General features: G+C 47.7%; 2 protein-coding genes across 2 annotated transcripts; one reads left to right on the plus strand and one right to left on the minus strand.

Annotated features, from left to right (window-relative positions):
* Positions 1–60,916: 60,916 nt before the first annotated feature.
* PTH1R (parathyroid hormone 1 receptor) lies at positions 60,917–196,990 on the plus strand. The gene is made up of 13 exons (XM_083406555.1): positions 60,917–62,667; positions 139,524–139,629; positions 157,643–157,753; positions 160,234–160,352; positions 168,350–168,444; positions 170,050–170,236; positions 175,906–176,059; positions 181,209–181,269; positions 181,900–181,966; positions 187,761–187,855; positions 191,026–191,167; positions 191,284–191,325; positions 193,998–196,990. Exons 1-13 carry the CDS (start codon positions 62,593–62,595, stop codon positions 194,358–194,360), a joined length of 1,617 nt encoding a protein of 538 aa, XP_083262681.1. The 5' UTR covers positions 60,917–62,592; the 3' UTR covers positions 194,361–196,990.
* Positions 196,991–286,194: 89,204 nt separating this feature from the next.
* LOC310660704 (protein S100-A10-like) lies at positions 286,195–287,033 on the minus strand. Its single transcript, XM_083405652.1, has one exon. The coding sequence runs from the start codon at positions 286,945–286,947 to the stop codon at positions 286,648–286,650; it is 300 nt and encodes a 99-aa protein (XP_083261778.1). The 5' UTR covers positions 286,948–287,033; the 3' UTR covers positions 286,195–286,647.
* Between the last annotated feature and the right edge of the window lie 1,325 nt (positions 287,034–288,358).

Below are 288,358 nucleotides of genomic sequence, written 5' to 3' on the forward strand. Positions count from 1 at the left end.
ATCTATAACTCCCGGCAGCACCAGCCAGCATGCTCAGTGGTTGGGGATGGTGGGCGATGCAGCCCAGCAATAGCTAAGGAGCCACAGATTCCCCAAACCCTAAAAGATTGCTCTCTGTAATGTAGGGTGCTAAAGGTAAAAGGACCCCTGACCGTTAGGTCCAGTCATGACCGACTCTGAGGTTGCGCGCTCATCTCACTCTATAGGCTGAGGAAGCCAGCATTTGTCCGCAGACAGCTTCCAGGTCATGTGGCCAGCAGGACTAAGCCGCTTCTGGCGAAACCAGAGCAGCACACGGAAACGCCGTTTACCTTCCCGCTGGAGCGGTACCTATTTATCTATTTGCACTTTGACGTGCTTTTGAACTGCTAGGTTGGCAGGAGCAGGGACCGAGCAACGGGAGCTTTCCCCATCGCGGGGATTCGAACCACCGACCTTCTGATCAGCAAGTCCTAGGCTCTGTGGTTTAACCCACAGCGCCACCCGCGTCCCTAAAAAGTAGGGTGCTAGCAGCTGGCAAACCCCTACTGACATCAGTCAAAATGAATGGAAATAGGATCTTACTATCATATGTGGTGGACTTGAATGGTTATAAGCTTTGTAATAAAATATATATTGGAGTTTTGGAATAAAATATATGATGAATTTAAGAAATTATTTAAACTTACTTTTTAAAAAAGGCCGGAGATTTTCCTTCTAGGAATACTGCCAATAGAAATAAAGCAAAATACAAGACCACTGCTTATGTATTCAATTACGGCTGCAAGAATACTGATAGCCAGAAGTTGGAAATATGAAACAACAACTACAATAATAGATTGGCAATCACTCATGCTAGAGTACTTTCAATTAGCAAAGCTGACCGGAAAAGTCAGAGGAGCCCCAAATCAAAAAATATCCAGAGAATGGAGACTATTCAAAGAATATATAAGATTATATTGTAATAATGATGTTATCCTAGCAGAACTGAATGATACTTGTATATAATAAACAAATGGAATAAATATACCAGATGAATATACAGGAAATGTTATAAAACAGACTGTGCGATAAAATTAAGGCAATAGAAAAAGTACAATGTGAACGATTGGAAGTTTCTTTCAGAAGACTTTATTAGAAAAGACAGGATGTTGTAATGAATATTCATTTCTTATTAACTCTTTTTTGCTTTTTATTTTTATTTTCTTTATCTTTTTTCTATTATATTTTTGTGTTTAATTTTGATGTAACTATCTGTAATATATACTGTATTTTTCGCTCTATAAGACGCACCAGACCATAAGATGCACCTAGTTTTGGGAGGAGGAAAACAAGAAAAAAAATAGCAGCGATCCCTCTTGCTGTTCTGGCTTCTGGGATAGCTGCGCAGCCTGCATTCACTCCATAAGACGCACATACATTTCCCCTTACTTTTTAGGAGGGAAAAAGTGAGTTTTATAGAGCAAAAAACACCGTATGTAAGATGATATTTTAAATCAATAAAGATGCATTAAAAACAAACCAGTCAAAATGAATGGCGTTTGTAATGGTTGTAGGGGTTGCTCGTGCGTAAATCGGCGCCACACCTGGGTGGGTTGCCTGAGTGAACCCTATCTGTCCGGACAGCCACTCACCCGTGGCTGTCTCAATCGCTGGCAGAATCCGTCAGTGGGCGTTTCTTAAACTTCTCCCAGCAAAGAAGTTCTTTGACGCCTAGTCTCCGCCTACTCTCCCTGCGCGGAAGCCTTCTGCGCAGGGAGGGTGTGGGCATCGGAGGACCCGTGCTCTCCCCGCTGGTCCCCAGCGAGGAGTCTTGGAGCCACCTCGCCGATTCCCCCTTCTGCCCCCCTCCTCCACTGGTGCTACGCTGATTTCCTTCCCCAGAAGATGTGCTGCTTCTCTCCCTCCCGGGACGCTCTCCGGAATCCCTCTGGAGCCCTCCCTCTCCTTCTGGCTCCGATGGCAGTTCCCTGACAGCGTTGGATGGCCATCTGTCATGGATGCTTGAGTTGAGATTCCTGCATTGCAGAGGGTTGGTCTGGATGACCTTTGAGGTCCCTTCCAACTCTGCAATTCTATGACTCTAGGACCTTGAAATCCACTCTGCAGCAGGCTTCTCCCTATTCTCCAGAATGGAATGTTCCACTGGGAATTTCCTTTCTGCTGGTTTTATCCCTAAGAACATGACTTTCTTACTTCTTTTTTTCAGTCTCCTCGCTTCAATTTCGGAGTTTCTCGCTCAGGGCCCTAAGTCCCACCCCCGCAGTTCGTTAAACAATTTTGGCAAATTTTCTAGCCTCCAAGAAGCAAGAAGTGAGTTTGGTGCAAACTCTGTGCCCTTCAAAACCGCCCTTCCCCAAATTCCACCCCTAGTCTATAATCGCTGGGACGTTTGAGGATAACTGAGAATATTTGTGTACTTTGAAAATATCCCTGAATCTTCCAGCGCTTTTCAGCGTAATTATAGAGTGGGAGCAGGCAGAACATCGTGTGGCCACAGTTTGTGCTTCTGACTGCATTTTTTTATATCTCCTTTCACCCCCCTTAATTGTAATTTTGTTTTCTGGGTTACGTTCTATTTTGGAAACTTTCCCTCGCGAGTAACTTTAGCCTTGTGGTTTGAGTCCATCGGGGACTCGGTTTCAGGCTTGCAAAGCACAGCTGTGTCCCACAAATATCCAAAGAGCTGGCAAAATCTGAGTCTGATGGAGACTGGTCCATCAGACTCGGGCATGTGGGGCACGGCCCCACCAACCTCAGCCAGGCCCATGGCAGTCTTTCTTACTTACAACTGGTCCAGGAGGGCAGCCCTGGCTGTTAGCTTAGTGTTATGTACTGAGTTGAATAGGATCCAAAATGCAGCAGTATGATTGGTCCTAAAAAAATAGGATTCAGAATGCAGCAGACTGATTGGTCCACAGGAGCCACCCAATCCAGCTCCACGTGGAAGTGAATCCACATCCTGATTGGCCTACAGGAGTGTTGTGACGTGGGGTTTGTGATTTCAGCTCTCTTGACATAATCTGCTGGAGACAGTTCTCTAGTAACACTTCTTTATTACAGCAAACAAGACTGAAGACTGAGGAGGGGAAAGCTACATTTATAGGGACAGGGGACTAGCTAGAAAGGATACATTTTGGAGGGAACAATATCAGGCAATCACAGTCCTGCCTTTTGGAGGAAACCAATAAGACAGAGGATCCAAATACAGCAGTTTAAATGAACCAATAGTAGCTGTACCCCCTGAAACCAAAAGGCAGTTACTTTACCCTAATGCAAATATAGACAATAATAATACAGATATAAAATCCTTTGACTCAATACACAACACCCCTCCCCCCCTAGTGAGCACAGCAGACGTAATCTCTCAGGTACTGTGGGGTCCTACAACTTCTACTTGATCTCCTGACAACAGGCGTTGCCGGTTCTGGATTGGGTGTTACCTGTGGTAGAGGGGCTGCTATAGGGGTTTCCTCAGGAACAGATGGAGTCCCAGACATCTCAGGGTTCCCTACCTGTACCTCGTCATCATGAGGACTAGCAGACCCTGGTTCATTTGCTGAAGCCCCTGGTGACTGCACCTCTGGGCCATTTTCACTCTGGTCTTGCAGCTCTGCGTCGTTAGCCAGGGATGAATTATCTGACTCCTCCCTGCTGAGCGCCCGGCGCCTCAGCTGATCTATATGTCTCTTCCAAACTTGCCCATTTTCCAAGGTTACATAATAGGACACAGGTCCACTAGCCCGGGTGACCACACCAGCCACCCACCGCGAACCTCGTGAATAGTTCCTCACCCAGACCAGATCTTCAGGGGCGAGATACCTTGTTGTGTCAGTCTCAGCCTGGGGGGTTGCTCTTGAATTATGGTTTGGCATTTTATCCGGGTGGACATAATCCAGCACCGTTACCAGTCTTCTACCCAAGAGCAGCTCAGCTGGCGACTTGCCCGTCGCAGTACACGGCGTCGCATGCTGCAAAAATAACATTCGCGCGATGCGAGCTGACCAGTTACCCTCCATTAAGCGCGCAATGGATTCTTTGGCTGTTCTTACCATGCGCTCAGCCTGCCCATTGGAGGATGGGTGAAAGGGCGCGGATGTGACCCCTCTTATGAAGTTATCAGCCAAGAATGCCCTGAATTCTTGGGATACAAAAGCTGCCCCATTATCTGATACAATGGTCTCAGGTAACCCGTGGGTTGCAAACAGCTGCCTCAACACCTTGATTACGGCAGCTGATGCCATGCTAGGGACCATCGCCACTTCTAACCATTTGGAATATGCATCGACGACAACCAAAAAGACCTTCCCCTGGAATGGCCCAGCAAAATCTAAGTGCAGCCGGCTCCAGGGAGATCTGGACTGCTCCCACCAGTGAACTGGTGCTCTGGCCACTTCTGGCCGCACCTCTTGGCATGCCTTACATGTTCGTACCCATTGTTCTATGTTCTGGTCCATTCCAGGCCACCACACATAACATCGGGCTAGCGACTTCATCCTGACCATTCCCGGGTGTCCCATGTGAAGCGTCTCAAGCACCCTGTTTCTCAGTGGTGCTGGGATGATCACCCTATCTCCCCACAGGAGACAACCCTTATGCATGGACAACTCGTGCTGCCTTGTCGCATAAGGCCTGAATTTGTCTTCATGCGGACCACCTGGCCACCCCCTCCCCACCCAAGTGAGCACACGGGAGAGAACAGCATCTTTCCTCGTTTTCTCAGCTATATCAGTAGCCGTTACAGGAGCCCCCGGAAGTGTTTCCAGCATCATTATGTGCTCCGCTGGAGCGGGATCCTCATTGCTCCCGCCAGGAAGGGGCAATCGACTCAGCGCATCAGCGTGGCACAACCGTTTCCCCGGCACATGGGTCAAGGTGTACTGGAACCCGTTCAGGAATATAGACCAACGCAACATTCTGGGGGAGAGAATTTGTGGCGTTTGTTTGTTCGGGTTGAACAACCCTAACAGTGGTTTGTGGTCCGTTTCAATGGAGAAATGGCGACCGTACACATAATCATGGAACTTTTTGATTCCTGCCACAATTGCAAGCGCCTCTTTGTCAATTTGAGCATAGTTGCGCTCCGTGGGCGACAACGTACGGGAATAGAAAGAGATGGGCTTTTCCGACCCATCCAGTTCCCTATGACTCAGCACCGCCCCCAGGCCGTATTGAGAGGCATCACATGCCAGGACCAGCGGCTTTGACTCATCATAATGAGCAAGGACGCTCCCGCTACTCAGCATTCTTCGCAAGGAGTCAAAAGCCTTCTGCTGCCCCTGCCCCCATCGCCACACATTCTTTTTCTGCAACAGTCTATGTAATGGTTCAGCTACCGAAGCTTTATGGGGTAAGAACGAATGATAAAAGTTAATAAGTCCCAGGAATGACTGCAACTCCGTCTTGTTCTGTGGTCGTGGTGCCTCGATGATGGCCTTAATCTTAGCATCTGTGGGGTGGATGCCTGATGCATCAATTTTAAACCCCAAGAAATCCACAGCTGGCACCCCAAAACTGCATTTTTCCTTTTTCAGTTGCAACCCCACCTCCTTGAACTTGAGCAACACTGCACGGACACGCGCAACCAGTTCCTGTGGGTCTTTTCCAGCAATCAAAACGTCATCAAAAAATGGCAAGACCCCCGGCAGACCTCTTAACAGGCGTTCCATGAGCCCTTGAAAAATCCCTGGGGCCACACAAACTCCAAATTGTAATCTGTTAACTCTGAACGCCCCTTTATGTGTGACAATAGTCTGTGCTTCCGCTGATTGTGGGGTTACTGGCAGCTGTTGGTAGGCTTGTGCCAGGTCAATTTTGGCAAACACCTTGCCCCCAGCCAGTTTAGCCAACAGATGTGATACGACTGGAATGGGGTATGAGTTTCCCCTGAGTGCCTTATTGATAGTACATTTGTAATCTGCACAGATCCTGACTTCCCCATTTGCTTTAAGGGGCGTGACGATTGGAGTCTCCCACTTAGCAGAGTCCACGGGTGAGAGAACTCCCTGCTTGACCAATTTATCCAGCTCTGCTTCGATCTTGGGTTGCAGTGCAAATGGCACTCGCCTTGGTTTGAGTCGGATTGGGGCCACCCCAGGGTCCAACTCGAAGTCAACTGGGGGCCCTTTATAACAGCCCAGTTTTCCATTAAAGAGACCAGCAAACTCTTTGCATAATGCCTCGCTCATCTCAGGGCAGGTTTGGATTGAATTAAGCCCTGATATACTCAGTCCCAGGGCGGGGAACCAGTCAGTGCCCAGGAGACTGGGGCGACTGCCCTTCGCAATCACCAGTTTGAGTACAGCCTGTTTGTCCCGGAACTGAACTCTCACGGCACACATTCCCATAACATGGATGCGGCCCGCTGAGTATGACTGCAAGGTTGCCGGGAAGGGCTCCAGAGGGGGCAACTTACCCCTGGGGAAGAATGTCCTCGCGGTCTGGTCCGACACGATAGTGAATCCAGATCCGGAGTCCACCTCCATGTCGCACTGCTGACCCTCAATCTTCACCTTGACGTGTGCCTTGCCTTGCGCTGGGAACTGCACGACCCTCCCGTTGATCTCCGTTACATAGTGGCAGTCCTTTAGAAAATGGGTTGCTGTGGGCGGTCTGCGATGCTCCAGTCTAGGTGTTCCTGTCGCTCCCAACGCCGCCGATCTACAGACCCTGGCGATGTGACCTGTCTTCCCGCACGTCCGGCACATAGCATCCCGGAAACGACAACTCTTCCGCTCATGGTTTCCGCCACAACCTGGACACCTGCCTCGGTGATCTTTGTGCACTGTGCAGGCCTGACGCACTGACTCGACCCCACGGACTGGGCTCTGGCTCGGAGTAGCCTCTAGCTCGTCCATGGCATGCGCAACTTCTATCTGTGGCTTAGGGGCCTTGCGACTGGCATCAAGCTCCTCTCTTTCATAATTCTCCGTGGCGGTGGCCTCCTTCAAGGCTGAAGCAAGGGTAACCTCTTCTTTAGCCACGATGCGTCTTCTGGCTTTCTTGCTGCTCAGACCACCAATAAACCGATCCAGGAGAGTCTCTTCCAGATTTTGGAAGTCGCAGTGCTGAGCGAGCTTCCGCAGTTCAGCTAGAAATGCAGATACAGACTCCCCAGCACGCTGCTGCCTCTCATGAAACTCCATCCGCCGGGCCATCTTGGTCTCAGTAGGCGCCAAATGGCTTGTTAGGCAGGCAAGAATATCTTTGAGAGATGTCTCACTTAGCTTCGCTGGAGCAAGCAATGCCTTGGCCAGCTTGAAGGTCTCAGGCCCACAGTAGCTCAGGAATGTGGCCCTTCTTTTGCTGGCATCGGTGATCCCTTGAGCCACTGCGAAGAACTCGAAGCGTTCGACGTAGTCTTCCCACGTGTGGGGCTCTGATGGCTGGAAGGGCTCCAATACCCTTGGACTCTCCATTGTCCTGTGGCAGGGTCGTCTTCTCAGCTGGCCAGTGAGTCTTGTTCTTAGCTGCAATCCGGACTCTGAGGCAGGGCTGCGTTTAACCGCTCCTCAGCATTCCGGATCCCACCTTCGTCGCCAGTTGTTGTGACGTGGGGTTTGTGATTTCAGCTCTCTTGACATAATCTGCTGGAGACAGTTCTCTAGTAACACTTCTTTATTACAGCAAACAAGACTGAAGACTGAGGAGGGGAAAGCTACATTTATAGGGACAGGGGACTAGCTAGAAAGGATACATTTTGGAGGGAACAATATCAGGCAATCACAGTCCTGCCTTTTGGAGGAAACCAATAAGACAGAGGATCCAAATACAGCAGTTTAAATGAACCAATAGTAGCTGTACCCCCTGAAACCAAAAGGCAGTTACTTTACCCTAATGCAAATATAGACAATAATAATACAGATATAAAATCCTTTGACTCAATACACAACAAGGAGAATCCCGGAATTAGCCAATCATGTGGGGCCCATTGTGTAAATAATGTATATAAAGCAGACATTCTGGGGGAACTTTCATTCCTCCTCACCACTATGAGCTGAATAAAGAGCATGAAATCCACTCTCGACTCCGAGTATATTTCACTTAGTCTCAGGGTTGCCCTTTGCAGAACTCGGAAATGAATGAATGAATGAATCTTTATTTGCGTCAGCCATCGGCCATAGCGATAAAACAATAATACGATATACAGTGGACACTCGGGTTGTGAACGTGCTCCGTGCGGGAAGCACATTCGCAACCCACAGAGCCCGCAACCTGCAGCGCCGTGTCTGCACATGCGAGGGTCACGATTCAGTGCTTCTGCACATGTGCAAGCGCCAAAACCCAGAAGTAACCCTTTCCGGTACTTCCGGGTTCGGCACGGAGCACAGCCTGGAATCGCACAACCCGAAGCGTCTGTAACTCGAGGTATGACTGTACAAAGAATAGAAATAAAAAGTCAATTCTATAAAATACATTTCAGGGTTTTGAATCAATAGTCAAATACGCCACGGTAGCGGCAAGAGTATTAATAGCCATGAATTGGAAAGGAGAGAAAATACTGACAAAGCTGGAATGGCGGGGGGAAATGTTGGAACACACAGAATTGGCTAAATTAACAGAAAAATTGAGGGGTCACAGCGATCAAACCTTTATTAGGAAATGGGATATGTAACCTGCTTAATTCGTTCCGGAGGTCCGTTCTTAACCTGAAACTGTTCTTAACCTGAAGCACCACTTTAGCTAATGGGGCCTCCTGCTGCTGCCGCGCTGCCGGAGCACTATTTCTGTTCTCATCCTGAAGCAAAGTTCTTAACCTGTGGTACTATTTCTGGGTTAGCGGAGTCCGTAACCTGAAGTGTCTGTAACCTGAAGCGTATGTAACCTGAGGTATCACTGTAGTAGATCTTATTCTGATTGCCCCAGCTAAAAACTTTGCAGCCTTTGCTGTCACCTGCTCATCTTGATCGGCCAAGAGAAGGGACACTGTGACGGCGGTTGGGTGACCCGGAATGCAGATAATAAAATGGAATAATAGAATTGCAGAGTTGGAAATGACCATGAGAATCATCTAGTCCAGTGCTTTTCAACCAGGCTGCCGTGACACCCTGGGGTGCCTTGAATGGTGGTCAGGGGTGCCGCAGGCAACACTGGCCTTTGTCCCTCTTTCCTTCCCCCCCTCCCTCTGATGCCCTCTCGCACCTCTGCCACCCAAAGGCTTGCACAGCTGTTTGTTGCAGCAGCCCTGGCTACAAGCTCCCCAGGTGAATGGTGCCTCTGGGGTTGGTCAGGGGGTGCTGGTTGCCAGTGTGGGATGTAAACACAGGAGCAGTCAATGACAACATTCCTAGAGTGTACATGTTAGAACATGGGGAGGGATGTCTGTCCAGCAAGCAGGTAAACTTCCTGGGGACGGACTTCCTCCGCATGTGACCAGAGGTGGGTGTGGCCTCACCTGTGCAGGTAAATGATAAAAGCACAGGGCAGCCAGCCATATCTCTCTCTCTGCCATCTTCCTTCGATGAGGAAACATCTAAGCATGCCCTCTTGGCTCTCAGCCAAGAAAGGAGATAAGGACTATCTTGCTACAAGATAGATTCTGAGTGTATTTTACCTTTTTTAAGCTGTCTGCCTTCTGGGATCATACTGTGAACAGAACGCGAGTAAACTCTTTTATACTTTTATAAAGACTGTGTCGTGTCTTGTATTTTAAGAGGGAACAAAGGGGAAATTACCAGAGTAATTATTATATAGGTTCTAGCGAACCTGTGCAAGCGTTACCATTGCGAACTTAAAGGGGAATGTCTATAAACTCTGCTGATATTTTGGGAACTTGTTAGCACAAGTTAGATAAGGATATAATTAGTCAATATATCCTCTCCTGCACCCCAGAACATTCCCACAGCCAGGAGCTGAGGTGGCCTCAGAGTAAGCAAGCAGGCATTCGAGGGAGCCCAACCATTATGGTCACAATGTTAAGTAAATAAACCAGAAAATAACACTTTCAACTGCAAGTATCTTATTTTTCCTTCTTTTAATAACTTCACTGGGGGGGGGGGGACAAGAAATTTTCTGCACCGGGTACCACCTCACCTTGCTACGCCACTGAGTAGGGGTCCTGTCCCAACACAAACATACAGAAAACTAGCAGGTTGATGAGGTCAAGGTAGGCATGGAAGAGGATTTCTATTCGCGCTGCAATTTGATGTGATGTCCATTTTTTCCCTTCTGTTGAACCAGCTCTTAGAAAGGACGGTAGATCCATCTCTTGGGCTGCAGAAACGGCATGCATTTAAAGCCCTCTCGCCTCCTGTGGTTTCCGACAACTGGTCTTCAGAACCATCACTAACCTCCCGCTGTCATGGGTAGCTGTCTCCTCCTGCATATATTTGTCCAATCCTCCTTTAAAACCATCTAATTCAGTGGCCATGCCATCATTTATTAAATTTCTATACCACCCTATATACGTAGGTCAAGGCGGTCCACGGGAGAAGATCACAATATTAAAACATACATATGGCAGTGCTTACGCGAGAGTAACATTCCAGTAAACGCCAAATGTGACAATTTAATGCCAAATGTGCCAGACACCTGATTCAGCCTAGGAAAATTTGGGTCAAAGAGAAGGAATAGACGGAACAATTCTGTTATGTACTGAGTTGAATAGGATCCAAAATGCAGCAGTCTGATTGGTCCTAGAACAATAGGATCCAGAATGCAGCAGTCTGATTGGTCCAGAGGAGACACTCAATCCAGCTCCAGGTGGAAGTGATTCCGCAACCTGATTGGCCTATAGGAGAATCCCAGAATTAGCCAATCACGTGGGGCCCATTGTGTAAATAATGTATATAAAGCAGACATTTCGAGGGAACTTCCATTCCTCCTCACCACTATAAGCTGAATAAAGAGCATGAAATCCACTCTCGACTCCGGGTATATTTCAAATTCCTTAAGGAGTAAGGGGTGTGTGTGAGAGAGGGACTGTTTTCATGGAATGAAGCTTCTGAATGTAGACATTACTTGCAAGTCTGAAGTATAAAATCCTACGCCTGATTCCCAAACCACATTACCCTCCCCGCCTGTCAGATACCTAACTGTGTGAAGATGCGTGAAACTGACGGGGACATTTTCTCCCAATAAAAAGGGAAAACGAGTCAACCCTCAGGCCTGTCTCTCTCGTTCATCCTTCCATTCCCATCAAAAGATCAATCTTGCCTGCTTTGTCCCAACAGAACTCCCATTCTGAAGGGAACCGTTTCTGAAATGTGGAGCATTTCACGAATTTGAACAATGAAACGATAGACGGGTGAGGAGATTGCACAACGCAAGGAGCTGCGATCACAAGAGCTGATGTTTTTCATGTTCCATCTCCCCTTCGTACCCCCTGCAACCGTTCCATTTCGTCTTCTGCTAATTCATCAGTCTTTTCCCTCGAGTCTGGGTTCCTTTCATGGGTCGTAATGAGCCGTCTCTGTGTGGAATCCTTGGGGTCTTAAAAGCAGCTGCCTGGCTTTAGTGGAAATGTAAATAATAAGGGCCTTTTTAGCGGAGAAGAAAATGGTTCGTGGCATTCTGTGTAACCAGCTAATCCCACATCGCTGGCCCAGGATCCTCGCAAGCTCCTTTGATCGCTCCAGCCAGACCGCAACGTTCTCGGCCTGCCACAAAACCCCATTCCATCACGACGTATTATTTTACAGTAAACTCTGCAGCCGTGATCCAAGACGATGTTTTACTCCATCTGCCCATGAGGTCCTCTATAAACAACCTTCTGGACAAACTAGCAGCGAGCGCTAAACTCACTTGTCGCACATTGTCCAGGGCTGCCTTCAGATGTCTTCTAAAAGTCAGATAGTTGTTTAGTTCCTTGACATCTGATGGGAGGGTGTTCCACAGGGCGGGCGCCACCACCGAGAAGGCCCTTTGCCTGGTTCCCTGTAACCTCACTTCTCGCAGAGACCCTCGGAGCTGGACCTCAGTGTCCAGGCTGAACGATGGGCGTAGAGATACTCCTTCAGGTATACTGGGCCAGTGGCGTAGCGTGGGGGGTGCAGGGGGGGCCGGCCGCACCGGGCGCAACATCGGGGGGGGGGGGGCGCTTGCACTCGCAGCTCTCTGCCCCTACCTGGCTCACTCACTCTCTCTCACTGCAGTGCTGGCTGTGCGAATCCTATCCGAGCCGCCGGGTCGCCGCCCACTGTGGAGGGGAGGGTGCCAGGCGTGCGGTGTGGAGAGAGAGCGAGGGACTATCTGGGGGAGGGACAGTGCAGCGGGGGAGGGGCGCAAATTACTTGCCTTGCCCCGGGTTATGGGGTGCAAATTATTTGCCTTGCCCCGGGTGCTGACAACCCACGCTACGCCACTGTACTGGGCTGAGGCTGTTTAGAGCTTTAAAGGTCAGCACCAACACTTTGAATTGTGCTCAGAAACGTACTGGGAACCAATGTAGGTCTTTCAGGACTGGTGTTATAGGGTCTCGGCGGCCGCCCCCAGTCACCAGTCTGGCTGCCACATTCTGGATTAGTTGCAGTTTCCGGGTCACCTTCAAAGGTAGCCCCACGTATAACGCATTGCAGTAGTCCAAGCGGGAGATAACCAGAGCATGCACCACTCTGGAGAGACAGTCAGCGGGCAGGTAGGGTCTCAGCCTGTGCACCAGATGGATGTGCAGAAATGTATGAAGGTCTTTCAGGACCAGTGTTATGAACCAAGCAGGATTATTTGCAAGCCAATCCATTATTTAGCTGCATTATACATTGGACTCTGGAGGAGGGTATTGACTAGGCCCAGGATGCCCAGAAAACATTGTGGCAAAGCAGGGATTTAAACTCCCTTTTTGCAGACTGCAGCCCAGCGCTCCAACCACTGGGCTGCATTACACACTGGCTTGCAAAATGAAGTTGACATCCTCCAGCATAATTTGTGTGGCTGTAGCATCACCAGACAGATCGTGAAGCTGAGGCTCCAAGACTTTGGCCACCTCATGAGAAGTGAAGACTCCCTGGGAAAGACCCTGATGTTGGGAGAGTGGAGGGCGCAAGGAGAAGGAGACAATGGTGGGACAGTGTTCTCGAAGCTACCAGCATGAGTTTGATCAAACTGCGGGAGGCAGTGGAAGACAGAAGTGTCTGGCGTGCTCTGGTCCATGGGGTCACAAAGAGTCGGACACGACTAAACGACTAAGCAACAGCAAAGCATCACCAGTTGCACTCTCCATTCAGAATCACAGGCTTCGAAACTGTGGAAAATGTGCATAGCCCTACTATTTGGCCACACAGTTTGGCAGGACACACGAGTGGTTGAGAGAGTGAGAGAGAGATTGGCTGGGAGTGGAGGGTGGAACCAGGAAGAGAGGTCTCAGATGTCAATGGCTGCAGTCTAAAAGCTGGTCTGATGGGGCATTTTCCATTTTCTGGCTTACTCCACTGTCAATCTTTAAGAACCTGCCCGGGTGCTAAGATCCTTGGGTGAGCACCTCCTCTGTGTCCCGTCACCATCAGAGGCACAGCTGGTGGTTACGTGAGATAGACGTCTGAAATATACTCAGAGTCGAGAGTGGATTTCATGCTCTTTATTCAGCTCTTAGTAGTGAGAAATGGAAGTTCCCCCAGAATGTCTGCTTTATATACATTATTTACACAATGGGCCCCATGTGATTGGCTAATTCCAGGATTCTCCTGTAGCCAATCAGGTTGTGGATTCACTTCCATCTGGAGCTGGATTGGGTGGCTCCTCTGGACCAATCAGACTGCTGCATTCTGGATCCTATTGTTCTAGGACCAATCAGACTGCTGCATTCTGAATCCGATTGTTCTAGGACCAATCAGACTGCTGCATTTTGGATCCTATTCAACTCAGTACATAACAACATCCTTTCTCGTGGCTGTACCCAGATTTTGGAATTCCGTTCCCAAGAAAAGCTAGTCTGACTCCTTCCATGTTCTCTTTCCGCTAGCAAGGTAAGACATTTCTGTTCAGGCAAGACTTTGAAAGCAAGGGTACAGACGACGTGGATCACAGGGCAAACTCTATTTCAATTGCTGGCTCTGAATGGGCTTAGCTACAGAGGTACCTTGGTTCTCAAACGTAATCCATTCCGGAAGTCCGTTCCAAAACCAAAGCGTTCCAAAACCAAGGCACGCTATCCCATAGGAAGTAATGCAAAATGGATTAATCCATTCCAGACTTTTAAAAACAACCCCTAAAACAGAAATTTAAAATGCATTTTACTACCTAACGAGACCATTGATCCATAAAATGAAAGCAATAAACAATGTACTGCAGTCACACAATCAATTGATCAGGAGCTGAACTGGGTTCCAAACAGTCGCAGAAACAAACAAAAAAGCCGCAAAAACGAAAACACAAAATAAACAGCAGAAACAGACAGACCTCAGCGTCACACTCAAAACGGAAGCGTGGCACTCAAATCAGAAGCATAACACTCAAATTGTCTGCGTAACACTCAAAACAGAGCATGTCCAGGCTTCTGAAAAAAAGTTCACAAACTGGAACACTTACTTCCAGGTTTGCAGTGTCTGGATTCCAAGTTGTTTGCGTACCAATGCGTTTGAGAACCAAGGTACCTCTGCATTGTGTTTGTACTTTGCATTGCACAATTGATGCCTTAAAATGTTGGAAGCCATCTCGAATATCAGCTTGGGAGAAAGGTGAGATACAAATACATTAAGAAGAAGAAGAAGACTTTGGATTTGATATCCCGCTTTATCACTACCCGAAGGAGTCTCAAAGCGGCTAACATTCTCCTTTCCCTTCCTCCCCCACAACAAACACTCTGTGAGGTGAGTGGGGCTGAGAGACTTCAGAGAAGCGTGACTAGCCCAAGGTCACCCAGCAGCTGCATGTGGAGGAGCGGGGAAGCGAACCCGGTTCACCAGATCACGAGACTACCGCTCTTTAAAAAAAAATAATAATAATTTTTATTAACAGGCCAATCACATCACATTATTCAAATCACATTAGTTCCAAATTATACAGCCAAATTTTAAATTTTTTGAGGGTACCCATACATCAAGCTCCGCACGAGTCCAAAATTCCGGATAACTCCAGACATCACTTATTTTGCTGCTTTAATTAGACAGTTCCATCCAGTTCGATTCGGATAGTCCTTTATTACTTTCTTTCTCTTCTTGTTGTTATCATATATTCCTTTCTTTGCGATCTCTGATGATTTTCACAAACAGGTTGAAAATTTGGCATCTCTGTGTGGGTTTTGTGCTCTTCCAAGCCCATATTATTCAAGAACAGCCTCTGTTCAATGCTTCCATAAACAAAGTTAATCTACCGCTCTTAAGCACTACACCACACCGGCAAAAGCAACAGGTCTCCATCCAATGGGCCCTATTTTCCTGCATCAAAAATCACAAGCTGGTTTCTTGGACTGCCGAGGTAGACTGGTTGGATACAGAGGAATGGAGAAAGGACTACTAGCATTGATGGCCAAGTTTGGCTTCCAAGGTCACAGGCAGCAGTGCTTCTGAATCTCAGTTGCAGGAAGCCGCACAAGAGGGCAGAGAGCTCTTGTGCTCCAATCCTGTTTCATAGAATCACGGAGTTGGAAGGAACCCAAGCATCATCTAGTCCAACCCTCTGCAATGCAGGAATCTCAGCTAAAGCGTCCATGACAGATGACCATTCACCCTCTGCTTAAAAACCCCCAAGTAATAATAATAATAACTTATTATTTGTACCCTGCCCATCTGGCTGGGTCACCCCAGCCACTCTGGGTGGCTTCCAACAAAGGCATTAAAAATTCCCTGAACAGGACTGCCTTCAGATGTCTTCTAAAAGTCTGGTAGTTGTTCTTGAGAGCCAGTGTGGTGCAGTGGATAAGAGCGGTAGTCTCGTTATCTGGGGAACCGGGTTCGCGTCTCCGCTCCTCCACATGCAGCTGCTGGGTGACCTTGGGCCAGTCACACTTCTTTGAAGTATCTCAGCCCCACTCACCTCACAGAGTGTTTGTTGTGGGGGAGGAAGGGAAAGGAGATTGTGAGCCGCTTTGAGACTCCTTCGGGTAGTGATAAAGCGGGATATCACATCCAAATTCTTCTTCTTCTTCTTCTCTTTGACATCTGGTGGGAGGGCATTCCACAGGACGGGCGCCACCACCGAGAAGGCCCTCTGCCTGGTTCCCTGTAACTTGGCTTCTCGCAGGGAGGGAACTGCCAGAAGGCCCTCGGCACACCTCAGTGTGCGGGCAGAACAATGGGGGTGGAGATGCTCCTTCACGTATACTAGGTCGAGGCCGTTTAGGGCTTTAAAGAGGGGTCCACAACCTCCTGAGGGAGATCGTTCCACTGCTGAACAGCTCTTACTGTTCAACTTTTTTCCGTATGTTTAGTCAAAATCTCCTTTCTTGCTACTTGGAGCAAGACATACTCAGGTGCTTCAACTGTTCCTCATAAGGCTTGGTTTCCAAACCCTTGATCGTCTTGGTCGCCCTCCTCTGCACCCGTTCCAAATGGTCAACATCCTTCTTAAGTTGTGGTGCCCACAACTGGACACAACTTGTGGATCTTCTGGTGTCATGGGCTGGCTGGACACAGAGGAATGGTGGGAGGAGCCAGTCTCCCCTCTGCATTGAGGAGGAGTTTCCATAACTGCTTATCTATTGAACTTAACAATTAAACCCCTGTGTTGCAAACAATTATCAGTGATATCCAAGGCAACATGGTGACCAAGTACAACGATGCAATATCAATATAAACTCTTTATATAGTCTATATGGAACATAGAACAATATGAGAAACCAAATAAACAGAAATCTTACAAATCTCTGAAAGTCACTAAGTGTGCACTCTTGATGGATTCTCTTGAAAACATAATAAACATAAGTTTTATAAGTCTCTGAAAGTCTTTGTAGACTATGCAAGTCTCTGAAGGAAGCAATGGGTCAGATTCTTATCTGATGAAAACAAGCCGTAAAGCTTTGTTTTATGACATCCAACACTGCCAAAGTGGTCCGCAAACAGACGTAGTGAACAGTGATTCCGGATATACCCACTGTGAGGTAGAATTCTTCTTCAGCACAGCAGAAGGATACAGAAATGCTTCATAAACCCATCTATATGGTGAATGGAATTGTAGGCCAACAATATCTATGGAGCAGTGGTCCTTCCAACTATCTATTAAACTTAGGCAGGCAAGAAAGATGTCCTAGACTGAGTCAGTTCATTGGTCTATACTGATGGACAGCAGTTCTCCAGGGAAGGGGCTCGACTCCGTTTTCCTCAGAGTAGACCCACTGAAATAAATAAAATCGGTGAAGTTTGCTAATTTCAAAAAGGTCTACTTTAAAGCTTAAGTGAAAACCAACCCCCAAGATTTCAAGATCCCTCTGAGTGTCAGAATTTCTTGGGCTTCATGATCACTGCAGATGGTGACAGCAGCCACGAAATTAAAAGACGCCTGCTTCTTGGGAGAAAAGCAATGACAAACCTAGACAGCATCTTAAAAATCAGAGACATAACCTTGCCAACAATGGTCCATATAGTAAAAACTATGGTTTTCCCAGTAGTGATGTATGGAAGTGAGAGCCGGACCATAAAGAAGGCTGATCGCAGAAGAATGGATGCTTTTGAATTATGGTGCTGGAGGAGACTCTTGAGAGTCCCACGGACTGGAAGAAGATCAAACCTCTCCATTCTGAAGGAAATCAGCCCTGAGTGCTCAGTGGAAGGACAGATCCTGAAGCTGAGGCTCCAAGACTTTGGCCACCTCATGAGAAGAGAAGACTCACTGGAAAAGACGCTGATGTTGGGGAAGATGGAGGGCACAAGGAGAAGGGGACGACAGAGGGCGAGATGGTGGGACAGTGTTCTCGAAGCTACCAGCATGAGTTTGACCAAACTGCGGGAGGCAGTGGAAGACAGAAGTGCCTGGCGTGCTCTGGCCCATGGGGTCACGAAGAGTCGGACACGACTAAATGACTACACAACAACAACAACTGAGTGTCAGCCACTGGGAAATCAGAAATGGGTTTCAAAAACAATTCTTGTCCCACACGTGAAGGACTTGCTTGCATGTGCATAAATTTGGGGAGTGTGTTTTACAAGTACCAATTGAAGATGTAGCAGGCACACTAAACTAATCTGACCCTCCACTCTGAGTCTCTGCACACTGCCCATCTTTGCTGAGGACAATGCTTTTCTTAAGTGTAAACCTCTTATAATTCATTTGCTTGCTGCTGCTCACCTAACCATTGCCCAGGGATTCAGTTGAGTTCTAGGACTGCTCTGTTGTGCTTCTGTGGAATCATGATCTTATTATTCTTACCATTGTTGACATCTCTCTGCAATCACCAATCCCCAACTCTGCACCATTTTCTTTCTTAAGTGGCGGACCACACAATGTCAAACGGGCAAACCCTTGTTTGCTTCTCTATCTTTCAAACATTTGTATGGTTATATGTAACCCCAAAATATGATGATTTTTAATTTTTAAAAAACCAGTGAGTTTGAAGGCTTACTCGCAGGGAAAACCTCCTCTTTACAGACCCGCCAAGTGTCCCTATTTTCCAGGGCCAGTCCCGGATTTACGGAAGCCATCCCAGTTTCTGATTTGAATGTCCCACTTTTCCTGAGGACGTCCCTATTTCCACTGGAGAAAAGTTGGAGGGTATGGAGTTATGCAACCCTCGAGCCAAGGAGATAAGTAACTAGACAACCTTTAGAATACAGCTGAAGGCAGCCCTGTACAGTGGTACCTCGAGTTAAGTACTTAATTCGTTCTGGAGGTCTGTTCTTAACCTGAAACTGTTCTTAACCTGAAGCACCACTTTAGCTAATGGGGCTTCCTGCTGCCGCTGCGCTACCGGAGCACGATTTCTGTTCTCACCCTGAAGCAAAGTTCTTAACCCGAGATACTATTTCTGGGTTAGCGGAGTCTGTAACCTGAAGCATATGTAACCTGAAGCGTATGTAACTAACCCGAGGTACCACTGTATAGGGAAGGTTTTTTTAATGTTAATTTTATGTGTTTATATATGTTGGAAGCCGCCCTGAGTGGCTAGGGAAACCCAGTCAGATATGCAAGAAACAAATAATAAAATTGTTGTTGTTGTTATGGAATAAAAAGATAAAGGGACCCCTGACAATTAAGTCCACTCGCAAACAACTCTGGGGTTGTAGCGCTCATCTCGCTCTACTGGCCAAGAAAGTTGACGTTTGTCCGCAGACAGTTTTTCTGGGTCATGTGGCCAGCATGACTAAGCCGTTTACCTTCCTGCCAGAGTGGTACCTATTTATCTACTTGCACTGGCGTGCTTTCGAACTTCTAGGTTGGCAGGAGCAGGGACTGAGCAACGGGAGCTCACCCCGTCATGGGGATTTGAACCGCGACCTTCCGATCGGCAAGCCCAACAGGCTCAGTGGTTTAGACCACAGCGCCACCCGCGTCCCTTGTTATGGAATAGGACATTCCTATTTTCATCGGAGAAATGTTGGAGGGTATGTCTTTCACGCTACATTGGAGGAAATGTCAATCTGGAGAAAACCTGATTGATGTTTGCTTTGATTCAGTGGTGAAAATTGGGTGGGAGAAGTCACAGGACAAGCCTAGATGAGCCCAGAGAGAAGAAGATGAATCCCTTTTCTTTTAACTGGATGAAATACTCCTTTGGTGCAGTGGAACTGAAAAGCCCAGCCTGGAACACACAGAGGCCCGGGATATAAGAGAAGCCTGCTTCCTCCTCATTTATCATTAAGGGAAAGAAAGCAGCTGTTTTGACCAGCGCTGGCAGGCTGACCACTCAGCGCCTTGACGGTTGCTACTCCATAACCGCCGGTCGGTGACTCACATCACAATGTACGGGCAGCCTCTTCCCCCCCCCCCTTTTTCACAGAGCTTTGCATAATTTACAGCAGCCTCCTTGATGTGGTCCAAGCGGAATATTATTCCAAGGCATATTACAAATCTCAGCTAGCTTTAAGGAAAGGAAACGTTTGCCTTGGCCAAACCTCTGGAATAATAAATCAGAAACTCAACAATCTGTTTAAAACAATATCGATGGGAACCTGAAGGAGGGCTGGCCGGGGGGTGGGTTTGGGGGGGTAATTCCACGGCGATTGGCTCTTACTTATGGAGCGAGGAAATCTGCCTCGAGAGGAGGACAAGGAAGAAAGCTCAGGAACCTAATTACGTTACTTGTTTTTGAGGATGGCTTGCGAAGGAGGGCGGAAAGGAAAGACTGGGGGTTGCCAAACCTACTGTGCAGCTGGAGAGATGGAGAGAGGCTGAGCCAAAAGGGATTTATGTACTCAAGGCATGTATGATTTCTGCAGGTCTCGCCCATCAGGGGCAGAGCCTGCCTTACCAGCTGCCTCCTCTAGGGGGCTGTGGAGAAGATGATTTACACCAGTGATGGCCCAACCTGGCCCTCCAGCTGTTTTGGGACTACAACTCCCATCATCCCTAGCTAACACGTCTACACATCCTTCCACAATGAGTCTGTAAGTGACTGTGGAGGCCAATTCTGGATCCACACGTCCTTCCACAGTGCAGATATTGGTTTCCGGGCGGGAGTTGATCACGGTGTGGATTTGCCAAGCGTGACTTCCTCTTAGCACGTTTCTCCCTTGCGTCCTGAGTTCGAGTGTCATCAAAGCCCATGACACCTTTGGTCAAGGCTGTTCTCCAACTGGAGTGCTCGCAGGCCAGTGTTTCCCAGTTGTTGGTCTTTATACTACATTTTTAAAGATTTGCCTTGAGACAGTCTTTAAACCTCTTTTGTTGACTATCAGCATTACGCTTTCCATTTTTAAGTTCAGAAAAGAGCAGTTGCTTTGGAATACGATCATAGGGCATCTGTACAACATGACCAGTCCAACGAAGTTGATGTTGAGGAACCATTGCTTCCATACTGGTGATCATTGCTTCTTCCAGTACACTGATATTAGTTCACCTGTCTTCCCAAGTGATGTGTAAAATTTTCCAGAGACACCGTTGATGGAATCTTTCGAAGATTCGACTCCCGGAACGAATTAAATTCAAGAACTACGGTGAAATATACTTGGAGTCGAGAGTGGATTTCATGCTCTTTATTCAGCTCATAGTGGTGAGGAAGAATGGAGGTTCCCCCAGAATGTCTGCTTTATATACATTATTTGCACAAGGGGCCCACGTGATTGGCTAATTCCAGGATTCTCCTGTAGGCCAATCAGGTTGCTGATTCACTTCCACCTGGAGCTGGATTGGGTGGCTCCTGTGGACCAATCAGACTGCTGCATTCTGAATCCTATTGTTCTAGGACCAATCAGACTGCTGCATTCTGAATCCTATTGTTCTAGGACCAATCAGACTGCTGCATTCTGAATCCTATTGTTCTAGGACCAATCAGACTGCTGCATTCTGAATCCTATCCTATTCAACTCAGTACATAACATAAGGTATGACTATATAGGGAAATTAAAATGTTTAATGTTTTGTTGTGCTTTTATATGTGTTGGAAGCTGCCCAGAGTGGCTGGGGCAACCTAGTAAGATATGTGGGGTATAAATAGTAAAATTATCATTACGGAATGGGACGTCCCTATTTTCATCAGAGAACAGGATGCTGGACTCAATGGGCCTCTGACCTGATCAAGCGAGGCTCTTCAAATGTTCTGATCATCTCCTGCAGTTTCTGGCCTTAAAAGCACTGTATTAACATAAGTGATTCATTTTAGCCCAAATGCAATAAAATACTTCATTATGTTATCTTTTGCTCCCAATGAAACCCTTCGCTCTTAATTGAAGCATCGCGCAAAGGGGAAGCCATTAAAAAAGTCGTTGGATATATAGAAGTTGCTGAACAGAAGGGGAAAGATTAATGTTGCCAAAGACTAATTTGTGGAAGTGTTCATGGGAGAAGGTCAGTCGAAGGCAAAATTAATGATGTCGCGTTGATTTCATCTCCTGCTTTATTTTATTTATCATAACTCTACTTTCTCCACTCCAACAAGAGAAAGGAGGATCTGTCCATTTTCGTTTTCTTCCATGTTGCCCATCTTAAAATTCAGTTCTCCCCGTTTCTGCAGCCATTTGCATTGACGAAAAAGCTTTCTGAAAATTCACCAGAATTTTAGTGTGATTCTTTTTTAAAAAAATAATAATAATAATGTTTATTAGAGGTTTAAAAGTTACACAAAAAGCAAAGAGAAAATAAAAAAATAAAAAATTACATAGGAAAAAAGAAAAAAAAATACATCAAAACACACAAAAAGAAAACAATACATAAAAAAAGAAAAACACAATATATCAAAATCCTTGTCTTTCATTAACTTATTTCCTCGACCTCCTCACACCTCCCATTTTTGTATTCCAGTTATTAATTATATCAGCAAATCCTTTCCATCTTTCACTGCTTTCTATCCTTTAATTATCTTAATTTATTTTTACCTTATCTTATCATCAAAACCTTAAAGTTTATTTATACTTAACTTCTTATAATATTTCTGAATTTTAGTGTGATTCTTTCCTAATACAGCGGTACCTTGGTTCTCAAACGCCTTGGTACTCAAACAACTTGGAACCCAAACACTGCAAACCCGGAAATAAGTGTTCCGGTTTGTGAACTTTTTTCGGAAGCCGAACGTGCTCCATTTTGAGCGCTACGCTTCCGATTTGAGTGCCACACTTCTGTTATATAAATTGTGGTATATAAATTTATATTAAGTGGTATATAAATTCAATGAATGAATGAATGAATGAATGAATGAATGAAAAGTTTCTGACAGTACAACAAGGTTGCAGGACTTGATAGCCCATTGACCTGAACTAGCCGGTTCTTCTTAGGTTCTTAGGTTGGTTGTTTGAAGAATTGCATTGCAAACAGTGCTGGAATTAGGTTTGATGAGGCTCTCAGCTACTGAAGGTAATGGGGCCCATTATATGTCCAGCTGTCCTTTGTCAACAACAAATTGCCGCTGCTTTTTGTGTTGAATATATGCTATATGGAAATTTATGGACCTAACAGGTATTTTAATCCATTTGCACATGTTGCTATGCAACCAGTCCATGCAGAATGTAGGCACCCTATACAGTGGTACTTCAGGTTACAGACGCTTCAGGTTACAGACTCCGCTAACCCAGAAATAGTACCTCAGGTTAAGAACTTTACTTCAGGATGAGAACAGAAATCACGCTGCAGCGGCAGTGGGAAACCCCATTAGCTAAAGTGGTACCTCAGGTTAAGAACAGTTTCAGGTTAAGAACGGACCTCCAGAACGAATTAAGTTCTTAACCCGAGGTACCACTGTATATAGAAATGAGCAAACCAGTGATATATTAGGGAGCAGGCTAGCAGGCGGGGCCCATGACTTACATCCTAGGAGCTTACACAACACTGTTGCTGTATGTAGGTTTTATTTTATTTGTTTTTTATCTTATATTTTGGAAATGTACATGCAGGTTTTTTTCTTTAATTTTTTTGGGGGCCCCCAAGAGAGTGGGGCCCTAAGCAATAGCTTCTTTCGCTTATACGTAAATCCGGCACTGATTGCAAACTGTGGAGAACTGAGAATTTCGAAAGATGGCTGCGTTTTGCTTCTTTTGGAAATTGCAAACGCGAACTGAGTCCAGTTTCCCCTCCGCTCCCTAGCTGACATCCGAAATATCGGAAGGCGACAAGGTTGATGAAGGCTGTCTTCCGGCCGCAACAGCCACCCCAGGGTGGAAGTGGCCAAATGATGACAAACGAACAGGCAAACATTTGCTGCAGATCTGTTTGAGTCAATGAAGTGGGTGATGAATGAAAAGGCCAATCAATTCTCCAAGAATGTGCTGGGGATAAATGTCTCTTGCGCGGCCAAAAGACACCAGCTATCCAAATGTGGCTTCCCTCCGAAGTCCAGCTTCTTTCTCATAAACTTTGCCTTAGATGTGTTTACGGCTCAAGCACTATAGAGCCTGACCTGAAACTGACATTGCACAAAGCCTCCCAGCTCTGTAAAAACATAGATTTTGCTCGGAAAGCCCAAAGAGCAAGATAAAGCCTGCAACCAGTTGATTCAAGTGCCATCTGTGCACTCTGCAAACAGAAAATGGGTTGTTTTTGAGTTGCAGCCAAGTGTTTTCTAACAAGAAAGGCAATTTGTAGCAAAATATCAGCTATTCGGTTGGGGACATATTATATTGTATTGTTACATGCCATCCCAATCTCTGAGTGGTGAGATATTCTGGGGGTTCCAGCATTTGCCCAGAGTTTGGTCTGTGGAGCCTGTGGGGAACCTTTAGGATATGTGGTTTTATATACAAATACAGTGGTACCTCTAGTTACAGATTTGGTCTCTTCCAGGGTGCCGCTAACACCCCAAACTAGAGCGCTGCTTCTGCGCACGCAGGCAGCACGACAGAGCGTTTCTGCATACGTGTGAGGTGCGCAGAGCGCTTCTGCGCATGCGCACACAGCAAAACCCGGAAGTATGCACTGGAAAAACACAACTAGAGACTGACGTAACAAGAAGTACGACTGTATATAAGAACATAGGACGTGGGTGGCGCTGTGGTCTAAACAACTGAACCTCTTGGGCTTGCCAATCAGAAGGTCGGCAGTTCAAATCCCCATGACGGGGTGAGCTCCCGTTGCTCTGTCTCAGTTCCTGCCAACCTAGCAAGTCAAAAGCACACCAGTGCAAGTAGATAAATAGGTACCAATGTGCCGGGAAGGTAAACGGCGTTTCCATGCACTCTGGCTTCCATCACAGTGTTCTGTTGCACCAGAAACGGTTTAGTCCTGCTGGCCACATGACCCAGAAAGCTGTCTGTGGACCAACGCCGGCTCCCTCGGCCTGAAAGTGAGATGAGCGCCACAACCACATAGTCGCCTTTGACTGGACTTAACCATCCAGGGGTCCTTTATCGTTTATCTTTTTTATATATAAGAATAGCCAGCTGGATCAGCCAGGTGGGAAAAGGCCTGCAGTGCGAGGGAAAAGATCTTCCAGGCCTCAGAAGATGGAGATGTTTGAAGTATATTTCCTATCAGTTTTCAGGCTCTTAGTGAACACTTCCTGGCAACTCACCCAAAGTCTTGACCAAGCAAGTTCCCTTGGATTTGCCAATAATTCTGTCCCGGGTCAACAAGACTTTATATCCATGCCCTGTTAACTTTGAGGCTGGATTACTACAATGCCCTTTTTGTGGGGCTGCCTTTGAAGACAGTTCGGAAACTGCAACTTGTCCAGAACATTGCCGTTGTGTTGCCAACAGGGATTGGACAAAGAGATCATAGCTTGGACCGAAATCTTCTTTCTTCTTCTTCTTTGGCAATCACTCGTAGTCAAGTAAGATTGTCTTCCATAAACACGGTGTTAACAATGAGTCTGTAAGTGTCTGTGGATTGGTCCACGTTTCACAAGCGTGCAGTAAGGTTGGTAGTACAATAGCTTTGTAAACAAGCCTTTTGGTTTCCCTGCGAATGTCTTGGTCCTCAAACACTCTGCACTTCGATCGGGAGAAAGCCGCACTCTCAGAGCTCAGGAAACATCCCCCCGCCTTTAAAAATGAAAGCACAGGTTCTCAGGCGGGGGGTTTCTACTCAAGCAGATGCTCGATCTGGAAGAAAATGTCCAGACTTGGTGGATGGTGTTTGTAAAAGCAGCCATATCCTCCTTGGACATAAGTGGATGGCCTCTTTGACACCGTCTGCCTTCTTGTCTGAGTCCAAGGCAGATAATCAATTGTTCCATAGCATACATTTCTCAGATAAGGATATTTTTATAGCCCCGGTAGCATCTCAGCCTGACCTTCTGGAATCATATAATGCTACTGTAGCATATATAGATATATCAGAAACTGGCTCCTACCAGTTGACAAGCAGGATTTATTTTCTGCAGGAGGTGAAGGCATTCCTTGCACTTTTTGCCCTATACATCTCCGAGCTGTGTTATGCAGATCTCAAACTTCACAACGGGAGCTCACCCAGTCGCGGGGATTCGAACCGCCGACCTTCTGATCGGCAAGCCCTAGGCTCTGTGGTTTAACCCACAGCGCCACCCGCGTCCCTCAATGGAGCTTACTCCCAGGTAAATGGGTCAAGATGGGGCCCGAAGCATTTTTACTCAGAACTAAGTTCTACTGAGTTCAATAGGATTTACTTGCCGATCAGAAGGTCGGCGGTTCGAATCCCCGCGACGGGGTGAGCTCCCGTTGCTCGGTCCCTGCTCCTGCCAACCTAGCAGTTCGAAAGCACGCCAAAGCGCAAGTAGATAAATAGGTACCGCTCCAGCGGGAAGGTAAACGGCGTTTCCGTGCGCTGCTCTGGTTCGCCAGAAGCGGCTTAGTCATGCTGGCCACATGACCTGGAAGCTGTACGCCGGCTCCTTCGGCCAATAAAGCGAGATGAGCACTGCAACCCCAGAGTCGGCCACGACTGGACCTAATGGTCAGGGGTCCCTTTACCTTTACAGGCTTACAATATGAAAAGACACGACACAAAAGGAAAAAGGGATTGGAACGGAAGAGGGGAAAAACAAACTCAGGCCCTATTTCTTAAGCTACAGATTTCTTGTGCTCTCCCACTCGGTGGTGCAAATAGCCGAAGCAGGAGTCTGTCTGTCAGCAGAATGGGGCAGGGAGGTCAAAGCAATAATAGTTTCAGACCTCGAGAAGCAATCTCCATTTCACACAAGACTTTGGAATCTGCCTTTGATGTGCAAGTGCAAAGCAATAAAACGGTCAGGGTGAGATTGAAGGGAAGCAGTGTCATGCCCCCCCACCAGTTCTGCCCGATTAATTATTGCTTAAAAATAGGGGAGGGCATTGTCCTCTGGGCATAAGTCACTTCTGTAACTAATGATCAGATTTGCTCAACTGTAACACCTTGCCGGTTGCAGGAAAACAGCTAGACCTTGTTCGGTGAGAAAGAGACCATGTTTTGCAAGCAAAGGGTCTCAGCTTCAGCCTTGGCGTCTTCAGGTCAGGCTGGAAAGAGGTTTGAAACCCCGGAGAGCTACGGCCAATCAGTGTGGACGATACTGAACTAGCTGGACACTGTGTGAAGACAGCTTCTTGTGTGATAGTAATAAGGCAGAATACATAAGGGACCTCCGAAATGAGCATAGAATTATTGGGTTGGAAGAAGCTACCAGTCAACCATGCATTTCAACCTTCTATCCCATGATCCTTCTGGTCAAGAGCCAGCAGGAGATCTTCCAAGAATTGCTATATTGATAATTATTATTGTTATAATTTATACCCCGTCCATTTGGCTGGTTTCCCCCAGCCGCTCTGGGTGGCTTACAACAAAAGATTAAAAATACATTAAAACATCAGTTATTAAAAACTTCCCTAAACGGGGTGAGCTCCGGTTGCTCGGTCCCTGCTCCTGCCAACCTAGCAGTTTGAAAGCACGTCAAAGTGCAAGTAGATAAATAGGTACCACTCCAGCGGGAAGGTAAACGGCGTTTCCGTGTGCTGCTCTGGTTTGCCAGAAGCGGCTTAGTCATGCTGGCCACATGACCTGGAAGCTGTACGCTGGCTCCCTCAGCCAATAAAGTGAGATGAGCGCCGCAACCCCAGAGTCGGCCACGACTGGACCTAATGGTCAGGGGTCCCGTTACCTTTAAAAAGGGCTGCATCCAGATGTCTTCTAAATATCAGATTGTTGTTAATTTCCTTGACATCTGATGTCAATTTCCTTGACATCTAATGGGAGGGCGTTCCACAGGGCGGGCACCACCACCGAGAAGGCCCTCTGCCTGGTTCCCTGTAACCTCACTTCTCACAGGGAGGGAACTGCCAGAAGGCCCTCGGCACTGGACCTCAGTGTCCAGGCAGAACGATGGGGGTGGAGACACTCCTTCAGGTATACTGGACCGAGTCCGTTTAGGGCTTTCAAGGTCAGTACCAAGAGTAGCAACGGGCAGAGACAAGGTAGGCTTTCACTTCTATTCTCGTTCCCACCCTCTGGTGTGAGCCAATTGACTCATGCCACAGCGCGGAATGAAAATTGTCCATCTTTTGATCCCACATTCTGGTGTGTCCAGAGTGTGGGAGCCAAATTGGGACATCTGGGATTGGGATCAGAAGTCGGGGTAGCTTCTTTCAATCCAGGGTGTTCTGCTTGAAAAGGGACAGCTGTGCCTTATTTTTGTAACTGTGAGTTGTTTAAAATAGTTTTTCTATTGCGTTTTAATGCTGTAACCTGCCCCGCTGGGACCTTAGGGTGAAGGACAGCTGATGGCTAGATAAGTTTGTCCCGGTCTACCATTCTAACAGTGCTTGCAGGAAGTTTGCAAGCAGAACATGAAGGCAACAGCTGTATCTTATTTTATCCAGACCTCCAGGTATTAGGGAGTTGTAACCAGTTACCTACCGCGGCTTAAGCTCTCCAGCTTGACATCACCCCACTAGCACATATACAACCGGCACAAATTAAAAACCTCTTCTTAGCGCAGCCACTGTTTGCCCTCACCCGCATGCGCCCAAATTAGAAGCGGCCGAATATATATCCCCTCTTTTGCGCAATTAGGGCTCTGTTTATCCCGACTCCTGCTGTTCTGAAAGGCAGATTGTGTTCCTCGGATCTCATGCACGGCTTAAATAAAATAAAAGTTTGTTTTCCCAGGACAGAAAAGCTATAATCATGGTGTGACAGGGTTCACAAACACAAAGGTCCTCTTTCGGACCAGAGTATAAAAAGGAAAAAAAGGAAAGGGGGAAAAAAGCAGGGAAGGGTAGGGTAAAATTAGAACATCTGCTTTGAACAGTCAAATTCCTCTGCCATGTCTTTCTTTGCCCCAAGTTTTTCTACATAAGAACATTAGGAGAGTTTGCAGGATCAGGCCAGTGGCCGTTCAGACCAGCATTCTGATCTCACGGGGGCCTGTGGGAATTCTGCAAGTACAGGATCCAAACCCTCTCCCCTCCTGTGCTTTATAGAAACTAGCATTCAGAAACTTCTTCTTCTTCTTCTTTGGCGATCCCTCGTAGCCAAGTAAGATTGTCTTCCACGAACACGGTTTTAACAGTGAGTCCGTAAGTGACTGCGGAGGCCAATTCTGGATCCACACGTCCTTCCACAGTGGGGACATTGGTTCCAGGCAGGAGTTGATCACAGTATGGATTTGCCAAGAGTGCCTTCCTCTTAGCATGTATCTCCCTCGGATTTGCCAATAACTCTGTCCCGGGTCTACAAGACTTTATATCCATGCCCTGTTAACTTTGAGGCTGGATTACAACAATGTCCTTTTTGTGGGGCTGCCTTTGAAGACAGTTCGGAAACTGCAACTTGTCCAGAACATTGCCGTTGTGTTGCCAACAGGGATTGGACAAAGAGATCATAGCTTGGACCGAAATCTTTCTTCTTCTTCTTTGGCAATCACTCGTAGTCAAGTAAGATTGTCTTCCATAAACACGGTTTTAACAATGAGTCCGTAAGTGGCTGTGGAGGCCAATTCTGGATCGCTACCCCTTGAGGGAAGTGAATCCAATAGTTTAACTCAGATAAGAGGAGCAAGCTGGCTAGATCAGGCCAAAGGCCATCTGACCTAGAATCCTGATCTCACAGCGACCCTACCCAATTCCCCAATGGGAATTCCCCTTGGGGACCCAAGTCAATGTTTGACCTCTCCGCAATATGGAGCCAATCTTGTTTCTAACATTTTTAGAGGGGAAGGTTCTTGCTGTTTTCTAAAGCACGAACTGCCTTCCTCTCCCTCACCCCTGTTACAGGGTCATTCGCCTTGGTCCGTTAATCCTCAAGACTTACTTTGAACCCAAGAGCAAGTTTCTCCACGCAGTCATAAATCGCAGCCTGCCATCTTGCTCAAAAACACAGGCCAAAGGTCTCCCCGCTATCATCTTCCTGGGGCTCATTTATTACACTGGACTTCAGACATCTAGTCAATGTGCAGAGTCTTTATCTTTCCTCTCTCCCAGATGGCCAGGTGAGAACCTTCCCATTAATTGATCCCATTCCTGGGGATCAATTGTGTGGCTGAAAGTTTCCCCATGTTAAAGAGAGATAGGACCAAAAATAAGCAGAGACCCAGGTTGAAATATACTCAGAGTCGAGAGTGGATTTCATGCTCTTTATTCAGCTTATAGTGGTGAGGAGGAATGGAAGTTCCCCCAGAATGTCTGCTTTATATACATTATTTACACAATGGGCCCCATGTGACTGGCTAATTCTGGGATTCACCTGTAGGCCAATCAGGTTGTGGATTCACTTCCATCTGGAGCTGGATTGGGTGGCTCCTGTGGACCAATCAGACTGCTGCATTCTGGACCCTGTTGTTCTAGGACCAATCAGACTGCTGCATTCTGAATCCTATTGTTCTAGAACCAATCAGACTGCTGCCTTTTGGATCCTATTCAACTCAGTACATAACACAGGTCAAGGGAAATAATACAAAGTGACTGTTGAAAATGTACAAAGTGCTCTTGGAATAGCATACAAAAGATGAACAAGTTAAATCTGTAATGATACACTGGGTAAGAGATTTGGGGCATAATATTCAACGCAGGTGGCACTGTGGGGACGCGGGTGGCGCTGTGGTGACGCGGGTGGCTCTGTGGGTTAAACAACTGAGCCTAAGGCTTGCTGATCGAAAGGTCATGGTTCAAATCCTCCTGCCAACCTAGCAGTTCGAAAGCACGCCAGTGCAAGTAGATAAATAGGTACTGCTCTGGCAGGAAGGTAAACGGCATTTCCGTGCGCTGCCCCAATTTTTGGGTTTGCTTGCTGAAGATCCAGGACAAAGCGCCACCTTTCGGAAATTCCCCCAGGATAATATTAGGCAGCCCTAATATTATTGTGAGTCACAATGATATCAAAGAATCCTCACTTGTTCTCAAAACACATACTATAATGATAAAAATAAATCCTTCTTGTGGCACCTTAGAGACCAACTAAGTTTGTTCTTGGTATGAGCTTTCATGTGTATGCACACTTCTTCAGATACCTTCTTCATGTGCATGCACACGAAAGCTCATACCAAGAACAAACTTAGTTGGTCTCTGAGGTGCTACAGTAAAAGCTATAGCAAAAGCCATGGTTTTCCCAGTAGTGATGTATGGAAGTGAGAGCTGGACCATAAAGAAGGCTAATCGCCGAAGAATGGATGCTTTTGAATTCTGGTGTTGGAGGAAACTCTTGAGAGTCCCATGGACTGCAAGAAGATCAGACCTATCCATTCTCGAGGAAATCAGCCCTGAGTGCTCACTGGAAGGACAGTGAGCTGAGGCTCCAAGACTTTGGCCACCTCATGAGAAGAGAAGACTCCCTGGAAAAGACCCTGATGTTGGGAAGGATGGAGGGCACAAGGAGAAGGGGACGACAGAGGACAAGATGGTTGGACAGTGTTCTCGAAGCTACCAGCATGAGTTTGACCAAAGTGCGGGAGGCAGTGGAAGACAGGAGTGCCTGGCGTGCTCTGGTCCAGGGGGTCATGAAGAGGCGGACACGACTAAACGACTAAACAACAACAAGGTGCTGCTGGAAGGATTTTTTTTATTCTGTTTCGACTATGGCAGAGCAACGCGACTACCTACCTGTAACTGTAATGACAGACAGATATCTGAATACTAAACAGCAAGTACGCACTTCTACAACTGTTATATAGCCATAGACTCATGCACCGTGTATTTTATGTTACTAAGCAACACGACCCAGCTAGTGAAATATGCCTCTCTCTTTTTGGGAAGAGTCTGAGACCCCCCCTTAGTTTAAGAGGTTGCAGCCTACTCATCCTATATGCAAATCTGCCACTGCTGCTAGGGGAATTGCTGCATTAACGAGCAATTACTTGCTGAGTTAATGAGCTCTGATGGCAGAGTTCAGCATAGTCACTTCCGAACTAGAGAGGAGGTGGGGTTGCAGACTTCACACCCACCCCACGTGCGCGGGGGCTGGTTTGCAGCCTCCGCGCGACTGAGGGAACTCCCGGACACATCATCGCCCGGCCAGCCAATCGGCTGGGTGGGTGGGTGTGGCTAGCGCTATTTAGCGCTGGCGCGGCCGGGGATATCCCTCTTTTGCCGCTTCCTGCTGCTCCGGTTTCTCATCCTCCCGCCCTATAAGGTTGTCGTTCCTTGACCTTGCTATGGACCCTGGTTGGTCGCCATTGAGGAGCCTGGTAGGAATTTTTCCACTTGGCAAATTGGCACCAGCCACTTGGTTTTTACCTACCTCGTAGCAAATCATCACAACTTTCTTGGTATTGGTGGTTAGGCATTGGTATTGTTCTGTAGATGGAAGAGGGGAGGAAGCGCCATCACCTGCCCCACATATTGAAGGGTAGTCCGATAAAGGATTCTGGGGGGCGTGGCCCTGTCCAAAGCCTATGAAGGTGAGGGCCTAAGGCATGCCCCCTATCGGTGACCCCGTGGGAGCTCCTAGTTGATGTGCATCAGCAGGACTCCCCCTACTGGTGGTTAACCCTTCCCGGACTGCAAGTGGACGGGCTGAAGACGGTTAGGACCAATGCCTAAGCCAATACCGCTCATTACCTGTAACCAATAAAGTTGTGGCCATTTTTAGCCCATTAACCTTAATAATGGTGTCATGTGTCTTTATTTCCACTGGGGGAGGCGGGAACTCAATTAATATTAAGAGCGGCAACGTATCTTGGAAAGGACACCAAGAGTCATCTAGTCCAACCCCCTGAAATGCAGGAATCACCGCCGAAGAATCCCTAATATGCAGTCGTCCAACCTCCCCAGAAGGAGATTCCATAACCTCCTGAGGGAGAACTTTCCATCGTCGAACAGTTCTTATTGTCAGAAAGTTCTTTCTGATGTTGAGCTGGGATCTCCTTTCTTATAATTTGAAGCCATTGGTGGAAGGGATGCTTTTAGAAGACCTCTGAAGGCAGTCCTGTTTAGGGAAGTTTTTAATGTTTAATACTGTATCATGTTTTCAATATTGGGTGGGCAGCCGCCCAAAGTGGCTGGGGAAACCCAGCTAGATGGGCAGGGTATAAATTAAAAAATATTATTATTATTATTATTATTATTATTATTATTATTATTATTATTAAAGTGGACGCTCAGGTTGTGAACCTGATCCGTGTGGGAAACACGTTCACAACCCGCCATGCCGCATCTGCGCACACACGGGTTGTGATTCGGCACTTCTGCGCATGCGCAAAGTGCGATTTAGCGCTTCTGCGCATGCGCCACCACCAGAAGTAACCAGTTCCGGTACTTCAGGGTTTCGGCACATCTGTAACCCAAAAAAACACAACCTGAAGTATCTGTAACCCGAGGTATGACTGTATTATTATGCCTAATAATACAATTCATTACTGTTCCCCAGCAGTGAAGCAGTACAATGGCCAGAACCAGCAAACAGGAAGCTTTTAACAAACATTGCAAAGGAGACAGGCAGTGCAATTCTGTACATGTTAACTCAAAAATAAGCCCCTCTCGGTCGATGGGACTTGCTTCCAGCCTAGGCACACCCCACACCTTTAAGCAAATCCTCATCAGCACCAAGAATCCTATATTTGTTTAAAAGGCTGGAAATTGTAACAACAATAATACAGTGGTACCTCAGGTTACATACGCTTCAGGTTACAGACTCCGCTAACCCAGAAATAGTGCTTCAGGTTAAGAACTTTGCTTCAGGATGAGAACAGAAATCGTGCTGCGGTGGCACGGCAGCAGCAGGAGGCCCCATTAGCTAAAGTGGTGCTTCAGGTTAAGAATACTTTCAGGTTAAGAATGGACCTCTGGAACGAATTAAGTACTTAACCCGAGGTACCACTGTAATTTATTATTTATACCCTTCCCCTCCCATCTGGCTGGGTTTCCCCAGCCACTCTGTAGCTCTGTGGAGGGTAAACTACAGATCCCATTATCTTTTGGGGGGGGGTGAGTGCACTTTAAAAGTCAAGTGTGTACTCAGCCCCAGGTGTGTCGAGGATTGCAACCTTCCTTGTGTAGCTAGATTTTGTGCAATAGGCACAAGTCAAAGAAAGCCCAGGTCACTATTGAATAGCTCTTACTGTCAGAAAGTTCGTTAAGCTGTTGCTTTTCTGTGGTGCTGCCTTTCAAAGTGCTTTCAGGTAGACCTCTTAACTACCATATTTTTTGCTCTATAAGACTCACTTTTTCCCTCCTAAAAAGTAAGGGGAAATGTGTTTGCGTCTTATGGAGCGAATGCAGGCTGCGCAGCTATCCCAGAAGCCAGAACAGCAAGAGGGATCGCTGCTTTCGCCGCGCAGCAATCCCTCTTGCTGTTCTGGCTTCTGGGATTCAGAATATTTTTTTTTCTTGTTTTCCTTCTCCAAAAACTAGGTGTGTCTGGTGCGTCTTATAGAGCGAAAAATACGGCATTTCCCTTCCCAAAGGCTAGGACACATGCTTTTCTTTGCATTTGGCTATCTCCTCTTCCAGATTTCTAACCGCTTTTGCTGCTGCACACTGAGCATCCCTGAGACCGTCCATGTCGTTCTTCAAATCACCAAATCCCAAATGCAAACTTGTTCACTCAGCTGTCGCCTAACCAGTGCTGAGGACAGCAAGATTTTAATTTCCTGTGTGTTACAAGTTGGGCCTTTGGTTAACTGCAGGGGTCAGCAAACCTTTTCAGCAGGGGGCTGGTCCACTGTCCCTCAGACCTTGTGGTGGGAGGGACTGTATTTTGGAAAAAAATAATGAACGAATTCCTATGTCCCACAAATAACCCAGAGATGCATTTTAAATAAAAGCACACATTCTACTCATGTAAAAACACCAGGCAGGCCCCACAAATAACCCAGAGATGCATTTTACATAAAAGGACACATTCTACTCATGTCAAAACACGCTGGTTCCTGGACCGTCTGTGGGCCGGATTTAGAAGGCAGTTGGGCCGGATCCAGCCCCCGGGCCTGAGTTTGCCTAAAGGTAAAGGTAAAGGGACCCCTGACCATTAGGTCCAGTCATGGCCGACTCTGGGGTTGCAGCGCTCATCTCGCTTTGTTGGCCGAGGGAGCCAGCGTACAGCTTCTGGGTCACGTGGCCAGCATGACTAAGCCGCTTCTGGCGAACCAGAGCAGCGCACGGAAATGCCGTTTACCTTCCCGCCAGAGCGGTACCTATTTATCTACTTGCACTTTGACGTGCTTTCGAACTGCTAGGTGGGCAGGAGCAGGGACCGAGCAACGGGAGCTCACCCCGCTGCGGGGATTCGAACCGCCGACCTTCTGATCAGCAAGTCCTAGGTTCTGTGGTTTAACCCACAGCGCCACCCGCGTCCCTGTTTGCCTACCCATGTTTGCCTACCCATGGGTTAACGCAACCGAATATCATAATCTATTGTTCTTCTTCCCTCTTTAAAGGAGATGGGTATCTTTCTCCCCCTTTCATTACACATTCCTTCAGAGATAATAACAATAACATGATCACTGCCAGAGGAAGGTTTTGCATTCTGCTGGTGTCCATGCAACGGAGGCTCGCGAAGACAGAATAGCAGCCACTTGAGACTCGCAGAATGTCGGGTTTATGAGCACGGACGTTCCATTTTAATCTTCTATTTTGGAGTGATGTAAACGATGAATAATCATCACACTCCTACAACAGCAGCGAGAAACATCAGAAGTTGTAGTTTTCCTTGCACGCTGCCGCAGCAACTTGTGTTGAATTTCTAGCGTTGGTTCCTGCCTCATATCCTCCGACATTTCACAGGTGAAAACAGGAACTTCCCAGTGTGCTCAGCCAGTGTGGTGTAGTGGTTAAGAGCGGTAGTCTCTTAATCTGGGGAACCGGGTTCGCGTCTCCGCTCCTCCACCTGCAGCTGCTGGGTGACCTTGGGCCAGTCACACTTCTCTGAAGTCTATCAGCCCCACTCATCTCACAGAGTGTTTGTTGTGGGGGTGGAAGGGAAAGGAGAATGTTAGCCGCTTTGAGACTCCTTAAAGGGAGTGAAAGGCGGGATATCAAATCCAAACTCCTCTTCTTCTTCTTCTTGGCCTCTCCCTCTACAACGAGGACATGAAGGCAGTAGCCTATCCCGGTTACGCTGGACAAAGTACTCAGATGTCATTGGATCTCAGATTTCACGGACATCCAACGGAGCTGAAGTTTGGAAGGTAAAGGTAAAGGGACCCCTGACCATTAGGTCCAGTCGTGGCTGACTCTGGGGTTGTGGTGCTCATCTCGCTTTATTGGCCGAGGGAGCCGGCGAACAGCTTCCGGGTCGTGTGGCCAGCATGACTAAGCCGCTTCTGGTGAACCAGAGCAGTTCACGGAAGCGGCGTTTACCTTCCCGCCGGAGTGGTACCTATTTATCTACTTGCACATGACATGCTTCCGAACTGCTAGGTGGGCAGGAGCTGGGACCGAGCAACGGGAGCTCACACCATCGCGGGGATTCGAACCGCCGACCTTCTGATTGGCAAGTCCTAGGCTCTGTGGTTTAACCCACAGTGCCACCCGCGTCCTGAACTTTGAAAGATTTGGGACAAATATAAGAAAATGCTTCTTCATGTAGTGTATAGTTAAACTACAGAACGCCCTCCCACAAGAGGCAGCGAAGGCCACAAGCTAAATGGCTTAAAAAGTGCAGAAGCCAGGCCTTAGGAGGAACAGTTGAAGGAGCTGGGTATGTTGAACCTGAAAAAGAGGAGATTGAACTGAGATATAATAGCCATCTTCAAATATCTCAAGGGCTGTGCCATGGAAGATGGAGCAAGCTTGTTTTCTCCTGCTCTGGAGGGTAGGACTTGAACCCATGGCTTCTGGTTACAAGATTCTGCCTAAGCATTAGGAAGAACTTTCTGACGGGGTTGTTTAACAGGGGAGACTGTACACCATGCATAGGCAAACTCCGGCCCTCCCGATGTTTGGGACTACAATTCCCATCATCCCTAGCTAGCAGGACCTGTGGTCAGGGGTGATGGGAACTGTAGTCCCAAACATCTGGGGGCCCGGAGTTTTCCTATGCCTGTTGTCGACTCTTCTTCTCTGGAGGATTTTAACCAGAGGTTGGATGGCCATCTGTCATGGATGCTTTAGCTGAGATTTCTGCCTTGTGGGGAGTTGGACTAGATAGGGTCCCTTCCAACTGCTTGAAATCTGGAGAGCAGCTTCCCATCAGTGTGGAGCTATATGAAGCAACTGTCTGATTTGCTATAAGGCATTGTGCTATATTTCTGTATGCTTACTAGTCCGCCCTAGGCAGGGTTTTTTCTTCCTCTTCTGCACTTAGTTAGCTCCTCTGGTCCAGATCTCACCCTTCTCCCTACTTCAAAAACAAACCTGTATCCATCTACTCTGGATAGCCTTTCCCTATCTCCTTCCATCTAGAGATATCACTTTCTGATCGGCTGCCCAAATCTTTGTTCGTGATAACTTTTCACCCACTAACTTGCCTTGGTGTTCCAGCCCAATCAACAGATCTGATCACCACGTCCTGACCCTAGATTCCTCATTTAGACATTTGGCACACTGTCCTTCTCCAAAACCCTCGTAGTTCTATTTAAAACTCTTGCCCAACTTGTGCCTTCCTTTACTTCTGCTTCTCTTTTAAGTTCCTATCTGCACTGAGCTACGCTAGGCAGTTAAGTCTCATGATTCCATAGCCACATAATGAGAAAAAGATATCTTCCTATATACAGAAAAACGGAAGGCTGTTGTCACGCAGCTTCTGGGGGACTATTTGTAATGCTGTAAATCACCATCCTGAAGGATCTGTGAGGATACCGGGGGCTGTGTAAGGCATAAAGGTAGGAGCTAGTGGGATGAGTGAGTGACACAAGAAGAAGAAGAAGAAGAAGAAGAAGAAGAATTTATTATTTTTACCCTGCCCATCTGGCTGGGTTTCCCCAGCCACCCTGGGTGGCTTCCAACAAGACACTAAAATAAAATAACCTATTAAACATTAAAAGCTTTCCTGAACAGGGCTGCCTTCAGATGTCTTCTAAAAGTCAGGTAGTTGTTTATCTTTTTGACATCTGATGGGAGGGTGTTTCACAGGGCGGGTGCCACCACCGAGAAGGCCCTCTGCCTGGTTCCCTGTAACTTGGCTTCTCGCAGGGAGGGAACCGCCAGAAGGCCCTCGGAGCTAGACCTCAGTGTCTGGGCTGAACGATGGGGGTGGAGACGCTCCTTTAAAGGTCAACACACGATAAAACCAGCTCTTGGCATATTGTGTGACTCGCCTGGCAGTGTGATTAGGCTCCTGTCCAATGCAGCCACTAAAACAGGGCTGGATAATCCTTCGCTGCAGCTTCCTTTCCAGCCAAGCGTGACTTGAGATGCGCTTTCGAAAGGTCTTATTGCAACTGAACTGTGAACCCCCTTCCCCGCTGCCTGGAATCTTATTCGTGGCCAACTGATAACACCTGAAGCCGGCATAGTTGTGCCCACCTCTCTTGGCCTCTGCCAACCCAATGGAAAGAAGGCAGAGGAGACAGAGATAAGGCTTTGCGAAGCTGGCTGGCGACGATACCTGCACCTGCAATCGAAAGGTATAATGATTTCGCTTGCCGTGTTGCTTCAGACGCAGCAGGAGGCTTTCCTGCAGAGGGAGATAAGACAAAATGACACACACACACCCCACCCAATTCTTAAGAAAAGAAAAGCACTGTTGGAGAAGTGGAAATTGGCTCAGCGGAGGCAATCGAGTCTGTTAGTTCCAACTCAGGTAGCATGAAAGCCCATCCATGATACTGTACCCTGGAAACTGACTAAGTGCTTCTTTGAAGTGAGCAACGCACAATTAATATTTACCCCTGCCAACGGCCGCTGGTGCTCTAATCATTGATTTCTTTTACTTTACAAGGGGTTGCAATGTATAGGAGGCGTACGGTTCGGAGAAGCTGAAATGATGGAAGGGTTGTAGAACTCAGAGCTCTTTGGCCTAGAAAGGAAGGTGCTGAAATAAAAAATGATAGATGATAGATGATAGATGATAGATAGATAGATAGATAGATAGATAGATAGATGATAGATAGATAGATAGATAGATAGATAGATAGATAGATTAGATAGATAGATAGATAGATAGATAGATAGATAGATGATAGATAGATAGATGATAGATAGATAGATAGATGATAGATAGATAGATAGATGATAGATAGATAGATGATAGATAGATAGATAGATAGAGAGATAGAGAGATAGATAGATGATAGATAGATGATAGATGATAGATGATAGATAGATAGATAGATAGATAGATAGATAGATAGATAGATGATAGATGTTGTTGTTTAGTCGTTTAGTCGTGTCCAACTCTTCATGACCCCCTGGACCAGAGCACGCCAGGCACTCCTGTCTTCCACTGCCTCCCGCAGTTTGGTCAAACTCATGCTGGTAGCTTCGAGAACACTGTCCCACCATCTTGTCCTCTGTCATCCCCTTCTCCTTGTGCCTTCCATCTTTCCCAACATCAGGGACTTTTCCAAGGAGTCTTCTCTTCTCATGAGGTTTCCAAAGTATTGGAGCCTCAGCTTCAGGATCCGTCCTTCCAGTGAGCACTCAGGGCTGATTTCCTTCAGAATGGAGAGGTTTGATCTTCTTGCAGTCCATGGGACTCTCAAGAGTCTCCTCCAGCACCAGAATTCAAAAGCATCCATTCTTTGGCGATCGGCCTTCTTGATGGTCCAGCTCTCACTTCCATACATCACTACTGGGAAAACCATAGCTTTAACTATACGGACCTTTGTTGGGAAGGTGATGTCTCTGCTTTTTAAGATGCTGCCTAGGTTTGTCATTGCTTTTCTCCCAAGATAGATAGATAATTTTTTACGGTCGGAGACCAGCTTATAAAACACACTTGGGGGTACGATCCCAGAAAGAAAACAAACAGTTAAAACAATGTACAACAATAAATTTAAAATTTATAAATGTGATAAGCATATAGACACTTAAAACTTTAAGATAAGCTACCACATAGATATGACCCGGAGACACCCATGAAACCAAGTTTGGGGATTTTCTTCATGAACTAGTTTGAGTTGGGGGGTGGTTTTTGCCTACCGATCTGTACACAGAATCTGGCGACCATCCGGGTCATCTTATGAACTTTGCCACACAGGAAAAGGTTGAATTTTTGCTTTTCCGGGAGGTCTGCAAGCCTCACCAGCAAGGGATCAATGGTCTCACTACGTGCCTCTTCATAAAAGGGACATCTAAAGAACAAGTGCTCTGGGCTTCCTATCTCCCCCAATGAACAGGAGCAAAGTCTCTGAGCATATGGGCCTTTTTTAAAGGCTCCTTCCAGGGCCGACAAGGGCAGAGCTGAGCTTCTGGCAAGTGTAAAGTCCCTTCTAGCATTTTTGGATACGAGAAAGAAGAGATATGCTGCCAGTGCGGCTATGTATCTCTCGATTTCTCCAATGTTATAGTCGGGGCACCTTGAGCAGTCCTGTTGTCTCTCGGTGGCTATGATTCTTTGCCTGACCGTAGCTTTTGCTTGGCCCAACCCCAGACTTAGAAGGGCTTGAGGGGCAAAACCCAGTTTCTGAAGGGTGTTCAGGACTGCTGCCAGCCAGAGTCTTATATATAGCTATAATATAGGTTCATAAATGTACAACCAAGCATGTACATAGCTATGTGAACCACATGTCTGGAGCAGCACAGGAAGACCGCCCTGAAACCATTTTGACTCCCCAACTGACCAAATGTTTTCTCTGCAAGGAGGGAGGGCAGGAATTGGGAAATCACCATCTCAAAGGAATGGGCAGACTACCAGGAAAGGCAATCAGGTAAGGCATTATCAGATAACCTGGCAGACAGGAAAAACAACAACATTCAAATTTCTGTTGTAGACCGCCTTTTCTGTGATGTAGGTATGATGTTTGTGGGGGGTGGTCTTGGGTTACACCCCTTCTGTGATGTATGTATGATATATGGAGGGGTGGTCTGGAGCTCCAGGGCAGGGAATTTAAAATGTCTCTATAAGGGCAGGCACACCTTTGTTCGGGGTCCTCCTCCTTTCCTGCGTATGAGGGGAACACCCTGTTGCAACAAATCAATAAAGATCAGGCTTACGAGCTGCTTTGCTTCTCAATACAGTCATACCTCATGTTACAATGGCTTCAGGTTGAGCGTTTTCAGGTTGTGTCCCGCGGCGACCTGGAAGTACCGGAAAAGGTTACTTCCAGGTTTCTCAGCTCGCACATGCGCAGACACACAAAATGATGTTGCGCGCATGCACAGAAGCAGCAAATCGCAACCCGCGCACACGCAGACACAGGTTGCATTCTGCTCATGTTGCGAACAGGGCTCCAGAACGGATCCCGTTTGCAACCAGAGGTACCACTGTATTCTCTGGTTGGCCTCTGTTATTTTTGCCAACCGACTGAGAACCTACAAAGGACTCTATAAGGGCTCTTGTGTCCCCCATAAGGGAAGAAGGGCAGATTTTGCTTATTACAGTGCGCTGACATTATATACCTGGCATTTTGCAGAGTGGCCCATGGGAAAAGAGGGTCCCTGCCCGCAAAGGCCATACATTCACATTCTAATTCCGTGATGCTGTGGGGGTTCTCAAGTGTACGTGAGATAGGTCCCTAAATGTCATGTCTCAGCCAGTGGAGTCGAAGAACTGTAGAACTGAGAGCTGGAGGGCACCCCAGGGGCCATCTAGTCTGACCCCCCCCTGCAATGCCAGAAGCAGAGCTAAAGAATCCCTAACAGATGGCCAACCAGCCTCTGCTTAAAAACCTCCACTGAAGGAGAGTCCGCCGCCTTTTGAGCTAGTTTGTTCCACATCTGAACAGCTCTTATCACCAGAAAGTTCTTCTAAATGTTTAGTTGGAATCTCATTTCTTGTCACTTGAAGCCATGGGTTCGAGTCCTACCCTCCAGAGCAGCAGAAAACAAGCTTGCTCCATCTTACGAGGGAGAGCCCTTCAGATATGTGAAGATGGCTAAACATAACCAACTCCCTCCTAAGGCTTCGTTTCCAAGCCCTTTGTCATCTTTTTCACCCTCCTCTGCACATTTTCACTAGCCTCCCTGGGGAGAGCATTCCACAGATGGGGAGCCACTGCAGAGAAGCCCCTGCTCTTGTGTTGCCATCCTCCGGACCTCTGGTGGAGGGCCTCAGGTCTGGGTTGGTGCATACATGGAGAGGCAATCCTTGAGGTATTGTGGTCCTGAGCTGTTTAAGGCTTTATAGGTCAAAACCAGCACTTTGAATCGGGCCCAGAATTAGCTGCCAGCGCAGTCAGGCCAGGATCGGCGTAATATGTTCAAACTATCTTGCCCTGATGAGCAATCTGGTTGCCAAATTCTGCACCAGCTGAAGTTTCTGAATTGTCTGCAGAGGCAGCCCCATGTTTAACACCTTACAAAACAGCCCCATGGCAAAGGGGGCAGCTTAAACGCCAGATGAAAACCTGATCCATCTTGAAAAGTCCTTGATCCATCTTGAGAAGTCCCTGCCTACAGGTGAGGATTCCTCTGGAGTAAATGAGGCTGAGGGTATGTTTTATATGTATCACAGTATTTTAATATTCTTTTGGAAGCCGCCCAGAGTGGCTGGGGAAACCCAGCCAGATGGGCGGGGTATAAATAATAAATTATTATTATTATTATTATGTGGTGGACTTGTAAAAGGGTAAAAGAGTACAGTGGTACCTCGGGTTACATACGCTTCAGGTTACAGACTCCGCTAACCCAGAAATAGTTGCTTCAGGTTAAGAACTTTGCTTCACTTTGCACACTTCTTCAGATAACTTTAAAGAAAAAATCTTTAAAAGTAGGAAAACAGGAAATGTTGTTTCCAGTAGCACCTTAGAGACCAACTAAGTTTGTTCTTGGAATGAGCTTTCGTGTGCATGCACACTTCTTCAGATAACTTCAGGTATCTGAAGAAGTGTGTATGCACAGGAAAGCTCATTCCAAGAACAAACCTAGTTGGTCTCTAAGGTGCTACTGGAAGGGGGGGGGAATTGTTTTGTTTCGACTACGGCAGACCAACACGGCTTTTGTTGTCATTTAGTCATGTCCGACTCTTTGTGACCCCCTGGACCAGAGCACGCCAGGCACTCCTGTCTTCCACTGCCTCCCGCAGTTTGGTCAAACTCATGCTGGTAGCTTCGAGAACACTGTCCAGCCATCTCGTCCTCTGTCGTCCCCTTCTCCTTGTGCCCTCCATCTTTCCCAACATCAGGGTCTTTTCCAGGGAGTCTTCTCTTCTCATGAGGTGGCCAAAGTCTTGGAGCCTCAGCTTCAGGATCTGTCCTTCCAGTGAGCACTCAGGGCTGGTTTCCTTCAGAATGGAGAGGTTTGATCTTCTTGCAGTCCATGGGACTCTCAAGAGTCTCCTCCAGCACCATAATCCAAAAGTATCAATTCTTCTACCTACCTGTAACTAGGAAATGTTGTGTTTGACCGCTTCAGTGATGATACACCCCACAGGGGGAACCTTCTAGGAGGCTGAGACAGGCAATGGCCAACAGCCCAGCTCTCTAGTAGGCCAGGTGGGGCTCACTAGCTCTGGGAGAGGACATGTGAGGGTCCTAGGCCCCATCCAGCCCAGGTGCTGCAAGCATCATGCAAAGCACAAAAGGGAAACAGAGTTGAGGTGCTGTGTCTGCTCAACTGCCCATGTTGAGGGACCTTGGCTGAGATGCTTCTAGATCTCTACAGGGCTGTGCTTTGGGGCGGACTCTGGACTGTATCCTGACTGCTGGACTTCGGATATGGCTACTTGGCTTGAGCCTGGCCTGTGTCTCCTGAACTTTGGCCCTCGGACTTTGGATTTTGGACTGGGCATACCAACTTGCTGCCAGGTAGACCAGATGTTCGGGACATTGGCTCAACTCCATGCTCTTCCTGCTGTTGGGGTGCCTGCCTTTTTCAAGCCTGGCCATGGACTTGTCTGGATCTTGCCTCTCGCCTGACCCTTTGCCGTAGACTCCCTTTGCTTGGACTCGGACCTCAGATCAGCCCAGGATCTTCCTTTGGTTGCTGGCCTGTTGATGATGCTGATGTGGCCAAGTCCTCCATTTACTCATGAGTCCAGTGAGGACACTGGCCTGGAAATGGCATCCGTCCAAGGGGAGAGATTCATCCTCATTTGGGATGAGCAGCCTGATATTTCTGCTGTACTTTAGACTTCCCTCGGTGTCGGCTCTGTATCTCTTAGGCAGAGAAGCATGGCAAGAGGTGAGTAATTTGGCTCAACACAGGTTGGTTGGTTAGGAACATAGGAAACTGCCTTACACTAGGACTGCCATACGCCCTGTCATGGTCTGGTTTACGGGCGGTCGAAGTCCCGGCTGAGGACGTCGGGACCAGGGGCAGAACGGCGAGGTGGGAGCAGGAACGGGAATCCGGAAGCCAGGAGCCAGGATGCCAAGGGTCCAAGGATCAGGAAGCAAGGAGTCAAGAAGCCAAGGGTCAGAGGGTCAGGAAGAAGGAGTCAAGAAGTCAAGGGTCCAAGGGTCAGGAAGCAAGGAGTCAAGGGTCCGAGAGTCAGGAAGTAAGGAGTCAAGAAGTCAAGGGTCCGAGGATTAGGAAGAAGGAGTCAAGAAGTCAAGGGTCCGAGAGTCAGGAAGCAAGGAGTCAAGAAGCCAAGGGTCTGAGGGTCAGGAAGAAGGAGTCAAGAAGTCAAGGGTCTGAGAGTCAGGAAGCAAGGAGTCAAGAAGTTAAGGGTCCGAGGGTCAGGAAGAAGGAGTCAAGAAGTCAAGGGGGTGAGGGTCAGGAAGCAAGGAGTCAAGAAGCCAAGGGTCAGAGGGTCAGGAAGAAGGAGTCAAGAAGTCAAGGGTCCGAGGGTCAGGAAGAAGGAGTCAAGGGTCTGAGGGTCAGGAAGCAAGGAGTCAAGAAGTCAAGGGTCCAAGGGTCAGGAAGAAGGAGTCAAGAAGTCAAGGGGCTGAGGGTCAGGAAGCAAGGAGTCAAGAAGTTAAGGGTCCAAGGGTCAGGAAGAAGGAGTCAAGAAGTCAAGGGTCCAAGGGTCAGGAAGAAGGAGTCAAGAAGTCAAGGGGCTGAGGGTCAGGAAGAAGGAGTCAAGAAGTCAAGGGTCCAAGGGTCAGGAAGAAGGAGTCAAGAAGTCAAGGGTCCGAGGGTCAGGAAGAAGGAGTCAAGAAGTCAAGGGTCCGAGGGTCAGGAAGAAGGAGTCAAGAAGTCAAGGGGCCGAGGGTCAGGAAGCAAGGAGTCAAGAAGCCAAGGGTCTGAGGGTCAGGAAGCAAGGAGTCAAGAAGTCAAGGGTCCGAGGGTCAGGAAGAAGGAGTCAAGAAGTCAAGGGTCTGAGGGTCAGGAAGCAAGGAGTCACGAATTCAAGGGTCCGAGGGTCAGGAAGAAGGAGTCAAGAAGTCAAGGGTCTGAGGGTCAGGAAGCAAGGAGTCCAGAAGTCAAGGGTCCGAGGGTCAGGAAGAAGGAGTCAAGAAGTCAAGGGTCTGAGGGTCAGGAAGCAAGGAGTCACGAATTCAAGGGTCCAAGGGTCAGGAAGAAGGAGTCAAGAAGTCAAGGGTCCGAGGGTCAGGAAGCAAGGAGTCAAGAAGTCAAGGGTCCGAGGGTCAGGAAGAAGGAGTCAAGAAGTCAAGGGTCTGAGGGTCAGGAAGCAAGGAGTCACGAATTCAAGGGTCCGAGGGTCAGGAAGAAGGAGTCAAGAAGTCAAGGGGCTGAGGGTCAGGAAGAAGGAGTCAAGAAGTCAAGGGGCTGAGGGTCAGGAAGCAAGGAGTCAAGAAGTTAAGGGTCCAAGGGTCAGGAAGAAGGAGTCAAGAAGTCAAGGGTCCAAGGGTCAGGAAGAAGGAGTCAAGAAGTCAAGGGGCTGAGGGTCAGGAAGAAGGAGTCAAGAAGTCAAGGGTCCAAGGGTCAGGAAGAAGGAGTCAAGAAGTCAAGGGTCTGAGGGTCAGGAAGCAAGGAGTCCAGAAGTCAAGGGTCCAAGGATCAGGAAGCAAGGAGTCAAGAAGCCAAGGGTCAGAGGGTCAGGAAGAAGGAGTCAAGAAGTCAAGGGTCCAAGGGTCAGGAAGCAAGGAGTCAAGGGTCCGAGAGTCAGGAAGTAAGGAGTCAAGAAGTCAAGGGTCCGAGGATTAGGAAGAAGGAGTCAAGAAGTCAAGGGTCCGAGAGTCAGGAAGCAAGGAGTCAAGAAGCCAAGGGTCTGAGGGTCAGGAAGAAGGAGTCAAGAAGTCAAGGGTCCAAGGGTCAGGAAGCAAGGAGTCAAGGGTCCGAGAGTCAGGAAGCAAGGAGTCAAGAAGTCTAGGGTCTGAGGGTCAGGAAGAAGGAGTCAAGAAGTCAAGGGTCTGAGAGTCAGGAAGCAAGGAGTCAAGAAGTTAAGGGTCCAAGAAGTCAAGGGTCCAAGTGTCAGGAAGAAGGAGTCAAGAAGTCAAGGGGCTGAGGGTCAGGAAGAAGGAGTCAAGAAGTCAAGGGTCCGAGGGTCAGGAAGAAGGAGTCAAGAAGTCAAGGGGCTGAGGGTCAGGAAGCAAGGAGTCAAGAAGCCAAGGGTCAGAGGGTCAGGAAGAAGGAGTCAAGAAGTCAAGGGTCCGAGGGTCAGGAAGAAGGAGTCAAGGGTCTGAGGGTCAGGAAGCAAGGAGTCAAGAAGTCAAGGGTCCAAGGGTCAGGAAGAAGGAGTCAAGAAGTCAAGGGGCTGAGGGTCAGGAAGCAAGGAGTCAAGAAGTTAAGGGTCCAAGGGTCAGGAAGAAGGAGTCAAGAAGTCAAGGGTCCAAGGGTCAGGAAGAAGGAGTCAAGAAGTCAAGGGGCTGAGGGTCAGGAAGAAGGAGTCAAGAAGTCAAGGGTCCAAGGGTCAGGAAGAAGGAGTCAAGAAGTCAAGGGTCCGAGGGTCAGGAAGAAGGAGTCAAGAAGTCAAGGGTCCGAGGGTCAGGAAGAAGGAGTCAAGAAGTCAAGGGGCCGAGGGTCAGGAAGCAAGGAGTCAAGAAGCCAAGGGTCTGAGGGTCAGGAAGCAAGGAGTCAAGAAGTCAAGGGTCCGAGGGTCAGGAAGCAAGGAGTCACGAATTCAAGGGTCCAAGGGTCAGGAAGAAGGAGTCAAGAAGTCAAGGGTCCGAGGGTCAGGAAGAAGGAGTCAAGAAGTCAAGGGTCTGAGGGTCAGGAAGCAAGGAGTCCAGAAGTCAAGGGTCCGAGGGTCAGGAAGAAGGAGTCAAGAAGTCAAGGGTCTGAGGGTCAGGAAGCAAGGAGTCACGAATTCAAGGGTCCAAGGGTCAGGAAGAAGGAGTCAAGAAGTCAAGGGTCCGAGGGTCAGGAAGCAAGGAGTCAAGAAGTCAAGGGTCCAAGGGTCAGGAAGAAGGAGTCAAGAAGTCAAGGGTCTGAGGGTCAGGAAGCAAGGAGTCACGAATTCAAGGGTCCGAGGGTCAGGAAGAAGGAGTCAAGAAGTCAAGGGGCTGAGGGTCAGGAAGAAGGAGTCAAGAAGTCAAGGGTCCAAGGGTCAGGAAGAAGGAGTCAAGAAGTCAAGGGTCCGAGGGTCAGGAAGAAGGAGTCAAGAAGTCAAGGGGCCGAGGGTCAGGAAGCAAGGAGTCAAGAAGCCAAGGGTCTGAGGGTCAGGAAGAAGGAGTCAAGAAGTCAAGGGTCCGAGGGTCAGGAAGAAGGAGTCAAGAAGTCAAGGGTCTGAGGATGAGAAAGAAGGAGTCAAGAAGCCAAGGGTCCGAGGGTCAGGAAGAAGGAGTCAAGAAGTCAAGGGTCTGAGGGTCAGGAAGAAGGAGTCAAGAAGTCAAGGGTCCGAGGGTCAGGAAGAAGGAGTCAAGAAGTCAAGGGTCCGAGGGTCAGGAAGAAGGAGTCAAGAAGTCAAGGGTCCGAGGGTCAGGAAGAAGGAGTCAAGAAGTCAAGGGTCTGAGGGTCCGGAAGAAGGAGTCAAGAAGCCAAGGGTCCGAGGATGAGAAAGAAGGAGTCAAGAAGCCAAGGGTCCGAGGGTCAGGAAGAAGGAGTCAAGAAGTCAAGGGTCTGAGGATGAGAAAGAAGGAGTCAAGAAGCCAAGGGTCCGAGGGTCAGGAAGAAGGAGTCAAGAAGCCAAGGGTCCGAGGGTCAGGAAGAAGGAGTCAAGAAGCCAAGGGTCCGAGGGTCAGGAAGAAGGAGTCAAGAAGTCAAGGGTCCGAGAGTCAGGAAGAAGGAGTCAAGAAGTCAAGGGTCCGAGAGTCAGGAAGAAGGAGTCAAGAGGTCTGAGGATCAGGAAGCAAGGAGTCAAGAAGTCAAGGGTCTGAGGATCAGGAAGAAGGAGTCAAGAGGTCTGAGGATCAGGAAGAAGGAGTCAAGAAGTCAAGGGTCCGAGAGTCAGGAAGAAGGAGTCAAGAAGTCAAGGGTCCGAGGGTCAGGAAGAAGGAGTCAAGAAGTCAAGGGTCTGAGGATCAGGAAGAAGGAGTCAAGAAGTCAAGGGTCCGAGGGTCAGGAAGCAAGGAGTCAAGAAGCCAGGGGTCTGAGGATCAGGAAGAAGGAGTCAGGAAGTCAAGGGTCCGAGGGTCAGGAAGTAAGGAGTCAAGAAGCCAAGGGTCTGAGGGTCCGGAAGAAGGAGTGAAGAAGTCAAGGGTCTGAGCGTCAGGAAGAAGGAGTCAAGAAGTCAAGGGTCCGAGGGTCAGGAAGAAGGAGTCAAGAAGTCAAGGGTCCGAGGGTCAGGAAGAAGGAGTCAAGAAGCCAAGGGTCTGAGGGTCAGGAAGAAGGAGTCAAGAAGCCAAGGGTCCGAGGGTCAGGAAGAAGGAGTCAAGAAGCCAAGGGTCCGAGGGTCAGGAAGAAGGAGTCAAGAAGTCAAGGGTCCAAGGGTCAGGAAGAAGGAGTCAAGAAGTCAAGGGTCCAAGGGTCAGGAAGGAGGAGTCAAGAAGTCAAGGGTCTGAGGGTCAGGAAGAAGGAGTCAAGAAGTCAAGGGTCCGAGGGTCAGGAAGCAAGGAGTCAAGGGTCTGAGGGTCAGGAAGCAAGGAGTCAAGAAGTCAAGGGTCCGAGGGTCAGGAAGCAAGGAGTCAAGGGTCTGAGGGTCAGGAAGCAAGGAGTCAAGAAGTCAAGGGTCCGAGGGTCAGGAAGAAGGAGTCAAGAAGTCAAGGGTCTGAGGGTCAGGAAGCAAGGAGTCACGAATTCAAGGGTCCGAGGGTCAGGAAGAAGGAGTCAAGAAGTCAAGGGTCTGAGGGTCAGGAAGCAAGGAGTCCAGAAGTCAAGGGTCCGAGGGTCAGGAAGAAGGAGTCAAGAAGTCAAGGGTCTGAGGGTCAGGAAGCAAGGAGTCACGAATTCAAGGGTCCAAGGGTCAGGAAGAAGGAGTCAAGAAGTCAAGGGTCCGAGGGTCAGGAAGCAAGGAGTCAAGAAGTCAAGGGTCCAAGGGTCAGGAAGAAGGAGTCAAGAAGTCAAGGGTCCAAGGGTCAGGAAGCAAGGAGTCATGAATTCAAGGGTCCGAGGGTCAGGAAGAAGGAGTCAAGAAGTCAAGGGGCTGAGGGTCAGGAAGAAGGAGTCAAGAAGTCAAGGGTCCAAGGGTCAGGAAGAAGGAGTCAAGAAGTCAAGGGTCCGAGGGTCAGGAAGAAGGAGTCAAGAAGTCAAGGGGCCGAGGGTCAGGAAGCAAGGAGTCAAGAAGTCAAGGGTCCAAGGGTCAGGAAGAAGGAGTCAAGAAGTCAAGGGTCTGAGGGTCAGGAAGCAAGGAGTCATGAATTCAAGGGTCCGAGGGTCAGGAAGAAGGAGTCAAGAAGTCAAGGGTCTGAGGGTCAGGAAGAAGGAGTCAAGAAGTCAAGGGTCCGAGGGTCAGGAAGAAGGAGTCAAGAAGTCAAGGGTCTGAGGATGAGAAAGAAGGAGTCAAGAAGCCAAGGGTCCGAGGGTCAGGAAGAAGGAGTCAAGAAGTCAAGGGTCTGAGGGTCAGGAAGAAGGAGTCAAGAAGTCAAGGGTCTGAGGGTCAGGAAGAAGGAGTCAAGAAGTCAAGGGGCCGAGGGTCAGGAAGAAGGAGTCAAGAAGTCAAGGGTCCGAGGGTCAGGAAGAAGGAGTCAAGAAGTCAAGGGTCTGAGGGTCCGGAAGAAGGAGTCAAGAAGCCAAGGGTCCGAGGGTCAGGAAGAAGGAGTCAAGAAGTCAAGGGTCTGAGGATGAGAAAGAAGGAGTCAAGAAGCCAAGGGTCCGAGGGTCAGGAAGAAGGAGTCAAGAAGCCAAGGGTCCGAGGGTCAGGAAGAAGGAGTCAAGAAGCCAAGGGTCCGAGGGTCAGGAAGAAGGAGTCAAGAAGTCAAGGGTCCGAGAGTCAGGAAGGAGGAGTCAAGAAGTCAAGGGTCCGAGAGTCAGGAAGAAGGAGTCAAGAGGTCTGAGGATCAGGAAGCAAGGAGTCAAGAAGTCAAGGGTCTGAGGATCAGGAAGAAGGAGTCAAGAGGTCTGAGGATCAGGAAGAAGGAGTCAAGAAGTCAAGGGTCCGAGAGTCAGGAAGAAGGAGTCAAGAAGTCAAGGGTCTGAGGATCAGGAAGAAGGAGTCAAGAAGTCAAGGGTCCGAGGGTCAGGAAGCAAGGAGTCAAGAAGCCAGGGGTCTGAGGATCAGGAAGAAGGAGTCAAGAAGTCAAGGGTCCGAGGGTCAGGAAGTAAGGAGTCAAGAAGCCAAGGGTCTGAGGGTCCGGAAGAAGGAGTGAAGAAGTCAAGGGTCTGAGGGTCCGGAAGAAGGAGTGAAGAAGTCAAGGGTCTGAGCGTCAGGAAGAAGGAGTCAAGAAGCCAAGGGTCCGAGGGTCAGGAAGAAGGAGTGAAGAAGCCAAGGGTCCGAGGGTCAGGAAGAAGGAGTCAAGAAGCCAAGGGTCTGAGGGTCAGGAAGAAGGAGTCAAGAAGCCAAGGGTCCGAGGGTCAGGAAGAAGGAGTCAAGAAGCCAAGGGTCCGAGGGTCAGGAAGAAGGAGTCAAGAAGTCAAGGGTCCAAGGGTCAGGAAGAAGGAGTCAAGAAGTCAAGGGTCCAAGGGTCAGGAAGGAGGAGTCAAGAAGTCAAGGGTCTGAGGGTCAGGAAGAAGGAGTCAAGAAGTCAAGGGTCCGAGGGTCAGGAAGCAAGGAGTCAAGGGTCTGAGGGTCAGGAAGCAAGGAGTCAAGAAGTCAAGGGTCCGAGGGTCAGGAAGCAAGGAGTCAAGGGTCTGAGGGTCAGGAAGCAAGGAGTCAAGAAGTCAAGGGTCCGAGGGTCAGGAAGTAAGGAGTCAAGAAGTCAAGGGTCCGAGGGTCAGGAAGCAAGGAGTCAAGAAGTCAAGGGTCCGAGGGTCAGGAAGAAGGAGTCAAGAAGTCAAGGGTCTGAGGGTCAGGAAGCAAGGAGTCAAGAAGTCAAGGGTCCGAGGGTCAGGAAGAAGGAGTCAAGAAGTCAAGGGTCTGAGGGTCAGGAATAAGGAGTCAAGAAGTCAAGGGTCCGAGGGTCAGGAAGAAGGAGTCAAGAAGTCAGGGGTCTGAGGGTCAGGAAGAAGGAGTCAAGAAGTCAAGGGTCCGAGGGTCAGGAAGAAGGAGTCAAGAAGTCAAGGGTCCGAGGGTCAGGAAGAAGGAGTCAAGAAGCCAAGAGTCTGAGGATCAGGAAGAAGGAGTCAAGAAGTCAAGGGTCCGAGGGTCAGGAAGAAGGAGTCAAGAACTCAAGGCTCCGAGGGTCAGGAAGAAGGAGTCAAGAAGTCAAGGGTCCGAGGGTCAGGAAGAAGAAGTCAAGAAGCCAAGGGTCCGAGGGTCAGGAAGCAAGGAGTCAAGAAGCCAAACGCAGCAAGGCAGGGAGCGTGTTGCTGTGGCAAAGAGCCGAAGGGAAATGCTGACCTTATATCCCTTCCCGGCTCTTGCCACGAGGTGCTGTGAGTTACCAATTGGCCTCACCTGTGCGGCCGCGCCTTGCCTCTCCAGAACAAACTTAGGAAGGCCCCAGTCCTGCGAAGCCCTACTGGTCACAGGGCCTGGCTCCTGCATGCACTCCTGACATGCCCAGATTGTCCCAGACTTTACCAGGATCTCAAAGGCAGAATTGACATCCCGGGAGGAATTTCCGAAATGTTGTGCTTTGTTGAAAAATACATTTTTTGCCTCTGTTAATCTCACCACTTCAATATACTCTTAACAGTTTGTCTTGCCATTCCTTTTTTGTTGGCACAGTTTCTTTTTTTCCAGTTTTTAGCAATTAGGATCCTTGCCGCTACGTCTAATATTTGTCGGTGGGGTGTGTCACCAGCTGTTCCTCCTTTCAAGGAGCAGTGCCTTGTTTCCGAAGCTGATTTATTTGTGACAAGTGTCATCAACTGCACAGGGCAACTTAAATTTACTCATTTACACAGATGGGGTCTTCTAACAAAGAAGGGTTAGGATTCTGACAGCCGCAAGACAATTTCTTGACAATATGTTCCTTTATTTGCTGCTTGTTTGGAGACAGCCCAGTTATGAACCCCACCTGCCTTCCATCTAAGGGCCCCCCCCCAAAAAAAAAATTAAAAATACAGCATTAATCAGGTATTTTTGCATGTCTACAGGCATGTTCTTAAGTGCAAATAATCAGGAGTGCTAAATTTTGGATGGCAGGAGGCTGCAAATGGGATCTGGAAGGCCACAGTGTCAGAGAAAGAGCTGGCCAGGAAATAACACAGTTGAAAGTCGGAGTTAGCTTTTATTTTTTTATTTTTTTAATTCTTTTTATTGAGTTTCTCTTAAAAAAGAAAAAAAAGATCAAAAAGAAAAAGAAAAAACAAAACAAATCAACAGATTAATAAGCAATATCCGTACATAACACAGGAATGACATTCATTACCGTTTTTGTCCTTTTCCTTAAAACATTATATTTTTAAATATTTAAACCTTTTCCCTACACCTCCCTTGACCTCCTACCCTCCCGTTTTTGGGTTTCTTAATAAGAAGTTCTTTCTTTTTTCTGCAGCTATTAATTGTTACTGGTTTGCGCGTCGTAAGACTTATATCAGACCTGCTATAGTTTTTAAGTCTCTGTAGTTACCTTCAATGTATACCATAAATTTGTTCCAATCATTAACAAACTTTGTATTTTTTTGGTTTCTAATTTTTTGTGTCATTTTTGCTGACTCAACATACTCATATAATTTTGCTTGCCAATCTCTGATCATTGGGAGTTAGCTTTTAATTAGCAAAAACGCAATCTCCACAGACTTGGCTGCGTGTCAGGCCTAACGAGCAGAGCAATTCCTTCCTGGTGGGTCTTCCTCGTGAAATCAGTTGCTGAGACTGAATGTCCTCACCTCCCCACAACCGCCAAAGTCCCCTCTTCTCTAGGGTTTTGTTCCAAGCAATCGGAGACTGTGCCTGTGTGCAACCAATCTCTTCCCTGCCCTTTTCACGCCTCTCTTGGTTCTTGGAGACTGGGGGGGAGGGAAACTTGTTGCTGCAGGAGGAGGAGACACCCGTGATGCTTTACCAGCCTGACTCATCTCTGCCTCCCTCTTCTCCTTCTTCTGCTTCTGGACTTGTCTCAGCCACCAACTCTCTCAGCTCACTAAGCCCAGAAATGCTGTTTACTTTCCCACCGCAGTGGTACCTAATTATCTACTTGCACTGGCGTGCTTTTGAACTGCTAGGTTGGCAGCAACTGGGACAGAGCAATGGGAGCTCACCCTGTCGAGGGGCTTTGAACCGCCGGCCTTCTGATCAGCAAGCCCAAGAGGCTCAGTGGTTTACACCACAGCGCCACCCGTGCCTCTTCATAGTATAAACACCGGCAATTGGGAAACACTAGCTGGAAAGCGCTCCAGTTGGAGAACAGCTTTTACCAAAGGTGTCATGGGCTTTGAAGACACTCGAACTCAGGACACAAGGGATAAATGTTCTAAGAGGAAGGCACGCTTGGCAAATCCACACCGTGATCAGCTCCCACCCGGAATCCTTTGTCCTCACTGTGGAAGGATGCATGAATCCAGAACTGGCCTCTACAGTCACCACTTAACACACTGTTAAGGCCACATTCATAGAAGGTAATCTTACTCGGCTATGGTAAAGGTAAACGGACCCCTGACTATTAGGTCCAGTCGTGGCCGACTCTGGGGTTGCGGCGCTCATCTCGCTTTACTGGCTGAGGGAGCCGGTGTACAGCTTCCTGGTCATGTGGCCAGCATGACTAAGCCGCTTCTGGCGAACCAGAGCAGCGCACGGAAATGCCGTTTACCTTCCCGCCGGAGTGGTACCTATTTATCTACTTGTACTTTGAGGTGCTTTTGAACTGCTGGGTTGGCAGGAGCAGGGACCGAGCAACGGGAGCTCACCCCGTCGCAGGGATTTGAACCGCCAACCTTCTGATCAGCAAGTCCTAGGCCCTGTGGTTTAGACCACAGCGCCACCCACGTCCCTATGTCTGAAATTAGGTTAAGGTAAAGGGACCCCGGACCATTAGGTGCAGTCGTGACCGACTCTGGGGTTGCGGCGCTCATCTCGCTTCATTGGCTGAGGGAGCCGGCATACAGCTTCCGGGTCATGTGGCCAGCATGACTAAGCCACTTCTGGCGAAACAGAGCAGCGCACGGAAACACCGTTTACCTTCCCGCCAGAGCGGTACCTATTTATCTACTTTGATGTGCTTTCGAACTGTTAGTTGGGCAGGAGCAGGGACTGAGCAACGGGAGCTCACCCCGTCATGGGGATTCGAACCACCGACCTTCTGATCAGCAAGTCCTAGGCTCTGTGGTTTAACCCACAGCGCCACCCACGTTCCCGGACTCGGCTACGCGTGATCGCCAAAGAAGAAGAAGTCTCCCAAAATCTCTAACATACATCAGCAGCCTCTGCTCCAGGGCTTCATCAGCTGACTGATTTGGGGAGATGCAAAAGGGCACATTGATCTCTAACAGGTTGCAGCAATCCCTGTTGCCAAAGTCCGAAGACCCAGACAACGCCCGAAACATGTCATCAAAATCAAATCTGCCAGCCACCTCGGGAAGCTTTCCTCCCCATGGTTTGCATTTCAGAGCCTTTTCCTCCAACTTGGAAGTGGAAGATGGAGGCAGAAGCTCAACATATGTGAGGCCCCATCATCCTGGAGGTCTCTTGTCTCCAAGAAGCGAGACAGTGCAGCAGAAAACTATTCCCAGAGCCACAGGTCCACCGCAGAGCATCTCTGCCTGCTTCCCGCCCTTCCCTCGGCCTCCACCCGACGCCTCCCTCCTTGGGGCCTTCTGCCGCTTCAGGTTCCTTGCCATTAACTGTCTAAAAATATACGAGTAAACACGTCCCAGATGCAGCGAAGGCCCCAGTGAGAGTGCGCGGCTCGTTTGCTACTGGAAAAAGAAAAATTTTCAAAACGCTATTTACCATAAAGGACTGATTGCTTTCAGCAGGATACGGGGATACAGTTCTGGTTTTTTTTTTACTTCTTTCCCCTTTTAAAATAGCTCTCTCGTGCCTGCTGTGCCCCCAAGCCTGCAAGGTGTATAGTTGGAGGGTCTAGAAATCAATGTGTATATATGGGGCTATTGGGCTTTGGCGCCGAGATGAACGAAGCGGGGGTTGACCTCTTTGACTTTGCTTCAGTTTGGAGGCCGTTTGTGATTTATATGCCCAAATTATCTCATGGTTGGCCCATTCCCACTAAATGTGAGTTTATTTGGCAACATTCACAAATATTTATTCTTATTTGATTTGATTTACCGTATTTTTTGCTCTATAAGAATCACTTTTTCCCTCCTAAAAAGTAAGGGGGAATGTGTGTGCGTCTTATGGAGCGAATGCAGGCTGCGCAGCTATCCCAGAAGCCAGAACAGCAAGAGGGATTGCTGCTTTCGCTGTGCAGAGATCCCTCTTGTTGTTCTAGCTTCTGAGATTCAGAATATTTTTTTTCTTGTTTTCCTCCTCCAAAAACTAGGTGCGTCTTGTGGTCTGGTGAGTCTTATAGAACGAAAAATACGGTATATACCACCCTTTATCCAAGGATCCCAGGGCGGTGTACAACATGAAGAACGTAATTTACGCAACATAGTAACACACAACATAATAATAAAATAATAATAAATAACAAGTCCCTCCCCCCCACTTATGACAGGCCATAGATTGTTTAATGGCTGGGTAAAGAAGGATTTTGCCTAGTGCCTAAAGACGTGTAATGATGGGACCAGGCGAGTCTCTCTGCAGAGAGCATTGCACAAATGAGGAGCCACCACAGAAAAGGCCCTCACCCCTAAAAGGACCTGGGGGGCCCCATTCTGAACCATTTAACCATCCGGTTGGCGTCTGTGGGAAACAGGACACAGGATTCTTCAGCCTGATCCTGCAACGCTCTTCTTGATGTTCATATGTCCATGATGCTGTCCGGGCTGTTGTTGTGCACCACACCTTGTCCGTCACACACACACACAAACACACACACTGATAGCAAAACCTAATCTGCTGTCCCACTTGGTGGAGGACGGCTAGTTCTGCGCCTGAAGCCTTGGCATCAATGGGCCTACTCGAGAGCAAGTGGTTTGGAAGGCTGGGACACAGATCTATATCCCAGGTCTCTTATCTGAAGGAGCATTGGGTTCTTAAGTACATATTTATTTAGGTTGACCCATCCTGAAATAGACATGTTTGTGGTCGTTCGGGCCAAGCCAACACCCCCTCTGTCCGATGAATTCAGGACTCTGCAAAAAAATATGTTGGTTTATAAATACCCTGCTATCGATTTCAAAGCAAGCTAGCTTTAAAGGAAAAAGAGGAGGAAAATTCCCACACATATAGATATAGATCCCACTTTCCTTTGCATTCTGGTTGAGAGTTTTTATGCCATGAATGAATGAATCGATTTATTTTGGTCACTGACCAGAGTGCCTTTTATGCCTCAAATATACATATATCCCCATTCTCATCCAAAGTGCGATGTCTTCCAGAATTCATCAAATGTTCCAAAGGATGGCGAGGCTAGAGGGACCAGTTTTTTTGGCGGTTTCCATCCAGGCCCAAAAATTTCCCACCCTGTTGCAAAACACAAACAAATCTCATGTTGTTTTATATTTATTAATTTTATACCCTGCCTTTCTTCCCACAAGGCAGCTGGAACAAATTAAAACAAGAAGTCTGAGCTCACCAGCCGCTACGGACTCAATGACCTTGCACACCCACCCCGCTGTTTGTTAAATGTAGAGTTCTGTGTGTCTATAATTCATGTACACAGTGGGTGAAGCTTCCGGCCATCGCAAAGCTGAAAAACAATAACCGAATCATAGAGTCATAGAATTTGGACAAGGGTCATCTAGTCCAACCCGCTGAGATTAGGAGTCTCATTCTAATTCATTTTTATTGTGTTCTGGAGCAAAGTTCCATGAGATTAGGAATAATTATTGGCTTCTACCATATGTGGTGGGCGGGGGTGGCGCTGTGAGTTAAACAACAGAGCCTAGGATTTGCCGATCAGAAGGTCGGCGGTTCGAATCTCCGTGACGGGGTGAGCTCCTGTTGTTCGGTCCCTGCTCCTGCCAACCTAGCAGTTCAAAATCACGTGAAAGTGCAAGTAGATAAATAGGTACCGCTCCAGCAGGAAGGTAAACGGCATTTCCGTGCGCTGCTCTGGTTCACCAGAAGCGGCTTAGTCATGCTAGCCACATGACCTGGAAGCTGTACGCCGGCTCCCTCGGCCAATAAAGCGAGATGAGCGCCGCAACCCCAGAGTCGTTCGTAACTGGACCTAATGGTCAGGGGTCCCTTTACCTTTAACATATGTGTCGGACGTGCAAGATAACTAAAGCAATGATATACAATGAGTTGGGGAAAAAATATTTAAAATAACATTTGTGAAAAAACCAGAGGCATTTTGGTTACAGAGATTCCAAGGGAGCAGAAACGACTTTTCATGCAGGTGACGACAGCAGCGAGGACACTACTGGCCCAGAAATGGAAATAAGACAAAATTTCAGCCAGAGAGGAATGACTGATGAAGATGATGGATTATGCCGAAAGGGTGAAACTGACTGGGGAAACCAGAAACCAGGAACAGAAGGATTTTAAGAAGGAATGAGCAAACTTCATAATGTATTTAAGAGAACACTGTAAACAACTAAAAACTTTGGCAGGATTTGAGTACCGTATTTTTCGCTCTATAGGACGCACTTTTTCCCCTTCAAAAATGAAGGGGAAATGTGTGTGCGTCTTATGGAGCGAAGAAGCCATAGCCCCGCGACCCTCTCCCAGCTGGAGAGGTGACGCGCGACTATGGCAGGAGCCTCTCCGCTGCGCGCCTTTCCCTGCTCCCCGACCTGCTCTTTGGGGCTGGTGGTGGGCTTCCCCCCGCCAGCCCCAAAGAGCAGGTCGAAAGGAACCTGAAGCCTGGAGAGCGAGAGGGGTCGGTGCGCACCGACCCCTCTTGCTCTCCAGGCTTCCAAGGTAGCTGCCTGAAGGCGAATGAACGCACCTTAAACGGCACCTTGTTTTAGAGGGGGAAAACAAGAGGGGGAAAATTCTCCCCCTCTCTGCCCAGCGCCTCCTGCCACTTCGCTGAAGGGGTGCTGGGCAGAGAGGGGGAGAATTATTTTTTCTTGTTCTCCCCCCTCTAAAACAAGGTGCGTCCTATTGTCCGGTGCGTCCTATAGAGCGAAAAATACGGTAATGCTTGTACAAAAAACTATGGACAAATGGATTACTATTTTTTACAAATTAGAGAATATAAGCAGATGAAAAGAACGATTGATAAGGGTAACCATGGAAGGGCAGGGGGAAAGTCAAGGGATTCAGAGAATCCTAAATGAGGAGGTGAGTGATATGTTTGAATTTAAACTTGTTTTGTAAAACTTAATAAAAAGTTAATAAATAAATACATTTTTTATAATAAAAATACATTTTTTAAAAAGGAATAATTATTGGCAGTACTTTATGACTTTATGGCATCGCATCACTTGTTTTGATGAATTTGTTGCTGCTCTTTGCTTTATCTGCTATCGTGCTTCATATTATAGCATTGCAATATTTGCTGCTGCTTCTTTTTAATGCCACGGCGATGACCGAAAGCTGCTTCGAGCTCCCCATTTGTTGTTGGAAAAAGCAGGAGGCGATACAAATATTACACCGACTCAACTCACGAGTTCGAAAAGCTGAAAGCATAGAAGAGGTCAAGTAACACCAGACAGCAATTAAACTTCAATAGAAATGAAACAATTGTGGAATTGCATCGTTGGGGAGGTTCGATGAGGCCCTAAGCTACTGAAGGTAGTAGGGCCCTTTCTATGTCCAGCTGTCCTTTGTCAACAACAAATTGTCACTGTTTTTTGTGTTGAATATATGCTCAATGGAAATTTATGAACCTAACGGGTATCTAAAGCCATTTGCACATAACAAAATACAGTCATACCTCGGGTTGAATGCGCTTTGGGTTGAGCGCGTTCGAGTTGCGCTTCGCGGCAACCCGGAAGTAACGGAGCATGTTACTTCCAGGTTTCACTGCTTGCACATGCGCAGACGGTCAAAATGATGTCACACGTATGCGCGGAACCGGCGAAACGCAACGCGTGAGTGCGCAGACGTGCTGTCACTAGTTACGTTTGCTTCTAGATACGAACGGGGCTCCGGAACGGATCCCGTTCGTATCCCGAGGTACCACTGTATGTAGGTTTTATTTTTTTATTTCATATTTTGGAAATGTACAGCCAGGTTGTTGTTTTCCTTTAATTTTTTTGGGGGGGGCCCAACAGAGTGGGGTCCTAAGCTATACAGTGGTACTTAATTCATTCCGGAGGTCCGTTCTTAACCTGAAACTGTTCTTAACCTGAAGCACCACTTTAGCTAATGGGGCCTCCTGCTGCCGCTGCGCCGCCGGAGCACGATTTCTGTTCTCATCCTGAAGCAAAGTTCTTAACCCGAGGTAATATTTCTGGGTTAGCGGAGTCTGTAACCTGAAGAGTCTGTAACCCGAGGTACCACTGTACCTTGTTTAGCTTATACGTAAATCCGGCCCTGGTCCAGTCCAACCGCCTGCAATGCAGGAATTTAATATATTTATCCCCACGCCAATCCAAGGATTTCAGTTTGCTGAGATTATGGAGCGACGGGCAAAAAAGCTGCAACTTCCAGCAGCAGCGACCGCTTCCCCTCCCACCTAGAGAAGGAGGAGGAGGAGGAGGGGAGGGGGTGGGTGAGGGGTGTGGCCATTCCAGCCTTGCGGTTGCCTGCCTGCGGGTCACGTGGTGGGCGCAGGCCGCCAATGGGGGCCATCTCCACCGGCTGGGGGCTTTTATAGCTGGCTCCTGGTTTACGCACACACATCTCTTCATTGGGAGCCTCAGAGGTTGTGTTAGCAGCCGTCCTCTCTCCCTCTTTTACAGGAAGTCTTCCCTCTGAGAGCCCGCGATGGAGAGAGACCCTTTTCATAAAGTCTGCTGAAGGCGCCCCATTCAAGCCGATCTGGAGCTATTTAAACTCTCAATAATAATTTTGCTTTTTCTAGATGGACTTAGGGTGGCGTCCAACTCTGCTTAAAAAAAAAAAAAAAACTTAAGAGTAGACCCATTGAAAATGAAGGGGCCTATTCAGTGAGCCGCGGCCGCTGATGTCAATGGGTCTACTCTGAGGAAGATACCAGCCTTGGAGATTCCTGCAGAGCGCATGTGGTGCTCAATCCTGTCTCGCCCATTCTCAAAAATGCTAAGTCCCCCCCCCAAAAAAAAAGATAACGGAGAGTTTTCAAAGCATCATTGCCAAAGTCCCATGCATTCACTTTCTGGGAGTAAGTCCCGCTGCAAACGCCGGGGCTTCCTTCCGAGTAAACGCGCTTAAAGTTGCCAGCTCGTATGCACTGCAGTTAAGCTGGAAACCAGCCCCTGCTGAACTTAGTGGCGCTTACGTCTGCGTAAACGCACTATGAGACCCGGGCTATAACGCTCCGGTTCCATTGATGCAATTACTTGCGAGGAAGCCCCCCCCTCCCCATGCAGTCCCGAGTAAGCATGCATAGGTAGGAATACAGATGTCCAACTGCACACACCCTGTGCACGCTTACCTCGTAGTAAACCCCGTCGGATCCGGCGAGACTTACTCCCGAGTGAAAGCGCACAGCCTCGGGCCGTTTTAAGCGCACTGCGTCCCGCAAAAAGTCCATCCACCGTGCGCGGCGGAGAATAACTTCCCTCGGGTTCAGTTTCTGAAGCCGCACAAGCAATTTTTCTTGTAATGTTGGGCTGCCGGAAAAAGACTGTAACGCACTCCTTGGCACGACTCTGCAAACCCTAAGTACACTTACATGAGCGCGGGGCTTACTCCCGCGTAAACCTGCACGGGATCGGGACCGTCCCCTCCCCTGCCGTCCCTTCCCCACCCCAACACCGGGGCGCCCCTCGGCCTGCGTTGGAGAAATCGATTTGGGTCTGGCGGATTTTACGCATCCCGCTGGATAGAATTTGACAAGCGCTGTTGCTCGAGGGAGCGGACGAAGCTGGTCAGCTCCAACAGAGGGGAGCAGAAGGGGCGTGGAGAGAGAGAGAGAGAAGGAGAGACTTGAATTGAATGCCTGGGATCTTTCTCCGCAGGAAAAAAGGAGCGCACGGCGGCCTCTGAAGAGTTTCTCGCGACCTCCGGAGCTTTTCCTTGGGCAAAGATGCGCCCTGGCTGGCGCGGACGCCGTGCGCTTTTGCTCGCCGCCGCCTAATGGAAACGGACTCTCTTCTTTCCGCAAAAAAAGGAGAAATGCACACCTCCCCTTCTCTGTGGATGTGGAAGTAAACAGACTGTCAGCGTGTTCATTTCGAAAAAGAAGGCTGCAAGTCGAGCCAGCAGCCAACAGCAGCAGCAGCGGCGGCAGGCGAGGCGAGGAGCGAGCAGGAACGCGAGAGCCACCACTTTTTCTATCTCTCTCTCCACGTTAACAGCCTCTTTCCGCCTCTTCCCGTGTCGCCGATTGCGCTGCTGAGCGACGCCGGAGGAACCGGTTCGGAGTTCTTGCAGGTTTGTGGATCGCGGGGCAGAGAGAAGGTCTGGAGGGATTTCTGCCCCCCTTCTTTTCTACTGCCCACCCCCCGCCAGAAAAAGGAAAGGGGGGAAAAAGCTGCAAGACCGCCAGGCGCCTTTTAAAAGGCAAGCCTTCAGCCTGCTCCACGTTTCCACGCTTCATTCAATCGGCAGCGGGGGTTCCCCCCCCCCCTTTTAATTTTGGAAGCTCTGCAAAGTAAAGAGAGGAGATGGAGAAGGAGAAGGCACGAAGGTATTTATGATTAAGAGACTCGGGAGCCAGGCGAGGCGCATCGGAGCTGTTCCTCCACAAAGCGACCCGGGCTTGTTTGCTTTTGGAAACAGCACGTAATTCTGAACTGGGAGCGGGAAACGCAAAAGATTTCAGGCTCCCTTACGGAAACCGAGCTTACTTTCTGCAAAAACTCCAGAAGAGACCCCCCCCCTCTATTTAACAGACTTTAGAGACCTGCTCGACAAAATCACTGCTGCTAAAAATAAACCTAGTGGTTTCAAGCTCTTTCCCTCCTCCTTCCCCCCCACCCCACTTTACAACACCCCCAACCCCTCCCCTCCACCCCCTTCCCCCCGCCCCTTCTGAGAGAGTGTGTTTGTGTTTGACAAAGAAATGGTTTGAACTTCCCACTGCCTCTTGAGAGAGAAAAAAAGGGAAACGGAATAGCAGTTTTGACATATGGATGTGATTTGTCAGCCAGGGGACAGATGTGTTCAGGCAGAAGGCCCTGCCACCAGGGACTGAGGCTGTGTCTTCTTGGGGCGCTCAGCACCCCCATTCCATGCACGGCTCCTCGCTTTGCCTCTTCCGACCCCTTTGAAACTCTTCAGTCATGAGAAAGCGAGGCAAAGAGCTGTTCTTCCTCGCCTCCTGCCTTTGGGGCTAACTCTGCCACCTCGCCCCACCTTTCCCCCCCCCCTGAACCCCGAAACCCCCCATCAACAAACTGGGGTCTGCCAGTAACTCAAGGAACACGGCGACAGGATTACAGGACAGTCCAGCCTGCCTGAGACTTCTTGGATGTTGCAAAGAGTCTCCGTTTGGCTATGGGATCCTATCTGATGTACCACAGCTTGGGTCTGGTCATATGCTGCACGGTGCTTAGTTCTGTCTTCGGGCTGGTAAGTCACACAGGTTTAATGTTTCTTTCTATGCTTTCTTCCTCTTTTGGCAGGCTCCTTTTTTGAGCAATTGTTTCCAACGACAGGAGCAATTTCCTTTCTGACTAACGACGTGAGCTGTGTAAAAAAACAACAACTTTGCGCTGCCTTTAAACAACGAGGGAAAAAACCCCAAACTCTGCTAAATGCATATTTTTGTTGGTTGCTATTTACAAGCGTGTCTGAATTGCTTGGCGTCGGTGGTTTCCACTGTGAAATAACAGAACCGTTCTTTCCTCCCAAACAGCTTCCATATACAGATGCTCAGCACCATCCCTTTTAAAGTAATAATAATAAAACAACCTTTGTGAGTAAGCTGCTATCAGACAGAACACCTTTGGCTCCCTATACCTGCATTTTTGCAACTCTTTCCTTCTGTCCGGTGTCACTTGAAAGTCTGTGCATAGCTGAAGCTGTTCCGACAGGAGACACCAGCTGTAAATGTTTCGTGTTTCCTTGCCTAGAAGCAATTGACAGCAGCAACTTTCATAGAGACGGAAAAGGAGGCTTATTTCGCTTTTCAGTTTTAAAAGTTGCAATGGTAGCGGCAGCTGAATCTGGGGGTAGAAACTTGACTTTCAGGGCTCCATCCTTGCCTTCTGCTGAGAACCACCAGCTGCCCCTTTAAAGTTCACTAAACTTTGGGAAAGATGGAGAAATGCTTGCGGGATTTGATTCATGGTACATTTCGAAAGACTTTAAGGGTCTGTTTGCTGCCCAGAACAAAAGTCCATTGTGAATATGTGTTAAATGTGTATTTTGCTGTTCCCGTGTCTGACAGCCGAAGGGTTTTGATCTTCTCAATAATTTTAGGTTTTTTAAAAAGCACATTAAGGCCGGTCTTCACAACCACCCTGCAAGGCTGGTTCGTTTTGCAGATGGGAGAGACCTGGTACTCAGCCTGCAGCCTGAAAGGCATTTCCTGGAGAGTAAATCTCCCTGAACACCATGGGACTTAGTCCCGAGTAACCCCATATCGGGTAGGAATTGTACAGAAAAATAAGGCCCGCTGGATCCAACAGAGCATGCTAAATAGGATCAGGTTGCACGAGCAAATCAGCCATGAAGGGTTGCAGACAGGCCGTAGTTCAGCGGTAGAGAACACACTGCAAACGGGTTTTATCCATAGTATCTCTTGATCAAAAAAGACCTCAGGCAGTGGATATGTTGCTCATCTGCCTTCCCAGGTTGGTGGGATTTCTGCCACGCATCTGCACCGGATCTGAAAGCTGGAGAAGGAAGCAGGAGGGTTGTAAGAATTCTGCTACAGCTGAAAAATTCACCAAGTGCTTAACAGCACACGATAGGAATCTAGCCCGTATCGCAAAGCCACCAGTAGGTTATCCCCTGGTATCAACCTGCTAAGCAGTGAGAATGTCATTACCGCTCATCAAGTATAGATACTTTCTGCAATGTACCCCTGTAGCACTATACTGTTAAAGGTGGAAGTGGGGGAAAACACACCTGCGTACTGTTTTGCAAAGAAGCATCTTCTCCCTGGTGTTAAACTCAAGCTCTGCTCCAGAATCCTTCTGACCCGTACGGTCGCAGGGATAGAAATCACTGCTTCTGGGTTTGCTTCATTCGATCTCGTCTCCCTAAGCAGGACATCCTAGACCTGTGTCTGAAAAGAGGCAATGGGACTTTTCATATATATATAAAAGGCATATTTGAAGATCGTATGGGAGAAGAATTGTTGCCCATAGTTTTATCATGCTCATCCTGATGTTACCACTGACAGACAGTTATTGTAGGGGGCTGTATTTTAAATACCAGTTTGCTGCAGAATTTACAGGCAAATTAAATGTGTTTATATTTTCGGGCAGCAGGAGCTCTGTATGTTTGGGGCAATGAGGTCTCTGCATATATTCCGGGGCAGTAATGCTTGCTTCCACCCCTACATTTAGAACTTCCTTGCCCAGCAAAAGTTAATACATTTGGGCACCTCCGGAAGGTTAGCCCCAAACAATCCATTTTGAAGAAGGCTTTTGTTTTGAGAAAACCTTTATACCGCTAGGAAAATGCTCTGCAAATTGCTGGTTTTAATGATGGCTTATTTTATATCGCAGGAGATGTTTTGCAAGCACCTTTGGGTGAATGGTCAGGAAGCAAACTAGAAATACAATGAATATTATTATTATTATTATTTTAAAAAGACAATCACTTTTGGCTCTCTGAAAAAAAATGATGGCCTTACCTCTCACCTGAAACTTTCCTGAGAGAAAGCTGTGCCCACCTGCCCTCCTTCTTTGCAAAGAATAGGAAATGCATTTTTCGTAGGGACTGACAATCTTTGTCAGCATTCACTAAATCTCAGACTTTGACTAGCATGTGTGTCTTAATAGATACATGCACAAAGGCAGCTAGAACATATTATTGCCTGTTGCCCCAATTTCTGAGCGGTTCGGGATGTCAGGAGTTCCAGGTCAGGACCCGTGTTTCCTTTTGGAAATGTAGCACAGCGGAGTTTGTGGTGCCTTTTTGATATGTGGTTTATTTATACACATGTGCGCCTTGAGCCTACGGTGGAAGACTGCACAGCAGAGTCTTGGTTCTCCCGTAGACACAGCCCTGGATTCAGACAGGCACCAGCCCTTGTGCTTTCTTTTTCGGCAGCTTGCTACTTTACCTCTGTGTAAATAAAGGTAAAGGGACTCCTAACCATTAGGTCCAGTCGTGGCCGACTCTGGAGTTGCGGTTCTCATCTTGCTTTATTGGCCAAGGGAGCCAGCGTACAGCTTCTGGGTCATATGGCCAGCATAACTAAGCCGCTTCTGGCAAACCAGAGCAGCGCACGGAAACACTGTTTACCTTCCCACCGGAGCGGTACCTATTTATCTACCTGCACTTTGACGTGCTTTCGAACTGCTAGGTTGGCAGGATCAGGGACCGAGCAACGGGAGCTCACCCCGTTGCGGGGATTCGAACCACCAGCAAGTCCTAGGCTCTGTGGTTTAACCCACAGCACCACCCGCATCCCTCTACCTCTGTGTTACATCGCTCCTAAACTCCCTAAGCTTCTAGCTGACATTGCTTCTCATGCTCTCTACTGTAAGCTGTTGGCCCCGCACATTTGCCATAATTCCTTTGATCCTCTGTTGTGCTAATGGCACATTACCGCAGGCTATCACCTTACACTGGCTTAATTAGCTATAAACACAAGCCGATTCCAGAGGATTTAGAAGTGTCCAGTACACAGCTTATTACAGTTTTAACACCCAAAGCCTTAATAAAATTCTAACACCTTCTAGACCCAGGAATTTAGGGTGCCCAGCACCCACCAACTCATCACGCTATTGATGGTGCGGACCTTTAATCTCCAGCCTCTTTCATCGGAAACCTGTCTAGGTCCTATGTACATTTAACACGGGACTAGGTCTCATTGTGCACAACAGGGTTTATTTTTAAGCAGGCACATACAGGACGGCATTGTTAACTTAGCAAAATTCTTCCTGGCGTGTGACTTATAAATTAGTGCAGAAGGTGTAAAAAAGCGTGTGATGTTTTGAATGATAAAAAAATTGCACCAAGTGCCATCAAAATTTATCCAGCCGTCATCAGAAAGGAGATCTGGATTAACTACCCATAAATATATATATTTAATTGTGGAAATGTGGGGGGGAAACCTGCTGCATACTTCACTGTTTGAAGGGAAATCTTATTTAATCCTCCCACTCACCCCCTACAAAAAAACCTGCAGGACTCTCCATATCTTGAGGCTAGGAATGCAAGACATATACGGTATCCCTGAGAGCATGTGGGATTCATATTAGAATCCTTTTTAAAACTTCCTTTCAATTCAGGCCGGCGTCCTTTCGCCAGAATAGGACCTTGCGATACTTACTGTTTGGAGAGGTGCGCAGATGTGCGAGAGATTTGGCTAATCTTGTGGAACAGTGGGAACTAAGCTTGAGAAATGGTAGCAGTTTGTGGAGAGAAAGGGGAGACCGATTTGGGATCAGCGCTGTGAGCCACAGAGGAAGGAGCGCAGGGCTGGGAGCGAAGAAAACGCAGGAAACAGAGAGAGCAAGGAAACTACAAGTTGCACACAAAATCGTTTCGCCCTCGTAGACCTGGGAAAGGTGCAGAAAAAGGAGAAGCATCTTCTCCCTCCGAGCAACGGCTGAAACACTTGAGGCTTTTGCAGTGAAGAAAAGAGGGGGTTGCGATAGAAGTGTATGCAACTGTTCGTACCCAATTTTGCCCGATGCAGAGAAAAGTGGAGTTTTTCTCCAACTCTCAGGGAAGGAAGGCAGTCAGGGAAGCTGTGATGGTTCTGAGATTCTGGACAGACAAAAGGAAGCAGTTTCCCACCACATTGCAGAGTAGAATTATGACATTCGTCCACAGCATGATGTAGTTATGGAAACCAAGTGAGCAGTGGCGTAGCGTGGGGGGTGCAGGGGGGGCCGGCCGCACCGGGCGCAACATCGGGGGGGCGCGCTCGCACTCGCAGCTCTCTGCCCCTACCTGGCTCACTCACTCTCTCTCACTGTAGTGCTGGCTGTGCGAATCCGATCCGAGCCGCCGGGTCGCCGCCCACTGTGGAGGGGAGGGTGCCAAGCGTGCGGTGCGGTGCGGAGAGAGAGCAATGGACTATCTGGGGGAGGGACAGTGCAGCGGGGGGCGCAAATTACTTGCCTTGCCCCGGGTGCTGACAACCCACGCTACGCCACTGCAAGTGAGATGGCTTTAGGAAGGACGTCACAGTGCCTATGTTCTGACCCCACTGCAGACATCAGTTTCTGGGGCTTGCAAGTGGGGAGAGTTGCAGTCCTGCTAAGGTTCTGTGTGTGGGCTTTTCCTAGACATCTATCTGACCACTGGGGACAAAAAGTTGGGTTGGAGGCTGTAGGACAGGACGATGTATCCGTATGTTGTCCAAAACCGGTTTGAAGTCCATATCGTGATACCCGTTCCATCATTTTTGACCCGGCAATATATATTAGAAAATGGTGCATGTGTGTGTTGTGCAAAAATCAGTGTGGGGAGAACGGTGAGGCCAGCCAGTGCCTCTGCATAGCCCCATCCTTATTTCAGACATCATGATTTATCGGTATATTGTGATGTTTAGCTGGTGATACAGTGGTACCTCGGGTTAAGCACTTAATTTGTTCCAGAGGTCCCTTCTTAACCTGAAACTGTTCTTAACCTGAAGCACCACTTTAGCTAATGGGGCCTCCTGCTGCTGCCGCACCGCCGGAGCACGATTTCTGTTCTCATCCTGAAGCAAAGTTCTTAACCTGAAGCACTATTTCCGGGTTAGCGGAGTCTGTAACCTGAAGCGTCTGTAACCCGAGGTACCACTGTATATCACAATGTTGAAAACCAAATAACGCCCAGTCCTAATAGGTCATTCACTTGATATAGCAGCCAGGCTCATGATTATTATTATTTTCCTTTTTTTAAAATAGAAATTTATTAGATATTTTATACTTATAAAAGAAAAACAGTAAAGGCAAAACAATACACACATTCAACAAACAATACATCTACAACAAAAAAAGTAAAAAAAGAATAAATGCAACAATACAACATAAGAAAAAAACAACAACACTAAAACACAAATCCAAATTTTTGTATCCAGATCTTTCATTAGCTTATTTCCTTGACTTCCTCACACCTCCTTTTTTTGTATTCTGGTTCAAATTATCTGATTCAACAAATCCTTCCCCTCTTCTTCAATTTAGTCTGTAGTTTATCATAACATAATTTAACTTTCAATTTCTCAATTTAACACATTAGCACTTAATGTTCATATAATTCTTAATAACACTTCTGCTAAAACCTTATAATTTCCTTCCAATAATGATTATTATTATTTTCCAGGCAGTTGTGCTATGTAGTCCAGAAGGGTTCCTTCACAATTGATTAGAGAGACACGGATACAATCCTTGTATTCCTAAAACTTTCTGGAGCCTCAAGGAACAGAAACTGGTTACGAAAGCAAGAGCAGGGTGATGATCTACTAACTATTGTAGTGGTGAAGAGACATTGCGCTGCCCCATTGAATTTATGTGCATTGCTTCCATTCTCCCACACTTACAATCACACATAATTTTTGATGTTCTGCAACTGCATGTTTGGCGCACTTCAATTATGGTTTACTGCTGTTCCTTTGTTGTGGAAAGCGGCGGTCATTACAAGGGGGGTTATTTTCCTCCCAAATACCCTAGAAATTGGTCTTCTTTAATTTTTCAAGGACCTGCTGAAAGATTCCAGTCAAGCCGGGCCAGGGGCAGAGTATTGGAGGGGTTTATAACACTTGTCGGTGTTTATAAACACCAGCAACTGGGAAACACTGGCCTGCGAGCGCTCCAGTTGGAGAACAGCCTTTTTCAAAGGTGTCGTGGGCTTTGAAGACACTCGAACTCAGGACGCAAGGGAGAAACGTGCTAAGAGGAAGGCACGCTTGGCAAATCCACACCGTGATCAACTCCCGCACGGAAACCAATGTCCCCACTGTGGAAGGACGTGTGGATCCAGAATTGGCCTCCACAGTCACTTCCGGACTCACTGTTAAAACTGTGTTTATGGAAGGCAATCTCACACAGCTATGAGGGATTGCCAAAGAAGAAGAAGAAGATTGGGGGGGGGGCATAGCCCAGGATGCACAATTTGGGGGGGGCTGAACACAAGGTCTGAGTAAATATATACAGTGGTACCTCGGGTTACAGACGCTTCAGGTTTCAGACGCTTCAGGTTACAGACTCCGCTAACCCAGAAATAGTACCTCGGGTTAAGAACTTTGCTTCAGGATGAGAACAGAAATTGTGCAGCGGCAGCACGAGGCCCCATTAGCTAAAGTGGTACCTCAGGTTAAGAACAGTTTCAGGTTAAGAACGGACCTCCAGAACGAATTAAGGTATTAACCCGAGGTACCACTGTATAGGGACGTGGGTGGCGCTGTGGGTTAAACCACAGAGCCTAGGACTTGCCGATCAGAAGGTCGGCGGTTTGAATCCCCGCGACGGGGTGAGCGCCTGTTGCTCAGTCCCTGCTCCTGCCAACCTAGCAGTTCGAAAGCACGTCAAAGTGCAAGTAGATAAATAGGTACCGCTCCGGCGGGAAGGTAAACGGCGTTTCCGTGCGCTGCTCTGGTTCTCCAAAAGCGGCTTAGTCATGCTGGCCACATGACCCGGAAGCTGTACGCTGGCTCCCTTGGCCAGTAAAGCGAGATGAGCGCCGCAACCCCAGAGTTGGCCACCACTGGACTCAATGGTCAGGGGTCCCTTTACCTTTACCTTTAGCACTGTATAGGATCAAGCTGGTCAGCTGTGATCTCCCAGGAAGAAGTCATAGGAATTTGCCCTGTTAGTCTCTCAACTCAATAGTGTCTCCACTGACTGGCAGCGGCTCGCCAGGTTTTCAGGGTAAGAGGTTTTCCCAGCCCTACCTGGAGATGCTAGGAATTCAACCTGGTATCTTCTGCATGCAGCACTTAAACAGCAACAACCTCTGCCTGCAGACAGAGCCGATGCTAGCATCTCACACTTCATGGTTCTAATACCGGAGGCTGTAGTTTGTCTGCGGCATTCTGCCAGCCAGGCTTTCTGCTCTGGCTGTGATATTTTACGAGCATTGTCTCTGGAAACTCTCCACCTGTTTTCCTCAATGTCAGGGAGGGGAAACTTCCAGAGCGGTTTATAACACAGAACTCGGAGGTGGCGCTGCCAGCGGGTGCGTAGATGGGAAGCTTTCGATGCAATCCTAAGCCAGTCCACTCAGAAGGGGATCCCAATGAGATGAATGGGGCTGCATTTCTAGCAAGCAGGCTCTGAGAATTTTTTCAGACTTTGTAGCTAAGAGGATGGCCAGTAGGCAGTAGCATCTGATTAAATTTTGAGGGGTGTTGCCCCCAGCTAAGAATATGTAGCAAGAGGGGGGGCATGGTTACAGCACGGGGAGGTGCAAAAATATCGATTTCAGTTTTTCTGATTATCATTTTTCCATTCTTGAGTTCAGCACTCCATATTAGTTTGTGATTATGGTGATGATTACTATGCAACCCATTTGACTGGGTTGCCCCATCCACTCTGGGTGGCTCCCGACAAAATATTAAAAAGACAAAAAATAAAGGCCTCGCGAAAATTCACCTGCGTTTTAGCGCGTGTTTGTGTTAAAGGTAAAGGGACCCCTGACCGTTAGGTCCAGTCGTGGCCGATTCTGGGGTTGCGGCGCTCATCTCGCTTTACAGGCTTTCCGGGTCATGTGGCCAGCATGACTAAGCTGCTTGTGGCGAACCAGAGCAGCGCACAGAAACACCGTTTACCTTCTCGCCAGGGTGGTACCTATTTATCTACTTGCACTTTGACATGGTTTCGAACTGCTAGGTTGGCAGGAGCAGGGACCAAGCAACAGGAGCTCACCCCGTCGCGGGGATTTGAACCGCCGACCTTTTCATCGGCAAGTCCTAGCCTCTGTGGTTTAACCCACTGCGCCACCCGTGTCCCCTATGTTTATGTTAGGGTTGCCATATTTCAAAAAGTGAAAATCCACAGTAGTTTTGCCCAAAGTTGTTGAGCTACACTTCCGGCGTCAGATTCCAGATTTTCCCAGACTCTGCTTCTGACTGCAGTATTCCAGCTATGTCCGGGAAATTCCCGGTGTATGGCTGCCCTACATTATGGTGGTGATGTTGTTGTTAATATTAATATTATTTAAATATGCACAAATTCGTATGCAATTTGGCCTACTATATACATTGTTGCATAGCAATTTCCCCCTAATTTTCATTCATTCATTCGGCCTTTGTTGGCATACAGTGGTACCTTGGTTCTCAAACATAATCCATTCTGGAAGTCCGTTCCAAAACCAAGGCGCGCTTTCCCATAGAAAGTGATGCAAAATGGATTAATCCGTTACAGACTTTTAAAAACAAAAACCATAAAACAGCAATTTCCCATGTGTTTTACTCTCTAACGAGACCGTGGATCCATAAAATGAAAGCAATAAACAATGTACTGCAGTCACACAAAATCAGAAGTGTAACACTCAAAACGGAGCACGTTCGGCTTCCGAAAGAAGTTCGCAAACTGGAACACTTCCAAGTTTGCAGCGTTTGGGTTCCAAGTTGTTTGAGTACCAAGGCGTTTGAGAACCAAGGTACCGCTGTAGTCCCTAATACACTGCACATGATTTTTTTGCCAACAATACACCTTTTAATGCATGCTTTACTCTAGTCTTTACATTTCTGTACATGTTAATTGGCTGGAAAACTGCATTGCAAAATTTGGGGAGGTGAGACATTGGAAGGTTAAGGTGGCGTTTCGAAAGTGCAGATTATGGAGGTTCACCTTGAAAATGAAAACTGTATTGAATTTATTCCTCCACCCCTAGTTGCAGCCTTCATTTTCCATCCAGAATCCCTGCGTGTTCACTATGGACAACCCAGCCTTGCAAACCATGCAGATCTCCTGGTCCTCTTGGGCTGCTGGTGACTGTTGTGTCTTGTGCACATCAGATGCATTGAAACTGGCATCTCAGCTCGATTCTCCTCAAAGAGATGCAGCCCACAAGCCAGGTATCTCTTGCAGATCTATTTAAACTGCCCCCGCTTTAAATAATATAAACTGAAAGCAGAACACCAAGCCCAGACTGTCATTATTTTGCAAGCAGCCTGCGAGCAAGTGCCATAAATTTGTTGTTGTTGTTTAGTTGTTTAGTCGTGTCCGCCTCTTCGTGACCCCCTGGACCAGAGCAGCCAGGCACTCCTGTCTTCCACTGCCTCCCGCAGTTTGGTCAAACTCATGCTGGTAGCTTTGAGAACACTGTCCCACCATCTCGTCCTCTGTCGTCCCCTTCTCCTTGTGCCCTTCATCTTTCCCAGCATCAGGGTCTTTTCCAGGGAGTCTTCTCTTCTCCTGAGGTGGCCAAAGTCTTGGAGCCTCAGCTTCAGGATCTGTCCTTCCAGTGAGCACTCAGGGCTGATTTCCTTCAGAATGGAGAGGTTGGATCTTCTTGCAGTCCGTGGGACTCTCAAGAGTCTCCTCTAGCACCAGAATTCAAAAGCATCTATTCTTCGGCGATCAGCCTTCTTTATGGTCCAGCTCTCACTTTCATACATCACTACTGGGAAACCATAGCTTTTACTATACGGATCTTTGTTGGCAAGGTGATGTCTCTGCTTTTTAAGATGCTGTAAGGTTGCACAATTAAAGTGCTCTGTTCCGCTAGTGCAACAAATCAGCTTTAAAAGAGGGGGAATATTTGCAGTTTAGAAAGCGATGGGAAAAATGTTTTTTCTTTTTTTAAAGGAAAATATATCGAAAAGTCTGAGGTGAACAAATGATGGCCAGAAAGATGAATGACCCCAGTGCAAGGAAAACCAGGGTGAAGGCCTCTTGTTTAATCTTCCTGCAAACAAATCAGAACGAATGTTCAATGAAGAAAGGAAATAATCTAACCTCTGCATAAGCCTTGTGCAAGTAAATCAGGAAGAACGTTCAATAAACAAGTCATCTGGAGGAGCATTTAGTTTGTTTAGAAATCAAGTCATATTTTCCACTTCTTTTTGCCTAATATAAATAGTTTATTGGCGGGCAGGTGTGGGGAAGAGACCTAAAAGGAAATGAAGTTTTCCCTGACACCATCCTGAATTTCATATACAGCGGCTGCTGGGGTTTTTGCTAGTGTTGCCGCGATCAGCTTTTTAGCGCTAATGTCTGCCCCAAACGCGAGATAGCAAATAACATTTTCCATATATATATATTTTTAAAAACTTACAAAGGATGCCCTGGTTTCATTCTGCCTGTCTTTCAGCTGAAGATGCTCTAATAATAGCAATAATAATAATAATAATAATAATAATAATAATAATAATAATAATAGGCAAATGAATGGGGATCAACTCAGAGGGAAAGGTTCAAGAATTCAGCAGTTCAGCCAATGGAACCTCTGTCTTCTGTGACATCAGGGTAGCTCAGCCAATCACAGCCAGAGGCTTTGCCGGCACCACCATCGTACTGTCTCATAGTGCATGGACTGGGAAACAGAGCATCTTCAGTGGTTTTTGGACTCCATCTGCAATCAGCCCCAGTCAGCATGGCCAATGGCCAGGAATGATGGGAACTATAGTCTTAGTCTAGCACAGGGTTACCAGATGTCCCCGTTTCCTGGGGACAGTCCCCGGATTTGCGAATAAGTCCCCGGACAAATTCCATCCCCGGAATGTCCCCGGATTTCATCTAATGTCCCCGGGAAACACAGTGGCAGCAGTCTCAGCAGCCCAGAGCGGTTGGCTCTGGCTGGCTTCAGGAGCTGCTCAGAAGTCCCCATATGATGGTGGTGCAGGGGCTCTAAGATGCAGGAATGGGATTGGGGCCGCTTCACCACCACCACCACCACCAAAGAACCAACAGCTCAGGGGCTGCCCAGGCTCATGGAGAAAGGAGATAGACGTCTCAGAGGAAGGGGAAACGTGGCGGTTGAGGTCAAGGCGGCGGCCACCCCTATGCCACTGCCATCGCTGCAGCATCAATGTCCCGAACGTGTAGTATTTATTTCTTTAGTGTCCCCAGATTCATTGAAAAAAAATCTGGTAACCTTAGCCTATACCCCGGTACCAATTTCCTTGAAAGCAAGCCCTCTTCAACTCACTGGGATGTAAATCTGAGTAGTAGTAGTAGTAGTAGTAATAATAATAAAAATAAAAATAATTTATTATTTATCCCCGCCCATCTGGCTGGGCTTCCCCCACCACTCTGGGCGGCTTCCAACAAAATATTAAAATACCGTAATGCATCATACATTAAAAGCTTCCCTAAAGAGGGCTGCCTTCAGATGTCTTCTAAAAGGCTGGTAGCTGTTGTTCTCTTTGACATCTGGTGGGAGGGCGTTCCACAGGGAAGGCGCCACTACCAAGAAGGCCCTCTGCCTGGTTCCCTGTAGACACATATTCATAGAATTGCAGCGCTGGAAGGGATGTCAGGGGTCATCTAGTCCAACCACCTGCCGTGCGGGAAATCACAGTTAAAGAATCTGTGACAGATGGCTATCCAAACTCTGTTCTTGGAACCTCTATGGAAGGAGAGTCCACCACGTCCCGAGCAAGAACGTTCCGCTGTTGAACAGCTCTTAGTGTCAGAAAGTTCTAATGTCCTTGTAGTTTGAATTCAGTTGCACCTCATTCTCCCCTTCCTACAAAAAAATTATACAGTGGTACCTCAGGTTACAGACGCTTCAGGTTACAGACTCCGCTAACCCAGAAATACTACCTCGGGTTAAGCACTTTGCTTCAGGATGAGAACAGAAATCGTGCTCCGGCGGTGCAGCGGCAGCAGGAGGCCCCATTAGCTAAAGTGGTGCTTCGGGTTAAGAACAGTTTCAGGTTAAGAACGGACCTCCGGAACGAATTAAGTACTCAACCCAAGGTACCACTGTAATGCTGATTTTGCTAATTAGTCTGAATGCCAAATGAACACTCAAGTTGCGCTGCTTTCAAGCAAGAAAACTTGACGTTTTCTCCAGTTTCCCCCACCTTGCAGGAAGGTTTGCAGTGCCAAAAACGTGTGCCTGTGTGTGTTTCTTTAAGGCAGCTTGCACATCGCTTTCTTTTCCTGGAATTAATTCCACTGAATTCTCTCTCTCTCTCGTGGAAACTGGTTGGCATCCCCTTTTAATCTACATGCTGATGCAATTATTCTTCGTTGCTGCTGCTCTTACTCCCATCCCGCTTTCTAATTATAGCAGAAGTTATTATGGGTTTAACTGCGCCTGAATAAGACCGTCGTGAAACTTGAGTTTGCCTCGAGCTTAAATTAAACATCTCCCCTTGGTGTGGGGACCCACACATTCAATCATCCATTGAGAGTCCAGGCATAGGCAAACTCCAGCCCTCCAGATGTTTGGGACTACAGTTCCCATCATCCCTAGCTAACAGGACCAGTGGTCAGGGAAGATGGGAATTGTATTCCCAAACATCTGGAGGGCTGGAGTTTGCCTATGCCTGGTTGAGACCATTTCCGTGAGCTAGGAAGAAGGGAAGGTGATTTAATTCGCATCTCCCTTGACCAACACCTGCCAATACGGGACAGGACTTCTTTTCTGGTTCCTCCTCTCTTTAGGGGTAATAATAATAATAATAATAATAATAATAATAATAATAATAATTATTTATACCCTGCCCATCTGGCTGAGTTTCCCCAGCCACTCTGGGCGGCTTCCAATCAAGTGTTAAAAACAATACAGCATTAAATATTAAAAACTTCTCTAACAGGGCTGCCTTCAGATGTCATTTAAAAAGAAGATAGCTGCTTATTTCCTTCACATCTGAAGGGAGGGCGTTCCACAGGGCGGGTGTCACTACCGAGAAGGCCCTCTGTCTGGTTACCTGTAACCTCACTTCTCGCAATGAGGGAACCGCCAGAAGGCCCTCGGAGCTGGACCTCAGTGTCCGGGCAGAACGATGGGGGTGGAGACGCTCCTTCAGGTATACAGGACCGAGGCCGTTTAGGGCTTTAAAGGTCAACACCAACACTTTGAATTGTGCTTGGAAACATACTGGGAGCCAATGCAGATCTCTCAGGACTGGTGTTATGTGGTACCGGCAGCCGCTCCCAGTCACCAGTCTAGCTGCCGCATTCTGGATTAATTGCAGTTTCCGGGTCACCTTCAAAGGTAGCCCCACGTAGAGCGCATTGCAGTAGTCCAAGTGGGAGATAACTAGAGCATGCACCACTCTGGGAAGACAGTCCGCAGGCAGGTGGGGTCTCCACACTTCCATTTCCCTCCCTGACCTCCCCCTGGGGAAACCCAGGCTTTAGCACTGAACAGTGTTATAAATTCGCCAGGCGTGTTTTGCGACCGACGTGGTTCCCGTTGCAACCACATGCCTAGTCCACAATCGGAACAAAACAACAGCAACAAACCTATGGTTATATGAAACATACTCAATAAACACACAAGACGTAACCGGCTGTACTTTTGAATAAATAAGGTATACTATTCCTTGTATCAAATCATAGATTTCAACGGATGTCTCATAAAGTTCAACGAAAAAAGCAGAAGACCCAGTTCATTCTCTGATCAGTTCGTGCATAAGGTCCATACATGTTTAAGTGTCTATTCCACCTGTCTGTTCATAGAGTCCAATAATCCACATGAAGGGTTCTTGCAGTTCCACAGAATCCTTTCGCAGAGCCTAAGACAAGGATTTCCGGAATATTAGCCTTGTTTCGCCATCCTAGGCTTCATCCATGGTTCGACAGTGTTCTCGAAGCTACAAACATGAGTCTGACCAAACTGCGGGAGGCAGTGGAAAACAGGAGTGCCTGGCGTGCTCTGGTCCAGGGGGTCACAAAGAGTCGGACACGACTGAACGACTAAACAACAACAACAACAGGCTTCATCCAGTGGCATAGCGTGGGTTGTCAGCACCCGGGGCAAGGCAAGTAATTTGCGCCCCCCCCCCCGCTGCACTGTCCCTCCCCCAGATAGTCCCTTGCTCTCTCTCCGCACCGCACCGCACGCCTGGCACCCTCCCCTCCACAGTGGGCGGCGACCCGGCGGCTCAGATCGGATTTGCACAGCCAGCACTGCAGTGAGAGAGAGTGAGTGAGCCAGGTAGGGGCAGAGAGCTGCGAGTGCGAGCACGCCCCCCCCCCAGATGTTGCGCCCGGCCCCCCCCCCCTGCACCCCCCACGCTACACCACTGGCTTCATCAGTAGAACAGGCTCAGGTAATGCAAATAAATACAATATCGTAATCTCACACATTTTTACAGCAAAAGTAATATAAAAAACCACCTAGGATGGCGAAACACGGCTAATATTCCGGAAATCAGCAAAGAATGGGTAGAGTAGTGTTTTTAAGGACTGTTGTTAGATGAGGTATGGTGAGGTGCTGGAGTTGCAGAAGGTGGTTGGCCTGTGAATAAACAGCTAAGATGACATATATTTCTTATACAGTGGCACCTCGGGTTAAGAACTTAATTCGTTCTGGAGGGCCGTTCTTAACCTGAAACGGTTCTTAACCTGAGGTACCACTTTAGCTAATGGGGCCTCCTGCTGCTGCCGCCATGCGATTTCTGTTCTCATCCTGAAGCAAATTCTTAACCTGAGGTACTATTTCTGAGTTAGCGGAGTCTGTAACCTGAAGCGTCTGTAACCTGACACGTCTGTAACCCGAGGTACCACTGTATAAGGGGTGCGCTAATGGAAATATTCCTACAGACTGTTTTGCATCTGTGCTGTTACGCATCACTGAATAAAGTCTGACTAATTCGGATCTCCACGTGGTCGCAATTGGATCCACGTCAGTCGCAAAACAAAAACCCTAAAACAGCAATTTAACGTGAATCTTACTGTCTAACGAGACCATGGATCCATAAAATGAAAGCAATAAACAATGTACTGCAGGCACACAATCAATTAATCCATCAGTAGCTGAACTGGGTTCCACGCAGTCACAAAAACAAAACAAAACAAGCCGCAAAAACAAAAAGGCAAAAGAGCTCAGCGTAACAGTCAAACGGAAGTGTGGCACTCAAAACGCAGCACGTTCAGCTTCTGAAAACAGTTCCCAAACCAGAACACTTACTTCCGGCTTTGCAGTGTTTGGGTTCCAAGTTGTTTGAGCACCAAGGCATTTGAGAACCAAGGTACCACTGTATCTAGAATATTGCCTGGTGCTGGAGAGAAGGAGTGAAACGGCTCACAGCTTCACGCCCAGCTCATTTCGCTTCCAGAAAGATCTGGCTGACTTCTGCTGAGAGCCGAATGAGCTGATCGAGCGAGACGTTTCCTACTGTCTTATGATATGTTTTTGATACGCATGCCTGACAGATGAATGTCCGACTTTGTTTGCAGCAGATTCGGCAGGAGGGAGGTGTGAATCTCCCCTCTTTCCATGGGGATTCCTTGCACATTTAGAACGCTCGTAGGCTACAGAGGTGAACGGTTTTCACGGGTATTTTAGCAGTGCAGTCGTACCTTGGTTTTCAAACAGCTTAGTTCTCGGACGTTTTGGCTCCCATACGCCACAAACCTAGAAAGGACTGTTCCGGTTTGCGAACTCTTTTTGGAAGCCAAATGGAAGCTCCTGCAGCCAATCAGAAGCTGAGCTATGGTTTCTGAACGTTTTGGAATCCAAATGGACTTCCGTTTGACTTCCAAGGTACGACTGCACTCAAAAACACTGCTGGATAGTGTCACTTCATTGTTTTGTGGAACTGCAATACAGTACGTTTCCGAGCACAATTCAAAGTGTTGGTGCTGACCTTGAAAGCCCTAAACGGCCTTGGCCCAGTATACCTGAAGGAGCATCTCCACCCCCATCGTTCAGCCCGGACACTGAGATCCAGCGCCGAGGGCCTTCTGGTGGTTCCTTCATTGCGAGAAGTGAGGTTACAGGGAACCAGACAGAGGGCCTTCTCGGTAGTGGCGCCCACCCTGTGGAACACCCTCCCTTCAGATGTGAAGGAAATAAGCAGCTACCCTATCTTTAAAAGACATCTGAAGGCAGCCCTGTTCAGGGAAGTTTTTAATATTTAACGCTGTACTGTTTTTAACACTTGATTGGGAGCTGCCCACAGTGGCTGGGGAAACTCAGCCAGATGGGCAGGGTATAAAAAATAAATTATCATTATTATTGTTTGAAAGCCTGTTGGATCCTTCAGAGCACTTACACCTACAGCTGTGTGATTTCTGCCCACCCCCTACTCTCAAATACAGAAAATGCATTGCAGGGTTGGTCTAGATGAGCCTTGGGTTCCCTTCCAATACAAAATCCATGAAGAGCTTGCAGCTTGCAATTGGTTTGATTGTTTGTTGCCTTTGCAGATGCTGTAGCAAACTTTCCCTAATGTTTATTTGGAATGTATCTCCCTTTAGGGTTTTCTGTTCGTTTGTTAAACCCCCAGTTCTTGAAGGGGGTGGTGGCTTCTGGTGGGCTATTGTTGCTTAAAGCTGACAAAAAGGAGATTTACTAAAATAAATAAAAACATGTAGAGCTGGCTGGCAGAAAGCAATAAATGCGTGGAGGAATCAGTACCTGCCTGAAGTCCAAACGATTACCGGTGCGCTGTTAGTAATTGAATTAGAGTCAGGCATTGTCAGTCCTGCTGTAAGAAAAATTGAATCTGAAATCCTGGGAGAATATTAAACATGGGCGGGGGCAGGGAGAGAAAGAGGAGATCATCTCAGAAAATAGCAATTGTCTCTCTCTCACACACTCTGCGTAGGCCGCGTTTTCGAAATCCGCTTTGAATATTTAACCAGAGGTGTGAATAATTCAGGTCACCAGTGCTGGTTGCAGGTAGCGTACACAATAGAGGAAATAAATCCATCCCCTTCTGTTAGTGTATTGTATCTGTGCCATGTATAGGTGTCTGTGTAATGTATAATTAGGCGTAATGTAGAGACAGTGTTCTTGAAGCTACCAGCATGAGTTTGACCAAACTGCGGGAGGCAGTGGAAGACAGGAGTGCCTGGCGTGCTCTGGTCCAGGGGGTCACGAAGAGGCGGACACAACTAAACGACTAAACAACAAAAATAATGTATGGGGTATTAGGGGAGGGGTAATACCTCTGGTGGCACGCGGGTGGCGCTGTGGTTTAAACCACAGAGCCTAGGACTTGCCGATCAGAAGGTCGGCGGTTTGAATCCCTGCAACGGGGTGAACTCCCGTTGCTCGGTCCCTGCTCCTGCCAACCTAGCAGTTCGAAAGCCCATCAAAGTGCAAGTAGATAAATAGGTACCGCTCCGGCGGGAAGGTAAACGGCGTTTCCGTGCACTGCTCTGGTTCACCAGAAGCGGCTTAGTCATGCTGGCCACATGACCTGGAGGCTGTACACCGGCTCCCTCGGCCAATAAAGCAAGATGAGTGCCGCAACTCCAGAGTCGGCCACGACCGGACCTAATGGTCAGGGGTCCCTTTACCTTTACTAGTACCTCTTGTTCCAGAATATTAGCTAGTACCTCTAGTTCCGGAATATTAGCCTTGTTTTGCCGTCTTGAGTTTCATCAGTAGTACAAACTCATATATGATATCTGCAGCTACTACTATGTTATAAGATCCACTGTCCTGTGATATCATATATGAGTTTGTACTACTGATGAAGCCAAGACGGCAAAACAAGGCTAATATTCCGGATATCCTTGTCTTAGACTCTGAAAAGATTCTGTGGAACTGCAACAACTTTTCGTGTGGATTGTTGGACTCTATGAACAGACAGGTGGAATAGACGCTTTCCCATATATGGACCTTATGCATAAACTGATTAGAGAATGAACTGATCCACTGGGTCTTTACTTTTTTCGTTGAACTTTATGAACTACTTTTGTTGCAATCTGCAATTCAATACAATGAATGGTATATTTTACTTTTTCAAACGTACAGCTGGTTACATCTTTTGTCTTTATTGAATATGTTTCACATAACTAGAGGTGTGTTGTTGTTTTGCACAATCCTGGGAGCTGCTTTGACTGGCTGGCTTAACCAAAAGAGGGCAGCCGATGGGTCTCAAACGCTGGGTGAGTGAGGGGCTTCCCATGCGTGCAAAGACAGGATCGGGCAGACTGAGCAGACAAAACCAACAGTGGGTCCAACAGCCAACAAGGTGGTCTCTGCATATGCCATAGAGGGAAGTGAGAGGCAAATGGGGCCCCTCCACCTGGGAAGGGAGCCCATCGAGGGGAAGGAAAACTCTGATCCTAAACCTCCCCTGCCCTGAGGGATATCTTTGGGAAAAGGAAAAGCTCAGGAGTAAACAGGACTTCGCTTAGGCTGCTCAGCCTCCCTGCCTAACAGCTGATGTCTGGGGTAGCGCAGCAGCAACCACCTCTTTTCCACGCATCCTCCTCCTCCTCCTTCTTTGGCGATCACACATAGCCAAGTAAGATTGTCTTCCATAAACACGGTTTTAACAGTGAGTCCATAAGTGATTGTAGAGGCCAATTCTGGATCCACACGTCCTTCCGCAGTGGGGACATAGGTTTCCAGGCAGGAGTTGATCATGGAGAGGGGTTTGCCAAACGTGCCTTCCTCCTAGCACGTTTCTCCCTTGCGCCCTGAGTTTGAGCGTCTTCAAAGCCCATGAAACCTTTGGTAAAGTCTGTTCTCCAATTGGAGTGCTCGCAGGCCAGTGTTTCCCAGTTATCACACCCTCCTGCCAGCCCCCAAGCTTCGAATCTAGCTGTGGATATTTTTGAATGCATTATTTTTGTTATGGATCGGGGAGACAGCAGCAGAGACGGTGTTTAATGGGTGCTCCCTGCTTCCAAATAAGTGGGGAGACACCTGTAATAGTCCCTAGGGCATTTTGCTATCATTATGTCTATGCCTTGATGTTGTGGCTGGCCTGCTGTGCCCTGGCCTGGGGCAAGTCCTGTTTGTGTGTCCGGGTCTGACTCTGAACTGGCGAGAGTCAGGGGAAGAGACTGTGGGTTTTTACACAGCTAGCAATGGAGATAGTAGATTTTTCTGTACCTATGTATCTTTACTGCAGAGACTTGAAGTCGATAGTAGATAGCAGCATTTAGCTTTGTCTTGTGTCTGGAAACAATAAACACTTTGTTACTTTGAAATGTGCAGGAGAGGATTTTTTATAAAGATTCGAGGAGCGAGGCTGTTACCCCTCTATTATTGCCCATGACTGGTCACTCAACCACTGCCTACAATGTCCTGGATTTCAACAGATCAAGATTATCAGGTGACAGCAAAAACTGCAAGGTTTTTAGCGGGGGCAATTAGAATAAGATCTATTATTTGATGTAAACCCCCAAAATGTATTTTCTATACTTCTATTTTTACCTCTATCTTCAGTACCTTTTTAATTTATTTTATTGCTATGGCTAGTGGCTGATTTTGCTTCCTTCGCAGTCTCTCAATATTCTATGCTGCATATTATGGGGTTCCTCCTCCTTCGCCTATGAGGCCGAAAGGTCTGCCACTATTCCCTCCTGGGTTTTGTGAGCCATACATAGTGATACCTTGGTACTCAAACACCTTGGTTCCCAAACACCAAAAACCCAGAAGTAAGTGTTCCGGTTTTCAAGCGTTTTCCGGAAGCCGAACGTCTGATGCGGCTGTCGGCTATTGTTTCCGGGGCGCCTGCACCAATCAGAAGCCGTGCCTTGGTTTTCGAACATTTCAGAAGTCAAACGGAACGGATTAAGTTCGAGAACCAAGGTACCAGGGTATTTGGTGCTTTTGGTTTTGCTATTTATTTTTTTGCGTTTTTGAGGCTTTTTCTGTTAATTTGTTTTTGTGACTGTGTGGAACCCAGTTCAGCTACTGATTGATGGATTGTGTGACTGCAGCACATTGTTTATTGCTTTCATTTTATGGAGCAATGGCTCGTTAGAGAGTAAAATCCGTGCTAAATTGCTGTTTTAGGGGTTGTTTTTAAAAGCCTGGAACAGATTAATCCATTTTGCATTACTTTCTATGGGAAAGCGTGCCTTGGTTTTGGAAAGCGTTGGTTTTGGAACGTGTTATGTACAGAAGTTCTCACCCTGGGCCAGCAGGGGGATATTGTAGATGGTTTTCACTCAGGTCCACATATGCAAATAAGGGATTGAAAGTGATGTTCAGTGACTGGATAGTTACAGAAAGTTGTTACAGTTGCGTTGTAGTGGAGCTCTATTTAAGCAGGCTGGCTGAACCCTTCAGTTCAGTTCTGTTCTGGCCTGTGAATAAACAAGAGCTATTTGAAGAATTGCTGTGTCGTCCGATATGTTCGCCCACAACTTAACAGAACGGGCTTCCGGAAGAGAATAAGTTTGAGAACCAAGGTACCACTGTACTGGGATACCCTGCAAATACATCACAGACAACCTCCATAGACTCCAACTCCCATCATTCCCAGGGAGCGTGGCCGATTGCCACGTGAGTCGTCACCTGCAACCTCTCGAACGCCCCATGTTGACTATTCCAGGATGCAAGCGCAAAGTTAGATCTGATCTGCTGCAGGCCTTAAGAGCTTCGTTCAGGAGCAGAGGGAGAAATGTCAGAACTGCCCTTGCAAAAGCATCTCACACCATTGCTTCGTACAACCCCGCCTGCCGCTGTTGCGTGTCACACGACACAGCGCATGAATAAGCCTTAATTATCCCATCATATGACTCTTCGGTTCGCTCTCTGCCTCATTTCCAGTCATCGCTCCTTGCCTCTCGCTCTCCACGGCCTTCCGCCGCTCGCCGCAATTAACTCTGTTTGCGTCTCTTCTGTCTTTCCATTCCTCAGATCGCTTTCTGCTCTGGGGCTCTTGACTTTCGCCTCCCTGCAAAAACCGCAGGATGAGACAGGAGGGTGGCGAAAGCCGAGACGTTTCCCCGTAGATCCATCGGCTGAGTCAGACCAGAGTTCGAGAACGCATGTCAGCCCAGCGACAGGGAGAGAGAGAGGGCACAGCTGAGCTGGGAGGGCATTGTGGTCCGCAGAGGGTCCGAGGGGCCAGATCAAAAGCCTGAGAGGGCTACATATGGCAGCTAGGCCGGGGGTCCTTGACCCCGGTTCTAAGAGCTAAGCAGATTTTTGTGTTCGTTTATTCTGGAAAATATATAATAATTTATTATTTATACCCCAGCCACTCTGGACGGCTTCCAACAAAATATTAAAATATAATAATGCATCAAACATTAAAAGCTTCCCTAAACAGGGCTGCCTTCAGATGTCTTCTAAAAGTCTGGTAGTAGTTGTTCTCTTTGACATCTGGTGGGAGGGTGTTCCACAGGGCGGGTGCCACCGCCGAGAAGACCTCTGCCTGGTTCCCTGTAACTTGGCTTCTCGCAGTGAGGGAACTGCCAGAAGGCCCTGGCGCTGGACCTCAGTGTCTGGGTTGAACGATGGGGGTGGAAACGCTCCTACAGATATACTGGACTGAGGCCGTTTAGGGCTTTGAAGTTTAGCACCAACACTTTGAATTGTGCTCGGAAACGTATTCTTATTTTATTAATACAGTGGTACCTCTACTTACGGATGCGATCCGTTCCGGGGTGGCGTTTGCACCCTGAAAAGTCCGTAAGTAGAGCGCCGCTTCTGCACGTGCATGTGCCGCGATAGAGCACTCCTGTGCATGCGTGAAGTGCGCAGATCATTCCTGTGCATGCTCAAAGTGGCGAACCTGGAAGTCAACACTTCCGGGTTTGCCACGTTTGTAACCTGAAAAAACGCAACGTGAAGCAAACGCAACTCAAGGTATGGTTGTATACCACTCGACTGTAGGAAGAAACCTCAAAGCAGCTTGCAGAAACGATCAAACAAGGAAGCTGTCGCTAAAAAGTTTGCAGCCATAAGTTAAAACATGCGGGAGGTTGGAGCCGCAACAGAATAGACTAAAGCAAAACAAAAACTCCCTATAAACGTCCAAATAGGCTTGTTGAAAGAAGATCACCTCCAGCAGGCTCCAAAAAGAATACAGTGGAGACGCCTTCCTGGCATGAAGTGTCAGGGAGTTCCATAGTTCCACTGCTGCCAGGTTTGGGGTTTCATTGAACTACAGTTCCCATCATGCCCTGCCAGCATGGCCAATGATGTGGGATGATGGGAGACCGCTATTTGGAGACTGTTATGTACTGAGTTGAATAGGATCCAGAATGCAGCAGTCTGATTGGTCCTAGAAGAATAGGATTCAGAATGCAGCAGTCTGATTGGTCCTAGAAGAATAGGATTCAGAATGCAGGAGTCTGATTGGTCCTAGATCAATAGGATCCAGAATGCAGCAGTCTGATTGGTCCTAGAACAATAGGATCCAAAATGCAGCAGTCTGATTGGTCCTAGAACAATAGGATCCAGAATGCAGCAGTCTCATTGGTCCTAGAACATCAGGATTCAGAATGCAGCAGTCTGATTGGTCCTAGAACAAAAGGATTCAGAATGCAGGAGTCTGATTGGTCCTAGAACAATAGGCTCCAGAATGCAGCAGTCTGATTGGTCATAGAACAATAGGATCCAGAATGCAGCAGTCTGATTGGTCCTAGAACAATAGGGTCCAGAATGCAGCAGTCTGATTGGTCCTAGAACAATAGGGTCCAGAATGCAGCAGTCTGATTGGTCCACAGGAGCCACCCAACCCAGCTCCAGGTGGAAGTAAATCCGCAACCTGATTGGCCTACAGGAGAATCCCGGAATTAGCCAGTCACGTGGGTCCCATTGTGTAAATAATGTATATAAAGCAGACATTCTGGGGGAACTTCCATTCCTCCTCACCACTATGAGCTGAATAAAGAGCATGAAATCCACGCTCGACTCTGAGTATATTTCAGAGACGCGCCTGGTAGTCTCCCCCCTGGTAAAAGTCTTTGCCAGACTCCTCTGCTCAAGGAAGAGTTTGCCCTGGGACTTTCCTGCCTCTCCAACTCTTGTAGGGCGCTGAGTTTCTCCTATCGATTGGGAACCAAGCCGCCAGAACTTTGACTGCTGGCCTCCGGGTCTGCTGATGTCTTATCTTTGCACGGAACCGAGACGGAGGTTCAAGGAGGGCGAGGGGGTCAGCGAGGGCACATAGACCTTATCCACCTGTGGGCTGAGTCAGCGCCTTGCAAAGGCCTGCAAGATAAAAGATGTTGAGGAGGCCCGACTCAGCACAAGCCGTGCCAAACAGCCTGCCTCTCTCTGGCAGCTGGCCAAGCCTGGGTCAATTCAATGCAGGCTCTTCGGCGAAGGAGATGGAAGGTGGTGGTCATTTGTGTTTGTGTGTGTTGAGGTGGCATCCCCTCCGAGCGTCCTGGAGGGTATATAGGTAAAGTATAGGTAAAGGGACCCCTGACCATTAGGTCCAGTCGTGGCCGACTCTGGGGTTGCGGCGCTCATCTCGCTTTAGTGGCCGAGGGAGCCGGAGTACAGCTTCCGGGTCATGTGGCCAGCATGACTAAGCCGCTTCTGGCGAACCAGAGCAGCGCACGGAAACGCCGTTTACCTTCCCGCCAGAGTGGTACCTATTTATCTACTTGCACTGGTGTGCTTTCAAACGGCTAGGTTGGCAGGAGCAGGGACCGAGCAACGGGAGCTCACCCCGTAGCGGGGATTCGAACCGCCGACCTTCTGATCGGCAAGCCCTAGGCTCTGTGGTTTAACCCACAGCGCCACCCGCGTCCCTGTTTGCCTACCCATGGGTTAACGCAACCGAATATTTACATCATAGGAGCCTACACAACACCAAGCACTGTTGCTGTATGTAGGTTTTATTTTATTTGTTCTCTTATATTTTGGAAATATACACCCAGGTTTTTTCCCCCTTTACAGTGGTACCTCGAGTTACTAACACCTCAGGTTACAAACGCTTCAGGTTACAAACTCCGCTAACCTGGAAGAGTTACCTCGAGTTGAGAAATTTGCCCCAGGATGAGAACGGAAATCGTGAGCCTGTGGCGCAGCGGCAGCAAGAGGCCCCATTAGCTAAAGTGGTACCTCAGCTTAAGAATAGTTTCAGGTTAAGAACGGACCTCTGGAATGAATTAAGTTTGTAACTAGAGGTACCACTGTATTTGGGGGGGGGGCAAGAGAGTAGAGCCCGTAAGCTATAGCTTGTTTAGCTTATACGTAAATCCGGCACTGGTTCAGAAGCATTTATTTAGGGGGCCAGCTCTCCTGGTCTGCCCGGCAGAGGACCTTAAGGTCCATGAATAACCATAGTTTAGAGGTCCCGGGCCCTAAGGAAGTCAGATTATCCTCCACCAGGGCCAGGGCCTTCTCAGTGATGGCTCCGACCTGGTGGAATTCTCTGTCCCATGAGACTACGGCCCTTCAGGATTTAACCACCTTCCGCCGGGCCTGTAAGACAGAGCTATTCCGCCTGGCCTTTAATTTGAATTCAGCCTGATCTTTTATTTCCCTTCCTTCCTTCCCTCCCCTCTCCCCTTTTTATGCAGATTACCCACTCTGGTATCCCACAGCTAATTCTCCCCTCGCTGACCCAAATAGGACTAATTTTGTCAGCTAGCCCTGGTGACCATCTAATGTTTATTGGATGGATTTCCCCCCTAAATTGATTTTTGAATTCTGAACTTATTGTTATTCACGTTTAATACTGTATTTTATGCTGCTTTTTGTTGCATCAATTAAGTGTTTTAAATTTGTTGTTAGCTGCCCTGAGCCCGGTTTTCTGAACCGGGAAGGGCGGGGTATAAATAAAAATTTATTATTAATTTTTTTATTATTGCTGCCTCCATGGATGGGCAAAGCTTCTACCTGGGGCAGCTGTTGAAAAGCCTGCCCTCTGGTGACTGATAAGCGAACAGCAATGGTGAGGAGGGTAGTAGAACGGAGCCACAATATTGAATGCTCTGCTGATAGGGATGCCCTCCCTATCTCAAATTCTCCAGCTGGCCCCGTGCAATATGTGCGGTGATATTCCACGCATTCCTAGCAAGATCAGCCTGTGAGGTCGCAGCTTTTAAATCTTTCACCAGCACTGACATCACTTTCGTGGCGCCAGGCCAGGACCTTGGACCAAGTGTGTTTCCCTGCCAGCCAGCGAACGAGGAACGTCCGCGGAGAATCTAGTTTCTGACTCTATGGGTATCTTGGTTGCAGGGCCTGGGCAGTAGTCATGCAGGGTTGAACCAGCAGGGGGAGCTCTTCAGAAGTGTGCAGCCATGGAATCATAGAGTTGGGTGGGTCAACAAAGGTCATCCAGTCCAACCCCCTGCAATGCAGGAATGTTGGGTTGTCACCTTGCCTGGTTAGGAACATATGAAGGCTCCAGCAGGATCAGGCCAGAGGCCCATCTAGTCATCAATCCTCATCTCTCTGCCAATCCCTCATAGCCAAAAAAGATTGTCTTCCATAAACACGGTTTTAACAATGAGTCCGTAAGTGACGGTGGAGGCCAATTCTGGATCCACACGTCCTTCCACAGTGGAGACATTGGTTTCCGGGCGGGAGTTGATCATGGTGTGGATTTGCCAAGCTTGCCTTCCTCTTAGCACATTTCTCCCTTGCGTCCTGAGTTCGAGTATCTTCAAAGCCCATGACACCTTTGGTAAAGGCTGTTCTCCAACTGGAGCGCTCGCAGGCCAGTGTTTCCCAGTTGTTGGTGTTTATACTACATTTTTTTAAAGATTTGTTTTGAGACAGTCTTTGAACCTCTTTTGTTGACCACCAGCATTACGCTTTCCATTTTTAAGTTCGGAATAGAGTCGTTGCTTTGGAAGACGATAGCCGGCATCCGCACAACATGACCAGTCCAACGAAGTTGATGTTGAAGAATCATTGCTTCAACACTGGTGATCTTTGCTTCTTCCAGTACACTGGTATTAGTTCGCCTCTCTTCCCAAGTGATGTGTAAGATCACGACATTTTTTAAAAGATTTGTTTTGAGACAGTCTTTAAACCTCTTTTGTTGACCATCAGCATTACGCTTACCATTTTTAAGTTCAGAATACAGTGGTACCTTAGGTTACAGACGCTTCAGGTTACAGATTCTGCTAACCCAGAAATAGTACCTCTGGTTTGCTTCAGGATGAGAACAGAAATCGCACTGCGGCACGGTGGCAGCAGGAGGCCCCATTAGCTAAAGTGGTACCTCAGGTTAAGAACAGTTTCAGGTTAAGAACGGACCTCCAGAACGAATCAAGTTCTTAACCTGAGGTACCACTGTAGAGTAGTTGCTTTGGAAGACGATAATCAGGCATCCGCACAACATGACCAGTCCAACAAAGTCAATGTTGAAGAATCATTGCTTCAACACTGGTGACTTTTGCTTCTTCCAGTACACTGGCATTAGAATCATAGAATCATAGAGTTGGAAGAGACCACAAGGGCCATCGAGTCCAATCCCCTGCCAAGCAGGAAACACCATCAGAGCACTCCTGACATATGGTTGTCAAGCCTCTGCTTAAAGACCTGCAAAGAAGGAGACTCCACCACACTCCTTGGCAGCAAATTCCACTGTCGAACAGCTCTTACTGTCAGGAAGTTCTTCCTAATGTTTAGGTGGAATCTTCTTTCTTGTAGTTTGGATCCATTGCTCCGTGTCCGCTTCTCTGGAGCAGTTTGTTTAGTTCGCTTGCCTTCCCAAGTGATCTGTAAAAAATTTTGGAGACACTGTTGAGAGAATCTTTTGAGGAATTGGGGAATAGGGGCCTCCTGACAACTCTCAGCATCGTTAACAACAGCTCCCAGAATCCTTTGGGGAAAACCATGACCGTTTGAAGTGGTGTCATTGGGTTCAAATGTATGGCATGCTTGTGGCCTTCTTACCCCCATGGGAGAAAGAGGAGAACTGGTCGCGAGGAATGTTGGTTTGAGTCCAGCCCACCCAAGGAGGACACCGATGTCCATGATATGGTGACTCATTTCCCAGAGCTTTGCATGTCAGTGACCAAGAGTTCCCAGGAGCTTTGACCAACCCAGGAGTTGTGCCAACATCGGAGTCTCTTTGTGGTGGGTTCCTGGAATAACCAACAATCCTATTTCATCTCCCATCGGCTCAAGCAATCTTACCCAACAAAGTTGAAAGCCGGAAGGCTCAGGACAGATTCCACCAGGGCTGTCTTAAGCATATGCGGCACCGGGATGCAAAGATCCACCCGCCCCCCCAGCTGCCCAGTCCCAGGCATGCAGGAGGGCGGAGCCGGGCAGCCGCCTCAGCACCTCGCTGGCTCGGTCACCCCGAACTCGCAGCACAGTGCCCCCGCCGCAGAAGAGCCCATCGTAGCGCTCCGACCAATGGGCAGGCTCTTCCCCGAACTCAACTCTCGGGCCCCAGACTTTTGGCCTAGCATCCCTGAGAGCCTGGTGCCCGGGTGCCCAGCACCCCTGGCGCCTATGGGTAAGATGATACCATCTTTTTTCTGTGCACAGAGGACGCTCAGGTCGCGAACGTGATCCGAGCGGGATGCACGTTCGCAAGCCACAGCGTTCACAACCCGTGTCTGCGCACGCATGGGTTGTGATTTGGTGCATCTGCGCATGCGCAAAGCATGATTTAGCGCTTCTGCGCATGCGCGACTGGCAAAACCCAGAAGTAACCCGTTCTGGTACCTCCGGGTTTCGGCAGTACGCAACCCAAACAAACGCAACCTGGTGGTGGACGCAACATGAGGTATGACTGTATAAGACTAGGTATTTTCCCGAAAAAATAATGTCCAAAATTTGGGGGTGTCTTATACACAGCGCCAAGGGTAGACTGGCGATTGGTTGTTCCCGCGAGCAGGAGATTGTCATCGGTGATAGGGATTTTGATTGGTGCATGCAGCAAGGACTGCTGTTGATAGGGTGGTGTTCTGGCGAATGGGCAGTCAAACACCTGGCTTGATGGGTGACACCTGGCTTGAGAGCAGTACATGTGAAAAGGATCTAGGAGTCTTGGATGACCACAAACTTGACATGAGCCAACAGTGTGACGCGGCAGCTAAAAAATCCAATGCAATTCTGGGCTGCATCAATAGGAGTATAGCATCTAGATCAAGGGAAGTTATAGTGCCACTGTATTCTGCTCTGGTCAGACCTCACCTGGAGTACTGTGTCCAGTTCTGGGCACCACAGTTCAAGAAGGACACTGACAAACTGGAACGTGTCCAGAGGAGGGCAGCCAAAATGGTCAAAGGCCTGGAAACGATGCCTTATGAGGAACGGCTAAGGGAGCTGGGCATGTTTAGCCTGGAGAAGAGGAGGTTAAGGGGGGATATTATAGCCATGTTCAAATATATAAAAGGATGTCACATAGAGGAGGGAGAAAGGTTGTTTTCTGCTGCTCCAGAGAAGCGGACATGGAGCAATGGATCTAAACTACAAGAAAGAAGATTCCACCTAAACATTAGGAAGAACTTCCTGACAGTAAGAGCTGTTTGACAGTGGAATTTGCTGCCAAGGTGTGTGGTGGAGTCGCCTACTTTGGAGGTCTTTAAGCAGAGGCTTGACAACCATATGTCAGGAGTGCTCTGATGGTGTTTCCTGCTTGGCAGGGGGTTGGACTCGATGGCCCTTGTGGTCTCTTCCAACTCTATGATTCTATGATTCTATGATTCTATTCTAAACAGCATTTGCTGCCAGCGATTGGTCAGGCACCCCCACCCCCCAAAAAAGCTCAACAAGTCTGGGACATGTCCCCCCCATTTTATTAAAATGGAGCCCCCCAAAATAGGGGGTGTCTTATACACGAGGGTGTATTATTGGACAGCGAAATATGGTAAGTCCTCCTTCATGCACACAGAGGTAAACTATGGAACTCACTGCCACAGGAGGGGAAGAAGAAGAAGAGGAGTTTGGATTTGATATCCCGCTTTGTCACTACCTGAAGGAGTCTCAAAGCAGCTAACATTCTCCTTTCCCTTCCTCCCCCACAACAAACACTCTGTGAGGTGAGAGGGGCTGAGAGACTTCAAAGAAGTGTGACTGGCCCAAGGTCACCCAGCAGCTGCATGTGGAGGAGCGGAGACGCGAACCCGGTTCCCCAGATTACGAGACTACCGCTCTTAACCACTACACCACACTGGCTCTCTCATGCTTGCTGGTTTCCCACAGGCATCGGGTCAGCCACTGTGAGGACAGGATACTGGACTGGGTGGACCCATTGGTTTGATCCTGGTCTATACATCCCGTCCCACCCTATACATAGAAATGAGCAAACCAGCGATATTTTAGGGAGTGTACTGGGCCCAGGGGTTAACCTGAGCAATGCAGTCCAGGTCCGGTCCCGAATCCAGGGATTCCACGAGGCATCTGTCCGACAAGCCCAAGGCAAGAAGCCAGGCAAGGTCAGGCACAGGGTCTCAGGCAGGATCCAGCATACAGCAATGTTGCTCCCGCAACCTGGGGCAGGGGCCGACAGCCTTTTATCTTTGTCGGGGTAACAGATGGACCTGATCCCCTGGCGACTCACCTCCCTGTCTCGCCCGAAGGCAAGCACTCCTCCTGCGAGTACTCAGGTCTCTCCTTCTCTCAGACCTCAGTCACTGCAGCTTGGGAGACGTCGGTGGGTTACTAGACCCAGAGGCCGCCTCAGCCCCCCCTGACCCAACCAGTAGTGGAGCAGCTGTAAGCGATGGCCCAGCTGAAGGCAACGAGGTCATCCCCACATCTGGAGCCAGGGCAGGCTCAGGCCCCTGACTCAGCCCAGCTGGTGTTTGCTGCAGGGGAACCTGTGCAGACTGGGGCTCTTCAGGATCAGGCCCCAGACTTGGTTCAGGTGATGCCTGAGGCAAAGGATCCGGTGCAGACTGAGTCTCCTCTGGTTCCGAGTCTGAGACCCAGTCTCAAGCCATCACAGGGAGCAGGCTAGCAGGCGGGGCCCATGACTTACATCATAGGAGCATACGCAACACAAAACACTGTTGCTGTGTGTAGGTTTTATTTTATTTGTTTTTTATCTTATATTTTGAAAATGTACATCCAGTTGTTTTTTCCCTTTAAATTTTTTGGGGGGCCTCCAAGAGAGTGGCGCTCTAAGCTATAGCTTATTTAGGTAAAGGTAAAGGTACCCCGGCCCGTACGGGCCAGTCTTCCCAGACTCAAGGGTTGTGCGCTCATCTCACTCTATAGGCCGGGAGCCAGCGCTGTCCACAGACACTTCCAGGTCATGTGGCCAGCGTGACATCGCTGCTCTGGCGAGCCAGAGCCGCACACGGAAATGCCGTTTACCTTCCCGCTGGTAAGCGGTCCCTATTTATCTACTTGCACCCGGGGGTGCTTTCGAACTGTTAGGTTGGCAGGCGCTGGGACCGAACGACGGGAGCGCACCCCGCCGCGGGGATTCGAACCGCCGACCATGCGATCGGCAAGTCCTAGGCACTGAGGTTTTACCCACAGCGCCACCCGCATCCCACTATTAGCTCATAAGTAAATCCAGCACTGAGCTTATCAATGGCTTCTAGCACTGCCTCTTGCGCTTGGATCCTGTTTGCAGGTTTCTTACAGGCCATGTGAGAAGACGGTACCGGATCCGATGGGCCACTGGTCCGATCCGGCAGGCTCTTCCTATGCTCTTAATGGGCATGTCTATGCTCTCACTGCTTCCTGCTCTTAAGGCGCATCGGCAACGTGGCTGACGAGCTGTGAGTGGAGACGTCATCACGAGCCTCTGAATTACACTGCGGGTTTCATGCGCCCTTTGCACACAGGCTCCCTTGTTGTCCCCAGTTTGGAGCTTTCCCCCTCCCCAGAGTAGACCGCACCACCTTCTTCCTTCTCCCCCTCTGCCATTACAACCTCCAGCCCCCACCTTTCTCCTTGACGCAGCTTCGGAGGGCAGAAGGGGGGTGGGCGGTGACTGTGTTAAAAACGGAGGACCTCTGGCAGGGCAGAGAACGTGGAGAAAGTCGGGGGAACACGGGGAATTTGCCACATCAGATGCTTGCGCCCGAAGGCCTCTGGCTGCGACGTGCATGTTTACAGAACGCACGGCCCGTGAATGAAGACATTAATCAAAGTTATGGGCCTCGAGACTGGGGTCAGATACCTGTGGTTTCGGGGCATGCCAACAGAGTAAAATATCACGCGGGTCATAAAAAGCCAGCGCTGCTGATTCAAGTTCCGTTTGGCGCCGTTTCCAGGGGGCCGGGGTAAGGGGTTACGCATCGGCTCCAGAGGACAGAGGAGAGATGGGTCCTTTTTGGTGGCAGCTGCTGGGCTAGTGGGAGAAGATGGAGGTGGGCTGAGAATGATAAGGTCTAAGATATAAAATGAACATAAATGTACAGTGGTACCTCGGGTTACATACGCTTCAGGTTACAGACTCCGCTAACCCAGAAATAGTGCTTCAGGATAAGAACAGAAATCGTGCTCCAGCGGTGCGGCAGCAGCAGGAGGCCCCATTAGCTAAAGTGGTGCTTCAGGTTAAGAACAGCTTCAGGTTAAGAACGGACCTCCGGAACAAATTAAGTACTTAACCAGAGGTACCACTGTACCAGGCAATCACATGCACAAATATATAAACCACATGTCTGAAACAGTACAGTGGTAAAAGGTAAAGGGACCTCTGACCACATTAGGTCCATTCGTGGCCGACTCTGGGGTTGCGGCGCTCATCTCGCTTTATTGGCCGAGGGAGCTGGCGTACAGCTTCTGGGTCATACGGCCAGCATGACTAAGCTGCTTCTGGAGAACCAGAGCAGCGCACGGAAACACCGTTTACCTTCCTGCTGGAGCGGTACCTATTTATCTACTTGCACTTTGACGTGCTTTTGAACTGCTAGGTTGGCAGGAGCTGGGACCGAGCAACAGGAGCTCACCCCGTAGCAGGGATTCGAACCACCAACCTTCTGATCGGCAAGTCCTAGGCTCTGTGGTTTAACACACAGTGCTACCTGTGTCTCTAGTATGGTGGTACCTCAGGTTATAAACACTTCAGGTTACAAACTCCGCTAACCAGGAAGTAGTACTTTGGGTCAAGAACTTTGCTTCAGGATGAGAATAGAAATCGTGCTCCGGCGGCGCGGCATCAGCGGGAGGCCCCATTAGCTAAAGTGGTACCTCAGGTTAAGAACAGCCTCAGGTTAAGGACGGACCTCCAGAACAAATTAAGTTCATAACCTGAGGTATCACAGTACAGGAAAACAGTCCTAAAGCTATTTTGACTCTTTCAGTGACCTCAAATATTCCTCTGCAGTTTGGACGGAAATGGGAAAAGCCTCTCCATTGTCTCTGTGCTCACAAATCCTGCCTTAAGGGCACATTTGGGTATGAACAGGGTGAGTTTGTGACCTGGACTCAGGAATTAGGTACGCAATGCAGGAATGTTGGGTTGTCACCTTGCCTGGTTAGGAACATATGAAGGCTCCAGCAGGATCAGGCCGGAGGCCCATCTAGTCCTCTATCCTCATCTCTCTGGTAATCCCTCGTAGCCGAGTAAGATTATCTTCCAAAAACACGGTCTTAACAGTGAGTCCGTAAGTGACTATGGAGGCCAATTCTGGATCCACACGTCCTTCCACAGTGGGGACATTGGTTTCCGGGCAGGAGTTGATCACGATGTGGATTTGCCAAGCGTGACTTCCTCTTAGCACGTTTCTCCCTTGCGTCCTGAGTTCGAGTGTCTTCAAAGCCCATGACACCTTTGGTAAAGGCTGTTCTCCAACTGGAGTGCTTGCAGGCCAGTGTTTCCCAGTTGTTGGTGTTTATACTACATTTTTTAAAAGATTTGTTTTGAGGCAGTCTTAGAACCTCTTTTGTTGACCACCAGCATTACGCTTTCCATTTTTAAGTTCGGAATAGAGTCGTTGCTTTGGAAGACGATAACCGGGCATCCGCACAACATGACCAGTCCAACGAAGTTGATGTTGAAGAATCATTGCTTCAACATTGGTGATCTTTGCTTCTTCCAGTGCACTGGTATTAGTTCGCCTGTCCTCCCAAGTGATGTGTAAGATTTTTCGGAGGCACCGTTGATGCAATATTTCGAGGAGCTGGAGATGGCGTTTATAAGTGGTCCACGTTTCACAAGCACACAGTAAGGTTGGTATTGTATAATAATAATAATAATAATAATAATAATAATAATAATAATAATATCTTTATTGTCATTACCCCCTTCGGGGACAACGAAATTACTTGACTGCTCCATAAAAACACTAATTAAACAATACAGTATAATACAGTAAGGGAGATTAGATGACTTTCAAAGTCCGGGCTTCGCATTCAGGGCCGAGATCGCTCTGGAGAAGAAGCTGTTCTTAAGACGGCTCGTTCTTGTCTTCATCGCCCTGTATCTCCGTCCCGACGGCAAGAGCTCGAAGAGACAGTGACCAGGATGCGATGGATATTTTACTATGTCCAGTGCCTTCCTATGGCACCTTGTGGCATAAATCTGCTCTAAGGTGGAGAGTGGGCAGCCAACCATGCTCTCTGCTGCCTTAACAACCCTGCACAACCCCATCCTGTCCTGGGTAGTACAGCTTCCGTACCACACACATAAGCCATAAGTGAGCACGCTCTCAATGGCACAGTGATAGAAGGCAAGCAGCAGTTTCTGCGGAAGATGGTTTTTCCTTAGTATTCTCAAAAAATACAGTCTCTGCTGTGCCTTCTTCACAAGCCCCCTTACAATAGCTTTGTAAACATGCATTTTGGTTTCCCTGCGTATGTCCCGGTCCTCAAACACTCTGCGCTTCAATCGGGAGAAAGCCGCACTCGCAGAGCTCACACACAAACCCCCTGCTTTCCGTCGGAAGAGTGCGCAAGAGCTTTTTGCTCTTTTGTCCTCATTTCTCCTTCCATTCAAAAACTGGAAAGAGCAGAGGCGGCGGGGAGCCAGGACATCCCCCAGCCACATACCTCTGAAACCTGACCCTGTATAGAAAGTTCGAGCCTTGATGGGCTTCACAACCTGGGCTGTCCCCATGCCAGAACAAACAGCCTCCCCTGTCACCATTTTTGGAGCCGTTTGCGCCAGCCGCAAAGAGAGGGGAATGCTCTCCGTCTGGGAACTGGAGGACAGCAAATGCAGAGGCCTTGCACGTCTGATACATTAATAGGATAACCTGGGAGCATCAGAGACCACTTCCTGGTTAGGGTAGCGGTGGCGGCCAATGAGGGTTGCTTAGCAACCAGGAATAGCCTGCTACAATCTCCCCTTGTTGTGGGAGAGTGATGGGAAAGGGCATTGAAAACAGCAACAGAAGCCCCCTGTCCAGCAGGGTGGATTTGATTTAAATCAAATCGCGATTTAAATCCCTAGTCCGTAAGACTTGATTTAATTCACTAGTCAGTCAGACTTGGTTTAAATCATTTTTTCTTACTGAAAGACTCATTCTTGCTGGTATCATCTTAATATTGACAACCAGATGAAGGTTTCATTTTTGGAATTTTCAGAGTAGTTTTACAGGTATTTCAAAAATTACGGATTTGGTTGTACTATTAGAAATTCGTTGACAGATAATTGTGAAATTAAGGTGAGGTTTTTGCAAAATAAAAAAAATTGATTTAAATAAAAAAACCTAATTTTTAAATTTTATTTTTTTTTAAAAAAAATCATTGATTTTTATCCACCCTGCACCCTAGTAATTGAATCCTGCTACCTGCCAATGCGGGATGCGGGTGGCGCTGTGGGTTAAACCACAGAGCCTAGGCCTTGCCGATGAGAAGGTTAGCGGTTCGAATCCCCGTGACGGGGTGAGCTCCCGTTGCTCGGTCCCTGCTCCTGCCAACCTAGCAGTTTGAAAGCACATCAAAGTGCAAGTAGATAAATAGGTACCATTCCAGCGGGAAGGTAAACGGCATTTCCGTGCGCTGCTCTGGTTCACCAGAAGCAGCTTAGTCATGCTGGCCACATGACCCGGAAGCTATACGCCGGCTCCCTCAGCCTGTAAAGCAAGATGAGCACCGCAACCCCAGAGTCAGTCATAACTGGACCTAATGGTCAGGGGTCCCTTTACCTTTACCTTTACCTTTAGGGCTTTCCCACACTTTGTGATCATTACAGGCGACTCCCCGTTGCAAGCAGGACTTGAACCCAAGAGAAACTCTCCCCGTCTGCCATTTCGAGTAACCAGTATTAGAAGCGTTGCTGCCTTCAGGTACAGAGGCAGCGCTAGAAGACACCGATAAGCTCTCTGCTCTGTGAATTCGTCCAATCTTCTTTTCAAGCCATCAAGGCTGGTGGCAAGGAGTTCCGCAGTTTAACGGCGCGCTTTGAGAAAGAACAGCATACCATGAAGGCATCTGGAGTTACATGACTGTTACACATCCATTGGGTACCTATGGCCAGAGCAGTGCACGGAAACACCGTTTACCTTCCTGCCGGAGTGGTACCTATTTATCTACTTGCACTTTTGACGTGCTTTTGAACTGCTAGGTGGGCAGGAGCAGGGACGGAGCAACAGGAGCTCACCCCATCACGGGGATTCGAACCGCCGACCTTCTGATTGGCAAGTCCTAGGCTCTGTGGTTTAACCCACAGCGCCACCCGCTTCCCGTGGGAAAGCCCTGGTTTTCGGCTGTTCCGCCATCCGGTTCAGCTCCGGTTGCAGAGGCTGGGTTTCAGGCAAGAAGTCTCTCCCAGCCAGATCAGCAGGCTGAAAACCCCCAAACCAGCTTTTACTCCTAAGAAATGCCTGCTGAATCAGGCCGGTGGGTTGTTATTGACAGGTCGGGATCCGAGAGGCGTTTTGGCATCCCCTTTTGCAACGTTTCCAAAGAACGTCGGCTCAGGATCAGGCCAATGGCCCTTCCGGTTTAGCATCCTGTTTTCACACTGATGCCCATTATGGGAAAAGCAGGATTCGAACACAATAGCCCTCTCTCCTCCTGCGGTTCCTGCTTCCAGCTGTGGAGTCAGAGCAGAGCCATCAATCGCCCTCTCCTCCCTGAAGTTTGTCTTTTGTCAATAGCCCTCTGTCCCTGAAATTTGTCCTTTTAAAATTCATCCAAGTTGGTGGCCGTCACTGCCTCCGGTGGCCATGAGTTCCACAGGTTAACAGTGTGCTTAGTAAACAAGGAATTCTGTTTATGTGTGTGCTGAAGCTCCCAACATCCGGCTTTCATTTTTGAGCCCCTCCAAATTGGGAAAAGATCCAGGAAATGTAATTCACGCAACGTCTTTTTTTTTTACTCTTTCCGTGAGTAAGACGCAGGACTTTGGCGGCGCGGTCAGGGAACCAGCGCGGATCATGCTAATCCTGCCTTGGATCCTTGGCTTGGTCGTTGTTTTCTTGCACAACCGGGATGAAGTCACTTTGCGTCTTGTGTTTATCAGTGCGCCCGTGTTTCCACCAGGAATACGGCACAACTCCCATCGTCGGACACATGAAAAGCATTAGCTTTTGCGCTCGACGATCTGGTGGCTCATCTGGGAAGAATGAGGGGATTTGAGAATTGGGCTCAGACCCGGCATGTGTGAGTCTGTGTGTGCTTGGCAAAAGGCCACGTCCCGGAGGGATTCCGAAACGTTAGCGTCAAAGTATGTGCTCTCCGCTGCAGCGCCGAGGGCTCAGCATTGTTTGTTTTTATTTTTATCTCCTCTGCACCACAAAACATCTGCGCGTGACATCACCCGGCACCGGAGTCCCAAAATACTTTAGAAAATGTTGCAATTTGGTATGCCGTGGCGACGTCGTGAAGACCTGCTTCCAAAATAAAAGCGAGTTGCGGCCGGCGGCCAGCTGGCTAGCGAAACTGGCATGTGGAGGTCATCCAGAAGCTCAGCAGTGCTTCCAGAGAGGATGGAGAACTCCAGATTTGGGTTTGGGAGCCCATCAGGTGTAGAATCCTAGAATTGTAGGCTGGGAAGGGACCCAAGGGTCATCTAGTCCAACCCGCTGCAGTGAAGGGATCTCAGCTCAAGCATCCATGACAGATGGCTAGCCAACTTCTGTTTAAAAAGGTAAAGGACAGTTAAGTCCAGTCGCAGACGACTCTGGGGTTGCGACGCTCATCTCGCTTTACTGGCCGAGGGAGCCGGCGTTTGTCCGCAGACAGTTTTTCCGGGTCATGTGGCCAGCATGACTAAGCCGCTTCTGGCGCAACCAGAGCAGCGCACGGAAACACCGTTTACCTTACCACCGGAGCGGTATCTATTTGCGTTACAAGTTCCCTCCTCCCCCCAGTGGAAATAAAGACACATGGCACAATTATTTAAGGTTAATGGGCTAAATAATGGGATGCGGGTGGCGCTGTGGGTTAAACTACAGAGCCTAGGGCTTGCCGATCAGAAGGTCGGCGGTTCGAATCACCGCGACGGGGTGAGCTCCCGTTGTTCGGTCCCTGCTCCTGCCAACCTAGCAGTTCGAAAGCATGTCAAAGTGCAAGTAGATCAATAGGTATCGCTCCGGCGGGAAGGTAAACGGCATTTCCGTGGGCTGCTCTGGTTCGCCAGAAGCTGCTTAGTCCTGCTGGCCACATGACCCGGAAGCTGTACGCCGGCTCCCTCAGCCAGTAAAGCGAGATGAGCACCGCAACCCCAGAGCCATCCGCGACTGGACCTAATGGTCAGGGGTCCCTTTACCTTTACCATAGCTGAGTAAGATTACCTTCTATGAATGTGGCCTTAACAGTGTGTTAAGTGGTGAGATATTTGAAGATGGCTCTTGTATCTCCTCTCAGCCTCCTCTTTTCCAGGCTAAACTTCCCATGCTCCTTCAACCATTCCTCATCAGGCTTGGTTTCCAGAGCCTCTATCTTCTTGGTTGCCCTCCTCTGCACACCTTCCAGCTTCTCAACATCCTTCTTGGATTGTGGTGCCCAGAACTGGACACAGTATCTTTCCTGATGTTCTTTCCATCTCTTTTGACCATTGAACTCAAATGGCATAAGGTGCCAGGTTCAATCCCTGGGTTGGGGTGGGAACTCCCCTAGTCTGAAAGCCTGCTGCTGCCAGCCCGTGCAAGCAATACTGTCCCAGCTGGACCGATTCTCTGATGTAGTGATGTGCCGTTTAGAGGAAGGGTGGCAAAGTAGTTGCTGTGCTTGCAGAAGGCCAGATGTTTAATTCCTGAAGAAGGTCCCAGCTAGGGCTGAAACCACGGAGGGATGCTGCCAGCCTGTGCAAGTAATACTGGCCCAGGTGGACCGATTCTCCGATGTAGTGATGTGCCGTTTAGAGGAAGGGTGGCAAAGTAATTGCTGTGCTTGCAGAAGGTCAGATGTTTAATTCCTGAAGAAGGTCCCAGCTAGGGCTGAAACCGTGGAGGGATGCTGCCAGCCTGTGCTAGTAGTACTGGCCCAGATGGACCGATAACTCAGTATAAGGCAGCTTTGCGTCTTCCTAGCATGCCAGCTGACGAACCGTTCGTCTCTGGCCTCCGCCCAGGCAGCTGAGCTGTGCCCAGTGGCTGCCGAGACTCAAGCACTGATCTCCTAGCAATTAATTTTCATTAAGGGGAACAGCTTTAGTTAGGCGCTGGTGATGCACTGAAGAGGGAGAGGGGAAAAGTCATTGTCTCATTTTGCAGGGATCACTACCATTTAAACGGGCCTGCAGGGCAAGCGGAACTTCTTTTTTGCTCCCCCCGCAACAATGAAAGGCAGCTCATTACAACAACGCAACTCCAACTGGCTTATCTGATTTGTCAGCTTGCTTAGTTCATGTTATGTTTAAGGAGCTGGGGCATCCTGCAGGCATCAGCCAATCTGGGTTTTTTGCCTGTCGTGAATTGCAAAAGAAATACAGTGGTACCTCAGTTTACAGACACTTCAGGTTACTGACTCTGCTAACCCAGAAATAGTGCTTCAGGTTAAGAACTTTGCTTCAGGATGAGAACAGAAATCGTGCTCCGGCAGCAGCAGGAGGCCCCATTAGCTAAAGTGGTGCTTCAGGTTAAGAACAGTTTCAGGTTAAGAATGGACCTCCGGAATGAATCAAGTTCTTAACCCGAGGTACCACTGTATAACGGTACCTTAGTTCTTAAACTTAATCCGCTCCGGAAGCCTGTTCCAAAACCAAAGCGTTCCAAAACCAAGGTGCGCTTTCCCATAGAATGTAATGCAAAATGGATTAATCCGTTCCAGACTTTAAAAAAACCACCCCTAAAACAGCAATTAAACATGGATTTTACTATCTAATGAGACCATTGATCCATAAAATGAAAGCAATAATCAATGTACTGTCGTGTAAAACAAATAATATAGTATTGTAGATGATGAAAATTAAATTATTATATTTTTCTTACCTGCCCTGATGATAGTCATTGTTTGGATGGGGGGCTTTTATCCATTTCCGCAGTCACACAATCAGTCAATCAGTAGCTGAACTGGGTTCCACACAGTCACAAAAACAAATTAACTGAAAAGGCCTCAAAAACACAAAGGCAAAATAAATAGCAAAAACAAAAGCAGCAAACTTAATCTGTTCCAGAAGTCCGTTTGACTTCCGAAATGTTCAAAAACCAAGGCACAGCTTCTGATTGGTGCAGGTACCCCGGAAACAATAGCCCACAGCCGCACCAGACGTTCGGCTTCTGATAAATGTTCAAAAACCGGAACACTTACTTCCGGGTTTTCAGCGTTTGAGAACCAAGGTGTTTGAGAAGCAAGGTAAGGTAAAGGGACCCCTGACCATTAGGTCCCACTCTCACCGGTGCTGCGCGGCTGCCCACTTCCGGGTCGGAGGAGCACCGGAAATAGCTTGTGCGCAAGCGTCATTTCCGGTGCACATCCGGGTCGGAGGAGGCCCCTGCACATGCGCACAAGCTATTTCCGCTGCTCCTCCGACCCTGAAGTGCGTCAGAAATAGCGTGCGCGCATGCGCATGAGCATGAGCATGCGCAACCCTGCACTCTGGCCCGCCATGCGGCCGGTGCTGGAGACACTGGCCCGAGGTGCGGTAAGTTTGCTGATCCCTGTTCTAGAACATAGGTAGGCAAACTAAGGCCCGGGATCCGGATCCGGCCCAATCGCCTTCTAAATCCAACCCACGGACGGTCCGGGAATCAGCCTGTTTTTACACGAGTAGAATGTGTCCTTTTGTTTAAAACGCATCTCTGGGTTATTTGTGGGTCCTGCCTGGTGTTTTCACATGAGTAGAATGTGCGCTTTTATTTAAAATGCATCTCTGGGTTATTTGTGGGGCATAGGAATTTGTTCATTCCCCCCCCCAAAAAAAAATTTAATAATTTCATTTCCCCCCCCCCAAAAAAAAATATAGTCCGGCCCCCCATAAGGTCTGAGGGACAGTGGACCGGCCCCCTGCTGAAAAAGTTTGCTGACCCCTGTTGTAGACTCTCCTTCCTTGGAGGTTTATAAGTAGAGTTTGGATGCGCATGTCTCTTAGAATCATAGAGTTGGAAGAGACCACAAGGGCCATCGAGTCCAACCCCCTGCCAAGCAGGAAACACCATCAGAGCACTCCTGACATATGGTTGTCAAGCCTCTGCTTAAAGACCTCCAAAGAAGGAGACTCCACCACACTCCTTGGCAGCAAATTCCACTGTCGAACAGCTCTTACTGTCAGGAAGTTCTTCCTAATGTTTAGGTGGAATCTTCTTTCTTGTAGTTTGGATCCATTGCTCCGTGTCCGCTTCTCTGGAGCAGCAGAAAACAACCTTTCTCCCTCCTCTAGGTGACATCCTTTTATATATTTGAACATGGCTATCATATCACCCCTTAACCTCCTCTTCTCCAGGCTAAACATGCCCAGCTCCCTTAGCCGTTCCTCATAAGGCATCGTTTCCAGGCCTTTGACCATTTTTGTTGCCCTCCTCTGGACACGTTCCAGTTTGTCAGTGTCCTTCTTGAACTGTGGTGCCCAGAACTGGACACAGTACTCCAGGTGAGGTCTGACCAGAGCAGAATACAGTGGCACTATTACTTCCCTTGATCTAGATGCTATACTCCTATTGATGCAGCCCAGCATTGCATTGACTTTTTTAGCTGCCACGTCACACTGTTGGCTCATGTCAAGTTTGTGGTCAACCAAGACTCCTAGATCCTTTTCACATGTACTGCTCTCAAGCCAGGTGTCACCCATCTTGTATTTGTGCCTCTCATTTTTTTTGCCCAAGTGCAATACTTTACATTTCTCCCTGTTAAAATTCATCTTGTTTGTTTTGGCCCAGTTCTCTAATCTGTCAAGGTTGTTTTGAAGTGTGATCCTGTCCTCTGGGGTGTTAGCCACCCCTCCCAGTTTGGTGTCATCTGCAAATTTGATCAGGATGCCCTTGATCAAATGCTTGGATGCTGTGGCTGAGATTTCTGCCTTGCAGGGGGTTGGACGAGATTACTAAGGGTTGAGTTTTGGAGAGTAGTGTAAAAACCACCAGGACTCACCCCTGTGACATCACCAGGGCCCATCCCATGACCTCTCCACGGGCCACTCCTAGATCTTGAATTTGAGTCCCAAAATCTGAGGATTCCTCCTGACCTGGTAATCCTCATCCTCGTTCATTCTGTTCTCGTTCTCTCTCTGTCTCTCAACATTGATCTCTAGGTTTTCTGTTTCCCCGGCTCATCTCTCTGCTTGACCCAGACCTCTAATTATCCTTCCGTCGAAATCGTGACCCGAGACGGGCGAGGTTGCTTGCGGAGGGTGGGCGGTCAGGAGCGAAATGGGATCCTTCTCTGCAGTTACCCGTTTTTTAAAATTCTTCTTCTTCTCCTTCCCTCCGCTGCTTCTCCTTCATCGCAGCGCGAAGAATGTTTGCGGCTCTGTATCTGCGGCTCCCTCTATAATTAGGCCGAGAGAGCAGGGGCAGGGAGACGAGGAGGCCGCGTGGCTAATTGCAAGACGCTGTAAAACCAGGACAAGCGGAAAGGCAGGGAGGAAGCCATGTGCTTCCAATTTGGAAAAAGCGCAGGGCGAAAGCTGTGCCGCAGACTCCGCTCCACCTGCCCCCCATCCCCACCAGTGGCGTAGCGTGGGGGGTGCAGGGGGTGCCGGCCGCACCGGGCGCAACATCTGGGAGGTGGGCTCGCACTCGCAGCTCTCTGCCCCTACCTGGCTCACTCACTCTCTCTCACTGCAGTGCTGGCTGTGCGAATCCGATCCGAGCTGCCGGGTCGCCGCCCACTGTGGAGGGGGGGTGCCAGGCGTGCGGGTTAGGGGGCACAAATTACTTGCCTTGCCCCGGGTGCTGACAACCCACGCTACGCCACTGATCCCCACCGCCGTCATCTTGACCCCACGTTGCCCTCATTGATCGTTCTCTCCTTTCATTCCTGAACGTTTTACCTGTCAAAGAAAGAAACCCAAATGTTCTGGAATTTAAACCAAATGGAAAGCTGTTTCACCCATAAACCATTGGTCCTCCGAGCTCCCCAGGGTTTCAGGCAAGGGATGTTTGCTGGAGGTGCGAGATTTGAACTCAGGACCTTTTGCAGGCAAGGTGCATCTTTCTGCCACTGAAGCACAGGCCCTTCCCATTAATGGCATTGTCTGGTCTAGGGAGGCAGTGCAGGGCAGTGGTTAGAGCACTGGACTTAGAACTGAGAGAGACTGGCGTTCAAATCCCCACTCGGGCACGAAACATGTTTGGTGAGACCTCTGGGGCCAGTGACTCGCACTAAGCCTAGCCCTACCTCACAGGGTTGTTGTGGGGGTCGAATGAGGAGCGGGGAGAGCCATTTATTCTGCCTCAAGCTTCTTGGATAGAAAGTGTTTGCAAGTAGAGATGAAAAGCTCTAAGTGATGTTTGCTCCAGGGTAGACAGAGGGATCTTTGCAGATCTGCTCTGGTGGTTGCAATGCACCCCAAATTATTATTGCCACGTAATTCTAAAATAATTGCATAATCTCAGAAGGGTGTGTGGCTGAGACCAGAGCAAACAGACAAGTGTTACGCTTCCAATTTGAGTGTTACGCTGAGGTCTGTCTGTTTTTGCTATTTATTTTGCCTTTTTGCGGCCCTTTTTGTGTTTTTGTTTTTGTGACTGTGTGGAACCCAGTTCAGCTACTGATTGATTGATTGAGTGACTGCAGTACAGTGGTACCTCTGGTTGTGAATGGGATCCGTTCTGGAGCCCCGTTCACAACATGAAATGAACGCAACCTGCATCGGCATGTGCGCGGGTTTCGATTCGCCTCTTCTGCGCATGATATCATTTTGCACGTCTGTGCATGCGTGAGCTGCGAAACCCGGAAGTAACCCTTTCCGGTACTTCCTGGTCATTGCGGGATGCAACCTGAAAACGCTCAACCTGAAGCAAACGTAACAAGAGGTATGACTATACATTGTTTATTGCTTTCATTTTATGGATCAGTGGTCTTGTTAGGTAGTAAAATTCATGTCAAATTGCTCTTTTAAGGGTTGTTTTTAAAAGTCTGGAATGGATTAATCCATATTGCATTGCTTTCCATGGGAAAGCACGCCTTGGTTTTGGAATGCTTTGGTTTTGGAACAGACTGGTTTTGGTACAGGGTTATAAAGGCCAGGACTAGCCACCTGAGAAACAATTTCTAGGCAAATGCAATTCTGGTTCTAAACGCAGCATAAGGGGTCTCTATAGTATAGTGTATTTTTAAATGGGGTTTCAGAGTTTTTAGGGGTTTTTGAATGTTTTATGTAGTTTTTATGTAGTTTTTCAATTTCATTGTTCTGCATGGGACAATGACAATAAAGATATTGTATATCGTATATGTTGAAGGTTCGATCGGCACTGATGTCTGCGTGCGGCCCGCATTCTTCCTGACATGCCTCATGCCGCTGAGATGTGCCGCGGGCTTAATCCAGCACAACTGCTTTTGCAGAGAGAGACAAATCCCACGATTTGCAAACGCAGAGCTCCATGCCAAAACATTTGGTCCAGGAAGGCTGCAATGCCCTGGGAGCCGTGCCCAAGCTGAGCAAAGCCAGATGTGGCTGCGTTATCAGTTTGCTTCCTTAATTCTTCCTGGACCGGGGACAGCGCTTTCCCTGGCAGTCCGAGGGAAGCAGAACATGACAACCGCGAGATCCATTTTGGCTCCGTTGCGGAACGCCGTGGGGTTTAGAGCCGAATCTCAGTTGCTTCCAGAAAAGTTCCGCTCTGTTATCTGTCCTTGTCAAATATTCACTAATTGACTTAATATTTCATGTCTTCATCCGGCATGCAATTACAGTTGATTAACTGGAGCACGGTGACTGTTGACAGCGTTTGATTGCTTGGCTCGCGAAAGTGCTTGCAGTCATGAGCTTTATTGAATTGTTGGACTGGCTGACTTTGGACATTGAGCAATTGCTGTCATAAAGTATTTGATAGCTGACATGCAATGGTGTTTAGCATCTGAAAAGGTTTGAAAGATGACTTCTTATCACTTTGGGGGGGGCACCATTCCTGGAGACCCTAGAAGAGCTTCTGCCAGTCAGAGAGGGCAATGCAGAGCTAAGGAGGACAGGTTTTGTGAACTGGAACAAAACAGCTTGCTAGGCTTTCCTCTGTGTTTTGCAATCTGTTTTCTGCAGATTGACATTTTCTGCAGATTGACATTTCTTCAGACTCGGCTTTAAAGAGCCGGTTTTCACAGGGAAAGCTCGGGAGCAACAACAAAATAATCTGCTCAGACATGGAGCTTTAAATCATGGTCCGTGTCTGGAAAGAATGGAGAATCATAGAATTGGAAGGGACCACAGGGGTCATCTATCCAACCCCCTCTTTTTGCCAGAGGGGGGGTTCAAACCTGCGACCCCGAAATTAAGAGTCTTGGAGGGAAGGGAAGTGTAAATAAGCACTTGTTGTCAACATCCAAAGCAGATGTTCTTTTTTAATGTAGAGAGAGCTGAAGTCTGAAAAGAACAAGTCTCCTGTCTAATAATAATAATAATAATGTGCTACATGCCCAACAAGGGATGCGGGTGGCGCTGTGGGTTAAACCACAGAGCCTAGGGCTTGCCGATCAGAAGGTCGGCAGTTCGAATCCCCGCAAGGGGTGAGCTCCCGTTGCTCGGTCCCTGCTCCTGCCAACCGAGCAGTTCAAAAGCACGTCAAAGTGCAAGTAGCTAAATAGGTACCGCTCCGGCAGGAAGGTAAACAGCGTTTCCGTGCGCTGCTCTGGTTCGCCAGAAGCGGCTTAGTCATGCTGGTCACATGACCCGGAAACTGTACGCCAGCTCCCTCGGCCAGTAAAGTAAGATGAGCGCCACAACCCCAGAGTCGGCCACGACTGGACCTAATGGTCAGGGGTCCCTTTATTTTACCTTTACCTTTACAAGCCCACCAGTGCAGAAATCATCTTAGATGTTTAGATCAGTGGTTCTTAACTTTTTGGGTAATGGGCCGCTTTGAGGATCTCATGAAAGCTGTGTCCCCCCTCCCCATAGTCAGATCTTGGATCCTTTTGGGGCTCACCGCCCCCACGCTTCCATAAACTCATCTCCCGTGCCCCCTTAGCCTACTCTACAAAAAGCATTATTCAGAATAAAGGTAAAAGGTATAAAGGTAAAGGACCCCTGGACAGTTAAGTCCAGTCAAAGGCGACTATGGAGTTGTGGCGCTCATCTCGCTTTTCAGGCCGAGGGAGCCGGCGTTTGTTCGCAGACAGCTTTCCAGGTCATGTGGCCAGCAGGACTGAACCGCTTCTGGCGCAACAGGACACCGTGACGGAAACCAGAGCGCATGGAAACGCCATTTACCTTCCCGCCGGAGTGGTACCTATTTATCTACTTGCACTTTGACGTGCTTTCAAACTGCTAGGTTGGCAGGAGCTGGGACTGAGCAATGGGAGCTCACTCCGTCGCGGGGATTCGAACCGCCGACCTTCTGATCAGCAAGTCCTAGGCTCTGTGGTTTAACCCACAGCGCCACCCGCATCCCAATATTCAGAACAGCGGTTTGCACATTGCATGAGGAAGATTAATTGCTACAAAACAGTAGCGGTTAATGGCGCATTTGTTCAAAATCCAGTGAAAACCATTCAGCTTAATTAGTTCAACAAAACTGATGGACTTCATTCTGGGATTCCAGCGTCCCAAAGCCAGATAGACCTGGATACCTTCAATGCCGCTGCTGCCTCCTGGCATACCACATTGGGAAGCACTGATCTAGTTCAATATTGTCTACACTGACTGGCAGAAGCTCTCCAGGGTTTCAGGGAAGCGTGTTCTCCATAACAGAGAGCACGTGTTGCGGTGGGGGCCTAAAGGCCACCCCACTGTTGTTGGGCAGATTGGCCACATGCTGTGATCGGGCAAGGAGTGTTGCTGGGGAGAATGTTATGTTGCTAAAGTGTGGGAGGGGTCAGAGGTCTTAAATACAGGGCTCGCAGCCTGGGGACTTCTCTTGGGCTGCGTGCACCGGATCACCCGCCCACCCCCCCTGAAAAGGGGGGGGGGTTTGTTGTCCTCTTATCTTGCTGTGCCTATCATGGGGTCGTCTGCCTTGGGGCAGGGGCCTGGTAGGAATTTTGTCCATTTGGCTGATTGGCTGTTGCCATTTGGTTTTTGCCTACTGCATAGCAAATCGTCACAGCTTGTAAGGTTGGCGGTTAGGCATTGGTTAAAATTGGTTGGTGGAGGGGTAAGAGGCTACCCCTCCAATGGTGGTGCTGAAAGGGAATTCCGTTAAAGGAATCCAGGGGCTTGCCATCCCTTTCGTCCTAGTCCCTGGCATCGGACTTGGGCCGTGCAAGCCCCAGGGGGCATGAGGGTGAGAGATGAGGGACTGATGCCTAGCTTCATTTCTCCCCAATATGGTTCTCCCTGACTGGCTTCCGCTGGAATCCGGAAGTCAGTTCTGTCCCTGGGGGAAGGACAGATAGTCTTAACCAATGCCTAAGCAACCACTCACGTGTGTGTATTTAAATAAAGTTGTGGCCAAATTTATGCCAAATACCTTAAACAAAAATTGATGTGTGAAGTGTGAGTTATTGGGGTGGCCTGGGGGACCTCAACACGCAAGAGAACATTGCTGGTCCTACATGGAGATGCAAAAGGTTGAGAGCCAGTGTGGTGTAGTGGTTAAGAGCGGTAGTCTCGTAATCTGGGGAACCGGGTTCGAGTCTCCGCTCCTCCACATGCAACTGCTGGGTGACCTTGGGCCAGTCACACTTCTCTGAAGTCTCTCAGCCCCACTCACCTCACAGAGTGTTTGTTGTGGGGGAGGAAGGGAAAGGAGAATGTTAGCTGCTTTGAGACTCCTTAAAAATGAAGTGAAAGGCAGGATATCAAATCCAAACTCTTCTTCTTCTATCTTTTATTTCCCTGCCTCTGGAATCCTCTTCCTCCCTGGTACCTGGCGACTACGTTGGCTAAATTTCACAGGCGTTCCTAGACTGAAGGCTGTGTCAAAGCAAATGAATGGTGGTATTTATTCATGGATGAGAGAAAATCCATTAGGATTGTTGGTGACAGCTGGCATTTCTTATGCCTCCATTAATAACTGCCTCGAGAGTTCCCAGTGGCGATTTTTTGCAAGGGAAAATAAAAATCCTGCAAAAAACTGCAAGCGAGAAGTCTCGGAGAGCAAAGCTGCAGGATTTACGGGAAGATCGAGATATAAATTTCACGGACTTTTTCATAGCCGATCTTCTCTTCTCTCCTGTCCCAAGAATACCCCCGACCCATTTTTTATGGGCAGGGCATTAAGTCAATAAATAAACCCAGCCCAAAAATGCAACGAGAACCTATCTGGATCAAACCAGGGGTCCATTTAAGCTTGTCTCTTCTTTCTGAGAGCCAGATACATTTGGGAAAGGCGGGAAGCCACCTGGCTTGAGAGCAGTACATGTGAAAAGGCCCCGCTCCAGACACCGGGGAAGCTTTTCTCTCGCACTGCCAGCCATGGCCCCAGGGAATCCGCCCGCCACGGATGGGTGGGCATTTCACAGGGCAGGTGCCACCACCGAGAAGAGCCTCTGCCATTTGAAACTCCTTGCCTACCTGAGAAAAAAACTGAGAAATTGAGAAAAGGCTATATGGACGCCTTCCTCTTATCGCTATTTGAGCCGGCTCAGTTGCCTATCTTGATCTGAATGAATGAGAAATACGGGTTGGCTGTTGCTCTGAGCAGCCCAGGCAGGTTTTCAAAGCAATCTGCTTCCTTCCTTCCTTCCTTCCTTCCTTCCTTCCTTCCTTCCTTCTTTCCTTCCTCCCCCCAGGCCAGACTAGTGACTCTTAGGCTAACATCCACCTGAATTGAGGAGGTCAGAAGGTGCAACAGTTGTGATTTTGGTGTCTTCTCAGGGAGATGTTTGTTTGGGGAGCAAATTCCTAAAGGCCCTTTTGTTTCTCACAGGGTGGATTTGATTTAAATCACTAGTCTGTAAGACTTGATTGAAGTCTTTGTTGTTGTTTTTTACAGAAAGGCTCATTCCTGCTGGTATAATTTTAATATTTACAACGAGATGAAGGTTTCATTTTTGGAATGATAAAGTTTCAGAGTAGTTTTTACAGTTACATCAAAAATTACTGATTTGGTTATACTATTAGAAATACATAGACAGATAATTATGAAATTATGGTGAGGTTTAATATGTTAACTCTTCATATTTGGACAACTTTTCTGCTGTACTTTGGAAGGAGAAAAATAACCATTTCCTTAATAACAATGTAAACCATTTATTTAACTAAAACAACAACATTGTAGCGTATGTATCCATGTTTGCTAACTGATGTGGTTAAACATTTTTGGGGGAAGAAAAAAACTTAGACTGAGTTTCAGCACATGAAAAACTTAAAACAAATCCCTATTTCCTGGTGGGCTTTGGACTATAATGTAACTTAAATAGAAAACTATCTTTAAAAAGATTTTTTTTCCCCCTAAAAGCATTTTATTTTCAAAATCCGATTTAAATTTTTAAAAATCTGATTTAAATAAATCCGATTTAAATTTTAAAAATCCACTTTAAATAAAAAAATCCGACTTGAATCAAAAAATCCAATTTAAATTTTAAAAATCTGCTTTAAATAAAAAAATCCAATTTAAATAAAAATAAAATCCATTTTTTTATTTTTTAAAAATATCATTGATTTTTAGCCACCCTGGTTTCTCAGTTCTGCCGACCGCAGTTCCCTGACCCTGTTGCTATAATAGGCAGGTGACCCCCGTCTCACATGCCAGAAAGGAAATACCGGCTGGCCGCAGACGATTTACCGGGGGGGGGGGTAGTATATGTGCACGGCTGTTTATCGGCTGCAGGGTGGAAAGGAGATTAGCACAGACGGGGGCCAGACAGGAGCACTTGGGGAATGTTCACCTCTAGGTCTCTGGTTCGCTTCCAGCTTTGGGCGATGACCGAAAGCCATTGTTATCTAGCAGCTGCTCAGGCCGAGTTCAGGGCTCCATTTCTGGCTCCCGATGGGCCCGAGCCCTAAAATGGAACGGGCCTGACACCTTGCAAGGATGCCAGAGGGTCAGCGGGCAAGCTTTGTGCTTGTAACTCTTCAAGGCTATCTTCTTCTTCTTCTTTGGCGTTCCCTCGTAGCCGAGTAAGATTGTCTTCCATAAACACAGTTTTAACAATGAGTCCGTAAGTGACTGTGGAGGCCAATTCTGGACCCACACATCCTTCCACAGTGGGGACATTGGTTTTCAGGCAGGAGTTGATCACGTGGATTTGCCAAGTGTGCCTTCCTCTTAGCACGTTGCTTTACATTTCCAGCAAGTATTTGTGCTTGTTTCATACATCTTTGCTAACTTAAAAGGTAAAGGGACCCCTGACCATTAGGTCCAGTCGTGGCCAACTCTGGGGTAGCGGCGCTCATCTCACTTTACTGGCCGAGGGAGCTGTTATTTGCCCACTTCCGCAGACAGTTTTTCCGGGTCATGTGGCCAGCATGACTAAACCACTTCTGGCGAGCCAGAGCAGCGCACGGAAATGCCGTTTACCTTCCCGCCGGAGTGGTACCTATTTATCTACTTGCACTTCGACTTGCTTTCAAACTGCTAGGTGGGCAGGAGCTGGGACCGAGCAACAGGAGCTCACCCCGTCGCAGGGATTCAAACTGCCGACCTTCTGATCGGCAAGTCCTAGGCTCTGTGGTTTAGACCACAGCGCCACCCACATCCCTCCAAAATGAGAGTACCCCTAAACATTTTTTAAGGGGGGGGAAGCACTGAGTTACACCATGAAATGATATATCAACGGTAAGATAATTTAATGAAGAAAGGAATGCAGTAACTTTTATGAAGGATTATCTATTACAACAGCAGTCATAAAGAAGAAAGCTGAAACACAAAAAGAGATATACAAGTTAAATTGCCATGTTGGCACTTTGCGATCGATAAATGGATTTTGGGTTGCATTTTGGGCACTCGGTCTCTCAAAGGTTCGCCATCAGTGCTGTATGCGAATCTGTCACAAACTTTACAGCCTCGCTATTACCTCATTCATAGAATCATAGAATCATAGAGTTGGAAGAGACCACAAGGGCCCTCGAGTCCAACCCCCTGCCAAGCAGGAAACACCATCAGAGCACTCCTGACATATGGTTGTCAAGCCTCTGCTTAAAGACCTCCAAAGAAGGAGACTCCACCACACTCCTGGGCAGCAAATTCCACTGTCGAACAGCTCTTACTGTCAGGAAGTTCTTCCTAATGTTTAGGTGGAATCTTCTTTCTTGTAGTTTGGATCCATTGCTCCGTGTCCGCTTCTCTGGAGCAGCAGAAAACAACCTTTCTCCCTCCTCTATGAGACATCCTTTTATATATTTGAACATGGCTATCGTATCACCCCTTCACCTCCTCTTCTCCAGGAGAAACATGCCCAGCTCCCTTAGCCGTTCCTCATAAGGCATCGTTTCCAGGCCTTTGACCATTTTGGTTGCCCTCCTCTGGACACGTTCCAGTTTGTCAGTGTCCTTCTTGAACTGTGGTGCCCAGAACTGGACACAGTACTCCAGGTGAGGTCTGACCAGAGCAGAATACAGTGGCACTATTACTTCCCTTGATCTAGATGCTATACTCCTATTGATGCAGCCCAGAATTGCATTGGCTTTTTTAGCTGTCGCGTCACACTGTTGGCTCATGTCAAGTTTGTGGTCAACCAAGACTCTTAGATCCTTTTCACATGTACTGCTCTCAAGCCAGGTGTCACCCATCTTGTGTTCGTGCCTCTCATTTTTTTTGCCCAAGTGCAATACTTTACATTTCTCCCTGTTAAAGTTCATCTTGTTTGTTTTGGCCCAGTTCTCTAATTCGCTTACAAGGACGGCCCATTAGTTACCCTCAGTAACAAAATGGATTTCAGAGACATTGGAGGGATCTGGCAGGCTTCCCTGTTGTCAACTAACGCTTCCTAGACTTGTCTTTTCAACCCCAATGCATTGCATCCTTCAACTCCGTTTTCGCTCCCTACGGAACATTCAGGAGCAATATTCGCCCTTCCAGCGATCAAATGACTTGCCTCATCCTCACTCTTTTCCACGATCTTCCGATCGGGTTCTCGGAATGCGCCGGGGGAGATTTCTGGGGAAGAAGGAGGACAGGGGACTTCGAAAACAGGGTTTGTTTTCTCCCGAACGGCGCTGGTGTTTACATCCCCTTGCCAACAGCAAGACAATAATCTGCCTTCGAGAAGAGCATCTCCAGATGTTTGGATGCGAAGGTGGAGTTATAGAGCAGAGAAGAGGTTCTTCAAATTCTCCCTGGAGGAAACTTGGTCCATAAAGACCAGCGATCCTAGTCGAAGACAGACGAGGAGACGTCTCATTTTCGGAGAGGTTCACCGGGTGAAATTCAATCGCACCTGGGTCGTTTAAAGCCGACGAGGTCCAGATGTTCGCATTATTTGCATAAGTGGATGGGAGCCCTCCTTAAAACATTCCCACGGTTTGCTTTTTTTTCTGGGTTTCCTTCATCCAGGCCTGGTTTAACGACAGTGATACCTCAGGTTAAGAACTTAATTCGTTCTAGAGGTTAACCTGAAACTGTTCTTAACCTGAAGCACCACTTTAGCTAATGGGGCCTCCTGCTGCTGCCCGCTGCCACTGAGCAATTTCTGTTCTCATCCTGAAGCAAAGTTCTTTACCCGAGGTACTATTTCTGGGTTAGTGGAGTCTGTAACCTGAAGCATCTGTAACCTGAAGTGTCTGTAACCCGAGGTACCACTGTATAGGTGTTCCTATAGCTCATTGATTCGTCCCCCAAACGATTGTGGCTGCTCATTTCTTTATTGAATTACCTTGAAAGCTGCTGTCACAGAAACGAGGGCACAGACAGAACACCATAATCGCTTCTAAACATCAATAAACCTTTTGTACAAATCTCCTGCATTAGAGAGAGAAAGGAGGGCATATACAAAGAAAATAATTCCTTGCAATACCTTTATAATCTTTTTCTTCTCCAGTGTAGCAATATTCTGTTCTTCCACCACTTCAGCAAATCTGAAGGTTACAAAGGAACAAACCCTTGAATAATATTGGCTATTTTGGGGGGTGGGATAGCTGTGGAGGAGCCTTAAGTGACCCCCAACTTGATCTTACTGGCTGCTTGAAATTTGCTGTCTGAAATTTGCAGATCTGAATTCTGAATGCTCAGAATGGTGTATAATTTCTCGCTTGTGGCTTCTGCTGGACTTATAGATGAGGGGGGAGAGAGAAGAGGTTGTAAAGCAATGGTGGGGGGCCTCAGGTACAAGGGGTCAACTGTACACACACACACACACACACACACACACACACTGTCCAACATATGGGACTTTTATTAGCCTCTTAAACCTTCTCTTTGGTCTTGTGGTACAACAGTGCTGACATGCTAGCTTTCTACGGGGCGGGGATGCATTTAAGCTAAAAGATGTGGAGGAGCATTCTACCATGTGAGCGCCCCTCTGCAATCTGGAGTGAAATGACCCGGCAAGAGGCAGACCATTCAGGGAGAAGCTGCTTCAGCCGGGCTACTTGCTAAGAAAATCATGGTGGATGCCACCATCTCCCTCCCAGAGGACATCAGAACATAAGGAGAGAGCCTACTGGATCAGGTCAATGGCCTATCTCACCCAGGATCCTGTTCTCACAGTGGCCAACTAAATGGCCATTATGGGAAACCCGTAAGATCATGGCACTGGGAAATATTTTTTTCCAGTGAGGCTCGTATGAGCCTAAGATGGCAAAATATATACAGTGGTACCTTGTTTCTCAAACTTAATCCGTTCCGGAAGTCCGTTCCAAAACCAAAGCGTTCCAAAACCAAAGCGTTCCAAAACCAAGGCACGCTTTTCCATGGAAAGTAATGCAAAACGGATTAATCCGTTCCAGACTTTTAAAAACAAAAATCCTAAAACATCAATTTAACATGAATTTTACTATTTTATGAGACCATGGATCCATAAAATGAAAGCAATAAACAATGTACTGCAGTCACACATTCAATTGATCGGGAGCTGAACTGGGTTCCACACAGTCACAAAAACAAAACAAAAAGAGCCGCAAAAACAAAAACGCAAAATAAATAGCAAAAACAGACAGACCTCAGCGTCACACTCAAAACAGAAGCATAACACTCAAAATGGGGAACGTTTGGTTTCCGAAAAAAGTTCTCAAACCGGAACACTTACTTCCGGGTTTGCAGTGTTTGGGTTCCAATTTGTTTGAGCACCAAGGCGTTTGAGAACCAAGGTGCCACTGTATATACTGATAAAGAGTATATTTGGAAATGGGTGCTTTAGGCTAGCTGCTATGTCCTGTTTTTCCCCTGTATTTGATGCCGAATACGCTACTATTCACGTAAACTGAATTTCCACACCAGCCTTTTCCTGCATGTTTTGTTTGCTTGCTTGCTTCATTGTGACTAGCAGCCATCGAAAGCCAGAGTCCTTTCTGTAGGGGATAATTCAGACTGAAATTCCCAGGTGTCCAAAAAGGTTGTTTATGTATGCCACTACTGCAGCCCGTGTTTTGTTAGCCCCAAATTGAACACGAGCGAGGTCCCATCTAAAGAAGAATGGCAGCTTAAGCTGACGGATTATGTTCAGCTTGCCCAGTTAACATATAGAATAAGAGAACAAGAAGAACATATGTTTAGAGAAGATTTGACAATGTTTACTGAATATATGCAGTACAACTGAAAATGCTGGCAGCATGAAATTAAATTCAACAGTGTAAATAAGCAGTGGTGGTTGTAATAATGGAATACTGAATGGTATAGTTTCTGCAGAATATGCAGGGGTTTATGATATGCAAAATGAACCATGGAAAGAGAAGAAGGGAAGTCATTGATATTTTAAGGATGTTTAAATGAGTATTTTAAACTGCAAAACAAAAATAAAATAAAAATTGTGTGTGTGTGTGTGCGCGCGCGCGTGTGTAAAGGTAAAATGACCCCTGACCATTAGGTCCAGTCGTGGCCGACTCTGGGGTTGCGGCGCTCATCTCGCTTTATTGGCCGAGGGAGCCGGCGTACAGCTTCCTGGTCATGTGTCCAGCATGACTAAGCCGCTTCTGGCGAACCAGAGCAGCGCATGGAAATGCCGTTTACCTTACTGCCAGAACGGTACCTATTTATCTACTTGCACTTTGACATGCTTTCGAACTGCTAGGTTGGCAGGAGCAGGGACTGAGCAACGGGAGCTCACCCCGTCGTGGGGATTCGAACCACCGACCTTCCGATCAACAAGTCCTAGGCTCTGTGGTTTAACCCACAGCGCTACCTGCGTCATATATATATATATATATATATATATATATATATATATATCTCAGGATACTGGGCCGTTGGACGAATCCCGCAGGCTGTTCTGCCAACCTTGTGCCACTTATAACTGCTTCAGAGCAGCTGGAGAGTCGTAGCGACTTTGCTAGTTAAGCTGTCAAAAGGCAGCGCCCAACGAGAGCCGCCATTCGTTCTCCCAAAGGGTGTGTGCCCGTCTCTGCCTCTTTGCTTTGGCACAGCCCTCCGCTGCTTCGTTCTACAGATCCCGACTGCAAGTCCGTCTGCCTCAAAGAGGAGCTGGGAGACTCTGGAGTTCCGAGAAGAACTCTGTATATATATATAAAATCTCGCCGGCCATCGTCGCGTGCTTTCTCTCTCCTACCCTTTCTTAACACAGATGTTTGGCGGGTTTATGAGGGTCGTTAAATCCCGTCTCCGGAGTTTCTCGATACAAGAGGAGCAGATTGTTTTCATGTCCTTTTGTGGCTTGGTGGGGCTTTGGAGCTACGGAAAAAGGAGGCGAGATCTTTGCGAGCGCCCAGGGCCCACGGCAAGGATAAATATGGAAGCATCGCGTGGAAACGTTGAGGCAGGTCTTACAGGGTGTCAGGAATGCTGACAGCATTCTTCTCTAAAACCGGGGGTATCTGGGGGCACCTTCTAGATGTTCTGGACTGCCACTCTAGTCATCCCTGACCATTGGTTATGCTGGCTGGTCTAGGTGGGAGTTTGAGTCCAGCGACATTTGCAGGAGAACCAGATTGGCTGCCCTCGCAGCCCAAGCCAAGCTTCACAAACTGGGAGAGGGGTCCTTTGCCCTGCTGTGGAATAAGGATCTTTTTCCACGCAGTGCATTTCTGAGCTATGGAACGCTGTCCAGGGTTGTAAAGACTGTGGAGAGAATAACTGGGTGCACTCTTCCCACCTTGCATCAAATCTATGCTTCCAGGTGCCACAAGAAAGCTGCAGAGATAGCGCAGGATAGTGCGCACCCCGGAAATGATCTCTTTCAGCTTCTGCCTTCTGGAAGAAGGTCCAGGGTTATAAAGACTAGGACTAGCCGCCTGAGAAACAGTTTCTACCCAAATGCGATTTTGGTTTTAAACGCAGTGTAAGGTATTCTCTGTGGGAGTATATTGTATTTAATTATGGGATATCAGAGTTTTTAGGGGGCTAACCAGGCTGGGATAGCAGGCTTGTTGGTTTTTGGATGTCTGATGTAGATTTTTTCAATTTTGTTGTTCTGTATGGGACAATGACAATAAAGATTATCGTATCGTATTCTTAGAAGGTGGTTTCTGGGTCTGCGGGGGGGGGGGGGCCTGACGTGAGGCAGTGCCTCTGGTTCTGCCATAGCAATAATGGATCGACACACTGCTTTGATTTTAATCTTGGCGAGCATTTGTGGATCTTCATGAGGAGATTTCACCCCTCCCATATCCAAGAATCTCCTGAGCAGTCTGCTGATTCTGCAGAGAGGAGGGGGCGTGTTCTGCTCTCTACTTATTCTGCTCCAGCACCACATCAAAGAGTCGGTCAGTGAGTCGGAGGGTCAGTCAGTGTGTCGGAGAGAGAGAGTGTTAGAGAGAGATTGTGTGTTTAGATAAGGTTGCTGCTAAGAGCAGCTGCAGACACTCAGTGCGGTTTAGCATCCATTTATGCTTAGACCTATTTAGCTCTGTATATAGTTGTATAATAGTTGTAGATAGAATAAAGAAGATATTCTACAGAGCTGCTCTCCGAGTTGTTTATATACTCTGCTAGACTCTGCTGTGCGACGACTGTCTACTTGTGGAAGTGAATCCGGTGCTCACAACTCTAAGCTGTGAGTCCACAGCCCTTTGACCTGTTCCTGTGCAGAAGGTGGTCTCTGGAAGTGCTACCCAGCTCGCCTAGCCCAGTCGGGCTGAAGTGGATGAGTCCAGTTAGTGGCACTGGCTCAAGGGCAATGCTGACACTTCACACAGACACAGCTTATACAGTTTTAGAACCAGCATATCAAAAGCTGCATCAAAAGGCCATAATACTGCGTTGAAGTATTTATTCCTTTATTTCCTGCATTGCAGGGGTTTGGACTTACTGACTCCAGCAATACAATTCTAGGATTCTACTCTTGGTTTTCCACATAGTTCTCTTGCAGCGATACCGTCACAGTGCCGCCTCCGATTCCCAGAAACGCAGGTTGTCCGGAGATAAATTGGGCAGATGCAACGGACGCATCGAGGCCGTAAATGCTAATGTGCCGTTGATATACGGTATTAGGCCGCCATAAAAATCAAGGTTGCTATCATTAAAGTGTTGAGCCTCACAAGATGACCAAAGGATGTGGATTGGGGAGGTTCCAAATTGCATCCATGCTCCGTGGCTGCCAAGTCATGTGTGCGCAGCCCTATATTTGAATTCTGCGCTTCGGTCACTAGCTGAAAGGAAGTCGAGAATCAGAAATGGGAGTCAATAAACAAGGCACATATTGTTCCAGGCAGTGGTGGTAATATGGGACCCCAATCTCCAAGGGGTGAGAGACTCCGGGGATGAGACATTGGAAGGGTCCCAGGCACCTAGCCAGGTTCAGATTCCTTGGAATGAAGGTCAGCAGAGACTGTGGTATCTTTAGGACGCGGGTGGCGTTGCGTGGCGAGTTCCCGCCTCCCCCCGGTAGAAATAAAGGCACATGACACAATTTTTTTTTTAATAATTAATTTTTTATTCAGTTTCCAATATACATTCCATCCATATTCAACATTCGCCTTTTACATATACATCTTTTGGACTTCCCACAGCCTATCTGACAATTCTCCATATTATCACTACTACTCACATTTCTTAAACTTATATTGCACTTTACCGATCTTAAGGGACGCGGGTGGCGCTGTGGGTAAAACCTCAGCGCCTAGGACTTGCCGATCCCATGGTCGGCGCTTCGAATCCCCGCAGCGGGGTGAGCTCCCGTCTTTCAGTCCCAGCTCCTGCCCACCTAGCAGTTCGAAAGCACCCCTAAGTGCAAGTAGATAAATAGGTACCGCTTTATAGTGGGAAGGTAAATGGCGTTTCCGTGTGCTGCGCTGGTGCTGGCTCGCCAGAGCAGCTTCGTCACGCTGGCCACGTGACCCGGAAGTGTCTCCGGACAGCGCTGGCCCCCGGCCTCTTAAGTGAGATGGGCGCACAACCCTAGAGTCGGACACAACTGGCCCGTACGGGCAGGGGTACCTTTACCTTTACCGATCTTAATCTTATCCTATCTTTCAAGCAACATTTCAATCAATCTTTTTCACAAAGCTTCTTGAAAGCCAACAAGCGTTAGTTGCTCCTCACATACGTTTTTGATATACTCTGTAAATTTATTCCAGTCCTCGGTAAATCTCTGATCGCGTTGGTTCCGAATTTTTCCGGTCAATTTGTCCATCTCTGACATGACACAATTATTAAGGTGAATGGGCAAAAAAGGGCCACAACTTTATTGGTTACAGGTGATGAATGGTATTGGCTTAGGCATTGGTCCTAACCGACTATATCCGACTTCAGCTCAATTGCTTGAAGTCCGGGAAGGGTTAACCACCAGTAGGGGGAGTCCTGCTGATGCACATCAACTAGGAACTCCCCCAGGGTCACCAATAGGGGGCGTGCCTTGGGCCCTCACTTCCATAGGCTTCAGACAGGGCCACACCCCCTGGAATCCTTTACCAGACTACCCTTCGGGGCTGGTGATGGCGCTTCCTCCCCCCCCCCCCTTCATCTACATGACAATACCCCTACCAATGCCTAACCGCCAATGCCTAGGAAGTTGGGACGATTTGCTACGAGGTAGGCGAAAACCTTGCTGATCAGAAGGTTGGCAGTTTGAATCCCCGCAACAGGGTGAGCTCCCATTGCTCGGTCCCAGCTCCTGCCAACCTAGCAGTTTGAAAGCACGCCAGTGCAAGTAGATAAATAGCTACCACTGCGGCAGGAAGGTAAATGGCATTTCCGTGCGCTCTGGTTTCCATCGCGGTGTTCCGTTGCACCAAAAGTGGTTTAGTCCTGCTGGCACACATGACCCGGAAAGCTGTCTGTTGACAAACGCCGGCTCCCTCGGCCTGAAAGCAAGATGAACGGTGCAACCCCAGAGTCGCCTTTGACTGGACTTAACCGTCCAGGGGTCCTTTACCTTTTACCTTTTTAGGATACATGCTTTTATTTACACATATGTGTCTGCAACCTGAGTGTAGGATGGAGGAGAGAAACTATGAAAAGCTGAGAGAAACCAAAATTGACAGTCCGTCCATCCTCAGTTAGATCATCCAGCAGGCATTGGGTCAAACAGGAAATCTGTTTCTTTGGTTCAATCTCAGGCGTGTCCAGGTAGCACTGCAATTATTTAGTATTTATCACTGGCCACCTTGAAGCATTTGTCGAAAGGGAGGCTATAAATCCTTTAACTCATAAAATAAAATCTGCCCGGCTGGCAGAGGCTATTTTTAATACCGGTCCACTCAATATTATCTGTGCAGAGTCATTTCCTTATGAGTGGTGAGCTCACCACGCCATCCAGGCAGATCAGCTAAGCAAGTAGTTTTTCTGTTGTACAGTGGTACCTTGGTTCTCAAACGCCTTGATACTCAAACAACTTGGAACCCAAACACTGCAAACCCGGAAGGAAGTGTTCCAGTTTGCGAACTTTTTTCGGAAGCCGAACGTGCTCCGTTTTGAGTGTTACTCTGAGGTCTGCCTGTTTTCACTATTTATTTTGCATTTTGGAGGCTTTTTTCTTTTTGTGGCTGTGTGAAACCCAGTTCAGCTACTGACTGACTGATTGATGGATTGATTGTGTCTGTGACTGCAGTACATTGTTTATTGTTTTCATTTTATAGATCAATGGCCTCATTAAATATTAAAAGTCATGTCAAATTGCTGTTTTGAGGGTTGTTTTTAAAAGTCTGGAACGGATTAATCCGTTTTGCATTACTTTCTATGGAAAAGCGCGCCTTGGTTTTGGAACACTTTGGTTTTGGAACAGACTTCCGGAACGGATTAAGTTTGAGAACCAGGGTGCCATTGTATGTGGAAATTTAGAGCCTCAGGGTCCAAAGGCATTGGCCTCAAACCACATCCATCACCCTAGTTTGTGCATCAGGACTTCATTTGGATACAGATTGTTGTGTTCAAACACTTACCGTATTTTTCGCTTCATAAGACGCACTTTTTCCCTCCTAAAAAGTAAGGGGAAATGTGTGTGCGTCTTATGGAGCGAATGCAGGGGGGAGGCAGGCGGGAAAAGCCCCCAAGAGCCGCACAAACGCTCCACCCTCACCTCGTAGAAAAGCTCGCAGGAACCGCACTCCCTTTCACAAGCCGTGTGGAGCATTTTGGCGCTTATCCCTCCTGGGGAAAAGCCTGCAAGCGCCTCACACACGCTCCATGCAGCTTGTAAAAGGGAGCGCTGAGCAGAGCCTGGGATGCATACAGCGCTCCCTTTAAAAATATTTTTTTTCTTGCATTCCCCTTCTAAATACTAGGTGCATCTTATGGTCAGGTGCGCCTTATGGAGCGAGAAATACGGTATATCTGTTCTTTTGTTTTACGTCTTCGGAGCTTATCTTCGCCATTGTGGCACTAAACTTTGGGTGGGCATCCATTGAATTGTAAACTTGGAAGGGAATCGCAGCGAAAGCATCCATGAGCGAGGGCCAGCCAACCTCTTTTTTAAAAACTCCACAATGTTCTGGAGTCCACCATCTTCCGAGGGAGACCGTTCCACTGCCGAACATCTCTTACCGCCATCAAATTCTTCCTGAGGTTAAGTCGGAATCTCCTTTCTTGTAACTTGAAGCCATGGGTTCGAGTCCTACCCTCCAATGCAGCAGAAAACAGGCTTCCTCCATCTTCTGCGTGACAGCCCTTCAGACATTTGGAGGTGGCTTTCAGATCACCTCTCCATCTTCTCCTGAGTCTAAAGAGGAGACTGAGAGGTGACATCCGTTGCCTTCCAGTCATTTAGCAGTAGCATGTTTCCCTTTTTATCCTCTCACCGGTGGATTGTTTTTGTCGGGAACGATCTATATTTGCGTGCTTTTTGGATTGGCTGTTTTGAAGAAGGAAGCGGGGGCGAACAAGAATAGACATTATTTTCACCGTTAAAAAAAAATAAAGTGGTTTGCAGCTGATTTCCTGTAATGTTAAGGCTGGAAAGGTTTTAAAATAAATAAATCTCGGTGAGCCAGCTGGAGCGGACTGGGGCTACAGTAGCAAAGCAAGCAACAGTAGCTGCACACACAGACATACCCAGCTGCCAGGAATAAGAAGGTATCTTGGCACAAGTGCCAGCCCAGGAACCACTGGAGATGGCAGGGAAGGGGTTGGCATGCAGAGAGGGGAATGTGGAATGGATGTGGCTCAATGGCAGGGCAACAGTCTTGCATGCAGAAGGTCCCAGGTAATTGTTGTTGTTGTTGTTGTTGTTGTTATATTTATTTATTTATACCCCGCTCCTAGGGATGCGGGTGGCGCTGTGGGTTAAACCACAGAGCCTAGGATTCACCGATCAGAAGGTCAGCGGTTTGAATCCCCGCGACGGGGTGAACTCCCGTTGCTCGGTCCCTGCTCCTGCCAACCTAGCAGTTCGAAAGCACGTCAAAGTGCAAGTAGATAAATAGGTACCGCTCCGGCCGGAAGGTAAACGGCGTTTCCGTGCGCTGCTCTGGTTCGCCAGAAGCGGCTTAGTCATGCTGGCCACATGACCCAGAAGCTGTACGCCGGCTCCCTCGGCTAATAAAGCGAGATGAGCGCCGCAACCCCAGAGTCGGCCACGACTGGACCTAATGGTCAGAGGTCCCTTTACCTTCACATATGGCTGGGTTTCCCCAGCCACTCTGGGTGGCTCCCAACAGAATTTTAAAAACACGATCAAACATTAAACAGGTCTGAAAATTTTCCAATCTGTTCACTTACTTTACATTTCTTACGTTCACTATTACATTTAAATTTCTTAACTAATATCTCTATCCTTTCTCAACTTTGCAATGTTTCGTATATTGGAGAAACTTCTTGTAGTCCTGCTAGCGTAATTTTCTGATTACAGTTGCTCATCAAATAGTTCATATATTTCCTCCCATCTTCTGTGAATCTCTGGTTCCGCAGGTTTCGAATCCTTCCTGCCATTTTATCTAATTCTGCGTAGTCCATTAATTTTGTCCACCATTCTTCTTCTTTTTGGAATTTCCCAGCATCCTTTTCTCACAGTGACTGTGGGAAACCCATTGAGCAGGATTCGAACGCAAGATCCCGCTCCGCTCCTTTGGTTTCCAGAAACTGGCGTTCAGAAGCATCTCTGCCTCTGACTGTGGAGGCAGAGAACAGCCACTCTCCTTCTGTGAATTCATCTAATCCTTTTCTACAGCCATCAATTTGGAGGCCACCCCTGTCTCATGTGGGAGGGAGTTCCGTAGGTTAACCTTTCACTGCAAGAAGTAGTAGTAATAATAATAATAATAATAATAATAATAATAATAATAATAATTTATTTGTACCTCGCCGTTCTGGCTGGGTTTCCCCAGCCACTCTGGGCGGCTTCCACAGAGACCAAAAATACACTAAAACTTCACACATTAAAAACTTCCCTGAACAGGGCTGCCTTAAAATGTCTTCTGAATGTCAGGTACTTGTTTATCGCTTTGACATCTGGTGGAAGGGTGTTCCACAGGGCGGGCGCCACCACCGAGAAGGCCCTCTGCCTGGTTCCCTGTAGCTTTGCTTCTCGCAATGAGGGAACCGCCAGAAGGCCTTGGAGCTGGACCTCAGTGTCCGGGCAGAACGATGGGGATGGAGACGCTCCTTCAGGTCTACTGGGCCGAGACCGTTTAGGGCTTTAAAGGTCAACACCAACACTTTGAATTGTGCTCGGAAACGTACTGGGAGCCAATGTAGGTCTTTCAAGACCGGTGTTATGTGGTCTCGGCGGCTGCCCCCAGTCACCAGTCTGGCTGTCGCATTCTGGATTAGTTGTAGTTTCCGGGTCACCTTCAAAGGTAGCCCCACGTAGAGCGCATTGCAGTAGTCCAAGCGGGAGATAACTAGAGCGTGCACCACTCTGGCAAGACAGTGCCAGGCAGGAAGGGTCTCATCCTGCGTACCAGATGGAGCTGGTAGACAGCTGCCCTGGACACAGCACTGACCTGCGCCTCCATGGACAGCTGTGAGTCCAAAATGACTCCCAGGCTGCGCACCTGGTCCTTCAGGGGCACAGTTGCCCCATTCAGGACCAGGGACCAAGGACTTTATTTTGCTCTTCAGCTTCATTGACTGCCCGTGAGTTTTAGCGTCATGAGAGGGAGAGAAAAACTTCCCTCTATCCAATTTCCAAGTGTTCCACGGAGTTCTCTGAATTGCGAACCATCTCACAGCCTCTCTGGCCAAATCCCTGCCCGTCCTGATGCTCTCAGCTGTTGCGAAACCGGCTGTGTTTGCTCTTTACGATACTTGACGCTTTGCCAAAGGAAGGGGTCCTGAGACGCAAAGCCCCAAACAGCGCTGCGTTATTCCTGAAAACTAGTCCCATAAACAACCTCGAATCTGAGCTCTCCTCGGAGACTTGACTTTTTGCAGCCGGGAGATCAGCCAGCCCAATGGAAATACTGAAAACCATTATCATAATTATCCCAAGTTGTCTTTTCTCAAGGGGTTTTGGGGTTTCTGGAGACGAGGACTTCAGCGCAACGGATTTCACGGACGCCGGACAGAAGCCCCGTTCTCAGAATCCCCAACCCAGCCTCCATCTCCATTTCCCCGAGTTAAATAACAGAGAATCAATTTTTTTGAGGTTGGGTTTTGTTTTTTTGCAAAAGCGCCTTGGCAGGAAGAGAGGAGAGGGTTGCAAACCACCGAGGAGAGAGAAAACCTCTTAGCATTTGAAATGTCATTTTGACGGAAAGCTACGTGCTGGAGCGACTAAACCTCAAGAACATTGGCTTCTGCGAAGCGCCGGGTTCAGAAATGAGCAAGTCGAAAACCGGCTGCAGAGGCCAAGCCAAAGGCACCAGTAGCTTCTCCCACCTGCGGATTTGCAGATCCTAAACAGGAGCAGCAGGTGCGGCTCAGTCTGGGTATCATCCGGACTCCCAAAGACCAACCCGTAAAAACCAGAACATTCCAGATTCTTCCTTGTTTTCAATTCATCTTCACAGCCATGTTACGTGATCGAAGGCAGCAATGCAGAAGAGCTGCAACTCCCCAAATAAACGTCAGATTTTAGGGACCCCAAGGCTCGTCCATTCCAACCCCAGGCCCCACAATGCAGAAATGATCTTCACCCTTGCGATAAAAACAATTCCCAAACCATTTCCCCCCTTTTTTGTGTGTTTTTTAAAAATTGGTTTTCACATTTGTTGTTGTTGTTGTTGTTTAGTCATTTAGTCGTGTCCGACTCTTCGTGACCCCCTGGACCAGAGCACGCCAGGCACTTCTGTCTTCCACTGCCTCCCGCAGTTTGGTCAAACTCATGCTGGTACCTTCGAGAACACTGTCCAGCCATCTCGTCCTCTGTCGTCCCCTTCTCCTTGTGCCCTCCATCTTTCCCAACATCAGGGTCTTTTCCAGGGAGTCTTCTCTTCTCATGAGGTGGCCAAAGTATTGGAGCCTCAGCTTCAGGATCTGTCCTTCCAGTGAGCACTCAGGGCTGATTTCCTTCAGAATGGAGAGGTTTGATCTTCTTGCTGTCCATGGGACTCTCAAGAGTCTCCTCCAGCACCAGAATTCAAAAGCATCAATTCTTCGTCAATCAGCCTTCTTTATGGTCCAGCTCTCACTTCCATACATCACTACTGGGAAAACCATAGCTTTAACTATACGGACCTTTGTTGGCAAGGTGATGTCTCTGCTTTTTAAGATGCTGTCTAGGTTTGCCATTGCTTTTCTCCCAAGAAGCAGACGTCTTTTAATTTCGTGACTGCTGTCACCATCTGCAGTGATCATGGAGCCCAAGAAAGTAAAATCTCTCACTGCCTCCATTTCTTCCCCTTCTATTTGCCAGAAGGTGATGGGCCCAGTGGCCATGATCTTCGTTTTTTTGATGTTGAGCTTCAGACCATATTTTGCACTCTCCTCTTTCTCCCTCAATAAAAATTCCTCCTCACTTTCTGCCATCAAGGTTGTGTCACGTTTTCACATATTACTTTACAATACAGATGTACCAAAGCCAACCCCATTTCCTCCCCATCCCCCCATACATTTACATTTCCTCCATCCATCATATTATTTTTTTCTCCCTCCTCCCACTTCCCTCCGCCCCCACTCGATTTCCTCCACATTATACAATTTACAATAATCTTTACATTCTACAACCTTCTCAAATCATCTATATATTCTTATTTCCTTACTAATTTTTCTTCCATCCAGTGCTTCATATTTTAATCCAGGCATATTAGCGTATCTTTTTTTGAGCAAAATTTTGCCATATATTCATCAAAACATTTCCACTCCTTTTTAAATTTTTGATCCGACTGATTTCTTATTGTAGCAGTTAATTTTGCCAAAATTAAATATTCATTTAGTTTACAAATCCATTCCTCCTTTGTGGTTATAGTTTGTGACTTCCACCTAGCAGCAATCTCTATTCTAGCAGCTGTACTTGCATATAGAAAAATTCTTTTTTCTACCTGTGGTATCTCATCATCTATCAATCCAAGGAGATATGTCTCTGGTTTCTTTGTTATTGATATTTTCAACATCTTCTTTAGTTCTTCGTGTACTACTATCCAAAATTTCTTAATTTGCTCACACCTCCACCACATATGTATTGTTGTTCCTATTTCTCCATCACATCTCCAACAGACGTTGGATTTCAATTTGTATATTTTTTCCAACTTAACTGGCGTCCAATTCCCAAACCATAATGGCAGACATGCCTATAAACAGGGGAGGGAAACAGTTCTAATAAAATCCATATAGTAATATAAACCCTAATAACTGGTCTTCCCATTTCTGGTGGAAAAGACAATAAAGTTCAGTACAGTGGTACCTCAGGTTACATGCCCTTCAGGTTACATACGCTTCAGGTTACAGACGCCGCTAACCCAGAAATAGTGCTTCAGGATGAGAACAGAAATCGTGCTTTGGCGGTGCGGCAGCAGCAGGAGGCCCCATTAGCTAAAGTGGTGCATCAGGTTAAGAACAGTTTCAGGTTAAGTACAGACCTCCGGAACAAATTAAGTACTTAATCTGAGGTACCACTGTATTCTCTGGCAAAAGTGTCCTTTTATTTGTTTGTTTATTTTCTTTATTTCATAAAATTTATACACTGGATTTTTTAAAAAAAATGTTGTGAAGTTGGCGGATGAAATTCAGGCTCCCAAGCAGGAGGTAAATTGGTCAGGGGTGGGCGGGGTTGGTTTGGGAACGGATTATAATTGGCTAGTAAAATTTATCCCCATCATGGAACAAAGTGGCTGTGGATTCTTTTCTCTCTATACAATAGTAAGAAAAATTGTCGTCACGCTGTAGTTTGCAGGGCTGCCAGCAGGGGGCCAAGCCAATGGCTGCGCAATGACATCAGTCGCTGGGCAGGCAAGTGGAGCAGGTGGCTCAGATGAGCTGCTGAGGAAGCAGTTGTGTTTGAAGAAGGCAGAAGGCACTCTCTGAGGTCCCCCAGCAATAAAAAGTTGCTGGAGAGACCTCTAGAGGAGGAAGGGAGGTGCTTCAGAGAACAAGTTGGCAAACCGCTCTCCAGAGTGCTCCTTCCTCCTTTAAGCATTTAACCAGCTGCGAGGGAAGGAGATGGGAGTTTAGGCGGAGAGATCGGGGGGGGGGGGTAAGAAGTGTGTAGCGGCACACACACACACACACACACACACACCAGTTCCGCTATACAATTCCATTCTGCATCAGTAAACCACCCCAATATTGCATCGTTTTTCGACTCCTGGTCCCATGCTGCAGCGCAACTCCGAGGGAAGCGTGCAGGGTGTTTACGAGGAACCTCAAACAATAGCTAAAGCCCCATAGAACGGTGACTGAACTGATCCACAGCCAGGAGTGGTGAAGATACGAACCACTCCAACGGGTAGTGCAGGGTAGGACTCGAACTCATGGCTTCGAGTTACAAGGAAGGGGATTCCGACTAAACATCAGGAAGAGCTTTCTGACAGTATGAGCTGTTCAACAGTGGACCTGACTCCCTCAGGAGGTGGTGGGTGATCCTTCCTTGTGTGATGGCCTGGGACTCAGGCTCAGACTCGGGACCAAAGGAGACTCAGTCTGCACTGGATCCTCTGCCTCAGGCATCACCTGAACCAAGCCTGATCCTGAAGAGTCCCAGTCTGCACAGGTTCCCCTGCAACAAACACCAGCTGGGCCGAGTCAGGGGCCTGAGCCTCCAGATGCGGGGATGACCTCGTTGCCTCCAGCTGGGCCATCACTCACAGCTGCTCCACTACTGGTGGGGTCAGGGGAGGCTGAGGTGGCCCCTGGGTCTAGTAACCCACCGACGTCTCCTGAGCTGCAGAGACTGAGGTCTGAGAGAAGGAGAGACCTGAGTACTCGCAGGAGGAGTGCTCGCCTCTGGGCAAAACAGGGAAGTGAGTCGCTGGGGGATCAGGACCGGCCGTTACCCCGACAGAGATAAAAGGCTGTCGGACCCTGCCCCAGGTTGCGGGAGCAACATTGCTGTATGCCAGAACTTTCATGAGATCCTGTACCTGTCCTTGCCTGGTTTCCTGCCTCGTGTCCTGCCTTGGCCCTGTCGGACTGACTCCTAGCGGAACCTACGGATTCTGGACCGGACCTGGACCGCGGTTCTCGGGTTACCCCCGGGCCCAGCGCACCTTGGAGGTTTCTAAGCAGAGGTTGGCGGACCATCTGCCCTGAATGCTTTAGCTGAGATTTCTGCATAGCAGGCGGGTCAGACTAGAGAACCCTTGGGTGTCCCACAGAACTCTACAATTCTGCAATTCTATAAACCGGCAGCCCCATCTTCTGGGGGCTCGGGAATCGGTAATCCTATAACGTGTGTGAGGCCCTGTTTTTGAAGATGCTTGAGAAGGATGTCTCTGATTGAAGCGTGGACGCAGCCCAAAACGGAGCGAGGGCTCCAAATTCCTGAGAGTAATTTGATTGGCTCTGCTCGTTAGGGTGATCTTGATTGCAAGGAGCGTGGAGGAAAACGGTCCCAGTGGAAACGCTGGCTCTGGGCCGAGGGCCGCTAGTGAGACTGTGTCAACAATGGCCTGGTTGCCCGGTTAATTACTTTCTCAGCAAACGAAGACCCAAGACAGATGGGGCAGATGTCTCCGTGCAGCGATGTCTAATTTGAGAGGGGGGGGTGGAATTCGCCAGTGAGGGCAAAGATGGGCAGCGTTGAGTAATCAAATATGTTTATTTCCCTCGGTCTCCACCTGCTCTTTTGTTTATGGGCCCTGCCTTCTGGAGCTCTTTAAAACCTGGCACGCTGGACTCCGTCTGGCAGCGTTACGAGGCTTGGCTCCTCAGCGGGATTGAGCAACTTGTTGCCTGGGCAGAGGCTGCCCACCCAGACAGAACTTGCTTGGGCACCCAGACCACCAGCGATGGCTGCTTAGGTTGCCCAGAGGCTTAATTGCCCTGGTTCAATATTGAACTAGATAACCCCACGGTCTGATTCTGTCTGTCAGCCTCCTATGTTCTTATGGACCACGGGGCAAGATGCCACTCAAGATGTCGCACAATTGCACATCTCTTTGTGACGGGCATGGGCAGGGTTTAACCCCAGCTGCTCCAGCTGCACTGTGCACAAACACCCGTTCCCAGCGGGGGAACTGGCGCAGGATGCAATCTTGCCCGCTGGGGGACGTCACCCAGCAGTTGGCAGCTGATTGACAGGTGGGTGTGGTTTGGGGAAACGGCCTCGGGGGGCCAAGATTGACCCACGGGTATGCTGTGGGTTAAACCGCAGAGCCTAGGACTTGCCAATCAGAAGGTCGGCAGTTCGAATCCCCGCTACGGGGTGAGCTGCCATTGCTCGTCCCTGCTCCTGCCAACCTAGCAGTTCGAAAGCACGTCAAAGTGCAAGTAGATAATTAGGTACCGCTCCGGCGGGAAGGTAAACGGCGTTTCCGTGCGCTGCTCTGGTTCGCCAGAAGCGGCTTAGTCATGCTGGCCACATGACCCGGAAGCTGTACGCCGGCTCCCTCTGCCAATAAAGCTAGATGAGCGCCGCAACCCCAGAGTCGTCCGCGACTGGACCTAATGGGCAGGGGTCCCTTTACCTTTACCTTTATAGACAATACAGTGACACCTTGGTTATCAAACGCCTTGGTACTCGAACAACTTGGAACCCGAACGCGGCAAACACGGAAGTAAGTATTCCAGTTTGCGAACTTTCTTCGGCAGTCGAATGTGTTCCGATTTGAGTGTTATGCTGAGGTCTGTCTGTTTTTGCTATTTATTTCTCCGTTTTTGTTTTTGTGACTGTGTGGAACCCAGTTCAGCTACTGATGGATTGATCGATGGATTGTGTGACTGCAGTACGTTGTTTATTGCTTTCATTTTACGGATCAAGGGTCTCGTTAGGTAGCAGAATTCATGTTAAATTGCTGTTTTAGGGGTTGCTTTTAAAAGTCTGGAACGGATTAATCCATTTTGCATTTCTTTCTATGGGAAAGCGCTCCTTGGTTTTGGAACGCTTTGGTTTTGGAACGGACTTCCGGAACAGATTGAGTTTGAGAACCAAGGTACCACTGTACTGAACTAGCTATACTGGTGCTTTGACTCTAGAGAAGGCAGCATCCTCTGTGTGTGATTACTGCGGGACTTCTTTTTTTTTTGGCAGAAATTTATTTATTTATTCACTTATTTATTTATTAAATCTGTATACCACCCTATACCCGTTGCTCAGTTGCTTTGAGCATGGTGCTGATGACGCCAAGCTTGCAGGTTCAATTTCCGTATGGTACTGCTGCATATTCTTGCATTTCAGGGGTTTGGACTAGATGAGCCTCAGGATTCCATCCAACCCCACAATTCTATGATCTCAGGGTGGTACACAACATAAAATCACAATATAAACACTCTCTCCAACCTAGGGTTCAGCTACATTAGTAAAGAAACAACGATTTGAATGTGCTATAAACATCCAACACTAGATGGCACCAGAGAGCAGGAAATTTTTATGCGCTTTTTTCCATAAGGATTTTTTGTTGTTGTTGTTCTAATCTAATTTCAGACTTATTTATAGCGGGATTTTTTCCTGTGTGTAGATCCGCCCTTATACCCCAGGAGCAGCATCTCCTTTTTTGGAACCGAGGGGAACCGATCGAGGCGGCAACTTCCAACATCGCCCGCGTGTCATTGTTTGTTTGGGGGCTTTAGCTGGGATGTTGTTGATGGAGCGGAAAGGACATCTGGGAGGTAGAATTCCTGGTGGCAGACAGGGCGATTTACAAGGGAGATGCCCACCCCCAGAAAGAAAAAAATATATATTTTTAACTCCGACGGTATTTCCAAGGCAGCGGGGAAGAGATGTTCCTTTGGGAGCCTGTCGTCAGCTGTTGTCTTGCGCTATATTTATCAGGACGGCAATGAAAAGGTTCCCCCGCTGCAGCCTTGAAAGAGGGGGGACGACTGTTTAGTGGGGGGCCCCAAACACCTTTAAAGGCTGCAGACATGAGCAGTGTTTCCTAATCCGTAAAGAGTGTGCAGCAGGCACATGCCTGGGTGCTTAGATCCAATTCCCATTCTCCTGGGAAAAATGGAATTCAGGAGGAAGTGCGGTCTAGTGGGTGGAGCTTCAAATCCAGGTATCTCGTCGTTGGGAGTTGATTTGGGAATACACATAGAGAGTTGTTCTCATGGGCTTGTTTCAGGAATATTTGGACTGATTGAGTTACTGAGTTGCGCGTGTCAATACAGTGGTACCTCGGGTTAAGTACTTAATTCATTCCGGAGGTCCGTACTTACCTGAAACTATTCTTAACCTGAAGCACCACTTTAGCTAATGGGGCCTCCCGCTGCTGCTACGCCGCTGGAGCACGATTTCTGTTCTTATCCTGAAGCAAAGTTCTTAACCTGAAGCACTATTTCTGGGTTAGCGGAGTCTGTAACTTGAAGCCTATGTAACCTGAAGCATATGTAACCTGAGGTACCACTGTATTGTCTTGGCATTGTATATATCAGGGATGTCCAACCGGTCGATTGCAATCTACTGTTCGATCGCGGGGGGTCCCTGGTTGATCGCAGGACCCTTTCACACCCCCCCCCAAAAAAAAAGAGCTCAACAATTTTGATGAAGTTTCCCCCAAAAAAGCTCGACAACTCTGGTGAATCCAAAGGGTAGATCACTACCAGATTTTCTTTTATATTTGGAGTAGATCGCAGTCTCTTGGAAGTTGGACGTGCCTGGTGTATATTATTTAAGATTTTGTGTACTAGAAGGTGTCGAAGCATCGCACATTATTAATGAATTTTGTAAACCACATACAGAGTTGTTAAATTTGTGAATGATCTCTCCGTAGGATGAGTAAGCTTCCGATGTTCCTTCATTTAAAGGAGTCAAATGCACTCCACCCTCCAATGCGCTCCAAAATTCTCATTGAAATTCTACTCAATTTTGATCCAGAGCAGAATTTGGATGTATAGTTAGCAGAATAAAAACACATTGCAGGATTCAAAAAAAAAACAAAACAGACCAGAGGCAATTGATATTTCATCCAGCAGAGCTTTACTGCTTCTGAAGGCAGATGAGAATAATGGTCACCAATCCAATACATTCAGGATTGGCCCTGTCCGTCAGAAATCCAGTTGCAGCAGATTTAACTTAAACTTACAATCACTTATAATAAGACTAAAACCTTAACACTAAGCGTACGTTTCCAGACTACATCAGGGCTGTTCTCCTCTTCCTCTTAGCTTAACTGCCCTGACTATTCTTTAGACAGGTGTTCTCCGGTTAGCTTTTTCGTCGTTAAATTTTACAATTTACGTCCTTTAATCTTCAGTTCAGTTCTTAATTTAGGCTTAAGGTTGTAAACTCTTAAGCCTGCTAGCCGGATATCTGAGCACGTCATTGTTCAATGCCAGTGTGGTGTGGTGGTTAAGAGCGGTAGTCTCGTAATCTGGGGAACCGGGTTTGCGTCTCCGCTCCTCCACATGCAGCTGCTGGGTGACCTTGGGCCAGTCACACTTCCTTGAAGTCTCTCAGCCCCACTCACCTCACAGAGTGTTTGTTGTGGGGGAGGAAGGGAAAGGAGAATGTTAGCCGCTTTGAGACTCCTTAAAGGGAGTGAAAGGCGGGATTTCAAATCCAAACTCTTCTTCTTCTTCTTCAATGAAAGCTCCACCACCTGGTCGCTCCAAAATCGGGCTTTCTCCCCTAGGGAAGGGTCGCTGGTAAAGTGGTCTCCTTCCCGAACCTCACGGTCTGGTCTTAGGGTCCCCCTTCGACATCGCAGCGGGTCCTTACAGGTTCAGGAAGCCCTCCTGAATGTTTTGGGGGAGCACGAAGCCCTGCAGCCCCCCTTTCACCCTGTCAGTGAGTGCGCATCTCTCAGAGAACAAGAGACGTACAGTCATACCTAGGGTTGAATATGCTTCATGTTGAGCGTGTTCGAGTTGCGTTCCGTGGCAACCGGGAAGTAATGGAGCGCATTACTTCCGGCTTTCGCCGCTCGCACATGCGCAGATGCTCAAAGTGACGTTACACACATGCGCAGAAGCAGCGAAAAGTGATGTGCGCAGACGTGCCGTAGCTAGTTACATTTGCTTCTGGATGCGAACGGGGCTCCGGAACGGATCCCGTTCGTATCCAGAGGTACCACTGTATGTCCGAAGCTGACCCGCGGCAAACAGGAAGCAGCAACTTTACAATAAAGCATATCTGAAGGAGCGTCTCCACCCCCATCGTTCAGCCTGGACACTGAGGTCCAGCTCCAAGGGCCTTCTGGGGGTTCCCTCATTGCGAGAAGCAAAGCTACAGGGAACCAGGCAGAGGGCCTTCTCGGTGGTGGCGCCCGCCCTGTGGAACGCCCTCCCACCAGATGTCAAAGAGAACAACAACTACCAGACTTTTAGAAGACATCTGAAAGCAGCCCTGTTTAGGGAAGCTTTTAATGTTTGATGTATCAGTATTTTAATATTTTTTTGGAAGCCACCCAGATGGGCGGGGTATAAATAATAAATTATTATTATTATTACATTATTATTATTATTATTATTTATTATTATGCGTGTTCTCCTTCATGGAGAGCACGTGTTGCGGTGGGGTCTAACAAGACATCCCACTGTTGCTGGGCGGGTAAAAGTTAGTTGGCCACCATTGCGATTGGGCTCCTCTTGCCGTTGGGGAGAATTTGAAGTTGCCATTTTGTGATTGACAGCCACGAAGTATATATTCCCTGCGCGCAGCGTTGAGCTTCCTCTTTTCGCTGCGCGCATCGGATCACCCGCCCACCCTCCCTATATTTAGAGTTTTTTGCATTGATCTTGCTATGCCTGTCATGGGGTCGTCTGCTTTGGGGGCAGGGGCCTGGTAGGAATTTTGTCCATTTGGCTGATTGGCTGATGCCGTTTGGTTTTTGCCTAAAGGTAAAGGGACCCCTGACCATTAGGTCCAGTCGTGACCGACTCTGGGGTTGCAGCGCTCATCTCGCTTTACTGGCCGAGGGAGCCGGCGTACAGCTTCCGGGTCATGTGGCCAGCATGACTAAGCTGCTTCTGGCGAACCAGAGTAGCGCACTGAAACGCCGTTTACCTTCTTGCCGAAGCGGTACCTATTTATCTACTTGCACTTTGACGTGCTTTCGAACTGCTAGGTTGGCAGGAGCAGGGACCGAACAACAGGAGCTCACCCCGTCACGGGGATTCGAACCACCAACCTTCCGATCGGCAAGTCCTAGGCTCTGTGGTTTAACCCACAGCACCACCTGCGTACTGCGTAGCAAATCATCACAACTTGTAAGGTTGCGGTTAGGCATTGGTTTTATGAATTGGTTGGTGGAGGGGCATGGGATTGGCTGTGCCTGCCCCTCTAATGCTGCTGCTGCAAGGGTATTCCATTAAAAGAATCCAGGGGCTCGCCATGCTCTTGTCCGAACCCCTGTCAAGGGGCTAGGGCCACGCAAGACCCCCTGGGAGCATTTGGGGAGAGGCGAGGGCATGGTACCCAGCTTCATCTTTCTCCCCAAAATTTTTTCCCTTTCTGACTTTTGTGGGCGTGCGAATGTCAGTCTGTCCCCGTGCGGCGTCAGATAGTCGCAACCAATGCCTAAGCAACCACTCACATTTTTGTATTTTAATAAAGTTGTGGCCAAAATTATGCCAAAATTATGTTTTATTGGGGTGGCTTGGGGACCTTGACACGCAACTTATAATAAGACTAAAACCTTAACTCTAAGCATACGATGTGCAGAACACCACACCAGAAGGAAGAGAGATAGAGAAAGTGAAACCCTGGCTAATTCTGGCCTTATCATTATAGTCAGCATGACTTTGACAAAAGAGATAACAGAACCTGTTTAAGGCAGCTGTACTCAGCTTCTCCGAAGGAGTAACCCAAACATCATGAGCCACCTGCTTGCTTCTTTCACGCAGAGAGGCTTCCAGAACCCTCTTGAATTAAGTAGAATAGGAAAGATCTCTACCCATCAGATCAATACTTTCTGCACCAAGAAATACAAGCTGACAAAGAGCTCCAATGTGGAGGCAGAGGGATTTTTTGGGGGGCAAAGGTTTTATGAAACAGCAACCCCCTGGTTTTGTCTCTGTACCAGTCACATCCAGACAGGGAACCTGTTCCTTTTCCCTCTGCAGCCGTTTTTCATCACGAGTTGCAACCCTGCCAGCGGATCAGCGCGGGGTGTCGAGTGACCAGGTGTGAAACGAGGCAGGGACCCCTTTGTGTTCTCATTATTTATAATTGGCCGTTAGAGGTTGTCGTCTGATTCAGGAATTGTGAGTTGATTGCACGCCTGCCCTTTAGCTGATTAATTAGATCAATTGCATTGGCATCTATCTGCATATGAACCAACCCAAAAGAGCAGGGCCTTTTTGAAATGTCAAAGGGGGTATAATTAACTTGCAATTCCACAGAGCCTCTATTCTTTGTAATTCTACCGCTGTCTAAAATTCAGTCACACCTGCAGCTTTTGTTCTGCTCATTTGCTTGTTGTTCCATTGTTCTACTGTCCTGTGATTTGTAGGTATGATCCCTATAAAGGAATATATTATAGAAGATAGATATTAGCATATCATAGAGGAACTCTGTCCCAAACAATCATATAGAATCAGAGTTGGACGGGACCCTGACGATCATCCAGTCCAACCCTCTATAATAGAAATAAGCAGCTGCCCCATTCAGGGATCGAACCTGCAGCCTTGGCCTTATCAGAACCACTCTCGAACCAACTGAGCTATCCAGTGACCACATGGTATTGTGTTGTTGTTTAGTCGTTTAGTTGTGTCCGCCTCTTCGTGACCCCATGGACCAGAGCACGCCAGGCACTTCTGTCTTCCACTGCCTCCCGCAGTTTGGTCAGACTCATGTTTGTAGCTTCGAAGACACTATCCAACCATCTCATCCTCTGTCGTCCCCCCCCTTCTCCTTGTGCCCTCCATCTTTCCCAGCATCAGGGTCTTTTCCAGGGAGTCTTCTCTTCTCATGAGGTGGCCAAAGTCTTGGAGCCTCAGCTTCAGGATCTGTCCTTCCAGTGAGCACTCCTGGCTGATTTCCTTCAGAATGGCGAGGTTTGATCTTCTTGCAGTCCATGGGACTCTCAAGAGTCTCCTCCAGCACCAGAATTCAAAAGCATCCATTCTTCGGTGATCAGCCTTCTTTATGGTCCAGCTCTTACTTCCATACATCACGACTGGGAAAACTATATCTTTAACTGTACGGACCTTTGTTGGCAAGGTGATGTCTCTGCTTTTTAAGATGCTGTCTAGGTTTGTCATTGCTTTTCTCCCAAGAAGCAGGCGGCTTAATCACAGCTAAAGAAGCCATCCAACCTCAGCTTCAAAAAAACCCTTCAATGAAAGAGACCACCACCTTCTGAGGGAGTTCATTCCACAGCTCTTTCTGTCAGAAGGTTCCTCCTGAGGTTTAGTCGGAATCTCCTTTCTCCTAACTTGAGGCCATGGGTTCGGGTCCTGCCCTCCAGATCAGTAGAAAACAAGCTTCCTCCATCTTTGATGTGACAGCCCTTCAGATATTTGAAGGCGGTTATCATATCTCCTCTCAGCCTCCTCTTTTCCAGGATAAACATGCCCAGCTCCTTCAACCGTTCCTCATCAGGCTTGGTTTCCAGACCTTTCACCATCTTCATCTCCCTCCTCTGCACACCTTGCAGCTTGTCAACATCCTTCTCAAATTGTACTGGCAGGAATTGGACACAGTATTCCAGGTGTGGTCTGCCCAAGGCAGAAGAGAGCAATACAGTGCTACCTTGGTTCTCGATCTTAATCCGTTCCGGGAGTCCGTTCGACTCCCAAAACCAAGGCGCGGCTTCTGATTGGCTGCAGGAGCTTCCTGCACTCAAGCGGAAGCGGCGTCGGACATTTGGCTTCCGAAAAAAGTTTGCAAACTGGAACACTTACTTCTGGGTTTGCGGAATTCGGGAGCCAATTTGCTTGACAACTAAGCTGTTCAAGAACCAAGGTACCACAGTACTATGACTTCCTTGATGTGGGTTCTAGACTGCTGTTGATGCAGCCTAGAATCGCATTCGCCTTTTTTGCTGCTGCATCGCACTGTGGACTCGTGTTGAGCTTGTGGTACACTAAGACCCCTAGATCCTTTTCAAGTGTATTGCTACCAATCCAGGTATCCCCATCGTGTATTTCTGCTCCTGGTTATCCCTGCCCAAGTCCAGTTTAGTCCTGTTGCAATACAGTCGTCTTTTGAAAATTGCACCTGTCTGGTGGTTTTGTAGCCATTTCCCCAACCTAAATGATCTGGACACGGTATTGCAGGCATGGGGGGGGGGGGTCTCTTGTGCCCTGCTGTCTCCCACCACTTTATTTGCGAAGCTTGCGGCAATTGATATATCGGCGATATTGACCTCGCTTTGCTCTGTCTCCTTGCAGGAGGATGTGGACGACGTCCTGACAAAGGAGGAGCAGATCTTCCTGCTGCTCAAAGCCAAGGCCAAGTGTGAGCGCCATCTAAAGGCCAAAGGACCCAAACTGCAAGGTGAGTGAGCTTCTCTCCTCCGGACTGTGGGATGTGATACATAAGTAGCAGTCGAGTACAACATTCCTTGTTTTCCTAGAGTGGACATGCAGGAGAATGTTTGTTCCAGCCACTCGAAAACTTCCTGTTTCCTCCTGGCTTGGAGCATCGTTCCTTTAGCATGTGACTAGAGGTGGGAGTGGCCTTACCTGCCCAGGTAACAAAAGGGCAAGGCACGCAGCACACTTCCTTCTTTTCAACTCTCTTTGACTTCCTTTCAGCCAACAGAGGACAAAGGGACTATCCCTAGCAGGGGTAGGCAAACTAAGGCCTGGGGGCCGGATCCGGCCCCATCGCCTTCTAAATCCGGCCCACAGATGGTCCGGGAATCAGCATATTTTTACATGAGTAGAATGTGTCCTTTTATTTAAAATGCATCTCTGGGGTATTTGTGGGGCATAGGAATTCGTTAAATTTTTGCCCCAAAATATAGTCTGGCCCCCCACATGGTCTGAGGGATGGTGGACCGGCCCATGGCTGAAAAAGGTTGCTGACCCCTCTATATGGGATAGACCCACATGTATATACTTTGCAACTAAGTCTGCCTTCACGAATCCAACTGTGAACTGATGATGTGAGGAAACTTATTTTATATACTTAACACAAGATTGTGGTGTGTTTATTCTTTTAAGAGGGATATAAGGGGACTTACCAGGAATCTAATAGTAAGAGGCTTAAACAAGCCTGCAACCAGCTATCTGCTGAATGTTTAAAAGGGGAATGTAAAACTCTGCTAAGTAAAGGAACTTGCTAGCGCAGGTTAAAGGTAAAGGTACCACTAACCATTAGGTCCAGTCGCAGACGACTCTGGGGTTGCGGTGATCAGCTCGCCTTATTGGCTGAGGGAGCCGGCGTACAGCTTCCGGGTCATGTGGCCAGCATGACTAAGCCACTTCTGGCAAACCAGAGCAGCGCACAGAAACGCCGTCTACCTTCCTGCCAGAGCAGTACCTATTTATCTACTTGCACTCTGACATGCTTTCAAACTGCTAGGTTGGCAGAAGCAGGTTCGCCAGAAGCAGCTTAGTCATGCTGGCCACATGACCCGGAAGCTGTACGCCGGCTCCCTCGGCCAATAAAGTGAGATGAGCACCGCAACCCCAGAGTCGGCCACGACTGAACCTAATGGTCAAGGGTCCCTTTACCTTTACCTTTATACACAGCTAATGTCCAGAATCATTCCTGAGTGGTTCAGATTGCCAACTTTTTGCCTTTTAAAAAGAAATCGGCTTGCACGTCTAATAGCAGCCTCATCTGCAGAAGTTATCCAGGATAAAGCTTGACCAGCAAATATATATATATTATCTACATGGTTCTGCCCCTGTCTCCTCATTTAAATCCCAATCTAGGCCGAGAGGCACTCCTTGGCCCAAGGTCACCCAGCACACCTCGTATAGCCGAATGGGGATTTGAATCCAGATCCCTAGTCCCATGCCATAACCACTAAACCATGCTGCCTCTCAGTCACTGCAGATGAAGACGCTGTTAATGACACAAGAGCAGACCCGGCCATTTCCCCCAGTCAGTTGGCAACCAAATGCTGCTTTCCGCTTTCCCAAGAGTCATCAATCTGATGTACTTAGGGGTCCAAATTGCATGTGTCTGGCCCCATTTGTCAAAATTACCAGGCCCCCACACCCACCACAGGGCTGGTTCAGTCTCGCACATATATTTTCTATTTCGAGTTTCGTTTAATGGGTGCCAGATGCAGGGAACCAGAGAGAGAGAGTGTGTGTGTGTGTCAGTTTGCAAAGGGTGTGTGTGCGTGTGTCTGTGTTTGTGACAAACTCTCAGTCCCTTGTCAATACTGCAGCTGTTCTTCATTGAAACCACGGAGAGCCCTGTTTGCCACCCAGAAAGCAGTTTTCCCATTACAGTCCTAGCTGTGAGTCGCTCTGGGACGAGGCTGGGTCCTGAGGTTATGAAAACACCCCTTTCCAAAAACAAAAGTTCTCGTGTGTGTGTGTGTGTGTCCTGAAAACACGCTGCACAGCCTTTTCTGCTTATTTCAGGATTCCTGCTCCATATGGGCAGAATCCCACCCACTTTAACCGCATCCTGGTGGATCTTCATTACATCAGCCAATTAGCACCTCATTGAGACTCCCTCCCACCTCTGGTGCTTTTTCCTGTACTTTTGACCTCGGAGTAGACCTGCAGTAAGACACAGCAGTGCCCCCATTTGGGGGCTCTAAAACCCACATTTGCAGAATCATATTGCTGAAAGGGACCACAAGGGACTTCTAGTCTAACCCCACCGCAATGCAGAAATCCTTTTGCCCAACATGGGGGACTTGAAACTATGAGCCTAAGAGTAGGAGTCTTCCCTGAAGCAGGTAGGTAGCCGTGTTGGTCTGCCGTAGTTGAAACAAAATTTAAAAATTCCTTCCAGTAGCACCTTCTTGTTGTTGTTTAGTCGTTCAGTCGTGTCCGACTCTTCATGACCCCATGGACCAGAGCACGCCAGGCACTCCTGTCTTCCACTGCCTCCCACAGTTTGGTCAAACTCATGCTGGTAGCTTCGAGAACACTGTCCCACCATCTCATCCTCAGTCGTCCCCTTCTCCTTGTGCCCTCCATCTTTCCCAACATCAGGGTCTTTTCCAGGGAGTCTTCTCTTCTCATGAGATGGCCAAAGTCTTGGAGCCTCAGCTTCAGGATCTGTCCTTCCAGTGAGCACTCAGGGCTGATTTCCTTCAGAATGGATAGGTTTGCTCTTCTTGCAGTCCATGGGACTCTCAAGAGTCTCCTCCAGCACCGTAATTCAAAAGCATTCATTCTCGGAGTCAGGAGTGGATTTCATGATCTTTATTCAGCTCATAGTGGTGAGGAGGAATCTAAGTTCCCCCAGAATGTCTGCTTTACATGCATTATTTTCACAATGGGCCCCACGTGATTGGCTAATTCTGGGATTCTCCTGTAAGCCAATCAGGTTGCGGATTCACTTCCACCTGGAGCTGGATTAGGTGGCTCCGGTGGACCAATCAGACTGCTGCATTCTGGACCCTATTGTTCTAGGACCAATCAGACTGCTGCATTCTGAATCCTATTCAACTCAGTACATAACACCCTGGCTGGGTTAAAAGTTACCAGAACATAGTGTATGCAACAACAGCTGAGCGGGTGCTATTTGCCCAAAGATGGGAGGATAAATTACCTACAAAAGAAGAATGGTTAATAAAGATGGTGGACTACCCCGAAATGGCAAAAATCAGACCCGGGAAATCAGAGATCAAGAGCACAATAGATTAAATAAAGGATGGGGAAATTTTATAAGTTACTTGAAAGAACACTCGAAAGAATTAATAACATAGGCAGGGATTGTAAAAAAACAACACTTGCAATGAAGCGAGAATTATTTAGTTTTAAGAAAATATGGAGAAGGGCCTTCTCGGTAGTGGCACCCACCCTATGGAATGCCCTCCCACCAGATGTCAAAGAGAACAACAACTACCAGACTTTTAGAAGACATCTGAAGGCAGCCCTGTTCAGGGAAGCTTTTAATGTTTAATAGGTTACTGTATTTTAATATTCTGCTGGAAGCCGCCCAGAGTAGCTAGGGAAGCCCAGCCAGATGGGCGGGGTATAAATATAAATGAAGAAGAAGAAGAAGAAGAAGAAGAAGAAGAAGAAGAAGAAGAAGAAGAAGAAGAAGAAACGCTGTAGTTTGAAAAGAATATTTAGGGAAACCATGGAGGGGTAGAGGGAAGTCTTGGGATTCTGAGAATCCAATTTGTAAAATGATTATGATTTAAGTAGGTCATTGCTACATTTCTCTACTACCTTTTCCTCCAAGGAGTTCAAGGTCCACGGTTCTCCTCTGCACATTATATCAGGTTCATGGGGCCGGGTGGGGATTCGAACCCTGGTCTCCCAGGTCCTAGGCAAACACTTTAACCATTACCCCACCATTGGCTCTCAGGCAAGTAGGGAGACTGGTTTTCCACCAGTATCTAAAAGTGGAGGTGGTGGGGAGCTGGTTTCAGGAGGCAAAACTCATCTGGGTGGCCCTTTTCCCTCAAACCTCCTTGAGGGACATCTTAGAACGATAGAATCATGGAACTGTAGAGTTGAAGGGGACCCCAAGAGTCATCCAGTCGAACCCTTTGCAATGGAGGAATCTCAGCTAAATCATCCAACATCTGCTTAAAAACCTCCAAGGGTGGAGAGTCGAGAACCTCCTCAGGGAGACCTTTCCCCTCTCAAACAAATCTCACTGTCAGAAAGCTTTCCCTCTTGGCTGAAAGGTCTTGCACAATTGCTTTTGCTACCCATTTCCAGAGCCACCTTGTCTGTGTTAATAAATCAGATTGCATCTTAAAGCAAAAAAAGGGAAAAAATGGTCTATGGAACACTCCAAAGCCACTTCTGAACGTTTTGGCCAAGTGTCTGTACATTCTCTTAATTATGTATGACTTCATCTCACTCATTAAAACTAACAGGACACAGACCCCGGGCCTAAGCGGACCTGACAGCTCTTACAAGCTTGGGAGTGCGGTAGGAAAGAACATCCGATTTCTACACACACTCTCCCACTCTCGCTTTGTTCAAAGCCCCTCTCCTAGCTTGGCTTTCCTTCCAGGCAATTTTCACCTTCATTGTGGCCCTTAAGTGGGAAATCCCTTCTCTTTCCTTCCTCTAATCCCTGTTCCCTGAGAGCCAGTGTGGTGTAGTGGTTGAGAGCGGTAGTCTTGTAATCGGGGGAACCGGGTTCGCGTCTCCGCTCCTCCACATGCAGCTGCTGGGTGACCTTGGGCCAGTTACACTTCTTTGAAGTCTCTCAGCCCCACTCACCTCACAGAGTGTTTGTTGTGGGGGAGGAAGGGAAAGGAGATTGTTAGCCGCTTTGAGACTCCTTAAAAGGGAGTGAAAGGCGGGATATCAAATCCAAACTCTTCTTCTTCTTCTCTTCTGTTCCAAGTGTGCAGCAAATTCATTGGAACCCTTTTACAAAATCAGATCTGTTGGACAGCTCAGATATTATTATTATTTTTATTATTATTATTATTATTATTATTATTATTATTATTAACGCTCTTATGTCACATATGTATACATTATCATATTACATTAAAGGGCATATTAGAATATAATTTCCAACATGTATTCAAAGTTTATATACCAAATTTATGTACCTGAAGAAAGAAAAAACAAAAAATAGAAAAAATAGAAAAAACAAAAAAACAAAATAGTATTTGTACCAACACTACGGACTTCCCGTCAATTTCATTGTATATTCTTTTATATATATATATATATATAAAAATGAATGTACTCTTCTTATTGTATATTGTATACATTTTATCTAATACATTCCAATATCAATATGTACCCTTAATCTTGTTTCTCAACTCAGTCTCTCTCCAACATCAATTGAATGCTAGCATAGATAGTGAATCTTTACTATATTTTAGAATGTATATCTTATATCTATCCCATTTTTACATAATTTTTTGTTTTGAATTGCCTCTCAGGCTATTTGTCAACTGCGCCATTTAAGCAAATTCTTGTAGTTTACAATGCCAATCTGTTATTGTCGGGGCTTCTTCTTCCTTCCACCCCTTTGCCACCAAAGTCCGGGCTGCAGCTGTTGCGTATAAAAATGCCTCTCTAGAGAGAGTGGACAGCTCAGATCTAAGGTCCTGCAAGCAGATCTGGCAAGATCTGCTGCTCTGAACGACAGAGCTGTACAGGAATCAAGGTGTTCACTTTTGCCCCCTCGTCACCTTTGCTTCTGTATCTCTGCTGATCTAGGATTCTTAGCTCTCAGCGGCTGCTTCAGGGAAACAAAATAAAAAAATTCCTTCCAGTAGCACCTTAAAGGTAAAGGGACCCCTGACCGTTAGGTCCAGTCGTGGCCGACTCTGGCATTGCGGTGCTCATCTCGCTTTCTTGGCCAAGGGAGCCGGCGTACAGCTTCTGGGTCATGTGGCCAGCATGACTAAGCCGCTTCTGGCGAACCAGAGCAGCACATGGAAATGCCGTTTACCTTACCGCTGGAGTGGTACCTATTTATCTACTTGCACTTTGATGTGCTTTCGAACTGCTAGGTGGGCAGGAGCAGGGACCGAGCAACGTGAGCTCACCCCGTCGCGGGGATTCGAACCGCCAACCTTCTGATCAGCAAGTCCTAGGCTCTGTGGTTTAACACACAGCGCCACCCGCGTCCCTTAGTAGCACCTTAGAGACCAACTAAGTTTGTTATTGGTATAAGCTTTCGTGTGCAAGAAGTGTGCATGCACACCGAAGCTCATACCAATAGAGGGTGAAAGAGGAGAGCACAAAATATGGTCTGAAGCTCAACATCAAAAAAACGAAGATCATGGCCACTGGTCCCATCACCTCCTGGCAAATAGAAGGGGAAGAAATGGAGGCAGTGAGAGATTTTACTTTCTTGGGCTCCATGATCACTGCAGATGGTGACAGCAGTCACGAAATTAGAAGACGCCTGCTTCTTGGGAGAAAAGCAATGACAAACCTAGACAGCATCTCGGGCTAATTTCCTTCAGAATGGAGAGGTTTGATCTTCTTGCAGTCCATGTGACTCTCAAGAGTCTCCTCCAGCACCATAATTCAAAAGCATCAATTCTTCGGCGATCAGCCCTATTGATGGTCCAGCTCTCACTTCCGTACATCACTACTGGGACAACCATAGCTTTTACTATACGGACCTTTGTTGGCAAGGTGATGTCTCTGCTTTTTAATGAACGAAGTCCAAATAGCCAGGAATGCAACTATCGGAGGAGCAGGAATATCCCTCAGTCCACATTTTGCAAACAGGCCGACCTAATTCATACCTCCTGGAGTAATACATGGGTTTGAACACACACCCACCAGATTTCATGTGCCTCTGACTTTTGCCCTAAAATTCTCACATACCCTCCGACATTTACTCCAATGAAAACCTTATTTCTCCTAATAATAAGGAGGGAGGGCAGGACTCAGAAACCAAACCCCATTAAAGAGGGGAGCCACATGGAATCGATTCCATTGTGGAGCTGCTGCAACCGAGGGGCTCGTAAAATTTTCCTGACTCCACCCGCCCTGCTTGTGATGTTCCTGGGGAGCACAGATCTCCCGTAAAAACTTTGGTGGCCTTTCCATAATTCTCTCCAGGTCTTAATCGTGAACGAAAGCACTTAATTAGCGAAATGAGAGCCGCTCTTGAGGCTCGATCCTCGTGGCTCCTCCTCGAGGGGGAAGGAAGAGTGACTCGGGAGCAAGACTTAAATAAGTGCAAGAATCTGAATTGTAGAGTTGGAAGGGATCCCAAAGGCCATCTAGACCATGAAAAGATGGACAGCCAAGCTCTGCTTAAAAACCTCCATGGAATAATAATAAGAAGAAGAGTTTGGATTTGATATCCCGCTTTATCACTACCCTTGTTGTTGTTGTTGTTTAGTCGTTCAGTCGTGTCCAACTCTTCGTGACCCCATGGACCAGAGCACGCCAGGCACTCCTGTCTTCCACTGACTCCCGCAGTTTGGTCAGATTCATGTTTGTAGCTTCGAGAACACTGTCTAACCATCTCGTCCTCTGTCGTCCCCTTCTCCTTGTGCCCTCCATCTTTCCCAACATCAGGGTCTTTTCCAGTGAGTCTTCTCTTCTCATGAGGTGGCCAAAGTATCACTACCCGAAGGAGTCTCAAAGCGGCTAACATTCTCCTTTCCCTTCCTCCCCCACAACAAACACTCTGTGAGGTGAGTGGGGATGAGAGACTTCAAAGAAGTGTGACTAGCCCAAGGTCACCCAGCAGCTGCATGTGGAGGAGCAGGGAATCAAACCCGGTTCACCAGATTACGAGTCCACTGCTCTTAACCACTACACCACACTACCTCCATGGAAGTAGAGTCCACAACCTCCCAAGGGAGACCGTTCCGCTGCCGAACAGCTCTGACTGCCAGAAAGTTCTTCCTTTTGTTTAAGCCCCTTCCGCCCTTCAGCGGAGGTGGGGTTGTGGTTTCACAGCCCCACCACACGTGCGGCGGCTGGAGCCCCCGTGCGATCGGGGGGATTCCTGGCTGTGTCGCCCCCTGGCTGCTTCCGTGCATGCGCGTGACATCATTTTGAGCGTCTGCGCATGTGCGAGCGGCGAAACCCGGAAGTAACGCATTCCGTTACTTTTGGGGGTTGTAGACCACAAATTATTGCAGACTCTCGGGGGGGGGGACTGCCCCCCTGCTTCCTTCTCCCTCTGAAGCTCCATCTCTGCAAATTATTGCACCGACTCTCACATGGACATCTGTCCAAGCAAGGAAGAGGCATGACTGGAGCTCCAGGAAAGGCGGAAAGGCTCATCGAATCGTATAATTGTAGACTTGGAAGGGAATCTCTGCTAAAGAAACCCTTGCAGATGGCCGTCTGGCTTCAAGATGGGTGCGAAATGGGCAGTGTTATGTACTGAGTTGAATAGGCTCCAAACTGCAGCAGTCTGATTGGTCCTAGAACAATAGGATCCAAAAGGCAGCAGTCTGATTGGTCCTAGAACAATAGGATTCAGAATGCAGCAGTCTGATTGGTCCGAGAACAATGCAGCAGTATGATTGGTTGGCAGGAACCACCCAATCATGCTCCAGATAGAAGTGAATCCACAACCTGATTGGCTTGCAGTAGAATTCCGGAATTAGCCAATCATGTGCAGCCCATTGTGTAAATAATGTATATAAAGCAGATACTTTGAGGGGACTTTCATTCATTCCTCCTCACCACTATGAGCTGAATAAAGAGCATGAAATCACTCTGCGACTCTGAGTATATTTCAGGCAGTGAGGGGTGCTTGGCTCGTGGAGGGAGAGGGGTGTGTGGCCGAGTAGGCGCTGTCATCAAGGGCCACATAGAGAGGAGAGGAGGGCCACACCTCCCCATGTCCCAGAAACCTCCAACTTTTGCGGCATCGACTCATTTTCCAGCCCTCCGTACGTTTACCATATGCAGCACTTGGCTCAGGTTTGCAGGGAGGGAAAACCCGAGAAAGACTTGTGGGTTTTTTTCCTTAAAAAAAAAAATCTAGAGCAGAAAAAATTTGTCCCCACAAGGCTGCGGTTTGCTTGCTTGCTTTTTAAATATAGCTCCCAGATGAAAGGCATCCCGGAGGAACAGGAAACCTCCAAACGCCGTGTGTTTCTCGAGACGTAGGTAAACATGACGTCGCGACCTCGGCGGTGGGCATGAGGTGCCCACCCCGAAATGTGGCCCTGGAAGGGGATGAAGAGAAATAAGCAGCCCTGGACCGTCCAGGCCCCCACCCAACCCCCAACCCCCTCCTCCCGTTGCTTTTTATGAATTAGGAGCCTGTGTGTTGACCACGGTTTTGAAAGGAAGAAGGGACATTTTGCGGAAAAGGCAGAGAGAGAAGGAGGCGTCTCACAAAAGCCTGTTATTAACAGCAAACTTGCAGCGTGGCTATTCTGGGTGCCGCTCGACTGTTTCCATCTTAGCTCGGGTCCGTCCCGTCCGTCCCGCCTCCTTCCCCAAATAAATAAATCTCTTATTTGCTAGGGCAAAGCATCACCTCGGACGGATGAAAATAGGAATACGTTCAAGGACTTAGGCTCATTGTCTGCTGCCCCCCCCCCCCCGAGCGCAGGCACACACAGTCTCGAAAGTTATTTTCTGCTTCCCGGGTTTCTGCAGCTGCCTGCCTGCCATTCGCTGATTCAAAATGAAAGGATTGTGAGATGGTTTTAAGGGTGCCTTATTTTTCACCCCATAAGACACACCTAGTTTTTAGAGGAGGAAAACAAGGGGGGGAAATATTCTGAACAAAACAGTGGGTGTGTGATTTTTCTGGCCACAGACATGATATATGATCCGATGGTGAGTTTGGGGTAGCCCAATGCAAAAATCCTGAGGATCCATGTGGATCCGTGCTTTGTAACCACGTTTTTGCACCATTGCGGCCCCATGAAACAGTGAATGCGTGATTTTTTTGTTTCAGGCTGTAGCCATGGACATGCTATGTGATCTGATGGTGAATTTGCGGTGACCCAATGCAAATATCCTGAGGATCCATGGGCTTTTACCTCCCCGCTCCCAGGCAGCCTCCTTTATCGCTAGCCTCCTTTATCTCCCTCCCGATCGCTTGCCGATCAGCTGCTTCCTTTCAACACTCCTTGCAAGTTTGCTGTCTTTACCTCCCCCCTTCCAGGCAGCCTCCTTTATCTCTAGCATCCCTTATCTCTCCAACCAATCGGCAAACGATCAGTGGCTTTGTTTCAACACCCACTTCCCTCTTTCTAAAAAAGAAAAAGCATGATCTGCTTTTCGCCCCTGGGCAATTCGGCTCCAGGGACCAAGCATTTGCTCCATAAGAGGCACACACATTTCCCCTTACTTTTTAGGAGGAAAAAAGTGCGTCTTATGGAGCAAAAAATACGGAATATTGCAGATATTAAAATTTCACAGCATGAAGCAATTGGGTGCCTAAAAGCTGGCTCCTTTTGGAATAAAATTTGCCCAGACCCATAATTAGGATTCCAGCTTTACTAGCCAGAAAACAATCAACGATACATCCAGAAAGTTGCATAAAGCATATGCATATCTAAGCGTAGGTCCTTGAATATATATATAACATAATTACAATCAAAGAGAGGTTTAAAAGGACGTATTAAAAAACATACCTTTCCAGAGCAGGGCTTGTTAAACTATGGAACTCCCTGCCACATGGGGCAGCAATGGGTAGCTTTAAAACAGGATTGGGATAATAATAATAATAATAATAATAATAATAATAATAATAATAATAATTTATTTATATCCCGCCCTCCCCAGCCGAAGCCGGGCCCAGAGCGGCTAACAACAATAAAAGTAACACAGCATTCTAAAATCAATTCATTCTAAAATCAATTCAGAATCAAATTCATGGCAACCATTGGGCTAGAGTTCTATGAGGATTACAGAAGGAGGGGGTCAGACTGTGCCCTGGCCAAAGGCCTGGTGGAACAGATCCATCTTGCAGGCCCTGTGGAAAGATGTCAAGTCCCGCAGGGCCCTAGTCTCTTGGGACAGAGCGTTCCACCAGATTGGGGCCACAGCTGAAAAAGCCCTGGCTCTGGTTGAGGCCAGCCTGACTTCCCTGTGGCCCGGGATCTCCAAGGTGTTTTTATTTGAAGACCATAAGGTCCTCCGTGGGACATACCATGAGAGGCGGTCCCGTAGGTATGAGGGTCCTGGGCCGTATAGGGCTTTAAAGGTTAAAACTAGCACCTTAAACCTGACCCTGTACTCCACCGGCAGCCAGTGCAGCTGGTATAGCACCGGGTGAATGTGATCCCGCAGCGAGGACCCCGTAAGGAGTCTCACCGCAGCATTCTGCACCCGCTGGAGTTTCTGGGTCAGTCTCAAGGGCAGCCCCACATAGAGCGAGTTACAATAATCCAGTCTGGAGGTGACCATTGCATGGATCACAGTGGCTAGGTCAGGGCGAGAGAGGTAAGGAGCCAACTGCTTAGCTTGGCGGAGATGGAAAAATGCCGCTTTTGTTATAGCTGCAATCTGGAGGTCATGGAGGTGAACGCTACCAATGGTTACTAGCCATCACGACTCTGCTCTTGTCTCCACGGTTGGAGGAAGCAATTCTTCTGAACACTGGGGGTCTTGTGTTCGGATCCTGCTTTGCAGGTTTCCATTGGGGGAATCTGCTTGGCCACTGTGAGAGCAAGGATGCTGGACTCAATGGGCCGCTGGCTTAATCCAGCAGGTCCTTGTTGTTGTTGTTTAGTCGTTTAGTCGAGTCCGCCTCTTCGTGACCCCCTGGACCAGAGCACACCAGGTACTCCTGTCTTCCACTGCCTCCCGCAGTTTGGTCAAACTCATGCTGGTAGCTTTGAGAACACTGTCCAACCATCTCGTCCTCTGTCGTCCCCTTCTCCTTGTGCCCTCCATCTTTCCCAACATCAGGGTCTTTTCCAGGGAGTCTTCTCTTCTCCTGAGGTGGCCAAAGTATTGGAGCCTCAGCTTCAGGATCTGTCCTTCCAGTGAGCACTCAGGGCTGATTTCCTTCAGAATGGATCGGTTTGATCTTCTTGCAGTCCACGGGACTCTCAAGAGTCTCCTCCAGCACCATAATTCAAAAGCATCCATTCTTCGGTGATCAACCTTCTTTATGGTCCAGCTCTCACTTCCATACATCACTACTGGGAAAACCATAGCTTTAGCTATACAGGCAAGGTGATGTCTCTGCTTTTTAAGCAGGTCCTTACTATGTTCTTAAGGCCAGCAAAAGTTCTTGGTGGCCATTTGACACAGACCCGATTCATGCTCATCCTCTCCTCCCCACGCCCTGCCAAAATAATTTGGGACATTTTACCCCTTTTCTCTCCAACCCACGGGCTGTCCTTCCCGTAATGGGCTGACCACAAGGGCACAGCGTATCCCGGCTTGCGGTCTCTGTTGCCTCGTCTGCTGTGCCAGAGAAACCCAGGGATGATTTATTATTCCGCCCTCCTGGATAAACACCTCGGGACCTTGTTTGCTTTTTTGCTTCCCGGCCAGAGCGTTTGTGCAGATGGTTTCAATGTGCTCTTTTCGCATCGAGGCAGAGCTTGTGGCAAATGCAAACCTGGGGCAGAGAGGAAACACAAAGCAATTGAGCCAGGAGAATCCCACTTATTATCAAGGCTAGTTTAGATATTAAGAGTGATTTAAAAAATGATCAGAGCCCTGAAAGGTGGATCAGAGTGTCTATCTCAGGGATGGGGAACCTCAAGGCTGGAGTCAGAATGTGGCCCTCCAAACCTGTTTACCTGGCTCTTGAGAATCTCCCCAAGCTGTGGTCTAAACCACAGAGCCTAGGGCTTGCTGATCGGAAGGTTGGCAGTTCGAATCCCCACGACGGAGTGAGCTCCCGTTGCTTGGTCCTTGCTCCTGCCAACTTAGCAGTTTGAAAGCACGTCAAAGTGCAAGTAGATAAATAGGTACCACTCCGGTGGGAAGGTAAACAGCGTTTCCATGCACTGCTCTGGTTTGCCAGAAGCGGCTTAGTCATGCTGGCCACATGACCCGGAAAAACTGTCTGCAGACAAACGTCAGCTCCCTCGGCCAGGAAAGCGAGGTGAGCGCCGCAACCCCAGAGTCGTTCACTACTGGACTTAACTGTCAGGGGTCCTTTACCTTTACCTTTTACACACCCTTTCTTGCTACACCCCTTTCCTTGCCATGCTTCATAATTTCCTGGGATGTTTTTGCCTGTCCACAATGTCCCTTTGTTTTTTGTTTGTTTTCCTATTTTTTATTTTATTTTATGTGCGGACAAACAGACATAACACGCAGACATACATTATATAGCAAATAAAGAAAAATAATAAAAAATAAACAGAAAAGAAATAACAGTGTTAACAAAAGAGACCATAGCAAAAAAAATAAAAACATTCCTCAAAAATACTGTAATGAACAATATATTTTAACCAAATTTCAAATCCATTTTCTTTGTTGACTTCCGCATCCTCTATGCAGGTCTAATATTGACCATAATAATCTGCTTCCTTTTATCTTTAAACATTAAAACATCAGTCATTAAAAACTTCCCTAAACAGGGCTGCCTTCAGATGTCTTCTAAACATCTGGTTGGAGGGCGTTTCACAGGGCGGGCGCCACCACCGAGAAGGCCCTCTGCCTAGTTCCCTGTAACCTCACTTCTCGCAGGGAGGGAACCGCCAGAAGGCCCTCGAAGCTGGACCTCAGCGTCTGGGCTGAACAATTGGGGTGGAGACGCTCCTGCTGGTATACAGGACCAAGGCCATTTAGGGCAGGGGTCAGCAAACGTTTTCAGCAGGGGGCCAGTCCACTGTCCCTCAGACCCTGTGGGGGGGGCTGAACTATATTTTTTGGGGAAAATGAACGAATTCCTATGCCCCACAAATACCCCAGAGATGCATTTTAAATAAAAGCACACATTCTACTCATCTAAAAACACCAGGCAGGCCCCACAAATAAACCAGAGGTGTATTTTAAATAAAAGCACACATTGTACTCATGTAAAAACACGCTGATTCCTGGGCTGGATTTAGAAGGTGATTGGGCCGGATCCGGCCCCCAGGCCTTGGTTTGCCTACCCATGCTTTAGCCTGATCCACCCGGGTGCTTTTTGCATGCTCTTCGAGGTGACATGGATGATAGGAGAACTGGTTTTGTTTTGCATTCATCAGCAATTTGGGAGATGCAAGCATCTGAGAAAGCAAACCCCACCTCAGCGCGGTGGCAAGGACCAGCAATGTTTGCCTCAGGAATCTCGTTCATCCAAACATCCCTTCCCCTTACAGCATCTCAAAGCGGGAAGGCGCGAAGGCTGCCAAGACCGCTGTACCCTGTGGGTAGCAGGAACCGGTCCCTTGGTGTTTGCCCAAGGCTGTTTGCAGCGATTCTGCTTCCCATCAGGGTCTCTCGGGGCAATTCTCCTGCCTCATTTCCAGGCAGCTGGGAGTTACGGCTGAGAAATGAAACCAAACAGGCCTCTTGCCACCATGCCCAGGCGCAGCGTGTTTTCTTTGAACAGGGCATCCCGTGAGCAGACCGGATCTGGAACCAAATACCCCCAAATCCCTCATGTAAAACAAAGACCTGAATGTGGAGCCGAGGCTCTGTCTGTCTTTCAGATGGGTAGATCCTGTTCCTCGCTAAACGTTCCTGCTGTGCTTGGCTGATAGTGGAATTTCAGGGTGACTTCAGAAGTACATAAATGGATGAAGTATCCAAGGAATGTCAAAGTGCACAAAGAAAGATATTTGATCGGGTTTGTGGAATTTCTCCAGGGTCACTTACTCTAGGAGCAAAACAGTTCCTCCTGGAAGTGTTCTGTGCATCTCTATGGGTTTTGCCAATATCAAAACTTATCTTTCCTCATACTCTTTCAAGGCACAGGTCTCCGCGAAAACCTGCTCTTTAAAGCTGAAGCAGAACAAACAGCCATCTGGCTTTTCTGCAGATTTCTCTTTGCTCCAATTCAGCAGTAGAGAGCTGTTTTTCACAAGGAAAGCTCTGGAGCCCCCCCCCCAAAAGGGGGGTGCTTGGACATGGAGCTTTAACGCATGGACCATGTATGGAAAACACAGAGGAAAAGATTAGCCCTGAATTGCTGCTGCCTTGACTGAAATTTCTTTTTTTTACTTTTTTTATTCAAAATTAAAACAAAACATATTATCCAGTAACATATCATCCTTATTTTTCCCCTCCCCCCACCCTCCCACACAAAACCCACCCACCCCCAACTTCCCTCAGTTCCAGTCTTTGATTTCTCTAAGAATGCTGTTTTCTGCATCTTACACAGTTGTATAGATCCTCAAACTATTTAGCTGATTATTATCAATAAAAGGTTTGTGAATGTTTATTCAAAGCCAGTTCACTTTGTTGCATCTTCAAATACTTTGTAAAGGGTTCCCATTCATCTTTAAAGTCACAGTTATCCTTGTCCCGTAGCTTATATGACAGTTTTGACAGTTCTGCATAGTTCACCAATTTTTCTTGCCATGATTCTTTAGTTGGGGTTTCTTCAGTCTTCCATCCTTGTGCTATTAAAACTCTCGCGGCCGTTGTCGCAGACATGAAGACGTTTTTCAGCTTTTTTGGCAGGTCTTTCCCTACAATCCCTAACAAAAATGCTTCAGGTTTTTTAACAAATGTTAAATGGAACATTTTCTTCAATTCGTTGTATATCATTTCCCAAGTTTTTTTTAATTACATTACAATACCACCACATATGGTAAAATGTCCCCTCCTTTTCCTTCCAACATGTATTTGAACTAGTTTTGTACATTTTCTCTAACTGCACTGGTGTCATGTACCTTGACTGAAATTTCAAGACAAATTTCAAGATTCCTATTTGGGCAAACTCTTCAAGGAGTTTCAACGGAAGCAAAGAAGGGGAGGGATTCTATGCCACTCTCTTGTGATCGTTTGGAGAAGATCCATGTGCGCCCACTGGCAACAGACGGTATAACAGGATGAATGGAAGGGCCTTTTTGTGTTGCTGCTATAATATCCAGAGAGCAGACCAAGGGAGCTACTCACCTTCTAAGCAAGATACGTGAACTGCACCCAGGCTCACACATCTCGTGGCGGAAGAAATGGACAACTTTGATGTAGAAGAGCAGCCGCTGTTCCATACGAGACGAGACGAGACGAGACAATACAATACAATACAATACAATACAATACAATCTTTATTGTCATTGTCCCATACAGAACAACGAAATTGAAAAATCTACATAAAACATTCAAAACCCAACAAGCCTGCTATCCCAGCTATCCCAACCTGGTTAACCCCCTAAAAACTCTGATACCCCATTTTTAAATACAATGTACTCCCATAGAGGGGACACGGGTGGCACTGTCGCTTAAACCACAGAGCCTAGGACTTGCCGATCAGAAGGTAGGTGGTTCGAATCCCTGCGACAGGGTGAGCTCCCATTGTTTGGTCCCTGCTCCTGCCAACCTAGCAGTTCAGGTTGGGGGCTAGGGCCATGGCACGATCCCGTCGGGAACACCTGGGGGAGCTCGAGTTGGTCTGCATCGACGGGGCTCCCTCTTCTGGTGGTTTACCCATGTGCAACGGGCAGGAGTCAGATATAGTCAGGTCCATCTAATGCCTAAGCCAATACCGCTCACATTCTGTAATTAATAAAGTTGTGGCCAAAATTCACCCAGTAACATTAGCCTAATATTTGTGTCCTATGTCTCTTATTCTTCAACGAGGAATAGAGAGATCAACAACTTTACGTTCCTCTGCTCCTTCGACCACCTCCATCATATAATATGACTTAATGAAGAAGAGTTTGGATTTGATATCCCGCTTTATCACTACCTGAAGGAGTCTCAAAGCGGCTAACATTCTCCTTTCCCTTCCTCCCCCACAGCAAACACTCTGTGAGGTGAGTGGGGCTGAGAGAAGTGTGACTAGCCCAAGGTCACCCAGCAGCTGCATGTGGAGGAGCGGGGAAGCGAACCCGGTTCACCAGATTACGAGTCCCCCATTCTTAACCACTACACCACACTGGCTCTCTGTAACAGCAATGTTTCTTACTTGCTGGTTTGCGAATAATGTTTTATAGATTGCGGCTGTTTTACAGGGGATTTACTAATTCTATTATATGGCGTACGTTGTACCAGTTTTGTTCTGTTATTGTCATTTCTTGTTTGTAAGCTACTATGGAGCTCCTTTGAATGGAAAGGGGCCTGGAACAGGCACAGGCAAACTCGGCCCTCCAGATGTTTTGGGACTACAACTCCCATCGTCCCTAGCTAACAGGACCAGTGGTCGGGGATAATGGGAATTGGAGGGAATTGGAGGGACGAGTTTGCCCATGCCAGGCCTAGAATGTAGCAATTCTGCTAGTAGAAGCTTTTCAACTTGGCTGATGGAATAATCCTCTCACTGTTCTGCGGTTCATCAGACCCCCCCAATAGATACTTTTGAGGGCACACAAAGGGAGAAAACTCCATTGTACGGGCCAAAGTCCTTGTGCAGGTGGGAATCCTGTCCCTACATCTTTCACCAGAATTGTGAAATTTCTCCTCCTAAGCTTGGCCGCTTTTCACGGATGATTCGTGGCTGTTTCCATTGCACCCCTTCAACTATAGATTTATAGGTTATTGTTGTTAAGTTGTGGGCGAACATATTAGACGACACAGCGATTCTTCAAACAGCTCTTGTTTATTAACAGGCCAGAACAGAACTGAACTGAAGGGTTCAGTCAGCCTGCTTATATAGAGCTCCACCAGAACGCAACAGTAACCATTTTCTGTAACTATCCAATCACTGAACGTCACTTTCAATCCCTTATTTGCATATGTGGACCTGAGTGAAAACTATCTACAGTATCCCCCTGCTGGCCCAGGGTGAGAACTTCAGTACATAACAATTGTATTTTAGTGTTTTGTTGGAAGCCGCCAAGAGTGGCTGGGGAAAACCAGCCAGATGGGCAGGGTATAAATAATAAATTATTATTATATATTATAATTACTTCTTTGTTTTGCTTTCCCAGATGGGTTCTGCGTCCCTGAGTGGGACAACCTCATCTGCTGGCCCGAAGGTGCCCCGGGCAAGACAGTGGCCATGCCCTGCCCAGATTACATCTACGACTTCAACCACGAAGGTAAGACCATCGTTTGGCCCAGTTTGATCAGCTGAGCTCTTTCGGCAAGGAGGGCGGGCAGCGAATGTGTAGCACGGCTTGACTTTGGGTCTCAGCAAACCTCTTGGTTGACCACAAACTTGACATGAGCCAACAGTGTGACGCGGCAGCTAAAAAAGCCAATGCAATTCTGGGCTGCATCAATAGGAGTATAGCATCTAGATCAAGTAATAGTGCCACTGTATTCTGCTCTGGTCAGACCTCACCTGGAGTACTGTGTCCAGTTCTGGGCACCACAGTTCAAGAAGGACACTGACAAACCGGAACGTGTCCAGAGGAGGGCAACCAAAATGGTCAAAAGCCTGGAAACGATGCCTTATGAGGAATGGCTAAGGGAGCTGGGCATGTTTAGCCTGGAGAAGAGGAGGTTAAGGGGTGATATGATAGCCATGTTCAAATATATAAAAGGATGTCCCATAGAGGAGGGAGAAAGGTTGTTTTCTGCTGCTCCAGAGAAGCGGACACGGAGCAATGGATCCAAACTACAAGAAAGAAGATTCCACCTAAACATTAGGAAGAACTTCCTGACAGTAAGAGCTGTTCGACAGTGGAATTTGCTGCCAAGGAGTGTGGTGGAGTCTCCTTCTTTGGCGGTCTTTAAGCAGAGGCTTGACAGCCATATGCTCTGATGGTGTTTCCTGCTTGGCAGGGGGTTGGACTCGATGGCCCTTGTGGTCTCTTCCAACTCTATGATTCTATGATTCTCTGGGTTTCTTCTCCTTAGATTTACCCCGGAACACCTCGAAGGGCTGGTGTTCCTGTTAGAAAGAGGGCAAGATCTTTGCTCTCCAGTGTAGGGAAATGTTGCTATGAAGCGTGGGTTGCACCATGCTTCAGACCCTGGGGAGCTGGTGTGACATCTCCCACAGAGGTCCAAGCCTATCCTCACGCCTGCATTACCCAAAAGCTCAGTTCAGTTCACCTGCAAAGGGGAATCTAGCTAACTTGCACTTTCTGAAACCTAATGCCCAGCCCTTTTTGGCAGTCCGCGGTGCTCCCAATTTGCAGTGCTGTTCTCCAGCCAAGCGATGTGTGCTAAAAATGTACCTGTGCACAAAAATGCATTTATTAGCGAAAAATAACGTTCAGGGGAAATGGCTTTTTGTAGAAACCTGCCTGCAAAAATATGCGGAATAAGAGAAAGTTGTGCTAAAATGCTGAGGAGGGTATGCTAAAAATGTACCGTATTTTTCGCTCCATAAGACGCACCTAGTTTTTAGAGGGGGGATGCAAGGGAAAAAATATTCTTTAAAGGGAGCGCTGAGCAGAGCCTGTATGCATCCCAGGCTTTGCTCAGCGCTCCCTTTCACGAACCGCGTGGAGCATGTGTGCGGCTCTTGGGGGTTTTTCCGGGAGGTGGGGGAAGGGACAGAGGGGCTAAGCCAGAAGCTAGAACAGCAAGAGGGAGCGCTGCGCAGCGATCCCTCTCGCTGTTCTGGCTTCTGGGATAGCTGCACAGCCTGCATTCGCTCCATAAGATGCACACACATTTCCCTTTACTTTTTAGGAGGGGAAAAGTGCATCTTATAGAGCGAAAAATACGGTCAAGTCCCACAGGGCCCTTGTGTCTTGTGACAGAGCGTTCCATCAAGTCGGGGCCAGTACTGGAAAGGCCCTGGCCCTAATTGAGACCAATCTAACCACCTTGCGACCAGGGACCTCCAAAATGTTGCGCTTGCAGGCTTTTCACCAAAGAGGGAGAAGGACAGCCCATTGGTCCCTTCTGCCACCTCCCAGAAAAGCCCCCAAGAGCCGCGCTCCCTTAAAAGAGCCGCGTGGAGTGTGTGTGCAGCTCTTGGGCGCTTTTCCCTGAGGAGGGAGAAGGTACTGATGGGCTGCCCTTCTCCCTCCTCGGGGAAAAGCCCCCACGAGCCGCACACACTCTCCATGCAACTCTTTAAAGGAAGCGCTGAGCAGAGCCTCCCGCTTGCATTCGCTCCATAAGACGCACACACACATTTCCCCTTACTTTTTAGGAGGGAAAAGGTGCGTCTTATACAGTGAAAAATACGGTATCTGTGCACAAAAATGCATTTATTAGCGAAAAACAACGTGCAGAAATACATTCGGGGGAAACGGCTTTTTGCAGAAACCTGCCTGCAAAAATATGCGGAATAAGAGAAATTTCTGCTAAGATTCTGAGGAGGGTGTGTTAAAATGTATCTCTGCACAAAAATGCATTTATTAGCGAAAAACAACGTGCAGAAATACATTCGGGGGAAATGGCTTTTTGCAGAAATAGGCCTGCAAAAATATGCGGAATAAGAGAAATTTGCGCTAAAATGCTGAGGAGGGTGGGGAGAATCACAAATGGAGAACAGAACAGAACAGAACTGAAGATGGGAAAGCCGAGAAATGGGGAGTAACGGAGATAAAGATTCGCCCATCCCGAACTACTGCCTCGCCTCGCCTGAACTCTCGCTTCTTCTCTTCCTCGCTAGGCCATGCCTATCGACGGTGTGACTTGAACGGGAGCTGGGCTCTGGTGCCCAGCAACAACCGCACTTGGGCCAACTACAGCGAGTGCGCCAAGTTCCTCACCATCAACACCACGGAAAGGGTGAGCTGGTTTTGTTAACCCCACAAACAAACATTCCCATCAGGTGGGGTTGCCTGCATTGCTTATTGTTGTTGTTTAGTTGTTTAGTCGTGTCCGCCTCTTTGTAACCCCCTGGACCAGAGCACACCAGGCACTCCTGTCTTCCACTGCCTCCCGCAGTTTGGTCAAACTCATGCTGGTAGCTTCGAGAACACTGTCCCACCATCTCCTCCTCTGCCGTCCCCTTCGCCTTGTGCCCTCCATCTTTCCCAGCATCAGGGTCTTTTCCAGGGAGTCTTCTCTTCTCATGAGGTGGCCAAAGTCTTGGAGCCTCAGCTTCAGGATCTGTCCTCAGCTTCAGGATCTGTCCTCAGCTTCAGGATCTGTCCTGGAACAGTGAGCACTCAGGGCTGATTTCCTTCAGAATGGAGAGGTTTGATCTTCTTGCAGTCCATGGGACTCTCAAGAGCATTGCTTAATCAGACCTTAAAATCCTGGGCCTGTCACATGCAGACCTCAGCTGCGGATCCAGTGCCGGATTTACGTATAAGCTAAACAAGCTATAGCTTAGGGGGCCCACTCTCTCGGGGGCCCCCAAAAAATGTAAAGGAAAAAACCAACCTGGATGTACATTTCCAAAATATAAGATAAAAAACAAATAAAATAAAACCTACATACAGCAACAGTGTTATAATAATAATAATAATAATAATAATAATAATAATAATAATAATAATTTATACGCCACCCATGTGGCTGGGATTCCCCAGCCAGTCTGGGCAGCTCCCAACAGAATAATAATAATAATAATAATAATAATAATAATAATGTGATAAAACTTCCTTAAACAGAGCTGCCTTCAGATATCTTCAGAAAGTCATATAGAGGCATTCCTTTATCTGTCATTGTGATTATTGAATAAACTAATTGCTAAGAATGCTTTGGGGACATGGGTGGCGCTGTGGGTTAAACCACTGAGCCTAGGGCTTGCCGATCAGAAGGTCAGCAGTTCGAATCCCTGCGATGGGGTGAACTCCCATTGCTTGGTCCCTGCTCCTGCCCACCTAGCAGTTCGAAAGCACATCAAAGCGCAAGTAGATTAATAATAATAATAATAATAATAATAATAATAATAATAATAAATTTTATTTATATCCCGCCCTCCCCAGCCGAAGCCGGGCTCAAAAAATACCGTATTTTTTGCCCTATAGGGCGCACCTAGTTTTTTGGGGAGGGGAATAAAGGGGGGGAAATCCCCCCCAGGCGTGGGGCTGGGGCGGGGGAAGCCCGAGCTTCCCCCAACCCCAGCCCCCAGAACAGGCAACTCTCCGCAAGCCGTGGGAGCCCAGCGCCGGGCTCCCGCGCCTTGCCTAGAGCTGCGCGAAGTCTGGGCTCGCTGAGCTTAGCGCGCCCAGGCTTCAGCATGCAGGCAACTCTCTGCAATCCGTGGGAGCCCAGCGCAGGCTCCCACGGCTTGCGGAGAGCTGCGCGAAGTCTGGAGAGCAAGACGGGTCGGTGTGCACCGACCCCTCTCACTCTCCAGGCTTCCCTGAAAGCCTGCATTCGCCCCATAGGACGCACACACATTTCCCCTTCATTTTTGGAGGGGAAAAGGTGCGTCCTATAGGGTGAATAATACGGTAGGAATGTAAACGGCGGGAATGTAAACGGCGTTTCCGTGCGCTCCTCTGGTTTGCCAGAAGTGGCTTAGTCATGCTGGCCACGTGATCCGGAAGCTGTACACCAGCTCCCACGGCCTGTAAAGCGAGATGAGCGCCGCAACCCCAGAGTCAGTCACGACTGGACCTAATGGTCAGGGGTCCCTTTACCTTTAAGAATGCTTTAACCACTATAATTATCATATAGTGGAACCTCAGGTTGCGGATGTAATCCATGACAGAGGCAGGTCCGCAACCTGCAGCGTTCGCATCCTGAAGCGCCGCGTCTGCGCGATTTGGCGCTTCTGTGCATGCGCAAAGCGTGCTTTAGCGCTTCTGCGCATGTGTGAGCGGCGAAACCCGGAAGTAACCCGTTCTGGTACTTCTGGTTTTCCTGTGGTCCGCAACCCAGAAACACGTAACCTGAAGCGTCCGTAACATGAGGTGTGACTGTATATTTATTTATACCCCGTCATCTTCCCTGACAGGGACTCCAGGCAGCTTACAGATAAAACAGAAGCAGCTAAAAACATAGCAGTGAAGGAGGTGAGGACAGGTGCCCGACCTAGCCCGAAGTCACCTTGGGCCTCAAACGGTCCAAAATTCCCTTTCTCTCTTCTAAAAATCCAAAACAGCCTTTCTCTGCTCTTCTCTGCTTTTCTCAAAAGATGCTGTTGCATAGGCAAACCCTACGAGAAGGCTTCAAAAAGCTAATGAATAGGTTCTATAATAATAATAATAATTTATTACTTGTACCCTGCCCATCTGGCTGGGTTTCCCCAGCCACTCTGGGCGGCTTCCAACAAAGATGAAAAATACACTAAAATGTCACATATTAAAAACTTCCCTGAACAGGGCTGCCTTCAGATGTCTTCTGAATGTCAGGTAGTTGTTTATCGCTTTGACATCTGATGGGAGGGCGCAGTGGCGTAGCGTGGGTTGTCAGCACCCGGGGCAAGGCAAGTAATTTGCGCCCCCTCCCGCTGCACTGTCCCTCCCCCAGATAGTCCCTCGCTCTCTCTCCGCACCGCATGCCTGGCACCCTCCCCTCCACAGTGGGCGGCGACCCGGCGGCTCGGATCGGATTCGCACAGCCAGCACTGCAGTGAGAGTGAGTGAGTGAGCCAGGTAGGGGCAGAGAGCTGCGAGTGCGAGCGCCCCCCCCCCGATGTTGCACCCGGTGTGTCCGGTCCCCCCTGCACCCCCCACGCTACGCCACTGGGAGGGCGTTCCACAGGGCGGGCGCCACTACCGAGAAGGCCCTCTGCCTGGTTCCCTGTAACTTGGCTTCTCGCAGTGAGGGAACCGCCAGAAGGCCCTCAGAGCTGGACCTCAGTGTCTCAGCCTGAGAACTGACTCTTATCTCACTCTAGTTACAACACATCTTGGACACGCTGAACCGCAAGGCTCCTCGACCCCCTTGGCTTCTCACCCCCTTTCCTGGGAAGGGCGCCAAGAGTCCAAAAGAGTCCCAAGACAGGAGCTTTCTGTTCATGCATAGGGGAACTCTTGAGGAGGAGGAGAAAGGGGAGGGAACTGAAGGGGAATATATACTCTGTGCAAATGGCTGTGAACTTGTGCTTGTTTTGTGAATCTATCACACTTGCTCCTTCTACCAGTCGGATGGTAGAAATAAAGCTTTTTCTCTGAAACTATTCCTTGAGTGTCTGTTGACTCCCATTTCCCCATCCCGGGCACAAAGCTCTTCTCACCCGAGGCTACAGCAGGGCAGAACAATCATTAAAAAGCAATTAAACATTGGCAATCCCTCTCCGCAAGGAACTCTGGGAATTGTTGCTCTTTGAGGGGCTTTCCACAAACTACAGCTCCCAGAATTCTTTGGGGCAAGCCAGAACTGTTTCAAGCTGCCTCGTAGAGCTTTAGATATGTGGTCCATGAATGTGGCCTTTCAGAGAGCAGAGAGCAGCAGCAGGCTGGTGCAGCCGAGATACCTGACTTCCCGGTGAGAACCCTGCGCATGGAAAAAAAATGCGCCGTTTCGCTGCGTCCATGCCCACCGGCTGAATTCAACCGCGGCTATTGCCTCTCGTGTTTATTTAACTTCTGAATAGATTAAGTTTGGCAAGCGTACATTTCCAGCGGTGAATACGGCCAGGAAAACATTCCCAGGTCTTGGGGATTCTGATGTCGTAGGGCTGAGGTTTGCATTCCGGAGCAGCTCCGCTCTCTCCAAAGGCAGATCGAAAACCAGAGATGTCATTTCAAAAGCTCCCTGGTTTCGCCTGCCTTACTGAAACTTGCAAGGAGAAAAGGACGAGGGTTTTTTGCAGCAAGGAGAGGGAAGGCATAGCTGTCAACTGTCCCTTATTTGGCGGGAAACTCCCTTATCCCAGCGCCGTGCCCCGCTGCTGTCCCTTATTGATGATGTCCCTTAAATTTCTTGGGTTTCAACGGAAGCAGCTCCTCTCCCTCCCTCCCTCCCTCCCTGCTGCTAGGGAAGGAGGGAGACTCCAACTGTGTTGCTTGGCTGCGTTGCTCACCCAATAAGGAGTCTAAGAATGACTGGGGGGTGGAGCTTGCATGCCTTGTGCCGATCAAATCGGCCGCGTTGCCTGGGGACTCGCCTTTGCTCAGCGCTTCCCAGCGGAGAGGTGACGGTGGTTTTCCTTGCTGGATCCCCTTTGCTGGGTTGCTGCGCTATGGGAACCACCGCTTGAGGCTTCGTTTGGCTGCTGGCTGGGCTTTCTGCCTTTGGCTCGGAGGGGCTCAGAAGTTGAAGATGCCTGTGCTCCTTGGAAAATCCCTTATTTTGGCTGCTGATCCCTTATTTTCGAGGCTGCTGGTCCCTTATTTTCAAATCTGTAAATTGACAGCTATAGAAAAGGTCTCACAAAGGGTGGAAAGATCTAGGCTGAAGATCAGCCACGGGTTTTCTGAATGTCCCATTGGAGAAAGGGGTGCCATCATCTGCTCATTTCTTTAAGGCATTTATATACATTTCTATGAATAAAGATGTAAAACCCATAAAAATCATTTATGGGGGGAAATAAAAAATATATTTACGGGCCCCCAGTTCATAAAATCTCAAAGCATTCCCCAACATAAAAGCATGCAACAAAAACCAGAAAAAGCAATGAGATGAGAGTTTAAACCTGTTTTCAGTCTATCAAAATGTTAAATTATTTTTTTTAATTCATTTTAGAAAACCTTTATTTTCACACATCGACAAATATACATAACATATAATACAAAAGATGATACAAATGAATAAAAACAATAAAGTAAGAAAAGTTAGAGAAACAAACATAAACAAATACAATATATTACACTTACATAACAAATTAAAATATGTAACTTCCAATAATTCTCATTATACTACTTATCTGTATTCCTTGCACAGATTCATATTATTTTATTGTGTTTATAGATATATAATCCACTATTACATTTTGAATAATTCTTGGTTGTCAGTACCACTCTATTTCTGCAAGTATCTTATTGTTCGTACAGTACATTTTGAATTAAATTATTGTTCCTAATTTTTTAATTAATGACAACTAAGTGAGAGCTGGACCATAAAGAAGGCTGATCGCCGAAGAATTGACGCTTTTGAATTATGGTGCTGGAGGAGACTCTTGAGAGTCCCATGGACTGCAAGAAGATCAAACCTCTCCATTCTGAAGGAAATCAGCCCTGAGTGCTCACTGGAAGGACAGATCCTGAAGCTGAGGCTCCAAGACTTTGGCCACCTCATGAGAAGAGAAGACTCCCTGGAAAAGACACTGATGCTGGGAAAGATGGAGGGCACAAGGAGAAGGGGACGACAGAGGACGAGATGGTTGGACGGTGTTCTCGAAGCCTGAGTTTGACCAAACTGCGGGAGGCAGTGGAAGACAGGAGTGCCTGGCGTGCTCTGGTCCATGGGGTCACGAAGAGTCAGACACGACTGAACGACTAAACAACAACAAACATCTTTTTCTGAAAGTTCTTTTCTTATGACCAAGCGGCATGTAGACTTTATGAACTAAATCTATTCGTATAGTCTATGGAAGCCGCCCAGAGTGGCTGGGGCAAGCCAGTCAGATGTGCTGGGTACACAAAAAACTTATTAATAATGATATTATAAATGATAAATAAAACCAGATTTTGCTTAACTGTTGTGGGAAGATGTATCCCTAACTGCCTGCATTGGTCTGGCAGAAAAAGAAAAGTTTTCAGCAGGCGTTTTTGAAAAGCTGGCCCACTGAATCTCTAGTGGCAGAGAGTTCCGCAGGACTTGGCTGATGACACGAAAGGCTCGGTTTCTCATTGTCAAATGAGCCTCGCCAACTCAGGGAATGACCAGCGATGCACCTTCAGATAATCTCAGTGATCAAGCTGGGATAGAAGGGTTCAGGCGAGCCCTGATATAACTTGGACCTAAGTTGTTCAGGACTCTGTAAATTAATATGTTGAGCCCCACAAAGAGTTTATTGCAGTAATCCAGCCTTGAGGTTATCAGTTCATGGATTGCTATGCTCAGGCTACACCTGTCCCTATTATATGACACGGTTCAGGGCAAAGCCTGCCCAAGCTGACTTAAGTCTCCAGACAATCTATTCATTGAGCATACATCTTTCATTACAGTGGTACCTTGGTTCTCAAACTTAATCCGTTCCAAAACCAAAGCGTTCCAAAACCAAGTCGCGCTTTCCCATAGAAAGCAATGCGAAACGGATTAATCCATTCCAGACTTTAAAAACAACCCCTAAAACAGCAATTTTAATATGATTGTTACTATCTGACAAGACCATTGATCCATAAAATGAAAGCAATAATCAATGTACTGTACTATAAAATAAATAAGGCAGTATTGCAGATGATGTTCTTTTAAAAAAATTTAATTCTTACCTGCACTGATGATAGTCATTGCTTGGATGGGGGGGGGGGCTTTTATCCATTTCCGCAGTCACACAATCAATCAATCAATCAATCAATCAGTAGCTGAACTGGGTTCCACACAGTCACAAAAACAAATCAACCGAAAAAGCCTCAAAAACGCAAAATAAATAGCAAAAACAAAAACCGCCAAACTTAATCCACTCCGGAAGTCCGTTTGACTTCCAAAATGTTTGAAAACCAAGGCACAGCTTCTGATTGGTGCAGGCAACGCAAAAACCTTAGCCGACAGCCGCATCGGACGTTCGGCTTCCAAAAAACGTTCGAAAACCGAAACGCTGCTTCCGGGTTTTTGGCATTTGAAAACCAAGGCGTTGGAGTACCAAGGTGTTTGAGAACCAAGGTAGCCCTGCATTTTCCTGAAGCTTATCAACAGAGCTCTGATTTGCTTGCAGAGAAGTTGTGCAACAATGAGGATTCGTCTTGCATTCTCCCCGATTGGCTTCCGTGGTGTTTACACTTTCCCCCTGTTCATCATTTATTCATCCCACATTTTTCAATGCATCTCCCTGTCACATTCCTAACCGCAAAAAAAGCCCACTGTTGTTCTTCAAGTGGGTAGGTCGGGCTGGAGCGGCAGACAGCTTTAATCCACGTTAATTGCGCCAACCTAAAGAGCTTTGAAACCCTTTCTGCAAAATACTCGACAGCCCGGAGGCAGTCTTTCAAGCAGCATTAAAACAATAGAAACCCACTTTCAAATACATCTCTCTCTCTCCACATAATTGATCTCAGCTGCTTAGGAAGACAATAACTGCAAAGTAGAATAAAAAGATCGGAAGTAAAGAAATCCAGTTACAAAACCGAAAATGGCAGCAGGTCAAAGCCCACTTTTAGTATAATACTGATGGAAAGAAACATGTTTTCAACGTCGGTTTCAACGGTGGCGAAAGTGGAACCTTGCATAATTCCTTTGGCGGAGAGTTCCAGAGATACGGGGCCACCACTGGATAGGCCTTGTCTCTTGCGTACAACAGTCTGCTTCTTTCTAAAAACCTGTTTGATCAAATTGTTGTTGCTGCTGTTTAGTCGTTTAGTCATGTCCGACTCTTCGTGACCCCCTGGACCAGAGCATGCCAGGCACTCCTGTCTTCCACTGCCTCCCGCAGTTTGGTCAAACTCATGCTGGCAGCTTCGAGAACACTGTCCCACCATCTCGTCCTCTGTCGTCCCCTTCTCCTTGTGCCCTCCATCTTTCCCAACATCAGGGTCTTTTCCAGGGAGTCTTCTCTTCTCCTGAGGTGGCCAAAGTCTTGGAGCCTCAGCTTCAGGATCTGTCCTTCCAGTGAGCACTCAGGGCTGATTTCCTTCACAATGGTTCAGTTTGATCTTCTTGCACCAATGGTCTGACTAAATACAACAGCTCCCTGTGTTCCTTCACAGAGGAACAAAATTAACGGCAGTTTCTCAATGCAATTCCGTTAACGTTCTCTTTCTCCCCTTACTTTGTGTTTGCTTCAGGAAGTCTTCGATCGCCTTTATTTGATCTATACTGTCGGCTATTCCATCTCGCTGGGGTCCCTAACCATCGCTGTCCTTATCCTAGGATACTTCAGGTAAGTAGCTGCAACTTCTTGTCTGCGCTGCCACATGCAGTGTGTGTAAAACAAACAAACCCCTGTGTTGCAAACAATTGTCAGTAATATTCAAGGCAGCACGATGACCACGTACAGCAATGCAATATCAATATAAACTCTTTATATAATCTAAACGGAACATTGAACAATATGAAAAACCAAATACAGTGGTACCTCTGTGTAATGGTTCTAGGGGTTGCTCGTGCGTAAATCGGTGCCAACACCTGGCTGGGTTGCCTGAGTGAACCTTTCCTGTCCGGACAGCCACTCACCCGTGGCTGTCTCAATCGCTGGCAGAATCCATCAGTGGGCGTTTCTTGAACTTCTTCCAGCATAAAAGTTCTTTGATGCCTAGTCTCCGCCTACTCTCCCTGCGCGGAAGCCTTCTGCGCAGGGAGGGTGTGGGCATCGGAGGACCCTTGCTCTCCCCGCTGGTCCCCGGCGAGGAGTCTTGGAGCCACCTCGCCGCTTCCCCCATCTGCCCCCCTCCTCCACTGGTGCTACGCTGATTTCCTTCCCCAGAAGATGTGCTGCTTCTCTCCCTCCCGGGACGCTCTCCGGAATCCCTCTGGAGCCCTCCCTCTCCTTCTGGCTCCGATGACAGTTCCCTGACACTCTGGTTGGGACTTTATCTTCCTTCCATCTCTGAGCGAAAAGCATCATCGTAGCTGTCGTCGCATACATAGTCTTTTCTGCCCTTTTGGTATCTCTTCACCTGTAATTCCTATTAAAAAGGCTTCTGGTTTTGTCACAAAAGTTACCTTAAACATTTTTTCCAACTCGTTATACAGTGGTGCCTCGCAAGACGAAATTAATTCGTTCTGCGAGTTTTTTCGTCTTGTGAATTTTTTCGTCTTGCGAAGCACCGCTGTGTATTGACAGTTTCCCATAGGAATGCATTGGTGGTTTTTAAAAAAAGGCGCAAGACGTTTTCATCTTGCGAAGCAAGCCCATAGGGAAATCCGTCTTGCGAAGCAACTCAGAAAATGAAAAACTCTTTCGTCTTGCGAGTTTTTCGTCTTCCGAGGCATTCGTCTTGCGAGGTACCACTGTACAGTGGTGCCTTGCAAGACGAAAAGAATCGGTTCCGCGAGTCTCTTCGTCTAGCGGTTTTTTCGTCTTGCGAAGCAACCCCATTAGCGGATTAGCGCTATTAGCGGCTATTAGCGGCTATTAAAGGCTTAAGGGATTAGCGGATTAGCTGCTAAAAGGCTATTAGCAGCTTAGTGCCTTAGAAAAAGGGGGTGGGGAGTGGAAAAAAATCGCAGGAACTAGCAAGACATTTTCGTCATGCGAAGCAAGCCCATAGGAAATTTGTTTTGCGAAGCACCTCCAAAACGGAAAACCCTTTCGTCTAGCGGGTTTTCCGTCTTGTGAGGCATTCGTCTTGCGGGGCACCACTGTATATCGTTTCCTAGAATGCTTTTGTTATCTTGCACTTCCACCACATATGGTAGAAAGTGCCTTCCTTTTCTTTACATTTCCAGCATATAGTTGTAGCAGTTCTGTACATTGTTGCTAACCTCAGAGATGGTCCTTCTCCCCACAACTCATCCCTCTTCTGCCTTCTGTTTCCCACGCCAGGCGCTTGCACTGCACAAGGAACTACATCCACATGCACCTGTTTGTCTCCTACATGCTGCGAGCCATCAGCATCTTCGTGAAGGACGCCGTCCTGTACTCCGGCTCGGCGCTGGAGGAGATGGAGCGGATCTCAGAAGAGGACTTCAAGTCCATCACGGAGGCACCTCCAGCAGACAAGTCCCAGTTGGTGAGTATGAGCCCCGGGGCAGCAGCAACCCCTGGTACAACACTTCTACTGGATTCAACAATTTTAAAAAGGGTGGGTTAGAAAACTGTTGGGCATCACAAAATCCCAGAAGAGGAGGGGAGAGACTTCATCACGCAAGGCCTCCTTCCACCTGCCTTGCTCTACCCTCTAGTCTCTGCTTCTCAATGTGTATTGTATTGTATTGTTTTATGTACTGTGGCTTGCCATTGTTTTATTTTGATTATAGTTTAGAAATTCTTTACTGGAACTGCTGAGTGGATTTCTGTTTCACTTTTATATGTTGATATTATTATTTTACACTACTCTAATAATGGTTGAATGTTACTTTTTGAAGTAGGTTGCTTATTTTAAAGTTTTATTTTCTTATCACATTTTTGTGATAAGAAAACAAAGCGAGATATGTCAAGCCTTTATTTGTGATAATTGTGATGATCATGGCGTACAGCTGATGAACACCCCAATTTAACAATCTCAGAAAATTAGAATATTAAATGAAATCAGCAAAACAAGGACTGCAAATAGAGCAATAATGTACGTCTGAGAAGTAGAAGCATGCATATGTACTCAGTGCTTGGTTTGGGCCCCTTTTGCATCAATTACTGCCTCAGTGCGGCGTGGCATGGATGCTATCAGCCTGTGGCACTGCTGAGGTGTTATGGAAGACCAGGATGCTTCAATAGCAGCCTTCAGCTCTTCTGCATTGCTCGGTCTCATGTCTCTCATCTTTCTCTTGGCAATGCCCCATAGATTCTCTATGGGGTTCAGGTCAGGCGAGTTTGCTGGCCAATCAAGCCCAGTAATCCCATGGGCATTGAACCAGGTTTTGGTACTTTGGGTGGTGTGGGCAGGTGCCAAACTCCTGCTGGAAAATGAAATCAGCATCCCCATAAAGCTCGTCTGCGGAAGGAAGCATGAAGTGCTCCAAAATCTCCTGGTAGACGGCTGCGTTGACCCTGGACTTAATGGACCAACACCAGCTGATGGCATGGCTCCCCAAATCTCTTTTCTGATGAGAGCAGCTTTTGCATCTCATTTGGAAACCAAGGACCCAGAATCTGGAGGAAGAATGGGGAGGCACACAATGCCAGATGCCTGAAGCCCAATGTGAAGTTTCCACAGTCTGTGTTGAAGTACTGAAATAAATGAACTTTTCCATGATATTCTAATTTTCTGAGTTTCACCTGTATTCCCAGTGGTTAATATCCCTTAGCCACTAGATGGCACCGCTCCCCATTCTAGAACACACACACACACACACACACACACACACACACAGAGAGAGAGAGAGAGAGATTCTCTCTCTCTCTCTCTCTCTCTCTCTGCCTGTCTTAAATCAAGCCCCAAAATCCTTTCTCTGCTTCCCTCATTCTTCTCTCATTTACTCCAAGAATCCATGTCTGGTGACATGTTATGAAATCTAACTGCTGCTCGTTCACTCCCCAAGGGGTGAGTGCAGTGGCGTAGCGTGGGGGGTGCAGGGGGGGCCGGCCACACCGGGCACAACATCTGGGGGGCGCACTCACACTCGCAGCTCTCTGCCCCTACCTGGCTCACTCACTCTCTCTCACTGCAGTGCTGGCTGTGCGAATCCAATCCGAGCCGCCGGGTCGCCGCCCACTGTGGAGGGGGGGTGCCAGGCGTGCGGTGCGGTGCGGAGAGAGAGCGAGGGACTATCTGGGGGAGGGACAGTGCAGCGGGCGGGGCGCAAATTACTTGCCTTGCCCCGGGTTAGGGGGTGCAAATTACTTGCCTTGCCCCGGGTGCTGACAACCCACGCAACGCCACTGGGTGAGTGTCTTTGCAACATGGCACTGATATGGCTCTGCATTCAAATCACTGACAACGTTAAAAATAAAACCCAAACGGTCTGCAGCAATTCCAGTCAGCCTTGACTGAGGATGTAACTAGGGCCCTGCACCTGGGTCAGGCCAAAGGTGTCTAGGCCAGCAGCCTGTTCCCACATGACTCTTCTGGGAAGCCAGCTGGTCTTCAGAGCCGTTGCTTTCTCCAACTGTGGACACTTCTTCTGTGAACAGCTTCTTCTTCTTCTTCTTCTTCTTCTTCTTCTTCTTCTTCTGCGATCACTCATAGCCGAGTAAGATTGTCTTCCATAAACACGGTTTTAACAGTGAGTCCGTAAGTGACTGTGGAGGCCAATTCTGGATCCACACGTCCTTCCACAGTGGGGACATTGGTTTCCCAGCAGAAGTTGATCACGGTGTGGATTTGCCAAGCGTGCCTTCCTCTTAGCACGTTTCTCCCTTGCATCCTGAGTTCGAGTGTCTTCAAAGCCCATGACACCTTTGGTAAAGGCTGTTCTCCAACTGGAGCACTCACAGGCCAGTGTTCCGCAGTTGTCACTGTTTATACTACTTTCTTTCTTTTTTTAGAATTGCCTAGAGACAACAGCATAGCCGTCGTGGCTAGTAGCCATCAATAGCCCTCTCTTTCATGAATTTGTCTCTCTTGAAGCCATCCACGTTGGTGACCATCAGTGCCTCCTGTGGGAGGCATGTAGTTTAGCTATGTGCTTTGTCAGGATGGCGCTGTAGTCTAAACCACTGAGCCTCTTGGGCTTGCTGATCAGAAGGTCAGCAATTTGAATTCCCACGTCGGAGTGGGCTCCTGTTGCTTGGTCCCAGCTCCTGCCAACCTAGCAGTACGAAAGCACACCAGTGCAAGTAGATAAATAGGTACCGCTTCGGCGGGAAGGTAAACGGCGTTTCTGTGTGCTTAGTCCTGCTGGCCACATGACCCGGAGGCTGTACGCCAGCTCCCTTGGCCAATAAAGTGAGATGAACGCCACAACCCCAGAATTGGCTACGACTGGACCTAATGGTCAGGGGGTCCCTTACCCCCTTTTTTTACCTTTGCCAGGGCTATTTTTCAGCCCAAAGCAGTTCTATTTTTCTAGAAAAAGAGGTGCCAAAACTCACCCTGAACACCTCCTCCTATCATGGCAATGGAGAAGTACCAGAATCTACCTGGGAGGTGCCAGAACAGAGTTCCGGCTGGAAAAAAAAGCACCGGCTGAACCTCACCAAAACTCAGTTCCTGCGCCTCCCAGTTGGGCACCATAGCCATTCTTAAGAGAACAAGGGAGGTGTTCATGGTGAGAAAAATAGTGGTTAAAAAAAAATAGTTCTATGCTTCTCGATGAAGTACTTCCTGTTATCTGTCCTGGATCCAGTGGCGTAGCATGGGGGGTGCAGGGGGGGCCGGCCGCACCGGGCGCAACATCGGGGGGGGGGTGCGCTCGCACTCGCAGCTCTCTGCCCCTACCTGGCTCACTCACTCTCTCTCACTGCAGTGAAAAATCCGAGCCGCCGGGTCGCCGCCCACTGTGGAAGGGAGGGTGCCAGGCGTGCGGTGCAGTGCGGAGAGAGAGCGAGGGACTATCTGGGGGAGGGACAGCGCAGCGGGGGGGGCGCAAATTACTTGCCTAGCCCCGGGTGCTGACAACCCACGCTACACCACTGCCTGGATCTTCCAACAGGAAGATGAGAGATCTCCTGGATGCATCTTAGCATATGGTTACCGGCGACACTTTTTTCTTTTTTTTTTTTGAAGCTGAGTAGCAACAGGGAGTCAGTAGTGGGGATGGTGAGGCAAAAGACCCTGGGCCCAAGGACACATGCAGATTGTATAAAGGTGCAAAGCCCTTCTTTCACACCCTGTGAATCATAAATGCGCAGAGTTTTTTTAAAAAACTGGGCAACTCCTGAGCCTCCCCCGATCAGTCAAAACAAAGGAGGAAGGGGGCAGGAGATCTGTACCACCGGACACCCCCAGTTCCCCTTCAGCAGTGGTGGCAGCAGCCGCAATCAGCAGCCTGGGGTCAGCCTGGTAGCGCTGTTGGCTCTGGCTGGCTTCAGGAGCTGCTTGCTGCTGTGGTGCCCACCATGTGTTGCGCACAAGACACATCATATGGGGACTTCTGGTGAGGAAAAATGGTGGACGCCATGGCAGCGAGCAGCTCCTGAAGGCAGCCAGAGCCAAATGCGCTACCAGGCTGACTCTGGGCTGCTGAGGCTGCCGCTACCACGTTTCCCAGGGACAGATTTACAAATCTGGGGACATTCCAGGGATGGAATTTTTCCGGGGACCAGGGACGTCTGGTAACTCTACCTTACCAGTGGTGTAGAGCCAGTGTGGTGTAGTGGTTAAGAGTGGTAGTCTCGTAATCTGGTGAACTGGGTTCACTTCCCCGCTCCTCCACATGCAGCTGCTGGGTGACCTTGGGCTAGTCACACTTCTTTGAAGTCTCTCAGCCCCACTCACCTCACAGAGTGTTTGTTGTGGGGGAGGAAGGGAAAGGAGAATGTTGGCCGCTTTGAGACTCCTGAAGGGGAGTGAAAGGCGGGGTATCAAATCCAAACTCTTCTTCTTCTTCTTAGCAGTCAGGGGGATGGTAGTGGGGACGAACAGCAGGTTCCTCAATGGCCTTGATGATGATGATGCCAGTGGTGAGGTCTTAAAGAACCCAACTCTGTATAGAATAAAAGTATAATGCACACCGAATGTCCCACGGCAATTCGTATTATGACTCAAAATAATATCGGCACAAAGCATAGGCGTACAGTCGCAAGAAACCTGAAAAAACATGTACAGTGGTGCCCCGCAAGACAAAATTAATTCGTTCCGCGAGTTTTTTCGTTCTGCAAGTTTTTTCGTCTTGCGAAGCACCACTGCATTTAAACACTGACAGGGGCGGGGAGAAGCAGGACGTTAATTCACAGGCTGACTGACTTTCCAGCGAGCGTGGCACAGAAGAGGAGACTCCGGAGGAGGAATGCTGCTGGCGGGGGTAGGAGAAAGGCGAGAGGGGCCGACGCGGCTCCCCCATTCAATCGGCGCCCCGAGAGCAGGCCTAGCGACTGCACCAAAAGCGCAGCCGGGCGCCTCAGGGCGCTTTCCTGAGGCGGGGAGGAGGTCTCTGCTGCCGCAGCCGGTACCTCAGACTCACCCGCGTTGTGGCCACCGTGCGACGCGGCTGCTGGAGGGCAGCGGGGCTCAGGAGCACGACTCGGCGGAACCGGCACCAGGGAGAGAGAGGCGCTGGTGGCAACGGCTCTCTGAGGGGAGTGCACAGCGGCGCGAGGCACCAACCGTCAGCGGGAAGGTGGGAGGGAGCCGGAGGAGCGGGGAAGTGCGGGGGGGAACAAACCGCTCCTCCGCGAGCCGCCATGACACGAGAGGCAGGTCCGTTTCGTCTTGCGAAGCAAGCCCATAGGGAAATCTGTCTTGCGAAGCACCTCAAAAAACGAAAAACTCTTTCGTCTTGCGAGTTTTTTGTCTTCCGAGGCATTCGTCTTGCGAGGTACCACTGTACATGGTCTTGCAATTTGCTAGTCAATATAACCAAGATTGAGAGTTCAACCTTGTAGGTAAGGACTATGTACACAAAGGACTCCAGCCAGCAATGAGACGTCCATTTAAGGGCTTCGTTTCATATGCCTTCTTCAGGTCGGTCCAGATATATTGATAAACGTCAAGTTCGTGCTCATAATTGGACCAGCTCCTGACTTGCATGGGCACTCAGCTCCTAGTATAATGTTGGCGATGAGGTTGGGTCTTGCCAAGAAGATTGTGGCCGTTCTAAGTGTTCTGCTGTATTAACCTCCTTTCCTTTCTCTGGTCTCTCTCAGGTGGGTTGCAAGGTAGCAGTGACCTTGTTCCTTTACTTCTTGGCCACCAACTACTACTGGATCCTGGTGGAAGGCCTCTACCTTCACAGCCTCATCTTCATGGCCTTCTTCTCGGAGAAGAAGTACCTTTGGGGATTCACGTTATTTGGCTGGGGTGAGTCTTGCTTCCCGTCGGCCTTACTCAAAGGCTCAGAGTTTCCTGGGTGGTTTGAGAGATTACCTGGTCGAGGAGATAGATGGGGCATGTTTGTGGAGCGATGTGGATATGAGAAAATGGACTTTTAGCAATGTTGGGGAATGATTTGAGAAAAAGAAATTGGTAGTTCTTTTCCCTAGGAGAGGACAGCAGATGAGCCCTGGGTTTGGATGAGTAAGAGATGATATTTTGTTTAGTAATTATCCTTCCTCTTTTCACTTGTGTGAGAATGCAGGTACCTATTTCAGCAGAGAAAAAGCGCCATCTGTGCACAGGTTTTCTCTAGAAGCTGTTTGGGACAAGGTTGCATAATCTTCCAGAACAATTATGATATCTAAGGATGCCTAGGCAAACTTGGGTTGCTTTCTCCCTTTTTATGTTTCCCTCTGAACAAAGAAATCATGCTCAGACTTTTATGTAAACAAGAAAAGACAGTGGTACGTCCGGTCGAGCATGAGATCCATTCCAGAGCTCTGGTCGGATCCTGAGGAATTCACAACCAGGTGTGCCTGTTCTGCGCATGCGCACAGTGCAGTAGAGCTCTTCTGTGCATGCGCGCCGGGCGAAACCCGGAAAAATACTTTTGTGTTTGCCACAAGCGTAACGCAAAGGATACGCAACCAGAGGTGTACGTATCCAGAGGTACCACTGTACAAGGTTTACTCACATTAAAAGTCTTGTCAGGCTTCAACAGATGCAGGGATGAAAATCAGGCAGGCAATAATTCTTAAAAGCTAGAATAGTCCATAGTCCAGTTCCAAATAGAGTGTGCTATTGGGAGGAGAGCTCCATTGCAGGTAAGAGACAGAGTGTGTAGTAACAGAAAGAAGAATATTAAGTTTTTATTTTTCCCCTTCCTGCCACACAAGCTTAGGAAATATGACATCATAGAGTCCCCTGTTTGTGACTATCAATTACACATTTGTGATTTGCTGCATCACATTTGTGATCCCCCTCACAATTCCAGGACCTTTATGAGAATGAAATAAAAATGGATCTACTCTGAGTAGGGCTAACATGGGATACAACCCCAATACGTGTTTCTGAATACCTTAGAAGCTGTGCTAAGGGAGTCCACCTATCGCTAACTGTGATCACTCCATGTTATCAGAATTTCTATACGTTTCTGAGGTGATGTGGAGCTGAACAACAGGGAAGCCATTTTTCAACAGTGGCAACAAACCCTCAGGAACATATTGTAATGGAAACACAATTGTGTATGGAGGGGCAGCTTTGTTTGGTCTTAATAGCTAAAACAGGATAGCAACGGGTAGATATTTCATCGATAACTTTTGATGTCTTGTGGCTACCACGGCATACCTATCTGCTTGGACGGAGGCTAGAAAACAACATTTTGGGTTTAGAATATAGTCAGTAAATGAGACGGGTGTTTGCTGGGGCGCGGAATGGGGTCTCCAAGGGTACGTTGCTTGCTTTGGGAAAAAACTGGGGAAGCCTTCAAAAAAGCAAGCTCCATCTGCGTGTTTTCCTTCTCCGCTTGTATATTTTCAAATAAACCCATGTGGCAAAAAGTAAAAACAGTAAGAACACACCAGTCTCTTGTCCCAAGCAAGCTGAACTGGGCTATGTCCCTGCAATCTCCTTCAGCTCAGGGCATCGGGCAGGTACACAACGGGGCCTGCATCTGTCCAAAGAGCGTAAGACAAGGTCGAGGAGAGAGCCAGGCTGCCATTTTGAAAGCAGCCGATGTCCCTTGTTCTCCTGGGTTTGTCAACGTCACAAGGCAGGCTCACCTCAGCCGGATTGTGGGGTCCTGAGGCAGCCCCTCATCCTGATTTCTCCCACCCATTCCCTTTCCCCTCTTCCTTCCGCTCACGTCAAGGGGGGGCGGCAAGGTCTATTTGAAGTAAGCAGGGGCTGCCTCGGGTACGCCTGGAAGAACGGCAACCTGCAATTTTCAGAGGAAGTAGAGCTGCTGTTGAAAACAGGATGTGGTGATGAAGTGTGCGCAGTTCATTAGCTGGAGCCGTTCCGTTTCCATGGAGTGGCCCTTCAGGGAAGGGAAGGAAGGTTTTCGAAATAGCATAAGATCATCAAGTGCAAGGAGGGTGCGTGGCCACGATAGCGGACGACTCAGAGGGCTTAAAAGAGGATTAGACAAATTCGTGGGGGGGAAGGTGTCAGTGGCTGCCAGCCATGGTGACTATGTCTGCCTCCACAACTGCAGACCTTCCAGGTGTCCCTGTTTTCCAGGGAGAGTCCTGGATTTACAGAAGCCGTCCTAGTTTCTGATTTGATCGTGGAATGTCCCGCTTTTCCTTAGGACGTCCCTGTTTTCCTTGGAGAAATATTGGAGGGTATGGATAGGACGTCCCTGTTTCATTGAAGAAATATTGGAGGGCATGGATAGGATGTCCCTGTTTCATTGAAGAAATATTGGAGGGCATGGATAGGATGTCCCTGTTTCATTGAAGAAATATTGGAGGGTGTCCCTGTTTCATTGAAGAAATGTTGGAGGGTATGGATAGGACGTCCCTGTTTCATTGAAGAAATATTTGAGGGCATGGATAGGACGTCCCTGTTTCATTGAAGAAATATTTGAGGGTATGGATAGGACGTCCCTGTTTCATTGAAGAAATATTGGAGGGTATGGATAGGACGTCCCTGTTTCATTGAAGAAATATTGGAGGGCATGGATAGGACGTCCCTGTTTCATTGAAGAAATATTGGAGGGCATGGATAGGACGTCCCTGTTTCATTGAAGAAATATTGGAGGGCATGGATAGGACGTCCCTGTTTCATTGAAGAAATATTGGAGGGTATGGATAGGACGTCCCTGTTTCATTGAAGAAATATTGGAGGGTATGGATAGGACATCCCTGTTTCATTGAAGAAATATTGGAGGGCATGGATAGGACGTCCCTGTTTCATTGAAGAAATATTGGAGGGCATGGATAGGACGTCCCTGTTTCATTGAAGAAATATTGGAGGGCATGGATAGGACATCCCTGTTTCATTGAAGAAATATTGGAGGGCGTGGATAAGACGTCCCTGTTTCATTGAAGAAATATTGGAGGGCATGGATAGGACATCCCTGTTTCATTGAAGAAATATTGGAGGGCATGGATAGGACGTCCCTGTTTCATTGAAGAAATATTGGAGGGCATGGATAGGACGTCCCTGTTTTCATTAGAGAAATATTGGAGGGAATGGAATAGGTTGTCCCTATTTTCATTGAAGAAATGTTGGTGGGTATATGCAGTTGGAGGCGCAATGCTTCTGAAAACCAGTTGCTGGAACCCACAGAAGGAGAGTGCAAGCTTGAGTTCTTTCCCAGATGCATTTGGTCGACCACTGCGAGAAGAGTTTGCTGGACTAGATGGGCCATTGGCCTGATCCAGCATGCACTTCTTAGGTTCTTAAGGGAGGGGAAGTGTCTTCTCAGTGGCCTTTTCATTCTGATTGGGCGTCTCTAGGACACTGGAGGCAGAGACCCCTCCTGGTTCTTTGACCCCCTGCAACCTCAGACCACTGCCCCTCTGAGTGCACCTATCTAGTCATTTGGCCCTTTCCTTGGTTCATTCCAGTTATGGAGAGTGAGGAGGCAGCCCAGGGCCTCAGTCCAGTATATCTGAAGGAGCGTCTCCACCTCCATCGTCCAGCCTGGACACTGAGGTCCATCTCCGAGGGCCTTCTGGCAGTTCCCTCCCTGCGAGAAGCCAAGTTACAGGGAACCAGGCAGAGGGCCTTCTCGGTAGTGGCACCCGCCCTGTGGAACACCCTCCCACCAGATGTCAAAGAGAAAAATAACTACCAAACTTTTAGAAGACATCTAAAGGCAGCCCTGTTTAGGGAAGCTTTGAATGTTTAATAGGTTATTGTATTTTAGTGTTTTGTTGGAAGCCGCCCAGAGGGGCTGGGGGGACCCAGCCAGATGGGCGGGGTATAAATAATAAATTATTATTATTATTGCTAGCAGCGCCCCCTTGGCGAGCTTCAGCTGAGATGACCTGACCTTATAGGACCTGCATTGTACACACTGTGTTTATAGACTGGAGATGCACAGCGCATGCAATGTGGATGCTATAGAAGTCAATTTCGGCGGTGCTACCCGTTGAGGTTTTCTGGAAACGGGGCAGTGCATGTGTCTGGGTGTGCAAGAGGGGGCCTGATCAATGGAGAACATAGAAATACAATCTGTGCCCACGAACACCGCTCTTTTCAGTGTAAGGTAAAGGTAAAGGGACCCCTGACCATTAGGCCCAGTCGTGACCGACTCTGGGGTTGCGGCGCTCATCTCGCTTTATTGGCCAAGGGAGCTGGCGTACAGCTTCCGGGTCATGTGGCGAGCATGACTAAGCCGCTTCTGGCGGACCAGAGCAGCGCACAGAAATGCCGTTTACCTTCCCGCCAGAGTGGTACCTATTTATCTACTTGCACTCTGATGTGCTTTCGAACTGCTAGGTTGGCAGGAGCAGGGACCGAGCAACGGGAGCTCACCCCGTCACGGGGATTCGAACCACCAACCCTCTGATTGGCAAGTTCTAGGCTCTGTGGTTTAACCCACAGCGCCATCCACGTCTCTCTTTTCAAAGTGTAAGCAGCAGCAAATAGAAACCCTCCAGGTCTCTGCCCCAAGGATCTTACACATGTAAGGGGGAGATGTCAGCAGTTTTGTGCTTCAGTTTTGGCTCTGAGGGTGGGTCGCTCCCAGTGGTACCAGTGGTTTGCCTGCCCTGGGTCCCTGCAACCCATGCTACACCACTGGAGGAACGTTTTCACCTGGTGCCTGAAGATATGAAACGAAGGCGGCAGGCGAATCTCCCTGGGAAGAGCATTCCCCTTGATGGGGAGCCACCACAGAAAAGGCCCTGTTCTCGTGTTGCCGCCCTCTGGGCCTCTCGTGGAGGAGGCGCCCGAAGGAGGGCCTCAGATGAGAGTCTCAGGGTCCGGGTAGGTTCATACGGGGAGAGGCCATCCTTTTGCTATTGCGGCCCTGAGCCGTTTAGTTCCGGACAAAATGAAAACATGTCAGAGCTAAGATGGACCCTATGGTCTGACTCAATATAAGACAGCTTCCTATCTTCCTGCAAAGTGACACTATAATTTCCCATTTTCACCCGTCTCAATTCCTTTTCTCTTCCAGGGCTCCCTGTTGTGTTTGTTACATTCTGGGCGACGTTAAGGGCGACATTTGCAGACACAGAGTAAGTCTATAAGCTACTCTCTCCCTTTCTTAAAGAGCCCGGGGCTCTATCCCAGCTCTTCTGCCTGGACACTGAGGTCCAGCGCCAAGGGCCTTCTGGCGGTTCCCTCCCTGCGAGAACCTAAGCTACAGGGAACCAGGCAGAGGGCCTTCTCGGTGGTGGCACCCGCCCTGTGGAACACCCTCCCAACAGATGTCAAAGAGAACAACAACTACCAGACTTTTAGAAGACATCTGAAGGCAGCCCTGTTTAGGGAAGCTTTTAACGTGTGACATTTTAATGTATTTTTAATCATATATTCAACACACAAAAACAGTGACAATTTGTTGTTGACAAAGGGCAGCTGGAGATATATAGGGCCCCATTAGCTCAGGGCCTCATCAAACCTAAATCCGGCCCTGACTGTAATTGGGGCCGGCCCACCCAAGAGGCAACTGCCTCGGGCGGCAGAATCCATGGGACAGCAGAACTCAGTGTAGATTTTTATCCCTCTCTGCTTCCTGAGGTTGATCTTCACTTACTCTTCCTTCCCTGGCAAAGGGTGGGGGGCACTGTTTTGTGGTTCGCCTCAGGGGCCAAAATGCCCTGACTCTCACTTTGGCCTTGACAGCATCCCTCTTTCCTCCCCAGGTGCTGGGATTTAAGTGCTGGCTACTTCAAATGGGTTATTCAGGTGCCTATCCTCATAGCTGTCATGGTAAGTCGAGAAGACTGGCGTCGAGAGAGGAGGAGAATGGGAGATTCTTAGTCTGGGAGGGGGGCTAGAAAGCAAACAGGGGGTGGGAGCAGGATGCAGCCAGGAACAGTGTGAAAGTTGTTGTTGTTGTTGTTGTTGTTGTTACTTATTGAGTTTGCAACGTTCTTCTAAGTGTTCACTGTGGTTTCTGCTTATTAAAATGATGCACTTTTGAGCCAGGTACAATGGTACCTTGGTTCTCAAACTTGGTCCGTTCCAAAACCAAAGCGTTCGAAAACCAAGGCGAGCTTTCCCATAGAAAGCAATGCAAAACGGATTAATCCATTCCAGACTTTTAAAAACAACCCCCAAAACAGCAATTTGACATGATTTTTACTCTCTAACGAGACCATTGATTCATAAAATGAAAGCAAGAATCAATGGACTGTACTGTAAAATAAATAAGACAGTATAGTAGATGATAAAAATTTAAAAATTCTTACCTTCATTGATGATAATCATTGTTTGGATGGGGGGCTTTTATCCATTTCCGCAGTCAAGCAATCAGTCAGTAGCTGAACTGGGTTCCACACAGTCACAAAAACAAATTAACCGAAAAAGCCTCAAAAACGCAAAATAAATAGCAAAAACAAAAGCGGCAAACTTAATCCGTTCTGGAAGTCAAACGAAATTTTCAAAAACCAAGTCGCAGCTTCTGATTGGTGCAGGCATCCCGAAAACAGTAGCCAACAGCAGCATCGGATATTTGGCTTCCAACAAGAATTCAAAAGCCGGAACACTTACTTCTGGGTTTTTGGCGTTTGGGAACCAAGGCGTTTGAGAATACCACTGTCTTTGACAAATATTCCATCTGCCTCATTAAGAGTCACTTTCACAGAAGTATGCTTTAAATCTGTTATTTTTATTATTATTATTACCCTTATGCGTTAATAACGTTAGCCAAGTTAGAGGCGACATGATTGAAGTTTATACAATTTTGCACAGCATGAAGGTTTTCTCCTTCTCTTGTAACATTAGAACATTTGAACATCTTATGAAGCTGAACATTGGAAGATTCGGGACAGAGGGGGGAAATAGACTAGTAGTTAAACTGTGGAACTCCTTGCCACAAGGGGAAGTGGTGGCCAACACCTTCAATGGCTTTAAAAGAGAATTGGCCTGGCCCAGCACGCTCTTCTTCTGTTCTTAAATCACTCTAAACCAGTGGCTCTCAACCTGTGGGTCCCCAGATGTTGTTGGACTACAACTCCCATCATCCCTGAGCTTGCTAGCTAGGGGTGATGGGAGTTGTAGTCCAACAACATCTGGGGAGCCACAGGTTGAGAAAGGCTGCTCTAGACCATGAGGACTAGAGTAAGATTACCAGATTTTTTTTTTTTAACACTTTTCAATTTCAATAAATAGATGGATTTTGTCACGGGACTGATTTGTAAATCCGGGGACTGTCCCCAGGAAATGGGGACGTCTGGTTACCTTAGACTAGAGCAGGCGTCAGCAAACTTTTTCCGCAGGGGGCCAGTCCACTGTCCCTCAGACCTTGTGGGGGGCGAGACTATATTTTTTGGGGGGAATGAACGAATTCCCATGCCCCACAAATACCCCAGAGATGCATTTTAAATAAAAGGACACATTCTACTCATGTAAAAACACGCTGATTCCCAGACCGTCCGACGGCCAGATTGAGAAGGCCATTGGACCGGATCCGGCCCCCAGGCCTTAGGTTGCTTACCCATGAACTAGAGACGCTTTATTTTCAAAAGGACCATCAGTCAGAAGCAGATGCATACCATTCCCAGCTGTCTGTTGCACCAAAAGGCTTTGCAATATCCCCCTCTCTATTTTTTTAAAAAATAACTTTTTATTCAAAATTAAAACAAAACATATTATCCAGAAACATATCATCCTTATTTCCCCCCATTTTTCCTCCCTCCCCCTCCCTCCCCCCACAGAACCCACCCACCCCCCAACTTCCCTCAGTTCCAGTCTTTGATTTCTCTAAAAATGCTGTTTTCTGCATGTTACACAGTTGTATAGATCCTCAAACTATTTAGCTGATTATTATCAATAAAAAGTTTGTGGATGTTTATTCAAAGCCAGCCAAGGAGTCCAGTTCGCTTTGTTGTGTCTTCAAATACCGCATTTTTCGCTCTATAAGACGCACCAGACCATAAGATGCACATAGTTTTTGGAGGAGGAAAACAAGGAAAAAAATATTCTGAATCTCAGAAGCCAGAACAACAAGAGGGATAGCTGCGCAGCGAAAGCAGCGATCCCTCTTGTTGTTCTGGCTTCTGGGGTAGCTGCGCAGCCTGCATTCGCTCCATAAAACGCACAAACATTTCCCCTTACTTTTTAGGAGGGAAAAAGTGAGTCTTATAGAGCAAAAAATACGGTACTTTGTAAAGGGTTCCCATTCATCTTTAAAGTCACAGTTATCCTTGTCCCGTAGCTTGTATGTCAGTTTTGCCAGTTCTGCATAATCCATCAATTTTTCCTTGCCATGATTCTTTAGTTGGGGTTTCTTTAGTCTTCCATCCTTGTGCTATTAAAACTCTCGCAGCCGTTGTCGCAGACATGAAGATGTTTTTCAGCTTTTTTGGCAGATCTTTCCCTCAATATCCCCCTCTCTAGTGACCTCCAGCCCTCTCTACTCTCGTGGGCCTGCTGTCTGTTTGTCTGTCTGTCTGTCTGTCTCTCGCTCGCTCCAGATCAGACAGAAGCCCCGACAGCAAAAGGGCATCTAAGAACGTCTACGCCAACAGCAATCCGAACATCTTGCACTCATTTCCATAATGTATTCCGAGTGCAGAACAGCCGATCTCTCTCTCTCTCTCTCTTTCTTTCTTTCTTTCTTTCTTTCTTTCTCACTCCGAGGAAGCCTTTTCGGCTTCAACACAGAGAAACCTCAGCCGCGGTTTTCTCTGCTCTACTGCAAAAGAATTCTCCCCCTTTCCCTCCCTTCCTCACCCCGGGGCACCCCGAAAAGAAAAGGGAACAAAACAAAACTTGACAGGAAAGAGAGGTCACGTCAGGTTTGCAAAATCTCCCCCCTAAATGTTTTTGAGCTATTTTTTTTTTTAAGGAAATTTGCCAAAAAAACCAACACTTCTGGCATGGGTTCTCCTGGACATTTTTACCGTTTTTTTCTGAAAATCCACCCGGACACTGTTTCTGACAGATGAATCCTAAATAAGTCCGGGAAATTCCAGACCTATGGCAGCCCTAAGTCAAGGCTACCAAAGTGACTAAACACTAGGTGGACCACAGCTCAAACACTGAATAGGAACATTTGCAAAAATGGTCCACTGCTCTGGGATTTTCTCTGAAGAACATCAACCCTTCATCCCATCTAAATCATTGTCTTCTCTTCTTTTCTTCTTCTTTTTTTCAAAAAAAAAAAATCTTTATTATTTTTCACATAGACAAATATACATGAGTTACATAACATATAAAACAGAAAACGATACAAATGAGTAGAAACAATAAATTAAGAAAAGATAAAGGAGCAAACATTAAAAAGTACATTCTATTACACTTACATGACAAATTAAAATATGTAACTTCCAATAGTTCTCATTATACTAGTTGTGTTATCTGTATTCTTTGCACAGATTCCTATTATTCTGCCTTATACATGTATATATGATCCACTAATATATTTTATATCATTCTTGGTTAACAGTATCGCTCTATTTCTGCAAGTATCTAATTATTCATACAATACATTTTTAAGTATTCCTTAAGTATTTTCCATCCCTTATATATCTTCTGGTTTGACACTCCTCTAATTTTTCCAGTTAGTTTTGCTAGTTGCAGGTATTCTATCACGACAGTTTGCCACTTTGTAATCTTTTTTTATTAAATGTTTAATAGTTACAGAAAAAGAAAAAGGAAAAAAAAAGGAAAAAGGAATAAAAATTTTAACAAGCAATACACCAAAAATAAGAAAAAAAACAGAAAAAACAATACATCAAAACAACAAGAAAAACAAAAAAAAAATTAAAAACACATCCAATATTTCCATATCTTTACCTTTCATTTACTAGTTTCATCGACCTCCTCACACCTCCCTTTTTTGTATTCTAGTTCATTAGCTATTTCAGCAAATCCTTTCCATCTTTCTCAATTTTTTGTGCTAAAATTTATCTTAACACAATCTAACTTTAAATTTTCCCCTTTAACCCCTTAACAATCAGTTTTTACTTAATTCTTTATAACATTTCTGCTAAAACCATATAACTTCATTCCAGCATTCTTCTAACATTCATTAATTTTGCAATATTTCTGTAAATATACTTTAATTTTTTTCCCAATCCTCTTACAGAGTTTGCCACTTTGTAATCGTTGGTAAGATTTCATTCTTCCAGTTTCTTGCCACTATTATTCTGGCTGCCGTGATTGCGCAAATCATTGTCTCCTCTTCATTGGACCATAAATTGGAAAGGCTTGTGGGCCCTGGCACTTCGCCGCACTCATCCTGCCAAATTCCTCCGTTTTCGTCCCGTCTCTTCCACCCTGCCTGGATTTCGAAGCATCCTTGTGTGGATGCGATAGGCACTGTTGTTGTTGCTTAGTTGTTTAGTCGTGTCCGCCTCTTCGTGACCCCATGGACCAGAGCACGCCAGGCCCTCCTGTCTTCCACTGCCTCCCGCAGTTTGGTCAAACTCATACTGGTAGCTTCGAGAACACTGTCCAACCATCTCACCCTCTGTCGTCCCCTTCTCCTTGTGCCCTCCATCTTTCCCAACATCAGGATCTTTTCCAGGGAGTCTTCTCTTCTCATGAGGTGGCCAAAGTATTGGAGCCTCAGCTTCAGGATCTGTCCTTCCAGTGAGCACTCAGGGCCGATTTCCTTCAGAATGGATAGGTTTGATCTTCTTGCAGTCCATGGGACTCTCAAGAGTCTCCTCCAGCATATAAACACACAAAAACTTTAAGATAGACAACCTTAGAGAAATGACCCAGAGTCGCCTGTGGATCCTAGTTTGGGAATTTTCTTAACAAACGAGATTGAATCAGGGGATGGTCTGCGCCTACAGATCTGTGCGCAGAATCTGGCGAAAATCCGGGTCGTCTTATGGTCTCTGCCTAACCAAGATGATTTATTTTTTCCTATAAATGATGTGTAATAATGCAAAGCTTTTTTTGCAAACTCTTTGGACTCTTCTCCTGCAATGCATTGCTGAATAAAGTCTGACCAGTTGGGGAATGGATGTGACTTTCCTTGAACCCCCCACAAGGGCAATTTCTCCCACAACAACTGACCCTTTTAGTAGTAGAAGCTGGAGAGGGGTTTCCAGGGGCCTCTATCCATAGCAATATTTCAAAACGTGTCAGGGAACTGCCATCAGAGCGGGAGGCGGAGAGGAGGCTCCCGGACGATGGTGGAGAGGGTCCTAGTAGGAGGAGGGATAGCCCATCTGCTGGGGAAGGTAATCAGCGTAACACCAGTGGAGTAGGGGAGGAGATGAAGGAATCGGAGAGGTGGCTCCAGGACTCTTCGCAGGACACCAGCGGAGAGGGGACGGGTACTCCGCTGCCCACACCCACTTTGCGCAGAAAACTTTCGCGCAGGCAACGGGGGAGGAGACTGGGCGTCAAACAGCTTCTATGCTGGAAGCGGTTTAAGAAACGCCCACTGACGGATTCTGCCAGCGACTGAGGCAGCCATGGAACTTGAGGCTGTCCTGACAGAAAGGGTTCAACCATGCAACCTAGCCAGGAGTAAAGGCAACTTACGCACGAGCAACCCCTAGAACCATTACAAAACGCTTTGTCTCTCTTTCTCCCCCAGGCAAATTTTATCCTTTTCATCAAAATCCTCAGAGTCCTTGCAACCAAACTCCGAGAAACAAATGCAGGGAGGTGCGACACGAGGCAACAGTACAGGTAAGTGCTTGGGGCTGTCCTACTCTGCAGGGAGGTTTCAGAGAAGGAGTGTACCCACAGCCTATGTTGGGATACTGCCAGGGAGACAAAGTCCATCATGACTCCACGTCATCTCCGGACGCCCATTGATCTCCCGTAGACACGCAGTATCAGCAATTAGCGACACGAGCTCCAGAAATAGCTTGCCACATTCCAGAGCCGTGCACGCTCTATCAGCAGATAAAGCACACAGCAAAAGATGCACTCAGGAGAGCATTATTTACAAGTTTATTTCTGCGTTGGTCAGAACAAAGAAAAACATGACTGCCTGCTTCAGTGTTCCGGCAGAGAGAGAGAGAGAAACGAAAGCAAAGACACAACAGAAACATCCTGTGAAACAGGAAATGCGCAGGCTGTGACACAAACATCCTGCTCCCTTTTAAGGTGGAACGGAAATATCCTAACAGCCTATCCATGTACTGGGAGCTGTTTAGACAAGGATGGGGAACTTATAGACCTCCCAATACTGCTAAACTAAGACTATAGTTCCCATCATTCCTAGCCATTGGCCATGCTGACTGGGGCTGATTGCAGTCCAACAACCCCTGAAGATGCTCTGTTTCCCAGTCCATGCACTACGAGACAGTATGATGGTGGTGCCAGCAAAGCCTCTGGCAGCGATTGGCTGAGCTACCCTGATGTCACAGAAGGCACAGGTTCCATTGGCTGAACTGCTGAATTATTGAACCTTTCCCATTCATTTGCCTATTATTATTATTATTATTATTATTATTGCTGAAGAATGCCTAGCCACACACATGCTGTTAGCAGAAGTCTAGTGTCCAGATCAGGGGTCAGCAAACTTTTTCAGCAGGGGGCTCAGACCTTGTGGACTATATTTTGAAAAAAAAATAATGAACCAATTCCTATGCCCCACAAATAACCCAGAGATGCATTTTAAATAAAAGGACACATTCTTCAGCTGTGATTCCAGCATGGTTCTGAAGGCAAGAGCTGTTCCACAGTGGAATGGACTCCCTCAGGAAAACGGTGGACTCTCCTTCCTCAGAGCTTTTTACAACAAGAAGCTGTGATTCCTGAATTGGAGGGGGCTGGACTGGATGAGCCTTGGTGGTCCCTTCCAACTCTACAGTTCTATGAACTTCCTAGCTCTCTGCCACCTACCAGCCAAGCCGCCATGTTGGTTCTTAAAAGGGTCCTCCTGCAAGCAGATCTCTGCTCAGCCTTAACCGACCGCAGCTACGTCTGAGTAATACTGGCAAATCTGGAGGTTTGCGTTCGTCAGATTGGCCGAGTTTGTTTAGAAGAAAAAGAAGGGTGGGGAGGGAAGAGAGAACCTTGAGAACTTGGAAGGAAAATGTTTAATTTAAAGCAGGAGTAGGGAGTTTGCACCAGCTGCCATTGGCAATAAAAAAACAAATGCCAAGCCTCGTTTTCCAGCCTCACCGAGGCCTATCATCTACCTATTGATTTATTACACGCTATTTGAGGCTTGTTACTCATTATGGTTTTGGAGGCTCTCGGCTGTTTTGTTTTGCTTTTAACGATGTTTTCCTCAACCTCCAGCCCCTATTCGCTGTGGAAGAGGCTGGGCCTCTGTGCGGCCGGTGCCCCTTAGTAATTGCATCCATGCTGCGGCAACCGTTGGCAGGGAATTTCCTGCCGCTCCCTCCTCCATCTGTCAGCATCATTTCCAGTCAGTGTTCCTTCGGGGAGCACCACTCCTGAATGGTACCAGATGTCCTCATCCGCTCAGATGTTCTGAGGCGCTTTCTGCTACCTTTGAGAGCCAGTGTGGTGTAGTGGTTAAGAGCGGTAGTCTCGTAATCTGGGTAACCGGGTTCGCGTCTCCGCTCCTCCACATGCAGCTGCTGGGTGACCTTGGGCCAGTCACAGTCTCTCAGCCCCACTCACCTCACAGAGTGTTTGTTGTGGGGGAGGAAGGGCAAGGAGAATGTTAGCCGCTTTGAGACTCTTTAAAGGGAGTGAAAGGCGGGATATCAAATCCAAACTCCTCTTCTTCTTCTTCTTCTTTGCTCCCAGTACGTTTCCGAGCACAATTCAAAGTGTTGGTGCTGACCTTTGAAGCCCTAAACAGCCTCGGTCCAGAATACCTGAAGGAGCGTCTCCACCCCTATCGTTCTGCCTGGACACTGAGGTCCCAATCCCAGATGTCCCAATTTGTCTCCCACACTCTGGACACCCAGAATGTGGATCAAAAGATGGACTTTTTTCATTCCACGCTGCGGCATGAGTCAGTTGGCTCACACCAGAGTGTGGGACCAGGAATAGAAGTGAAAACCTACCTTGTCTCTGCCCGTTGCTACTCTTGGTTCTCACCTTGAAAGCCCTAAACGGCCTCGGTCCAGTAGACCTGAAGGAGCATCTCCACCCCCATCGTTCTGCCCGGACACTGAGGTCCAGCTCCGAGAGCCTTCTGGTGGTTCTCTCCCTGCGAGAAGCTAAGTTACAGGGAACCAGGCAGAGGGCCTTCTCGGTGGTGGCGCCTGCCCTGTGGAATGCCCTCCCGTCAGATGTCAAGGAAATGAACAACTATCTGACTTTTTGAAGACATCTGAAGGCAACCCTGTTTAGGGAAGTTTTTAATGTTTGATGTTTTATCGTCTTCTTAATATTCTGTTGGGAGCCACCCAGAGTGGCTGGGGAAACCCAGCCAGATGGGCGGGATATAAATAAGAAATTATATTATTATTATTATTGTGCCCTTCCAAGGAACCTGTGAAGGACCTGGAGCAGAGAACCATAGAATTGTAGAGTTGGAAGGGACCACAAGGGTCATCAAGACCAACCCCCTGAAATGCAGGAATATTTTGCCCAATGTGGTGCTCGAATCCACATCCCTGAGTTTAAGAATCTCCGCAGTCTTTACAACCCTGGACAGCATTCTTTTTCCCCTGACCGTGCAGCTCCCAAACCACACACACAGACCATAAGTTAAAACACTCTCCAAAGTACAATGTTAAAATGCCATCAACGGGTCCTTTGAGAGATTATTTTTCTGGAGGATTCTCAGAAAATATAACCTCTGCTGTACTCTCTTCATCAGATCTCCGCACACCTGGATGTCGGTATTTCATTATGGTTCATGGTTTGGAAACGAATTCGGCTGCTCTTAACGTTTTCCCTTTCCTCTCTGCTCTTTTCTGCAGGAAGCTACTGAAATCCACCCTGGTCCTCATGCCTCTTTTCGGAGTTCATTATATTGTTTTTATGGCTATGCCGTACACCGAAGTGTCAGGGATCATCTGGCAAATTCAAATGCACTATGAAATGCTCTTCAACTCTTTCCAGGTATGGGGTTCTCTGTCCGGGTTCAATTCCAAACTCAAAGGATATCTGTGCTTAGCTGAAATAGCCATCTGCTGACTCAACGTTAACTTGTCGTTTCTTCTTCTCCTCTTTCCTAGGGGTTTTTTGTCGCCATTATCTATTGCTTTTGCAACGGAGAGGTAAGTTTCTCACAGCCTAAGTTACATCTTCCAGGGCCCAACGTGGGTGTGGATCATTTTCCTCCAATCTTCCAGGAAGAAGTGCTGAGTGGGCTGAAAGTTTCAAATGCTCCCTAATATTTGATTTTAAAAATACTATCTCCTGATATTCAGAGAGGTAGATCCGAGGAGGCCAAAATGGGGGTAGAGTGGGGGACAAACCTTTAAGAATCTGTCACGTTGAGTTGCGGTATAAGAAGTTAAGCAACCTTGCCACTGCTGAAAGGATAATCTTTGAGATTCCCGGGATGAAAGGAAGAGCCGGAAGAACCATTTTCGAGACTTTAAACACAAGATAAAAACAGTGACCTATGCAACTCCTTGTTGTTGTTGTTTAGTTGTTTAGTCATGTCCACCTCTTCGTGACCCCTGGACCAGAGCACGTCAGGCACTCCTGTCTTCCACTGCCTCCCGCAGTTTGGTCAAACTCATGTTTGTAGCTTTGAGAACACTGTCCAACCATCTCGTCCTCTCTCGTCCCCTTCTCCTTGTGCCCTCCATCTTTCCCAACATCAGGGTCTTTTCCAGGGAGTCTTCTCTTCTCATGAGGTGGCCAAAGTCTTGAAGCCTCAGCTTCAGGATCTGTCCTTCCAGTGAGCACTCAGGGCTGATTCCTTCAGAATGGAGAGGTTTGATCTTCTTGCAGTCCATGGGACTCTCAAGAGTCTCCTCTAGCACCATAATTCAAAAGCGTCAATTCTTCGGCGATCAGCCTTCTTTATGGTCCAGCTCTCACTTCCATACATCACTACTGGGAAAACCATAGCTTTAACTATACGGGCCTTTGTCGGCAAGGTGATGTCTCTGCTTTTTAAGATGCTGTCTAGCTTTGTCATTGCTTTTCTGCCAAGAAGCAGGCGTCTTTTAATTTCGTGACTGCTGTCACCACCTGCAGTGATCATGGAGCCCAAGAAAGTAAAATCTCTCACTGCCTCCATTTCTTCCCCTTCTATTTGCCTGGTGGTGATGGGCCCAGTGGCCATGATCTTTGATTTTTTGATGTTGAGTTTCAGACCATATTTTGCGCTCTCCTCTTTCACCCTCATTAAAAGGTTCTTTAATTCCTCCTCACTTTCTGCCATCAAGCTTGTGTCATCTGCAACTCCTTACCTGCACCTAAGAAAGAAATATAGCTCTCCTAAATGATGTGTCCATTTAACATATCTGTGCAGAATTGCACTTACCATTATTGTACAAGCATCTTCTCTCTGATGCCTGGATAGCTCAGTTGGTTAGAGCAGGACGTTGGTAACACCAAGGTTGCAGGTTTGATCCCCGTATGGGGCAGCTGCATATTTCTGCATGGCAAGGGGTTGGACTAAAGCAGCAGTTCTCAACCTGTGGGTCCCCAGATGTTGTTGGACTACAACTCCCATCATCCCTGAGCTCTGGCCTTGCTAGCTAGGAATGATGGGAGTTGTAGTCCAACGAGATCTGGGGACCCACAGGTTGAGAAAGGCTGGACTAGAGGATCAAGAGGGTCCCTTCCAGCTCTGTGGTGATGGTCTGCTTAGGTGAAATAGCCTTGGCCCATGTGCTGAATAGTCCCTGGTCCTGAATGGGGCAGCTGTGCCCCTGAAGGACCAGGTGCACAGCCTGGAAGTCATTTTGGACTCACAGTTGTCCATGGAGTCGCAGGTCAATTCTGTGTCCAGGGCAGCTGTCTACCAGTTCCATCTGGTACACAGGATGAGACCCTCCCTGCCCGCGGACTGTCTCGCCACAGTGGTGCATGCTCTGGCTATCTCCCGCTTGAACTACTGCAATGCACTCTATGTGGGGCTACCTTTGAAGGTGACTCGGAAACTACAACTAATCCAGAATGTGGCAGCTAGACTGGTAACTGGGAGCGGCTACCGAGACCATATAACAATGGTCCTGAAAAACCTACACTGGCTCCCAGTACATTTCCGAGCACAATTCAAAGTGTTGGTGCTGACCTTTCAAGCCCTCAAAGGCCTCGGCCCAGTATACCTGAAGGAGCGTCTCCAGCCCGGACACGGAGGTCCAGCTCCGAGGGCCTTCTGGTGGTTCCCTCCCTGTGAAAAGTGAGTTTACAGGGAACCAGGCAGAGGGCCTTCTCAGTGGTGGCACCCGCCCTGTGGAATGCCCTCCTATCAGATGTCAAGGAAATAAACAACTATCTGGCTTTCTGAAGACATCTGAAGGCAGCCCTGTTTAGGGAAGTTTTTATTTATTTATTTTTTAAATATTTTATTGGGTTTTACAATAAGTATAACACAACAAAAAGAAAAACACAATACAACATATAACAGAAAAATACAATAACATAACATATAAACACAAAACAACAACAACATATGGAAGAAAAAATGTAAAAACAATTTTTGTCTCATTAAATCTTTTTCTCTCATTAAATGGGTTTATCCAGCCACTTTCCCCAGTTTTTAACACCAAACTTAAAAACTTCCCGATTTAATGAGATTTAATAGGGAAGTTTTTAAGTTTGGTGTTAAAAACTGGGGAAAGTGGCTGGATAAACCCAGCCAGGGGTATAAATAATAATTATTATTATTATTATTATTATTATTACTATTACTATTAATATTATTATGTGTCCTTGTGTTGAATTTTTATTTTTAAGTAGACCTTCTCTTTCTCCTCCTCGCCAGGTTCAAGCAGAGATAAAGAAGTCGTGGAGCAGATGGACGTTAGCGCTTGACTTCAAGCGGAAAGCTCGCAGCGGGAGCACCACCTACAGCTACGGGCCCATGGTGTCACACACTAGCGTGACCAACGTCACCGCGAGAGGCGGGATCGCCCTGCAGCTCAATTCGAAACTCCTTCCAGGAGCCCTCAACGGACACCGGAACTTGCCGGGATACGTCAAAAATGGCTCCATTTCGGAGAACTCTATGCCTTCCACTGGACCGGAACAGTACAACAAAGATGAGGAGTACCTCAACGGGTCGGGACTCTACAACGGAGACCGGCCAACGGTCCTTGTGGAAGAGGAAAAGGAGACGGTGATGTAAAGGGGTGGGTGGGAGGAATGGTCAGACGTCCAAAGGATAAGTGACCCAGGAAACACTGGGTATCCACAGGAATCCCCGGTCAATCACTGAATGCCGAGGTTCTTCAGACGTTTCCCCCCCGGTTCTTCAGAACGAGGTATCGAGTTCTGCGGGGAAATGCAGGTCCGCGGTCCGGTCACACACACAAACACACACATACACTTTTGTTCCCTGGCTTGCTCTCTGGCTTTCTCACGGTGTTCATGAAGGCAAGGGCTCTCCAGACCCAGGAGAGCTCATCATTCCCGGTTAAAATGAAGGAGATCCTCCAAGTTTACAAAGACAGCACTCTGAGCTTTATCTGCCACTGAAATAGAAACGGAAGAAGATGTCGTGCGTCACGTTTTGGCGCCAAGAGAGTGAAGGGTAGAGCATCATTGTCTGGTGGTGGTGCAAGCTTGCCCCAAGGCCTTCCTGGGCCTTCCTGAACGTGACCGTTTCCCATGTTTATTGGAAAGAAACAGGGTTTGTCATGTGGTCGATCCATCCAAGAGGGGTTCAGCCCAATGAACCCTCATTTCTGGCTATCGCTAACTGGGGTCTGCTTCCAGGAAGGGCTTTAAATAGTTGTTCCTCCTTTGATTAAGGTCCAGCCCTCAAAAGACCTGGTTGCATGTTCCTACGGCAAGCAGGAAACCTTTCATCTGAACAACGTGGGGTTTTTACTCCCGGTAATTCACTTTAATAACAGCCAAATGGGAGTCGTGGAGGGTCCTTTGTCTGAGCAGAGCTGAAATTTTGAGTGAAAGGAGCCGGTGCAATTGGACGGAAGCAGCCGAGAGCTGGCAGCCCAGCTTTCACTGCAATCTCATCCATTCTGCTTTGTGGGTGGCAGGGGGGAATCTGTGCTGCCGAATTCTATGTGCTTTTTTGTCAGTTTGGCTGTCAATTTCGTTGCCGTCCGCCCAGCACAAAAGAATCCTGGTAGTCTGGTGGGCACCTCAATCATTCTTGTCCTCTCCCAGAATGATAATTTCCAAGATCCCTGGAAAGGGAGTGTCCTTGATAACCAATTTAAATCGGAAATGTAAAGGCACCCTGAGAAACAGTGGGGTCAGGTGGAAGTGAGGAGGGTTTGATAGCAGTGAGGGGTTGAGTTATCCTATGAAGAAGCGTCTCGACTGGCCCATTTTGCAGATCCAGGATGAGAGGGATGCCTTTGGCCTTCTGGATATTGCTAGACTACAATTCCCATCATCTGTACACACCACTGACCATGCAGGGGCTGATGGGAGATGTAGTCCGACAGGTTCTGGAGGCTCACCCCAGTACTAGATTGTGGGAGCCGCATTTTGGACCGTTGCGTTTTCAAGAGCTGCTGGAGCAAATATCTGTACTGCTCAGGTGGTCCATGGTATCCAAGGATGAAGGGAAGTTGGCTAAAAGTCATAGGAAGGGCAGAGGTGATGGTGCGAAGCAGGGGGGGGGTGGACCCAAAGTCCCCACCCAGGTTGGCCAAAGGTGCTGCTGGTCACCTCCACCTACCCAAAAAGCCATGCTGAATATCCTACCTCTGCTGTCATAGCACCTAATGGGGACAAATCACAAGACCTTTTTGGACATAGTGGTTCACGGTCGTCCAACAGCAGGGCCGGCCCAAGACAAGATGGCACCAAGGACAAGATGGCGCCCTCCAATTCCACTTGTAGAATCCAATGGGGCTGGCAGTGAACTCATACTTCCAGCACCAACAATGCGACAGCGTATCTCTACCATATTTGGGGGTTCAGTAGGCCATCTTAAGGGGTCCTGAGCAGGCTACCCTGGGGGACTTAGGGGAATGGTGGCAGCTGCTTCCTTGCCCCCGGTATCCTGGCACAGGTCAGAAATTTGTATACAGCCTTGGCCACTGGCAAAGAACCAACCTGATCTGGCTCGTCCAGGTAACTACCACTTGAAAACTGGTTGTGTGAATTGTTTCTAGAGATCTTCAAATTCCAGAGATTAGGGAGCAACTCAACCCTGTCCACATTTACACAGGTGTTAATCCCACTGATTTTAATGGGGTCATCGTCTTAGGATCATGGCCTCACTCGGGGTTGGAATTTCTGCCCTGCAGACACCTCTTGATTTTATACCACTTTGATGGTCATGGGCTCCCCTAAGGTATTCTGGGAGTTGTAGTTCAGCATGGAGCCTGAGAATGTTCTGTTTGGGATCCTGGGGCCCTTTCTGAGAACTACAATTCCCTGGTCAGAGGGAATAAATCCTAAACCAGATTCAGTATGTAGCACAGATATTCTCTGTGGGCAACAGTCAGCCTCTTTTGTCTTCTCCTTTTGCAACCAAGCCAAACTCCAGAAGTAAAAAATCCCTTTGCTAAACTGCAACTGATGCAAAATTTCCAAACATGCTTAATAATAATCAAAATAACTTTGCATAAAAAAATTAGGAAATCCCATATCTTAAAAAAATCCCTATTAAAATGAGTTCCGTTAATATCCTTCCTTCACTCCCCATGGGAGCAAATTCTCCAGCACCTAAGAGCCTACAGTCTTAGTTATTGTGGGAGAGAGTTAAAAAGACATTTAAAACTGGCATACACGCCTCAAGTGAATTTACTGTATTTTTCGCTCTATAAGACGCACTTTTCCCCCTTCAAAAATGAAGGGGAAATGTGTGTGCTTCTTATAGAGCGAATGCAGGTTCCTTGGCTTCAGCAATAGCAACGCGAAGCCTCCGAAGCGCAGAGGGAGAGCTCCCCCTGCGCTCCAGAGGCTTCGCGTTGCTTTCGCTGAAGCCCCCGGAGCGCAGGGAACTCCCGCTGCGCTCCGGAGGCTTCAGGCAGCTATCCGCAAGCCTTCAGAGTGCTGCAGGAGTTCCCGCTGCGCTCCAAAGGCTTGCGGATAGCCGCCTGAAGCCTGGAGAGTGTGAGGGGTCAGTGCACACCGATCCCTCTTGCTCTCCAGGCTTCGCTTCGCTGGAGAGGCGCTGCACAGTTTTCCCTCTCTGCGCAGCGCCCCTTCAGCAAAGCGGGAGGAGAAATGGAAGGGGCTCTGTTTCTCCTGCCGCTTTGCTGAAGGGGCGCTGAGCAGAGAGGAGGAGTTTTTTTTTCCTGTTCTCCCCCTCCTATGGTCCGGTGCATCCTATAGAGCGAAAAATACGGTACCTTAATGAACCCAAGAGCAGATTTGGGGAATAAGGAGTGATGGAGCTTGTAAAGGAAACCATGTCAGGGTTTGTAAGATAGCTTGAAAAGTGCCTTGGTTTTTCCCCTCCCATCAAGTTGTCTGATTTTTCCTCTCTTCAGCCAGAAGACCCAAGAGGGTCAACGCACCTATTCTGCAATTTTAAAATATAGATATATTGATCCTGTCCCCAAAAGAGGCTGAATGCTTCAGCCGGTGTCAGTTATCCAGATTTGCACAGTTGAGCTTATTTTGCATAATTTATTCCCTGCGTTTCCTATTTTGCATAATTTATGCTGGCACGGCTAGTCATGAGGAAGGGGAGGAGCTAAAATGGGTCTGAAGCCCCGCCCACACAATTCACCAGAAAGCTTATTCGTTCTTCATTCTGGATTCTGAGATTTTGCTCTGATTTGCCTGTGCATTCTCAGACGTTCAGGGCTAGAAACTTGCTCTCTTTTTGAGGAAAGGAAAGGAAACTGAAATCAACAGGTGGTATTACGGTCCTGTGAGTAAATCCACACACACACACACCACACTTCCACAAAAGCACAACGCGCAACTGGAGGTCCATTGGGGATTTCTTAAGCAGAGGTTCGGTGGCCACTTGTCAGGTATTCTTCCTCTGTGATTCCTGTGAGGGGTTGGACTAGATGACTCTTAGAGCCCCTTCCAACTTTTAAAGTCTATGATTCTAAGTAAGGTAAAGGTAAAGGGACCCCTGACCATTAGGTCCAGTCGTGGCCGACTCTGGGGTTGCGACGCTCATCTCGCTTTATTGGCTGAGGGAGCCGGCGTACAGATTCTGGGTCACGTGGCCAGCATGACTAAGCCGCTTCTGGCGAACCAGAGCAGCGCACGGAAACGCCGTTTACCTTCCCGCCAGAGTGGTACCTATTTATCTACTTGCACTTTGACGTGCTTTCGAACTGCTAGGTTGACAGGAGCAGGGACCAAGCAACGGGAGCTCACCCCATCGCAGGGATTCGAACCGCCGACCTTCTGATCGGCAAGACCTAGGCTCTGTGGTTTAACCCACAGCGCCACCCGCGTCCCTATGATTCTAAGTAGCTGTGAGTTTATACAAAAGCAGCTGGTGATGGAGTTGGGTAAGATTCTATGTCATTGAAACCTGGGTCTGCTTCTGTCTTTCCCTCTCACTTGCAAGCAGATCAGGGGCTCCTTGGCCGTTCTCCAACAAAATGCAGGGCCACAGCAACCCAAATGGAAGATCTCTTTTCTTGAGCGTCCTGCCAGGAAGCCCCTTTTTTCCAATAGGAGCTGGGGGCAAGACATCTGAAAGCTTTCAATGACACCCTAAAGCTTGCCTTCCATTGATGGTCAACTGTTAGGAATTCTGACAGTGGGAGCTGGGTCCCTTCTATCTCTGCAATTCTATGACTTTTCCATCTGTCTTTGGTTTCATCATGTGGCAGGGGTAGCTTAGATGCTAGCCCAACCACAAACATGTGCTACCTCTGATGTCCCCCAGTACAGTGGTGCCCCGCAAGACGAATGCCTCGCAAGACGGAAAACCCGCAAGACGAAAGGGTTTTCCGTTTGCAGAGGCGCTTCGCAAGACGAATTTCCCTATGGGCTTGCTTTGCAAGACGAAAATTGACGAAAAATTTTGAGGGGGTTTTTTCACTCCAAAACACCTTTTTCTGAAGCACTAAGCTGCTAAAAGCATTTTAGCAGCAAAACCGCTAATCCCTTAAGCCTTAAAAAGCAGTTTTTAGCCCTTAAACTGTCAATAGCGCTAATAGCGCTAATCCGCCAATGGGCTTGCTTCGCAAGACGAAAAAACCGCAAGACGAAAAGACTCGCGGAACGGATTCTTTTCGTCTTGCGAGGCACCACTGTATTGCTATTAGGTTTGTGGTTTTTTCCCGTTAAATGGAGATGTACCCACGACTTATTCCTGTGGCAAAATGTAGAATGCTGGAGAGACTTGGAATTGGGGCCACCGGCAGACCAGGTGTGCTTTGCTGGTTGCAGGAAAATGGCGGTGTTCATGTCTGCAGATGCGAGCACAGGGTGGTTTTTCCATTGCTCCTGGTTGTAGGAAACCCTCTGCCATGTGCTTAAGAACATCAGAAAAACTCTGGTGGATCAGACCAGTGGCAACCCTAGTCTACCATCTTGTTCTCCAAAGCAAGATCTGACCCCTCTCCCCTTCTGTGGTTTCCAGCACCTAGTGTTCAGAAAGATTACTACTTCCAGGCTGCGATTACACTTAGTTTTTAAGTTGCTCCTCAATCTCCCTACAAAGTTTCTAATGTCAACAAGGCAAGTTCAGATCAGGTCCAAACTCAATTCAACATGCATTTGAAATAGAATCAACCTTATCTTCTCTTCCTAAAATGATGGTGCAGACCGCAAGGCAACTGACCTTTGAAATTTGCACGTCTCTGAATTTTGCAATCGAGTTCTACAATCGTCGCTACAGCAAATGTGTATGATTTGGGGGGAGCGTGCTCGAAAAAGCCTGTTTTAGTGGGGGGGAATGGCATTCGAAAAGCATGATGTTAGGGGAAATTGAATTCAAAAACCTGAATCTGTTAGGGGAAGCCGACACCGAAATGCTTTTGCGAGAACTTTCCTTCTTAAAACAAATGTGCAATTAACTGTGGGAAGGCAATTAACTGAGCTGAGGTCTGCAGAAGGAACGAAACAGAGAAACCACAATGGACAGATTCCACCCAGCCCTAGCGATGAGGGAGAGAGTGTTGGACGTAATTGCAAAGTAGCAAGGGGGGGCAGTTATATAATGAGAAACAAAAGCTGGATCCAGCCCAGGGGAAGCGCTTGCAATGTGTTTGACTTCACGCAGCGTACTGAGGGCTAGTCATGGAGGGCAGAGGTGTAACGCACAATTTGGTTTTCAAGAAGAGGTCAGGAGTTCTCAAAATTCAGGAGGAGGGGACGAACAACAGTGAAACAACTGTCCACACAGCCATTGCTAGCATCAAATTAAGGGGCATTGCACTAAAGTCAGTTTCTGTTGTGCAATTCAGTATACTAACTTTAGAAGCCCAACCATTGTTGTTGTTTAGTCGTGTCCAACTCTTCGTGACCCCATGGACCAGAGCACGCCAGGCACTCCTGTCTTCCACTGCCTCCCCCAGTTCGGTCAAACTCATGCTGGTAGCTTCGAGAACACTGTCCAGCCATCTCGTCCTCTGTCGTCCTCTTCTCCTTGTGCCCTCCATCTTTCCCAACATCAGGGTCTTTTCCAGGGAGTCTTCTCTTCTCATGAGGTGGCCAAAGTATTGGAGCCTCAGTTTCAGGATCTGTCCTTCCAGTGAGCACTCAGGGCTGATTTCCTTCAGAATGGAGTGGTTTGATCTTCTTGCAGTCCATGGGACTCTCAAGAGTCTCCTCCAGCACCAGAATTCAAAAGCATCCATTCTTCGGCAATCAGCCTTCTTTATGGTCCAGCTCTCACTTCCATACATCACTACTGAGACAACCATAGCTTTAACTATACGGACCTTTGTTGGCAAGGTGATGTCTCTGCTTTTTAAGATGCTGTCTAGGTTTGTCATTGCTTTTCTCCCAAGTCTGTGGTTCTAGTAGCACCAAATTAATGATGGGGCCAGGCCACTTGTGAAAGAAAGCAGAAGAAGAGGGTTCTGGATCAGGCCAATGGCCTATCTAGTCCAGCATCCTGTTTTCACAGAGGCCAACCAGACGCCTCTTTTGTGAAACCAGCAAGCAGAATTCGAACACATGAGCAACTCTCCCCTCTGCAAACTAGTCTTCAGAAGCATTGCTGACTCTGACTGTGGAGCAGAGCATAGCTACCCTGGCTAGTAGCCATTGACTACTCTTCCATGAATTTATGTAACCCTCTTTTAAAGTTCTCTAGGTTGGTCTCCTGTGGCAGGGAGTTCCACATGCACTGTGTGAAGAAGGACTTTATTTTATCTGCCCTCGCTCTTCTAACATTCGGAGATCCATTTGCTCAGATTTTCCTCGATGGGAGCGAGTCTTCGTCTTTCTAGGTTTTCCACGTTTGTCACGGGAACAAGTTGACGGGTACAAGCAGCACTTAATCAGAAGTCTCCCTCGACATAAAGGAATTATCCCCCCCTCCCTCTCCTCGCCACCCCAATCCTCCAAAAAAAGGAAAGGAAAAATGATTTCAATGTTTGTTTGTTTTTTTCACGACAGATGATTTATGATGAATAACATGTGTCTGGAGATGATTGAGCAAAATGCACAAGAATTGTTTACAAACGAAAGACATCCATCCGCAAATAAATGAGAGAAAGAGTCTGGCGTGTGGTCTGTTGATTCCGCAATGGGAAATCGCTGTCACTTGAGATTGAAATGCGGGCGGGAGGGAATGTGGACTGGCGGAGGGGAGGGGGGAAAGGGACGAGGTTTTCTGTGAGTTTCCAGCAGTTCCGCGCTGGAACCTGCACACGGTTTCTTCAGATGCCACATTCTGCAAGAAGCGCTGAGCCGTGGTCTGTTTCTGAAAACATAATACAGCATCCCTCCGTTGCCAAACAGACTCCAGGTGTATAGAAGAGTTTTCAGAGAAACCCAATCCCCAGATTTGAAAATAAGGGATCAGCAGCCTCACCTGTCCCGCGGACAGTCTAAGGGATAGCTAACAATCCGGGATAGCAGCGGGAAACGGCACTGGAATAAGGGAATTTCCCACAAAAAAAGGGAACGTTGACAGCTATGGCAATCCCCCCCCCCCAGAAACCTGAGGGAATGGTTCAACTCTGAAGAAGTTCCACAGATGATGATGATGATGATAAAATTTTATTTATATCCCGTCCTCCCCAGCCGAAGCCGGGCTCAGAGCGGCTAACAACAATAAAAGTAACACAGTTTACGTAAAATCACAATCAATTAATTGAAATACAGTGGTACCTCGGGTTACATACGCTTCAGGTTACAGACTCCGCTAACCCAGAAATAGTACCTCGGGTTAATAACTTTGCTTCAGGATGAGAACAGAAATCGTGCTCCGGCGACGCAGCGGCAGCAGGAGGCCCCATTAGCTAAAGTGGTGCTTCAGGTTAAGAACAGTTTCAGGTTAAGAACCGACCTCCGGAATGAATTAAGTACTTAACCCGAGGTATCACTGTACATTCTAAAATCAATTCATTCTAAAATCAGTTCAAAATCAAATTAATGGCAACCATTGTGCCAGAGTTCTGTGAGGATTACCAAAGGAGGGGGTCAGACTGTGCCTTGGCCAAAGGCCTGGTGGAACAGCTCCGTCTTGCAGGCCCTGTGGAAAGATGTCAAGTCCCGCAGGGCCCTAGTCTCTTGGGACAGAACGTTCCACCAGATCAGGGCCACAACTGAAAAAGCCCTGGCTCTGGTTGAGGCCAGCCTAACCTCCCTGTGGCCCAGGACCTCCAAGATGTTTTTGTTTGAAGACCGTAAGGTCCTCCGTGGGACATACCAGGAGAGGCGGTCTCATAGGTATGAGGGTCCTAGACCGTATAGGGCTTTAAAGGTTAAAACCAGGACCTTGAACCTGATCCTGTACTCCACTGGGAGCCAGTGCAGCTGGTATAGCACCGGGTGAATGTGATCCTGTGGCGAGGACCCCGTAAGGAGCCTCGCCGTGGCATTCTGCACCCACGGGAGTTTCTGGGTCAGTCTCAAGGGCAGCCCCACGTAGAGTAAGTTACAATAATCAAGTCTGGAGGTGACCGTCGCGTGGATCACAGTGGCTAAGTCAGGGCAAGAGAGGTAAGGCACCAACTGCCTAGCTTGGGGGAGATGATGATGATGATGATTTATTCAACTTATACACTGCCCTATACCTAGAGGTTTCAGGGCAGTTCACAACAAGACCACAACATGTAAAATCAAATCCAAAGCAGTAACCCAATAACACCCCCCCCCAAAAAAACCCACATTCTAAAAGGGTGTTGTAAGATCAACCAAAGGCCTGGTTGAAAAGGAACGTTTTTACCTGGCGCCTAAAGATGTATAATGAAGGCACCAGGCGAACTTCCCTGGGGAGAGCATTCCACAGATGGGGAGCCACTGCAAAAAAGGCCCCGTTCTCGTGTTACCACCCTCCAAACCTGTCAAGGAGGCGGCACACGAAGGAGGGCCTCAGAAGATGATCTCAGGGTCCGGGTAGGTTCATATGGGAAAAGGCGATCCTTTAGGTATTGCGGTCCTCAGCTGTTTAAGGCTTTATAGGTCAAAACCAGCACTTGGAATTGGACCCGGAAACTAATCAGTAGTTGAACCAGGTTCGGTGCAATATGCTCAAACCGTCTTGCTCTGGTGAGCAACCTGGCTGCTGGATTCTGCACTAGAAGGCCCTACGTATAACGCATTGCAGCAATCTAACCTTGAGGTTACCAGAGCATAGACAGCAGTAGTTAGGCTATTCCTGTCCAGATAGGGGCGAAGCTGGGTCTCGAACTGAAGCTGATGCAAGGCATTCTGGGCCACTTTTACTCTTTCCCCCTTGAAAGATAAGAGCAGAAAGCACAATTCTATACATGTCATCCTGTACAGAGATAAGCCTCATATAATTCAATGGGGCTTCCTCCAGCCTTGCATTTAAGCTGTTATGTACTGAGTTGAATAGGATCCAAACTGCAGCAGTCTGATTGGTCCTAGAACAATAGGATCCAAAAGGCAGCAGTCTGATTGGTCCTAGAACAATAGGATTCAGAATGCAGCAGTCTGATTGGTCCTAGAACAATGCAGCAGTATGATTGGTTGGCAGGAACCACCCAATCATGCTCCAGATAGAAGTGAATCCACAACCTGATTGGCTTACAGTAGAATTCCGGAATTAGCCAATCATGTGCAGCCCATTGTGTAAATAATGTATATAACGCAGATACTTTGAGAGGACATTCATTCATTCCTCCTCACCACTATGAGCTGAATAAAGAGCATGAAATCACTTTGCGACTCTGAATATATTTTATAAGCACTAGCCTGGTCGCCTTGGGAGACCACAACCTGCATGCAGGCGAGCAAGTAGACTGGAAAAATGGGGACGAACTGCTGCTCCATCCCAGCTCTGCAACCCAGCATAGAAACAGAGTGGGCTGCAAGGGGAGGCCTGCCCCCCCCCCAAAAAAAACCCACAGCAGAAAATAAGTTCTCTGCCAGTCCTCACCAGGCTAGTAAAAATATGTGCAGGCTCATAACTTGTGTAAGCTTATTTACAAGACAGGCTTGCTTCCAAGTGAGCGGTTATGGGACTGCAGGCTTTTACACAGTTGGATTGACAAGATGCAGAGCATCGCCTACTTTCCAACCGGTTTGCTGACATCAGTCTTTTTCCGAGGCCGGCACTGCCGTTGGGCAAAAGGGGCATTTGTCCAGGGTTAATCCCACCTGGGGGGGGCTCTATCTGTAGGTGTGACAGTGATTGACAGTCATCAGTGATCCTCCCAGTTCATTGTTTTCTATACTGACTGTCAAGGGCTCTCCGGGGTTTAAGAAACACGGGACTTTCTCAACTTTGGCTGTAGATGTCAGGGGTCCAATGGTGATTTTCTGCATGCAGAGTATCTGCTACATCACAGAGCTTAATACCCGTCTGTTCTTGTCGCACGAGCCACTGGCTCTCATCCAGTGCTGGATCTTTCCCCTTGGATAGCTGGGAAATATACCTGTCAGATGTTGCAAATCCTAAATCAGTGGTTTCCAGAGGGGGCAGAATTTCCAGGAGGGGCTCTAAGAAGCAAGGGGCTGGCAGGGGGTGAAGGAGGTTGCAGACTTACCTTCTTGGAGGGTTTTAAGCAGAGGGTGTATGGTCATTTGTACGTTTCCGAGCACAATTCAAAGTGTTGGTGCTGACCTTGAAAGCCCTAAACGGCCTCAGTCCAGTATACTTGAAGGAGCGTCTCCACCCCCATCGTTCTGCCCGGACACCGAGGTCCAGCTCTGAGGGCCTTCTGGCGGTTCCCTCCCTGTGAGAAGCAAAGCTACAGGGAACCAGGCGGAGGGCCTTCTCGGTGGTGGCGCCCGTCCTGTGGAATGCCCTCCCATCAAATGTCAAGGAAACAAACAACTACCTGACTTTTAGAAGACATCTGAAGGCAGCCCTGTTTAGGGAAGCATTTATAATTTGATGAATTATTGTATTTTAATATTTTTGCTGGAAGCTGCCCAGAGTGGCTGGGGAAACCCAACCAGATGGATGGGGTATAAATTATTATTATTATTATTATTATTATTATTATTATTATTATTATTAATGCTTGAGTTGAGATTCCTGCATTACGGGGGGGTTAGACTAGATGACCCGCAAGGTCCCTTCTAACCCCACAATTCTATGATTCCGTCAGGCTTTGAAAAACTGGTGTCTCCAAATCAAGGTCATCCATTCTGCTGAATTAATTAAACCAAATAGTTTTGATTGAACTTTGAATCAACATGCAATGAATTGTGGTGGTCTTGAATTTTATTGTGTTAGAAATTTCCTTACGATACGATAATCTTTATTTTCATTGTCCCATACGGAGCAACGAAATCGAAAAAAATCTACATAAGACATTCAAAAACCAACAAGCCTGCTATCCCAGCCTGGTTAACCCCCTAAAAACTCTGACACCCCATTTTTAAATACAATATACTCCCACAGAGACTACCTTACACTGCATTTAAAACCAAAATCGTATTTGGATAGAAACTGTTTCTCAGGCGGCTAGTCCTAGTCTTTATAACCCTGGACCTTCTTCCAGAAGGCAGAAGCTGAAAGAGATAATTTCTGGGGTGTGCACTATCCTGCGCTATCTCTGAAGCTTTCTTATGGCACCTGGAAGCATAGATTTGATCTAAGGTGGGAAGAGGGCACCCAATTATTCTCTCCGCAGTCTTTACAACCCTGGACAGCATTGTTTTGTCCCTGAACGTGCAGCTCCCAAACCACACACACAGACCATAAGTTAATACACTCTCCACAGTACAATGGTAAAATGCCATCAACAGGTCCTTTGAGAGATTGTTTTTCCGGAGGATTCTCAGAAAATATAACCTCTGCTGTGCTCTCTTCATCAGGTCTTTGCTGTTTTCTCCCCAGGTTAGGTCATCTCTCAACTCCATTCCCAGAAATCTTAGTGGGTTGTGCAAACCACAATTCTGAATAATGCTTTATATAGGGGTGGGTAATGGGCACTAGAGGGACACAGGTCGCGCTGTGGGTTAAACCACAGAGCCTAGGACTTGCCGATCAGAAGGTTGGCGGTTCAAATCCCTGCGACGGGGTGAGCTCCCGTTGCTCGGTCCCTGCTCCTGCCAACCTAGCAGTTCGAAAGCACATCAAAGTGCAAATAGATAAATAGGTATCACTCCAGCAGGAAGGAGTACGGCGTTTCCGTGCGCTCTGGTTTCCGTCACGGTGTCCCGTTGCGCCAGAAGCAGTTTAGTCCTGCTGGCCGCATTACCTGGAAAGCTGTCTGCGGACAAACACTGGCTCCCTCGGCCTGAAAGCAAGATGAGCGCTGCAACCCCAAAGTCACCTTTGATTGGACTTAACCATCCAGGGGTCCTTGACCTTTTATGTTTTAAGATGCAGTAGGATCTTACTGCGGGTGGCGCTGTGGGCTAAACCACAGGGCCTAGGACTTGCCGATCAGAAGGTCGGCGGTTCGAATCCCCGCGACAGGGTGAGCTCCCGTTGCTCGGTCCCTGCTCCTGCCAACCTAGCAGTTGAAAGCACACCAAAAAGTGCAAGTAGATAAATAGGTACCACTCCGGCGGGAAGGTAAACGGCATTTCCATGCACTGCTCTGGTTCGCCAGGAGTGGCTTAGTCATGCTAGCCACATGACCCGGAAGCTGGACGCCGGCTCCCTCGGCCAATAAAGCGAGATGAGCGCCGCAACCCCAGAGTCGGTCACGACTGGACCTAATGGTCAGGGGTCCCTTTACCTTTAAGGGGCACTGGGGGCAAACTGATGGAACCAAGGGGGCATTGGCCACAACAAGTTTGGGGGCGCACCTCTGGATGGAGAGAAGCTCTTGCATTTGACTGGAAGAAGGAGAACGTTTTCCAACCTAGGATAAAGACGGGTTGCATACTGAGAAATCGCCTCTCACAAGCCTGCTTCTATTTAAAATAAAAATAAAAACCCTGTGGTATCTGGCTGGCATCTTTCTGGCCACTGGCAGATGGCAGGCCATCTCTGGCCGAGCTGCGCCAGGGGCACGATCCAAAATGGCAAGTCCTCTCTTCCCACAATAGATTTTGTGCCAACCTGTGGCCACAAGCACATAGGACCCCCTTTGCGCCAAGCCAAGCCAGTTTTTGGTGGGCATGGCGAGGTGGGGGGAGGCCGAGTTTATACTACGCCCCCCCCTCCCCATGGTTAAACAAACTCAGCTCGGTGACAGGGCCTGTTCCTTAAATGCTCCCTTTCTCCTCCATCTCCGTCATTTGGTCAAAGGTAACAGCTAAGGATACATTTGAGGCTTTGTGCAGGAAAGATGGATTCAGGTCATGAATCCTAAGTAGGAGGGGGAGGGTTGGGTGGATGAAGAGGATGCACAGATTCTTCTGCACAGATCTTGACTCTGGGACAGTTTTATTGAAGCCACAAAAGAAAGGAAAAGCTCCAAGCATTCAAAACTGGTCTACACTCTGCATATTTGAACGGAGTACAGTCCGTGGAGCAGGCTGTCAGAACTTTGGTCAATGGTCTATCAATCTTAGTCTCCTCTCAGCCAGCCTACACCTGCCTGCCTCCTTTTTCTCAGCTTCCTGATCCTTAAGACTGGTCCTGAAGGACCAGGTGCGCAGCCTGGGAGTCATTTTGGACTCACAGCTGTCCATGGAGGAGCAGGTCAATTCTTTGTCCAGGGCAGCTGTTTATCAGCTCCATCTGGTACACAGGCTGAGACCCTACCTGCCTGCACATTGTCTCGCCAGAATGGTGCATGCTCTAGTTATCTCCCACTTGGACTACTCCCATGCGCTCTACGTGGGGCTACCTTTGAAGGTGACTCAGAAACTGCAATTAATCCAGAATGCCGCAGCTAGACTGGTGACTGGGAGCGGCCGCTGGGACCATATAACACCGGTCCTGAGAGATCTGCATTGGCTCCCAGTACGTTTCCGAGCACAATTCAAAGGCTTGGTGCTGACCTTTAAAGCCCTAAATGGCCCAGTATGCCTGAAGGAGCGTCTCCACCCCCATCATTTGGCCCAGACACTGAGGTCCAGCTCCGAGGGCCTTCTGGCGGTTCCCTCCCTGCGAAAAGTGAGGTTACAGGGAACCAGGCAGAGGGCCTTCTCGGTAGTGGCACCCGCCCTGTGGAACGCCCTCCCACCAGATCAGCGGTTCCCCCTGTTGACGTGCTAGGCCTCCCCAGTCCCCCCTCACCAGTGACGGTGGCAACAGCAGTCTCAGCAGCCTGGAGCCAACCTGGTAGCGCAGTTGGCTCTGGCTGGCATCAGGATCTGCTCGCTGCCGTGGTGCCCGCCATTTTGCCTTACCGGAAGCCCCCATATGAGGTGTCTTGTGCCGTTGAACCAATCACACAACATTCATTCCCTACTAATAAATCTACAACACTTAAAATCCGGGGACATTAAATGAAATCCAGGGACATTCCAGGGACGGATTTTGTCCGGCGACAGATTAGTAAATCCGGGGACTGTCCCCAGGAAACGGGGATGTCTGATAACCATAAACAAAGGCCCGGGGGCTGGATCCGGCCCAATCACCTTCTAAATCTGGCCCACAAACGGTCCGGAAATGTTTTTACATGAGTAGAATGTGGGGGTTTTATTTAAAATGCATCTCTGGGTTATTGGTGGGGCCTGCCTGGTTTTTTTACATGAGTAGAATGTGGGCTTTTATTTAAAATGCATCTCTGGGCTATTTGTGGGGCATAGGAAACCATTCGTTTCCCCCCAAAAAATATAGTCTGGTCCCCCACAAGGTCTGAGGGACAGTGGACCGGCCCACTGCTGAAAAAGTTTGCTGACCCCTGGCTTAAATGAAGGCATTCACACAGGCTATGTGCTGCACATGAACCTATTCTCCAGTATCCTCAATATTTTGCCGTCTGAGGCAGCTGCCCCACTCTTCCTAATGGCTGAGCTGGGCCTGGTCTTTCATGGCCCCCATCAGTCCCCAGGTGCTTCCAAGCCCAGGGAGGGAACGTGTTTGTGAAAGAGGACTCTTCGTCGTCTCCAACCGAGAGCTACACAGCACAAAGTTTTCAAGGCTCAATCTCATCAATTGTCTTTCGGCCAACTCATGCCCTTGAGACTGACCCAGAAACTCCAGCAGGTGCAGAATGCCGCGGCGAGACTCCTTATGGAGTCCTTGCCATGGGATCACATTCATCCAGCGCAATACCAGTGGAGTACAGGATCAGGTTTAAGGTGCTGGTTTTAACCTTTAAAGCCCTATATGGCCCAGGACCCTCGTACCTACGGGACCGCCTCTCCTGGTATGTCCCACAGAGGACCTTACGGTCTTCAAATAAAAACATCTTGGAGGTCCCGGGCCACAGGGAGGTTGGGCTGGCCTCAACCAGAGCCAGGGCTTTTTCGGCTGTGGCCCCGATCTGGTGGAATGCTCTGTCCCAAGAGACCAGGGCCCTGCGGGACTTGACATCTTTCCGCCGGGCCTGCAAGACAGAGCTCTTCCACCAGGCCTTTGGCCAAGGCACAGTCTGACCCCCTCCTTCAGTAATCCTCATAGACCTCTAGCCAAATGGTTGCCATTAATTTGATTCTGAATTGATTTTAAAATGAATAGATTTTAGAATGCTGTGTTACTTTTATTGTTGTTAGCCGCTCTGAGCCCTGCTTCGGCTGGGGAGGGCAGGCTATAAATAAATAATAATAATAATTATTATTATTATTATTATTATTATTATTATTATTGGCAAGCATTGGGAGCTATCTATATATGTCCTTTTGTACAATTAGCCGGCCTCATCCTGGAAAGCCAAAGCTGCTCCCTGAACTCCTGAGATCTGGTAGCAGCTGCAGGTCTCTCGCCTGTCCTCAAAGCCCTACGTAGGCGCTGTGATTTTTCTTGTAGAGGCTGGTATAATTGGCGCTCGGCAGCTCGCTGCTGGTGCCAAACATGTTCTGTTACTTTTCAGAGGCTGCGGGAGATGAAGAAGACATCTCTTGGCTTGCACGATGCCAGAGATCGCAAACATGTGTGGAGCGCAAAGATGTCACCTTGCACATCTGACTGTGCCATCTCAATGCCTGCCTCATTAAAGCCTTCTTCCCTGCGGGGCAGGCTTTTCCTTGCAAGCATACAGAAAGTCTCACCTGTGCCGGCTCGAGATAGCGCAAATTCCTACTGGAGAGTCTCCCGCAGTCTACAGAAAGCCCTGCTGGGGTGAAGATCCAGGAAGCAAGATTCTCTCGCTCGAGCCCACGCCAGCTAATTAAGTTGCTTCTGCTGGTCTAAGTGACAGCCCATCTTCTCAGCCCCACAGGCAGAAAGCTTTCCTCAAAGCAATCTGCACAGCTTTCGACGTTCAGAGGTTCTCCGTCGCTGCGTACATTTTTGCACCTCCTCTGTCACAATATCAGAAATTGGTGGCATTTTTCTCACCTGGAATGCCACAAAGTCAGGACTTAACACCACTGCAAATGAAGTTGTGCCCACGCTCACATCTTCCTGGAAGCTTATCCCACTGGGCTCGGGTCCCTCAGGCCTCACCCAAACCTCCACATCTTGCATGGACCACTTACCTGTAACATCTTCCTGCTCACCAGCCCACATCCTCCAGTTCCCTCCTCTCATATCGCCTAGGCCTGCGTCCCTGTCTCCCAGTCCCCTCATTCTCTCCTTTCCTGGAGAGCCCAGCAACTCTTCACTCTATAATTCACAGCGCCACCTGTCTGTGGCCAAGTGAACTACTGCATGACAACATCCTTACGATTGTATGTATTGTAGAGAAACACAACTGGAAAACGGTACCCAAATCTGAACGTCCATTATTATCTATCTCAGCTGAACCCTGTACCTTGTTTCCTACAACCTGGGCTTTCTGAGGCGGAAGCAATTTGTTAAAATATGATTTCCACCTACAGAGGGAGCGGCAAGTGTTTTCAGTCATATCCAAAGCTGAGGTGCACTCTCATCGAGACAGGTGGTGGTGAAATTGTCCATTGGTACTAAGACCACTTTGCAACTTGACCCTCAGTTGCTAATCGCTTCCACACGGCCAGTTTCCTTAGACCCCCTTGATGTGATCCATCAGCAAACACTTCCCAGCACTTGGTCAGGCCTGACAGCCAGAAACATGATACCTCAACACCTTTCCTCATCTTCCTCATTAGTCCTCCTTGCCCGAAGCATTTCCCTTTGCAATTTGTTCTTAGCATTCTCGGGGGGTTCTTTGGCCTCTATAAATCACTGCAAGTTTCAAAGGGGAGGGGGGAAAGGAGAGGGCCAGCTCTGTTTTCATTCAGTAGGACGCCCAGAGACACATGGAGCTGTCAAGCCTGGTTAAATACACTGCTTCGGGGCAATTTCATGCTCGCGCATTGCAGCCGAGTTCCCCCTTCTCTCTTGAGCATGCACTTTTAAGTAACCTGGCTGAGTAAACAAAGGGGATTGATTGTTCTTCTGCGCTCAAATTCTTTTCATTTCTGACTCTGCAAGTGGCACCACCTAGAGAGCCGTCAGTCATGGTTTGTGCACTGTAATGCAAGTTAGACGGAGCGGAGGCCAATATTAGGCCTTGATGAAACGACTGAATCTGATCATTGATCTACCTAGCCAAGTTAGCGGATGGACTTCTGCCCACGGAACGAGGTAGTTGAATCCAGCCCTGAGGCGGGAATGGGAGAAGGAGGCAAATTATGCCACGCCATGCCTTCAAAACTTATTTACTTTTTGACTGCTGTTGCAAGGATGTATCGATCTGCCTTTTCCACTATGACTAGAGGTGTAAGGATGGTCAGACCACACCTGGAGTACTGTGTTCAGTTCTGGGCATCATTTTTAAGAAGGATATTGACAAGCTGGAACGTGTTCAGAGGAGCAAGATGATAAAGGACCTGGCAACCAGGCTTTAGGGTTGCCATATGTCCTGGAAAACCAGGACATGTCCTCTTTTGGGGGGCCAACATGCCCATCTGCGTGGATTTTTACATTTTAAAGGAAATGTCTGGATTTGGAGGGATTTTGGGGGCTCGGGCAGCTCAGGCTCGGGCTGCTCTGCACGCTAAGGCCACTGCCAGCCCAAGCTGGGGAAAGAGGTGCAGCAGCAGCCCTATACGACTGCATGCCTCTTCCCCCAGCTCGGACTGGCAGCAGCTCGGGTTGTCCTCCTTTTTTGCACTTCAATATATGGCAACCCAGAGTCCCATAGACTGCAAGAAGATCAAACGTATCCAATCTTAAGGAAATCAGCCCTGAGTGCTCGCTGGAAGGACAGATCCTGAAGATGAGGCTCCAATACTTTGCCCACCTCATGAGAAGAGACGTCCTACCCAATGGTGCAAGAGAAAACAAGCTTGTTCCATCTTCCATGTGACAGCCCTTAAGATATTTGAAGATGGCTGTCATATTTCCTCTCAGACTCCTATTTTCCAGGGTAAGCACACCCAAATCCTTCAGCCATTCCTCATAAGGCTCGGCTTCTAGACCCCTGATCATCTTGGTAATCCTCCTCTGTACATGTTTCAGTTTGTCAATATCCTTCTTAGATTGTGGCGCCCAGAACTGGACACAGTATTCCAGGTGTGGTCTGACCAAGGACAGATCCTGAAGCTGAGGCTCCAATACTTTGGCCACCTCATGAGAAGAGAAGACTCCCTGGAAAAGACCCTGATGCTGGGAAAGATGGAGGGCACAAGGAGAAGGAGACGACAGAGGACGAGGTGGTGGGACAGTGTTCTCGAAGCTACCAGCATGAGTTTGGCCAAACTGCGGGAGGCAGTGGAAGACAGGAGGGCCTGGTGTGCTCTGGTCCAGGGGGTCACGAAGAGTTGGGCACGACTAAATAACTAAACAACAACAACAAACCTTACAAGGAAAGGTTGAAGGAACTGGGGATGTTTAGCTAGGGGAAGAGAAGACTGAGACTTGATATCAGAGCCACCTTCAAATATCTGAAGAGCTGTCATGTGGAAGATGGAGAAAGCTTGTTTCCTGCTGCTCCAGAAGGTAGGACCCAAATCGGTGGGTTCAAGTTACAAGAAAGGAGATTCTGACCGAAGCACTAGGAATAATTTTCTGACAGTGAGAGCTGCTCGATGGAGGAACAGACAACAATGGAAGGTGTTGGGCTCTCCTTCATTAGAGGCTTCTTGACAGAGGTAGATGGGAGCGCTTCTTCAGCTCAGAATTCCTGCATTGCAAGAGGTTGGACTAGATGACCCTTGGATCCCTTCCAACTCTGCTTTCTATGAAGGCAGCATCCAATGTTCCTAAAGACAGAAGTACTGTTTTTGGGGGACAGGAGGCAGGCAGATGTGGAGGACTCCCTGGTCCTGAATGGGGCAACTGTGTCCCTGAAGGACCAGGTGTGCAGCCTGGGAGTCATTCTGGATTCACAGCTGTCCATGGAGGTGCAGGTCAATTCTGTGTCCAGGGCAGCTGTCTTCCAGCTCCATCTGGTACGCAGAATGAGACCCTATCTGCCCGCAGACTGTCTTGCCAGAGTGATGCATGCTCTAGTTATCTCCCGCTTGGACTATTGCAATTCGCCCTTTGTGGGGCTACCTTTGAAGGTGACCCAGAAACTGCAACTAATCCAGAATGCAGCAGCTAGACTGGTGACTGGAAGCAGCCACCGAGACCACATAACACCAGTCTTGAAAGACCTACATTGACTCCCAGTACATTTCTGAGCACAATTCCAAGTGTTGGTGCTGACCTTTAAATCCCTAAACTGCCTCGGCCCAGTAGACCTGAAGGAGCATCTCCACCCCCATCGTTTAGCCCAGACACTGAGGTCCAGCTCCGAGGGCCTTCTGGCAACTCCCTCCCTGCGAGAAGTGAGGTTACAGGGAACCAGGCAGAGGGCCTTCTCGGTGGTGGCGCCCGCCCTGTGGAACACCCTCCCATCAGATGTCAAAAAAGTAAACAACTACAGTGGTACCTCGGGTTACAGACGCTTCAGGTTACAGACTCCCCTAACCCAGAAGTAGTACCTCAGGTTAAGAACTTTACCTCAGGATGAGAACAGACATAAAGTGGCGGCAGCAGGAGGCCCCATTAGCTAAAGTGGTACCTCAGGTTAAGAACAGTTTCAGGTTAAGAATGGACCTCCAGAACAAATGAAGTCCTTAACCCGAAGTACCACTGTATGTGACTTTCAGAAGACATCTGAAGGCAGCCCTGTATGGGGAAGTTTTTAATGTTTGGTATTTTATCACTTTATTATTATTATTATTATTATTATTATTATTATTATTATTATTATGTTGGGAGCTGTCCAGAGTGGCTGGGGAAGCCCAGCCAGATGGGCAGGGTATAAATAATAATAAGTTGTTTTGTTGTTGTTGTTGCTGCTGCTGCTGCGGCTGCTGCTGCTGCTGCTGCTGTTATATCAGGAGCCTTCGACTCTCAGCTTTCATTTTACAAAAACAAGTTTCTGGTCCATAAGATTGTGCATTTAGCAGTCGCAGTGCCTGTGCAGTCCCGGGCGAGGGTTCTCTGTCCCACCTTGTGTTGTTTTCTCTGCTCTAGCTGTGGACAAATCTCTAGCAGACACATCCTCATCCCTGCTACCAGATGTCATTGCGAATGAGAGATGGTGAGAGCCGATTCGAAGAACTTCCTTTATGCATGCAGACCATGTGTTTTCTCACTCAGCCAGGCAGAGATCAAGGAGCGTGGCATCTGGGCCACAGAATCCCTCCATCTTTCCTCATTAGGAGAGGAAGCCGAGCAAACTATGCCGAGATTTTCAAGTTTGGGTCATTTTCCTCATTCCTCCTCAGACACATACACGGCCCTTTGCCGTAAGTGAAACGGAGCCGGCGGAATGCTCTGTTTACCGATCAGGTAAACAAAAATAGGCTTTTGATCTGCACGGGGGACTTATTTGGAGCTGGCAGCCAGTTCTAGACTGCCCTCCGCTGGGTTTTGATTGGATTAGCCTTCGGATCAAAGGCAATTACGGCACGCTCATCTTTCTTTCACAGACAAATCTGATTAAGTCGCATCCTCTGGAATTAGCCATTTCCTCATCAAAAGGCTGCCTTCCTGCTAAACCTCCTGCAACAAACATAAGTCCGTGTTACTGTCCTTTCTCTGCTTATCTCAATATCATTAGCTCAGGGCACGTAAAAACAAGAGCATTCCCCCCCCCCTTCTGATTTCCTGTTGTTGTTTAGTCATTTAGTCATGTCCGACTCTTCGCGACCCCCTGGACCAGAGCACCTTGCAGAGAAATATTTGAGGTCAATGTGGGAGGGACAAAATGGTTTCTGGACTTTTTCTGTGGGGTTTCAGACATGTGGTTTACATATGCAGTTATGAACATTTATTATATATGTTGTTGTTGTTTAGTCATTTAGTCATGTCCAACTCTTCATGACCCCCTGGACCAGAGCACGCCAGGCACTCCTGTCTTCCACTGCCTCCCGCAGTTTGGTCAAACTCATGCTGGTAGCTTCCAGAACACTGTCCAACCATCTCGTCCTCTGTCGTCCCCTTCTCCTTGCGCCCTCCATCTTTCCCAACATCAGGGTCTTTTCCAGGGAGTCTTCTCTTCTCATGAGGTGGCCAAAGTCTTGGAGCCTCAGCTTCAGGATCTGTCCTTCCAGTGAGCACTCAGGGCTGATTTCCTTCAGAATAGAGAGGTTTGATCTTCTTGCTGTCCATGGGACTCTCAAGAGTCTCCTCCAGCACCATAATTCAAAAGCATCCATTCTTCGGCGATCAGCCTTTTTTATGGTCCAGCTCTCACTTCCATACATCACTACTGGGAAAACCATAGCTTTTACTATACAAACCTAAACCCCCTCATGGTTTGCTTGCCTCATTCTCACAACAATGTGCAGGCAGAGATCCACTCAACATGGGGGCGCCTGCCGCATATCAATAGGCAGGCAGTTCCAAAGTCTAGCTGCCGCCGCACTTTTTATATTTAACTGAAAGCCTTGTCTGGTCTTGATTGATTGATTGATTGATTGATTGATTGATTTTGATGGATTTCTGGAAGCCGCCCAGAGCAGCTGTGGAAACCCAGCCAGTTGGGCAGAGTGTAAATAATAAAATTAATATTATTATTTTAAAAATCAAATTATTACAAATACGGAACATTTTATAGTTCAAATCGGGGGAAATAAATACAGTAAATGGACAAAAGTACAAAGATTCACAAAATGTTTAGGGGTATGCGTACCCCTGCATCCCCCTAGGGGGGAAAAGCACTGTGTTTGCTGAGAAAAGAAAGTTGATCGTTCAGAAAGAGGCTTTCAATGACAAAGGGCAAGAAAATTATCCCCCACGGCTGAAAACTACTTTTGACCATTGACTTTCCAATGCCAGGATTTTTCCACAGAGGAGGGGTTTTTTCCTAATTTCCTCCTGGTGTGTATTTGACAAAGAATAATAATAAATAAGTAATTGCTTGCTCTGAGCATGTGGGGAAGTGGGTGTCGAGTGCTCTCCTTAAATGCAGTCCTGATGAGATGCAAATTATCTCGGATTATCTGACAACCCTTACCAGAGACCTGATTTAATTGCGGGGAAAGACTAACACTTTCAAGGCCTTGCTGAAAAGCGTGGGCATGGTTAATTGTCTGAGCGATGCAAACATTGTTTAATGTCTTCATCAGGAGCTACTTCAAAATCTTCTTTGTGCTAAGCCTGGGCGAAAAGTGAAGTGTCATTATCCTGATTTGCAAATTGCACACTTCTGATGGGTTAAAATCTGATTACATGGAAGAGAGTGGAAGCTCTCGAGTTGAGTTCCATGGGCATTTTGTGAAGGGAGTTTGACAAAGCCTTCAGTTTGCCGCTTCTGAATTCTCCACTTTTGGATGGCAAAACTAACTTTTTTTTTCTTACTTACCATATTTTTTGCTTTATAAGACTCACTTTTCCCCTCCTAAAAAGTAAGGGGAAATGTGTGTGCGTCTTATGGAGCGAGTGCAGGCTGCGCAGCTATCCCAGAAGCCAGAACAGCAAGAGGGATTGCTGCTTTCGCTGCGCAGCGATCCCTCTTGCTGTTCTGGCTTCTGAGATTCAGAATATTCTTTTTCTTGTTTTCCTCCTCCAAAAACTAGGTGCGTCTTGTGGTCTGATGCGTCTTATAGCGCGAAAAATACGGTACTTCAGGGATGGGAAGCATCATCAGCCCGAGCATCACATTGTATACAATCATTCCCCATATATTCAATAAACATTTCCCAATCTATACGTGTGTTCTTCTTGCTCTCGTATTCTATATGTTAAGTCTGCAAGCTGTGCATATTCTGTCAACTTAAGTTGCCATTCTTCTTTGGTTGGGACCTCGCTTGTTTTCCATTTTGGGGCTAACAAAATACAGGCCGCTATAAAGGTAAAGGGACCCCTGACCATTAGGTCCAGTCGTGGCCGACTCTGGGGTTGCAGCGCTCATCTCGCTTTACTGGCCGAGGGAGCCGGCGTACAGCTTCCGGGTCATGTGACCAGCATGACTAAGCCGCTTCTGCCGACCCAGAACAGCGCACAGAAACGCCATTTACCTTCCCGCCAGAGCTGTACCTATTTATCTACTTGCACTTTGACGTGCATTCGAACTGCTAGGTGGGCAGGAGCAGGGACCGAGCAACGGGAGCTCACCTCGTCGCGGGGATTCGAACCGCCGACCTTCTGATCGGCAAGTCCTAGGCTCTGTGGTTTAGACCACAGCGCCACCAGCGCCCCTATGAACTTATGTAATACATCATAAATCAGACAGGACGCCAGCTTGGGGGTCAGAAGCCCTCCCTGGCAAGCAGCTCGAAAGCCATTAATTATTTTCCAATATACATTCTGCATTCATATTTACATCCGATCAAATCCTATATGGACTCACCAACCTATCCTTCCTTGACGTCCTATTGCAACTTTCTTACATTTGCTACATCTCCATTTATTATCTACTCTTTCTTCCTTCTATCCATAACCCTTACTTTGTTTGCTGCTGCTCAGGTATGCCAGAAATCCTTAAAAATGTTGGACGCTCAATGGTCTGCTCATTGGCTAAGAGGTAAAATGTTTTGGGTTGCTACATACAGTTTTTATAAGAGTATATATTTACAACAGATAATTAAATGAGCAAGTTAAACGAACTTGGCTATGCAGAAGGTATTAAAGAATAAATTTAAGGAACCGCAGAAAGAGGGGGGAGGAAGTCAAATTTTGAAATGTTAAATTGATTGTAGAAATAATGAAATGTGTAAATTAGAAAAGTAAAACAAAACCCTGAGGCATTTCTATTGAGCACAATTGGAAAGGACATACCACAAGACAAGAAAGCTGCAGCCAGGCTTCTACTTGCAAAGAACTGGAAAAGAAATTACATACCTACAAAGGAAGATTGGCTAAATAAACCTTTTCAGTTCATTGAATTGGCAAAATTAACTGCAGTAATAAGATATCAAACAAACCAGAAATTAAGGTCACAATGGAAATGGTTTGAAGAATACACGAGTAAACACTGTTCTAAAAACAACATGCCGATATGTTTAGACTAAATGTGTAAAGCTGATCTAGAAAACAAAAGATTAGTAAAACAACAACATTAAGGACGGGAGATATAAATTGCAATGTAAATAAGAATATTAAGGAATAAGAAATGACGTACGCTGGTGGAGGGAAGTCACATCGGTGTAGTATTTATTTCTGTATCTGTTTGTATTTAAGTTTTTTTAAAAAAATAGGTGAATATATGTTTGGTTGCATGTGCAAATTAAATTTAAAAAATTGAAAAGTAAAAAAAAAAAATGTGGGGGATTGCTGAACGGGATGAACTTGGATTGTTTCTCAAGGCACACAGGGGCCAAGCAATTAAATGTGGACTACATGCTCCCGGACCTTTTTTATATTATATTACACAGGTTTTTGCAAGTGATGTTGGATGACCATGGAATCTTTAGCTGTGATTCACAGGTGGCGCTGTGGGTTAAGCCACAGAGCCTAGGACTTGCCGATCAGAAGGTCGGCGGTTCGAATCCCTGTGACGGGGTGAGCTCCCGTTGCTCAGTCCCTGCTCCTACCAACCTAGTAGTTTGAAAGCACGTCAAAGTGCGAGTAGATAAATAGGTACCACTCCAGCGGGAAGGTCAACGGCGTTTCCGTGCGCTGCTCTGGTTCACCAGAAGCGGCTTAGTCCTGCTGGCCACATGACCCAGAAGCTGTACGCCGGCTCCCTCAGCCAATAAAGCGAGATGAGCGCCGCAACCCCAGAGCCGGCCACGACTGGACCTAATGGTCAGGGGTCCCTTTACCTTTACCTTACTTGCTCCCAGACCTTTTTTATATTATATTACACAGGTTTTTGCAAGTGATGTTGGATGACCAGGGGTTGGGATAGATGACCGTGGGTTCCCTTTTCACTCGACAATTCTATGACTTCCAAACCAGAGGTATTGGAAGTTCAGGTGGTACCCCATGCGGAAAATTTCTTGTCATCCCCCACACATATTGATTGATTTATTTTTTTGCCTGCAAAAATGGTTTTACATTATTTCATATTTTCTTACAAAGAAATGTGGATTATGAGCCTCTGGTAACAAGCCTCTGGCGACTATGGACAGATACTTAAATTTACAGGATGGATTGTGTTTTGGCTTCTGCTATTTTATTTATATTTATTGTTTGTTTGTTTAATAACAATTATTTTTTAAGAAAATCTGCAAAGTGGTTTACCAAAAAAACAAAAAACAAACGACAGCAGTAAAATCAAGAAAAATTAACAATCCTACTTTAAAACATACAGAAGCTAAAATATTCAGATTAAAATGACTTCAGCTTCCTAAGCATCTAGGCATGCTTGCCTAAATAAGAATGCTTTTAGCAGGTGCCTGAAAATAGGCTAGCAAAGGCACGTGCTTTGTTGAAATTTCAGCCTTCACGACATAGGAAAATGGCCAAGTAAACAGCTATTTTCGTGGAGGAGGGTCAAGATATTAACTGATAGGCATGAAATTTCATATGTAGCTATATAATCCCTAGTGTAGGAAGATAAGACCTTTGGAGCAGGCATTTTTTTAAAAAAGTTTTTATCACCTTGCCAACAAAGGTCCAAGTTAAAGCGATGGTTTTCCCAGTAGTGACGTATGGAAGTGAGAGCTGGACCATAAAGAAGGCTGATCGCCGAAGAATGGATGCTTTTGAATTCTGGTGCTGGAGGAGACTCTTGAGAGTCCCATGGGCTGCAAGAAGATCAAACCTCTCCATTCTGAAGGAAATCAGCCCTGAGTGCTCACTGGAAGGACAGATCCTGAAGCTGAGGCTCCAAGACTTTGGCCACCTCATGAGAAGAGAAGACTCCCTGGAAAAGACCCTGATGTTGGGAAAGATGGAGGGCACAAGGAGAAGGGGACGACAGAGGGCGAGATGGTTGGACAGTGTTCTCGAAACTACCAGCCTGAGTTTGACCAAAGTGGGGGAGGCAGTGGAAGACAGAAGTGCCTGGCGTGCTCTGGTCCATGGGGTCACGAAGAGTAAGATATGACTAAACAACAACAACAACGATTCAGTTTTGCAGATGCAAAGGCTAAGTGTGTGTTGTTTCTCTTTTAGAAGTGACCTTCTTGGTAGGAAATGTGAGTAAACAACAAAGTGTTGTTGTTGTTGTTTAGTCGTTCAGTCGTGTCCGACTCTTCGTGACCCCATGGACCAGAGCACGCCAGGCACTCCTATCTTCCACTGCCACCCGCAGTTTGGTCAGATTCATGTTTGTAGCTTCGAGAACACTGTCCCACCATCTCATCCTCAGTCGTCCCCTTCTCCTTGTGCCCTCCATCTTTCTCAACATCAGGGTCTTTTCCAGTGAGTCTTCTCTTCTCATGAGGTGGCCAAAGTCTTGGAGCCTCAGCTTCAGGATCTGTCCTTCCAGCGAGTACTCAGGGCTGATTTCCTTCAGAATGGAGAGGTTTGATCTTCTTGCAGTCCATGGGACTCTCAGGAGTCTCCTCCAGGACCAGAATTCAAAAGCATCCATTCTCCGGCGATCAGCCTTCTTTATGGTCCAGCTCTCACTTCCATACATCACTACTGGGAAAACCATCGCTTTAACTATTCAGACCTTTGTTGGCAAGGTGATGTCTCTACAGGGTTTCCATGATTCACCCCAGGTTCCGTCATGGAGGGGTGTGTGTGACAAATTATAAACAACAAAGTAGGGCAGTAATTGTTCCTTGATAATTTGTCACACACAACCCTCCATGATGGAACCTGGGGTGAATCATGGAAACCCTGTTCCAAACATTGGGTTTCCAAACTTGGCAGCTCCACCCCAGTTCACCCACTCTCCTTTTCTCAGCTAACAGAGATGGCGGCTAACAGATTGAGGTTGAATCCTGACAAGACAGAAGTACTGTTCTTGGGGGACAGGGGGCGGGCAGGTGTGGGGGATTCCCTGGTCCTGAATGGGGTAACTGTGCCCCTCAAGGACCAGGTGCGCAGCCTGGGAGTCATTTTGGACTCACAGCTGTCCATGGAGGCGCAGGTCAATTCTGTATCGAGGGCAGCTGTTTACCAGCTCCATCTGGTACGTAGGATGAGGCCCACCCTGCCCGCAGACTGTCTCGCCAGAGTGGTGCATGTTCTGGTTGTCTCCTGCTTGGACTACTGCAATGCGCTCTACGTGGGGCTACCTTTGAAGCAGACCCGGAAACTGCAATTTTCCGGCAGCTAGACTGGTGACTCGGAGTGGCCGCCGGGACCACATAACACCGGTCCTGAGAGATGTGCATTGGCTCCCAGTATGTTTCTGAGCACAATTCAAAGTGTTGGTGCTGACCTTTAAAGCCCTAAACAGCCTCAGTCCAGTATACCTGAAGGAGCGTCTCCACCCCCATCGTTCTACCCGGACACTGAGGTCCAGCGCCGAGGGCCTTCTGGCGGTTCCCTTTCTGCGAGAAGTAAGGTTACAGGGAACCAGACAGAGGGCCTTCTCGGTAGTGGCGCCCTCCCTGTGGAACGCCCTCCCTTCAGATGTGAAGGAAATACCGTATTTTTTGCTCTATAAGACTCACTTTTTCTCTCCTAAAAATTAAGGGGAAATGTGTGTGCGTCTTATGGAGCGAATGCAGGCTGCACAGCTATCCCAGAAGCCAGAACAGCAAGAGGGATTGCTGCTTTCACTGCACAGCGATCCCTCTTGCTGTTCTGGCTTCTGAGATTCAGATTTTTTTTTCTTGTTTTCCTCCTCCAAAAACTAGGTGCGTCTTGTGGTCTGGTGTGTCCTATAGAGCGAAAAATACGGTAAGTAGCTATCCTATCTTTAAAAGACATCTGTAGGCAGCCCTGTTTAGGGACGTTTTTAACATTTAATGCTGTATTGTTTTTAATACTTGATTGGGAGCCGCCTAGAGTGGCTGGGGAAACTCAGCCAGATGGGTGGGGTATAAATAATAAATTATTATTATTATTATTATTATTATTATTATCCAGCTTAACTCTGCCCTGGGCACATTATTAGTTTCCTGGGACGAAACATGCTCACACCACTCTGAGTCAATTTGCCGGGCTTTTGATTCGCCACCCCCATGTTACTTTGCTCAGCGCAGCTCTCATTTCCAGCTGAGCAAAGCCACCCCCAGCCCACTGTGCAGGCCGCCCACATCCCATCATGCTCCCTGGAGCAGCAAAGAGCCATTAACCTTCGGGCTCAGCTTTTTACCGCCTCCAGGGTGTCGCTCCCATAAGTACAGCGCCGCATCGTTACCAGAAGATGCCCTCGGCATGCGGAACGGCTGTTGACACAGGATGTCAATTGCTGCAATATGTCAAACGTTGCAGCCTTTGCAGGCACAAATTGCCTTGCCGTGTCAGCAATGATCTCGCCGCACATTAAGCAATGTTCACAAACTGAGCTGCTTCCCCATATGCTTATTTGCCAAAGGCAAGGATGACTTCCCTTTGCACCTGTTCCTGAAAAACGGAGCTCCCTGTTTTGCCTCTGGTGGTGTTAGGAAAGGGACGCGGGTGGTGCTGTGGGTTAAACCACAGAGCCTAGGACTTGCCGATCAGCGGTTCGAATCCCTGCGACGGGGTGAGCTCCCGTTGCTCAGTCCCTGCTCCTGCCAACCTAGCAGTTCGAAAGCACGTCAAAGTGCAAGTAGATAAATAGGTACTGCTCCGGCGGGAAGGTAAACGGAGTTTCCGTGCGCTGCTCTGGTTTGCCAGAAGCGGCTTAGTCCTGCTGGCCACATGACCTGGAAGCTGTACGCTGGCTCCCTCGGCCAATAAAGCGAGATGAGAGCAGCAACCCCAGAGTTGGCCACGACTGGACCTAATGGTCAGGGCTCCCTTTACCTTTACCTTTAGAACAACTTCCCTTTGCACCTGTTCCTGAAAAACAGAGCTCTCTAGTTTGCCTTTGGTGGTGTTAGGAAAGACCAAGATATATGGGCACAAAATATAGGTCATAATATAATGTTTGAAGATTGGGAAAGATTGTGGGAAACTGATTTAAAATTTGCAGACTGCTCTTTGCTGAAAGAAAATTACATGAAAATGATGCATAGATGGTATATAACACCAGTGCAGATGGGAAGAATGTATGAAACTAGTTCAAATATATGTTGGAAATGTGATGGAAAAAGAAGGGACTTTTTACCATATGTGGTGGGAGTGTAGTAAAATTTAAAAAGTATGGGAAATGATATACAATGAGTTGAAGAAAATGTTCAAATTAACATTCGTAAAAAAAACCTAAAGCATTCTTGTTAGGGATTGTAGGAAAAGACCTGCCAAGGAAATTGAAAAACATCTTCAGGTACGCGACAACGGCGGCAAGAGTCTTAATAGCACAAGGATGGAAAAATGAAGAAATCCGGACCAAAGAACTGTGGCAAGAGAAACTGATGGACTATGCGGAATTGGCGAAACTGACAAACAAACTACGCGATAAGGACAACTGTGACTTTAAAGAAGAATGGGAACCTTTTGCAAAATACTTAAAGAAACAACAAAATGAACTGGACTCCTTGGCAGGTTTTGAATAAACATACACAAACTTTTTATTGGTAATATATAGATAGATAAATTAAAGATCTTTACAATTTTATAATATGCAGAGAACAACATGTGCTGAAAAACCAGAGAGAGGAGCTGAGTGAAGTCTGGGTGGGTTTTTCTTTTGGGGGGAGGGAAAGAATGGGGGGGGTGAGGATGATGTGTTTTGATAAATTGTTATGTTGAAATTCCTAATAAAAATATTTTTTAAAAAAAGGAAAGACCAGGGCCATCTTACCCATAGGTGCTGGGGTGCAGGGCACCTGGGTGCCAGGCTCTCATGGGTGCCAGGCCAAGAGTCCAGGGCCCAAGAGTTGAGTCCGGGGAGAGTCTGCCCACGACGGGCTCTTCTGCTGTGGGCAGCTCTGCACCGCAAGTTTGGGGGCGACTGAGCCAGCAGGACACTGAGGCAGCCGGCTGGCTCTGCCCTCCTGCGTTCCTGGGACTGGGCAACCTGGAGAGGGGCACCGGGCAGATATTTGCACCCCAGCATCGCATGTGCTTAAGAAGGAGAAGAAGAAGAGTTTGGATTTGATATCCCGCTTTATCACTACCCGAAGGAGTCTCAAAGCGGCTAACATTCTCCTTTCCCTTCCTCCCCCACAACAAACACTCTGTGAGGTGAGTGAGGCTGAGAGACTTCAAAGAAGTGTGACTGGCCCAAGGTCACCCAGCAGCTGCATGTGGAGGAGCGGAGACACGAACCCGGTTCCCCACATTAAGAGACTACTGCTCTTAGCCACTACACTACACTGCCTCTTAAGACAGCCCTGGTAAAGATCTCGCTTTAGGCTACAATCCTATACCTACAGAATGACAGAACTGTAGAGTTGGAAGGGGCCCAAGGAGAAATCTAGTCCCGCCCTCTGAAAAGCAAGCATTCACTTACCAGGTGGTGCAGCAATAAAACCGCTGGGACATTTGCAAGGCTAAGCAGAGTCCGGTATGGTTTCAAACTGGATGGGGGACCACATGTTGAAATTCTTGCATTGCAGCGGACTGGACTAGGTGACACATTCCAACTCTACAATTATAAAAAAATATGCGTATACAGCTGTGTGGTTTAAAAATATCAAAGCGTTATCCAGCAAAAATTAAAACAAGTCTACAATAATACCTGCCTTTTCTCTTACCAAAAAACCCTGAATGCAGCAAACGTTACCCAAATGGGAGTCGCTCCATTCCCTTGATCGTTTGGGATTCCCTTTTCTGAACTTTTTCCAACTCTGCAATATCTTCTTTGAGGCAAAGGGGATCTGGATTTTGCTGCCTCTCCCATGCCGTAGGAGGCTAGATCTTGCCAGCTTTCTCGTCTCCTAAGATTGCCTGGGGTTGCCATTTTGGAAACGGCTCACAAATAACAGGCGTTTAAAAAAATAATCAGCGTTTACCCGTGAGCTCATATTTGGGGGTTTCTTGTTGGCATTGGCCAAGCTGCTAATAAGGGGGTTGTGGCTGGAGGCTGCCGTGTCCCCATACGTGTTCAGAAAGAGAAGACGCCAATCACTTGGCTAATATTGGTTTAACATTTGAAAGACGCTTACGGAGCAGCGCAGAAGGTGCACACTAGCGGGCTCTGTGAACTCTGAGGAATGTGAACACGATGAATGGACGTCTTGATAAATGGGAGCTCAGGGAAAGGAAGTATCATGACAATGTATTATTTCATGGGCGGGGTTTGTAGTGTGCTGATCTTGTAGTCTGGGGGTGGGGAGCCTTCTTCCTCCGGTGAACTGCATTCTCTTCCAAGGGGCCAAATTAATTAATCCAGAATGCGGCAGCTAGACTGGCAGCCGAGACCGTATAACCCCGGTCTTGAAAGACCTACATTGGCTCCCAGTATATTTCCAAGCACAATTCAAAGGGTTGGTGCTGACTTTTAAAGCTCTAAAAGGCCTCGGTCCAGTATACCTGAAGGAGGGTCTCCACCCCCATTGTTCAGCCCGGACACTGAGATCCAGCTCTGAGGGCCTTCTGGCGGTTCCCTCCCTGCGAGAAGTGAGGTTACGGGGAACCAGGCAGGGAGCCATGTTGCAGTGCTCCGTGTGTGTTTATATGTAAATAAAGTAGATTAGCCAAAATGCTGAGTTGCTGAGGTCTGTTATGCAAGCTGTGAAGACTCTGCGGATCCCTAAGTGTGCTGGTGTCTGTTGGCAGCCTGTGATGTTCAGGATGAAGAAAGCTTTTGAAGCTCCCGAACGATCGACCAGGAGGGAGAGAACATTCCAGTCGGGCATGTGTCTCTACAAGGGTCCTACTTGAGTGTAGGATGAGCTCCTGACAATTAGAGCTATATGAATATGCTATCATTTATTTGTATTGTTGACATTAAACCTTCTTTCTGTTCAGCTGCATAAAGCATCGGACCTCCCCCCATTTGACCCTCATGCAATGGAACAGACCACACTGTGAAGTAAGTTTAAAAATCAATTTACTTACTAAATTGAGGTCAGGGTCATGCATTTCCCATTAAGCAATAGCAAAAGGATGAAGCAGGTAAAATACTTAGTTGAAAAAGCAGACTGCTGAGAGCTAAGGAATGTGTGCTTCTGTTGCATGGAGAGAGAGAGAGAGAGAGAGAGAGAGATGAACAGGAAACAAGCTTTACTCGCTGCATTGCAGGGGGTTGAACTAAATGGCCCTTTGTGTCCCTCCCAGCTCTACAATTCTATTATACTATTATTCCTCCCAGAAGAAAACGAGATGTGACCTCATTGAGCCTACTCTAACAAGGAGGGCTTTGTGGTCCTTAACCCCTTCATATACTAACTAGCATTGTTAGGTTTGGCGGCAAATCTCCCCCAATCAAATCACACACACCCCACAAGAAAAACTCATAACTCTGTAACGCTTTTTGGTCAAAAGGTCCCCCAAGCAGTGAGCAGCATATTAATACCAAGAAAACAAATTGAAAAGAAATAAACTACAGTAATAACTAAACTTTTGTGGCACAGAATTTGGATCCTCGGGGGTTCTGGATGTTGAAGGATGTCCCCGTGGAGATTCAGTGTGACCCCCCTCTTTGCTGCCTTTCAGATGAAAGTCAGAACCACTTTGAACAGTCTCATAACAATTATGCTGCTCTTGCTTTTAACATTTTCATTTTAAAAACTATACTTTTGATAATAACCCTCTTTTATTTCTTTCATTGCATTGTATATTTTTTCTTCTAAGTGGCTCTGGGTCCTTGAGCAGGAGGATGATAAATACTAATTTTATTTTTTCTAGTGTGATGTTCAGACAACTCCACCCATACTGAGATACCCAGAAGAAAATGCTTAGTGTTTTGACACGACAATTGTCTGTAAGTACAGTACTTCATATTCTTTCAACAGGAAACAGATACCCTTTTAAAGGAAACCTCACTGCTGGAGGTTGTTATTTATTTGTGAATGACATTTCACTAAAAGCGTCCCACTTGCCCCCAGTTTTCTATTTCCATGACAATGTAATGATTCAGAATCCGCGGACCCTTTGTTGGATCGCACCTTGCCATTTAAACACTGGAGCAAAGATCCAAGAGGTTATAAGGGTCACTCTGTGTTTCTCCAAGTGCTGTTGAGCAGGTGTTTTGCTCCTCTCAAAAGCTATGTGGAGGCGGAAAATAGATCTGACCCACATGTGAGTAACTAACAAAAAGAATCAGCTGGATGCCTAGATTTAAAATGTGAGGCTTTGCACAATCTCAAGTGGGAGAGAGCCCTCAGCAGAGTTAAAAACACTCCAAGAATTAACCAGCAGCATAGCGTAGAATGCAGGTTGTTAAATCCCTTTGCATATCGTTATATAATCATAGAATTGGAAGGACCCGAATGATCATCTAGTCCAACCCTCTGCAATGCAGGAATATGCAGGAATATACAAGGATCGAACCTACAACCTTGGTGTTATGAACACCACACTCTAACACACTGAGCTACCCAGGTTGACAAAAAACGCTTACCCCTCCAGCAATGAGCAGACCACACATTCTTAAGTAAGTTTAAAAGCTTTACTTACTAAATCTAAAGGTCTGGTTCATGCATTGTTCTATGCGGCAGCAAAGAGAACACCAGTACATTGCTCTTGGGTGCAAAATGCACAACAGTATGAACTACCTTTACATTAGCCAGGGAGTTATACCCTGTCAATTGCAATTCAGACATGTCTGTCCTGGTTGATTACGTAGTGAGAAGAGAGTAAATAGAAGCAGCTTCACTTCCTCCTTCATGGAAAAGAGTGGGGATTCCATAAAGAGGAAAGGGGCCAACACAGAGAGGGCTCTGTCTTGTTGCCACCCTCCAAAGCTTCCTTGGTGGTGTCACATACAGAAGAGCCTTGGGTGATGATCTCAGGCTCTGGACAGGTTCATCTCAGGGAAGGTTGTTGGAAGCTTCCAGACAGGTAAAATAAAGTCCTTCTTCATGTAGCAGACTTTGAGAAAACATCTGAAGGCAGCCCTGTTTAGGGAAGCTTTTAATGTTTAATAGATTATTGTATTTTAATATTCTGTTGGAAGCTGCCCAGAGTGGCTGGGGAAACCCAGCCAGATGGGCAGGGTATAAATATATTATTATTATTATTATTATTATTATTATTATTATTATTATTATTATTAAATTTTGGAATTCAATCCCACAGGGGGCTGTGATGGCCACCAACTTAGATGACTTTAAAGTAAAAAGGTAAAGGCAAAGGACCCCTGACAGTTAAGTCTAATCATGAATGACTCTGGGGTTGCGGCGCTCATCTCGCTTTACAGGCCAAGGGAGCCGGTGTTTGTCCGCAGACAGTTTTTCCAGGTCATATGGCCAGCATGACTAAGCCGCTTCTGGCGAAACCAGAGCAGCGCACGGAAACGCCGTTTACCTTCCCGCCGGAGTGGTACCTATTTATCTACTTGCACTTTGACATGCTTCCAAACTGCTAGGTTGGCAGGAGCAGGGACCAAGCAACAGGAGCTCACCCTGTCGCGGGGATTTGAACCGCCAACCTTCTGATCGGCAAGCCCTATTCATGGAGCAGAAGGCTTTCAATGCCTACTAACTACAATGGTTAGTAATAGTGGCCGGCGAGACCATATAACACTGGTCCTGAAAGACCTCCATTGACTCCCAGTACGTTTCCGAGCACAATTCAAAGTGTCGGTGCAGACCATCGCCCTGATCCATACGTCTCTTCTCACCTTCTTGTGTACTTACATGGTGTCACCCACTGCGCACCCTTGCCGCAGATGCTGCAATCTATATCCAGAGCCTGAGGTTAGCAAAGGCCAGGTGGCACCACTTAGGGACCAGATTTGACCCAAAGGCCCACAGCTGCTGGCCCTGAGTGCCGTTGAATCAGGGCTTGAAGGAAACCCAGAAAGTATTAACCCTGGATAACTGTTCACCATGTAAACAAGTCGACAGCGACTGTGCTGGTCCTGGGGGCTAACCGAGAGGCGAGGTCCGAGTCCAGTCCGAGGTTGAGGTATGGAGGCTGTCCGTCAAAGCTGTAGCTGGGTCCAAGGCAGGGAGAAGGGCAGTGGCGTAGCGTGGGTTGTCAGCACCCGGGGCAAGGCAAGTAATTTGCACCCCCTAATCCGTGGATTTGTGCCCCCTAACCCGTGGATTTGCGCCCCCTAACCCTAACCCCCAGATGTTGTGCCCGGTGCGGCCGCCCCCCCCTGCACCCCCCACGCTACGCCACTGGAGTCAGGTGGAGTCAGGAACTCTGGCAGAAGAGCAGGACAGGGTGCAGGCAGGAACAGGCTACCAACAATGTTGCTCCCGCAACCTGGGCCAGGGGCTGGCTGGCTTTTATCTGCCCCGAGGCATAGGGCAGCCCCGATCCTCTGGTGACTTGCCTCTCCTGGCCTGAAGGCGAGCACTCCTCCTGCGGGAACTTAGTTCCCTCCGCCTCTCTGCCCTGAGCCTCTGCAGCTCAGGAGAGGCTGGAGGGTGACCGGACCCAGAGGCAACCTCCTCTTCCTCTGACAGGGCTGAGAGTGGAGCACCTGCAGGCAATGGGTCCTCCATCACCTCAGGAGCCAGAGCAGACTCAGCTGGTGCCTGCACCTGAGGATCCGGCACAGGTGAGGACCCTTCAGGCTCAGGCCCCAGCCCCGGCTCAGCTGGTTCTGGAGGCAGGGATTCCTGTGCAGGCTGGGATTCTTCAGGTTCAGCTCTGAGTCTGAATCCCAGGCCATCACAGCGACACTCTTGCCCGGCCAATTTTGGAATCAGAACAGGATGCCCGTAAGTTGTTTGCCGGCAGCTATACAATATTTGCTCTGCTCCAGCTGTCCACCAAAGGCTTTAAACTTCTGTTCCTGTTTTCCTCGCATTTTCTGTCAGTCATAATCTCTGGGTTCCTCTCTCCCCCACCGCACCTTCTGCCATTTCGGCAGCGTACCTTCCAAACTACTGAAAACAACTCAGTGTTTATGGAGCGCTCTGAGGTTTTTTGATGGGAAGACCAAGTTGGCGTCAATGTCCATTTGCCCCCTTTGAGGAAAATGCTAGCTGCATGGCTTGCATTATCAAATCAAGATCAGAGGCCTGGTTTCACAGGATCCATGCCATGCCCACAAGCTGGACACGGTGGAGAGGTCTAGCTCGTTTACCCTGAAGCTCCTGCCCGCTGCATGTCTCCTGTCTTCTCCAGCCTGACCAGTCCTTTGGGGAAGGGATGGAGCTCAGGAGAAGGAGCGTCTGCTTTGCATGCAGAATTTTTTTAAAAAAAAATTATTCGCATTAGCCAACGGCCATAGCAACATAAAACAAGCAATATATACAAATAAAATATATACAAATTTTAAAAAGATGACAATGGGTAAAAAGGGCAATCAAATGACCAAGATTATTGTTCAGATAGGTAAAGGTTGACCAAACTGCGGGAGGCGGTGGGAGACAGGCTGGGATTCCTCAGGTTCAGCCTCCGAGTCTGAATCCCAGGCCATCACATTTATTCTTTTAAGAGGGATTCAAGGGAATTTACCAGGAACGTACAGCTCAATCTGAGACAGACTGAATTGTATAATTGCACGAGCCTGCAACCAGCTACCTGCTGTGCATGTAAAAGGGGGACTGTAACTCTGCTAAGTAAAGAAACTTGCTAGCACAAGTTGGGAAGGATATTAATAAACTATATATCCTCTCCTATCACCCTGAACATTCCCACATTCTTCATTTTGTGAACTGCTTTGAGGGTGGTTATTGTTGCTTTTCCAATCAAGAGGTGCCGTATTTTTCTGTCTATAGGACGCTCCCATGTATGAGACGACTCCTATTTTTTGAGCCCAAAATGAAGAAATAAATATTTTAAACATTTGGTGTATAAGGCAACCCCCAATTTTAAACTTAGAAAATTTGGGGGGGAAACATAGTCTTATACATGGAGAAATATGGTATCTAAGTTTTATGGCATGACTTGTTGCAGCATGAAAGTTGCTAGCACATTTGCAGAGCTAAGCGCTGCTAGGCTGACATCCGGTGGCACCCATAACTTGGGGCCCAAGTTGGCGCCCTTGCTCTGAGCACAGGCGCAATATGCAAATAAGACCCTCTTCCTGTCAGCAATCGGGCTGCAGCATTCTGCATGATCTCGCCTCCCTTTCGCTGCCGTGTTCAGCACCCCTGTGTCCTGCCATTATTGCATTTTGCTCCTTGCCGTGGGTGGTTTCTCTCTCGGAAAGACCAGCCAATCATCGCTGTAAATAACTCAAGCATTAAGCAAACAGCGGGACTGCGGCAGAAACGAGCTTGCAGCAAGCCAGCCAGAGACCCATCATCTGTGGCAGGAACTCTGCTCGGGCCCAAAATGAAGCCTCAGGTTTGCTTGCGCTCTGACTTCCAGCAGCCACAGGGGTCAAGCTGTCCTTTACGTCCCACGCCATGCTCAGAAACACCCCCGTTTCTTGCTGGAGCAAGTAGCAGGTTTCCCTTTGATCTTGGCGGGGTTTGGACAAGGATCTGCATTTCAAAACTTGGCTCTTAAGCCAAAGACATCTCTCTCTCTTTGGGACTCGGGGCCTCTATCGTGCTTGGCTGCTTTGCAAAATTCATCAGGTCTGGGTCTCCTCCCCACCCTCTCCCTTCCTCCTTCGCAAACATTGATTTTTCTCACATCCTCACAAACATCAAACGCCTGGGGGGACATGACGGCAGCCACGAGAAGGAAACATCTGCAGTGTCTTCCTCTTTGGCCTGAATCGAGTATTTCTAAACGTTGGCACGTCCGACGTGGCATGGCTCCCGCTGGCGCTTTGTCGGCGGTGATATATTCTCATTGCATGGACAGGTGGAGACCCCCCCAACCCCAGGTGACACCCGAGCTGAATAATGACTCAAGACAACGTGCTATGGGATTAAAATTGGCCACAACTTTCTTATGTTTCAGGTTTATGTGCTCAGGCATTGGGTGTTTATTCTTCCCAAACAAACAAGATGAACTTTAACAGGGCAAAAAAAATGAGAGGCACAAATCCAAGATGGGTGACACCTGGCTTGAGAGCAGTACGTGTGAAAAGGGTCTAGGAGTCTTGGTTGACCACAAACTTGACATGAGCCAACAGTGTGACGCGGCAGCTAAAAAAGCCAATGCAATTCTGGGCTGCATCAATAGGAGTATAGCATCTAGATCAAGGGAAGTAATAGTGCCACTGTATTCTGCTCTGGTCAGACCTCACCTGGAGTACTGTGTCCAGTTCTGGGCACCACAGTTCAAGAAGGACACTGACAAACTGGAACGTGTCCAGAGGAGGGCAACCAAAATGGTCAAAGGCCTGGAAACGATGCCTTATGAGGAACGGCTAAGGGAGCTGGGCATGTTTAGCCTGGAGAAGAGGAGGTTAAGGGGTGATATGATAGCCATGTTCAAATATATAAAAGGATGTCACCTAGAGGAGGGAGAAAGGTTGTTTTCTGCTGCTCCAGAGAAGCGGACATGGAGCAATGGATCCAAACTACAAGAAAGAAGATTCCACCTAAACATTAGGAAGAACTTCCTGACAGTAAGAGCTGTTCGACAGTGGAATTTGCTGCCAAGGAGTGTGGTGGAGTCTCCTTCTTTGGAGGTCTTTAAGCAGAGGCTTGACAACCATATGTCAGGATTTTGTTGATGTTTTTGCATCAGCTGAGTCTGCTCTGGGTCCTGAGGTGATGGAGGACCCATTGCCTGCAGGTGCTCCACTCTCAGCCCTGTCAGGGGAAGGTGAGGTTGCCTCTGGGTCCGGTAACCCTCCAGCCTCTCCTGAGCTGCAGAGGCTCAGAGCAGAGAGGCGGAGGGAACTAAGTTCCCGAAGGAGGGGTGCTCGCCTCCAGGCCAGGAGAGGTGAGTCACCAGAGGATCAGGGCCTCCCTATGCCTCGGGGCAGATAAAAGCCAGCCAGCCCCAGTCCCAGGTTGCGGGAGCAACATTGTTGGTAGCCAGTTCCTGCCTGCACCCTGCCCTGCCGGAGCTCCTGACCTCACCCGACTCCCTGCCTTGGACCCAGCTTCAGCTTTGACGGACAGCCTCAATACTGCACCCTCAACCTCGGACTGGACTCGGATCTCGCCGCATGGATAACCCACAGGACCAGCACAATAAAGACGCCACAATCTTATTCAAAGTCAATAAAAGAAGTTTACTCACATCAGTTCACGGTTGGATTCCTGAAGGCAGACTTAGTTACAAATATGTACATGTGGATCTACCCCATTATGGGGAAATAATCCCAGTGCTTCTGTTAGCTGAGAGCTAGCAGAGCAGTCCTAGCTAAAAGCTGGTCAAATGAAGAAGGAAGTCAAAAAGAAAGGGAGGGTGCTGTGTGATTCATCCTTTTGTTACCTGGACAGGTTAGGTCACACCCACCTTCTATCACATGAAAAGGAAGGATGCTCCAGCCAGGAGGAACAGGAAAATTTGACTAGCTGGACCAAACATTCTCTCACATGTCCACTCTAGGAAAACAAGGAATGTTGTACAGTGGTACCTCTAGTTATGTACTTAATTCGTTCCAGAGGTCCGTTCTTAACTTGAAACTGTTCTTAACCTGAAGCACCACTTTAGCTAATGGACCCTCCCGCTGCTGCTGCACCGCTACTGTGCGATTTCTGTTCTCATCCTGAAGCAAAGTTCTTAACCCGAGGTATTATTTCTGGGTTAGCGGAGTCTGTAACCTGAAGCGAATGTAACCCGAGGTACCACTGTACTTGACTGCCTCTCATGGGTCACATCCCACAAAGAAAACCGTAACATCTTTAGTCAAAGCAATCAAAACATTCAAAAAAGGTTAAAACCAGGCATCACCATTTTAGATATCTTGGTAAAGGTAAAGTGACCCCTGCCTATTAGGTCCAGTCATGACTGACTCTGGGGTTGCGGCGCTCATCTCGCTTTATTGGCCGAGGAAGCCGGCGTACAGCTTCTGGGTCATGTGGCCAGCATGACTAAGCCGCTTCTAGCGAAACCAGAGCAGCGCACGGAAACGCCGTTTACCTTCCCACCGGAGCGGTACCTATTTATCTACTTGCACTTTGACGTGCTTTTGAACTGCTAGGTTGGCAGGAGCAGGGACCGAGCAATGGGAGCTCACCCCATCATGGGGATTCGAACCGCCGGCCTTCTGATCGGCAAGTCCTAGGCTCTGTGGTTTAACCCCCAGCGCCACCTGTGTCCCTTGCAGATATCTGGGTAGATGTGTCTAAATGTTTGAAGCCAAAAAGAGTACAAGTGAAGACACCTGCCTGGTGTCTCTACACTAACAGATCAATTTCTTACAAATGTAGAGCAGGTCGTGTGTGTCACACCTATAAGAGGACCAGTTCTGCAGAAAAATAGCCATGTAAACCAGCTCTTGTTTCTTTAGATCACGCTTCCCGCAGCTAATTGGTCTCATCATCATGCACCTGTTTTTAAAGATGGAAGAGGGTCAATACCGTCCAGCAGAAAGCATAAAATCAATATAACTTCAGACAGCAGGGCTGGCATTGCCCTCACTTTATCAGATATAACCACTGGAAGGAAATGGAGGAGCTGGCTAATTCCGGAGGCTGAGTTCCCAGGAGCTTTGGCTAAAGGTCAGCGTCTGGGTTCCTTTGCCCCTTGATTACTTAATGATATTACTTTTACAGAAATGTATGTCACATTTCCTATCAAGAAGGTCACTTCTAAAAGAGAAACAACACACACTTAGCCTTTGCATCTGCAAGACTGAATTGTTATTGTTTAGTCGTTTACTCGTGTCCGACTCCTCGTGACCCCCTGGACCAGAGCATGCCAGGCCCTCCTGTCCTCCACTGCCTCCCGCAGTGCTGGTAGCTTCGAGAACACTGTCCCACCATCTTGTCCTCTATCGTCCCCTTCTCCTTGTGCCCTCCATCTTTCCCAGCATCAGGGTCTTTTCCAGGGGGTCTTCTCTTCTCATGAGGTACGTTTCCGAGCACAATTCAAAGTGTTGGTGCTGACCTTTAAAGCCCTAAACGGCCTTGGTCCAGTATATCTGAAGGAGCATCTCCACCCCCATCGCTCTACCCAGACACTGAGGTCCAGCGCTGAGGGCCTTCTGGTAGTTCCCTCCCTGTGGGAAGTTACAGGAAACCAGGCAGGGGGCCTTCTCAGTAGTGGCACCCGCCCTGTGGAACACCTTCCCATCAGATGTCAAAGAGAACAACAGCTACCAGACTTTTAGAAGACATCTGAAGGCAGCCCTCTTTAGGGAAGCTTTTAATGTTTGATGCATTACTGTATTTTAATATTTTGTTGGAAGCTGCCCAGATGGGCGGGGTATAAATAACCTGTAACCTCACTTCTTCAGGGAGAGAACCGCCACAATTTTATAAACCTGGGTCCTATTGCATCACGGACATCATTTTTCTCAGAGCCCCGGTACCCTTAGAATTTAAGAAGAGCTTTGCAGGATCAGGCCAAAGGCCCGTCTAGTCCAGTATCCTGAGCGTACAGTGGACAACAAGATGCCTGTGGGAAGTCTGCGAGGAGACCATGAGCACCAGTAGCATAGCGTGGGGGGTGCGGGGGGGCCGGCTGCACCAGGCGCAACATCTGGGGGGGGCGCTCGCACTCGCAGCTCTCTGCCCCTACCTGGCTCACTCACTCTCTCTCAACTGCAGTGCTGGCTGTGCGAATCCGATCCGAGCCGCCGGGTAGCCGCCCACTGTGGAGGGGGGGTGCCAGGCATGCGGTGCAGTGCGGAGAGAGAGCGAGGGACTATCTGGGGGAGGGACAGTGCAGCGGGGGGTGCAAATTACCTGCCTTGCCCCGGGTTAGGGGGCGCAAATTACTTGCCTTGCCCCGGGTGCTGACAACCCACGCTACGCCACTGATGAGCACAACAGCAGCTCTTTCCCCTCTTGTGGTCCCCAGTGATTGACACGGAAAAGATCCCTTCCTCCTTCTGCCTGCCAAGATTCCTTGGTCCCGTTGAAACGGACCTTCCTTGGGGGAGTTGGTTCAGCTCCCCAGTCGCCAACTGAAATGTCTTCTGCTCGCCTCCAGCTTTTCTGACTCGACTTCAGTGAAGGGACCAGAGGTGGAGCCACGATGAGACAGACTCCTAACTGTGAGCCCGGCCGGCCTGGCCCGAGAGGCATCAATGCAGGTATTCGAGGAGGTTTTAACGAGACCTTCCTCCTAATTAAAAGGTCCGTGGGGAAGATCTTCCTGGACCTCAGTCCTATAGCAGAAGCCAGTACTGACCCTGGCAAGGGTTCTTCTGGGGGGGGAGCACTGAATATGTCAATAGCTCAGTTGGAACTAAGCGCTCTGTGTCCAAAGTGAGCATCAATGCACATGATTGATTTGAGTCCAATTGTTCACAGTGCGATTTTTCAAAAAGCCTATTGGTTTTAAATTCCATTAGCAGTGGTAAATGAAGAGCCCTTTGCAGAAAATTACAGGCAGGGCAATTTGCAAAATGGGTGCAACTGAAAACCACGGGCAATATTTGCGTAATGATGGCTCCTTTATTCCTCTGAATACTGCCATTAAGGGGTGTGCGCTTTAAACAAAACAAGACAAAAACCTCAAATTATATGGAGATGGTATTGTACAAAAAAAATATTGATGGTTTAAAACTGAAGCAATGTTGGGAGATGTATGTCAATGACGGGCGGCTCGTCTCGTGGGACGTTAGTAGAATTAAGTGTTTTGGAATGCATTGGGAAAGAGGCTTTCATAGAATCATAAAATTGTCGAATGGGAAGGAACCCAAAGGATCATCTAGTCAAACCCGCTGCAGATTGTGGGAATGTTGGGGATACTAGGAGAGGATATATTGATTAAATATTATCCTTCTTCACTCACGCTAGTGAGCTGGTAGCAGAGTACATTCCCCTGTATATTGCAGGAAGCTAGCTGGCACATTCGTTTGAATCTCTTTTCAGTGGTACCTTGGTTTAAGAACAGCTTAGTTTATGAACAACTCGGATTAAGAAGTAGGTGTTTTGGTTTGTGAACTTTGCCTTAGAATAAGAACATGTTTTGCTTCCTGTTGAGCATGTTCCATTTGTAAAAAAAAAAAAATTATTTTTTAGATTGGATAATTTTATTGTTTATTTAACATAATTGTTACAAAATATAAGCAAAATGTTACAAATGCATACATATATATTTCAAATAAGGACATATATATGAAAAAAGGAACAAAAGAGAAGAAAAGAAGAAAGAAGAAAAAATAAAGAGAAAAGAAGAAGAAATGTTGGAAGAATTTCTTCCAAGTTTATTCTACAGATATCTCAATATGAAAACAATAATAAAATTTCATTGATTGAAATTTGTAAATTGAGTCCCCTGCTGCTATGGGAAAGCATGCCTTGGTTTAAGAACGCTTTGGTTTAAAAACGGACTTCCGGAACAGATTAAGTTCGTAAACCAAGGTACCACTGTACTTAAGCAATCCAATCTGGTTTATGCAGACTGGGTTTATTCTTGGTAAATCCCCTTTGTTCCCTCTTAAAAAGAATAAAGACACAACAGTCTTTTCTTAAAAGTGATAAGAAGTTTAGGTAAAGGTAAAGGGACCCCTGATCATTAGGTCCAGTCGTGGCTGACTCTGGGGTTGCGGCGCTCATCTCGCTTTATTGGCTGAAGGAGTCGGCGTACAGCTTCCAGGTCATGTGGCCAGCATGACTAAGCTGCTTCTGGCGAACCAGAGCAGCGCATGGAAACGGCGTTTACCTTCCCGCCAGAGTGGTACCTATTTATCTACTTGCACTTTGACGTGCTTTCGAACTGCTAGGTGGGCAGGAGCAGGGACCGAGCAACAGGAGCTCACCCCGGGGATTCGAACCGCCGACCTTTTGATCAGCAAGTCCTAGGCTCTGTGGTTTAACCCACAGTGCCACCGGCGTCCCTCGCTGCACCACCAGGAGGACATGAAAAACAGGATCTCAGAATGCTCCTGAGGAACACATTTGTTTTGAAAGAAACAAGAATGGATCAGTTTCCACGCACATACTTTGTGTTTTTTAAATATCTGACAATTTGAAGCACGCAGAGAAAGGCGCGACTTTCTCAACTTTGGCTCCCGTTTCCATGAAGACAAAACCAATATTTCCAGCAGATCCAAAACTTGATCAAATGTTCCCTGTTGAACGCGAGTGTTTCCGTTCCAAGCGTCAACATTCATATTTTAATCAGTTTTTAAAGGACGTCTTAAAATAACACAAAACGCGCTTTCTCACCATAAGACTGCATGTTAATTCCAAACTCGGAATGAACGCTACAAAACCTGTTCTATCGGATAAATTAGATAAACATAGACATCCCAGATATTTGACACCGAGAAGAATCTTGAAAATTATACGTGGCCTTGCCAAGCCAAATATCCCTGCCTGTCTAGAGTGTCTGAGAAAACAATTAATCAGCAAAAAAAGCTTGCTTTTTCTCTCCTGTGGGTTCAGTAATGAAGGCTTTCAAGGCTGCTGTTTATTAGCCCTTCAAACCCAACTGGTTTGGCACCACCAAGGTGGAGAAGAATTTATGGTTCTAGTTTGTTTGGCAGCGTTTGGCTGGGGCTTTGAGCTTTCCGAAACAGAATGAGTGGTCCTGCAAAAAGGTCCAGGCCAGTGTTATCGCCATGTGATTAACACTTTTGCGGGTCCCCCCCCCCCAGCCTGGGAACAGTCTTTGAGGGCCATGTGCATTTAATTGCGACACTGTGCAGCCAATCAGAATTGTCTATAAATGACAACATCACAAAGCCAAGGGAGAGCGAGGGGTGCCGCATCCTCAGTGAGCACTGACCTTACTCCGAATTGGCAAATACTTTTGTTAAGTTGCCAGAGGGTTCCAGGGTGCCCTCTGGGGTGTTAGCCACCCCTCCCAGTTTGGTGTCATCTGCAAATTTGATCAGGATGCCCTTGAGTCCATCATCCAAGTCGTTGATAAAGATGTTGAATAAGACCGGGCCCAAGACAGAACCCTGTGGCACCCCACTAGTCACTCTTCTCCAGGATGAAGAGGAACCATTGATGAGCACCCTTTGGGTCCGGTCAGAGCATACTTAAGGACTCTATATGGGCTCTTAGATACCCCATAAGGAAAGGGAGCGGTATTTTTCTTATAACACCTCCCTTTGGGAAGCAGCCCTATGGGGGCAGACGCCCACTTTTCAGGACTGCCAAACACCATTGTGAAAGCTCTCTACCTTTCAGCAAAAACCTTAAACAAAATAACATCGTTCTCCTCTGCGACAGAGAACAATGTTTAATGAGCTCCGCCGATCAGCTCTTGGTGGGGTTTACAAGAAGTTTGTCAGGCAGTTAAAATCGACATGGGTGGTTTTCGGTTGTGGCTGGGGAGAAAACGTCGATATTGAGACACCCATTAAATGGTGGTTATTAAATTGTTGTGGTTTGAAACGAGCCTCGTGATGGGAACTAAGGGGGGAAACATGGCGAGGAGATTGTGCAATATTTAAAGGGAAAACAAGGTTTCCCAAGATCCCCACGCCGCAGAGAAGAAAAGGCTGTCTATTGTACATCATGCATTTGAAACACCTGGCTTTCCCCAATGAATCCTGGGAACTGTAGTTTACCTCTCAATGAACTATAACTCCTTGCACCCTTCACAATACTATAATTCCCATTTTTAGAATGGTTATTCAGACCTCAAGGTGACAGCGCCACATTCTTCATGCCTAACACTAGTTGGGAATCATTTCCCCTGGACTGAGGCTTTTAGTTAGTGAATCCAGAAAACGGTTAGAGTGAAAAGAGAGTAAAGTCAAGATAGAAAAAGAGATTAAAGAAATAATGAAATTCATTTAAGCTAGTTGGAAAAATAAAGTAGCGTAACAAGAATGTCTGCAAGTCAAGTCACTTGGTGGGTGTCCGTGTGGGGTAGGTGTGTAGGTACAATGGTACCTCGGGTTACATACGCTTCAGGTTACAGACTCCGCTAACCCAAAAATAGTGCTTCGGGTTAAGAACTTTGCTTCAGGATGAGAACAGAAATCGTGCTCCGCAGCGCGGCGGCAGCAGGAGGCCCCATTAGCTAAAGTGGTGCTTCATGTTAAGAACAGTTTCAGGTTAAGAACGGACCTCCAGAACGAATTAAGTACTTAACCCGAGGTACCACTGTATGTTGATATGTACAGTATAGGTAGGTATTATATAGAGTAATGTAGGTATGCTTTATGTTATGAAAATAAGGTAGTGTGTTATGTATGTGTATTGTGTAAATGTATATGTATGTGTTTTATATGTTAATAATAATAATAATAATAATAATAATAATAATAATAAAATTTAAAAAGACAGCCCTGCATTGGGGCATAGTGAAAGTAGTAAAAGGTAAAGGGACCCCTGACCATTAGGTCCAGTCGTGGCCGACTCTGGTGTTGCGGCGCTCATCTCGCTTTATTGGACGAGAGAGGCGGTGTACAGCTTCCGGGTCATGTGGCCAGCATGACTAAGCCACTTCTGGCAAACCAGAGCAGCACACGGAAAAGCCGTTTACCTTCCCGCCGGAGTGGTACCTATTTATCTACTTGCACTTTGATGTGCTTTTGAACTGCTAGGTTGGCAGGAGCAGGGACCGAGCAACGGGAGCTCACCCCGTCTCGGGGATTCGAACCGCCGACCTTCTGATCGGCAAGCCCTAGGCTCTGTGGTTTAACCCACAGTGCCACCCGTGTCCCAGTGAAAGTAGAACTCAAGACAAATTGGAAGGTCTAGTTTATTTTCCAAAACAATCTCTCCTCTCTCATTCTCCCCCTCTCTTTCTGCTTCCTCGATGGGATCTCGCCCAACAAGATGTCACCGCCCTCCTCCCCGAGGCAGAGAGGTTCTGTGGCATCATTGCATAGGAATCCTCAGTCTTGGGCCCCCCATCAGCAGTCAGCTGACGGAAAGGAGGCGCTGAGCCCTTGTGACTCAGAAAAGACTTTCCACTCTCATTAGAGTTGATGGAGAAGGAAGCCCATCTCGCATATTGCCACAGCGAAATGTCTCATGCTCTAAACATGCGGCTCAACAGAGGGATTGAGAACAATGCCAGAGGGATGTCATAAATCTACAATGTGTGTGGGGTTGCCAGAAACAAAAAAACAAGCCCACTTTAGGGGTGGAACCACCTTATTTTTATGTACCAACTGAGTCAAGTGAGGCTCTATTCTGCCTTGGTCAGACCACACCCGGAATACTGTGCCCAGTTCTGGACAACACAATTTTAAAAGGATGTTGACAAGCTGGAATGTGTGCAGAGAAGGAACAACCCAGGTGGTCAAGGTTCTGGAAGCCACGATAGAACAAGCTTGTTTTTCTTCAGCTCTGGAGGGTAGGGCTCGAACCAGTGGCTTCAAGTTGTGCAAGAAAGGAGATTCCGATTGCCTCAGAGCCAAATCAGTTCTATTAAAAATGTCAACAGAGAAATTTGAGGGCTCCCTTGGACAAAAAACAAGGACACCAGCCAGGAATACCAGAGCAAAACAGCAGCCAGTAGGCTTGGTCTTTAATGAAGACTGTCGCAACAGGACTCCCACCTGCCACAAGGTGGAACAAGATGGAAGCCCCGAACAAAAGAGCCTCCAAACTTTTATTAGCTGCTAATCCCCATGTTTGCGGGTGGCGCTGTGGGTAAAACCTCAGCGCCTAGGACTTGCCGATCGCATGGTCGGTGGTTCGAATCCCCACAGCGGGGTGAGCTCCCGTCGTTCGGTCCCAGCACCTGCCAACCTAGCAGTTCGAAAGCACCTCCGGGTGCAAGTAGATAAATAGGGACCGCTTACCAGCAGGAAGGTAAATGGCGTTCCGTGTGCTGTGCTGGCTCGCCAGATGCAGCTTGTCATGCTGGCCACGTGACCCGGAAGTGTCTGCGGACAGCGCTGGCTCCCGGCCTATAGAGTGAGATGAGCACACAACCCTAGAGTCTGGCAAGACTGGCCCGTACGGGCAATCCCCATGTTACACTCCCCCCAAACTACATCATTCCTACATCATGAAAGGGGAGGTCTGGTGGCAGTAATCTGAGCATCCTGGACCCTGCCCCATGGTTCTCCTTGCCCTCCACCAAACACCCATCAAGTGTAACAAAAGAGATATGTACATTTCCCTGTTTCCCAGCCAAGTTAATCACACCCTTTTGTCTTTATGTGGGTTTGTTATTTCTGAAACTGCTACCTGTCTGGCACTCAGGTATCAGGATGCCAGGAATTATCTCTCAGGCAGACGGGCTGCTGAGCAGCTGAGCTCACATGTCTATATGAATTTCTGAAGTTCTCCCTGTGAACCAGTACACAGATACATTTATCAGTGAATTCTTACATTTGGTATCGTGCAGCAAAGGCCCTTTGAATAGATAGGAAGAAACTGTGATGAAGTGTTTTGTGGGGACAAATCACAAAAGTCACAAAAGTGATTGTGCTGATTTTTGTAGTGGGCTGTATGTGCATGATATCTGCTGGAGGGGCAACCCCCCCCCCAACCTATACATAAATTCCTGCAACAAAAACAAGGCTCTGTTCCCCACTATTGCAGAGAATATATATATAAAAGTCTGTGACTGGTTCTCCTTTCTACAAAAGTGAATGAAATTTGCAGGCCTGGGGGGTCTCTCCTGAGTTGGTTAAGCCCCCAAATTGCAGGCAGATTCTGACAGCTTTCTATAGGGCACCTTTACATTTCAATTATTATTTTTTAAAGGCCATTGAAAATACTTTTAAACAAATCTGGGAGAATTGGACATGATTGGCAGCCGTGATTGCTCCTCCTGAAGCCTGCTAAATTTCAGAACAACAGCTGCAGTGATTTTCCTGCAAGCTTCCACTTTCCAGGTGCGTTATAGAAGAATCACTCAACCTCAGCTAGAGCTTTGTGGGCAATTGGTCTCAAAATTGCTGACATGCGAGATTCACACCCCACACAAACACACCTGCTGTTTCTAAGCTACCTGACAAGCAAATAGGTCTATACATAGATTTTTCTGCCTGGAGTCTTTAGAGTTGTTTCGTGGGGAGATCAGAAAAGCACTCATTTTCCTCCCTGCGGGTTTGTTTCTGGGAGACTGAAATGGCCTCCGATTCAATAGGTGTCCCAGGTGGAACTGCAAATCATTTTTGGGCCTGAGTTCAGGCGCTACCTGGTGCAGAGCTGGTTGCCCATAGAAGAGATTCTTGGACATACGGAGAAAGCGATTTGCAGCAACTGGTATTCATAATAATAATAATAACAAAGGTCCTCATAGTTAAAGCTCTGGTTTTCCCAGTAGTGATGTATGGAAGTGACAGCTGGACCATAAAGAAGGCTGATCGCCGAAGAATTGATGCTTTTGAATTCTGGTGCTGGAGGAGACTCTTGAGAGTCCCATGGACTGCAAGAAGAACAAACCTCTCCATTCTGAAGGAAATCAGCCCTGAGTGCTCACTGGAAGGACAGATCCTGAAGCTGAGGCTCCAAGACTTTGGCCACCTCATGAGAAGAGAAGACTCCCTGGAAAAGACCCTGATGTTGGGAAAGATGGAGGGCACAAGGAGAAGGGGACGACAGAGGACGAGATGGTGGGACAGTGTTCTCGAAGCTAGCAGCATGAGTTTGACCAAACTGCGGGGGGCAGTGGAAGACAGGAGTGCCTGGCGTGCTCTGGTCCAGGGGGTCACGAAGAGGTGGACACGACTAAACAACTAAACAACAACAACCTTTATACCCTGCCCAGCCAGCTGGGTTTCCCCAGCCACTCTGGGCGGCTCCCAACAGAATACTAATAAACATAAAAAAGCAACTGTCAGGGAACTGCCATCGGAGCCAGAGGGAGAGGGAGGGCTCCAGAGGGATTCCGGAGAGCGTCCCGGGAGGGAGAGAAGCAGCACATCTTCTGGGGAAGGAAATCAGCGTAGCACCAGTGGAGAAGGGGGGCAGATGGGGGAATCGGCGAGGTGGCTCCAAGACTCCTCACCGGGGACCAGCGGGGAGAGCACGGGTCCTCCGATGCCCACACCCTCCCTGCGCAGAAGGCTTCCGCGCAGAGAAAGTAGGCGGCGACTAGGCGTCAAAAAACTTTTATGCTGGAAGAAGTTCAAGAAATGCCCACTGACGGATTCTGCCAGCGATTGAGACAGCCACGGGCGAGTGGCTGTCCAGACAAAAAGGGTTCACTCAGGCAACCCACCCAGGTGTGGCGCCGATTTACACACGAGCAACCCCTAGAGCCATTACAGCGACAAAACATCAAACGTTAAAAGTCCGCTCCACTTCACCATGGGGAGGAGTTGCAGTGGACCACGTGGCCACCTTCTCCCCTCTGGGGGCAGGGAACGAAGTCCCGCGTCACCTGGGGGATCCCGGCCACGTGTAGCGACCGGCCTGCTAATCCGCTGACTGGTGGGGGTGTGGCTGGGACCATTTAAGCTGAGGCATGAGCCAGGGGGTTTCCTCCTGGTTCGCGTCTTCAATCTCCCGCCCTCCCTCCCTTTTTGCAAGTTTTCTTCTTTGGCCTTGCTATGGACCTCGGTTGAGTCTGAGGGCTGCACGGAATTTGTTTGGGACGCATCCCTGGACATTTGACCTGCCTCTTGTTGAGTGAGGAAACATCAGCTCTGGGCATGCTGGCGATGATCTGCTCTTTGGGAAATGTTCGGCGGAGATGTTGAACTTCCTCCCGGATGGACACCAGAGAGAGGTTTTGGGTTTAATGGCCCAGATGGAGTTACTCATAGCGTAGCTTCTTGCAAGGGTGGGCAGGCAGTGGAAGGGAGGCCGGGGGGGGGAGGGGAGAGAAAGTCCCAACTATTTAGCTTGCATTGGACCAGTGGGGTTGTATATCTATTATATGAGCGCGTTCCGCCAGACCGGCAAGAATAGAAATTCTATGCTGGGGGACACTGAGGGATGGAGAGAAGTGCCTTGCCCCAGGGCAGCGAGGGAAAACCACTTCCGCTTACAAAAAAGGTGGTATTGCGAGCTACATGCCCCCAGCACACGCACGGCGGCTGGCTCTCAGCCTCCACTCGATTGAGGGAATCCCCGGCCGCGACACCCCCTGAACAGCCAATCGGCTGGCTCAGGGGGAGTGGCCTGCTCTATTTAACGCAGGCGCGGCCGGGGATCTCCCTCTTTTGCCGCTTTCAGCTGCTCCAGTTTCCCACCCTCCCGCCCTTTAAGGTTTTCATCTTTGGCCTTGCTATGGACCTCGGTTGGTTGCCATTAAGGCGCCTGGTAGGATTTTTTCCACTTGGCAAATTGGCATGGGCCATTTGTTTTTCGCCTACCTCGTAGCAAACGTCACAACTCTGTAAGGTTTTGCGGTTATGCATTGTCTGACCTTATGAGGGAGGTGTGGCCATCACCTGCCCCTCCAAGCTTAAGGGAGGAAGCTGTTAAAGGAATCCAGGAGTGTGGATCTTGTCCAAAGCCCGGGGCAGTGCTAGGGCCATGACACAACCCTGATGGGAACGTCTGGGAGAACTCAAGTTGGTCTGCATCAACAGGGCTCCCCCTTCTGGTGGTTTACCCTTACTATGCGCAACGGGCAGGAGTCAGATATAGTCGGGTCCATTCAATGCCTAAGCCAATACCGCTCACATTCTGTAATCAATCAATAAAGTTGTGGCCAAATTTTGCTCAATAACATTAACTTAATATCTGTGTCCTTGGTGTTTTATTCTTCAATGAGGGGGTCGTCTCGGGTTCTCGACACGCAAACTTCCCTAAACAGGGCTGCCTTCAGATGTCTTCTAAAAGTCAGGTAGTTGTTTATTTCCTTGATGGGAGGGCGTTCCACAGGGCAGGCGCCACCACCGAGAAGGCCCTCTGCCTGGTTCCTTGTAAACTCACTTCTCGCAATGAGGGAACCGCCAGAAGGCCCTCGGAGGTGGACCTCAGTGTCCAGGCAGGACGATGGGGGTGAAGGCTTCAGGTACACTGAGCTGTCATTGCCTCTGACCATGAACAGAAAGCATAGCCATCATGGTTAGTAGCCTCTGATAGCCTTATCCCCTGACAGAGTGTGCAATCTTGAGAGAACGATGTGCTCCTGCTTTGCTTTCAAGTTTCCTGACAAAGCCACCTGAGAGCAGGATGCTGGGCCTTGGCTTCATCCAGCAGGACTCTTGTGTTATTATTTTCTCACGTTGGTATAAATCTCTTTCTCCATGCTGTTCTTCCTGAACTTCCGCTTTTATCCTAGACTTGAAAGCTTTGCCTGGCCCTTCAGGTCCTTGCATCCAGCGTTCTTTGGTGCCTTGCTGATTCGCATAGCCTTTCCAGAAGTGTTCTCTTTCATCTCGGGTTTTCAGCCACTATCTGCCTTTTGCAGCCTTGCCTATAAGATCCAGCGAAGGTGCCTTCTCTAGCAGCTCAGTCCAGTTCGATGCCTCCGGGGCAGAAGACGAGACCTTAGGAGGAGGAGACACATTTAGACCCAGAGAGGCACGGACTGTAGTGCGAAATCAGCAAGAGAATTTATTTGGTCCCACTGGGGTGTGGAAGAAAAGGAGCCGGTCCACACATGAGACGATTTGAAAGATGGAGATTTCTTTTGGGGGTGTCCTTTTCTCTTTGATGAAGCTTGTCGAACATCTCAGCAGAGCTTTCACACAGCAAAAAAGGAGGCTTCTGTTCTTCAGCTCAGTGGAACAAAAGGATGTAGAAGAAATCAGGTTCAGAAATTAGATTCAGCCGTCCTTTGAAATTGCACAGTGCATTCATATCTTTTTTATTGTTTATTTAGCATAATTGTTACAAAATATAAGCAAAATATTGCAAATACATACATACATATTTCAAATAAGCATATTTACATGAAAAAAGGAACAAAAGAGGGGGGAAAGAAGAAAAGAAAAAAGAAGAAGAAAATAAAGAGAAAAGAAGAAGAAAAGTTGGAGGAATTTCTCCCAAGTTTATTCTACAAATATCTCAATATGAAAATAATAATAAAATTTCATTGATTGACTTCCACCGCTTAAACTGCACTTCCTATATACATTTTAAGCAAGATTGTATCTGTTATTCTGTATTTTTCCCATACAATCTCACACAAATATTCTAATCAATAAGTTTTCTAAATCTCTCATAAATCTAAACACAACCAGTACCTTACATTTAATCCTTGTCTACATAAATACTCATTTAAGCATTTCCATTGTTTCTGGATTATATTTTTTGGTTTTTGTCTTACCAAATCCATCAACTTTGCTAATTCCAAGTATTTGCATAATTTATTTAACCATTCGGATCAAAATGGGAAGCATTTAAAATATATTTGAAAATTAATAATACTGATCGATAACACTGGGCAATTTGAATGTTGTCTAGATTTCTACAACTGATTTAGGGTATTTTTGCACTGCTGAATCAGGAAATGGCTTCCGTTTCTCTCCATCAGGTCAGGTTTACTGTAAACTGAATGGTGGGCATTGACAAAGGTAAGTACACGTAAATTGCATGTTGCTTCACCATTTTTCAAACTTCAGGGCTTGAACTTCTGTTTCTTGGAACTCCTGGAATGCTCAGCGGCAGGGAGGTCTCTCTTCAGAGTCCCACAGTAGTCAGCCATCATGACTGCGTCCCAGCGACCCTGATACCTGGTCTCCATCTCTTTCATGTCCTGATGGAATCTCTCCCCCTGCTCGTCACTCATTGAACCCAGGTTCTCAGGAAACCGGTCCATATGTGAAAATAGGTAGTACATCTTGATGCTCATGTTGCAGCCCAGGTTTCTGAAAGCAGTCAGCATGTTGTTGACACGTTCTGCATAGTTTCTGGCCTTACTGTTGCCAAGAAAGTTCTTCACTAGCAGAACAAAGCCTTTCACGCTTCCAGTTCCACTTCGTTCATTGAGTTTCCGAACACTGGATCTCTGATGAGCTGATGGATCTGAGGACCGTCAAAGATGCCAGCTTTCAACTTCTCCATGGTCAATCCTGGAAAAGCCTGACACAAGTAAGTGAAGCAGTCACCATCCTTGTCCAGAGCCTTGGTGAACTGCTTGATTAAGCCGAGCTTGATGTGCAGTGGTGGGAAGAGTATTCTGTCTCTATCCACCAGAGGGTCGTTGATGACGTTCCTTTCTTTGCAAAGCACCAATTCCTCCCGCACAGGCCAGTCCTTCTTCGTGTAATGCTGAGCACAGTCCCTACTACCCCACATGCACAGAAAACATGGGTACTTGGTGAAGCCAGACTGTTGTCCCAACAAAAAGTTCACCATCTTGAGGTGAACACAAATAAACCACTTATGCTGATCATAACCAATTTTCTCCAGCACATACTTCACCGCTTCATAGTTCTCCTCCAGTGTACTCGAGTGAGCCAGGGGTATAGAAGCAAACTGGTTGCCATTGTGTAGCAGAACACATTTCAGTGATTGCTTGCTGCTGTCAATGAACAGTCTCCAATCTTTGGGTTTGTAGTGTGGCACTCCAAGCTTGAGCAGAAGATGCGCAATATCTACACAGTACACAAAGTCCTTCTCTTCCGAGAAAAAACGGAGATACTCTTGATGCTTGTTGTGGAAGAAGCTGATGCGAGCACTGTCAGAGAGGAGGTTTTTTTCCTTCAATCTGGATGCCAACAGTTCGGCAGAGTCCTTTGACAAGCTGAGGTCGCGAACTAGATCATTCAACTCCTTTTGGGAAAATGGATGTGGAGCATCATCTTCAAGAACCACTTGTTCTTCTTCAACACTGGAGGCATCTTCGTCACTAATGTCAGGAAGTTCTCCGAAGATAGGGACTGGAATTTCATCACAATGAGCTACAGGACGACGTGCTGATTGAAGATCAGGATACTTGAGGCTGCTCCAGTTCTTTCTGTTGATCCCAGCCGCACCAATTTATGGAAGATTTCGAGGTTTTATGACTTCAAACTGATCATTTTTCGACATAATCACCCAGAACTATCGGACATGAATACTTCTTGTCATTAAAATAATCATTTCCAATCAAAACAATTATTCAACATGGCATTTTGCCCCCACCAACTTCTTCTAAAATGCTCCACACAAGCGTACATGTGAACAAAAACGTAAAAAAACGACATGTGGCCATAGCTCAAAAACTTGACCTGATTGAGCAAAACCAATGTGATTTTTGGATTCTGCGCATCAGATTCGTCCTAAATCAACTGAAAAAACGCAGACAACAAATTTGTTGTTGACCAGTGTAATCTGTAGCGGCATTCCAATACAGTGGTACCTCGGGTTAAGTACTTAATTCGTTCCGGAGGTCTGTTCTTAACCTGAAACTGTTCTTAACCTGAAGCACCACTTTAGCTAATGGGGCCTCCTGCTGCCGCTGCGCCGCTGGAGCACAATTTCTGTTCTCATCCTGAAGCAAAGTTCTTAACCTGAAGCACTATTTCTGGGCTAGCGGAGTCTGTAACCTGAAGCGTATGTAACCTGAAGCGTATGTAACCCAAGGTACCACTGTAACTCCAGTAATATCGTTAACTTGTTATACAATTTAACTTCTTTTGAACGTGATTTACACTTTACACTTGTTTATACTGAATTGCATTTGCCACTCGCTGAGGCTGGAGAAGCAAAACTTTGAAAGGTGCCAGTCACGTGACATCATTATGGCACCAAGTGATTGACAGGTGAGTTGTCCCACCCACCCACCATCCACCCACCAACCTACCTACCTGTCAGAGTTGACCAGCAGGTGTGGTTGGCGCCAAAAAGATTTCCCCATCCTTGTTTTAAACCTAATTTTCACTTGGCAGGGGCTGCAGCTGTTTCCCCTTCTCCACCAGACATAATTACCAACAACAGGAGGTTTGCATCCCTTGCCGCTGGCTCCTCTGAAAATTATGTTGGAAGGGCATGGATGCCAAAAGCACTTGGCTCCCCGTGGGCACTACACACTTGCCAAGGACTTTCGTCGCAGCGGGCATGACAGCTGGGCAAAGGGCACGTTCGTTTTCAGATCTGGCAACTCCATCTTGCCATTTCATAATTTTCTGCCTCTTGTTCTGTTTCTCGCCTTCCCCCTCAAAGAACTAAAATTCTTTTATTGATGGATTTTCATGAGAATAAGTACACACACACACACACACAAGAGAGAATCGTTTAATCATAGTTAGAAGGGGGCCCGGGGGTCATCTAGTTCAATCTCAACTAAAGCATCCATGACAGATGGCCATTAAACCTCTGCTTAAAAAAAAGGAGAGCCCACAGTGTTAAGTTATGGGTGAACATATCAGACGACACAGTGATTCTTCAAACAGCTCTTGTTTATTCACAGGCCAGAACAGAACTGAACTGAAGGGTTCAGCCAGCCTGCTTATATAGAGCTCCACTAGAACGCAACAGTAACCATTTTCTGTAACTATCCAATCACTGAACGTCACTTTCAATCCCTTATTTGCATGTGTGGACCTCAGTGAAAACTATCTACAGTATCCCCCTGCTGGCCCAGGGTGAGAACTTCAGTACATAACACACAGCTCGAACTCAGGACGCACGGGAGAAACGTGCTAAGAGGAAGGCACTATTGGCAAACCCTCACCGGGATCAACTCCCGCCTGGAAACCAATGTCCGCACTGTGGAAGGATGTGTGGATCCAGAATTGGCCTCCACAGTCACTTACGGACTCACTGTTAAGACTGTGTTTATGGAAGAGAATCTTACTCGGCTACGAGGGATCGCCAAAGAGAGAGAGAGAAAGAGAGAGAAGAATTCAGTCAGCTTGCTTAAACACATGGACTGCATGAAGTTCTACTCCACTCTTAACTTCACAATCTCCTCCACAACCAGATGGACTAGTGGGCAGCGAGCACGGCAATAATAATACAGTGGTACCTCGGGATGCGAACGGGATCCGTTCCGGAGCCCCGTTCGCATCCAGAAGCAAATGTAACTAGCGACGGCACGTCTGCGCACACGCCGTCGCTTTTTGCCGCTTCTGCACATGCACGTGACGTCATTTTGAGTGTCTGCGCATGCACGAGCGGCAAAACCCGGAAGTAACACGCTCCGTTACTTCCGGGTTGCCGCGGAGCACAACTCGAACGCGCTCAACATGACGCATATTCAACCCGAGGTATGACTGTAATAATGATAAAATAATAATAATAATAATAATAATAATAATAATAATAATAATAATAATTTATTTATACCCTGCCCATGTGGCTCAGTTTCCCCAGCCACTCTGGGCAGCTCCCAATCAAATGTTAAAAACGATACAGCTTAAAATATTAAAAACTTCCCTGAACAGGGCTGCCTTCAGATGTCTTTTAAAGATAGGATAGTGGCTTATTTCCTTCACATCTGAAGGGAGGGCGTTCCACAGGGCGGGCGCCACTACCGAGAAGGCCCTCTGTCTGGTTCCCTGTAACCTCACTTCTCACAATGAGGGAACCGCCAGAAGGCCCTCTGTTGTGCCCCAGTTCCCAATCCACGTAACGTTTTCAGGCCGTAATATTCGCAGTCCTTGTATTAACGTACGCTTGGCACTCCTTGCACCGAGCGATCGTTCTTTTAGCACAGCCAGAGGCTTTGGGCGTTGAGCTTCGCCACACGGACAGTGCTCGCTTCGTCTTCTTCCATCGCAGCGGACAATTACCCAGATGCTTTCCTCCTGGGCTTTGCCTGCGGCTCCTGGAAGCCGCGGGTCCAGCGTCGTTTTGGCAGCGAGGCTGCATTCTGTTCCCCTATCTTCCCCGGCGTTCCAAGGTAAAGTCAGGTCCAGCAGGAAGCATGGTGGTTTGCTGCCAGAAAGTAGGCCAGTCATCGAGAGGCAAACAGGGCCCTTGTATAGCCAGCGAGCGACATTCCTGGCACCGATCCCTACAAACACTTGATAGTCTCTCGCCCTTGGACATCCAGTAAACATTTCCGTGAAATTAGCAAAAAGCTAGCAGCGGGGAAGGAGCATCTTCCAAGACCAAACTGGAACAGGGGTTTTATTGCAGTTCTGGGACAAGGAGGAGTGTCTGTTGATGCAAATCTGGGTCATGCCTTCTGTCGACGTTGCTCTCCACCCTTTGGCAAGCACCAAACATCTTGATCTTCCTTTGCCGTCAATGTGCAGTCATGTCCCCTTTCGTGAGACTCAAGCCACTCGGATCCTTTAGGTAAAGGTAAAGGTACCCCTGCCCGTACGGGCCAGTCTTGACAGACTCTAGGGTTGTGTGCCTATCTCACTCAAGAGGCCGGGGGCCAGCGCTGTCCGGAGACACTTCTGGGTCACGTGGCCAGCGTGACATCGCTGCTCTGGTGAGCCAGAGCCACACACGGAAACACCGTTTACCTTCCCGCTGTTAAGCGGTCCCTATTTATCTACTTGCCCCCGGGGGTGCTTTCGAACTGCTAGGTTGGCAGGCGCTGGGACCGAACAACAGGAGCGCTCCCCGCCGCGGGGATTCGAACCGCCAACCTTTCGATCGGCAAGCCCTAGGCGCTGAGGCTTTTACCCACAGTGCCACCCGCGTCCCTCTCGGATCCTTTACTCCTTCATATTTTCCAAGGTTTCGTTCGCCTTTGTTATTTCACAGATTTTTCACACCGCTTGTAAAAACGACGTCAGCCCTCAAAGCAGTTTACAGAGAGGATAAAACAGTAAAATTATCGGTGTGTGCTGGGCCCGGGGGTAACCTGCGCAACGCAGGCCAGGACCAGTCCAGAATCTGAAGGTTCTGCTAGGAGTCAGTCTGACAGGCCGAAAGCAGGACATGAGGCAGGAAACCAGGCAAGGACAGGTACAGGATCTCAGGCAGGATCTAGCACACAGCTGTCTAGGCAGCATCTTGAAAAGCAGAGACATCACCTTGCCAACAAAGGTCCGTATAGTTAAAGCCATGGTTTTCCCAGTAGTGATGTATGGAAGTGAGAGCTGGACCATAAAGAAGGCAGATCGCTGAAGAATGGATGCTTTTGAATTCTGGGGCTGGAGGAGATTCTTGAGAGTCCCATGGACTGCAAGAAGATCAAACCTATCCATTCTTAAGGAAATCAGCCCTGAGTGCTCACTGGAAGGACAGATCGTGAAGCTGAGGCTCCAATACTTTGGCCACCTCATGAGAAGACAAGACTCCCTGGAAAAGACCCTGATGTTGGGAAAGATGGAGGGCACAAAGAGAAGGGGACAACAGAGGACGAGATGGTTGGTTAGTGTTGTTGAGCATGAGTTTGACCAAACTACGGGAGGCAGTGGAAGACAGGAGTGCCTGGCGTGCTCTAGTCCATGGGGTCATGAATAGTCGGACGCGACTAAATGAGTAAACAACAACAAAGCACACAGCAATGTTGCTCCCGCAACCTGGGGCGTGGTCCGACAGCCTTTTATCTTTGTCGGGGTAGTGGCCGGTCCTGATCCCCCGGCGACTCACCTCCCTGTTTCGCCCGGAGGCGAGCCCTCCTCCTGCGAGTACTCAGGTCTCTCCTTCTCTCGGACCTCAGTCTCAGGGAGACATCAATGGGTTACTAGACCCAGAGGCTGCCTCAGCCTCCCCTGACCCAACCAGTAGTGGAGCAGCTGTAAATGATAGCCGAGCCGAAGGCAACAAGGTAATCCCCGCATCTGGAGCCAGGGCAAGCTCAGGACCCTGACTCGGCCCAGCTGGTGCTTGTTGCAGGGGAACCTGTGCAGACTGGGACTCTTCAGGATCAGGCCCCAGACTTGGTTCAGATGATGCCTGAGGCAAAGGATCCAGTGCAGACTAAGTCTCCTCTGGTTCCGAGTCCAAACCCGAATCCCAGACCATCACACGGTGAAAACAACAGTTTTGAACATCCAAAAGTGAAAACCAGCAACAGATTAAAACACATGTCAACTTTTCCCCTTCGGTGCTTCTTGCACCAGGCCAAATCAGACCTCACCTGGAGTACTGTGTCCAGTTCTGGGCACCACAGTTCAAGAAGGACACTGACAAACTGGAACGTGTCCAGAGGAGGGCAACCAAAATGGTCAAAGGCCTGGAAACGATGCCTTATGAGGAACGGCTAAGGGAGCTGGGCATGTTTAGCCTGGAGAAGAGGAGGTTAAGGGGTGATATGATCGCCATGTTCAAATATATAAAAGGATGTCACCTAGAGGAGGGAGAAAGGTTGTTTTCTGCTGCTCCAGAGAAGCGGACACGGAGCAATGGATGCAAACTACAAGAAAGAAGATTCCACCTAAACATTAGGAAGAACTTCCTGACAGTAAGAGCTGTTCGACAGTGGAATTTGCTGCCAAGGAGTGTGGTGGAGTCGCCTTCTTTGGAGGTCTTTAAGCAGAGGCTTGACAACCATATGTCAGGAGTACTCTGATGGTGTTTCCTGCTTGGCAGGGGGTTGGACTCGATGGCCCTTGTGGTCTCTTCCAACTCTATGATTCTATGATTCTATGATTCTATGAAATGGCAGACAGGGACAGCACAGCTATCCACACATGGGGGGCAGGGGTGTGTTAGAATTCCTGCTCCGTGATTGCAGTCATGGGATTGTTGTCTATCACATGACGGTGTATGTTTTCATTCCACAGAGTGGGAAGTGACGGAGACAGGATGTTTGTGTTACTGTGTTCTGTGAAGGGGGACTATTGTCCTTTGTTCTTTCTCTTTGCTGTCTGATGCTAGAGAGAGAGGGAGCCATGTTGCAGTGCTCTGTGTGTGTTTATATGTAAATAAAGTAGATTAGCCAAAATGCTGAGTTGCTGAGGTCTGTTACGCAAACTGTGAACACTCTGCGGATCCCTAAGTGTGCCAGTGTCGGTTGGCATCCGTCACTGTGATGTTCGGGCTGAAGAAAGCTTTTGAAGCTCCCTAACGAATGACCGTCCTAGCAGAACTGGAATGATACTTGTGAATAACAAACAAATTAAACAAATACCCTAATGGAATGTATGTAAAAAGGATACAAAATAAAACTGTGTGATAATACTATGACAATAGAAAAAATATAATGAGAACAACTGGAAGTTTCCTGAAAAAAAATTATTCGATAAACATGATGTTGTATAAATCTTTGGTTTTCTTTTCATTTCTTTTTTATCTTTTTGTTTGTTTGTTTTTTCAGAATTTTCTTGCTTTTAATTAGTGACGATTCTTTCTTTCTGTACTTAACCTTGTTATACTTACCTGTGTTGTATGTTTGTATTTTAAACTAATAAAGATTTATAAAAAAAGAAGAAGAAGAAGGTCCCGAATGAAAGACCAGGAGGGAGGAAACATGCCAGTCGGGCATGTGTCTCTGTCAGGGTCCTACTCGAGTGTAGGCTGAACTCAGAGTGTTTTTACATGGGTAGAACGTGTGTTTTTATTTAAAATGCATCTCTGGATTATTTGTGGGGCATAGGAATTTGTTTCTCCCTAAAATAAATATAAATAGATGATAGATAGATGATAGATAGATAGATAGATAGATAGATAGATAGATAGATAGATAATAGATAGATAGATAGATAGATAGATAGATAGATAGATAGATGATAGATGATAGATGATAGATAGATAGATGATAGATAGATAGATGATAGATAGATAGATAGATAGATGATAGATAGATAGATAGATAGATAGATGATAGATAGATAGATAGATACATGATAGATAGATGATAGATAGATAGATGATAGATAGATAGATATAGATAGATATAGATGATAGATAGATAGATAGATAGATAGATAGATAGATAGATAGATGATAGATAGATGATAGATAGATAGATAGATAGATAGATAGATAGATAGATAGATAGATGATAGATAGATAGATGATAGATAGATAGATAGATAGATAGATAGATAGATAGATAGATGATACATAGATGATAGATAGATAGATAGATAATAGATGATAGATAGATAGATGATAGATAGATGATATAGATAGATAGATAGATAGATGATAGATAGATAGATAGATAGATGATAGATAGATAGATGATAGATAGATGATGATGATAGATAGATAGATAGATAGATAGATAGATAGATGATAGATAGATAGATAGATAGATAGATAGATGATAGATAGATGATAGATAGATAGATAGATAGATAGATGATAGATAGATAGATAGATGATAGATACATAGATAGATAGATAGATAGATAGATAGATAGATAGATAGATAGATAGATAGATAGATGATGGTGGCCCCCCACAAGGTCTGAGGGACAGTGGACCGGCCCCCTGCTGAAAAAGTTTGCTGACCCCTGAACTAGATGATCTTCACGGTCGCTTCCAACTCTACGATTCTATGATTTACACGTTTGGTGTGATGTTTGAACCAGCCCCAAATCTCCCCCTTTCTCGGGCAAACTGAATAGACAGACTCAAGCTGCCTCCCCAAAAAAAAACCCCAAACAATGGACGTTTTAATGAAAACTCTCACACAGGAACTCCTGGGGCACCTCACAAAAGGCTCTGTTAAGACCAGAGCGAAAGCACCCTTTCCCTGTATATAGGCAAAAATAAAACGCTTCCGTGTGGAAAAGTCTGCAAAACAACCTCCCAGCAAGACAAAAGCAAAGCCACTTTTAAAAATATACCTCCACCAAGCAGGAGAACAAGAGTATTAATTGCAATCAATAACAGAGCTCAATAGCTGGCAGGCAATCCATGAAAGCCGCCAGTAGCTGGACTCCGAAGCTCATGGTCACGGCTTTGCGAAGAGGCGAGAGAAATAAATGGGCTGGAAAAATGATTTCAAAGGTGAGCAACAGCTGCCGGCCCGTGTAAAAGCACATTAAAGTTTTCTTTCCCCTTCTAAAGAAAGTCAGATAACACCGTTTTCCTCTTGTAAACATATTTCCGCAAAGTGATTTTCTCCCGCTGTGTCAGCGCTGGTTACACAGGTGTGAACTCTTCAGAGCAACAGGTAAAAGCCTCCTTGTCCTTTTTTGACTCTTGTTTAGTCTTCATTAAGAGATGGGCAGATGCACAAAGAAGAGATGTTCAGATTCCGAGCCTGACTCTGAGCTGGGAGGCCAGAGTTCGAATCCTCCCAAAGTTAAACGGGCAGCTTCAGGCCAGTCACTGTCTCTCTAACTATTTTTTAAAAAATATTAACAATTTCAACATAACAAATTATCAAAACATCATCTTCATTATCCCCCCCCCTTTTTCTCCCTCTCACCTCCCCAACAAACCCTCCCTCCCCCCTAAGACTTCCCTCAGCTCCTCTCTCTGATCAACATTACAAATTATCAAAACATCATCTTCATTATTCCCCCCCCCCTTTTCCCCCCTCTCACCTCCCCAACAAAGCCTCCCTCCCGCCCCCCTAAGACTTCCGTCTCTGATTTCTCAACCTATGTTTAGTCGGAATCCTCTGTAATGTAATAAACAAATTGGTTCCAGAAAACCAGAAAATATTTGGAGAATGGTGAATATTTAAGGATTATATAAGATCATATTGTACCCATCACACCATATTAGCAGAACTTGAGTGATACCGTATTTTTTGCCCTATAGGACGCACCTTTTTCCCCTCCAAAAATGAAGGGAAAATGTGTGTGCGTCCTATGGGGGAATGCAGGCTTTCGCTGAAGCCTGGAGAGCGAGAGGCGCCGGTGCGCATCGACCCCTCTCGCTCTCCAGGCTTCAGGAAGCTGTCCGCAAGCCTTGCGCACCCGGCGGGAGTTCCCACGGGCTCGCAAGGCTTGCGGGCAGCAGCCTGCAACCCAAAGCACGGGGCGCGTTCCAGAGCTCCCCCCGTGCTTCGGGCAGATGTCCGCAAGCCTTGCGCGCCCGGGGGAACTCCCCCCGGGCTCGCAAGGCTTGCGGATAGCAGCCTGTTGTGGGGGCTGGGGTCGGGGGAAGCTCGGGCTTCCCCCGCCCCAGCCCCGTGGCTGGGGGGGGGGGAAATAAATATTTTTATTCATTCCCCCCCCAAAAAAAAATGAGGTGCGTCCTATGGGCCAGTGCGCCCTATAGGTCGAAAAATACGGTACTTGTAAACACAAAAAATACCTTGCTCACTTCTTCACAATAACATGGAAACAGGGAGGAATTGCAAAGCTACTTTGTGGGTAAATTGGGGGGGGGGCTGGGAATTAAGCTTAAAACCCCAAAGTAGCCTTAACAAATCGGAAATAGCGGCCTGCAATTTGCATCTCTCCTCGTACAGGGAAATGTCGCTCTCCTAAACGGTGACATTTGAAAGCCATTTGAAGGGGGAACTGGCTTTCTGCTTGCAAAATGCCAAACCATTATCTTCATCAGTCAAAGGCAGCGCAATCGGTTTTACACAATTGCAGGAGAGGCCTGGAGATTTCCGGCTTGAGGTTGGCGATAGCCAGAACTTTTGATCGGGAAGCGACAAAGAGCGAATCCCCTAGAGAGATTTCGGCGTCGGAAGAGCTCTTCAGGCCCCTGGAGGAGAATCCATGTCCCCCACAGGGAACCTGTCAAAGCCAAGCTAATGTCAATCCATCTAGATTTGTATTTCATGCATGTTACAACTTGTAGAAGCAAAATTACAGGGAACCAGGCAGAGGGCCTTCTCGGTGGTGGCGCCCTCCCACCAGATGTCAAGGAAATAAACAACTACCTTTTAGAAGACATCTGAAGGCAGCCCTGTTCAGGGAAGTTTTGAATATGTGACATTTTAGTGTATTTTTCATCTCTGTTGGAAGCCGCCCAGAGTGGCTGGGGAAACCCAGTCAGATGGGCGGGGTACAAATAATAAATTATTATTATTATTATTATTATTATTATTATTATTATTATTATCCAGGACCCTCGCTTCTCTGCCTTCCCTCTATCTTCATTTCTCCAGGTTTAGCCTGCACAGATCTCCCAAACTCTCTTCACGGTTCTTGGTCTCCAGAGATCCCTTTCGCCCTCCTAGCTGCCATCTCCAGGACTTGCTCCAGTTTGCTAATTTTGCTAAAGATTCAGCCTGGCTCTCCAATGGTCTTTGTTTCCCGGCAGGTGCAAAGCCTGCCAGCTTTTCCTCGGAGACCTGAGCGGCGAAGATTGCAACATTTGCAGCGATGAGGTGCGGCAATCAGAGGGATTGTCTGATGAGAGGAAATTACCCAGCCAAGAGAGGGAAGGATGGAACGAAGCCAAAGTTTGGGCGAAAAGATGACTCTACTATTTCGAGGGAATCTTCCAGCACGAATACGGTCTCCACAAGTTCTCTCTTTATAATCATTCCGATCAAACAATACAACAATACCCTCTTGAATTAATTAGAATAGGAAAGGTCTCTACACATCAGAGCAATACTTTCTGCGCTAAGAAATGCAAACTGACACTCTCCTCCATTGTTGTTGTTGTTGTTTAGTCCTGTCTTCGTGACCCCCTGGACCAGAGCAGGCCAGGCACTCCTGTCTTCCACTGCCTCCCGCAGTTTGGTCAGACTCATATTTGTAGCTTTCTGAAGTTTTCTTCAGCCTGAACATCACAGTGACCGACACCAACAGACATCGGCACACTTAGGGATCCGCAGAGTCTTCGCAGCTCGCGTAACAGACCTCAGCAACTCAGCATTTTGGCTAATCTACTTTATTTACATATAAACACACACGGAACGCTGCAACATGGCTCCCTCTCTCGCTAGCATCAGACAGCAAAGAGAGAAAACAAAGGATAATAGTCCCACTTCACGAAACACAGTAACACAAACATCCTGTCTCCGTCACTTCCCACTCTGTGGAGTCAAAAAGTACACCGTCATGTGATAGACAACAATCCCATGCCTGCAATTACGGAGCAGGAATTCTCACAGGTACTGAATACATGATTAGACGAGCATCACACGAGCAATGATTAGAAGGATGTTTAAAGTGTTTGTGTATATATAGAGAATATATAGAATACAGTGGTAGCTTGGTTCTCAAATGGCTGGGCACTCAAACAATTGGGAACCCAAACACTGCAAACCCAGAAGTAAGAGTCACGGTTGACAAACTTTTTTTGGAAGCTGAACGTGCTTCGATTTGAGTGTTACGCTTCAGATTTGAGTGCCACACTTCCGTTTTGAGTGTTAAGCTGAGGTTTGTCTGTTTTGGCTATTTATGTTGCGATTTTGTTTTTGCGGCTCTTTTTGTTTGTTTTTGTGACTGTGTGGATCCCAGTTCAGCTACTGATTGATTGATTGATTGATTGATTGATTGTGTGACTGCAGTACGGTGGTACCTTGGGTTAAGAACTTAATTCGTTCTGGAGGTCCGTTCTTAACCTGAAACTGTTCTTAACCCGAGGTACCACTTTAGCCAATGGGGCCTCCCGCCGCCACACGATTTCTGTTCTCATCCTGAAGTAAAGTTCTTAACCTGAGGTACTACTTGCGGGTTAGGGGAATCTGTAACCTGAAGCGTTTATAACCCGAAGTGTTTGTAACCCGAAGTGTTTGTAACCCGAGGTACCACTGTACATTGTTTATTGCTTTTATTTTATGGATAAATGATCTCGTTTGATAGAAAAATTCATGTTAAATTGCTGTTTTAGGGGTTGTTTTCAAAAGTCTGGAACAGGTTAATCCATTTTGCATTACTTTATATGGGAAAGTGTGCCTTGGTTTTGGAATGCTTTGGTTTTGGAATGGATTTCTGGAACATATTAAGTTTGAGATTCTTAAACTCATATTTCTTCATTTATTCTTTACTTGTTCTTTTTAAACTACAGTCATACCTCAGGTTACAGAAGCTTCAGGTTGCGTTTTTTCGGGTTATGGACCCACCGAAACCCGGAAGAACTGGAACGGGTTACTTCTAGGTTTCGGTAGAAGCGCCGAATTGCAACCCGCGCATGCGCAGATGCAGCACTGCGGGTTGTGAACTCTGCAGGTTGCTAATGTGTCTCCCGCACAGATCATGTTCACAACCTGAGTGTCCACTCTATAGGTAAAAATGCAAATGAAAATAACTTCCGGTGTGTTTTTTTTTTAAAAAAAAAAGAATTTGCCCAAGCCTTCTTTTAAAATGTTTTTTGATGAAAATATTTCTCATAAGGAACAAAAGTACATGCGGTGTCTCTGTATTCGAATTGTGGAATTTTTCACACAGGCAAATCGCAGCCCATTTGAGACATTTTGGTTTTAGGATTTGTGGGGTTGAGGGGGAAAGAGGAGAGAAGCCATCGAATTTGATGGTCATCACAGTGCTCCTGCCATTTCTATATCCCCCCCCCCCCACACACACACACAAAGAAACCCCAAAATAAAAGAAACTATAAAATTAAGGAACAGGAGAGCTGAGAAACAATTTAGCAGTTCACTTTCCAAAGGAACGAGACAGCCTTAATCTACCTCCCAAAGGATAATGCACAAGATAAGCGTTTCTGCTTAATGAGAAAAGAGAAAATGGATTCACATTGTTATTTGAAAATGAAAATGAGCAATCTAACTCTCCCCTGCTGCTGTTTCTCACTATCTGCCTCTTATCCTAGAGGTATCCTATGGCCATTTTGGCTAGCAGCCACTGATACCTTTGTAGCCTCCATGAATTTGTCTGATCCTCTTTCAGCGCTGTCCAAATTGGTGGCCGTCCCAAACGCTTGCAAATTCCACCATTTCCTTGGTGTCCTGTGAAGAAGTTATTCTTTTTCTCTGTCCTGAATCTTCAAACATTCCCCTTCAGGGGTTCTCATATTAAAAGAGAAAGAGAGAAAGCAAGTCTATCCCCTTTCCCCACACTGTGCAAAATTTTATACATCTCTTCTTCTTATTCTTTCTTCTTTGACAATCCCTTGTAGCTGCGTAAGATTGTCTTCCAAAAACACGGTTTTAACAATGAGCCCGTAAGTGACTGTGGAGGCCAATTCTGGATCCACACGTCCTTCCACAGTGGAAACATTGGTTTCCAGGCGGGAGTTGATCACGGTGTAGATTTCCCCAGTGTGCCTTCCTCTTAGAGCCAGCGTGGTGTAGTGGTTAAGAGTGATAGACTCGTAATCTGGTGAACCGGGTTCGCGTCTCCGCTCCTCCACATGCAGCTGCTGGGTGACCTTCTTTGAAGTCTCTCAGCCCCACTCACCTCACAGAGTGTTTGTTGTGGGGGAGGAAAGGAAAGGAGAATGTTAGCCGCTTTGAGACTCCTTAAAAAAGGGAGTGAAAGGCGGAATATCAAATCCAAACTCTTCTTCTTCTTAGCACGTTTCTCCCTTGCGTCCTGAGTTTGAGTGTCTTCAAAGCCCATGACACCTTTGGTCAAGGCTGTTCTCCAATTGGAGCACTCGAAGGCCAGTGTTTCCCAGTTGTTGGTCTTTATACTATTTTTAAAGATTTGCCTTGAGAGAGTCTTTAAACCTCTTTTGTTGACCACCAGCATTACGCTTTCCATTTTTAAGTTCGGAATAGAGTAGTTGCTTTGGAAGACGATCATCAGGCATCCGCACAACATGACCAGTCCAACGAAGTATAAACACCACCGCCATCTCCTCGAAAGATTCCATCAACGGTGTCTCCGAAAAATGGTACACATCACTTGGGAAGACAGGTGAACTAATACCGGTGTACACCTCTTATGTAGCCTCCAACACTCAGAAGCCCAAATCTGGGGTGCCATCGTTTTTGTTGTTGTTGTTGTTTTAAAAAATAAATTTTTATTGTTAAAATAATTCAACATTACTACACATACAAACATACATTTCATACAACATACCTACATACATACAACATACCTACAACATACCTACACGCAATCCCACAGATAATTCCCATCACCATCCACCACCCCTCACCCTTTGTGTTAGACTTCCAATCTACTCAATTGCAATTTCTTTCCACTTCTATTACTTTCTTTCACACACCTTTAACCTAATTTCATACTTCTTTTTCTATTACACACTGTTACCGTCGTTGGGTGCCATCGTTTTTTATCACAAGTCTATGGTGCCCATTTGGGTTGTGGTGATATTGCATGATTTTGCTCTGTCATTTCTCTGCCATAAAGTGGTTTTTCAGGCCCGGTGCCCAAAAACACGTTTGGAAGAGCCACGCAAGATCTCGCCCCCCCCCCAAAAAAAAGTGCTCTTTGGGAGGGAAATTAAAACCACCATAATGGGTTTAATAAGAGGTGGAGATGAATCAGCGTATAGAGGGGAGGTCCAAAAAATATATACATGGTGCCTAGGGAACAACTTGCACCTTAATATCAGCGAGACAAAGGTGATGGTGTTGGACTTTCAGAGGAAGAGAGGAGAACTAGCCCCGCTGTACATCGGGGAGGGATGTGTGGGGAGAGTCTCTTTAAATTCCTGGGAGTTTATCTCAGTGAAGAGCTTACTTGGAAAATAAATACAACCCAAGTGGTTAAGAAAGCCCAATAGAGACTCCATCTCCTCAGAGTATTGCGGAAGAAGGATGTCAATCACCATTGATGACCTCCTTCTACCGGTCCACAATACAAAGTGTCCTTTCCTACTGCATCACGGTGTGGTACGCTGGTTTGACATCATCTGATAGGAAGTGCCTACAGAGGGTGGTGAATACAGCACAAGATATTATGGGCTGTCCCATGAATCCGCTGGATGAAATAGTGGGAAAACGTTGCCTCAGGAGAGTGAGGAAAATTCTCAGGGATGATTCACACCCTGGCCGGCACTTTCTTGATCTCCTGCCTTCGGGCAGAAGATATAGAAGCAGGATTAGTCGCACCAACAGGGTAAAGAACAGCTTCTATCCATGGGCTGTTAGGCTGCTGAATGAAAAGATAACAACAGGGCAACTGACTTTCGGGTTTGGTGGGTGTGTGTCAGTAAACAAGGGGAATTAAGACCAAGAGAGCTGAGTGGCGGGTGCTCGTGTAATCTCACTGGATACAAGTTGTACAATAAAGTATTTCAAAATTTCAAAAAATCATGCCACGAAATTGTGCAAGGTCACAACAACCAAAATGGCCGCCCTTCTCTCGCCACAAAAAACAGGACTTGCAGGGGACGCTCTTCCTCACCTGAACCAAGCTGGCAGGTCGGATTCTTATCTCCCATACTCCCAACCCCACCCCAGGAAAGACGGGAAAAAGTATTTCTTCATGCCACACAGAGTTAAACTCTGGAACTCGCTCCCGAAGTGATGGGCACCAACCTAGATGGTTTTAAAAGAGGGTTAGACAAAATTCATGAAGGAGACGAGAACTAGCAATGGCTTTCAGGTTTACCCCCCTTTTCCCCCCTATGAAACCTCAGAAAATTTCAAAACCGATCCCAAGAAAGGCCCATCTCTAATTCACTCACCCCCTTTTTAAATTTCAGTAAAGAATTCCTCAGCCATTTGGGCCGACCGAAAGACATTTAGTGACAGAAACTAGCATCGCTTTCACAAAATGCTGGAAAGAGACAGGTTTTCAAAAGTGTGGAGGGGAAAGAAACTCCATAAATTTTACCGGTCCGGAGTCCTGGATGCAAAGCAAGCCTGAGCTGAGGAGAGAAAATAAAATATGGATAATTCCAGACTCAAACGAACCCCAAACCCTTCTGAAAACACTCAAAGCCATGATTAATAGGACGCGAGTTCCCGTTCGGTGAATCAAAACCTGTCTTTAAATTGATGAACGGCGCTACCCGCTAAGTTTAAAAAAATATGTATCCATAATGCTCAGTACAGGTTGCTTCATTTTTTACCAAAAAAAGGTTTGAATAAGCAAAATAAACTGAGATAAAACCCACAGTGCCCACTGAGAAGCTTATTTTTTCCCCCACCTCAGTCTATTTTGGCTGCCTGTCCCCCTCTCCTTGGTGTCCAGGTGTAAATAATTCCACAAAAAGAAATTGCTTTATCCACCAAGGCCTTGTCTGTCCTCGTCGAAGGGCCATTTTTCACACTTGCTCTCTCCAAACCAGGGACCGTTGGCTCTTTGGATTATTATTTTTCTTTTCCTTCTGTCGGCTGTTCTCAGTATAGTTCCCTTTGCGGCCTTCGTCTCTTCCGTGACGGAATTTCCTGGTTTTTCCTGTTTTCTCTACTCAGGGTTCATCTCACTAATTCCTCCCTCCGTTTTGAAAGCAGGACTGTTCAAAGTCAAAGGGCTGCATCTAACAAAGTCCTGCGCCTATTGAAATGAACCCACCAAAGCGAGTCGTCATCATCACCATCATCATCATCATCATAATTTATTATTTCTACTCCGCCCATCTGGCTGGGTTTCCCCAGTCACTCTGGGTGGCTCCCAACAGAATATTAAGAAGATAATAAAACATCAAACATTAAAAACTTCCCTAAACAGGGCTGCCTTCAGATGTCTTCTAAACGTCAGATAGTTGTTTATTTCCTTGACATCTGATGGGAGGGTGTTCCACAGGGCGGGTGCCACCACCGAGAAGGCCCTCTGCCTGGTTCCCTGTAACTTTGCTTCTCGCAGGGAAGCTGAACGATGGGGGTGGAGACACTCCTTCAGATATACTGGGCCGAGGCCATTTAGGGCTTTAAAGGTCAGCACCAACACTTTGAATTGTGCTCGGAAATATATTGGGAGTCAATGTAGGTCTTTCAGGACTGGTGTTATGTGGTCTCGGCAGCCACTCCCAGTCACCAGTCTAGCTGCCGCATTCTGGATTAGTTGTAGTTTCCGGGTTACCTTCAAAGGTAGCCCCACATAGAGCGCATTGCAGTAGTCCAAGCGGGAGATAACCAGAGCATGCACCACTCTGGCGAGACAGACAGTGGGCAGGTAGGGTCTCAGCCTGCGTACCAGATGGAGCTGGTAGATGGCTGCCCTGGACACAGAACTGACCTGCACCTCCATGGACAGCTGTGAGTCCAAAATGACTCCCAGGCTGTGCACTTGGTCCTTCAGGGGCACAGTTACCCCATTCAGGACCAGGGGGTCCTCCACACCCGCCTGTCTCCTGTCCCCCAAAAACAGTACTTCTGTCTTATCAGGATTCAACCTCAATCTGTTAGCCGCCATCCATCCTCCAACCGCCTCCAGACACTCACACAGGACCTTCACCGCCTTCACTGGTTCCGATTTGAAAAAGAGGTAGAGCTGGTGGAGAGGCAGAGTCATATAGAATCATAGAATCATAGAGTTGGAAGAGACCACAAGGGCCATCGAGTCCAACCCCCTGCCAAGCAGGAAACACCATCAGAGCACTCCTGACATATGGTTGTCAAGCCTCTGCTTAAAGACCTCCAAAAAAGGAGACTCCACCACACTCCTTGGCAGCAAATTCCACTGTCGAACAGCTCTTGCTGTCAGGAAGTTCTTCCTCATGTTTAGGTGGAATCTTCTTTCTTGTAGTTTGGATCCATTGCTCCGTGTCCGCTTCTCTGGAGCAGCAGAAAACAACCTTTCTCCCTCCTCTATGTGACATCCTTTTATATATTTGAACATGGCTATCATATCACCCCTTAACCTCCTCTTATATAATCGTCGGGTTTGAGGGATTCCTGGGGGTCATCTAGTCCTACCTGCTGCGGTGCAGTAATCTCAACAAGTCATCTATGTTCATTTCCACAGGTCCCCTCTGAGCACAACAAACATTGGATGGGAGAGAAACTCAATTCTTATTTATTTCTCACTTCTATATGCCACGTTTTCCTCCAAGGAGCTCCAGGTGGGGAATATGGTTCTTCCTGCCCCATTGAATCCTCACCACAGCCCTGTGAGGTAGGTTAGGCTGAGAGAGAAAGAGATAGTTTTGTGGCTGAGTGGGGATTCGAACCCAGGCCTTGTGAATCTTAGCCGACACGTTTTTGTTTGTTTGTTTTGCCTTTGCACCCAATATGCATGTTTTTTTTTTATTTCTTTATTTGGTTTTTCAAATTAAAATCTTACAGAAATATATCAAACATATATAATCAAAAACAAGATCCCAAGGAATCTTCTGGTCTTCCGTCCTCCCCTTTGTGGGTCCTGTTATTAATCATTTCCTCCTGCCAGTGGCGTAGCGTGGGTTGTCAGCACCCGGGGCAAGGCAAGTAATTTGCGCCCCCTAACCCGGGGCAAGGCAAGTAATTTGCGCCCCCCCCAGCTGCACTGTCCCTCCCCCAGATAGTCCCTCGCTCTCTCTTCGCACCGCACGCCTGGCACCCTCCCCTCCACAGTGGGCGGCGACCCGGCGGCTCGGATCAGATTCGCACAGCCAGCACTGCAGTGAGAGAGAGTGAGTGAGCCAGGTAGGGGCAGAGAGCTGTGAGTGCGAGCGCCCCCCCCCCCCAGATGTTGCGCCCGGTGCGGCCGGCCCCCCCTGCACACCCCACGCTACGCCACTGCCTCCTGCATCTTTCATGATGATCCAAATCTTTGACGTCTCCATTGTGTCCAGAATTCACCCTTAAATTACAAGTGATATTCCAATCCTACTAATGATTTTAACTGTTTACAATGGTCTTTAAGATAAGTTATAATCCCCCCCCCTTCCTTAATAAAAAATTGGTCTTCCTGATTTCTGATTATTCCAGTCATTTTAGCCATTTCAGCATAGTCCATCACCTTCATCTGCCATTCTTCTCTGGTCGGGACTTTATCGTCTTTCCCTTAGCCCAACATGTTAGGCACTTGTTGTTGTTGTTGTTTAGCTGTTTAGTCGTGTCCAACTCTTCATGACCCCATGGACCAGAGCAGCCAGGCACTCCTGTCTTCCACTGCCTCCCACAGTTTGGTCAAACTCACGCTGGTCCCTTCCAGAACACTGTCCCACCATCTCATCCTCTGTCGTCCCCTTCTCCTTGTGCCCTCCATCTTTCCCAGCATCAGGGTCTTTTCCAGGGAGTCTTCTCTTCTCATGAGGCGGCCAAAGTCTTGAAGCCTCAGCTTCAGGATCTGTCCTTCCAGTGAGCACTCGGGGCTGATTTCCTTCAGAATGGAGAGGTTTGAACTTCTTGCAGTCCATGGGACTCTCAAGAGTCTCCTCCAGCACCAGAATTCAAAAGCATCCATTCTTTGGCAATCAGCCTTCTTTATGGTCTAGCTCTCACTGCCATACATCACTACTGGAAAAACCATAGCTTTAACTGTTAGGCACTTAGATATAGGCTAGTTCATGGGTAGGCAAACTAAGGCCTAGGGGCCGGATCCAGCCCAATCACCTTCTAAATCCGGCCTGCAGAGGGTCCAGGAATCAGCGTGTTTTTACACAAGTAGAATGAGTGCTTTTATTTAAAATGCATCTCTGGGTTATTTGTGGGGCATAGGAATTCGCTCATTTCCCCTCCAAAAAAATATAGTCTGGCCCCCCACAAGGTCTGAGGGACAATGGTCCAGCCCCCTGCTGAAAAAGTTTGCTGACCCCTGGCCTAGTTCATCTCCATGGAAATTTCCAACTTTAAAACCCTTAGCAATGTTCAGAGCTATTTTCCATTTCAATGTACAATTAAGCCATTATACTTAACAATAGGGGGAACATTTCTGAAATGCAGGCAACAACATCCCATTTCCGTTTAGAATCAGCACCCTCTGCCTTTTGCCAGATTCGCCTCTTGTGTTTCAAAGCCAAAAGAAGAAAAAACATCATCAAGCCACAAGCAATTACTTTGGATGCTATTTATAGCAGAAGCTTTGACCATGGTTATTAACATCACAGACATGATAAGCTGTTTGCTTGTTTCTGAAGTACCTGAAACGGCTAGGCTCTGAACAAAAACACCAGCCTGACGTGCGGCCTTACAAACAAAAGAGGAACGGGAAGTATATCCTGATTGTGATCTACTAAAAAGGGATGGGACATTTTCTCACACACACACTTGTTGTTGTTGTTGTTGTTGTTGTTTAGTCGTTTAGTCATGTCCGACTCTTCGTGACCCCATGGACCAGAGCATGCCAGGCACTCCTGTCTTCCACTGCCTCCTGCAGCCTGGTCAAACTCATGCTGGTAGCTTCGAGAACACTGTCCCACCATCTCGTCCTCTGTCGTCCCCTTCTCCTTGTGCCTCATCCATGAGACTCTCAAGAGTCTCCTCCAGCACCAGAATTCAAAAGCATCCATTCTTCAGCCTTCTTTATGGTCCAGCTCTCACTTCCATACATCACGACTGGGAAAACCATCGCTTTAACTATACGGACCTTTGTTGGGAAGGTGATGTTTCTGCTTTTTAAGATGCTGTCTAGGTTTGTCATTGCTTTTCTCCCAAGAAGCAGGCGTGTTTTAATTTTGCGGCTGCTGTCACCATCTGCAGTGATCATGGAGCCCAAGAAAGTAAAATCTCTCACTGCCTCCATTTCTTCCCCTTCTATTTGCCAGGAGGTGATGGGACCAGTGGCCATGATCTTTGTTTTTTTGATGACAGGCACTCCTGTCTTCCACTGCCTCCCGCAGTTTGGGCAAACTCATGCTGGTAGCTTCAAGAACACTGTCCAACCATCTCGTCCTCTGTCGTCCCCTTCTCCTTCTGCCCTCCATCTTTCCCAACATCAGGGTCTTTTCCAGGGAGTCTTCTCTTCTCATGAGGTGGCCAAAGTATTGGAGCCTCAGCTTCAGGATCTGTCCTTCCAGGGAGCACTCAGGGCTGATTTCCTTCAGAATGGAGAGGTTTGATCTTCTTGCAGTCCATGGGACTCTCAAGAGTCTCCTCCAGCACCAGAATTCAAAAGCATCTATTCCCCTTACAGAGCTACAATTCCCAGAGAGGCTTAGCAATCACTCCTTCTTCCCAGGGAACTCTGGGAAACGAAGGGAACACAAGTCTCCAAACAACTCCCAGAATGCTTTGGGGGGAAGCCATGGCTGTCAAAAGTGATATCATAGTGCTTCAAAACACAAGGGGGTGAATGCAGCCTTCAGATTCTGAAAAAGGGAACCCTGGGCTTTCTGTGTTTTCGGCCGCTGAGACCCATGCTCTCTCCAAACATCACACACGGCTCATCCTTCCTGCGACAACCTGCGGTGCCGTCTATTTTGAAAAATTATTTGCAATTGCGCCATTCCGGCAACCGCCAAACGGTTCCACAAACGTCTTTGCCGGGGGAAAACGTTCCATGAGGCCAGGCCAATAAATCACATGAAAAGAAAAACGGTCATTCTTCTAGGTGGAAAGGGAAACGAATTAACCTTATTTGTCCGTCAGCGATGCAGCCTGACGGATCAGAGGGGAAAAATAATGCCAGTGACAGCCAAGGTAATAAACAGTTTCCTTCTCGGCAAACATGGTTGGGTTTTCTCGCTCGTTCTCCATCCAAGCCCTTCAGCCCTTCACTGGGCAATTTGTAGTTCCGAATAGTTACATCAACATGTCAGGTGTCGGTGAAATAAATAAGCAAGGATGCGTCAAACGCTTGGGATGAGGGATAGGGGCGGAAGGACCAGGAATTGAAATGCATACCCAAGAAATGTCTACCGTATTTTTCACTCTATAGGACGCTCCCAAGCAAAGGACGCACCTAGTTTTTAGAGGAGGAAAACAAGTAAAAAATATTTTGAATCGAATCAGTGTCGGGGCTGAAGGGGGAAGCCTGGAGTTTCCCCATAAAGCCCCGGCATCCCCAAGCTAGAACAGCGAGACGCTGCGCAGCGCTCCGTCTCGCTGTTCTGGCTTCAGGGACAGCCTTTCAAGCCTCCGCAGGGCAGCGAGAGCCAGTGTGGTGTAGTGGTTAAGAGCGGTAGTCTCGTAATCTGGGGAACCGGGTTCGCGTCTCCGCTCCTCCACATGCAGCTGCTGGGTGACCTTGGGCCAGTCACACTTCTCTGAAGTCTCTCAGCCCCACTCACCTCACAGAGTGTTTGTTGTGGGGGAGGAAGGGAAAGGAGAATGTTAGCCGCTTTGAGACTCCTGAAGGGGAGTGAAAGGCGGGATATCAAATCCAAACTCTTCTTCTTCTTCTTCACCCCGCTGCCCTGCGGAGGCTTTGCACAGCTAATCCCGAAGCCTTTGGTGCACAGCGCAAGGTACCGCTGCACTCCAAAGGCTTCAGGTGGCTATCCCTGAAGCTTGGAGAGCGAGAGGGGTCGATGCGCACCGACCCCCTCGCTCTCCAGGCTTCAGCGAAAGCAACGTGTAGCCTCCGGAGCACGGAGGGAGCGCTCCCTCTGCGCTTTGGAGGCTTCGCACTGCTTTCGCTGAAGCCAAGGAGCCTGCATTCGCTCCATAGGATGCACATACATTTCCCCTTCATTTTTGGAGGGGAAAAAGTGCGTCCTATAGAGCAAAAATTACGGTATTTGCGTTCCAGATGGACATCTCTGGGCTCCCTCTCTCTTCGTACTAGATCCCAGTGGGTTCGTCCCCTGAAGGTGAATGTTGGAAGATTCAGGACAGGTGAAAGGACACCTGTGGAATTTTCTCCAGCAAGAGGTCAGGACGGGCACCAATTTGGACATTTGAAAAGAGGGACAAAATTCGTGGCAGGTAGCAACACTATCCATCGGGCTGGATTTAGGTTTGATAAGGCCCTAAGCTACTGAAGGCAATGGAGCCCTTTATATGTCCAGCTGTCCTCTGTCAGCAGGGACGTGGGTGGGGCTGTGGGTTAAACCACAGAGCCTAGGGCTTGCCGATCAGAAGGTCGGAGGTTCAAATCCCCGAGACGAGGTGAGCTCCCGTTGCTCGGTCCCTGCTCCTGCCAACCTAGCAGTTTGAAACCACATCAAAGCGCAAGTAGATAAATAGATACCACTCCAGCGGGAAGGTAAATGGTGTTTTTGTGCACTGCTCTGGTTCGCCAGAAGCAGCTTAATCATGCTGGCCACATGACCCGGAAGCTGTACGCCGGCTCCCTCGGCCAATAAAGCAAGATGAGCGCCGCAACCCCAGAGTCGGCCACGAATGGACCTAATGGTCAGGGGTCCCTTTACCTTTACCTTTTACCTTTGTAAACAACAAATTGTCGCTGTTTTTCTTGTGTTGAATATATGCTATCTGGTAATTTATGGACCTCATAGGTATCTAAAGCCATTTGCATGTAACAAAATATGTATTTTATCAAAGTACAGTGGTACCTCGGGTTACATACGCTTCAGGCTATAGACGCTTCAGGTTACAGACTCCACTAACCCAGAAATAGTACCTTGGGTTAAGAACTTTGTTTCAGGATAAGAACAGAAATCGTGCTCCGGCGGCGCGGCAGCAGCAGGAGGACCCATTAGCTCATGTGGTGCTTCAGGTTAAGAACACTTTCAGGTTAAGAACGGACCTCCGGAACAAATTAAGTACGTAACGAGAGGCACCACTGTAATTGTTGAACTGAAATACTATTATGAAGAGCCCACACAGCACAAAACACTGTTGCTGCATGTAAGTTTTATTTTATTTGTTTTATATTTTGGAAATGTACATCCAGTTTTTTCCCCTTTGGATTTTTTTGGGGCCCCCAAGAGAGTGGGGCCCTAAGCTATAGCTTGTTTAGCTTATACGTAAATCCGGCATTGCTATCCATGCCTACTGGCCAAAATAGCCTCTAGGATAAGAGGCGGTTGATGAGAAACAGCCATGGGTAGCCTTCTCCTCCATCATAATTTTGCCCAATCCTCTTTTAAAGCCATCGAGCCTGTTCTCCCATCGCTTTTTCCTGTGGCAAGGAGTTCCATAGTCCAACAATGCTCCGAGTGAAGGAGTCCTTTCCCAAATCTTCCAGTGTCCAACTTATTGAATGCCCACAAGTTCTATAGAGCAGGAAAGAAGCTTTTTCCCTGTCTTCTTCCTCCTGGCCACACGTGATTTTACTTGTGTCATGTCGCCATTTTGGTCCATCGTGTCTTGAGACGGGCCCCGGAGAGGGGAGCGGAGGGCAAGGAACCCGATGTTCATTTGCCGAACGAAAGGAACAACTCGAGCCTGCCAGGGGAGGTGTTTGGTGTAAGGCCCATCCATCTGTTCTCCCCCTGCCCCCGGCACGCAGCCAGGACAGTGGCCGGTGTACAGATGAGCAAAAAGGACACCTCGAGCCGCAGAGGCCATCCCTGTTGGGTCAACAGGACCTCTGTCGTTCCCCACAACGAAGTCGACGGAGAAGAGGGAGGCCCGCCAAGCGGGGAACGGCGAGGAGGAGACCTGGAGCAGTAGGGTGGCTGAGCAAAACAAAAATAAATATATATTTGGCTCCCATGAATCAAAGCCTGTTGCAATCAAAACAACTCGCCATCGGAGCGAAGGCCTCGGGGCCTCGTTCGTCAAAAATTATGCGCGCGGCAGAAAGCCACAGGGGACGCATAATTGCAGCGTGGCCACAAAGAAAGCCTTTTTCCACCCCCTCCTGGCATCGGAGGTTTGCCCAGCGGTGGTGGGGGGGGCGGTTTGCTCTGTGCCATCGGTAAATGCCTTTCCTATTCACCTTCCCTATTAATAATAATTAGCAGGGGTCGTTATTGACAGGTCAGGGTCGGAGAGCGGGAGAGGAAAGGGGAATCCGTGCCTTGCAACGATTCGGTCTTCCCTCCTGTGGTTTCCAGCAAAGTTGAGATTCCTAAATTGCAGGGGGTTGGACTAGATGTCCAGCGGAACCCCTACAATTCTATGATTCTATGAAAGGGATGATGCCTCAGTCAGCAGAGGTAGAGCGTAGGCTTTTGCGGTGGGTGGCCTAGTCCTCTTCAAAAGCCGTGCAAACTGGCTTGTCCTTGATACTATTTCTTGGCTATTTCTTGGCTTAAGCTTAAGAGACTGATTTGCTAATCAGTCTCTTAAGCTTAAGCCAAGAAATAGTATTCTCTATGAAATTGAATATCAATATACGTATCAAGACTTTGAGATTAGACCACTGAAGACGCCCGGAAAACTACCTTGGGAGCGGGCTACCTGCAAGCCCCAGTAAAAGGGCCCCACTGGGGGCGAACAGCAGCCTCTAGATTACTTGGACTGCCAGGGCGAAACAGGTGCAAAACGCTGGCAGCCTGTCATCTACAACTTCATTAACATCCATCTACAACTTCACTAGCATCTCTCGGTATTGTGAACAACACCGAACTTACCTTTTGTTGGTATCTTCATGAACTTACTTAAAAAGATAAAGAAAACAAAAGTCTGAGTTCAGCACTTGAAACATCCATTGAAATCAGACATTATAAGTTCATCTTAGGTTGGGTAGTTCGCAAGTCTCTGTGGCTTTGCATAAAGTTCTGTATTTTTCTCAGAAGATTGAGAAAGAACGTATAATCAATTTGGTAATTATTGTGTGTATATTAGTCACCAACGTGTTGCATGAGTCATACTACTTCTATCAACAGCACAGGTTGCATTTTTCTAGTCTTATGGGAAACCGGCAAGCAGGATTCGAACACAAGATCCTAATCTCCCCTCCTGTGGCTTCCAGAAAATGGTGTTCAGAAGCATTGCTGCCTCTGACTGTGGAGACAAGGCAGAGCCATCGTGGCTTGTAGCCATCAACAGCCCTCTCTTCCTCCATGAATTTTGTCCAAACTTCTTTTAAGCCTATTGGTTGCTATACCTGCCTCCTGTGGCCGGGAGTTCCACAGGTTAACTATGCACTCCGTGGAAAAGCACTTCCTTTTATCCGCTTTGAATTTTCCGACAGTTAGCTACATTGGATGCATAGCTGTCAACTTACAGATTTGAAAATAAGGGACCAGCAGCCAAAATAAGAGATTTTAGTCAACCGGCTGAAATGCGAAGTTAAAAGGGACCAGATAATTTGGGAGAGCAGCGCCGGTTTTTAGCCCTTCGTTTCCAGAGGTTGCTGCTCAAGACACCAGCTGATGAAACACTGCAATTAAATAACTACAAGCAGCAACCACTTTTCACGCAAAATGAAGTCCAAGCTACAAAGATGCTGCTGCAGTTCTGTATCTTTTCTCTCGTGCTCCATCTGCAGCTCTCAGTTCCATCAGGCAGGGCGGGAGGAAGAGGGGGGGAATAGCGCCCGAAGTAAACCCACAGATCAGACCAACTATTCTAGTCTACCACTACAAATCTATGGGAGAAGCGCTTGCGGTCCTTCCTCCGTGAAATATACTCAGAGTCGCAAAGTGATTTCATGCTCTTTATTCAGCTCATAGTGGTGAGGAGGAATGAATGAAAGTCCCCTCAAAGTATCTGCTTTATATACATTATTCACACAATGGGCTGCACATGATTGGCTAATTCTGGAATTCTACTGTAAGCCAATCAGGTTGTGGATTCACTTATATCTGGAGCATGATTGGGTGGTTCCTGCCAACCAATCATACTGCTGAATTGTTCTAGGACCAATCAGGCTGCTGCATTCTGAATCCTATTGTTCTAGGACCAATCAGACTGCTGCAGTTGGGATCCTATTCAACTCAGTACATAACACCCCGCTTCCCCCCTCTATGGTTAGCCCTTGGAACACCTGCCTGCACCTCCGCCTCTGCCTCCGCCTCCTCTCTCTGAACTGCTTTCTCTATGGTTGCCCTCACTCTCCTCTCAAGGCTCCTCAGCAATTCATAGGCCATGCCAGGCTGCCCATCTCATCCGGGTCCTTTGGCGGTGCAGCCGCAGTACAGCCTAGCGGGAGCGGCGGCGATGGGCAGAGGGGAGGCCCCAGGCAGAGACGCTCAGTTCAGCGGCCGCGAGGAGGATGGCGGTGGAAGGGCCCAAGGCTCCCGCCAGTCCCGGTGGGGAGGGACTCCCGGGGGCCAAGGCTGGTGAGAGGAGGCCAGAGGGGGGCGGACTGGGCAGCCAAGCAACACAGTTGGAGCCTCCCTCCTCCCTGGCCGGCAGGGAGGTTGAGGAGCTGCTTCCTTTGAAACCCGGGGAATTTAAGGGACATCCATCAATAAGGGACAGCAGTGGGACACAGCACTGGGATAAGGGAGTTTCCCGCCATATAAGGGACGGTTGACAGCTATGGTTGGATGTAGGGCGCCCCTTCATTGCCTACCCCCGGGTTAGACAGCCAGGCAAAAGAGTTGAGTCCTCTTATGTCCAATTTCCCTCTCGCTGTAACTTTCCGCCAGATCCAACCTTTCAGCAAATGTCCTGGCCAAACAAGGAGGCACATGACATGCCTGCGATGTGTCACATGAAAACAGCTTGGCTTCCTAATGGGGGCCGTCAGTCATTCGGAGCCTGAGCACGCACTGAGCAGGCAATTGCTTCTCGTGCTCCCAGAGGCACCACAGCTGGCAGCTGAAATCCGCAAGATAGATTCTTGCTAAGCATGCAAAAAGTGTCGCTCTGTTGCTCTCTTCCCTATTCTTGCTCTGATAGAGGTGTAAAATGCATCTGGAAGAGGCGCTGTGCTGCCCTCTGTTGGATCCACAGTTGAAAGACACGTAGGATAGGTAAAGGTAAAGGTAAAGGGACCCCTGACCATTAGTTCCAGTCGTGACCGACTCTGGGGTTGCAGCGCTCATCCCGCTTTATTGGTCAAGGGAGCCGGCGTACAGCTTCCGGGTCATGTGGCCAGCATGAGACTAAGCCGCTTCTGGCGAACCAGAGCAGCGCACGGAAACGCCGTTTACCTTCCCGCCAGAGCGGTACCTATTTATCTACTTGCACTTTGAAATGCTTTCAAACTGGTAGGTTGGCAGGAGCAGGGACCAAGCAACGGGAGCTCACCCCATCGCGGGGATTCGAACCACCGACCTTCTGATCGGCAAGTCCTAGGCTCTGTGGTTTAACCCACAGCGCCACCCACTTCCTTGACATGTAGGATATGTGTAGGCAAACTAAGGCCCAGGGGCCGGATCCGGCTCAATCACCTTCTAAATCCAGCCCATGGACCGTCCAGGAATCAGCATGTTTTTATATGAGTAAAATGTGTCCTTTTATTTAAAATGCATCTCTGGGGTATTTGTGGGGCCTGCCTGGTGTTTTTACAAGAGTAGGACATGTGCTTTTATTTAAAATGCATCTCTGGGTTATTTGTTGGGCCTAGGAATTTGTTCATTTCCCCCCAAAAAATACAGACCGCCCCCCCCCCCACAAGGTTTGAGGGACAGTGGATCAGCCCCTGCTGAAAAAGTTTGCTGACCCCTGACGTAGTCCTACTAGCATAATTTGTTGATTACTGTTGCTCTTCAACTAGTTTGTATACTTCTTCCAATCTTCTGTGAATCTCTGGTCCCGCAGGTTTCGAATCCTTCCTGTCATTTTGTCCAATTCTGCATAGTCCATTAATTTCGTTTGCCATTCTTCTTTCGTCAGAATTTCTTCTTGTTTCCATTTCTGGGCTAATAATACTCTTGCCGCTGTTGTTGCATATAAAAGCAATTTAACATGTTGCCTATTAATAATATCCTCACCTATAATACCAAGTAAAAATGCTTCCGGTTTTTTAAAAAATGTATATTTCAACATCTTTTTCATCTCATTATATATCATTTCCAGGAAGTTTTTTACTTTCTTACATTCCCACCACATATGATAAAATGTTCCTTCTTTTTCCAACATTTATTACTTCTCTTATACATTTTAGCTAATTTCACAGGTGTAATATACCATCTATATATCGTTTTCATCATATTCATATTTTGAAAAATTTAAATACCCTGCAAGCCGGTCCCGCAGCTGCCTCCGGACCTGGAGGAGGAACGCACTCTGCACGCGCTCAGGAGCACATCTTGGTGTCGCCCACTCGCAGCTGCTCCATTGGCCCGTACCCATGGAGCTCCCAGATGGCATGCACCACACGCTGCAGCGTCCAAGGCCAGGTTGGCTGGCAGTCCGCGCAGGCGGCACGCAGCGCGCCCTCCAGCTGCTCCAGCACGCCCGCCAAGTGTGCCACCACCAGCAGCACCGAGCCGGGCACCAGGCGCAGGGCCAAAAGGCACATCAAGCTCCGGCTGAAGCCCCACGACGCGCCCGTCACAATGCCCATGGCGCGGCCCAGACCCGTCGCCCGCCCACCCGACTCTCCGTCCATGGCCGCCCCGAGTTTACCTCAGCCGCGGCCGGTGAGGCTTCGGATTGCCTGCAGGAGCTTCCTGCAGCCAATCCGAAGCTGTGCCAGCGTCGCCGCCCACCCAGAAGCTGTGCCAACGTCACAGACGTCAGTCCCCACACGGCGAGATGTCGACAGGGTGTGGGGACTGACCAAGCAGGCGGCAGGGTCCGTGGGCTGGATTTATGAGCCTGGGGAGCCACATCGGGGCTCTTAGTTTGCTGACCCCTGGAATGGAGTATCCTGCAAAAGGGTAGGATTGGCTGGCACTTCTGTGTGCATTGATTCTGTGCAGTAATTCTGAAAAGCATCATTTTCATTTTAGCACAGCATCCAGAAGGACAAAGAATTATAGAGTTACTCCTCCTTTCTAAGCCAACGTTTGTTTTTTCCACACGGCTGTTTCCCTGGCAAATTAATGAATTATACCTCATTATATTATAGCCGTAAAAAAAAAAAAAAAACCCAGCTGTTGATCTGAAGACCGAGGCCTTATTTACTTTCCCCTGCTGGAATTCCTGGGACTCAGTCCAGAGATTGGGGGGGGGGGGTTGGAGGGGTGAGCCAGTCTCTTGTTTGGCCTGGAGGCAAAGTCAGGTTTTGGCATCTTCACTGGGGGAAATGCACTGATTCCGAAACAAACAAATTCAGCTTCACTGACAGTTAAGCCAGCTCACTGGATAAAAGGATTCAATTTGTGGTCCCTCCAGATTGACATCTTGTTTTTTGGGTGGAGGGGATTTTGAAAGCTTCCATTGATGCAACAGCACAACATTAGTGACAAGCGTAGTGTTGCAAGGGTCTGTCCTGGACACATTGTCATTCAACAACTTTATAACTGACTTGGATGAGGTAATCGAGGGGACACTCATCCAATCTGCAGATGGTAAGGTCAAGGTAAAGGACCCCTGGACGGTTAAGTCAAGTCAAAGGCAACTCTGGGGTTGCGGCGGTCATCTTGCTTTCAGGCCGAGGGAGCCGGCGTTTGTCCAAGTCATGTGTCCAACAGGACTGAACCACTTCTGGCGCAACGGGACAACGTGATGAAACCAGATTTGTGCTGGAGGTGTGGTAAAACAGAAGGGACACTTATACAGTGGTACCTCGGGTTACATACGCTTCAGGTTACATACACTTCAGGTTACGCACTCCACTAACCCAGAAATAGTGCTTCAGGTTAAGAACTTTGCTTCAGGATAAGAACAGAAATCGTGCTCCGGCAGCGAGCAACAGCAGAAGGCCCCATTAGCTAAAGTGGTGCTTCAGGTTAAGAACAGTTTCAGGTTAAGTACGGATCTCTGGAACGAATTAAGTACTTAACCCGAGGTACCACTGTACATGTTTGGTGGACCGGTGAAAAAATCAAAAGCTTCTAGAACATAGTACAGTGGTACCTCGGGTTACAGACGCTTCAGGTTACAGACGCTTCAGGTTACAGACTCCACTAACCCAGAAATAGTACCTCGGGTTAAGAACTTTGCTTCAGGATGAGAACAGAAATCGTGCTCTACACAGTCTACACAGAGTTAAATATCATCTGTAAATCATTTTCAAGTACAGTCATCCCTTAGGTTACAGCCGCTTCAGGTTGCGTTTTTTCGGGTTAAAGGTAAAGGTACCCCTGCCGTACGGGCCAGTCTTGACAGACTCTAGGGTTGTGCGCCCATCTCACTCAAGAGGCCGGGGGCCAGCGCTGTCCGGAGACACTTCCAGGTCACATGGCCAGCGTGACATCACTGCTCTGGCGAGCCAGAGCCGCACACGGAAACACCGTTTACCTTCCCGCTAGTAAGCGGTCCCTATTTATCTACTTGCACCCGGAGGTGCTTTCGAACTGCTAGGTTGGCAGGCGCTGGGACCGAGCAACGGGAGCGCACCCCGCCGCGGGGATTTGAACCGCCAACCATGCGATCGGCAAGTCCTAGGCGCTGAGGCTTTAACCCACAGCGCCACCCGCGTTTTCGGGTTACAGACCGCCAAAACCCGGAAGTACCAGAACAGGTTACTTCCGGGTTTCGGCAGTTGCGCATGCGCAGAAGTGCTAAATCGTGCTTTGCTCATGCACAGAAGTGCCGAATCGCAAGCCGCGCTTGCGCAGACGCGGGTTGCGAATGCTGTGGGTTGCGAACATGCACCCTGCACGGATCACGTTCACAACCCAAGCATCCACTCTACAGTAGGTCTCCTTCAAGGAATAACATGCCCCCTTTTTAACAGAATCCCCACCCATTTCCCCGGGTCAAATGACACAGTGTGGTGCAGTGATGAAAGGGTCAAACTAGAATGGCAAGACCCGCCTTCAGTCCCTCAGATGAGCCCACTTTACAGGGCTGCTGTGAGGATAAAGTAGGGAAACCGTCAAAATATCCCCAAGTCAGGGCAACAGAGTCAAAGCTAAACATTTTTGCCGACCTACCTAAATGCAGCATCTATTTAAAGGGCCTGTTGTTTTGTCCATGACGTTTTCTTGGCAGGGATACTGGAGTGGCTTGCTGGTTCCTGCTCCAGGTGGATCACGTTTGGTCAAAACTCTCACCTATGACCTGTCCATCTTGGGTGGCCCTGCACGTCATAGCTCATAGCTTCTCTGAGTTATTCAAGCCCCTTCGCCACGGCAAGGCAGTGATCCTAGACAGCATCTTAAAAAGCAGAGACATCACCTTGCCAACAAAGGTCCGTATAGTGAAAGCTATGGTTTTCCCAGTAGTGATGTATGGAAGTGAGAGCTGGACCGTAAAGAAGGCTGATCGCCAAAGAATTGATGCTTTTGAATTATGGTGCTGGAGGAGACTCTTGAGAGTCTCATGGACTGCAAGGAGATCAAACCTCTCCATTCTGAAGGAAATCAGCCCTGAGTGCTCACTGGAAGGACAGATCCTGAAGCTGAGGCTCCAAGACTTTGGCCACCTCATGAGAAGAGAAGACTCCCTGGAAAAGACCCTGATGTTGGGAAAGATGGCGGGTACAAGGAGAATGGGATGACAGAGGATGAGATGGTTGGACAGTGTTCTCAAAACTACCAGCATGAGTCTGACCGAACTGCGGGAGGCAGTGGAAGACAGGAGTGCCTGGCGTGCTCTAGTCCATGGAGTCACAAAGAGTCGGACACGACTAAACGGCTAAACAACAACAACAACAAGAACAAGTGCCTAACATGTTGGGCTAAGGGAAAGACGATAAAGTCCCGACCAGAGAAGAATGGCAGATGAAGGTGATGGACTATGCTGAAATGGCTAAAATGACTGGAAGAATCAGAAATCAGGAAGACCAAATTTTTAATAAGGAAGGGGGGGATTATAACTTATCTTAAAGACCATTGTAAACAGTTAAAATCATTAGTAGGATTGGAATATCACTTGTAATTTAAGGGTGAACAACAACCTTTATACTCTGCCCAGCCAGCTGGGCAACATCAACAACAATTTAAAGGGCAATTCATTCGTTTACAGCTGCCTGAAAGTCTGCCTGTCGAGAATTGCGCGAGGGGAATCCCCTTAAAGCAGAAAAATATTTAATACGGATTTGGGATTTAGCTTAAGCCAGCCAGTATCATTATGGCTAGAGGAAGAGGGCAATTAGAGAACAAATTAGTTGGGAAATGGATTTTATTTATCACATATGGGAATAATAAGGTACAAGGCACAATTTTTATTAGACAGGGACTATTGCTATTCTTTTCAGCGCCTGCTTAAAAAAAACAACCCTTTTTATTTTAGCGAGGCTACCCAGGCATGTAATTTTAGCAAGCAATTTTAATATGTGATTTTAGTATCATGGTTTTTTAATTCCCCGAAGCTGAAAAAGGCTCCTTGATACACACACACACACACACACACCACAGTTTGTAGCTCAAAACCACCACTTTCCAGGAGTGTGTCTAGAAATGGCCCTACTGTCCTAAAGTAAAATCTGCACGTGTTGCTAGAATGTGAGTCAAGGATGTGTGTATGTTAAATAAAATTATATTGCGGGTGCTTTAATTAATGATGGGGAAATTTAATGAGTGGCCTGCCGTTTCCGTGTCAAAGTACTTTTGCAGTCCACTTGTAGTCTGAGAGTTTGGCCTGCGCTCGTCTGGAGGGTCCACTTAGGATCTCAAGATTTCCAACTACCCAGGCCAAACATTAAAAACTAGACTTCAGATACATGGAGCTGTAATGGAAATGATGAGGGGCACATCTTTAAAGTTGTTAGGTAAAGGTAAAGGGACCCCTGACCATTAGGTCCAGTCATGGCCAACTCTGGGGTTGCGGCGCTCATCCCGCTTTCTTGGCCGAGGGAGCCGGCGTACAGCTTCCGGGTCATGTGGTCAGCATGACTAAGCCGCTTCTGGCGAACCAGAGCAGCGCATTGAAACTCCGTTTACCTTCCCGCCGGAGTGGTACCTATTTATCTACTTGCACTTTGACGTGCTTTTGAACTGCTAGGTTGGCAGGAGCTGGGACAGAGCAATGGGAGCTCACCCTGTCGCGGGGATTCGAACCGCCAACCTTCTGATTGGCAAGCCCTAGGCTCTGTAGTTTAGACCACAGCGCCACCCAATTCCCATTCAGAGAAGATATCTAGTGTTATGTACTGAGTTGAATAGGATTCAGAATGCAGCAGTCTGATTGGTCCTAGAACAATAGGATTCAGAATGCAGCAGTCTGATTGGTCCGCAGGAGCCACCCAATCCAACTCCAGGTGGAAGTGAATCTGCAAGCTGATTGGCCTGCAGGAGAATCCCAGAATTAGCCAATCACGTGGGGCCCATTGTGTAAATAATGTACATAAAGCAGACATTTCGGGGGAACTTCCATTCCTCACTACTATGAGCTGAATAAAGAGCATGAAATCCACACTCAACTCCGAGTATATTTCACCTAGCTTTATAAATTCGTGCAAAATCCAAACTGTAACTCAATCTCCTCATTCCAACGCCATTTTAACCCTTAAAGAAAGGTGAATTTGGGCTCCACCTCCCTCCATGAACCAGGAAGTCACGTAGGCAGCAGGAACAGGGCATCCCACCATAATTCCCCAAGCGTGAGAGAACATCCATGGCAGCCCAACCAGGAAGTGACCAGGGGGGCAACACTAGACATCCACAGAGGCAGTTGAGCAAGTCAGGTGTTCTGAAAGCCCATCTCCAGACAAGTCCTGAAGGCAAGGATATGTAAAGAGTTTTATTGGTCTTTCGGTGACAGGTACTTAAGAGGTTGAAATATCCTCAGAGTCCCGCAGTGATTTCACGCTCTTTATTGCAGCTTGTAAAACACTGACTGAATTTCCCCCCAAACCTCAGGCTTTTATATACATTACAGTGGTACCTCGGGTTACAGATGCTTCAGGTTACACACACTTCAGGTTACAGATTCTGCTAACCCAGAAATAGCACCTCGGGTTAAGAACTTTGCTTCAGGATGAGAACAGAAATCATGCCGCGGCAGCGGGAGGCCCCATTAGCTCAAGTGGTGCTTCAGGTTAAGAACAGTTTCAGGTTAAGAACGGACCTCCGGAAAGAATTAAGTACGTAACCCAAGGTACCACTGTATTTACACAATGAGTCCCATCTGATTCGCTGATTCTGATTCCCTCCTGGAGCCTGATTGGTCTTCTCCTGAAAGCCAATCAGTTGTTGCATTCTAGGATCCTACCTAAGGTCCATATAGTTTAAGCTCTGGTTTTCCCAGTAGTGACGTATGGAAGTGAGAGCTGGACCAAAAAGAAGGCTGATCGCCGAAGAATTGATGTTTTTGAATTATGGTGCTGGACGAGACTCTTGAGAGTGCCATGGACTGCAAGAAGATCAAACCTCTCCATTCTGAAGGAAATCAGCCCTGAGTGCTCACTGGAAGGACAGATCCTGAAGCTGAGGCTCCAAGACTTTGGCCACCTCATAAGAAGAGAAGACTCCCTGGAAAAGACCCTGATGTTGGGAAAGATGGAGGGCACAAGGAGAAGGGGACGACAGAGGAGGAGATGGTGGGACAGTGTTCTCGAAGCTACCAGCCTGAGTTTGACCAAACTGCGGGAGGCAGTGGAAGACAGGAGTGCCTGGCGTGCTCTGGTCCAGGGGGTCACGACTAAACGACTAAACAACAACAAGGATCCTACCTGCCTATTGTTCTAGGATCCAAGCTTAGCACATAACAGAAGTGTTCGGAAAGGTGTCTGATAAAGTGACCTAATGTTGGCCAATTTTTAGTCGTGACACATGCTTCTGACAGCTAGCACAGGAAGGCAGAGGCTTGCTTCCCCGTACTTCTTCATTCAGTGTGAGATTGGTCCTTGTTTCCTGGAACCTGTCACTGCCTCTCAGCTCCCGCTGTATAACGATCCAATTAAAATGCGGAGGCGTCTTAATCAGGGCAAAACCCCGCAAAGGTTTTGGCAGGTAATCCACCAGGCAGCAAAACCCCCTCTTTTTGCAGCTGTGTTTATAGCTGCAGCTGCTCTTGGAGGACTTTGCAGCCTCACAGCTCTCCCCTATTGATGCAAATATCACTAAACATCATGCATGTATATCAGATTCAGATTGGCTTACATCCTGTAGGAGGGATGACAGCAAGGAGCCGAGGTTGGGGGTGAGGGAACGAAGGATCAAAGGGAAAAAATAAGAATTGTTCTGTTATGAAAAAAATTCCGGGCTGAGAGACTACTCAACAGCCTAGCTTGTTGTGCAACAGGTCCCCACAAGAGTAAGAACTCCGAGGCCCAAAAATGGAAGCAAGAAGAATTACCAACGATGGAAGAATGGAGGATGAAATTAATGGACTACGCGGAACTTGACAAACTAACGGGAAGGATCTGAAACCGGCGGGACCAGAAGTTTACAGAGGACTGGAGTAAATTTACAAATTATTTGAAAAGTATTTGCGATGACCAGACGGCATTTGTAGATTTGCAAGGAGTTCTGTGAGGAATAACATTGGAAATATTGTAAAAATGGAGAAGGAGACGTGATATGTTAAGAATGTAAAGGCAATGTTAAGTTAGGAAATGCGTAAGAAGCGATTAAGATGGAGGATTATCAGAGGTGCTGATGGAAGTCCAATAAGATTGCATTTGTGATAAATTGTGTGGTATGTTTTATAAGTTTGTATGTTAAAAACCTATATATATATATATATATATATATATATGGGACGCGGGTGGCGCTGTGGGTAAAATCCTCAGTGCCTAGGGCTTGCCGATCGAAAGATCAGCGGTTCGAATCCTCGTGGCGGGGTGTGCTCCCGTTGTTCGGTCCCAGCGCCTGCCAACCTAGCAGTTCGAAAGCACCTCCGGGTGCAAGTAGATAAATAGGGACCGCTTACTGGCGGGAAGGTAAACGGCGTTTCCGTGTGCTGCACTGGCTCGCCAGATGCGGCTTTGTCACGCTGGCCACGTGACCCGGAAGTGTCTCCGGACAGCGCTGGCCCCCGGCCTCTTAAGTGAGATGGGCACACAACCCAAGAGTCTGTCAAGACTGGCCTGTACGGGCAGGGGTACCTTTACCTTTACCTTTTTACAGGCAGGGCCAGCCTGGGATGTTTTGCTATATTTGGGGGGGGGTGGTTAGAAAAATGTTTTATTTCACGGCCAAGGAGAGGGCACGGCTGAGGGAGGAACGAAAAGGGCTGACACATCCCTGGCAACGAAGCTTTGGGATTTCACAGAAGGGGTGGACAGGGAGGTCTTTGGATTTGAGGGACTGGATTAGTCCGCACGTAAGGCTGTAAACTTTAAAGCGCATCCAAATCACATTCCCCCGTCAAAGAAACTCCATCGCCCAGAATCCTTTGAGGGAAAGATGCTCTGCGTGTATCAATGGTACTTCAAAGGTACACAGCCGCAGTTGTGTTATTATTAAGATCGGAGGCACAACACGACCTTTTATTTTTAAGCAAGAACAGTCGGCTCTGGAAAGGTTAGGCAGGTAAGCTTTTCTGGGGTTATCAGCACTGTGAGCCCGGCTGCGCCAAAGCGCGCCGCTAGTGCTCCGGGTGCGAGATGACGCACGCTATCCCGTCAATACCTCTTGACTCTCGTTGGCTTCATCTTCTTCACGTAATACTCGTTGCATCCATTGGTCAGCCCAGCAATGAGAGAGAGGTAGCCCTCAAAGCTGACTTTGCCATCCCGACACTCTTCTAGGTTTTTCATGATCCGGTCGATGGCCATCGGATCTTTCTGGTTTTCCATATAGCCACGGACTTCCTTCTCCATCAACTGCTGAAGATCATCCTTCGTCAGATAGTTCTTGTCACCCGCAAATTTGTGGAAAGTGAACATGATATTCTCCATGGCGTGTTCTAGCTGGGATGGCATCTTGGCGCTGGTTTCTGGGGCACGAGGAAGTTGCGGGGGAGCTGCAGAGAGCGCGAGAGGGAGCCTGGAGCGACGGCTGGCAGGAGGCAGAGCCGTTTTGCTATTTTCCAGGGATGTCCCTGATTTACAGAAGCTGTCCCAGTTTCCGATTTGATCCCAGAATGTCCCACTTTTCCTTAGGACGTCCCTATGTTGGAGAAATGTTGGAGGGCATGGAGCTATCCGACCCCCAAGCCATCTAAAGGCAATCCTGTACAGGAAAGTTTTTAAATGTTTTATTATGTTTTTATATACAGTGGAACCTCAGTTGTCAAACACCTCCGTAGTCAAACCTTCTGACTTTCGAACGCCGAAAACCCAGAAGTAACTGCTCGGGTTTTTAAATGATTTTCAGAACCCAAACATGCTACACAGCTTCTGTTTTGAGTTTCCCTGTTGTATTGAGGCTTCCGTGTTGAGTTTTCAGTTTTTGAAGGTTTCAGAAGTCGAACGGTCTTCCGGAACGGATTACATTCGAAAACCAAGGTTCCAATGTATGTTGGAAGCTGCCCAGAGTGGCTGGGGCAACCCAGTAAGATGTGTGGGGTATAAATCGGGCATAGGCAAACTCGGCCCTCCAGATGTTTTGGGACTACAACTTCCATCATCCCTGACCACTGGATCGATGGTCTCATCAGATAGTAAAATTCATGTTAAATTGCTGATTTAGGGGTTGTTTTTAAAAGTCTGGAACGGATTAATCCATTTTGCATTACTTTCTATGGGAAAATGCGTCTTGGTTTAGGAACGCTTTGGTTTTGGAACGGACCTCCAGAACAGATTAAGTTTGAGAACCAAGGTACCGCTGTACAGTCCAAAAATAGCCTTATTATAACAATGCCAAATTATAATACAATTACTAATACTAATCGTTCAAATACCAAATTATGTAATTTGGGTGGGGCCCCCCCATGTGCTAGAATTGATGGTTTGATGATTTTCTTTATTTCTTCGTTCCAAAATCTTACTAATTTCAATTACCTTCCAGTCAAAATAATAATCCCACATACAAGAACTGCAATATTAATAACTTCACTTCGTGTTGACACATTAAATGATTTATGAAGCTACAAGTGAGGCACTCAAACTATATTCTTGTTCTTCCTGTGTGTGGCAATTATTCTGTCCGTAATGTTTCTTCCTGTCCTCGTAAAATATTATGTCTATCTTCCCCTGGTTATTGCTGTTCTCCATCATGCCTTGGGCGGAGCTAATATCCCATTGTCGTTTCAATAAATTCCTCCATTGCTTCACTGTTTTGCAACTTTAACAGCAGCTTCAAAAATCACACTGTCCCAATAAATAACCTGTTTTCACCATTTTTTCTTCTTCGCCCGGGAAGGAGAGTGATCTGTCAAACGGTAGATGACTC

The sequence above is a fragment of the Podarcis tiliguerta genome (assembly GCF_965153285.1).
Source record: "Podarcis tiliguerta genome assembly, chromosome: 12".
NCBI lineage: Eukaryota > Metazoa > Chordata > Lepidosauria > Squamata > Lacertidae > Podarcis > Podarcis tiliguerta.

Coding starts and splice junctions, on each gene's coding strand:
- LOC310660704 (XM_083405652.1), bottom strand. CDS start 286,947: ATGCCATCCCAGCTAGAACACGCCATGGAGAATATCATGTTCACTTTC.
- PTH1R (XM_083406555.1), top strand. CDS start 62,593: ATGGGATCCTATCTGATGTACCACAGCTTGGGTCTGGTCATATGCTGC. Junction 168,445..170,049: donor CTTATCCTAGGATACTTCAG/GTAAGTAGCTGC, acceptor TTCCCACGCCAG/GCGCTTGCACTGCACAAGGA. Junction 187,856..191,025: donor GACACGAGGCAACAGTACAG/GTAAGTGCTTGG, acceptor TCTTTTCTGCAG/GAAGCTACTGAAATCCACCC.